At 43.6% G+C, this 288,358-nt stretch overlaps 4 protein-coding genes and 2 pseudogenes across 7 annotated transcripts; 4 read left to right on the top strand and 2 right to left on the bottom strand.

Moving 5' to 3' along the window:
- The first annotated feature begins 66,871 nt into the window (after positions 1-66,871).
- MYH10 (myosin heavy chain 10) lies at positions 66,872-197,596 on the top strand. The gene is made up of 41 exons (XM_016222447.2): positions 66,872-66,955; positions 73,015-73,390; positions 85,488-85,644; positions 95,989-96,016; positions 110,729-110,831; positions 117,856-117,948; positions 129,890-129,953; positions 131,724-131,822; positions 133,988-134,131; positions 134,368-134,463; positions 136,657-136,775; positions 137,370-137,522; positions 140,945-141,118; positions 145,308-145,481; positions 145,725-145,839; positions 158,313-158,506; positions 158,599-158,720; positions 161,050-161,119; positions 161,207-161,367; positions 161,631-161,739; positions 161,832-161,963; positions 162,801-163,007; positions 165,865-166,002; positions 166,449-166,572; positions 167,956-168,127; positions 169,109-169,321; positions 172,277-172,421; positions 174,043-174,249; positions 176,560-176,664; positions 177,864-178,016; positions 178,641-178,889; positions 179,117-179,329; positions 181,333-181,545; positions 182,636-182,797; positions 187,429-187,557; positions 189,834-189,922; positions 190,815-190,938; positions 191,020-191,228; positions 192,860-192,968; positions 194,533-194,705; positions 195,943-197,596. The coding sequence occupies exons 2-41, from the start codon at positions 73,046-73,048 to the stop codon at positions 196,085-196,087; spliced, it is 5,931 nt and encodes a 1,976-aa protein (XP_016077933.1). The 5' UTR covers positions 66,872-66,955; positions 73,015-73,045; the 3' UTR covers positions 196,088-197,596.
- LOC148091192 (large ribosomal subunit protein uL24 pseudogene) lies at positions 123,286-123,690 on the bottom strand (annotated as a pseudogene).
- On the bottom strand, positions 175,436-231,790 carry NDEL1 (nudE neurodevelopment protein 1 like 1). Of its 3 annotated transcripts, XM_016222449.2 has the most exons (10): positions 231,693-231,789; positions 223,820-223,917; positions 222,544-222,697; positions 221,492-221,640; positions 219,622-219,758; positions 216,340-216,513; positions 215,086-215,177; positions 211,731-211,882; positions 208,647-208,681; positions 205,242-205,264 (listed from the first exon to the last, which is right to left on the bottom strand). In XM_016222449.2, exons 2-10 carry the CDS (start codon positions 223,903-223,905, stop codon positions 205,257-205,259), a joined length of 987 nt encoding a protein of 328 aa, XP_016077935.1. In that variant the 5' UTR covers positions 223,906-223,917; positions 231,693-231,789; the 3' UTR covers positions 205,242-205,256. The 3 variants fall into 3 exon arrangements, with proteins under 3 accessions (XP_016077936.1, XP_016077934.1, XP_016077935.1); XM_016222450.2 differs by lacking the exons at positions 205,242-205,264; positions 208,647-208,681 and adding an exon at positions 175,436-175,463; XM_016222448.2 differs by lacking the exon at positions 208,647-208,681 and having other exon boundaries at positions 204,035-205,264; positions 231,693-231,790.
- Positions 225,420-228,058, top strand: LOC107544504 (bifunctional methylenetetrahydrofolate dehydrogenase/cyclohydrolase, mitochondrial pseudogene; annotated as a pseudogene).
- A 32,866-nt stretch (positions 231,791-264,656) lies between the features above and the next one.
- Positions 264,657-265,292, top strand: RNF222 (ring finger protein 222). Its single transcript, XM_016222458.2, has one exon. The coding sequence runs from the start codon at positions 264,657-264,659 to the stop codon at positions 265,290-265,292; it is 636 nt and encodes a 211-aa protein (XP_016077944.1).
- Positions 265,293-272,704: 7,412 nt separating this feature from the next.
- Positions 272,705-277,747, top strand: LOC107544609 (large ribosomal subunit protein uL24). Of its 2 annotated transcripts, XM_016222541.2 has the most exons (5): positions 272,705-272,785; positions 273,582-273,754; positions 274,963-275,103; positions 277,033-277,162; positions 277,374-277,747. In XM_016222541.2, the coding sequence occupies exons 2-4, from the start codon at positions 273,587-273,589 to the stop codon at positions 277,159-277,161; spliced, it is 438 nt and encodes a 145-aa protein (XP_016078027.1). In that variant the 5' UTR covers positions 272,705-272,785; positions 273,582-273,586; the 3' UTR covers position 277,162; positions 277,374-277,747. The 2 variants fall into 2 exon arrangements, with proteins under 2 accessions (XP_016078027.1, XP_087681977.1); XM_087825851.1 differs by having other exon boundaries at positions 277,033-277,747.
- Positions 277,748-288,358: the final 10,611 nt, after the last annotated feature.

A 288,358-nucleotide genomic window follows, 5' to 3' on the forward strand; every position in this document is an offset into this window, starting at 1 on the left:
GCAAAAATGATCTCTGCCACGGGGCAAAAGTCAATCGTCTTCCCCACACAGAATTAATTTGCATTTCTATGAACAGAAATCACTTGCAGCACCTCCCCTACACCTTCTGTCTCTGAGAGTTACAAATGGTAACAGAAAAGACAGGGGCAAACCCCTATAGGATTAGCTAAGCTAGAAGTGTTCTCTGGAGACACCGCCACTGAATACAGCAAAATGTTTGCCTATTTCAAAGCCTTCCGCACATTTTGCGGGCCACCTGGAGCTGCCGCAGTGGTCCACGCAAACCCGGGCTGATGCAGGGGAACAGGTCCCAGTGCTGCAGTGAACTGTGCGGCGAGGCTCCTCAGAGCTCCCTCGCCCCTGCCAGGCAGGTCCTGGGACACCCCGGGGAGCCTGCGACCCCAGCATCCAGCTGGGGAACTTTTGCCCTGCGTGTTCCCTAGGTTCCTGCCTGCTTAGCATTCTAGGATACCCGGGCTTTCTTGTTCTTAATCTCAATTATTTACATACTATTTAACCCCTGCTTGTATTTAGATCTTAAAATGCTAACGACAAATTGCGTAAATTTTGAGAGGCAATCTAGCAAAGTGGTTTTAAACACAGACTCTTGGAATCGGACTCTGAACTCTGGCCTTGGGCATGTTTCTTAATCTCTCTGTGCCTCTGTTTCCTCACCTATAAAATGGAGATAATAGCACCTCATTAGGTTGCTTTCAGGATTAAATCAATTAACATACAGAGGGGTACAAAAGTAGGTTTACAGTTGTGAGTGTGTGAAACACAGAGTTTATTCTTGTATTATTATTTATTAATTTGTATTTTTCCATACGAACAACTGTAAACCTACTTTTACCCACCCCATATGTACGTCATTGAGAACAGAACCTAGGACATGGGGAGTGTTTTCTATCACTGTGATTCTAGTGATTGAATGAGTTCATAAGCCATCATTCCGTTTCACTCTGCTCATGAGAGGCCTGGTGGTTGGGATCATGATGCCAGTCTCTCATCAAAATTGTGATCCTTAAATAATCAACAAGCATCAGGAGCAAAGACACAGGTAGGAAGATTCATCCGCATAAACAAACAGCAAACGTGTGAGGATCTTCAACACCATCATCATCAAATATTTACTGAGCCTGTAGTACCCGCAGATGTGATGAGAGAGGGGATGTCAAAGACCGTGGATGCCCACATAACCATGCCCAAGCCAGCCTTGGGAAGGAGCCACAGAAAATTTGGACGTAACTGCTGGTGGCCCCTTCTTCCCTGAGGCACAGCAATGTCATGACGGGAGAGGCTAAGGGTTGTTCCTATGCTGAATTTTTGCCCAGCCCTCTCTCTTTCCCCACAAATTTTTCCTGCATATGCCCCCTCAGGCTCCTCCCAGGCCCCTAAGCACACAGAGAGAGCTGAGGGCTGGTTAGAGGAAGGTCTATGCAGTACTTCTCCTCTGTGGGAGGTACCAGCTGAGTTAAATATATTGATTATAACAATTACTACAATAACAAATCTTGTATAGCACTTACAAAGAGTATTCTTTGGTACTTTGCTCTTCAAAGAAGTGGAGCTAATCCCACCCCTTTTGAGCGAGGGCTGGACTTCGAGCTCACTACTGAAGAACAGAATTTGGACGAGGGACGGTATATGATATCTAAGACCAGCTCATGAAAGGCATGGTGGCGGCTTCCTCCTTTCTCTCTCTCTCTGGGTTCATTGAATCTGGGGGAAACCAACTGCCATGCCATGAGGACACTCAAGCAGCCCTGTGGAGAAGCGCACACGGTGAGGAGCTGAGGCGTCCCACCAACAGCCATGTGAGTGTGTCTTGGAAGAGGATCCCCGTCCCTCAGATAAGCCATCATATGCCTGTAGCCCTGGTCAGCATCTGTGCTGTGCTTCATGGGAAGCCTGGAGTTTCACCCAGTTAAGCTGCTCACATATTTCTGATCCTCAGAAATCATGTGAGATAATATTATTGGTTTGGTTTTTCTTTTTGTCATCTCACTTTCTCAAAGAGCCCTTTCTTGGCTGACAACCTGGTCTAAAGCAGCCGCCCAATCACTCTCTAGTGTATAAGTCCACTGTATTTTTTATAGCACCTATTACTACCTAATTTTCTTACTAGCTCCACTGTAATTAAGCTCCATGAAAGCAGAAGTAGTTTCTGTGTTATTCAGGCATGTGTCCTTCTTGTTCAGAGGAATGTCCAGGACATAATAGTTGCTCATTAAGTGTTCGTTGAATAAAATAAATGAAGTATATGTTCTTTCATGGAAGGGCCTATGTTGATCTTCTTTGGATCTCTACAATTCTGAATACTGTAGCTTGAACATGATTGGAGCTCAATTAACATTACAGACTGAATTAATATATTTTAAGACAGTAAAGTAAAAAATGAACAGTGGTAATCTCAGAATCCCTCATATAATGTGTCTGATTTTATGGTTTGATGCCCCTAAGTTTGAAGTAATTTATTACTCAATGATAGATAACTAGCCAGCCTGGCATGGCTCAGTGGTTGAGCATCGACCTAGGATCCAGGAGATCTCGGTTCGATTCCTGGTCAGGGCGCATGGCTCGATCCCCAGGAGGGGGTACGCAGGAGGCAGCTGACCAATGACAACTCTCTCATCATTGATGTTTTTCTCTCTCTCTCCCTCTCCCTTCCTCTCTCTGAAATCAATAAAGATATATCTTAAAAAAAAAAAAAAAGGTAACTATTATGAATAGCTAGGGTGTTTTTTTTTCTTTTTTGCCTAATCATTTGAAAATAAGTTGCAGACATCATGATGCTTCAGCTCTAAATATTTTAGCATGTTTCTTCTAAGAACAATGACACCCCAAAATTTTATTTCAATTTATTAGGAATTACCACCCTTGCGAATTTGAATATTGATTAAATAATGTCTAATATACAGTTTATAGATTTCTCCAATAGTTCCCAAGATATTCCAGTGGCTCCCCACTTCATTCAGAGTAAAAGCCAAAGTTCTCACCGACGCTGCGAGGTCCCCCATGGTCAGCTCCCAGCCCTGCCTCTGATACCCAAGGCTCACTCGCACCTCATGCCTCTGTACTGCTGTGCCCTGTGCACAGAATTCACTCGCCTCCTTAAGGTCTTGGCTCAAATGGCTCGGATGTCTTTCCTCAGTGAGGTCTACCGTGGCTACCCACTTGAAAACTGCAGAGCCCACCCCTGGCACTACCACCCCTTGCCTTGTAGATTTGTCTTCAGAGGTGTGTTATCTTCTCACACACCGCATAGCTTACTTGTTGGTTTTGTGTAACGTCTGGCTCCCCTATTAGAATGTAAGGCGGGGTTGTCGTCTGTGTTCACTCTAGTATAGTAGCCTCACTGCCTAGAACGATGCCTGGTAACACATCAGTGGCTGTTTGTAGGCTGGATGAATGAGTGAATGAATGAGTGAACCGAGAGAGATGTCTCCCATGGGCACCGGCAAAGCAGACGTTGGGTGGTGTGATGATAATGAAGTGACCAGCACTCCTTCTGAAGAAGTCGACCGTGTTTGGGGGGGGCCCAGACAAGATGAGGGTGAGCCTTGCTAGCCAGAGGGGCTGAGGAGTCACGGTGTGGGGTGGATGTCTTCACTCTGCCCCCAGGCTTATCTGTGTCCTGTGTCACATCCTTCGAAACATCCGCTTACCTCAGAACATTTTTATACTCCCCCTTAGGAGCTGCTGGCGTGTCCTATTGAATGCTTACCATGCGACAGTTCCGGTGCCAAACACTAAACCCTAGTTCATTCCATCCTCTCAACAATCCTACGAGGCAGGTGTACCATAAACCCCATTTGCTAGATGATGCAGAGGTTTAATTGACTTCCAAAATTCATATTTTATTGACATTGCTGTTCAAAAAAACTGAGTTATTCCTTAAGCTTCGGCTTACATATCTTGTTCCATTTGTGTCCAACGTAGTTTAACAATCACTTTTTAAAAGGATTTTGAATGTTTGAGTCCAGTTCCAAAGATAAATTCTCTTAAACATTTTCAATTGCATTTAAGTATTTATTGTGTTTAGTTTCCTTATGTACTTTAACGGTCTGACTAAACAAACAAAGCCTTTCCAAGTACTTAAATTTATTCATCCAATAAATGAAACTTACAAATATAGCGAATGTTGAGTTCTCCTAAATGCTCCAAAACTACATACACATTTGAGATGTTTTTAGTTTAAAATTATGGATCTGAGTCAATTACATACTTACTAATTTTATATTGGAATTTCAAGATTTTTACTCTAAGTAGGCCAAATCATATTGAGTTACAAATACATAAATACCAAATGCACACAAATTCTTTTACATAAAAGCATTAATACCATGATTTGGATTCCCTTAAACTCCCTATGCTTAATTTTAAATCTTTAAAGATGCTCATTCACCAAGAACACTATAACATTCGTCTCACACAGTTTTGAGGGCTGCCTTCTTGACTCCGAGATCACAGAAGATCTCCTCTGCCCTGTTTATCTTCATTGTGTCAATGACCCCATAATTCAAAGGCGGTGCCATGTGGCCTAGGAAGCCTAGATCTAAGTTATAAGTCACACCCCTACTCAGGAAACTCTACCCATTGATCTGATTTTGCATGTTTTTGGTTTTTAAGATTAGTCATTTCTATCTAAAGCTAAAGATCTTTGAACCAGATAGAATCCTGCATTCTTTCATTTTTTATTGCTTCTTTGGACCATGCAGGTCTTAGAGATATTAAACTGATATCTGATTGAATTATGACTCTTTTCATGTAGTGATGGAACTTTAGGCATCGGTCAACAATGGAGCCCTAGCCGGTTTGGCTCAGTGGTTAGAGAGTCAGCCTGTGGACTGAAAGGTCCCGGGTTCGATTCCAGCCAAGGGCACGCACTTCAGTTGCAGGCTCAATCCCTGGCCCCCCAGTTGGGGTGCGTGCGGGAGGCAACCAATCATTGTGTCTCTCTCATATCGATCTTTCTCTCTCTCCCTTCCCCTCTCTCTGAAAAGCAATGGAAAAAATATCCTCAGGTGAGAATTTAAAAACAAAAAACAATGGAAACGGACTTGGGAGTGATCAGTTCCTTCCCAGATATGTGACATCACAGCCTGTACTTCCAGGGCCTGTGAGGTCAGCCAGCTCTTAGGTCAGGAACAGGGAGGCTTCCTCTAGGAGTCCTATGTCCCATTCTCTCCTGCCCTAAAAGGTGAAGGTCACACAGATGGGACCAGCAGCAGCAGAACTGCAGCTGACTACGCGCCTCCAGGGGACGCACAGAGTGCCGAGCGCTTTTTTCCATGTTCTTTCCAATGATAGCCCTCCCTCAATCACAGGGGATATGGTCCAAGGCCCCAGAGCCTGCCTGAATCCTTGTGTATACTATGTTTTTTACCTATGATAAAGTTTAACTTATAAATCAGGCACTGTAAGAGATTAACGACAATAACTAATAATAAAATAGAACAATTATAGCAATATACTCTAACAAAAGTTATGTGAATGTAAGCTCCCCCAACCAAGATGGCTATTAAGCGACAATCTGTGAGTAGCGTATCCAGCTTGGGGGTTGGGATGAAGCTGGATGGGGAGATTTCCTCACACTATTCATAGCAGTGCACAATTTAAAATTTATGAGTTGTTTATTTCTGGAATTTTCCATTTAACATTTTCAGACTGCAGTTGACCACAGCTAACTAGAACCAGGGAAAGTGAAACCTAGGATGAGGGTGGACTACTGTACAATAAGCCTGGTTAGCAGGCTGGTAGGGCAGGTGGCACTGTTCCCATTTTCATTTGTTCATTCATTTATTCATTCAACACTTATTGCCCACGTATTACGAGCAATGTCATTGCCTTTAAGGATCTCACATTCTACAAAGGAGCCTGCCACCCAGAGCCCAGGGCTGATGCAATCTGCATTAGGAGGGGGGTTGAGGAAGTGCAATGGGGGTCAGGGGAGGGGAGTAATCACATTCTGGAGGAAGGTAATCAGAGGTCTCAACGAAGGAGGGGACATTTGACATTCAGCTGTGTTCACTGGGTACCTACGATATGCCAGGCACTCTTGGGGAATGGGACTGGGGATTAGTAAGAAAAAATTAAACAAAGTAATTTCAGGTTTGAGGAGCTAATGTTTTAGGGCGCTTATAACATGCAGGAGCTGTTCTAAGTGCTTTACGTAGATTGACTTGTTTACTCCTCCCAGCCCTTCTGTGAGGCAGGAAACCATTGATATTCCCATTTTGTAGGTGAGGAGGCTGCTTCATTTATCTATTCTGCATAGCAGTCCACCCCAAAATGAGTGGCTTAAAACAGCAATAATTTTATTTTGCTACAGTTTGGTGGGTCAGGAATTCAGACAGGCTCAGCAGGGACAGCTCCCCTCTGCTCCACAGTGTTAGCTGGGGCTTGGCTGGAGCTGAAGGGTCAAGATGGCCTTGCACATGACTTGGTTCTCGGGGTTGGCTGTCGGCTGGGCCCTTCAGTTATTCTATATGTGACCTCTCTCTCTTCAGCAGGATAGCTGGGACTTCTTTACCTAACCACTGGCTTCCCAGAGTGCAAACACAGAAGCTGCAAGTGACAGCATCAAGTACACCACATTCAGTTGGCCAATGAATGTCACAGAGCCAGCCCAGGTTCAAGTGGAAGGGAAATTGACATGGGAGGACTGACAAAGTCACACAGCAAAGGACATGGAGAATGAAAGAAACTGCTGTGGTCATCTTTGGAAGTGGCCTTACTCAGACATGAGGTTTAAATAATTTGCTTAAGGTCGTACAGCCAATAATTCTGCTTTGGGGGGGCGGTCAGTAGGGTGAAGGTCAGACATGCAGACACATGAAGAACATTTCAGATAAAACAATACCTGTGAGTGAGGCCCAGACACATGAAACCTGGAGTGCAATTGTTCAGTTTGCTAGAAGAAGTAGGTATACAAGAATCAGGCAAGGAAGGTAGGCTGGGACCACCTCTAGTCACAGGGGATAGCTGAGAACACCAGGCTAAACTATTTGGACTTGTTTCTATAGGCGGTGGGAAGCTATGGGAAGGTTTAGAGCAGGAGAGTGACTTGATCAGGGAGATTTATGGCGCCCTGTGTGTGCTGGATGAATGGAGGCAGCCCAGGAAATGAGACTAGCAGGAGTGCTGGAGGCCTGACCTAGATAGCATACAAGGGAACAGGGGGTGGGTATGAATGCAGAAAACATCTCAGGGGTGGATTTGACACAACTTGGTAACTTGGCATTTTACAGTTGAGGAAATTGTGGCTCTGAGAGGTAAATGCTCCAGGATCTCTTAGCAAAGCAGATGGCAAAGGCAGAGATGAGCTAGCAAAAGAATTAGTGGAGGGTGGAGCCCAGGAGCCCAGGAGCCCAGGTCCTTGGACCCCTAGTCCATTCAAGTTCAACGGGAGCATTCACGGTGGGAACCAGAAGAGTTGGCTCCGGTGATTATCCTGTGGGGCAAGCTGGCATCAGCGTGGCATGGTGTCCTGTCAATGCAGTCCTGTGAATTGTCCAGTGAGAGATGGCCTGAGCCAACAGAAAGAGCCCACGCTGGTGGATGACCTGCTCTGTCCCCTCTGTGAGGAGCTCACAGGGTTAGGTGGGGCTGGGTTTGGCCGAGGAAATGAAGGCTTGAATTTTGTCACCTCCACATATATCCTGAGTTGCTTGGAGGGTCTTCCTGAGTAATAGTGTTTTTAAAGCAGCAGGGAAGAGAGAAGAGGAGATGTGACATGCAGTTCTTTCAAAGCTCTTACTTTGAAGAGACACTGAGTTGTTTGGGTTTTTTTTCTTTTTTTTTTAATAAAGAGCCTGGTTGATCTCATTCTCAGTATCTCTGGCTGCAAGGGGCTCCCCGCCCCCTCTGTACTAGCTGCTCTTTGGGATTTGTGTCTTCTGTTCTTCTGACACACTTCATGCAGGGAGAGCTCATTTTGGCTCCCTCAAAAATTGGACTCTAAATTTAGAACTGGCCTCAAAACTTCTGATCTTTGAGCTCAACTTGTCTGGCTTGGCCCAGTCTGTAACAGCCACCTCTTATCACCATTAATGTTGTTCCTATTTGGTTCTCCAGTTGTCTTAGAAACATGAATTGGTATGATTGGTCATGGCCAAAAAATGCAAGCCAGAGCCCACCAGTCTACCCAGCTCTTCTCCTGTAAATAACATTGTCTCAGAGCAGAACATGTTTCCCCTCATTTTCTAAGATCTGGGCCCCTTGGGCTCGTTCCAAATTCCTCTGGTCCCCCTTCCATCTGCTGCAAGTTCCTTCCCTGCCTTCTCATCCCTGGAATCACCAGAAAGGGGAGGAAGCAGGGCTTGGTTTGTGCCTCGGCCCAGCTGCTTGCCATCTGGACTCAGGCCTATTAACCCCTGACCTTCAGCCATATGCCTTCCCCTTACCTCCTTCCACATTACCCATGTTGGGAGAAGGAGTGAGGAGCTAAGGGGCCTCCCAGTCCCCACCGAGTGATTCTTTACAGACCCAGTTCTAACCAAGGAGACATCATCTCCCTCAGAGCTCAGCATCAACCATTCAGTGTGCAGCAGACAGCCGGTTCTGAGTCCTGGGCCCTGGCCCTCACTTCTGTGCATCTCTGGGCAAGTCATCTGACTTTCTAGCTGAGCCTGTTTTCCCATCTATAGAATGAATAGTGGAACGAGTGGGCCCCTAACCTTAGTGTGTTCCCCACTCAAAACATTCCATGCTTCTATGACCACAACCAGTTTTTGCCAGAGAAATGGTCCTTTCAGCATTAAAGAGAGGAGCATCGCTTGATGTCATCACGACATTCCTGAAAAGCCATAGTCATGGAACACACTAGAGAGTTCCAGCACCCCCGGGTGACATCCAAAGATATAAGCCTCACACTCAACGCAGAACGATCACACAGGGGGCCAAGCTCACCTGGGTCTCATCTGTGATCATTTTAAAGGTCTGCAGTATTCTAAAGGTCTGCAGTGTTTCCAGAATTGCTTTCTGTAGGGCCTTAGGATCCCATGCATGCTTGGGTTTTGCTAACCTGTTGCCCAAGAAGTTGGGGAAAGCTGGATTTCTTCGCTGCAGGATTTCTCAGAGCCTTTAATAGGCTAATACCCCTTGAACTTAGAGCCATTACTGCAGACAATCTGCTTACCCTTCATAACAGCCCCTGTTTTCACCATTTGCTATTTCTACCTTACAGATGAAAGAGTGAGGCTCAGAGAGGTGAACTGACTTGCCCAGAGTCCTGCTGCTTGGAAATGAAGGGGTTATGATTTGAATCTAGAGCCCATTTCCTAATATAAGGCTATATTTTCATTCCATGTCAGTAAACTCCAGAAAGAAGTTACCGGCCCTGAGAGGCTGCCTTTATCCCAGCTGAAACGCCTCAGGGAAATGGAACAAAGGACAGGCTTCTGGGGAAGGAAAGGGGAGAGTAAGGGGACATGCTGTGTGTATACAAAAGCCTCGGATCTAAGGGCCTGTAGCTCCTTCCTGAGGACCAGTCGTTTAGGATGTGGGGGACTCACAGGCATCCGCTGCTCCTCACAGCTGGAGCCAGTCTCCAAAGTAAGTCAGGGGACAGATGGCCGTCCCCTTTACAAGGAAGGTACACAAAGATCTACAGAGGTGCAGAGATGCCCATTCTAGAAATATCCATTGTCGCACCCAGATTTGTACCACACAACTCCCCTCTCCCACATAGCTGATTGGACAGGGTCAGCAACAGCCCCCAGGTGACCAGTCTGCTCCTAGAGAATTCTGAGACCCATTAGTTATTAGTGACTTGTTGATTCTTTCATTTCTCTAACAAGCACTTATTGAAATCCAGAGACACAGTCTCCCAAACTCAACTCAGAAAGATCACACTGCTGTGCACGGGAGACTCAATGGCCAGCAAGTCCGTTGTCCCTTAAACAAAACCAATGCTCATGGGCAGTGTAGTTACAACTAAGGCAAGTTCTCTAAAGGGAAGGAACATCGTTCTATGACAATATGTTTCAGGGGAATGTGACCTAGTTCGGGGCGGTGCTGTGTGGCCACGGAGGGGCACTACTCACAAGTCCCTTCAGGAGACTCTCCAGAAACGTAGTTGGTTGACAGCCCCCAACTGCCACACCTTCTGATGAGCCTCAGGGTTCACACCAGGGCTACTCCCCGGGTAACTCCCAGCCCATGAAGGTCTGAGCAGGCGGAGAACCTCCAGCCGCTGGCCCGGGCCCTCCAGGGCCTTGCCGGGACCTCTCAGGGCTGTGCAGGCCGAGGCTCATCTGCCCCCCTCCTTGCCCACGAGTCAGGCTGAAGGCTCTCCCCACCTGCTGCGCTCCCTCGCTCCCCTTCATCCAGCGCGTCCTCTGGGCATCTGCTTCTTAAAATACGTGATTCCACTGAGTAAACTTTAAAGATTTATCGGCTTGCCCTCGCTGGGCGGCTCAGCTCATTGGGGCGCCGGCCCGTTCAGCGATTAGGTGGTGGGTTCGATTCCCCGCCAGGGCACAGGCCCGGGCTGCGGGCTGTGGGCTGCGGGCAACTGACCCATGTTTCCCTCTCACGTCGATATTTCTCTCTCTGTCTCTCTCGCTTCCCCTCTCTCTCTAAAAAATCAATTTAAAAAAGACATCCTGAGGGTGGGGAGTGGAGGTGGAAGCAGCCACAGAGGGGATAAAGCATGATGGGGAAAAAGAAAGGAAAAGAGAAGAGAGGAGAGGAGAGGAGAGGAGAGGAGAGGAGAGGAGAGGAGAGGAGAGGAGAGGAGAGGAGAGGAGAGGAGAGGAGAGGAGAGGAGAGGAGAGGAGAGGAGAGGAGAGGAGAGGAGAGGAGAGGAGAGGAGAGGAGAGGAGAGGAGAGGAGAGGAGAGAAGAGAAGAGAAGAGAGAGAAGAGAAGAGAAGAGAAGAGAAGAGAAGAGAAGAGAAGAGAAGAGAAGAGAAGAGAAGAGAAGAGAAGAGAAGAGAAGAGAAGAGAAGAGAAGAGAGGCATAGCCTCAGGTGGGAATTAAAAATATTTTAAAAGATTTATTGGCTTTATTCAATGATTCATAAATCAGGCAGCCTCCAATCTAACAGAGAGAAAGGAGCTTTGAAGAGCTGCACAAAAAGGAAGACTTTTATAGACAGCAGGGAGAAAAACAGGGAAGTTGCACAAGGCCAGCAAGGAGCTGGTTATGGCAGGGCCACCTCCCTTCAGGGGATGGCAGGCGGGTGGCCCAACTAGTGGCTTTCACATGACTGTTGATTGGCTGGTTTGAGATTCAATTTCTGGGAAAGTCCATACTGTAATTAAGTCTTGGTGTGGTAACATGGGACTTAGCACAGGCAATTCCAGTTTGCTCCTGTGGTCTTGTTTTAAACACAAGGAAAATTGGAAATTAAATATTTTGAGCTGAATGATAAGTGAAACTATAACCTATGAAAATCTGTAGTATCCAGCTGAAGGAGTTCTTAAGGGAAGTATTTATTAGAAAAGAATAAAGATATGTAATCAATGATCTAAGGGTATACTTCAAAAAGCTAGAAAAAACGAGCAAAGTAAACTCAAAGTAAGTAAATGAAAGAAAATAATCATAATGAAAGCAAATATTCGTCACACAGAAGACAGACAGAAAAGTGACAGAGCCAAAGGCTGGTTCCTTAAAAATATCCATAAACTTGGTAAATTCCTAGCTAAATTGGTCAAAGAAAGAGAGCGAGAGAAAAATTATGAATATAAGGAACAAAAGAGAAGATATCACAATAGAGCCTGCAGACATTAAAAATAATAGCCCTGGCCAGTGGCTCAGTGGTCAGAGCATCGGCCTGTGAACTGAAGGACCTGGGTTGCAGGTTTGATCCCAGGCCCCAGTTGGGGTGCATTCGGGAGGCAACCAATCAACATGCCTCTCTCACATCAATGCTCTCTCCCCCTCCCTCCCTTCCACTCTCTAAAAATCAATGGAAAAAAATCCTCTGATGAGGAGTAACAAAAATAAATAAAAAAATAAGAAAACACTTAAAGGAATAATATGAAAATATTATGAACAACTTTATGCCAATAAATTTGACAACATAGATGAAATAGACAAATTGCTTGATAAATTATAACTTACGAAAATTAACACACGATGAAATTGAAAATCCAAAACATCTTATCTGTTGAAGAAATTAAAATCATTATCAAAACCTTTCCCATAAAGAAAACATTTAAGGAACAAATAACACCAAGCTTATACAGACTTTCAGAAAATAGAGGGAACACTTCCCAGTTCACTTTATGAGACTAGAAATATCCTGACACCAAAACTCAACAAAGACATAAGTCAGTAGGTAGGTAGGTAGGTAGGTAGGTAGGTAGGTAGGTAGGTAGGTGGATGGATAGATAGATAGATAGATAGATAGATAGATAGATAGATAGATAGATAGATAGATAGATAGACAGACAGATAGTGGAGTTAGAAGCCAGAATGGAATTAGTAAGAACCGAATGGGAGGTGGAAAAACAAAATATGAACGGCCTTTTAAGAAGTTGGTTGTGAAGGGAAGGAAAGCAGCACCTGGAGAGAACATGTGTTAAGAGGGGTTTTGTTTGGTATTTCAATGGAGAACCTGAGAATCTTTAAATGTAGATGGCAAGGATCTAGTTTGCAGGGAGTGGTTACCTAGTGAGAAGGGAGCCAGGGGCAGCCCAAGGTCCTGGAAGGCAGGAGCTGAGAGTGGGCAGTGCGGGTGCATGAGGAGGGGCGGGGGGCGAGCTGCGGGAAGCTGAGCTGGCGTGAAGGGAGCCCAGTCCGCAGGGGAAGCCGGAGGCAAAGGCAATGGAACGAGCGCCTGCATCGCGAGGCAGAGACACCGGGGGCCGGAGACCTGCGGCAGCCTCGCTGGTCCCTGGGCTGCTTCCCTTCTGACTTCCACTTCTAGTTCCGGGCCTCCTGTAACCTTACAGCAACTCCCTTTGAAATAAAAATGTTTCACTCACTTGACAAATATTTATAGAGCATCTGTTATATGCCAAACCTGGTCCTGAGCACTGTGCAGAGCATGACAGAAGCCATCCCTGACCTCAGAATCTATCCCTGCGTCCAAAGAAGCTGAGCAGCCCAACCTGTGGCAGAGCAGGTGCCTCGATTTGGACTGATTTCTTGAACAGCAGCAAATAGATGCAACAGACATGGGAGTCAGAGCAAAGTAGACTTCCCATAATAGGAAGGGGGCTGCTGGGCTTGTCATCGGGAAGGTCTTGGGGACTTGGGCGGGGGGGTGTCCAGATGTGTCTCAGGAGCAACTCGGTGCAGAGAATCACTCTGTGTCTGGAGGGTATTGTGAATGTGCACACGATTGTGGCTGACACTATACCTGTGTGAAGAAGAGGCAGACCCACAAAGTGGCCCCCTCCTAGGAAGCATGTCCATTCTGGTTTGCTGTTGTTGTTTTACTTTTTGTTGTAGAAATTTGAAAGCATATATAATAATGAAGAGAAGACTACAGTGAACCTCCATGGCCCATTATTCTCACTTCTACTGACCTCTCCCTCCTCCAAACACCTCTAGCTTGTCCATGCCGCCCATTTGACAATTTCTCATGTATTTTCTCATGGAATTTTCATTTCAGCTACTCTTGAAACCAGCACTCTTCCTAGGCTCTTCTGTTATGTGAATTAATAAATTTCTTTCTACACTTCAGTTTGAAGTGAATTTTTGTCTCTCATAATGGAAAAAAATCCTGTCTAATATAGAGACATATAGAGGGAAAGGCAATAGAGCGAGCACCTCCACAGTGAGGCAGAGACACTGGGGGGGGAGATCTGCAGCAGGCTTGCTGGTCCCTGGGCTGCTCCCCTGTCTAATAAAGAGAATGTGGAGTTCAGTCCTGCCCAACCTTATCTGCCAGTCACCCTGAGCCCAAGTAACCTTTCAAGGGCATCCACCCTGTGTTAGTTATCCATGGCTGCATAGTAAATAGCCCAAAATTTAGTAACTATGGTAACCAGCCTCCAAGACAGCCCTTAAAGATCTTCACCTCCTGGTATTCATGCCCGTTGCAGTCTCCTACTTGTGTTATTTTGTGAGATAAACAGAACATGGTGGAAGTAACAATGTGTGACTTTCAGGCTAGGTCAGAAGAGACATTACACTTTGCCCCTTGCTCCCCTTGGATATATCCTGCTGCATTCTGATGTCCAAGTGAGCACACAGGAGGGTGCCTGGCTTGCCCTGAGGAACCAGAGAGGGCTTCCTGGTGGAAGCAATGACTAAACTGAGTCTTAAAACCTACCCTTTCATCTGAATGCTCAGTGGACGGGTCTCTGAAGGCATGTTCAGTGGTGACACTCACCTCCTTTCAGAACAGCCTCTCATGCTTCCAAAATGTCAGGGGACACAACTGGTCAATATATGCACCTGGAGGGAAGAAGCCAGATGAGACCTCCAGACCCTAGTTCCCTGCTGCACCACACTAGAGCATTTTCTCAGGGCCCTCCTGCTGCCAGTGCCCCAGTCTCTGTGGTCAGCTCAGAGAAGTGGAACTACAGGGGCCACAGTTCCCACAGGTGAGACGGAGGGTGTCAGAGCGGGTGTTGACCCCCCCGTAACGACACAGACACACAACACATTCTGAGCTGAACTGTCAGTTGGAGGAGCCTGGGCTAGAAAACCTATGCTTGGTCCCCGCCCCAGCCCCAACCCACCTCTGCTGACCAGCTGTCTCCATTCCTGTCTGTTCTTCCCCCCAAAGGGGAGCCTAGAACATGCTAAAATGTCTCTTCTCCTCCAACAAAAACTCCTGGCTCTCCCTCCCAAACTCTCTCCACTCCCACAGCCTACCCCTTCCTGGCAAGTGGCCTTCCCCAGGCCTACCTTCTCTCCCTGGCTCTCATTCATATTTCATTGTTCTTTTCTTCCCTTTTGCTAAATTTCCTTGCTTATGCGATGTGGCAATGGGTGAGCAGAACATGCATCTCTGTCCACAGTCCTGAGAGGGAGAGAGACTGTCTGCGTACACAGGGGATATTGGGGGGTGGGGGATGCCAGACCTGGCACATGCTCAGAGATAGTGGGCTCCGATGTGATAGAAGGCTGGGGGTGTATGTAGAAGTCCAAGCCCTTTAGCACCTCTTGGGAAAGGCCTCGCTGCTCTGGCCCCTGCCTCCATCCCAGCCTCATATCTCAGCACACCAACATGGAACTCACCCCCTTTCTTCTCAGCCTGGAGTTTCTGTTCCTAGTCCCACCCATTATCAGGCAAACTACTGCTTGTCCTTTAAGCTTGGCTCCAGTGTCACCTCCTCCCAGAAGCCGCCTTGAGCCCCTGGGCCTGGGCTGGATACTCCCTACAGCAATAGCACTGCCTCATCTCTGCCCCAGGGCCAGCTGCTTGAGGGCCAGGATCTTGCCTGAGCTGTCCCCTTCCCCCAGCCTCCACCACAGTGCCTGGCCTGGAGTGGGAACTGTCCGAAGGGGATTAATGCAGCCATGGGGGTTGGCTGCTGGGGGCAGGGCTGAGGGAAAGAAAGATAAAATCGGAGAGGCGACATAGATAATAATATATCACCCCCACCCCCAGCTAAGCAATCTAGAGGGAATCTTTGTCCTGCTCATTTAAGGCTCAAGGGGATTGCAGGTGTATTGGGGATCCTGTTTCACTTTATCCTTGGAAATGGGGGTAGACTGTGCCCCTAGCCCACTGTCCACAGGCACTCTGACAGTATGCCAGGCTGCTTTCTGAAAAGAACGTGTTAAATATTAGGGTTAGGGTTAGGGTTAGGGTTAGGGTCAGGGTCAGGGTCAGGGTTAAGTCATTGTGCCCCTGAGCTCCCCAGGGAAGATGTTGAAAGGGAAGGCCCCGCCCCGTCCTGCTCCCCCAGCCAATCACTGAGCACCTTTGGTTCAAAGCTAAGGAGGTGGGGAGTGGGAGGAAGAGAGTCAGCCTGCAAGGGGTTTCAACCCAGGCTGGTTGCATACTCTGGGGGCTGACGCAACTGGAGAATTTGGCTTCTTTTTATCACATATATCATTTTGCCATATATGGTCACTGAGAGCTACTGGCAGCTAGGCTCCGGCCCAGATGGTGAGCTCCCAGAGTGCAATGAGCTACATACCAGCCCAGAACAAACAGACCATCGCTCACTCGGCTGGACAGGTGGGTGGGCCAAGAGAGGGGTTATATATAGTTCTGGTCACATTCCTTCACTAATGCACGTTGGCCCCCAAATGCACAAACAATCTCCATATCTGGCTCTTTTCACTGAATTTGCTAATTGCTACTCTTCTAGAACCAAAAGAATGAAAAAAATTCCAGGAGGAATGTGGGGGAAGAGATCTGCTGGCTGTCAATTCCCTTCCTTGATCCCCCGCCCTTCCCACCCTCACCCCCCTTCTTCCCTATATTGCCCCTGAAGTCTTTGCAATGCTGGCCACCTCCAGTGGGCCTCCTCGGCTGACTCTCCTCCTTTGTCCCCTTCCCCGGTCCCCTTCTTCCCTGCACACCTCCAGCCCAGGGGAAGCTGGCCAGGTACAGATGATCCCTGAGGCTGGGCAGGATGCAGAGAGGTGTGGAGTCACAGCAGATAAGATCCCCAGCTCCCAGAACCTGTCTTTGCAAAATGTTTGCAGCTGGCCCTCCCTACCTGACCTGATCAAGCAAGAGATGCTGCCCTGCCTGCCCAGGGACCTGAAGGCAGCAAAAAACGGCAGCACAGGAAGCCAATCCTGGAGCTTCACGCAGACCTGAATAAATAGTAGTGATCCCCAAAAGCCACAGTAGGGACCTCACTTTCTACCTCCAGCCTAAGGCAGTCAAGATTTCCAAGGCCTATCACCTGCCAAATCAAGTAGCCCCGAACGTGGATGATGCTGCAGCAGCAGTTTTCTACCTGCCTGTCACTGGTAGTCAAAAGATGTGGTACATACACATACAACGGAATATTATTCAGCCTCCAGAAAGGAGGCTATCCTGCCATTTGCAACAACATGGGTGGACCGTGAGCACATTGTGTTAAGTGAAATAAGTCAGACAGAGAAAGGCAAGTATTGTATGATATCACTTATATGTGGAATCTAAAAAAGTTGAACTTTGCCCAGCCGGGCGTGGCTCAGCGGTTGAGCATCGACCTAGGATCCAGGAGATCGGGGTTCGATTCCCAGTCAGGGCACATGCCCGGGTTGCGGGCTGATCAATGACTCTCTCATCATTGATGTTTCTATCTCTCTCTCCCTCTCCTTTCCTCTCTCTGAAATCAATAAAGACATATTTTAAAAAATAAATAAATAAGTAAAACTTGTAAAAAAACAGAATAAAATGATGGTTGCCAGGAGGTGGGGATAAGATGGATGTTGTTTAAGGGTAGTAAACAACAAGTGGTAAATAAGCCATAGAGCTCTAATGCACAGCATGAGGAATACGACAATAATACTGAGCTATAACGCTGTAAGGTGATGGAGGTGCTAAGTGCCGCCACAACAGTAATCACAGCACAGTATATAAGTGTATCATGTTAACACACTGTACACCTTAAATTTACACAATGTTATATGTCAAATATATTTTATAAATAAAATAATAAAGGACTGTGGTATGACCTCCAAAACAAAGGATTGCTGAGGTTTACACCTACAGTTCAGATCTTCTCCTGAACACCAGACCACAGTCACAGGTGGCACTGTTTAGCCCCTGGCAGTGGTGCTAGCCTGAAGCAAAGACAGGTGGGACAGTGTTAGACCAACTCTTGAGTGGTGGGCACAACCTTGGGGGTGTTCCTTGGAGCAGCTAAACCTCCGATGTCAAGGGTGGGAGGGCAGCCAGCCTCTCCCAAGGTGTCTAGAAGCCAGCCTCAGGGAGAGCACAACGGAAGAAATGTGGCATTGGTGGTCCCTGGTTTCTAATTTGCCCCAAATAATAGGAACTGGTTCTTCCAGCATGGCATGCTCTGTGCCCATGGAGGGACCCTGAGTGCATTATGCTTGGTGATACACACAGTGGGGAGCTCAGCCCTGTTACACATGAGAAACACTAAAATGCTTTTACGAGCTGCTGGTGTCTGGGCCCAGTATGTTCTGAAGTGATGATCTGGGATAAGTCTCAGGCATGTGATGTAATACATATCTATTCCCCACGAGCGTCCCAGGTGACCTGATGTGGGAAGCAGGTCAAGCTGGCTGTTTCTGATCCACCAGCTCCTGATTTCCCAACCTGGGGCAGCCTCAGGTCCTACAAGCGAAGACACTGACCAGGAAGCTGAGAGGTTTAGCTGACTAATAAGGATGAGCCCTGGCCTGGGAGTCAGAATCCTGACTCACACCTGACTCTGCCCTGAATTAACAAAGCCCCCTATTTAATGTTCCTAATTTCTTAAAATCCCAGTTTCTTTAAACACAAAATCAGGAGTTAAAGAAGTTTTATTACCATATTTTATTTTAAATCCTCACCTGAGGATATTTTTTTCACTGCTTTTCAGAGAGAGTGGAAGGGAGGGAGGGAGGAAGAGAGAGAGAGAAACTTCGATATAAGAGAGACACATCGACTGGTTGCAACCTGCATGCACCCCAACCAGGTGTGGGGAGCGAACCGGCAACCCAAGTACATACCCTTGACAAGGAATCGGACCCGTGACCCTTCAGCGTGAGTGTGTGTGAGGGGGCGACTAAAACCACTGAGCCACACCAGCTAGGCCATGTAGTTAAAGAAGTTTTATAAAGACCAATGAGATTGCAATGCTACTAAACAGTTGCTCTGTACCCACACCATGCTAGGTGCTGAAGACTTGTTATTCCATTTGGTTCTGCTACTCTGCCCACTTTACAGATGAGAGAATTGAGGCTCAGAGAAGCTAATCCCTTTGCCGAGGCCCTGCAATACAATTCCAGAGCCTGCATGCCTAAGCATCACCATTGCTCTCCATGCTAGACGAATACAAAGGGACTTATTTCGGCTGTCTTTCCCTAGGATGACAAGGCTAAACCTGGCAAGACAAACCCTGGGAGGACGATGCTTCAGGTGGAGCAGAGAAGTGCCCTCGGCACACTCCTGGAGTTGACACAAGCAGCAGCACAGTGTTTCCCTTGCCCCCCATTGTGAGCTGCCAAACAAAGGGTTTCAAAGCTTACTCCTTCATTTAATGAGAGAGCAAAATAGTGCCTGTGTCCAAGATGAGGTGACATCAGCCAGCTGAGGGAGACATCAGCCAGCAACCCCTCTCGGCCCAGCAGGAAGGAAAGAAAAAAACAAAAGAGGGTGGCTGAGCGAGCAGCAGGCCTGTCCCTGACATGGTAGCATGTAGATGCAGGTCTCCCTCCACCCTGCCACTCCACTTTTTACCTTCTTTAGAGCAAAATTCAAAGGAAGGGGAATTTGAGTTTACAGAGGGTCAAAGATGAGGTTAGCGTCAGGAGGGAGTGAAGACAGAAGCAGCCTGAGTCAGAAATCTGAGGCCTTGTAACTGGAATGGGCAAGTCCAGGAAGAGCCAATGGGCCAAATTAGAGAGGGCAGAGGAAGGCTTTGTACCCATGCCTTCACTGCTGACAGTACTTAAGAGAACTTGGACTTGAGATATGAGACTTCAAGAGAGGTCGGGAATTGCCTCTGAGGTACTTTGCCTGAATTTAAGGGAAGCTGCCACCAGTGGGACTGTGTCATGATGTTGGTACAGTCTAACTGCAGCCAGAGCGTGGTCAGCTGTACAATCGGCATCCCTTTCCTCTCACCTTTCGTTGTTGTTAATTCTCATGTAAGGGTATCTTTTCCATTTATTTTTTTTAAATTTTTTTTTTTACTTTTTAAATTTATCTTTATTGTTGAGAGTATTAGAGGTATACCATTTCCCCCCGCAACTGACCCCCTCCACTTCGCTCCCACCCCCTCCCCAGGCCTTCATCCTGTTATTAACTGTGTCCATGGGTTATGCATATATGCACATAACTTCTTTGGTTAATCTCTTCCCACCCTCCACCCCCCTTCCCTCTTTCCTCTGAAAATGATCGTCTGTTGCATGTGTCAATGTCTCTGGATCTATTTAGTTCATCAGATTCTTTTGTTCATTAGCTTCTTCTTAAAGAAGACCCTTCAACATTTTCTGTAGTGCTGGTCTGGCGGTGATGAACTCCTTTAGCTTTTTCTTATCTGTGAAGCTCTCTATCTGACCTTCAATTCAGTGCTGGGTAGAGCAATCTTGGTTGTAGTTCCATGTTTTTCATCACTTTGAATATTCCTTGCCACTCCCTTCTGGCCTGCAAAGTTTCTGTTGAGAAATCAGCTGACAGTCGTATGGGTGCTCCCTTGTAGGTAACTAACTGCTTTTCTCTTGCTGCTTTTAAGATTCTCTCTTTGTCTTTAACCTTTGGCATTTTAATTATGATGTGTCTTGCTGTGGGCCTCTTTGGGTTCCTCTTGTTTGGGACCCTCTGTGCTTCCTGGACTTGAAAGTCTATTTCTTTCCCCAGGTAGGGGAAATTTTCTGTCATTATTTTTTCAAATAGGTTTTCAATTCCTTGGTCTCTTTCTTCCCCTTCTGGAACCCCAATAATATGAATGTTGGGCCTCTTGAAGTTGTCCCAGAGGCTCCTTATACTATTTTCATATTTCTGGATTCTTTTTTCTTTTTGCTCTTCTGGTTGGGTGTTTTTTGTTTCCTCATGTTTCAAATTGCTGATTTGATTCTCAGCGTCCTCTACTCTACTGTTGATTCCCTGTAAATTATTCTTCATTTCAGTTCCTGTAGCCTTCATTTAAAATTGGTACTTTATTATGTTATAGATTTTCTCAGTTATTTCCCTAACAATCTGCTTAAACATCCTTATAACCAAAATTATGAACTCTCTATCTGTTAGCTTGCTTGAATCTGTTTCATTTAGTTCCTCTTCTAGAGATTTCTCCTCTTCTTTCCTTTGTGACATGTTTCTTTGCCTCCGCATTTTGGCTGCTTCCAGGTGTTTGTTTCTATGTATTAGGTAGAGCTGCTATGTCTCCTGGAATATGTAGAGTGGCTTTGTGAAGTAGATGTACAGTGGTTCAGCCTCCCCAGTCACCTGAGCTGGGCCTTCTAGGTGCTCCCCTGTGTTGGCTGTGTGCACTGTCTTGTTGTAGTTGAGCCTTGGTTGCTGTTGGCATCCCTGAGAGGGACTGACCCTCAGATGAATCGGCTGTGAGGGCCAGCTGCAACTACAGCCAAAGAGCTGCTGTGCTGGAGACACCCCATGAAGCAGGATTTACTTCAGTGGAGCTTTGGTTCACCAAGTGTGCCCCTTGAGTGTGTCACTCATGGATGTGGTAGGGTTATAATCCAGCGTGGTCGAGTCTGACCACCAGGTGCACTGTCTCTGGGGCCTCACAGGAGGTGCAAAGTCAGCCTCTGCCAGTGCCTTGCCCAGGGCCACCAGCATGAGCTACACAGCAAACTGTAGTTGGCTGCTACTTGTGCTGGGCTTGGAGGTGCCCGGGAGAGGCCAAGCTATGAGCCAATGCAGCTGCCGCTAGTGCCAGGCCTGGGGCCACTTATCAAGCCGTATGGGGCCCGCTGCTGCTTGTTTGAGAGATTTTAGGAAAGTCCTAAGCATGGGGCTCGAGAGGCCACTTGCACAGAAAAGCCCCTGGAAGTGGCCTGGATGAGCTGCAGGTGGGGAGGGGCGGGGCCTCCGGGAATCACGGGGCGGGGCCAAAGGTGTGAGTCAGGTGCTGGCGATTCAAACATGGCGCCTGCCTACCGCCGTGTGCGGGGAGGACTCGCCACAGGAGCCATGGCCTCCGCCAGCCCTTCTGCCTGGGAGGAAGCTGCCCCTCCGCCTCTCGCCCAGATCTCAGGCAGGTTAGTTCCTCCCCGAGTGTCCCGGGTCCTTTCCGGCTGCTGCCCGGCGCTGGGCTCAGAGGGAGCGTCCGAGTGAGTCCGTGCCGGGCCCTTTAGAGGAGCTGCTGGGGCTCCCGCAGCCTCCGCGACCCTCAGGGACAGTCCCCGCTGGTTTCACAGCCTGGAGTTGTGGGGGCGTCTCTTCCTGTCCTGGAGCCCTGGGCCGGGGGCCTGCTGTGGGGCTGGGACCCCTCCCTCCTCCAGGAAACCTCCGCTGCCGAGATTCCCTTCCAGGTTTCAACCGCAGCACCGGGTGTGGGCCCGCGGCCATGTCTCTGCGATTCAGCCCCAATCCGCCCGCGTCTCCGCCCCTCCTCCCGGTCTCGGTGCTGCTTCAGTTCCCTAGTTGTGGGGCTTCTGTGCAGCCAGATCTCAGGAGGCCCAGAGTGACGGTGGTTCTGTATTTTAGTTGTAATTTTGATGTGGTTGCGGGAGGCGGCGGGTGCGGCTGTTACCTACGCTGCCATCTTGTTCTTCTCTCCATTGATTTTTTTTTTAATTTTTTTTTTAGAGAGAGTGGGAGGGAGGAAAGGGGGGAGAGAGAGAGAAACATCGATTGGTTGCCTTCCACATGCACCATGACTGGGGCCTGGGATAGAACCTGCAACCCAGGTATGTGCCCTGGACCAGGAATCAAACCAGAGACCCTTCAGTGCAAGCGGACACTCTAACCACTTAGCAACACTGACCAGGGCTCTTCTTATCATTTTAATTAAACACTCACACACACACACTTAAAAATCAAGAAAGCTGAATTTGAAAAACAATAATTCTATAAGACAAAATATAGAAAAACCAGTTCCCAGGTACAGCATGGTTCTCTTTCCACTAAAGCCAGACTCCAGGGGTTCTCGCTTTGCTCCCTCTGTTGACTGCAGTGAGAGAAAACCTTGCCTTTGTCTCACCTGCTTGGTCTGATGACCACACACCTCCCTCCCTGAGAGGCTCAGCTCTACAGTACCACTTGGAATTCGCATCCCTGTTGCTCTTTTTCCCCCTTTTTTATTTTATTATTGTTTTCAAAGAACAAAATGCATATTTTGTATTATGTAACATAGAACATGTATTATATTACAAAAAAAAAGGAGCAGCGTCTTAAACAAGACAAAAGTGTATTTCTCACTCAGGTAAAAGAGCTTCCAAGGTGTGCAGCCTGTGGCTGGTATGTGAGCCCCCGGGCACCTTCAGGGACCCAGACTTAGCCTTCATGCTCTGATTCCCAATGCCTGCTTCTATGCTTATGACGACTGTTGGAGAGCTAATGACCAGAGTCACATTCCTGGCCAGGTTAGGAACTTCTGGGAAGGCTAATAAAGGAGCTGAGTTATTGGTGAAGTGACCCCTTATCTTCCCTGCTTCTGATGCTCTTTCTGCTGCACTGATGAAGTTGATGGAGGGGCAAAGGTAGGCTAGGTCTGAAGGTCAAAGAGGGGAGCCACTCTCTGAAGCTCTGATGATGACTCCCCTTGCTCCAGCACCCACATGGATGTGAAATGTCAGTAGCGAAGCACCCCTCTGGCTTTAGTTACCCACGCCCCGGGGAGGGAAGAGGTAGGTAAGGGAACTACAGGGAAAGCCTGTGTAGAGCCTCTCAGTCCAATCAGGTGCACCCCAGAGGACATAATAAATCACTAAAGGGAGGTGCTGACAAGGCTAGGGCAGAGCTCAGGTCTTCAAACCTGTATAGCTAGTGGCATTCTTTAAAAATGTTTTCCTGCCCTAGCCAGTTTTGCTCAGTGATTAGAGTGTTGGACTGCAGACTAAGGGTCCCCAGTTTGATTCCAGCCAAGCACACGTACCTGGGTTGCAGGCTCCGCCCCAGTAGGGGGGCAAGTGGGAGGCAACCAATTGATGTGTCTCTCTCAGATTGATATTTCTCTCTCTCTCTCTCTCTCTCTCTCTCTCTCCCCTCCCCTCCCCCTTCCGCTCTCTTTGAAAAGCAATGAAAAAAATATTCTAAGTTTAGGATTAAAAATATATGTATATTTAAAATAATAATAAAATAAATAAATGTTCCCTTATTGAAATTTTCAAACATATACAAAAGTGGAGAAAATGATATAAAGACCCCCTTGTACCTATCACCCAGCTTCAGCGGTTAGCAACACTCCACCAATCTTGCTTCATTGTTTCCTCCCACATTTCCCCCCTAGAAATATTGAAAAGCAAATTTCAGGTATGTTAGTTCACCCTTAAATACATCAGTATTTCTCTCTAACTGGTAAGGACTAAAGATAAGGACTTTGTTTTTTAACACAAGCATCACACCAATATCATGAGAGGATTCAGAACAGGCCTCCCCCAATGTGAGCTACTTTGGAGTGTGAATGATTTTGAGGTGAAGGCAATTGAGACCCTGAGGGCTCAAGAGAAACTTTTACCTCTCCCTTAAAGAATTTAAATTAGGGGCCTTGCTCATAGTAAGAGTTAGCACCAGAAATAACTTTTATAACCTATTCTATATGGCAGGGCAAACACCTAATTACTGAACATCTGCTGTTCCTTCCTGTCCTTCCTCCCCAATGTGCCTTGTTTCACCCTTAGCTCAGAAAGTCATATATCCCTTAATTTAACTTTCAGTCTCTGAACTGCTCATGGGGGGGGGGGGGGGGGTCCCATGCATACCTATGTAACAGAGCCCAAGCATCTATGTAATTAAATTTGGTTGTTTTCTCTCGTTAATCTGTCTCATGCCGACTTGATTATTAGACCACCTGGAAAAATCTAAAAGGATAGAGGAAAGTTTCTTCCCCTCCTATAATTGCATCCAACAAAATTAAAAATGATCCCTTAATATAAAATAATCCGTGCTCAGTTTTCTCTAATTGTCTCAAACTGCCTATTTTTAGTTTGCTCAAATCAAGACCCAATAAAGTCTACACATTGCATTTGGTGGACATGTTTCAAGTCTTTTCATTTATAACACTTTCCATTCTCCCGCTCTGTTTTTCATGACATTTATTTGTTGAAGAAATTGGGTCGTTGTCCTATAAAATAAGTCACAATGTCTGACTGCATCTTCCTTCGGTGGTTTAACTGTCCCGCAAGATGACGTCATATGTTAGCAATGAAGACCTGGCTATTCTCAGCCCTGGCTGCACCTCAGTGTCACCTGGAGAAATTTTAAACATTTCAGAACCCCTGGCGATTCTGATTCAGCAGATCTAGGGTAGAGCCCAGGTGTCTATTTTCTAAAGCTGCCCGAGTGATCCTGATGTGCATCTTTCAGCTGAGAACCACTGCCCCCATAGTTGGGCCTTTCTCAAAAAGCCTGCTGATTGTCCAGAAAGAGGACAGGGAGAGAGGGAGGGGACAAGAGGAGTTGACAATACTTACAGAGCACCGAGCACTAACTTCAATTGGCATGGTGTTGTTGAGAGAGAAATAGAAGAGGTTCAATTTGCTAGTTTAAAAGTTTCCACCAGGGAACCAAATCTCTATAAAAATGCAACAGACATCAAGTCCAAGACCTAGCCCATATTTTATCTCCCTCTCCTCCCCCACCCCTCAAAGCAAACATAATCGGGGATACTAGGCAATGGTGGGAATGAAGGAGGCGTGGGAATCAGTCCTCGAACCCAGAGTGCGAGCCTGACGGCCTGAGGGCCCTTTGGGCACCCATTGCCTTCAAGCAGATCCTTTACATCCCTTGTGGGTCTACTTGTGAACAAGAAAAAGACAATAAAATAAATTAAATAATGCCAATAAGTTCAAATGCTTTGTGACATTCAGTGCAAGGGATAAATCCCCACTTTGGCATATAAAGAAGCCATATTCCACTATAATTTTAAAAATAGCCTTTTTCTGTCCTCTTAAATAAAAGTATAGCAAATATTTAAAGTATCAAGTTGAAAGGGGACTTCCCCTTTATGGTTATGATAAATTTTTCATTTTTCACAGGGATGCATCAATAGATATTGAGATTCAAATTAAACAAAGCACAAAGGAAAATAAGAGTAAGTTTGGTTCATTAAAATATAACATACTTAATGCAGACTACAATGATGCCTAAAGGCAAGTCAAAATCAACAGGGTAGGAAAAATTATGGCCACATATTTAACAATTTTTTCCAAAATAAATAAAGACCACCCACAAATCAATAAGAAAAATACAAGTAACTAGGTAGAAAATGGGACACAAAATAGAAACAAGTAATTCACAAATAAGGATTTCCACATGGCCAAGAAACAAAAACATGGTCAACTGCAGCAGTATCCAAAGAAATGCAAATTAGAATAGCAATAGATACTTTTTTTTTTCACTCATAAATTGGATAAAAAGTTGTTTGTTAATGATGAATGTTGGCAGGAGTATGAAGTTAATTCTCCCGTATATCACTCGTGGAAGTAAAAATCGGTCAGACTAGAGGTCAATTTGACTGTAGTGAAATTTCAAACGCCTGCGCCTTTTGGCTCAGAGCTCCACTTGTAGGCACCTAATCTACAGAAACAGTAGCACGTACATCCAAAGAGCCATTTACCAAGATGATCTTGCATTCACTCATTTATTCAGTGAATATTCATTGAGTGACTGCTGTGTACCAGACCCAGTTGTAGGCACTGGAGGAACAGGGCATCAAAAGGTTTCTCTTTGAGGAAGACGAAGTTCTGGTGCTGGCAGACAGAACAGTAAACGAATGAACATTCTAACAACAAATGTCTAAATAGGATCAAATCAGAAGGCAATAGGTGCTGTGAAAAAAATATTCAATTCAACATAATAAGGAAGAAAATTTGGAACCCACGTAAGCATCCCTCAAATGGGAAATAGTTTTAAATAAATATATCCATACTGTGGACTATTATGTAGCATTTAAATAGGATGAGACGGCCCTGGTCGGGTGGCTCAGGTGACTGGAATGTCGTCCCATTCACCAAAAGCTTGCAGGTTTGATCTCTGGTCTGGACACATACAAGAGGCAACTAATAGTTGTCTCTCTCTTACATCAATGTTTCCCTCTCTCTCTCATCAATTTTTTAAAAATTGATCCTCAGTTGAGGGTAAAAAATAAATAAAAAATAAATAAGATGAGATAGTTCTGTATGTACTGACATGGTGAGTTCTCCAAGACAAATTTGCTAAGTAAAGGCAACACAAAAATACACAAGACACAAAACCTTGCAATTCAGTATGTAGAAATTAATCCCATGTATATAAAAAAGAAAAGTAGAAAAGTATATAATTTTCTATATATATGTGTATATATACATATGCATGTAGGTATGTATATGCACATGTATGTATGGAAATGAAAAGGTCTGGAGGAGTACACGGCAAGTGGATAACATGGCTGTTTCGAGGCAGGGGATTAGGATTTGAAGGGAGAGGCAAGGGAAATATTTGCTTTTTCTGTATGGTTTGAATTTTTTACAATGGGAATGTTTTTATAAATGCCTCACAGATGAGAAGGAATAAAATAACAGTTATGGAACATAGAAAAAGATGGAAATCTTCCCAACTCAATTTACAAAACTAGCATAACCCTGATATAAAAACTTGACAACGTTAGCACAAATAAAGATTAGAGATTAGTGTCGCTTAGGACTATAGATGGAAAATTCCTATGCAGAACATTAGCAAATGGAATCCAGCAGTATATTTAAAAAAACATGACTAGGCAGGGTTTATTCCAGAATCACAAGGATGGATGAGTATCAGGAAACCAATTAATACAATTTATCAGGACAATCAGTACTGCCCTTGGGCTGGGCAAACAGGGGCCCCCACCTAGCCTCCCTCCAGACCTACTTTTCCCAAAGGGTAGAAGATTCCTCTGGACCAAGACGACTTGCCCTGTGTTCCTCCTCCCTATTAGACCACATTTTTTGGTACCAGGACTCCAAAACTGCCTGCCCACATGGCCCCAAGCCCATTTCCAGGACCTACACTGGCCTCTTCCCTGGCTCCATCCCCTCAAGGGTGAATCTTTTGCCACCAGAGTGGTACACACCCCATAGTCTGAGGGATGGCTAAGGTGACTCTGCTTGTGGGGATGGCAGTGAGTAGGGTGAGGCCTGGATTTGTGGGCTGGGGTGTCCACAGCTGTGCACATGGGGCACCTCCTGGTGTGGGGTGGAGCTGGAGGCGAAGAGAAGGGTGGAGCTGCAGCCCGGGTTGAAGATGGGCAGCCTTTCTCTAAGTGTCCACGTTCCAAGCAGTACGAGAATTCTAAATTCAAACTTAGCCTCCCAGGTTGTTATGAAGGTAAATGTCAAGGTAGGAGACAAGAATATATTTTATTTAACAGTTTGACATTCATTTTGGCTTGCAGTTTCTAAATATTTAGAAATATAACAGGCCAAGCCTCCATCCGTACTCTTGGTCCAGGCCCCACAATTGTTAAGAGCAGCCCAACAATAATAGAACTCAGGAGAAAAAAGCATGACACCAAAAATAGAAAAGACATTGGAAAGATGAATTGAGAGGAAGAAGACAGTGAGAGGAAAGATGGAAATGGAAACATTCTAAAATTTAGTCACTTGGTCCTTAACATACGCTTACCAACACCTTCCCTCTGCTGGGTGGGGTGAGGAATACAGTGTAGGAGGGGTAGACAAGAGACCCTATGAATTTTGAAACTTTGAAGGGGTGAGAGTGGGGTCTGTAATTTAAAAGTTGGGAAAGTTTTTCTATCACTAGAAACGGAGTCTTCAATTTATCTCCAAGGCCAACTGTTTTTTATCCTGTTTGTTTTGGGAAAACACAGTAAAGTTCACTCTTTATTGAACAAATATAAAGCAGGTTCCCATCCACTGTTCTTAGACAACTGTGAAGTCAACATAACCTGAATGAACGCGTTCATTGTGGTAGTTTTCTCGTGTCAGTCTTGGTGTTGCTGAATCAGAGTATGTAAGAAATGCCACCACTCTGGTTTCTTCCACGGAGAGGTGGTTTTGTGTTTCTTTTTTAAGAGAGATTTGATTTCTGGAGATGAGAATCCAAGAAACATAGCACAAGGAAAGGTACTCTGGACATCTGCAATATTTTAAACAAAAATAATAATAAATAATAATAATAATAGAGAATGTGCTCTGAGATTTCCAAATGTTCTTCTATCTTTAACCTTACCCTGCCTCCCAGAATGACTGTTTTAAGTTGCTTCATTAAGGCATAATTTACATATCATAAAATTCATCCATTTTAAAGATACAGTTAGACAAGTTTGAGTAATTTATACAGTTGCGCAACCATCACCTGAATCCAGTTTTAGAATAGTCCCATCACCCCAAAGATCTCCTTTGTGCCTTTTTGCAGTCAACCCTTGTTCCCACCCCCAGCCCAAGGCAACCGCTGATCTGCTTTCTGTCTCTAGTTTTGTCTCCTCTAGAATTTCATATAAGTATAATCACATAATATATGGTCTTTTGTCGTCTGGCTTCTTTCACTAAGCACAGTATTCTTGAGGTTGATCCGTGTTGTGGAATGTATCAGGACTTCACACGGATACAGTGTTCATGCTACTCCTGAATAGTAGTCACTGCATGGATAGATCACATTTGCTTATCCATTCATCGATCCATGGACACTTCCGACTGCTCAGCCATCTCTTCTTCCAACTAAGTCAGGAGCCTCTGATATGATACCCTTTGTCACGGCACCCCGGACATTTACTTCATGGCATTTGCTCCCATGTAATTAAACATTTAAACATACAAGTTAAACCTTTGTCTCCCATGCCCTTCCAGGCTCCATGAGAGGAGCACAGGCACCGTGTCATCTTCTTGGTGTCATGTTGCCCCGGTGCGTCCTCAGCAGTTAGCCAGTGCTGGGCGCACAGAGGGGGCCCCGAACACATCTGTTGACTGAATACCTGAACGAAAGAGGCCCTGCTTCCCTAAGGAGTGAGTCTCTGAAAGGCCAGGTTCATTCCAAGCCAGGGGATGACAGTGTGAACTGACAGAAGAGTCAGCAAGAATGTGGTCACAGCTACGGGCATGATCAGAGCCACAGGGAGGAACCGTGGACTAAAAGTAACAGGAGGTCTCTGAGAGGACCTTTGGAAATGTGAAGTGTATGTATGAAGAAACGGTGTTCGGGACAGGCCTCCAACTGGAGAGAATTCCTACGCTTGGGATTCCTTCCTGGGGACAATAATGCAGCTCTTGGGTTGAGAGTAGATGGGGAATTGCGGCTGGTGAGGTAAGAAAGAAGCTCTACTATAGAAGGGGCTGTGGAAAGGCCTCTTGCGGCTCAGCCCTGAAAGGAGAGATGTTCTGCTTCCACACCCAAGGTTAAGGCATAAATTGTTAACCAAAACCCAGTACTGTCATGAGGCCCAGCAGGACCCTGGCACCCAGATTGCAGGAACCTTTCCTCAGCCTTCTTTCCCCATTACCCTCATCTCTCTCTATCTTCCCTTAGAATGGAAACATGCTTATTGGTGATTGCATGTATTTAAAGTGACCCAATGTTAATCAAAGTTTGGATAAATCGAACATTTTGAAATACCACTCTCACAAAACGAAATCTTAATGTCTCCAAATGAGGCCCTTACATTTTACAGCTGACCTTTGAACAACACTGGGCTTAGGGGCATTAACCCACAGCACAGTTGAAAATCCACTTTTGACTCCCCCCAAATTAGTTGTCCCTCAGTATCCATGGGGATTGGTCCCAGGACCCTCCACAGAGGCAGATAACCAAATCCATGGAGGCTCAAGTTCCTTATATAAAATGGAGTAGGTCAATGCATACAATCCGCCCTCCACACCTGGGGACTCCCAACCACAGATCGAAAGCTGGACGGGTGTTTTTATTTCTAAAAATCCATGTATAAGTGGACCCGCTCAGTTTGAACCTGAGTTGCTCAAGGATCAACTGTATGTGTTTCCCATGGGTTGGTGGCCTTGGGTAGATGAGCTCTTTGAGTAGGAAGCCCTTCAATTTCTGAAAAGCCATGTGACTTCTGGAGAGAGAGAAAGGCCTAAGAGTACAAGCCGCCGACCTGACTAAGGTCAGCGGGGAGCCAGGTGCTCCACAACCCAGACTGGGAATCCCCACGAGCTGTGAGAATGAGGGGTGAGGTGCCCAGAGCCGGGGCCCGAGCCTTGGCAAAGCTTCAAGATCCTCTAGACTGTGAGTCAGAGACCCTTGTGCTAAAGAGGCCTCTTACGTGTGGGCACTGGCCTCTTCATTCTGAAAAGTACCTTAAAAAGAAAACCTCTAAAGAGTACACTAGGATATATTGTTATCTAGTATTGGGGATGGGGTAGGAAGATGGGGGTCAAGAATTAGAGGAAACATTTTTCTTAGATTACTTAAAACAATTTATTTCAAAATAATCTCATATCTACATGAAAGCTGCAAGTATGGTAAAAGTTACCTTTTTTTCTGAACTATTTGAGAGCAAGTTGCTGTACGATACTCCAACACCCTGAGGACTCCAGTGTGGATTTCCTACAACAAGGACCTTCCCGGACATAAACACAATACAATTTTCAAATAGAAAAATCAACATTGATATATTTCCACCCTTCAAGTTTCATCAGGTGTCTCAATAATGTCCTTTATAACAACAAAAGGATCCAATTCATAGTCGCTTGTCGCCTTAGCCTTGGTGTCTCTTTAGTCTCCTCCAGTCTGGATAGTTCCCTAGAGCTCCCTTAGGCTTTGTGATCACCTAATCGAATGTCTTTCAGTGGGTTTGTCCGGTGTTTCCTCATGATTGGCTTCAGGTTCTGAATTTCCGGCAGGAACATCACAGACATATGATCTCACTGCATGCTAACAGGCGGCACAGGATTCTGATTTGTCCCATTGCTCATGGCGTTAACATTAAGCACAGAAAAGAGGTGAGGACAGGAGGGCATTGGGAGTCTGGTGCTGGGAAATAAGGGATGTATTGGAATGGAAATGGATGCCAACAAGTAAAGGAACAAGCCCCAGGGCCAGAGAGTGATCACGGGGCAATGAGGCCCTGCTCGCTGACATTTCATGTTGGATGCCAGGCCACTTTCCGTGAAGTTGGGACTCAAGTGGGGACAATTGGCAATACCTGTCTGAGGGGGACAGAGAATCAGCTCCTAAGAAGTCCTGACAACATCTTCAAAAAAAGATGTGTCTTGATAGAGGGCTTTAATTCAGGGGTGGAGAATCTTTTTTCTGCCAAGGGCCATTTGGATATTCTTAACATCATCTGCGGGCCATACAAAATTATCAACTTTAAAATTAGCTATGAATAAAGCTCCTAGGCTTATTGAATTTTGAATCTCACCTGCAGTTGCCTTGGCAGGGCCAGACCAAATGATTTTGAGGGCCATATACGGCCCGCGGGCCAGATGTTTCCCACCCCTGCTAGATGAAAGAACAGCCTGGGAATCTGCCAGTCTGCTTCCCAGAGGTGGACCTCAGCCTAGCACTTGAACTTTGGCTATGATGCCAGGATGGAAAACGTTGTCGGCAGTCGCTGAATCCTCTGTACACTCCGTTTTTTAAACACAGGAAGTATCTGCCACATTACATGAATTATGCTTAATGCCATTCATTCTATGCCTCTCCCCCAGCTTTTCTCTCTCCCCCTCTCAGCCATGGAGTCCGCTTATCTTCCCTGCGTGCACGGGCTATTTTAGGAAACTGTTTGTATGTTGGCTGCTGGCCCTGGCCTGACCAGAGCACACCTCCGCAGACAGACACATTCTGCAGATTTCTAGCAAAGCAAATATGTTGATTTTGGCCTAGGTTAGCCCCAACTTATCAGACTATATTGCTTGGTTGACTAGGAGAAAATATCTAGGGAAAACACATTTTATGATTTTAATTGTTATTATAGGTGCTCTCAAAAAATAAATCTGTGACCTGCAATATATTTCAGTGAAAGAACTCACATCTGGTCCCCATTAGCGCTGGAGTCTGCTGGCTGCCTTAGCACGGGAGCCGTCCTGGAAGTCAGCTCTGGGTCTCGGGGATTTTGTTTTCACCCGGAGAGGCACAGTGGGGACCTTGTTCCAGCACAAAGGCATTAACTGTTAGTGTGACCCCTACAGACATGGCAATGCTCACCAAAGACCTGAGAGCGTCAGAGTCCCGTCCTGAAAGACGGGGACAGGCATGTCCGAAGACAAGGCTCAGCTTTGGGCATTACTGCACCATTTTAACAGCCACTCACTTTTATTATGAGCAAGATGATAAAATCATCTTGTAACAGACATCCTGGGATAGTTCATTTTTTTTCTCTAAAGATGATAAGAGCTGTGATAAACACATTGGCACATCTCACTTTCTTTATGGGCAAGATGCCAGGATTGGTGGTAGAACTGGGTGAAATGAAAGTGACACAGCTAATAGCTGTGCTGGGCCATGGACTCCAAGGAGTCCACGAAGCAGTGTCCAGGATGAAAGACCTTTGACCCGAACCCCTATGACTTGAAAATCTGCTGGCAGGAGTAGTTTCTGGCTATCGGGGATATCACAGCTCCTCATGCACCCTTCTCTGCAGGTAGAAAGAACAAGATGGCTTCAACCGCCGATTCCTTCCTCTCAACTCACCTCCTCCCCGTGGACAATGGGAGCCATGTGGAAAATAGCAACAGCCTGTCCTGCTTTGGGGACATGATTGGGTGAGTCTCACTTGGGGTGGCCCCTCCTCACCCTCCATCTACATGGCCCTTCCTACATGGCCCTAAGCACACTCTACACACCCCAAGAACTTCTTAGTTCTTTGCTTAGCTACACCTACATCACCTCTCAAAGGAGACAGAGAGACCAATGTTTACCAGTTACACAACAGAACATGGTGAGGTAATGATGTCCTGGAACAAACTTGACTTGATAGGGGAAGGATAGGGGAACGATTACATCCATCCATCCGTCCGTCCGTCCATCCATCCATCCATCCATCCATCCATCCATCCATCCATCCATCCATGTATAGATTTTAACCTTCAAAAGCCTTTGACAAATTGTCCCATGTAAGGCTCCATGAGTCATTGAATGAATGACTGGTCATTTTTTGTCACAAGCTGAGAGCTACTTTAGGTGTAGGGATAAATGGGTGCATCTCTTCATGGAAATGTATGAATGATAGTTTTAAAATAGCCAACAATTACTGCGAAATTACTATGCCCAAGGCATTGCTCTAAGCATGTCCCAAGTATAAACCCAGCGAAGTCCTCTAAGGGAGGCACCATGACAATAGCAATTTTACAGATACAAGGAGGTTAAGTGACCTGACTGAGCTAACTCAGCTAGTTCTAGAATAGTTGCTGCTGTCATTATAAGAATTCACTTAGATTCTATAATGCAGTCTCATTGTCATGTCTGTGAATGACAAACACAATTACGGTATTGAGAATTCCATGAGGATAAGTTGCAGAAAGAGCCTGTTAGGCTGCTGATCATAGCATTTGCTCTGCTGGTCCTCAGTCTCCTGACGGTTCTAACCCTGCGTCATCCCCCAACAATGTCCCCTCCTTTCCAAGCCCCTGCCACCAGCCTTATCCAGGCCTTTACTCTGTCTGCCTTGAACTCTTATAAGGGCCTCTTAATGAGTGCCCTGGCTTTCTGTCGCTTCTCTGCTCCAATTCAGTTATTGCATCACGGTCAGATCAAGTGAACACAGAGCAGCTCTGTCCCAGCCCTCCCCAGCTCGATGCGCACCAACATCAATGCTCAAGACCTTCCACAGCATGTCACAGCCAACTTTCCAGCATGGCCTGAGTTATGCATTTTGACTCAATCGTTTTTGTTGAGTGACGGCCTTGAGCCAAGTGCTGTGGCAGGTTATGGAAATTCAAGTTGAAAGGTTATAGTCCACATCCTCAAATTGTTTTTCTCTGTGAGAAGCAGACTTGTAAACAAGGGCAAAATCCTAAGTTAATTGTTCCAACATGGGATGTACAAAGGACAGCAGGGAAAGAAGCACCTCCAACTGCCCAGGAGCATCCAAAAGGGCTTCCAGAGAGAGGGAGCTTTGAGCTGCAAGAGCCCAAGGGAGCGAGTTCGAGGAGGAGGGCACAGGGCACAGTGACAGGGCACAGTGTGGAAGGGCGAGCAGCTAAGTCTGGTGGGAGCCTGCAGTTTGACGGGAAGTGAAGGAAATTGAGAAAATGGGGACCCCATAAGGCCCTTCTTGAGCTGAGCTATTGTATGAATATAAATCTAACTCCAAACTACAAAATGATTATGAAGTTTATCTGGAAAAATAAGTACAATAATTGCCAAGAAATTTTTAAAACAATGAGGAAAGAAAAAACACTGCTCTATAAATAATAAAATATGTTATGAGATCCTAATGGTTAGAATCATTTGGTGCTGATGAAAATTAGAGAGATGAAGGAATAGAGTAGGAAGTACAGAGTGGGTCTAGGTATATAACACTAGACTTACAAATGTAAGTGCGGCTCCTCAAATCAGGAAAAAGGCAGTGGACTATTCAAAAGATATTGTTGGAACAACTACCTGAACTGTTTTGAAAAAAAGTTGGATTCCCTACCCTTCCCCACCACTCACAAAATGAACCCTAGACCCGCGCTGTCCCATAGAGCTTTCTGTGATGATAGAAACACTCTAAGCCTGTGCCGTTCAATGTCCCAGCCACCGCCACATGTGGTTATTAAATGGGGCTGGTGCACTGAAGAACTGAACTATTAATTTCAATTGATTGAAATTTAAATGGCCACTTGTGGCTGGTGGCTACCATATCGAACAGCACAGTTCAATATTTGTGCATGTAGTCCCGCACAGGTGGACTACCTGTGTAAATACAGGGAATAAAAAAGTACTAGAAATAGAATATAGTAAAAGTATAATCTTGGGGTAAAGGAGATCTTCTTTGGTGTTTTATCAAAAGGAGAAATCATCAAAGAAAATATGGTTTTGACTCACAGATACGGAGAACAGACTGACAGCCTTCAGAGGGGAGGGGCATTAGGGAGCTGGGTGAAAAAGCTGAAGGGATTGAGAAAAAAAGAAAAACTCGTAGACACAGACAACAGTGTGGGGATAACCAGAGGGAAGGGGGTGGGGGGAGGTATAAGGGTGGAGGGGGGATAAGTGGTGACGGAAGGAGACTTGACTTGGGGTGGTGAACACACAATACACTACACAGATGATGTACCATAGACTCGAACACTTGAAACCTATATAATTTTATTAACCAATGTCACCCCAATAAATTCAATTTAAAAAAATTGGTTTTGACTACCTAAAAATGTTGAGCTTTAGACTACATGTAATACTATAAAATAAATAAAAAGATGAAGTCTGACAAAGGATTTATATTTTTGACATATGATTATAAATTATAAACTGTAAATCAATTGTAAATTAATATTGTAATTTAATAAAAATGAAGAAGCCTTAGAAAGATAAGCAAAGGACATGGCTAAGAAAATCACAAGAGATACAGATATCCAATAAATAAGGAAAAACCCCTCAGCTTCACCATTAATCACGGATTCACGGATCAGAACAGCTATGAGATAATTCACCAAACTGGCGATGCCTCTAGAAATGCTGCACAGGCTTTGCTGGGGAGGGCAGGGGAGCAGGCACTCTCCCACGTCGTATGTGCAAGTGAGCACTGCTGCAAACTTTCCAGAAAACAACTTAGCCACATAGATCAAATCATATGTCCTTCTATCCCCCGCATTTATTTCACATGAAAATCCACAAATTAAGACACACACCCCAGGTGGCCATTATTAGTGTGTGTGTGTGTAGTAAATTTTTTTTTAACTGTATCTAATATTTCTGGATGTCCACTCTTTCGGATCTATGATGGCCTCAGTCCAGATCCCATCTGGTTGTACTTGGTGGCATTCCTTGTGGCAAAGGGAAGCCACAAGGTGAGACAGTGTCCTGAGATCTCAGGAAATAATAATCATTACGACTCACTGAGCACTTAGCTGGGCGCCAGGCGCTGGGCACACAGCATTTCATTTGATTCTTACCACAAGCTGGTGAAGGAGACACTACGATCCCATTTCATAGATACAGAGAGAGCCGAGAGAGGTTCGTGTTATCACGCAGCCAGGAAGCCAGGGTTGGAAGCCAGGTCTGTGGCTACGAGCTGTGCTCCTGTTGCTGGCAAGGACTCCAGGGCCCCATGCAGCACGGAAGCCCCTCGGAGGGAACCTGTGGCCCGTAAGACCCCGCAAACAGAGAAGCTAGGACTCTGGGCCCCCCTGAGCAGGAGCTGCAACCTCACCCGCGAAGGCAGGCAGACAACCCCCAGGACTACACATTCCCTCTGGCCCATTAATCTCTTAGCTACTGCCTCCTGGTACCTGAAGTAAGAAAACTGGTGCCCTGGCCAGTGTGGCTCAGATGGTTGGAGCGTAGTCCAGCGCACCAAAAGGTTGTGAGTTCGATCCCTGGTTGGGACACAAATGAGAGGCAACCAATCACTGTTTCTTTCCCACCTCTCCCTCTCTCTCCCTCTCTCTCTCTTTCTCTCTCTCTCCATTCTTATCTCTAAAAAAAAATCAATAAACATATCCTAGGAGAGAATTAAAAAAAAGAACACTGGTGTGTGGGGAGGAGCTGGGTTCTAACTCATTTGAAAAAGCTAACTTTTCAAGGCTGAGATGGGGTAGAGCTCGCAGAAAAGGAATCTGGGGAATTGAGTGTCCTCAGACTTTTCCATCTGCTGTTTGACAAGGCTCTGCCAAGTGACGACGGAATGCTGTGTGTGTGCCCAGGCTCGTCCCCACGGGTCATCCATCTCCCTTGTTGGGCCTGAGCCACAGGTTCTGAAGCCGGCAGTGGGGGTGAGCTCCTCGCGGAGGGCAGACTCAGAGGCTGCCAGCTCCCTCTTGCAGCATAGCTAGAGCCTGAGATCGTTTCATGTTCAGAAGGAAATGGGGTGGGCAAGCAAAGCCAAGCACCATTTGGTCTCCATCAATGCTCAGAAAGCAATTTGGGTCAACACTGCCGTCACAGTTCAGTCTGTAGCAAGGAGATGGCAGCTGGGACATTTGTCAGGGTGGTTGGACCTGCCCAGAGAACAGGAGGAGGGCGGGAGGAACCTGGAGAAGGTTGGTCTCCACTGGGCAGGGAGGGTTAGCATAGGGATGAATAGAGGAGAGCGTACAGATCGCTATTTTGAAACTAACAGACCTGCCTCTTTCCTCAAGGAAAGGAGTATTTTGATTTTGTATCTGTTTAAGGGCGGCTAGAAAAAGCAGCTGTACGGATGTGGACAGCCACTTTAGTCCTGTTGAGCCTCAGCTGCAATATCTGTGGACTGGGGAACTAAAGCAGAGGAGGTTCTGTTAAGGTCCCTTTCAGTGTTAAGGCCAAGGGTACTCAGACTTTCTCCAATATAAGATTACCTAGGACACTTGTTTAGAACATTTCTAAGTTCTGCCCCATACCTACTCAGTCAGAATCTCTGGGGGAAGGGCCTGGGAACCTGTACTTGATTTCATTTTATTTTTTTTATACATGAGGAGACTGAAACACAATGTATTTACTTATTTATTAGTATAGTTTTATTGCTATATAACTGAAACGCAACACAGGGTAAGTTTCAGGTGTGCAGCATAATGACTGGACATACGTATATGCTGCAAAATGATTATTACCACAATAAGGTTAGTTAACATCCATCATCTTAAATAGTTACAAAAAAGTGTTTTCCCTTGTGATGAGAACTTTTAGGATCTACTCTCCTAGCAACTTAAAAATATACTATACAGTATTGTAAACTAGAGTCCTCGTGCTGTACGTTACATCCTCAGGACTTATTTATCTTATAACTGGAAGTCCGTACCTTTTGACGCCCTTCACCCATTCCCCCACCCCATCCCCTGCCTCTGGCAACTGCCAATCTGTTCTCTGTTTCTGTGAGTTCCATTTTTTTTTAGATTCCACATATAGGGAAGATCATACAGTGTTTGTCTTTCTCTGCCTGACTTATTTCACTGAAATCTATTTTAATCAGCACCCTGGATGAGTCTTATGTCAGGAAAATTCAGAAACTGCTATACAGGGTGGAACATCTCTAAACTCCCAGCTCTATTTTGGAGAATGGAAAACAAAGCAAAGTATTTGGCCGCTCTAGCCTGTAAGTGCTCAGGTGTCAGGGACTCGAGCCTGCATTCCCTTCGACCTGTCACATCTGATGTCCCTGACCTGCTGGTCAGCAGCCCTGGGGCTCGGAGGGTCTTCCGTGAACTTGCTCACACACCTGGGCACCCAGAAGGGGGGACAGAAGATCAGCACGGGGTTGAGGGACACATTCCAAACCAGGGTTTAGGAAACGGATTCTGTCTTGTCTCTGCCCCAATCCTGGCAGAGTAGCTTTGTGTAGTCTTGAGCCAGGGCCTGACTTCTCTGGGCTCCAGCTTCTTCATCAGTAAATAGGAACAACTAATAAACTCATTGGCTGTTCAACAGTCAATACATATAACTGAGTCTAACTTCGGGGGACTCTCTTTCAGGCTTGCTGGCTGCCTCCAGTGAAGTATTGACAGAAGTGCTTTGAACGGTAAGAAGCTCTTTATCAGCATTTCCAGAAGTGTGCACATGGATGTGGGCTATTAATAGTGTTCCATGAGAATAAAAAGAGTCTGTATCCAGTTGAGGAAATGCTTGATTAAATTGAATTAAGCAGCCTTTGATTTAGTCTTTTATTGAATGTGCACTGTGACTGGCCAGGGCTGAGGCTGTGCACAAAAGGGGTAGAGGGCTGGTGGTCAGACCTCCTGAGACTGATTTGTCTGGTGATCCCACTAATTAGTGGGGCTTCACTTGTGGGGGGGGGGTAAAATATAACTAACACAAAATTTACCACTTAGTGGCATTAATACACTCACATAGTTATGCAACCATCCATCTCCAGAAAATGTTCGCCTTCCCAAACTGAAATTTTGTACCCATTAAATAACTCCCCATCCGTCCCCCACCCCAGTCCCTGGCAACCGCCATTCTCTCTGTCTCCATGAACTTGACCATTCCAGGTGCCTCACGTGAGTGGAATCCTACAGTATTTGTCCTTTTGTCGCTGGCTTATTGCATTTACTGTCCTAGAGTTCATCCACGGTGCAGCATGTGTCAGAATACCATTCCTTTCTAAGGCTGAATAGTAACTCTTCCATCGCACGTATGTGTCACTTTTATTGATCGGCTCTTCCATCAGTGAACACTGGGGTTGTTCCCGCCTTTTGGCCCCTGTGAATAACGCTATGAACACGGTGCCCAATGAGTCCGCCCTGCTTTCGGGTATTTTAGGCACATGCCCAGAAGTGGAATGGCTGCAGCATCTCTTGGGCTGGGGTTCTGCGGGACACAGTTTAGAAACGCTGCTCTTTATGGCTCTGAGGGAGCACTGCGAAGTGAGAAAATTCCTGAATTTCCCAGGGATAGTCCCGCCTTGATTGATGCGGTGAGAAATCATCCTGGGTTGGGAGCTAGAACTCGAGTTTCTGTCTGGTGAGGATCTCTGTGGGCTTTAATTTACGCAACAGTTAGTTAAGCATGACAACTGGATGACCTAATGCGGTCCCCCTCCCATGTGATGTGCCGTCGGGGTGAAGAGGGAATGGTGAGGGGGGCGGGGGCGTGCAACTCGGGACAATTTAATGTCTTTGTCCTTCAATCTCAACATTTTAATTTTTTTTAACCTATTCCCTTTTATAGGGGAAAACAATATTTTGCTCTTTCCTCACCTTCCTGTTGCAGGACCCAGACATTTCTTGGATGGCTCTTGTGTCGGAGTCGTCCCCTAAGTCCCGCAGAGCTGCTCTGGGGTCGGGGGCTTCCTCCGCTCTTTCGGCCTGTCCCACCTCAATCAGCCACCAGCTAGCGGAGAAGAGACGGCTGCTTGAGTTTCTTCTTCCATTTTCCTGTTGGAAGACACTTCCCTTCTCTTCCACCATTAGAAACACAAAAGAAAGAAAAGTCACGTGAGTTTAATGAACCTCAGGAGCTACCCTGTCCTATGAGAGAGAAGTAATTTTCCACTTTCCGCTTCAAAAGCAGAGGCTTTCCTCTCCCGTTAGGAATCTCTGGTGGCAACTTGAATTTTAAATATAATAACCAGGTTTATACATTAAGCAAGCTTTGCCTGGTTCCCTTAGCAACGGCTCTAACTTTTATAGCTTGCCAGAGCATGTTCTAAAGGAACTTGCAGATTTCATGATAATAACATCTCAGTGACCCAGAAGGGGGGGAAAAATCTTAACCTTTCGAATGATAAAAATCTAAAATTAAGCCACAAAGCAAAACAAAACCCTTTGAGCCTCTAGAATGACCTTCACAGGGTCCCACACTGAAAACAAGAGTTTTATTTGTGAGAAAATTCTTTAGACCCCAAAATTCCACTTACTCTTTTTTAACACAACCTTCTCAACAGTGAGGGGAAAACTGGGTAGGGGCTGCTTCCCAGACGTGTTAGCAGCCGTGTTAAACCATCTGGTAGCCTGAGGACAAAGGAGACATAAACTAAAAAAAAAAGCAGACGTAGTCCTACACTGTGACATTTTTGATGGATTCCAACCAAAATGGCTAAACTAAACAAAAGGTTGGGGTTTCAGAGATAAGCCTCAGTTCTCTGGAAAACCCGTTTGCTGTGGAAGAATCTGGTGCCAGCAGAGCCATATACCTGAAACATCGCTGTGTTTTGAATAAATAAATCTAGCAAGGCCTTCAAAGATTTAAAATCTACCAATTGGATGAATCACTAGTGATATGTATGGGGTGGGGTGTGGGGGAGGCCTTGGCTAAGACTGAACTCCTAGATATCATGAAAGTTTGATGTTTCTGAGTAGGAAAAACAAATTTTTTTTTTTTTTTTTTTTTAGCATAAGGGTCATGGATTTTTTTTTTTTTTAAGATTTTTTAAAAATTGATTTTTAGAGAAAGAGGAAGGGAGAGGGAGAGAGAAACATCGATCAGCTGCTCCCTGTACACCCCTTACCAGGGATGCCCTGACCTGGAATCGAACCGGTGAACCCTTCAGTCCCCAGACGACATCCAACCAACTGAGCCACACAGCCAGGGCAAAAAGCCAACTTTTTTTTTTTTTTAATATATCTTTATTGATTTCAGAGAGAGAGAGAGAGAGAGAAACATCAATGATGAGAGAGTCATTGATCGGCTGCCTCCTGCACACCCCCTGCTGGGGATGGAGCCCACAACCCGGGCATGTGCCCTGACCGGGAATCGAACCTCTGTCTCCTGGATCCTAGCTCAATGCTCAACTGCTGAGCCATGCCCGCTGGGCAAAAAACCAACATTTTAAATGCACAGACAGTCCTCTCAATTAGGTAGAGACTAGGATGTTAGCCTGAGGACAGTCTGCTGCTTTGATTTAGGGGAAGTCCTCCAATGGGCCTTTGAATTTGTAAAGGCAGAGTAAATGTGTTACCCTGGTACAGAACGGGGTGGTTGGCTTCTCCACGTGATAATGTAAACTGGTGTCCTCACCGTGGGCAGAGCTACAGCATGTTCCTTTCTAAAATTATAGTTTCTGCTGGGAGATGTGTGATGCGGGCCTGTCCAAGGCTGGAAACAGTTATCAGAAGATTCAGGACGATTCCTGGGACTGGATCTTCACTGCAGGCTGACTGAGGTCCCCTAAACAACAGCCAACTGGCATAGCCTGAGGCAACCTGGACTCTACTGACATTCTCCCAGGCCTGCTAATTCTAGAACAACTGTGCAACCTGGACTTTAGGAAATGTGCTGAGAATATTGTTCCAATGCCCTTGGGGGCTAAGGGACAGACCACATTATTCTGGGTCTGGGTAGGGTTTCCCTGGAAGGAATGTACTTCCCAAATCAGTCATCCTAGGGCCTAAAATAGGGACTTGGAAGGATTCGTAGACTCCGAGAGGAAAACTGCTTCTTTTTCTTGGAATCTTGAGCATTGAAAAGCCTGCACCTGGGAAGGGAAGGGTTCTCCAGGATACTTCCACTGTAGGAGAGTAAGTTGAACTCTGCAATGGGGGACACATCCAGGGCCACAGAAAGACGCTAGAGGAGGCAGGGCTGCCAGATAGAATGTTCACACCCAATTAAATGTGAATTTCAGATAAACAACAAATGATATTTTAACATAAGTATATACCAAATAATGTTTGGTTTCTTACACTGAAAAATGATTTGTTGTTTATCTGAAATTCACATTTAACTGAGCTTCCTTTATTTTTATTTGCTAAATCTGGCAACCCTAAGAAGGGAACCTCTAAGAAGACCATCCATACCATCCTTTCTGTTACCTCCAAGTGTTTGGTATTAAATAAATAAGCCTGGCTTGGCCGTGCTGGGGTCACTTGAGGGAGGGGCCTGTGCCATGATTGGGGTGAAGCCACACTGATGGGAGGGCTAGCCATCACCAGAGGACTCAGATTCTAGACTGAGGAGGGGTCAGTGGGGAGAAGAGGGTCACGGCATGACCCAGAACCATAGGGCTGACTGGGGTGGACGTGGAGGTCAGGGCAGATGTGTAGCTCTCGTGAGCATTTCTTCTGGAATCCTAGAAACCTCACAGAAGAGATTCTGGTCAAGGAGGCTGGAGCCCTGGGCTAGTGTGCTCTGGACATCAAAGGGCAGCATGACCTCATAAGCTGATGAAGTCAGAGATACTTGAGCTACAAGTCCAACTTGAGGCATCAGGGTTGGGGACTGTGATATTGTGATTTATAATAAGAAATACGGCCCGGCCAGTGTGCTCACTGGTTGAGCATCGACCCATGAAACAGGAGGTTATGGTTCAATTCCCGGTCAGGGCACATGCCCCGGTTGCTGGCTCTATCTCCAGTAAGGGGCATGCAAAAGGAAGCCGATCCATGATTTCTCTCATCACTGATTTTTTTATCTCTCCTCTCTTCATGTCTCTGAAATCAATAAAAACATATTCTAAAAAAAGAAAAAATATGTACTTGATATTCAACCCCATTTCTGGCACAGAGCTCCTAAAATTCTTGGAACATCCTAAGTGAGGAGAGCCATCACGGTGTCTTTTGTTATGTTGAGAGGTGGATCTTGAGGTAACCTTAGGATCCAGGCTGGTTGCCAAGAGAATCAATCTTGCCATAAGAGGGCGGTAACTTTCAGTCCCACCTCTCTGACCTTTGGGCAGGGGAGAGGGGCTGGAGGTTGAATCAGTCTCCAATGGTCAATGATCTAATCAATCATGACTCAGTAATGAAGGCTCCGTAAAAACCCAAAAGGAGGGGTTCAGAGGCCTTCCCAGTTGGTGAACACACAGAGATTTGGGGAGAGGAAAGCTCTGAGAGAACATGGAAGCCCTGTGTCCTTTCCCCATACCGTACCCAGTATATCTCTTTCATCTGGCTATGCCTGAGTTATATCCTTTCATGATAAACTAGTAATCTAATAAAGGAAATGTTTCTCTGAGTTCTGTGAGCTGCTCTAGCAAATTAATCAAACACAAGGAGGAGTCACCAGAACCTCTGAACCATAGCTGGTTATTCAGAAGTGTAGAGGTGACGACCTCGGCTTCTGATTGGTGTCTGATGTTTGGGGTGGGGGACGGGGGAATCTTGTGACATTAAGCCTTTAACCTGTGGAATCTGAAGCTATCGAACGAACACTCCAGGTGGGCAGTGTCAGAATTAGTTGGATTGTAGGACACTCAGCTGGTGTCAGAGAATTGCTTGGTGGTGTGGGAACCTCTTGTGCCCTGCCCCCCTCCCACACACACACACACACACACACACACACACACACACGCACTCATGTTGAATTTAGGTGCAGAACCCTTATAGGGACATTTCCACACAAGGGTATCCTTTAACCTCTGAGTTATGACATAGATTATTAGCATGCAACTTTTCCTGTTGTCTGTTTCAGCTCAGAACATAGCATGTTAAGACGCCCACATATTCTAAAGCAAGACTCCAGGCTGTCTGTGCAGACAGCACTCACTGAAGTGATCCAAAAACTGATCTGGGGACTCATAGCATCAGCCATCAGAGGCTGTGCACCCAGAGCTGAGTATCCACAAGGAGACTGGAAAGGGAAGATGTCTACCCAAGTCATCAGGGTGGGGTGCAAAGGACAAGAGGGGTGCCCTTCCCTTCCTCGAGCCAAGTGAAACAGACCTTCAAGTGCTTAGAGAGCCTGGCTTGTGTGACCTAGGGAGTCCTCGCGCCGGAGCCTGCCACACCTGGAACACAAAAGCAGAGCAGTTCCGACAGCTGCCTGGGAACAGGCTGCACTTGCTTGTGTGACAGGACACGGGTGAGCGGACTTTCCCATGGGCCCTGTGCACCCAGGGACGGTGGCCAGGCTTAAATTCTCTTCAAAAGGAACTCCATGATGAACCTATAAAGAATTATGCTGAGTGAAAGAAGCCCCACCAAAAAAGAGTGCCTAGCCCTAGCCGGTTGCTCAGTGGTTAGAGCCTGGCCCAGCAGACTGAAGGGTCCCAGGATCGATTCCGGCCCAGGGCATGTGCCTCCATTGCAGGCTCCATTCTGGGTCCAGGTCGGGTGTGTGTGGGAGAAAACCAGTCGATGTGTCTCTCTCACATCGCCGTTTCTTTCTCTTTCTCTCTCCCCTTCCTTCTTCCACTCTCTCTGAAAAGCGATGGAAAAAATAGCCTCTGGTGAGGATTTAAAAAAAAAAAAGAGTGCCTACTATATGATGCCATTTACATAAAATTCTAGAGAATGCAAATTTATCTACATGCCAGAAAGCACATCGGTGGTGCCTGGGGGTGGGGGAGGGACAGGAGAGAAGAATCACTAAGGGCCAAAAGGAAACTTTGGGAGTGATGCAATGTTTATGATCTTGATTATATTTCATTGTGCCCCCTCAAAAGTCAAAACTTATCAAGTAGTACCTTCAAATATGTACAGCTTATTGCATGCCAACTATATCTCAGTAAAGCTGTTTAACCAAAAAAGGACTCCAAGGAGCAGGGCCTTGTCCTGGGAGCCAGGCCACCCTAGAAGAAAAAGGTTGGATGCAAAAGCTAGCGGGGAGAAGGGCTCGGTATTAAGTGGTGAGCCAGGTAGCATGTTACCTGGGCCAGAAAGTGGTGCTGTGGGATGTCCCCAGTGGGAGACTAGGGAATTCTGCCCTTTAATGTCCATAAAAGTGGCCCTTGTCATAAAGAAGGAGCAACTGACCACCTGCCACACCCAGAGGACATTAAAGCCAAGTAAGACTTTTCCTGCCTTTTATCCCCTTTGTCACCCCCAACCTTAATTCTGAGCCAGTAAGGTGAGGGAGGGGAGGTGTGGAAGAAGGAAATCAGGAGGAAGCCACCCATGATCCCCTAACCTATCACAAGTTCCCAAACCAGGGCAGGAGCGAAGCTTTCAAATGGTTGAGAAATTGGAGTTTTGAGACAAGGTTTGATTTCAGTTTTTAAATGTCAAATGATAAAATTGTTTGTTAATTCCTAAAAGACTGGTATGGAAAAAATTAGGTTGTTAGCTGCTTTGCACACCAGTGAGGCCGGCTCATTCAACAACCAGTTATGTTTTATTATATAGAGTCTATCTACCTGGTCTATTTTACCTACTGAGGACCAAATAATCTGCTGATTATTCTTAATTACCTCCATGGGAAAGAATTGAAGAAAAACAAAGCATTCAAGGGGATCTTGCCAGCTAAAGGAGTTTGGAAAGAAAACAACAAAGACATTTTTGGAGGCAATATAGTCTGGATTTGAATCTTGGTTGTATGACCTCAGGCAAGTTGCATAATCTCCGGTGCCTTTATTCCCTCATTTGTGAAATGGGAGTGATCATAATAGTCAGCTTAAAGCTAAGCTGTGCTGCAATAACAAATAGCTCCAAAAACTTAGTGGCTTACAACAGCAAAGTTTTATTTCTTGCTCATATCACATGCCCATTACAGCTTGGCTTTGTCTCTTCCCCCTGGGACCAGACTGAAGGAGCAGCCCTTATCTGGAACACGGCAGGTGTTAGGGCAGCAGAAAAGAATGGTTGATGGTGAATCCATATAATGGCTCTTAAAGCTTGTTCTTAAAAATGACATGTGTCACTTCTGTTTACATTTCCTTGGCTAAGCTTGATGTCACCATGGTTGGGGAGATATAATTCTCCAATAAGGAGGTACAGAGTATATTTGGGACAGTAATACAGTCCACTGCAGTATCTACCTATGTAAAGTGCTTAAAATAATTCTTGATAAGGCCATGTAAGTGCTATATAAGGACTGTTTTTAATACTCCCTTTTCCTCTTGATATTTTTTGGTAGTTTTCCTAAAAGGCCTGTTACTCTCAGACTCTGATTTAGAAACAGTCTCTACATCAACTGGCCAAGTCAGCAAGAGCTACCAAAACACCAGAGAGGAACCCTACCTAAGGGGCTGCTGGAACCTGACTTGGGGTCTAATTGACAGGTTCTAATGGAGAGAAATAAATAAGGCTGTGTTGTGCTGGGCCATTCTCTGAAAGTCTCTCCCTGAAAGACAGGCGTCAAGGTACTGGGCGATCATTTCTCAGCTATTTCAGGATGACTAGAATGCTGCAATGTTATTCTTGTCTCAAGCAGACCACAATAGCTCCCCTCTGTCAAGTGCTTAGACCACAGAGGGAGGGAGGGAGGGAGTCTGGGCTCTGGGCCAGCCGTGCAGTTTCCTTTTCGTGCTGGGATCAGCATTATCTGGGCCCAGACACTGGCCAACAATTTTCATGAAGCACCATGAGGACCCAGGCTGCTGCATCGCATCGGGCAGACACAGAAGGTCTTCCTGGTGTGGGTTTGATTTAGGGCAGTCAGAGTCTGGGACTGGAGGCTATCCCAGAGTCATAGGGAGCGGGGCTTTCTCACTAGCCTTGAGCCTTGAGGCCAGTGCAGCCACTGGACTGGGGCTATTCTTGGTCTCAAAGACTCTTCTTGGCCCTCAGAGCATTTCAAACAGGCACTGACCAGGGGATTTGGACCATACAGACTAGGTTGGACTCAGTCCTGTTCACAAGTCTAAGTTCAATAGTGTCTAGACTGCAGCCAAATGTGATGAGGCTGCAGCAAAGCTCAGGAGCTCTGGACATTCGTGCTGAAGGCAGGTGATGAGGCTTTCTGGCAGGAAGTAGTATTTGAGTTGTGCTTTGAACGACAATGTTCCCCCAAAAGATTTATTCAAGCCTTAACCCCTAATACCTGTTTGGAAATTGAGTCTTTGCAGATATGATCAAGTTAAGATCTGGGGTCATGCTGAATTAGGGTGGGCCCATCCGGTGACTGATGTCCGTATAGGAGAGAAATTGGAACACAGACACAGATGCAAGGAGAACATCATGTGACAGCAGAGGCAGAGATCGGAGTGATGTGTCTACAAGCCAAGGAATGCCAGAGATTACAGCAGCCACCAGAAGCCAAAGAGAGGCAAGGAAGAATCCTCCCCTAGAGCCTCAGAGGGAGCATGGCCCTGCTGACACCTGATTTCAGATGGATGGCCTCCACAACCTTGAGAGAATAAATTTCTGTCAGTTAGAGGCACCCATGTCCTGGCTGAGGTGGCTCAGCTGGTTGGGCGTCATCCTGTGCACCAAAGAGTTGCTGGTTCGATTCCCAGTCAGGGCACATGCCTGGGTTGCAGGCTTGATCCCGGGTAGAGGGTGTGCAGGAGGCAGCAGATTGATGTTCTACTTTCACATCGACGTTTCTCTCTCGCTCGCTCGCTCTCCCTCCCCCTCTCTCTCTAAAACTCAATTTTTAAAAAAAATCTTTAAAAAAAACCCCAAACCCCCCAGCTTGTGGTAATTTTTTATGAAAGCTCTAGGAAACCTATACAGATGGGTAGGACTTTGAGATGGAGGAAAAGACTGTGTATCGACAGAGTTACTATGAATGAATGTAATCATTTTTGAAAGCATACCCTGTCCTTGGGGAATAGTTAGTATGTTGATGTGGCTGGAGAAAGGAGGTGGAGGAGAAGGAGCCAAGTATAGTGGGAGATGATGGAAATATAGGTTGGGCCCCCCAGTGCCAGGCTGAGGACTTTGGCCTTTATCTTGTATGAGATGGGAAGTCATGACCATTTTTGACTGGAGTCTGAGCTGTTCTTGAGATAAACTACTTTCATCAATCAGGGTTAAGAAATTGCCTTCCCGGTATTGCTTTGGGTTTCTTTTTTCTTTTTTTTTACTTTTATTAGTATTTATTTTATGTTGAATTTACTCCCGGGCCATAAGTTTTTGTTTTTTCAGTTTTTTCGGGGATATCTTTTTCTTCTGTACAACCTCCTCTTCTGGCTTAGGAACAATCTGCTCTTTTTCCATAGGACCATCTCAATGTCGCAGGGAGAACTCATGCAGGGGTTAATCCGCCCATGAGCTCCGTAAATTCTACGTCGCATCTTGGGAGCTTTGTTCACCTAGATGTGCTCAGTGACCAGAGAATCTACATCTAAACCCTTAAGTTCAGCATTGCTCTCCGCGTTCTTAAGCATGCGCAGCAAAAATTCAGCGCTCCTTTTGGGCCACCGACCCTGTGTCCAGCCCCACTGTTTGGCCTGGGCGCACCTGCCAACCCCGCCACTGTAGCGATGGAATGGCACTGGGCGCACCTGCCAACCCCGCCACTGTAACGACGGAATGGCACACATTGCTTCTGTAAAGTGACATCTTCGTGTACTTGGTGGCTTTTCAGATACACATACCCTTGATGGCCCGGGCAGTTTCATGAGTGTTCTTAAAGTGAGCACACAAAGACTTGAACCTCTTGATTTGCATGTTTTCGTGGGGTTTTCTGGGTCAAGTGAATAGGGAACCATTTCCAGGGGTCATCTGGGGCAGCTCTCAGGAAGAGACACTTTAGGTTTCTTTTTGTTCTTCTCACTGGCTTCGGCCCCAGTGGCATTAGATGATGCTGGCATTAGTGCCACAGGATGAAAAACTCCAAGGAAGGGACAGGGTTGACTTTTTTCATACTCCTCACATAGAGCAGGTGACGTGTTGTATTATTGAGGGCTTCGGCTGTAATAGAAACAATTTTGCTTAAGCAACCAGGGAATTCATCGGCTCACAAAAGGAGGGCGGGGGGTGAGAGGGTGCATTACTTTCCTAGGGCTGCTGTGATATTGTGATTTATAATAAGAAATATATATTTAGTCTTTGTCCCAGTTCCTGGCACAGAGCTCCTAAAACCCTCGGAATTTCCTGAGTGATGAGAGCCAGAAAAGGTGTCTTGTTACATTAATGAGGTGACTTTGGAAAGCCCCTAGGTTACTTAGGGATGGGGGCTGGTTGCCAGGAGAACCAACCAGTGATCAGACGTCCCAACCCCCACCTCCCCACTTTCAGGGTGGGGACAGGGGCTAGAGATTGAGGTCAGTCACCAATTGCTGATGAATTAATCAATCCTGCTTTTGAAATGAAGCCTCCCTGAAAACCTTCCGGACTGGTGCTGGGAGAACAGGGTGCCGGCGGGGGCATGGAAGCTCCGTGCCTTTCCCCATACCTTGCCCTGTGCATCCCTTCCACCTGGCCATTCCTGAGTTATATATATATATCATAATAAACTGGTAATCTAATAAGTAAAATATTTCTCTGAGTTTTGTAAGCCCCTCTAGCAAATTAATGAAGCCCAAGGAGGGTGTTATTGGAGCCTCCAATGTATAGCGGGTCAGTCAGCAGCACAGGGGACAACCTGGACTTGGGATTGGCTCTGAAGTGGGCGGGGGGCAGCCTTGTGGGAATCCGAGGATCTGAAGCGCTCTCCAGGTAGACGGTGTCAGGATCGAGTTGAATTGTAAGACATCCAGCTGGTGTCGGGAGAATTGCTTAGTGTGGGGGAAACCCCACGCATCTGGTAGCAGAAGTGTTGTGAGTTTAATAGTAGTGTGAGAGTAACGGAGAAGCACAGAAGTAGTGTAGGTTTCCTTCTCAGCTGCCCTGGGGTGGCATAAAACAACAGAAACGTATTATCTCACAGTTCTGGAAGCTAGAAGCCTGAAGTCAAGGTGTCGGCAAGGTTACTTTCTTCTGTAGGCTCTCTCTGTCTCTCTCTGTCTGTCTCTGTCTGTCTCTCTCTGTCTCTGTCTCTCTCTGTCTCTGGCGGCTCTAGGGGGGATTCTGTTTGATACCTTCCTCAGCTTCTGGTGTTGCCAGCAATCCTTGGCATTCCTTGGCTTGTAGACACATCCCTCCCATCTCTTCATCCATTGTCACCTGGTGTTCTTAGGTGTCTGTTTCTATGCCTCTTGTCTTCCTCCTATAAGGACTGGTGCCTTTTCATAAGGACATCCGTATAACCTCGTCTTAACTTGACTACATCTGCAAAGACCCCATGCCCAAATAAAGTCACATTCACAGGTACCAGGGGTGGGACTTTAGCATATCTTTTTGGAGGATACAACTCAACCCACGACAGAGGGGTGACTGGCTTCAGGGGCTCAAGCAATATCACCAGGCCGCTGCCTCTTTACTATTCAGATAGGCTCTTTGCCCGATGGCTGCCAGCAGCCCAAAGACATAAGTGCATGGCGATGGTACGTGGGGTTGGGCAGGGAAGTGGCAGTTAAAAGCTCTTGTGTTTCATGCTCATGGATGCTAAGAGAGCTAGTGAGTCAGGAAATATGAGAGCACGATGTGATTGGTGAGAAAGGGTAAGTCAGAGACAATTAAAAATAGTTTGGGTAAGGAACTGAGATGGGGGGGCAGTACCAGTGGAGTGGAGCTTTTGTGGGCCCTGGACACCCTGTTGCCTGGGTGGGACAGTTCTTTTTAAAGGGTCCGGTGCAGAACGGGAGCCAACACCAGGCCTGAGGAAAAGCAGTCCCTTATTGATATAGAGCTTGGGATCTCCCTCCAGGACGGGTGGGGTGGAATCTGTTGTTTTCCCATCCAACTTTCATTCCCCGTTCCCTTGGAAACAGCACCATCATTTTCCGTTAGGGTAATCCCTGCTGCCACCACTTCCAGCTCCAGCTCCTGGGGCCTCCTGAAAGCCCAGGACTGGGGTGATCAAGATAGCTCATCCTCTTGGCCACAGAGAAAGACCTCCTGTGTGTCTAGTGACTCCTAATTCCTACACTCCTTCTGGAGCTACACAGAAAGAAAAGGGCTCTTTTCCGTGGGAGTTGCTAAACTGGTGGGGTATATGTGAGAGGCTGCTAGGGACCATCTGTGCCACCACCTGGGAGAGGCTGCCTTGGAAAGAAACCAAGAGAGAAGAAAAGAGAGCTGAGCACTGGAGGGAGAACCTGAGGCCGGGCAACGTGTTTCAAGCAAATGTATCTAGAGGGGCCAGACTGAGGAAATGGAACCATAGTTTATAAAGATGCACAAGGGTAATGCCTTACTGCTGGCCTACGACAACAAAGAAGCGAGGCTGGGCCCCATTCATTCATTTATCCACCTGTTTGTCCCTAAACATTTGATGAAGAGTTTACAACAATAAGATGTGGACCCTGCCTTCAAGGACTCTCTGGTCTATGAGGAATGTTAAAGACACTTTTCAAGTTATAATGTTAGAAAAGTAGAAAAGGGTGAGTTTTTTTGAAAGGCCTAGATAAATGCTTTGGAAATCAGAAGAGAGAATATTTCCACTAGGGAGGGTGATATCTTTGGAAGGCAAGTAGGATGTGGACATATGTAGATGAACTGAAGGGCATGCGAGGAGGAGGAACTTCGTGATCAAAATCATGGCATGGCAAGGCCATAAGCCAAAAGTTGAATTTTGACATAAGAAATGTGAGGGAGGAACAGGAAAGCTTGGAAAGCCCACTCCAGAGGCAGGTCTTGGAAGGCCAATGTGGGGCAGGCTAAGAAGACTATGCTCTATTCTGTAGACGATGACTTGTTGGTTGGTTTTTTAAAGCAGGAGCCCCACATCATTTCTTCATGAAAACAAGCTGAGCAGGGCAGAGCATGGTTGGAGTGTCAGGAAACTGAACGTACGCATCAATTTCCAGGTGAGACGTTATAAGGTCCTGAGTATGGTAATGTTCTGACATTAACACATCACCCCCAAAACGTAATGGCTACACTTGCATAGATGAGCCCAGGGCTCAGCTGAATGATCCCTCTGTCCCACAGAACACCCACTTGGAGTCACTCAGTGGTACTCAGCTGACAGGCTGAGACTGGCAGAGGGTCCAGATAGCTTCTTTCTTCTGTCTGGCTGCTGGGCGGAAAAGGCTGGAAAAGGCTCAGGGCCTATCCAGCTGCCTGGGACTCTAAGAGTGAGAGTTTCAAGAGACAAGAAGTAGAAACTGGTGACCTCTTAAGTCCTCAGCCTGCAGACTGGCGTTAGGTCACTTCCACTGTATTCTATCGGTTCAAGTACTCACAGTGCCCGCCCAAAGTCAAGAGTTAGGAACATACACACCACATCTCAATGGAAACATTGGCAGAAAATCATGGCCATCTTTAATCCCCCTCAGGTGACAGCAGTGGGAATGAGAAGATGACAAATCAGAGATAAAACATAGAGGGAGAAGTCACAGGACTTGACAACGGTTTAGATTTATTCATTCATAAAATATTTACTGAGCATCTACTATGTGTCAGGCAATGTTACAGACGCTGAGAACAAGGCAGTAAAAAAAACAGACAAAAATCTCCGCCCCCATGGAGCTCATACGCTCGTGGCCTGGAGAGTGAAAGGCGGCACCAAGGTTTCCAGTGTGTGTACCTGGCACAGCATGGCGGTGCCACTCTCAGATGTAGGGAGCCCAGGAGGCCAATTTGAACTCAGGTTTGCTAATATAACCAAGAAAGGGAGTGCTCTGTTCCCCTGGCACTGCAGCTGTGATCATAACCACAGTAACAGCGCTCTGACTACAAGCTGTTGAGGAAATCCAAGATTTCACTTCCAACCACAGGCAGTGCCTGCAAGATTACAAAGAGAAAGAGAAGCACTTTAACAGCCTGGTAGATTTCCTGCCGCCCTTAGGCAGGAAGAGCATGTGGAATCCTGCAACAGTCCGCAGCTCACTGCCAGTTATGCTCCAGCGACAAGGAGGGCCCTGGTGTTAGATCCACACTCCGACACACTCCAGCTTACTTCCAGCATGAGTTTTTCCTGGAGAACCTCTCCGCTGACCCTTATTTTAAAGGAACAGAAGTCTCTAGCTTTCGGAAACTATTCTTGGGCCTTTGGAAACTCAGATTGGTTTTGTTTCAAGGGAAGACTCAAATGCCCACAATACATTATTAAGTTTTTTTGAAAAACAACAAAACTTGAAGAGTAAGTAGTATGTGTAATATTTGTGGGGAAACATTTGCTTACAGATGCACAGCAGATGCACGGAAGGATTTTGTATCAATCGGGCAAGGTATGTCCCGGTGGTAATGACTGCGTAAATCTCAGTGTACACCACAATGAAGGGCTGTCATCTACGCTAGTGTGTCTTGGGCTGATGTGGCTCTGCTGCCTTCACCCTGGGATTCAATTATCTGGAACATCGTGACAGAGAAAAGAGAGCCACATTACGGGCCCCTAAAGAGTCTTCTTGCTGACAGTCTTTTGGTCAAGTAAGTCACATGGCTAAGCCTGAAAGCAATGGGGTGAGAGAGTATATCCCTCCTCAGGGCAGCGTAGTGACAATGTCTGAGCAGGATTGCAAAATATTACCACGGAACCTATTCACCCGTCCACTGGGGTTACTCCCGGGGTAGACGTGTGGGGTGGGCTGGGGGGTGAAGGAGATTTTACCTTTCACTTTCTGTATGTCTATATTACTTTGTTTTTCAAAAAGCATGCAGTTTTTGGTAACTAAAAATACCTTTTAGTTATTTATTTTTAACTTTTTATTATGGAAAATTCAAACATAAGCAAAAGAGAGAATAGTTTGATGACCCTCCACTCTACTACCTGTCACCCAGCTTCCAACAATTCTCAACTCATAGTCAATTTTGTTTCAACAATAACTCTACCCACCCCTCCCAGATTATTTTGAATAAGTCCCAACATCATAGTATTTTGTCTTAAATATATCAGTATATATCTCTAGGTAAAGATTCTTTTAAAAAATAACTACAGCCCAGCCGGGAGTGGCTCAGCGGTTGAGCATCGACCTGGGATCCAGGCGATCGGGGTTCAATTCCCGGTCAGGGCACATGCCCGGGTTGCGGGCTCTATCAATGACTCTCTCATCATTGATGTTTCTATCTCTCTCTCCCTCTCCTTTCCTTTCTCTGAAATCAATAAAGATATATTTAAAAAAATAATAATAATAACTACAATATAATTATCACAACAAAAAATGAACAATAATTTCATAATATTATCAGCTATCTAGTGTTCAAATTTCCCAATTATAAATGTACATATATACATATCCAGATCTATATTTATTTAGAGAGATATATGTACTTAAGAGTTTGTTTGAATAAAGTTCCAGATAAGGTTCATACATTGTGTTTGCTGATAAGGATTTCATCTCATCTTGACCTACAAATCTCTCTTTCATCTCTCTTTCTCCCCTTTTAATTTTCTTGCAGTTTATTGTTGAAGAAAGCAGGTCATTTGTCTTATAAAATGTCTCACAGTCTGAACTTTTCAGATTGCTTTCCTATAGTGATGTTTAACATGTTCTCTGCCCTCTGTTTTTCTGATAAGTTGGTAGTAAGATCTAGGGGCTCAATCAGATTTAGGTGTGATTTTTTTTTTTTTTTTTTTACAGGAATAGCTCAGAGGTTGGATTATGTTATTCCACCAGGACACACATGTCAGGTTGGTTTTCATGTTATGATATTAGCATCTATTGATGATTATTGTCTAGATCCAGTATTTTCAGGGGTTGTGAAATGATGACATGCCAATTCTGTAATTCTTTTGTCATTTATTAACTGCAATACTTCTATAAAGAGAAAATGTCTCCCTTATCAAGTATTTGGCTATTTTGAGGTGCAGCTTGTATAGGAAAGGCAAAATAAATGCTTGATTTATTTTTTTTACTTCTATTTACTTGTTTTCAAAATCATGAGATTGTTCCCTTGCCCTCTTCAAAGTTAACTAATAAATTCACTTTTTTGTTTTAATAATTATGACCTCATGATCTTAAGCATATTTAACATGTTTCCATTCATTGCCATTATTATCATTATGATACTCACATTGTGCCTCCCAAGTTAGTTCCTCTTGTCACAGCTTAGTAGTTTTTGATATTTTGTTTCCTTGCTTTCTGTTTTGACAAGATGTCCCAAGCTCATCTTGTATATTTCCTGCCCCAGACCTGGACTCAGCAGTTTCTCCCTGGAACCCTGGTTTCATTAGTGGGAAATAGTACTTGTAGACAACAATTTTTTCTTTTTTCTTCTTTGTTGTCTTTTTGTCCTTAGGGTACACCCACTAGGAATATACACTCAAGTTTCTACTCTTTACAGTCACCTATAGTAGTTTTTCTCTGTATGGTTATGCCTCAAATTGGATAGAGTTAGGTTCATTTGTTTTCATTTACTTTAGATTTTTAGTGATGACTTTTTAAAAACACTTTGATTTTGTATAGTTTATAAAATATTTACATGGTTCCAAAGTCATATCTGCAAAACAAGATATATTCTGAGGAGCTTCCCACCAGGGGAGCACACCAGCGCCACTTCTCCCTTCTTCCCTCCAAGGGGGCCCCATGAGACTTGCAACCGGGGGAGCAACGGGAAGCAGCAGCTCATCCTGGGCTAACCCCCTGAACCTGTCTCCGAGGCCCCCTTCTCTCTGACTTCCCAGGGAGCCAGAGCGGCCCAGCCTAGGCTCTCCTGCTGCTTCTATGCCCTTCCTTGTTTCACTGTCCCAAGTGTATTTTTGCTGCAGCCAATAAATTCTTGCTTTCTTTTCTTAAGAAAAAAAGATATATTCCGAGAAGTCCAGCTTCTGTCCTTGTCTCTCTACCCCTATTCCCTCTCTCTCTCTCTCTCTCTCTTCCCCCAGATGCTTTTTTTTTTTTTTAATGTATGGCTTACCTTTTCTGGGCGGGGGGGAAGATACATCCTTTCTTACATTCTCTACATACTTTTCTCCACCTTGCTCTTTTCACTGGAGATGGTGCCAAAGTAGAACTTCCCTTAAAACTTGGCAGAAGGGCTACCCTGGGTCCCCACTCTGCACCCTGTGCTTTAGAGGGCCCCACATACCACAAACACACAATACACTTATTAAAGTGCAATACAGAGGTGTCTTGGACACTAAGTCACCAACACAAAACGCTGGCATATTCGGGGCCCTAAACACCCTGTCTCATAACTAACACCATTCGGGTCCCAGGGAAACACTTCTCCTCTCTTGTCCTATAGCCTTGAAAAAAGAGTGACTGTGTCTGATGCCATGAATGTGTGTGTGTCGTGCAGCAGGCAACACTGGAGGACACAGCTCTGAGGTACGGGAGGGTTTGAGCAAGGGAAGTGCTCAGGTCAGAAACTATCGCGTCACATCCTTCCTCGCAGCACAAATGCAATAGATTCCTGCATAATGAGACACAGTAATATATCTATCGTACCAAGTGATACCCAGGGTGCCTGTTTCTCTACCACCTTGCCAAAAGTGTGCTGTAAAACTTTTGGGTTTGGGCCAGTCTGATAGATTAGAAATAGTATCTGTGTAGTTTTAATTTTTATTGTTCTTGTTCTGAGCAAGTTTGAGGATGTTTTCATATGACTAAGGACCATTTCCATTTCTTTTTTCCATGAATTACCTATTCATATCTTCAGCCCATTTTTCTGCGGTGCTACTGGATATTTTCTTCCTATTTTTAGAAGCTGCTCTACGTTCTAGGGATGTGAACTCTGTGTCTGCAAACCCCGCACTCCTTGTCTAGACTCGACTCTGGGTTAGACTTGGTGAGTTCAAACAGATATAAGGCATTACCCATGCTCTAAAGGAGCTTATGACTTAAAGAACAGCAAGAGATATAAGTAATTTTGTGAAGCAATAAAAAAATATGTCAAAGGAGTACGGAATTAATTGCCAAATATAATGGTCTTAGAAGTTCAGAGAAAGGGAATGACCAGGCTCTGGTGCCCCAAAGGCCTTATCTAAGGTGTAGTTGGATATAAGTTGGGTGTTCAAGAACAAACTGGAGGCATGCAAGAGAGAGTTGGAAGGTGAGCCTCTAACTCCTAGTGGGGAGAGCCTTGAAAGCCAGGTCCAGGAGTCTGGTCTTCTTGGGCAGGTGATAGGAGCAAGAGAATGACATGTGGTAAGAGATCAAATGAGAGAGCCCAGGACATTGCCCAGAGGCCAGAGCACATCACACCAGCAACTCCAAAGCTTCGCCTCAGCCACAGGATGGAGTGAGCCACATACCCTCCCCTTCCCCCGCACACTCCAATGGGGGGGGGCAGCCTGAGGGGGGTGCTGTCTGAGAGACTAAGCATCATCTAAGAGGACAATTTAGATAATAAGAGAAAGATTTCAACTGGCTTAGCCACTTAGTTCACCCCACTCCCATCCCGTGTGAGTGGAGGGGGCAGGGGACTCAGAAAGAAGGCCTGATTACTTGCCGATGTAATAAATCATTTATATTTTCTCCACACATGTCAGTTGTAGTTGGGCTGAAATTTGTGGCCCTGCTGTGTTCTGATACCTACCTTACAGGGCCGTGGGAAGGCCGGCCTGAGATAACGCATACAAGGTGCTCAGCACACGGCACTAAACCGGCGGTAGCTATTATTACTAGGTGATCATGAAACTGTTGCTGAGGGAGTAAATAATTGAATCAAAGGACAAATGACTGACCAATTGGCAGCAGCCCTCAACGGTGACGGTGAGGGTCAGACAGCCAGTGTGCCCTGCGCCCTCCGGCTGAAAGCCGTGGCTCCTGACTGAACCCACACTTCCCCGGCGGGGACCAGCGCTGGGCTGGCACACAGATTCCCTGGCTGTGTTTCTTCGACAATTATAGCTGAGGAATTCAGCTTATTTTGGGTGAAATCCCTGGAAGTCCAAGTTCAGATCTCAGTCTGGGCAATACAGCCACATTTTCCAATGAGTAACTCCCTCCAATATAACTCCTGGCAAACGACCCCGCTGGTCGCTCAGAGAATTGCCGTCATGCGAGGTAAATAGTAGGACCACTGTGTTCGGCTTGACTCATCTGTCAGGGAAGGTATATTTTGAAACCTTGACCTCACTTGCAAACATGTGTCTGCACATACCTCTTGTCAGATGCAAATTTTCCATTCCCAGTATAGCTCTTTCTAATTCTCCCCGAAATGAAAGACGAGGCTGTGAAGAGAGAGAAACTTTTAATAGGTCTTGACTCCAGGTATGTTCCCGGGGAGCTCCTCTGTCTCCAGGCCAACTTCTTATGGACTCGGGAGCCAGGGCTATGGAGACAGAGGAGCCAAGTAGCAGAATGATCACAGCCGTCATTTACTGAGGAGTTACCTGTGTGCCAGGCGCCGTGCCTAGTTAGCACTTTATGTACAGTGGCTCCTAAACCCACATGGTGACCCTGAGCATGTGGGAAGGAAATTGGACACTCAGAGAGGTTAAGTGACTGGTCCTAGGTTGTCACCACCCAGTCAGGATTTAACTCAGGCTGCCTGACTCCAAAGCAGCTCTGTTTAACCAGTGTCTAGGCATCACCTGCTTCTATACAGCGTGAGCCAAGAGCCTCTGACCATCCAGTTGGGGACCTTGAAAAAGTTTTAGGCATTTTCACAGGCCTTCAGGCATCGTGGGTAAGAGAAGGTACTGGAGATTTCTGTGATTTGTAGATAGACACTTTGGGGAAGATGGGCATTCTTCTATTTTTTTTTTTTTTTAAAACATATCTTTATTGATTTCAGAGAGAGGAAAGGAGGGAGAGAGAGAGAGACAGAAACATCAATGATGAGAGAGTCACTGATCAGCTACCTAGCCCACAACCCGGGCATGTGCCCTGACCGGGAATCGAACCCCGATCTCCTGGATCCCAGGTCAATGCTCAACCGCTGAGCCACGCCCTGCCGGGCGGCATTCTTCTATTTAAATCTCCCTCTGGCTTCTCGGTCTGGCTCCCCATATCTTAATGCCCTCCCTGTGCCTTCCTCTCCACACTCCTGTCCGAGCCCAGCACAAGCCCATTTCTATGAGCTCTTTCCCATCCTTCCCCAATGCCTCACCTAAATACACCAGTATCTTCTGGATTCTGGTGACTCTTCCTGAGATGATCTGTGATCTTTTTCTCCACAAATTGTAGGAGCTCTGCGCACAGGAGGAGCGCTGCAAAATTGCTGTGGCTGACAATGACACACAGAGATCCCTGGGTGGAGAGTGGGCAGGCGAGCTAGGGCCAAGTCCTGGCTCTGCACCGATTTGCTGTGTGCTCTTGGGCAAGTCTCTGACTCGGAACCTCATCTGTGGCTCCTACAGCTTCTTCTATCTGTAGGGATCTAGGTCCTGTGACTCCCACATGTCCATGTGAAGGGTAGACACAGAGTCTGGACTCCGTCGGGAAAGCTGGACTTTCATATACCTGGTAGGGAAAGTAGTGGTATTCTCAATTTGCTCACGATAATCAATATTTTCAATAAAAGAGGCTTGGGAGATCTCCTTCTATGAGCACATCTAAGGGCAGAGCAAGAATCAACATTTCCTATGCGCCAAAAACACTGCACAACTAACAAGGAAACCTGAGTTTCTCACACTGGAGAACTTGGTGAGGCTCCCTGACACGGCAGCCAGTAGTCCCTTCAGTGGCTCCCCCACCACCGGTGGCCAGACTCCTTCCAAGAGAAAAATTAGCTAATATTCATGCTCATATACAAATGGGATCCTGGAGAGAATCACCCTCTCACTCTCAGGTGACATGTGCATCTTATGGTGACATACTATTGCTATGGTCCAAGCCAGAAGAGTCATTTGGATGGTGGGAAATTTTGGACAGACAGGCGGGCAGCACCATGGCAAGCTCATGGGGAAGGGTTTCTGGGCAAAGAGAGCCTTGTAGTGGCCTCTAAGACTAATGAGGGAAGAGGCCACACACTTTGCCAAGACAACAGATCCATCCTCGTATAAAATGCTGATGAGAACCCAGCCAGCATCCCAGAGTGCCTACAGGATGTTATTTACCTTGGCAGGCCTAATGTTTGCTGCACTGTTGGATCAAGAAGAGTGAGGGCTGGAGGATATCAAGGACTTAGCCCAGTCTAATAAAAAATCCAATTGGTGTTCCAGCCTCTGCCACAGATGCTTCACAATTAGCCTAAGAGTTTCAGCAGCCACACAAATCTGAAAACCACTTCTCGATTCTGTTCCTTGGCCAGGTCACAGTTTAACTACTCAGTAGAAAAGAAGTAACAAAAGAAATTAGCCCTGGCTGGTGAGGCTCATTTGTTTGGGTGTCAGTCCCGAGCACAGGAGAGTTGCTGGTTCGATTCCCGGTCAGGACACTTGCCCGGGTTACGGGCTCAATCCCCAGTGGGGAACGTGAAGAAGGCAGCTGATCAATGACTCTCTCTCATCATTGATATTTCTCTCTCTCTCTCCCTCCCCCATCCTCTCTCTGAAATCAATAAAAACATGTAAAAAGAAAAAGAAAAAAAACTTTAAAAAAAAAGTGTGTACAGGATACGGCAGTGGATTGTTTTTAATTCAGGAAGCCATGAGAAGGAAGAAAGGAATCAATTTGTAATATGCGAAGCATTGTACTGGGCATTATGGACATCCCTAGGCACTGCACCAGTGCATATCTTCATGCACTGGCTTGGTACCTTACGTATGCCCTTAATCCTCACAACAGCAATCATCACAATCTGACCATGTCTTTGCAGCCTGCTGTCCCCTTCTCAGGCCAAGTCACCATCATCTCTTAGCTAGACCGTTTGCTACAGCAGCCTCTTAACTGGTCTCACCTTAACCCCACTTCAATCCATTTTCTACATGATGACCAGAGTGATACTTTCTTCTAAAAGACAAACCTGGGCCCAGCGGTGTGGCTCAGTTGGTTGAACGTCGGTCCATGCACCAGGAGGTGCATATTTCTCTCTCATCAATGTTTCTCTCTCTCTCTCCCTCTCCCTTCCTCTCTCTGAAATCAATAAAAAAAATTTTTAAAGTAAAATAAAACACAAACCTGGTCATGTTACTCTTCAAATTAAAACTCTTCCATAGGTCCCCAATGTTCTCTGGAAAAAAATCTAAATTCTGCCTCATGGTTTATACATACAATCTGGCCCTGCCTACCTCCGCAGTCCCAGGTCTCACCACTCCTCCCTGCTTGCTGTCTTTGCTCTGCCTACTCCAAACTTCTTTCTGAGCTTGCAAAGCCCTGCATTCTCCCTTCTATAAGCTGCTTTTTCTGAGAGATGTTTCTTCCTGTTTGGTTAATGTCTTATTCTTCAGGTTATATTTTCAACATAACTTTTTCTAAGAAGACTTCTCGGATCTCCCCTTCCTCCTACTCCTGTCACATTCCAGGTTAAGGGTCCCTCTTATATGTCCCTGGATCTTGCTGTACTTCCCATAATGTAGTACTTACCATACTATATTGCATTCTCTCAACCTTTTTGGATCAGAGTTCTCGATGAGAATCTGCTGTAGATCTTCCAGAAGAAAAAAAAAAAAGCACAATAAATTTTGCATACAATTTCAGAGGTTTTATAGAACCCATAAAACCCTTTAGGTTTCCATGGACTCAATATTAAATCCCCCTGCTTTATTACAATTATCTGCCTATTTGCTTATATCTCCTGCTAGACTGTATGCATCTTGAGGGCAGGAACCATGCCTGTGTTGATATAGATATTTCCTCAGCACCTGGCGGAATCCCTAGACATAAAGGACACTGAATAAGCATTTGCCACACATGTGACTTGCTCTAAGACACATTCATTTTTCTAAATCTGACTTAGTCTTATCCTACATGGTTGGCAAGAGGTCTTAAATTAGTAATTTCTAGGAACTTCTTCTTATGGTTTCCCCCCACCCAGAAATCCAGAGCTTAAGGTGCCCAGGAAAACTCTGGAAAGTTCCATCTTTCTCATCTTTTTGGAGTCTCTGTTTTTACTATCACTCCTTCTACTTCAAGATGCCACAGTTGAGCACTGATCCTTCAAGTGCGCCAGGTATTATTATCCTGGGTGAGCTGTGAGATGGTTATCATAGTCTGTACCCCAAGGTCCTACCACTTCCAGGAATCACGTTGAAAGGAGGAGCCCTGTCTGTACTTCGCAAGGACACTCCAAACCTTCTACTCCTTGACCACTATCAGGGGAACAGCTCTTCAACTCAAAAATACCACCTTTCTTCTTTCTGGAAAAATCTGACTTGAAAAAGGCATGACAAGAACTGAAAGCTAAAATAAATGCCTAAAAAGACCAGGCAAAGAATATCAATGAATAAAGCAAGTCTCTTTAAGAAACAATAGGGAGGAATAGCAACTGAGGCATACTGGAGAACACAGCCTTGTTTAGAAAGGAGATTAAGGCATCGCCAAATTGTTGCTGAATTTCCAGATCTTCCAACTTTTCAAGGGAAGCTAGAAATCTGAATTTTTCTTTATCTAAACATTTACTTTATTAAGGTATATTTTTTGAATCATGTACTTCACAGTATAAAATTCAATGATTTTTTAAAATATAAATTTACCAAGCTGTGCAATCATCACCATAAATAGTTTTAGAATAGTTTCCCCATTCCAGTAAGATACCTCATGTATATTTAATATTAATGCCTCTGCTGTCCCTCCTCTCTGGGCAACTACTATCCCCCTTTCTGCCTCTACAGTATAGACTTCTATAGACATTTCATACAAAATGGAATCATATAATCTGTGGTCTTTTGTGACTGGTTTCTTTCTCTGAGCATTATGTTTTCAAGGTTCATCCATGTCATTGCACAAACCTGCAGTTCATTCCTTTTTAGTGCTGAATAGTATTCCATTGTGTGGATATAGCACATTTTATCTACCCATTCACCAGTAGATGGCCATTCCACTCTTTCTGCTATTATGAATAATGCTGCTCTGAACATTTGTGTGCAAGTCTTTGTGTCCTTATATGTTTTACTTTGTATTAGTTTTTTTGGTAGATACCTACGGGAAAAATTGTGGGTCACATGGTAAATTTGTTTAACTTTTTAAGAAAATGGCAAACTATTTTCTGGAGAGGCTGTACCATTTTACATTCCCACCAGAAATGTCTGAGGGTTCCTATTTCTCTGCATTTTTGCCAACATTTGTTATAGTCTGTCTTTTTTTTTTTTTTTAATCCTCATATGAGGATATTTTTTCCATTGCTTTTTAGAGAGAGTGGTGGTGGGGGGGAGGAGAGAGAAACATCCATGTGAGAGGGACACATCGATTGGTTGCCTCTTGCACTTGGCCTGGGGGCTGGAGCCTGCAACCGGGGTACATGCCGTCTGCCGGAATCAAACCCTGGACCCTTCAGTCTGTGGGCCGATGCTCTAACCACTGAACCAAATCGGCTGGAGCTGTCTTTTTAATTATATTCATTCTACTGGATGTGAAGTTGTGTCTCATTATGGTTTTGATTTGTGTTTCCCTAATGGCTAATGATTTTGGATTGATCTTGATTTTTAAATGTTGGAATTCATTCAAATTTTTAAAAATGCTCCATATCGGCCCTGTACAGATGGAACAAAACTGTTTAGGACAAAACAGGTTAATGGGCAGGACCTGCCCTAAGGGAATGAGTTTGGACTTCTGACCTAGACTCTGAAAAACAATGGTCTGTGAACTTTTCCTTTTGGGGCTAAAAGCAGCCTAGACTGCCAGAAAAAATTACTATAGAGAGAGGGAAAATTTTTTTCATTCTTTTGTAACGAACTTGTAGACTAGAAAAAAGAGACAATTTTCTATCTATATATTCATAATGCCACTTTTCCCCCCAGTAAATCATCCTGTTACACAGTCATTGAATGAGTCCTTTATGTATATATTTGTATCCCCTTTTTAGAGAAGAGGTTAAGAAATTTGGCAAAGGTTAAAGCCCTAGTAAGTGGCAGAGATGGATTAAAGCCAGGTCTATCTGGTTTTAAATTGTTTTCCTCATCGAAATGGCAACAGATTCTAGAATGGAGCTACATGGGGTGAGACTGGAGTCAGAAGAGCCTGGCTGGACGAATGACAGATGTGGAGGGAGACACCATGTAGGAGCGAGGGAGAGGAAGGAATCAAAGAAGTTTCAAGACTGGTTTCAAGACAAAGGAAGTTGAGAAGAGAGAGTTTTGAGGTGGTGGGATGAAGTGGGAGTGGGAACAAAATAGGTTTGGGACTTACTGCTTCTGTGGTTTCCCTCCCATCTAGGTAGAGATGTCTAGTAGACAGTTGAATGTAGGGCCCAAGTGCTGGAGAGATTGAGGACATTCTCTTTATTATTGATCTCTTTATTATCATCAAGACTTACATCTTTGTGATGTTTATTTCTGGTGAGCTTCCTGCCCTCTTCTGATGGTCCACTGAATTTGTTTTAAAAATTATGAGAAACCACAGACTTGGTGGCTAGTGGGGCTATTTGTATGTGGATGCTCTAAGCATGGAACACTGCATTCAGAAATGACTTTGGTGGCTTCCAAAGCTGAGATTCGGGCCTTAAAGGAGTCTTTGATCTTCTCTAAGAAATGCTTTAAAATTCAGAACAGGAATGCCATTCCTATTCACATATTTTGTACAGTTCACTTGTACTCCATCCATGTGCAGACTGCACTAAGAAGGACAGACCTCTTCATGGAGCCAAGTCACAAGACACCTGGGCAAGGGGCAGCTTACCCAGCAGGCAGGTGGGGGTGGAGAACCAGATGCACTAGGACAGAGGACAATACAGGACCTGATTCGGACTTCCCCAGGAAGGACTCTGCACTTGGAACCTTCTCTGAATTCCACCAACCCCTCCTTATCATTTCCTGCCTTGTTTTGTTTTGTTTTTTCTTTATTCATTTTTTTACCAGACTGGAAGATTCCTAGGGTTAGCCACTTACATCATATCACACACATTGAAATGTACCCATATCCAACATGACATAACTATATCCTGCTGTAAAATTTTTGTAAAGAATTTTGATAATTTTCAGTTTTTGTAAAAATAAATAATTTTATTTTTGTGACTTAAACTTTATTATACTTATATATAATTATTTGAGTCGTGTTGCAGTCCATTAGATTCTGCAGACATTCCATTAAATAGTTATTAACTTTGATTTTTCCAGTTTCCTTATTTTGGAGCCTTTTTTTTTTTTTTTTTTTCCAGGTCTCCTACGTTTCTAAAGCTTTTGAAAAGCTTTTCGGCCCTAAGGGGATCTGACCGCCCCGCAGAACCTCCTCCTAGGCCTTCTCACGCAGGGAGCTCCATTTGATGAATGAACGAAGGAATGAATGAATGAAGTCCTTTCCCCAAGTCTCCCCTCCAAGGCCGGCTGGTTTCACATTCTTCTGGAGTCTAAGGCGGCGGGGAGGCCGGCTAGGAAGGCCCCTCCCCTCACAAACACTAGAGCTGAGGCAGCAGCCGAGGAAGCTGTCCCGCGTCGCCGCTCAGCAGACCTGGGCAGGGTCAACCGGCCATCCCAGGTGGCCACAGGGGCCGCCGCGCGGAACGAAGTCTGGGCCCCCCGCAGAGCCGGCGCGCATGGGCAGAGCTGCGCCCCGAGCCCTGCCTCCCCTCCCCCACTGCAGGTGAGCTGCCGAGCCGCGGTCCCCACCCCCAGCAGCCCAGGGGGTGACGTAAGGCCTCTGGACTGCGCTTCAGCCCCGCCCCTGCCGGCAGCGCTAGGGGCCCGCGACTCCGCGGTGGAAGCCGGTCCCGCTGCGGGACACGCCGGCTGCGGCAAGAAGAGCGGGCAGCAAGGCGCTCGAGTGGGCTGCCGCGGCGGCGCAGCGCGTCCAGGCGGAGCTCCGTGCTCCTGCGGCTGCACACCTGCCCCTGCGTCCGGCCGAGCCCGCACCCGCTGCCCCGCGGGATCGCCGGGCGCCCAGCCAGCCCCAGCTGTCTATCTCTGCCCAGCCCAGCCAATCGCCCGCGAGGGCTCCGGCCGCACCTCCCGGAATCTATGACGGGCATGCGGAACAGCCTATGAAATTAGGGCCTCGGCGGGCAGGGCTGGGAGCGGGAACCAATGAGCGTAATTTCAGGTGGGTGGAGGGAGCGGACCTCGGGAAGGTAGCTTCGTTCGCGTTGCTAACGTCTTCCCTTGGAGATGGGCGCGCAAACGGACCAGTGGGTCTGGGGGCGGCAGTGACGGGCGTGGAGCTGGCCCAATGAGGGTGGGGGTGGGTGGGGCAGCCCGGAGCAGCAGTGCTAAAGGAGCCCGGCGGAGGCAGCGGTGGGTTTGGGACTGAGGCGCTGTATCTGTGGTCGCGGCTCGGAACGTGCGCCGGCGCCACCATCTTCGGCTGAAGGTGAGAGGTGCGGCTGTCCCGGTCCGAGCGCGGCGGCCGAGGGCCGAGGGCCGAGGGCCGGTTTGTGCGGGACGGAATGATCTCGGGCCGGGGACGCGTTGGCCCTGGACGGCAGGAACGGAGCCGCAGCGGGAGCGGGGGGAAAGCTAAGGGTCTCAGGGCAGAGGATTTGTGCTGTGGGGCCCGTAGATTCATGCGGGGAAGGACGTGGGGAGTAGGGTAACGGGACCCCAGTGGGTGGAGAGACTCCTGGACGGGCGGGGAATGAGGTCCTTGAGAGTGAGACCCCTGCAGGGATCAGGGCCTGGGTGTGCGGGGGGACAGCCCCTTGGGGGCTGGGGATGGAGATCTGGGTGTGGGGATGTGGGAAGCTGGTACTCGATGTGTGGGGTCCGAGTGCCCCGGGGGTGGGGGGCCTGGTGCTCTAGTAGGGGTTCTGGAGGGTCCCGCGAGTCTGTGTCTGCCTCTCAGGAGGGGTGGGAGTCCTGGGCGGGCAGGAAGCGCGATCCCGGTTGGGGGTGGGGAGACGCTGGACTGGAAGGGCCCCTGGTGGGCTCCTGGGGGTTAGGCCGGGTCCGGCACCCCGGGTACGGTAAGGGGTTCGCCGAGAGCTCGGAAGGCGGGCGGAGCGCCCTGGACCCGTGGGTTGGAGGGACCGGAGGGCAGGGGCTCTGCACCACCGGGAAAGCGCGCGGCGGGTGAGGGTCTGAGGAGCCGGCTGCCAGCGTGGGGAAGGTCGGGCTCCGCTGGGTCCCGGGAAGGAGGGCGGGAGGGAGCGCCTTACAACGTGCTCTGTGGCCCGAGGGGGCCGAGGTGGACGCCGGCGAGGCCCCGGCGGTTTGGGGGGGCGAGGCGGGAAATGTGGCGGGGGCGCGCTGCAGCAGGGCGGCCGGGGGGAGGGTCAGCCCTGGCTTCGGGATCCCTTTATTGTGTAAGTGATCTGGGAATGGCTCGCCACAGAGTCTTCCTGGCCTTGTGCATGTGGGGTCACACCCGGATCCCATAAAATCAAACTGGAATGGGGTCAGAGGGAAGTGGAGCCGCGGAGTCCTGGCGCGTGCGGGGCTTTGTGGGCCTGCGGTGGGCGGATGCGGCCCAGGGACCCCGGAGGCCCCTAGCCTGGCCTGCCTGGGAACTAGGGCCTTAGGAGGGAGCTTGGCGGCTCCGTGGGTCTGAGCTCAGCTAGGGAGGTTTGGGTAGCGTGGCCTCTGCCTATGACCGTTATCTGTTTCTTAGGGCCTCTGCAGCTCCCTTCAAGATCACTGCGGTTGGTGGAAGGGGGTGGGGTGGGGTGGGGTGGGGTGGGGTAGGGGAAAGCAGGCGGGGTAGATCCAGACTGCAAATGAAACAAAGACTGCTGTTTTCGCTGAATAATATAATACTAAATATAATACTTTGGCTTTGCTGAGATTTTGTTTTTTAACATTGAAACTGAGGATTCTTTGAGTCAGGCTTAATTATTCTTGATAGCATTCACTCTGGAAAACTTTAATCTATTCATTATTTTATTTCCTTCATCAATCTGTCCTTATGAATTATTCTTTTAGCCCCGTGCTTTTGGTGTTTACGTATGCCCTGTCTGTCTCAGATTCTGGAAAAGTGGCCATTTTATGCATCTCCATACTTCTGCATCTTAAATTCAGTTCTTCCCCGTTCTTATCTGGAGAAAGCATATGGTGTAATTGTGCGATACAGCACGAGCTTTTGCAGCAAAGGGATGTGACCCGAGAGCCTGGCTTTTTATTTGGGCTCCTTGGGGAAATCATTACAATGAAGACAGACTGGATGGAAGGTGAGATGGAGGAAATTTTGAAGGGCATGTTGTATGGTGAAAGACTATATACAACTGTGGTTTATATACTTCTTCATCATACATCAATTAAAATTTCTGGTGTTGGGTTCACATTTCAGAAATATGTGACACAAATATTAACAGAGATGGTACAGGATAGCCATAGTGTCCTTTTGCATTTGGTTTGTATTTGTGCTCATTTGATTAAGTAGAATATTGATAAATTAACAGACTTGCAGGTCTCTGTAGTGCAAGTGACCTCAACAGTAGCATTACACAAATTGGGACAATTCTGTTTTAGTTTATCTGTCTTCTAGCGATACTCTATCATGGAAAATTTATCCATCATTTTTGTTTGGCTTTTTATGCAAGATATTCATAAAATTGAATTGTTTTCCTGTATCCATACCTATAGTTGGTTCTGGGAGGCAGCTGAGAAATTTTCTAGGTGGCATTTTATTAGGAGTCAAAAATAGTCCAGTGGGAGGGAGGCCAGGAGTGTGTGCACCTAAATCCAATGAAGAGCATGGAGCTTTGACTCTATAATGGGCTAATTCATACACAGATAAATGATTTAACTATACTTAAGCAGTTATTTCAAATGATACCAAGAACCTTTGAATTTATGTCTCCTGCAAAGAGGTTCCTATTTATTCTTTTTTCCCCCCTAAGTATAGGTGTGGTTTTTTCTATAAAATATAAAGCATTTCCTAGGCTGTGCGAGTGTGTTTATTGGCCAAGCCTGTACTCTTGAATCCATAATCGATAGGGGTTTTATTTAGCAGAGAGGCAGTTTATAGTGTACATCATGCCTTTCAAAATTTCCTTCCTCTCACCTTCCATCGTTGTAGAATAACTCAGGAACTGAACTCTGGGTTTACGCCCAGCTGTGCTACTTGTTAGCTCTGTGACCTTGGGCTGGTTTTTGGCTTTCTCTGTACCTCAGGTTCCTCATCGGTAAAATGAAGATATAAATAGTACCTACTTCATAGGGCTATTGTGAGGATTAAGAGTTGATATATGTAAACCGCTTAGAATAATGTCTGGCTATAATTGGTGATATATAGCAACAGTATTTGCTATTTTAAAAATTGTGATATTATCTTTTCCGCAAGGCAAAGCATTTGGGAGTGGTTCACAGTTAAATACCAGTATTATCAAGATTGGGTCCCAAATGTACAATGGAATGAAAAAATACAACATATTTGGTAATCACAAGTGAAGAGTTAAAATGAACAAAAAAAGTCCTCAGTAGCCTCATGAACAGTATCACAACAATTTGAGTACCTACTACATGCTCAGCCCTCTAGGACAATGCACGGGAGGGCAAGAAAAATGCCCGAAGAGCAGCACAAAATGTTAGGAGGAAAAGGATTCAGTTGCCAGATTGACCTGAAAAGAACTTCTGAAAGGGTGTCATTTGGGTCAGGATTTGAAGGAATGGTAGGCTTTTGGTTGTGGAGGAGAAAAGGAGAGTAGGGGCGACTCATGTAATATTTGATCAGTTATAGTTCCCCCCTTGGACCAGGGACTAGACTGAGTGCTTACCTTATAGCAAGGAACAGGTAAGTGTCCTCACAGTGTTTAGTTAGTTGTAGAAGACTCTGGAAAAGTAAAGTTTTGTAATCCCACCTCCCGGTGAAGACCCATGAATATTCCTTTTTTTTTAAGTGTATATATAATTTCCACCCCCAAAACCAGGAATATTTTGTAATTACACTTCTGTAATCTATTGAATTTTTCTTAAATTATAAGCATTTTACCACCCCAAAAGTACAAATAATTTTAAAATGTACTGATTTGGTTAAAAGAATTTTTAAATACATAATTTACTTTTTTTTAAAAAGACCTGCTCTAGAAATGATCTAAGCTATTCTAATATATAATCACCTGCTAAATTTAAGCATACCCAACGTAAAATTAAAGAAATGTGTGTGTGCCTACCGGCAGCAAGACAGTTTCCTAACTGTTGTATGGGATATACAGTTAATGTCTAATAAGAGTAATTTGTTATCATATTTTGTCATAGTTGAATATTTTCACTTTTGATAGACTGCCCTTTAGGGAACATGTGTGTCTGATTGTCTCCAAATTCATCTGGCATAAGTCCCTAGAGGGGGGTCTTTTAAAACCATCCTTCAGACTGTACATGTGTCCATGAATGTTTTCTGTAAGAAGGCAAATGCAAATTTAGTTTAAAAACATGTTAGCAGTTTTATTTGTAGGAGTCTTAATGTTACATGTTTTGTGACTTTTTTTCATTTTGTTTTGTGATTTTTGTTTTATCCAAGTCCATTATCCTTTATACAGTAGCATAGTCTTTAAATATTGGTATGAATTATCTAGAACATTGGTTTTCAATGGTTGTTTTGTTTTGTTTTTACCTCAAATACCTGTTAGTAACAGTGGCTCACCACGGCATCCAGAGAACTGTGGAGCAGTGATTCTCAAAGTGTGGTCCCAGGACCAGCAGCATCAGCATCATCTGGGAATTTGTTACAAATGCAAATTACTGGGCTCCACCTCAGATTTAACTAAACCAGAAACTCTGGGGATGGGGTCCAGCAGTCTATATTTTAATAAGCGTTGTAGGTGCTGCTGGTACACTTGCCAAAGTTTGAGAACCACGCTCTAGAGCATGGGTGTTCACGATGCATTACATTGTAACAGATAAGTTCTGAAGAATCTTAGCTATTTGATTCTAGTAAATTCTTACTAGCAGTAAAAGGGGTAGGTAGTATCTGCACCTACTATCAGTGATTAATCTTTTAGGACACAGATCCCTTTAAGAATCTGAAGAAAGGCATGGGTGTTCTTTTAGAAAAGCATAGGCACACACACATGTGTAAAGTAAGTACAACATCTTTATACCATTTCAGCTTGAAATTTGTTTATGGACTCAAGGTTAAGAACCTCAACAACTTTGGACTACTTTATGGTTAACCTGACAGCCTTCTATCTTGCCTACAAAGAATCTCCATCATTTTGGGGGTCGGGAGAAGTAGGGAGGATTTGATAGAGCAAGAGTAGGTACTCAGTTGGCTTCTTGCATTGATTTGGATGAGTCATGAATGGCATCCATGCTTATCAAATTTGTAATAACCTAGAATTTGGAGTAATAACAGAAGTGTTTAATGATGGTATTGGATTCCAAAAAGATCTTTTCAAGGAGGAATTGATGAGTCACATCAGAAAGGTGAGTGGTGAATGTAAAATCTTGTCGTTCGATCCAAGAAGCCAATTGTACAAGTATAGGAGGGGAGATAACTTAGAGCAGCATGTATGGCACTTGGGCTGGCAGCTCATTATGAGCCAATAGTGAGTGAGTAGAAATATACTAGTTAGGTCTTGAGATACATTAATTGTAAAAGTCACAAAAACAGCTTTCCCTAGTGTGGCCCTATGGTTGTTAATGGTTCCTTTTTCTTTGCTACTGGTGAGACTGTCTGGGATATTATGTTTGCTTCTGGGTCCCACACTCTAAAGGAACATATGCACATCGAGTCTGTTTAGAGGCAAGAGCTCAGGGTAGTGGAATGAGTCTTGACGAATGATGGAATGCTGAAGAGGAACAGGGAGTAGGAGCAGCTGCAGGAATGGGAGTGGAGACTTGAATAGCTACCACCACATACTTGAAAGACTGTCACGTGAAGCCGAGTTACGCTTGTCCTCTGTGGCCTTATTTGACCACATGAAGACCACATTGACCATAGATAAGCTATAGGGGCACTGACTTGGGGTATTTGTAAGGAAGAACTTGAGTCTGGGGGTAAAATGGGAAACTTATTTTAGACCTGATGCTTTACTCTTCTGGCAGTCCTCGTGTGTCTTGTAGCTTTATCCTGGTGGTCAGACTAATTTTGCAGCCACCCCATGGGCCTTTTATTAGGAATTTTTGTCTTCTGTTTCTTCATTCTCATTTCCCTTCTTAACTCTCTGTTTAATGTGTGGTGAGGGTGGAAGAAGATGAAGAGGGGAAAAGTCAAGCTGAAGCTTTGCTTCTCCCTTCCGCCTGTTTTTCAGCCCTCAGCGACTAAGGACATGTCTTGAGTGGTCTTCAGACAACCAGAGTCATACTTTGTGGTCACCCTTGAAATTTACCTTGGAAACTCTGCTAGTGTGGCCATATAGAAGAATACCCCAGCTTCTTAATTCAGAGTTGTTGTTTTTTTACCAGAGGTCTTGTTTTAAGTTTCTTAGAAGAGTAAAGTTTGTAAATCATTTTCTACTTTTAAGTGTCTAACTTGACCCTCCTCTCTTTTCATAGAGGCAATTGCTCTTGGATCCTTCTGTTTACAATGGCACAGAGAAGTGGACTTGAAGATCCAGAGAGGTATCTCTTTGTGGACAGGGCTGTCATCTACAACCCTGCCACACAGGCTGATTGGACGGCGAAAAAGCTAGTGTGGATTCCATCAGAACGCCATGGTTTTGAGGCAGCTAGTATCAAAGAGGAGCGGGGCGATGAGGTTATGGTGGAGTTGGCAGAGAACGGAAAGAAAGCGATGGTCAACAAAGATGATATCCAGAAGATGAACCCACCTAAGTTTTCCAAGGTGGAGGATATGGCAGAATTGACGTGCTTGAACGAAGCTTCTGTTTTACATAATCTGAAGGATCGTTACTATTCAGGACTCATCTATGTAAGTATTTCTCCAAATAATCATGTGAAGTGTGGTACCTGGGAGTTAATGTAAGTTATACATACTGTCATACTCAAATGAGACTGTGGCCTGTCCACACTCTCTGTTTAACATTGTTATTTCTGTTAAAGATAGTCTTTTGCTTTGCTTAAAAAATTTTTTTTATTAATTAAATATACTGAATGGTATGTGAAGACTTCTGTGGTGGTGCTCTGGAGTATAATAAGATGGGGGCAGCATGTGGTAGAAAGACCAGGGAGTTTACAATGGGACTAAGAGCTGCATTAACAATAGGATACAGACAGCGACTTGGTAGGAAATCCTGTGCGTATCCGGAATCGTAAAGTGGAGGGTCCACAGGCTTAGAAGTTTGAGTAAAGAGCAAGAACCAGCTCACTGTGGGCAGGGAAATGGGAAAGATGAGACTGAGGTTTTTAAGAGGAAACAATTCTGGGTGAGATTGAGGCTGGGTTGTCCTGTGGTTAGCAGTTGAGACGTATGTATGTTGCAGTCTCTGGCCATGTAAAAGTTACTGAAAATAGTAAGAGATAAGGAAGAGAAGAAAAGTGCCAGCCAGACACCGAAAAAGAGCGAGCCTGACAAAACAGGTGTGAAGGGATGGTAGATGCAGTTCAAAGAGTTAAAGAGGTGGTATAGATAGAACTTAGATGTAGAATGAAGTGGAGAGAAAAGTTGACATTGTAATGGTCTGAATTTACAAAATAATTTTATGCAAGAGGCGTGATACTGAAGCTCATACATAATTCACAACTTCAACAAATCAGAACTAGCTTTACCACAGGAATTAGTTTATTTAATGAATATTTACCGAGCACCTGCTGCGGGGGAGAGTGTGGGGGACAGACAGTTCCCTGCCTTCATGATACATCCTATAAGGAAATGAAAGGGGAGAGAGTAAATAGGAGACTTTCCACAGCAAGCCAGTGAAGGACTCTGAGAAGGTAGCAGCTGAGCTAGAATCTGACTGATAGGGAGCTAGCCATGGAACATCTGAGAAATGAATAGTTCATTCATGACCTTTGCCAGAGAAGTTTCAGTCAAGCCTGATGGTCTATATTTTTCCATCCCCCACTATGAGGTAGGATGGAAAGTAAGAGAGCAAGAGGCATCAGGGTTGGGAAGGTGGCTTGAGGAGAATGGGAAGGTTTGGAAAAGAAGAGAGGCCAGCCTGGCCGGGCGTGGCTCAGCGGTTGAGCATCCACCTGGCATCCAGGAAATCGAGGTTCGATTCCCAGTCAGGGCACATGCCAGGTTGCAGGCTCCATCCCTAGTTGGGGGTGTGCAGGAGGCAGCTGATCAATGACTCTCATCATTGATGTTTCTCTCTCTCCCTCTTCCTTCCTCTCTCTGAAATCAATAAAAATATATTTTTTTTAAAAAAGAGAGAGAGGCCAAAGAAATGATTGGAGTGTAGCATTGAGAATCCAGCTGAGACTGAATAACAGAATGTGTATAGTGATCACATTTTGTCTGGCTCTGTGGTTTTGCCACATTTTAGGCTTGCCCAGGTCTGTGAAGGCAGAGGAGCCTGTTCACTGCTAGTACAGTTCCTTTCTCTTCTCTCCCTTGTCAAACAAGTTGAGGGGGTTTGGAGTGAAGGTAATGGGAGTGGGGGAAGGAGAAAACTGGAAAACTAAGATTGTGGTCAGATCATAATGTTGACAACAAAGATTTGATCTGTTGGTCAATTTTGGATGACGCCTGCTGCAGTGACTTGTGAAAGGCTGGAAGTGTGAGGACACACGTAAAAGTCGTGGAGAACTGGAATGTGGAACGAAGCCAGACTCTTTCTGCCTGAGTCTTTACTTAGATTCCCCACATTGGACCCTGTAGGTTCCTGCAACCAGGAGAGAGAAGGGAAATAGAAAGGGGAAGGAGATTGTGGGTAAAAGAGAAGGGATAAAAAAAAGACATTTTATTTGTAGCTATGCTTTGTGATACTTCTACAACTTTGCAAGTCTCTTTTATTGAGTTTGAGTTTTTGCAAATTAACTCAGGCACAACCTGAGTGAATTTCTGACTTTCCTTTCTAAGCATGCCCCCTTGGTCTTTACAGAAGGAAAATCTCAGTTTTTCTGAAAGTATTGAGCTCACAGCAGAAATGGGGGTTTGAGAGGATCATGTCTGCAATTAGTGGGATAGAGAAAGGGTTTCTACCTAAGATTCAAGTTGGAGCACTTGACTCTAAAGAAATCCTCTTAAGAGAATGGTGTGCGGATAGCCATGATTGCTAGTGTAGTCAGTGTGTGTTGGGCTTTGGAATTAACCAGTCAGTTGAAATTGATCAATTGAGGTGCCAGGATATCAACAATCTAATAACTTGGGTAGGACCTTTTTGGGCATTTATATATATAAGATACACTGTATGTTTATTTAAATAAGTTGGTTATTCACAGGTTTAGTTTCCTTATATTTTCTTTGCATTTAATCTCTCTGACATACAACTTACCTTCTCATCCAGTGTTCATTTTTTTTCCTAATAAAGCCACTTAAAAGCTGTGACTATCTCCCCTGGTATTGTTTGAGCTCACCTCACATGTTTTTATCTGTAGTATTTGTATTATTTAGTTCTAAATGTTTTCTAATTTCTATTATGATTTCTTCTTTAACCTAGGAACCGTTTGAAGGTATACTCTTAAAACTTCTAAATGTTGGTTTTTTAAGCTATCTTTTTATTATTTTTAAATTAATTGCATTGCAATCCATATAATACATTCTTTGTTTTTGTTGAGACTTGCTTTATAAAGCACATTGACAGTTCTATATATGTTTGTAAAGAAGGTGTATTCTGTTATTATTGGGTATGGGGTTCTGTATATGGCCCTTGGATTAAGATTTTTAATTGTTTAAACCTTCTGTAGCCTTACTAATTTTTGTCTACTTGGTCTATCAACTAATAAGAAGTATCTTAAAATCTCCTAGTGTGCTTTATTAACTAAGTATAATATAATAATTATATTGTTGAGTTCTACCTGTTTATGAATTTTTATATAAATGAATCTTACATAGCCTTTTGTGTCTTAATTTTTTTTGCTCAGTATTACATTTTAAATATCATCCGTATTACTTTGTGTTGATGTAATTTAGTACTCAAAGTGTAGTCTGTAGACTCCTAGGATTTTTCCCAAGACTGCCAGGATCCGAGAGGTCAAAACTATTTTCTTGATTATACAAAGACGTTATTTGCCCTTTTCACTGTTGACATTGGTAATGATGTCAGCAGTGAAAAGACAATGGTGGGGAAATCCGTTGACATGTTATCATGAATAAAGGCAGTGACCCCAAACTGTACCTAGTGGTCATTTTAATTCAGTTTTACTCAAGAATGTCTTTGATATAGCTCTCCCTCCTGGAGCACTCCCACACCTTTCTTCCCTCTCAGGCATACATCTCCTAAACTCTAAGGGTCCCCATGAGACTTGGAACCAGGGGAGCAATGGGCAGCCGCAGCTTGTCCCGGGCTAACCCCCTGAACCTGTCTCAAGGCCCCCTTTTCTCTGACTTCCCAGGGAGCCATAGCAGCCCAGCCTAGGCTCCCTTGTTGCTTCTCCTACCTTAAGCCCTTCCTTGTTTCACTGTCCCCAGCTTGAATAAATGTACTCTCAAAATAAAAATAGTAATAATAATAAAAGAAGAATGACTTTGATAAAGCAGAGAAATAATTGATTTGATCAATTCTCAACCCTTGAGTACATGTCCTCTGAATGTTCCATGTGATGAGGTGGTAAGTATGCATTAAGCACTTCTGCAGTGTGTTGAACTATGGTGATTGCCCTGAGGAAAAGCGTGTAGTTATTTAATTGGCAAACTAAATTTGCTACTTTTTAAATAGAATACCATTTTTATTTTATAGAGTGACTGATAGATCAACTATGGTTACTTCCACTGCAGTATTTGGCAGACTTTTTTTTGGAAATAAACAAAGTGAGCCTTTCACTTTAAAGAAAACAACTGACTGTATTTGTTGTTAACGCTAAATTTTGAGTTTTCACATGAGAACTTGGAGAAACTTGTATCTACCACTGTGAACTTTATCAATACTTAAAAACCTTTCTGATGTGATAGATGAATGTGATTATGACATCGAACGCAATGTCATCGTTTGGAAGACTTGCATAATTCAGTGAACCAATGTTTTCCAAGTGATGTGCGTAGATGTTACAAAATAATGCATGGGTAAAAGATTTCACTCAACATGCAAGATAAGACAGTGGATTTCGATGAACACAGTATGAAGAGTTCATTGATAGGGTTTCAGAAGGTACATTGCCTCTGATCTTGAAGAAATTATCGCTTGTTGAATTTTGGTGTAGTATCAAAGAAGAATATCCACAATTACTTGAAAAAACTGTAAAACTACTTCTCCCTTTCTAACTATATATCTGTGAAAGGCTAATTTTCTTCATATACTTCAACCAAAACAAAATATCACAACAGATTAAATGTAGAAACAGATATGAAAATTGTGCCGTTTTCTATTAAGCCAGATAAGATTTGCAAAAATATAAAACAGTGCCACTCTTCTTTTGTTTTAGAAAATTTAGTTATTTTTTTATAAGAAATGTTACTTATATCAACATGTATTCATTGTTATTTAAAATGAATACATATACATTTTTAAAACTCAGTTATATAAAACAAAAGATACCATACAGCCTAGGTGTATAGTGGGCTGTAGCGTTTAGGTTTGTGTAAGTGCACTCTGTGATATTTGCACAAGGATGCAGTCGCTTAACACATTTCTTGGGTGTATCCTCATTAAGTGGCCACGACTGTACTGTTAACCTGTTATCCTAAAAATAAAGGCCAAAGTGAGAAGAAACAAGCATTTCTGTTGAGATGAAAAAAGAATAGTTTTTGGAAAGCACTGACTTAGGCAAAAGCCTAGATAGTATTCCCATTAGGAGACAAAGGCAAGGGGCATTTATGAGAAAGGGAAGGGGAACAATCGCATCAATAGGCGGAAGGCATTTCTATAGGTGCAGATAAGCTAACTAGTGACTCTAATTCTAAAAAATGTTTTTTCATTTTCAGTTCGGTAGTCATCAGTCTAGTAGTCATAATATCAGATTTCTTGTTATCTCTGCAAACAATTGTTTGAGATACAGTGCTGGTTATTTTGCCCTGTTGTAACATTCCAAAGGGTTGAGGCAGGAGACCTGCAAGGCAGTTCCTCTGGGATGTAGCTCTGACTCCATTTTAAAGTGGCTCTGTTTTTATTGTATTTTTACAGTGCTTTCTGTGGGTTTAATTTTTTCATTCTCTAATTTTTGAGATGGATACTTAGATCACTGATTTTTATTTTTTTTTAGCTAGTCATTTTCTAATATGTACTTTAAAGGCTATACATTTCATTCTAAGGTACAAGCTTTGGCAGTATTCTACAAGTTTTAATATGTTGTGGTTTTATTGTCATTCAGTTCAAAATAATGAGGATCTCTTCGTTGCTTCCACGGGTTATTTAAAAGTAAATTGCTTAAATCCCCAAACATAAGGGGATTTTTAGGTTTATTCTGTTATTTCTGATATAATCCTCTCCTGGTCAGAGAACATACCCTGAATGGTTTGAGTCCTTTGAAATTTGTTAGACTTGCTGTGTGGTCCATCATGTGATCAGTTTGGATAAGAGGTCATTGTGCCCTTGAAAAACGTACGCTGCAGTTATTGGGTGCACTGTCTCTTACGTGTGCAGTGTCGTTCAATCTTATACGTTCTCATGGTTTTTAATTTTTATCTGCTTGTTCCTTAATTACTGTTGAAATCTTTGTTTCTCTTTTTAGTTCTGTCAATTTTTGCTACATACCGTTGAAGTTATTTTATCACATATGTACAAATGTAGGATTTTTATATCTTTCTGATGAATCATCATATCTTCTTTTTTAGTAACGCAACTTTGACAGTTTCTCGATTGGGCCTCAGAGCACTTGAACTCCACTTACTCCTCTCTCGCAAAGTTAGGTGCCACTATATTTTAATCCTCTGTATTTAAAAACCCACAGGATTCTTATTCCTTCTTAGTCAGTGTCCACTTAGTTTTATTCGTTTACTTTCTATTACTTTCATTTTTTTCTACATCTCTTATCTTCTGTCTTTCTTTCAGAAATGGTCTCTTTATTTGTCTGACAGTGTATGTGTTTCATCTTCATTTTTGAAGTTCTCTTTCCCCCTGGATTTAGAATTCCAAGCTGGCAATTATTTCCTTTCAGCATTATGAAGATACCATTGCACTGTGCTCTCCCTTCCATCTTTTTCTCTGTTGAGAATTCAGCTTATAGTGTATATTGCTATTTCTTTGGAAAGTGATCTTTTTTTGTTGTTTCTAAAATTTTCTCTTTGCCTTTAGCTTTCAGCAGTTCTACTCAGATGTGCTTAGGTGAAGTTTTGGTGGTGTTTTTTTAAACATATTCTGGTTGGGATTTGTAGCATTTTTGAATCTGTGGCTTGATGCCTTTTGTTAGTTCTGGAAAATTCTTAGCCTTTATACCTTCAGATATGCTTCTGCTCCATTCTCTTTTTTCTTCTTCTTGGAATCAGATACCTCGTATTTCAAGCCTTTTCATCATGTCCCATGTATTTCTCCCACTCTTCAGTCTGGATATTTGCTTCTAATTAAAATGTCAACTAACTCTTCAGCTGTATCTAATTTGCTGTTAAACGCATCCATTGGATTCTTAATATCAGTTACTCTTGTTTTTCAGTTTTAGAATTTTCATTTGAATTTTCTTCTAATAGTTTCCAGTTCTCTGTCAGAATTCTCAATCATGTCTTAATTATTTGAACGTCTTATTATGCAAGGTAATAATACAAGGCAATAAAAATAGACTCACAGGGGATCCAGATTTTGTCTTGTATTTTAGTCATAACTGTTGCCTTACATGCCGGTTATTGTATATAAGAAATTGTGAAGGTAACTGAGAGGTCTGGGTGGCAGTCAGCTCATTCCAGAACTCTTTGGACAGGTAGGCTAAGGGGTCTGGGATGGTAGACCGGTCAGTGGTTGCCATCCTTCCCAGGTAGGCTGCAGGCTGGTCTGTCTCCAGCAATCATACTCTTAGGCTATAGCCGGCAGGGTCCCAACTGAAAGCCCTGGGTATTTACCCTCCTCCTGAGTTGCCCAAACTTGATTTTGTTCTCCTAGCTTTGCATTCTGCTGAAAGCGCTGCTCAGCTTCTTGCTTCTCAGCAACAGTTTTTGGGATTTGTGAGTATTATCTGCCTAGAAAAGAAAGAACAATACTTCTGTATCATAAAATATTCAGCCACCTTTCAGATTTTCCTTATGTCTCATAAATGTTTATTATAGTTGGCCTGTCCAAATCAGGATCCGAACAAGGTCAATGTATGTATTGTGTAATTGGTGGTTATGTCTCTTCTAATCTGTGTGTTTCCTCTATTACTATTATTATTATTATTGTCATCAGAAGGAACAAGGTCAGTTGTGCTGTAGAATTTCCCGTATTTTGGCTTTTGTTGATTGCATCCCAATGGTGCTTCCTGTACAGTGGTAATTGTTGCCAGAGGCTTGATCAGGTGCGGGGTCAGGAGGCCTGGGCGTGTCTCACTGTGATGTTGAGATTGACCGGTGAGTGAGTCGTGGGTCAGTTTGGATTTTGGCGGCCCTATTCCATGCATTGGGAGTGTCCTCATCTGCCACTCACCTAAGGGTTTTAGCAGCCAGTGGTGAGCACTGTCCAGATCTGTTATTTCATTAGGGCTGCAAAACGGTGCCAGCCTAATGCCACCACTCCTTTGCTTATTGGCTTGATGCATTCTTTTTAACTCAGTATATATATCTTTCCTCCCAGACGCACACAGTTTTCTAGTTTACTTTTTATTCTTTTTACAGTTTTAGCCTTTTCCCCCCAAAAGGAAAGATAATAATTAATATTTTAGTTATCCTTTCTCTTCTCTCCATGTTCATCTGTCCTCTAAGTATTTTTATTTTACATTGGTTCTCTTTTCTTTAAGAAGGACGCCCTCTGAGAATGTGTCCGTTCTATCACTTGATTTCCTGATAGCCAATTGGCCATTTTTTCTCCACTGGATTTTAATTTTTTTGTTAATTTCAGGTTATTCCTTACAGTCTTTCCTTGCCTTAGTCACCTCTTTGTGGCTTGTGTGATGCTCCCGGTTCAGTCCCCTGTTCCTGACCCCGCTCCTGATTCTGCTCCATTTCACTGACATCTACACCTGCGTCCGTTTCCTAGCTCTCTAGTCCTCTAACCTATGAAATAATGTGTACACTGTCCCTGTTTTCTTCTTAAACAGAGGCCTGACACTGAAAGCATAGGTAGAATTCCCCAGTACAAGATAGGAGGTGGGCATTCCTGGCAGAGTGATCAGCATAGAGAGAAGGCTGGAGGCATAAAACAGCATAGCCTGTTTGAAAAATTGCTAAGTTTTCTTGTAAATATTTTTATATTTCTCTTATATGTATAATGTTACTCAGTGCCTTAAAGGCTTTGCACACTTACCCCTCAAGCCTTTGCAGTTCTTCAGATTTTTCACATGGCTGGAAATTCAGTATTTCCAGCTGCTCACTAGGCATTCTGCTGGCCTCACCTATTACAATGAATCCTGCTCTAACATACTGCAGTCTCAAATGTTAAAAGGGGATTCATTATTTTTCCCACAAATCAAATTATTTTTCTTGTCCAACAATAACTTTTCCAGTCTCTAAAGCTTGCAAACCTTAGAGTCTTTAACTTGTATCTTAAGTGGGTTTTCTCTATTCAGAGTTACTGAGTACTGTTGGGTCTCCGTCCAGCTTCCTCCGTGACTCATCCCCTCTCGGTTCTGTATTGCGTTTCTCTCCTCTAGGCTGCTGTCTGCCAGGACTGTTCCAGCAGCCTCCATTTCCTGCTTCTCACCTCTTGCCCTTCACTCTATTTTCCACATGGCTGCCAGATTTATACTTTTTCAAAAATGCGTCTGTTTTTCCATCACTTGTCTCTGCTGATCCTCTAGTTCCTGATCGCCTGCAGAGGACAGCATCTAAATTGTTCATTTTGACCTTCTGGGCTCATGTCTCTCACATTCCATGGTACAGATAGTCTTCAGCTAGACTGGACTTGTCACTCTGCCTTGGGTATATCCCCCAACCAAATTTTATGCTCTTACTATTTTAATAGGGATTCCTTTATCAAAAAGAACATCAAAGACCATCTAGGTTTGAATTTTTGTACCTAGTCTTATAGTTTCTGATAGGATTGCCATCACTTTCAGTGCCTAGGGCTAGTGTGTTCTGCTTCAGTAGAGTGTCTCTAAAATTTCTATAAATTTTTCTCTTTGTGCCATTCTCTTTTCAGTGCCATATATTGTGTCTTGTTTGTTTACTGTATACTTACTGTCTTCATATCTAGAGTGTATGTTTCTTGAAGGTGCTTGATATCTTGTGTATGTCTTTATTTATTTTTTATTTATTTATATATATATCTTTATTGATTTCAGAGAGAGGAAAGGAGAGGGAGAGAGAGACAGACAGAAACATCAATGACAAGAGAGTCACTGGGGATCGAGCCCTTAGCCCAGGCATGTGCCCTGACTGGGAATCAAACCTTGATCTCCTGGATCCTAGGTCGATGCTCAACCGCTGAGCCACGCCTGGCAGGGCTGTATGTCTTTTTTTTTAAAAAAAACTTTAAAGCATATCTTTATTTGATGTTAGAGAGGAAGGGGGAGAGAAACATCAATTTGTTGTTCCACTTATTTATGCATTCATTGGTTGATTCTTATATGTTCCCTGACTGGGGATTGAACCCACAACATTGGTTCATTGGACAACACTCCAACCAACTGAGCTACCCAGCCAGGGTTTGTGTGTTTTTAAATAGTTTGGTGGGATTTAATTTGAATTTTAAGGTCTCAAAGGAATTATTTTAACATATTGCCCTCCATGTGCCTTTGGTGAAAGACAAAAGCGATACAGTATCAGTTCAGTTAACAGTTATGCAGGGGTCCAACATTTGAGCTAATTTTCTAGATAGAAGTTACCTCTTTATGCGCTTAAATTTAATATTTCCACTTAGACGTTTATTACTGTCCCTCTTTGGCAAGCACAGGCTACAGATGATTATTTAACCTTGTTTTTTTTTGATGACTTAATCATATTTGTGAGACTTACTCATTTTTGTAATACTAGTCCTCAGAAAAGTACTCAACACATGGTAGACACATGTTGGAATTATTTCTTATTAAAAATGTCATTGTTGTAATTTGTTACCATGTCATATATATAGAATGTATGTTTCTGGGAGGTGGTTTTTGTTTTGGCCAGTCTCTAATTATTTGCCTCTTAGAAAAGTGAAGTACAGAATCTAGCTTCATGATAGACTGTGATCTGATTTTTGAATGAAAAAGTGAGGTTGTATATTTAAATATTCACTAAGATGTAGAGTTATGAGTTAACTTTACTGTATGTATATAAATAAAACTCAGTAACAAATTAAAATATTCAGATTGGCTCTCCTCAGCTTTCTCACCCTTAATACAATCTTTTTTTTCTTTTTTTTTAATTGTCTCTCAATGCCTTTTTGTCATATGGGTGGCAGAGAGAGGCTGGACTAGTTAGATGAGAGACTTGATTTGGGAGAAAGAGCCAAGTTGGTGGTGTGAGAAGCCCAGGAGTTAGCCAGGGTTGTCTGAGCTGTGTGCTGTACTGTGAGAAAGCCAGCAGTCCGAAGACCTAAGTGGTCAGCAAGGGAGGGGCAAGTAATTACTCGGGCTCAGGCAGGGGCGCACGTCCCTCTGGTGGGTGAGCTGTGAGGCAGGCAGCCCAGGTCGGTGGCCTTTGGGCAGGGGCTGTTGGCCTCCTGCCCTCTCCACACCTCTGATCACCGTAAGGGAGGGCATTCCATGTGTAGAGCCTACAGTTGTGAGTTAAGGAAAGAGAACAGCCACAGAGAGTTCTGATCACTTAACAGCCTCCCTTGGCTGGATTTCCGTCTCTTGTTTTAGCTTTACTAACCGGCGTTCAGACGGAGCAGTCTCTAGAGTGCCTTCTGGCGGCAGCTGCCAAGGGTTTCAGCCCTTCCGAGCGCGCCTGCTGGCTGGAGCCTCCCGTAGCGCTCCCCGGGGAGGCTGGCCCCGGCAGTGCCCTCGCCTTTGGGTTTGGTCTACCCCAGTCACCTTAAATAAAAGGTCTGCCTCATAACGCCACTGAGTGTCCTTTCCAAGTACCTCAGTCCTTGGAGGGCTGACTGGAGCATCTGGCAGCAATCCTAACTGCTCTTGTTTTTCTGTAATTCCCAGGGTCAGTTTTGCAGATTATTCTCAGAAATCATTCCATGTGAATTAAAAAAAACAAAGTCAAGTGCTCATAGTATCAGTTCTGAGTACTAATTAATGTATTGATCAGGAAAGGTCTGTGCCTTCTAGACTAATGGCTCTTAAAAATTATTGAGGGACCCCCAAGAGATTTTGTTTATGTGGGTTATGTTTATTGATATTTACTGTATTAGAAGTCAAAGCAAAATTTAAAATTATCAATTCATTTAAAAATAATAAGCCATTTATTTAAATAAGTTCACTTATATATAACAAGTTAATATATCTAGCTTGAATTATTTTTTCTGAAAAAAATACATTTTCCTAAAAGAAAAATTAGAAGAGTGAAAAGGTTACATTTTTGTAAATCTCTTTAATAATCGCCTTTTCAGATCATTGTGGATATTTTTCTTTGATAGTATACCCAAACCTAAATGATGCTTTCTTAATGACTAGTTGTAGTGTAGAACCTGAAACTCCGTTAATGAACTTTTCATATCTAGTACTCTCAGGAAAGAATGAGTATGAAAAGACAGATGACATTGTTTGAATCTTATAGTAGTCCTATGACGTCACAAAGCATATATTATTTACATTTTGTAGATGAAAGGATTGAATCCAGGAGAGGGCCACTTAAGACTCTCTCTGTGGCAGAACTACTTGTGATTTGGGATTGCCTATCATGGGCTAGATTTAATTTGGAGGACAAGATTAATTATCCAAAGGATAAAGTCCCCCTGTTCAAATTGCGGTGTGATTTCTGTTTGTCCAATATATGCATTATTTTAAACACTATTTTATTTTTATTCTAGACGTATTCTGGACTCTTCTGTGTAGTGATAAATCCTTACAAGAATCTTCCGATTTACTCTGAGAATATTATTGAAATGTACAGAGGGAAGAAACGTCACGAGATGCCTCCACATATCTATGCTATATCTGAGTCTGCCTACAGATGCATGCTTCAAGGTAACTGGAAATGTTTGAATACGAAATGCTTAGAAGTTCTCAAGTGTAGTTAGGTATTTTATTAGATGCTATAATCTTTTCAAAAAAGATTAAAAATTAAAGTAATAAGTGTTTATTGTAAAAAATTATGAATTCTTAAGATTAAAATGGGTAAAATGGCCTTTTTTATAGGAAGCTGGTATGTTTGTTGCATCATAAATACTCCATGTTAATTTTTATGTTAAAAACATCTAGTCTTTATATACACTTGTTTACCACCACAAGCCAGTAGACGCAAAGCTGTGTTGTGTTAGGGCTTTAAACCAACAGGAAGAACAATAGACAAGGTGAATGCTTCATTGGGGAAAGAAAGCTTATAAAATATTTCTAATTTAAATGCATGTAAAAGAGACAGCAGAGGCTAAAAAGTATGTGTTGAGCTGGTTGATTTTGATTGTTTTCTTTATAAATTTGAAGAGTCATTCATTTGAATCATGGCTTTAGACACAGTGGTTTATGGAGGGACATGTTTTTAAAAAACCAAAATGTCACAGTTTTGAATGCACTTAGCATTGCTCAGAAAGACTCCATTATACATGGGATCTGCTAGCGCTATGAGAAGTCTATAACTCCTCTATCTCCTTTTATTTTTTTAAAATAAATTCTATAAGATATATTAAAATCTTTCAGTTCTTATAAAGTAGTTCCATGATCATGGATATGCTCCATCCACCTATCATGAAAGTTTATAGGTCCTGAAAAGGCTGTCTTGGTGACTGGGTCTGAAGGGTAGTATGAGGGAATTAATAAATTATACCCATTTCCTCCTTCATGTTTTATTTGGATACTTTTATGTACCAGGTCCTCTGAGGCAAATAGGAAGTACTTCAAGACTAGAATAGTGTCATCAATTGGTAAGGACAGGTTCAATACCCAAAATCAGCTTAGGTTTAAGAGATTATATTGAATAACCTTTCAGAGCCAAAGAATACTAAGAATGTCTATGGCAGTGATAAATTGCTACTAGATAATGGAGAAAGAGAAATTGTCAGCTTCTTTGTTTTTGGTTTTGTTTCTCTATTAAGAATAATCTTGCCCGGCTGGGTGTGGCTGGGTGTGGGTAGGTTGAGCATCTACCTATGATTCAGGCGATGGAGGTTTGATTCCTGGTCAGGGCACATGCCAGGTTGCGGGCTTGATCCGGGGGGAGGGGGCGTGCAGCAGGCAGCCGATCAGTGACTCTCATCACTGATCTCTCTCTCTCTCTCTCTCTCTCTCTCTCTCTCTTCCCCTCTCCCCCTCTCCCTTTCTCTCTCTCTGAAATTAATAAAAATATATTTTTTAACAAAGAATAATCTTTATGTGCAGAAAAGCATGTGTATGAATGAGCAAACTTTGCCTTATGTGGGAGAAGAGACTGGAGAAAGTACACTCCTTCTGTAATTGAACCCATCATTCTCATCTAAACAAGTACATCCCTACAATGGAGATTGCGGACCCTCTGGTCTTTGAAGTATATGGAGGGGGAGTTTCCAGAAGGCTGGGGTGGGCTCATGTATAATTCTAGTTTTTAAAAGGGAAGAAGCTCCATACACCTGCCAGGAAAGATTCTAGACTCTGTTGTTAAGTCTAAAAACAACATGAGAATATTCACATTGCTTTAGCTTAGTAGGAAGGGAAATACAGTAGTGAGTGTAAACAGAGAATTAGGGCTTCTACTTGGCATCCCGTAGTCTGCCATGACATCAGTGGCTGTAGGCTGAAAAGTTGTGCTTGAAGTGCTGTTAATGATTCAGGTTGGTCAGTGTGCACACTGGGCTTGGGCCCTTTCCAACATCTTTATCAATATAAAGATGTGGGATGCATGCCCATAAAATTTGTAGATGACACAAAACTGGGAGGGAAAATAAATACATTTGATGAAAAGAAATAGAATTTTAAAAATATATTGACAGGTGGAATGGGGAATTAGATCTAACAAAATAGTTAACGAGGACAGATGTGCATGTCCGAGCCAGGCAGGAGCGAGATGTGGCTCTCTGACTGCAGGAGGCCTGAGGCTGCTACCCTGGGATCCTGGGAGTAGGGGGCTTGGCTCTCCTCACCTTTCAATAAAGCTGTTGGTGTAAAGAAAAATGAAGACGATGTAGCTTATCAGTACATCATAGAATTATTAATACCATCATTAATGTTAGATGAACATTTATTGAATATTACTGTGTGCTAGGCACTGAGCGGATTGCTTTGTGTGTATTATTTAATCCACAGCAACAATCCTGTAAAGTAAATAGTATTACTTATCCCTATTGGGGCACAAAAAGTTAAAAACATAACCAAGAAAATGTAAATAGTAAGAGGTATGAGCTAGGATTCAAAACCAAGGTAATGTGAGGCATTCTTATCCACAAAGAAACTTCCATGTGAAAGTTAAAAAGAATTACTGTAGTTGATAGTTTTGATTACATAATAATTTAAAAATTGATACACAAAATTTAAAAAACACACACATTAAACAATTCTGTTGTATTCCATTCTGTAAGTAGGGCCTACCTGCTGATGTACTATGTACACAACACAGTTGGGTTGAGACATCCACTAGGGTAGTCAGTTGCACGTGCAGTGGCTAATGAAACTCAAACTACCTTCCAGTGCTGACCAACCTATGTTTTCAGTTACAAACATGAGCAAGTAGCTAAATGTAACTGGGCCTATAAAGAGGATCTCTAGCTAGAGAGAGTATCGTGCAGAAGGTTCAGAGCATATGGTCCCACTGAACAGTTTGTCTGTTTAATGCAAAAACAGAAGAGAGCGTAATTATTTTCTGAAGTTTGAATTCTAGGGAGTATTGTATCAATAAAATGCTCAATGAGTAATTTGTTGAATGAATGAATGAAAGTAAAGTTCTTAGACATAAACTTTATTACAAAAACGACTAGTTTTTGTTAGATTTATCCCTGAATATAATATATATACTTTAATAAGAACTAAGCATGGAACTTAAAATTTTTTAATTTCCAATTCTTCACTGTAAATGTATAGAAGTATTTTTTAAATATACAGTATATTGACATTGTATTTTGGGACGTGACAAAACTCACTCTAGAAGATTGTTTGAGATTTCCTGTGTACATAATCACGTCCTCTGTAAATAGAGACATTGTTATTTCCTCCTCTCTATTTCTGTGCTTTTAATTATTTTTCTTGCCTTGTGATGTTGAATAGGTATGGTAAGAACAAACATCCTTGCCTGTTCCTGATCTTAGTAGGACAGCATTCAGTTTTTTTACCGTTGAGGATGTTATCAACTAAAGGCTTTTTTGTTTGTTTGTTTAGTCATGCATGGATGTTGAATTTTATCAAGTGCTTTTTCAACATCTATTCAGGTGTTCTATAAAGGTGTTCCTTTTAGTCTGTTGATGCCGTGAGTTAGATTGTTTGCCTTTTGGATGTTGAGCTAACCTTGCATTTCCAGGGTAAACACCCTTTGCTCGTCATGTGTGTTATCCTTTTTATATATTGTTGGATTTGATCTGCCAACATTTTGTTAAGACTTTTTGTGCAAAAAAAAAAAAAAGACTTTTTGTGCCCTTTTTTATGGAGAGATATTTGTATGTCATTTTCTTTTATTATAATGTCTTTTTCTGATTTTAATATCAGGGTAAAGCTTATCTTTTAGAATGTTTTTTCCTCTTCAGTTTTTCTGAAGAGTTTGTTTAGAATTGGTATTATTTCCTTAAATGTTTTTTAGAATTCACCAGTGAAGCTATGTTTTCTTTATGGGAAGGTTTTTAATTAGAAATTGAATTTATTTTTTTTACTGAGAGATAATTGGCATATATTAGTTTCACCAATTCAGTTTCTTTAATATATATAGGACTATTCAGGTTATTATTTCTTCTTGAGTGAGCTTTAATAGTTTATGTCTTTCAAGAAATTATCCCTTTCATCTTAGTTGTCAAATTTTTTGACATAAAGTGGTTCCTAATATTTCCATATTATCCTTTGAGTACCTGGGATCTGTAGTGGCGTTGCCTTTCATATTTCAGGTATTGGTAATTGATGTCTTTTTCCTGATCAGTTTGGCTAGAAGTATATCAATTTCATTGACTTTTCTCAAAGAACTAAAATTTGGTTTCCCCTGGGGTCCCTCTCGTTTCTGTTTCTTATTTCATTGATTTCTTTATCATTTCCTCCCTTCTGCTTACTTTGGGTTGGATTTGCTCTTGTCTAGTTCTTAAAGTAAGAGCTGAAGTCATTGATTTGAAACCATTTTCGCTGTTGAAAATATGATTTAATTTGTCATGGATTTATTGAATGTCTCCGTAAGTGGTATGTGATTTAGGGGAGTGCTTTGGAAAATATGAGTTATTAGATGAGTCCTTAGTCTTCAGAAGGCTATTTGCATTTTTGAAATTAAAATTGTTTCCCTTAAATATCAATATAAGGCTGTGTCTGGCCACGTTTATAGGTTTTTCAAGATCATTGTGTTAACTACTGTAGTGCTGAAGTTGGTCCTTGAAGGATGCAGAGAATTGAGTGGAGCAGAAAGGAGGAGTAGGAGTGGTACAGTCATAGCTGGAGAGAATCTTGGAGGTTATGAAGCCCCTCCCCTTGTTGTACTGATAGTGACACTGAGGACCAAAGTCAGGCAGATGAACAACGAGAATAGACAAGTCTCACTAGGAGAGTTGTTTGGTTTTGGTTTTGGTTTTGGTTGGGTGGGGGGTGAGAAGCATGGGGAATGAAGTAGGGAGCAGATTTGAAGGGTAGGTTGTGGCTGTGTAGGGCTCAAATCTCAGACAGTGGTACTAGCATGTACAGATGCAGGAAGAAAGCCATTCTGAATGAATTAAGGGGCAATTTAATATTGGTTAATTTTTTTGTTTCAATTTCTTTAAGTCTGTAAACCAGTTCACAAAAGCCATAAAAAAGCTTGGTGTAATGGAATTCTATAGAAATCGCTCAGACCAGAAGAATTTAGGGGTCTGACTGTTCATATTTAGGGTGAATAAGTGAAGACTTGTTAAAATCTAGTTTTATAGGTAAAAAAGTTGAAACCAGCAAGGAATCAAGGCCTCGTTTATAGACACATTAGTCAGTTTGAGGCAGAGCTGGAACGAGAACAGAAGATTCCAGTTCCCACTGTTTTGCCAGTGCCCAGCATGGTCCCTAGGGCTGAATTTCTCTCAGCAGACCTAAGGGTAGCTGTTAATTCTGGGAATAAAGAAATAAGACAGTTTCTGATCTCAGGCAGCACATTCTACTGGGCAGGCAGTTGGCAGTATTGTTTGCCTAACTCAAAAATATGGCTCAGAAAAGGAAACTGAGGACTCTGAGGGAGAGGACACGTGGGGACATCCAAGTAGTTGTGGATCTGGGCGGAGCATGTGGAAGAAAGGATATGGTGTGGCCCCTGGGAAACTGAATGGACAAAGAAGGCAGACACCGTGTACTGGTGTTGCCGGAGGAATTAGTGGGCCAGATTTCCCAGACACGAGTGGGCATGAGGTTCTTGGGGTACCACTGAAATAAGCATTTTCAGAAGCCCCCACAGGAGAATGAGATGTGGTAAAAGGCTTTATTTGTGTGGAGTTAATTTCCTCGGGTTGCAGTGTCCCAGGCCCCTTAACCCAGTCCTGAAAAAAGTGCAGCTGGGGTTCCAGTAGAGCCAGAAGAAGGGCCAGTGTCCAGAGCTTCCGTTCCATGTTTCAGCCAGGTCCAGTTCAGCATTCAGGCTAATTAAAGTCCATCAGTCCCTGTGTGGAGCCCACATGGCTCACGGCAGAGGAGCATGCTCCCTGCAGCAGGAGTCACAGGACTGTAAGCAAGCAAGAGAGCTAAGAGCTAACAATAAAAACCAAGAGAGCACGCTCCTTTGTTCAGAAGTTTAAATATTCAGGTTTTGCACCCTTGCAGTGGCCATGCCTATTCTGGCCAATTACCTGTTCCCGGGTGTGATTGACAGACAGGTAAGCACCTTCCCATGTCACTCAGACCTCATTCGGCATGCACTTAACTGCCTCTGTTCAGTTCCTTCCCCCATCATTTAGTGGGAACAGACTTGGAAAATGTTAACTGTGCAGCTTCTGGCAAAGCTATATAAATGGCATGCCTATATTATCTAGTCTTCCCCTTCCTCAATTCCTGTTAAATAATAACCAGATTATTACAATGGTATCACTATGAAAGCTGCCTATAGCAACCAGAAGGAAGACAAAACTGGTAGGAGCTACAGGCTTACCTTGTTTTATTGCACTTTGTTGTGCTTCACAGATGTTGCATATTTTTGCAAATTGAAGGCAAGACCTTCCACCAGCAAAAAGATTAAGACTTGCTTAATTGCAATACTCAGTTTATTTTTTATTTATTTATTTTTTTAAATTTATCTTTATTGTTGAAAGTATTACAGGAGTCCCATTTTCCCCCCAATTGACCCCCTCCTCTTGACTCCCATCCCCTCCCCAGGCCTTCACCCTGTTATTGACTGTGTCCGTGGGTTATGCATATATGCATATAACTTCTTTGGTTAATCTCTTCCCACCCTCCACCCCCCTTCCCTCTTTCCTCTGATATATGATCTGCTGTTGCATGTGTCAGTGTCTCTGGATCTATATAGTTCATCAGATTCTTTTGTTCATTAGTTTCTTCTTAAAGAAGACCCTTCAACATTTCATGTAGTGCTGGTCTGGTGGTGATGAACTCCTTTAGCTTTTTCTTATCTGTGAAGCTCTCTATCTGACCTTCAATTCTAAATGATAGCTCTGCTGGGTAGAGCAATCTTGGTTGTAGTTCCATGTTTTTCATCACTTTGAATATTTCTTGCCACTCCCTTCTGGCCTGCAAGGTTTCTGTTGAGGAATCAGCTGACAGTCATATGGGTGCTTCCTTCTAGGTAACTAATTGTTTTCCTCTTGCTGCTTTTAAGATTCTCTCTTTGTCTTTAAACTTTGGCATTTTAATTATGATGTGTGTTGCTGTGGCATCATTGGGTTCCTCTTGTTTGGGACCCTCTGTGCTTCCTGGACTTGTAAGTCTGTTTCTTTCCCCAGGTAGGAGAAGTTTTCCATCATTATTTTTTCAAATAGGTTTTCAGTTTCTTGCTCTCTTTCTTCTCCTTCTGGCATCTCAATAATACAAATGTTGGGCCTCTTGAAGTTGTCCCAAGAAGCTTCTTATGCTATCTTCATATTTCTGGATTCTTTTTTCTTTTTGCTCTTCTGGTTGGGTGTTTTTTGTTTCCTCATGTTCCAAATTGCTGATTTGATTCTCAGCATCCTCTACGCTACTGTTGATTCCCTGTAAATTATTCTTCATTTCAGTTCGTGTAGCCTTCATTTCTAATTGGTACTTTATTAGGTCATCGATGGTCTCAGTTATTTTCTTAAGAATATGCTTGAGCATCCTTAAAAACAAAATTCTGAACTCTGTATCTGTTAGCTTGCTTGGATTTATTTCATTTAGTTCCTCTTCTAGAGATTTCTTCTGTTCTTTCCTTTGTGACATGTTTCTTTGCCTCCACATTTTAGCTACTTCCAAGTGTTTGTTTCTATGTATTAGGTAGAGCTGCTGTGTCTCCTGGAATTTGTAGAGTGGCTTTGTGTAGTAGGTATCTTGTGGCGTCCAGTGGTTCAGCCTCCCCAGTCACCTTAGCTGGGCCTTCTAGGTGCTCCCCTGTGTGGGCTGTGTGCTCTGTCCTGTTGTAGTTGAGCCTTGGTTGCTGTTGGCATCACTGGGAGTAACTCACCCCCCAGCCAATCAGCTATGAGAACCAGTTGCAACTACAGCCAAAGAGCTGCTGTGCTGGAGACACCCCTGTGAAGCAGGATTTACTTCAGTGGGGCTTTGGTATTCACCAAGTGCACCCCTTGAGTGTCACTCGTGGATGTGGTAGGGTTGTAATCCAGTGTGGTTGAGTCTAACCACCAAGTGCACTGTCTCTGGGGCCTCCCGGGAGGTGCAAAGTCAGCCTGTGCCAGTGCCTTGCCCAGGGCCACCCAGCATGAGCTACACAGCAAACCGTAGTTGGCTGCTACTTGTGCTGGGCTTGGCGTTGTCCAGGAGAGGCCAAGCTATGAGCCAGTGCAGGCTGCCGCTAGTGCCAGGCCTGGGGCCACTTATCAAGCCGTATGGGGCCTGCTGCTGCTTGTTTGAGAGATTTTAGGAAAGTCCTAAGCATGGGGCTCAAGAGGCCACTTGCACAGAAAAGCCCCTGGAATTGGCCTGGATGAGCTGCAGGTGGGGAGGGGCGGGGCCTCCGGGAATCACCGGGGCGGGGCCAAAGGTGTGAGTCAGGTGCGGGTGATTCAAATATGGCGCCTGCCTGCCGGCTGTGTGCGGGGAGGACTCGCCAAAGGAGCCATCGCCTCTGCCAGCCCTTCTGCCTGGGAGGAAGCCGCCCCTCCACCTCTCGCCCCAACTTCAGGCAGGTTAGTTCCTCCCTGAGTGTCCCAGGTCCTCTCAGGCTGCTGCCCGGCGCTGGGCTCAGAGGGAACGTGTCCGAGTGAGTCCGTGCGGGGCCGTTTAAGAGGAGCTGCTGGGGCTCCCGCAGCCTCCGAGACCCTCAGACAGCCTCCGCTGGTTTTACAGCCCTAAGGTGTAGGGACTTCTCTTCCTGGCCCTGGAGCCCTGGGCTGGGGGCCTGTTGTGGGGCTGGGACCCCTCACTCCTCTGGGAAACCTCCACCGCCGAGATGTCTCTCTGGTGTTTAACCCGCAGCACCTGGTGTGGGCCTGTGGCGAGTCTCCAATTCAGCCCCGATCTGCCCGCGTCCCCAGCCTTCCTACCGGTCTCGGTGCTGCTTCAGTTCCCTGGTTGTGGGGCTTCTGTTCAGCTGGATTTCGGGAGGCTCTGAGTGACGGTGGTTCTGTATTTTGGTTGTAATTTTGATGTGGTTGCGGGAGGCGGCGGTGCAGCTGTTACCTACCCGCCATCTTATGTCCTCCAATACTCACTTTATTGTAGTGGTCTGGAACAGACCACAGTATCTCTGAGGCGTGCCTGTATTAGGAATTAAATTGGGCTTAAGGTGCCAGGCAGTGATATAATTCAGTTTATACATAGAATATATGAATGAATTTGCCTATTTTGCTAATCTAGCAGTCCCTCGGTTTTCGAATGTGATCCTTCCGAAGACCGTTCAACTTTTGAAACGTTCAAAAACCGAGGGATCAACGGCCGACAGCTAGGCCTCTGGATCTTGCCCGCGCATGTTTGACTTCTGAAGCGTGTTCAAAAACCGAAGCATTTACTCCCGGGTTTACAGTACTCGTAAACCAAAATGTTCGTCAACGGAGACGTTTGAAAACTGAGGTACTACTGTATATGAAAAGAGTATGACTTAGTGAATTAACTATTTCTCCTTCACAGTATTTATTTATGTGTGAACTGTGAGATGCTCATGGGCACCTGATGAGGGAAAGCAAGCCCAGCATAAGGGAGTGACAAGAAAGCTACCTGGGCCAGGCCCCATGACCTTCCGAAGCAATGGCGAGCTTGGTTAGTAGAGTTGAGAACAGAGGCGCTAGAGGCAAACCGAGCTGGTTCTCACCCTTCAGGAGCTGTGTGACTTGGGAGGATTACCTGACCTCAGGGAACATTTCTCATCTGTAAAATAGAGATGGTGATGCTTGTAAGTGACTGGAAATTCTACATCCTACACTGGTGGTTTTGTCCACACATAGATGTGGATTTGAGCTTCACCTTCTTGTTTAAAAAATTGAGTTGAATACTTGAATCATTAATCACTTTAAAATCATGTTGGATTTTTCCCTTGTGCTTGCTTTCCTTATTTTTGGTATTACAACATTTTGACTTGAGACAGTGGCTAAACTTCATGTAGATGTTTATCCACCTTCAGCCTTCTTTTCTACTCAGGGATTGCTGCTCGCTTGTTTCTCCTGTAAGTCACATTAGTACTGGTTGTTGGTATTCTTGAAGCCGTTCTGAAAGGCATTGGTTTTCCAAACGTGGCCCTGCCTCAGAATTGCCTAGGGAATTTATTTAAAACTGGATCTTTCAATCCCTAAAGCCCCTTAAAATGACTTAGCAAAGGTGGAGTTCCAGGAAGTACATGGTTATAAAACTGCCCAGCTGAACTTGATAAGCAGAAGGGTCTGAGAATTAAGGTTGGTCAGCATATAAAGTCTTTTAAGCCTGGCTTGTAATTTTCTCCCAGAGAATTTGTTGAAAGAATAAGTGAACTTGACTGGATTTGGGACGATAGAATAGGGTTGGAGAAGTGTTAATGTGACCTGAGAGGCATACAGTTACTACTATTTTATAGGCTATTACTGTAACTTTATTATATCAAATATTTTAAAAACCAGGCAAATGATCATTTTCTCTTTTGTTTGTTTTGTTTTCTAGATCGTGAGGATCAGTCAATTCTTTGCACGTAAGTAAATGTTGAATGTTTAGATTCATTTTATTCTATTGGAAAGTAAAGCAACTAATTTCTTTGCATGGAGGGGAGGGGGTAGAGTGGTAATTTTTAAGAGTTTGATGTAAACCTTGTAGTTACTGTTTTAAGACTAAGATTGTATAAATTGCTTAAATTTGGTATTGCTGTTTGGTTGTCAAACTGGGCTTTTCGCACTAACATTTCATAATGTCAGTCTTTGAAATGTACGTCTTTAGTTTGTATGTACAAATGTTGACCTACTAAACATTTCGGTAATTTATCCATGTTAGCCAATAGACATTATTGATTATTATGTGCCTTGTGTACTGTGTGCTAAGTACCAGAGACTCAAGATTGAATAAAACAGTATCCACAGAAGGAAATGATTAGATTTGCATCTGAGATAGACCACTTTGGCTGTAGTGTGGAAAATGAGTTGGAGGAGTTAAAATAGGAGGAGCAATACAGAGACTGGCTGATCCGTCATCCAGGCAAGAGTAGGTGGTAACTTGAGGTAGAGGAGTGGCCATGAACCTAGAGGAAAGTGGATGAATTTCAGTGGTGTTCAGCTCAGGAGACAGACGCTCCAGGACCTGGTGATTTATACGCCTAAGAAAGAGGAGCTGAGAGAGGTGGGGTTGCGATGATTTCCGGATGTTTCCTGACATGGGAAGCTGGGAGGAAGAACAGATTTGGGGCGGAAGATAATGAGTTTGGTTGAGGACACACTGACTTTGAGGTGCCCATGGCTCCTCTAAGTGGAGCTGTCCATTCGGCCATTGGATATGTGGATGCAGAGTTCAGGAGAGGGAGAGAGAGTGAAGCCAGAAACGCAGATCTGATGAGCCAGCAGCCTGGGTGGTGACGGAGAGTGAGTGAGACGCCTCAGAAGAGTGTGTTCAGCGAGGAGGCTGGGTATGCAGTCCTGAGGAAAAGCGACATTTAAGGGCCAGGCAGAGGACAAGGAACTGCAGAGACAGCTAAAACGGCCCACTGTAGGGGCATGAGGAGGGCAAGGGGATTTGGCGACACAGCAGCCAAGGGGATGGAGATGTTTCAAGAAAGAGGGAATGGTCAGCATGTTACCAGATGCTGCTGAGACGGAGCGAGATGTACAGAAACTTGTGCGTAGGATGTAGCAGTAGAGAGCAGCAGGTGGTGGCAGTGGACTGGCGAGGAAGGTGGAAGCCGGATCGCAGTTAAGAAATGAAGGGGAAGTGAAAAAGTTTTTAAAAACATCAAAAAGCCATTTTCAAATGGTTTGAGAAAGTGAAAACAGCAGTATAGGCACACCTTGAAGACACTGCCTGTGCAGTTACAGGCCGCCCCCGTAAGTCCAGGCAGGATCTTTTTCCTTGTGGAGGGTCTTGCCTTCAGCTTGTAAGGAATCTCAACACCAGTGAAGCGCAGGAAAGTTACGTGCAATAAACAAGGTCTGCCTTTAATGGAATAGGGAGAGAATGTTTGTTGCTGTCATTGGTGGTGTTTTTAATGTGGGAGACATTAAATGCTGGTGAGAGGGAGATGGGGATAGGAAGGAGAGAACTGAGGGAGTGAGGAGGGCGATGAGATCCAGAGCACAGGTCTGGGGGTCTGGGCTGGGTTGGGGACGTGGGACAAGTGACTCCTCTACAGGTCAGGGAGGCCAAGAGGTCCTGATGTGGGTAAGTAGGAGTGGGGAGGCTGGGAACTGAAAAAGTTATCTGTTTCTCTCTCCCATGAAGTGTAGAACATTTGTTACCTAATAGGCAGGGTGGGTGTGAATAGAGAGGAGAGGTAGAAATGGCTGGCACTAGTCTGCTCTGCTGTATAAAATTTTGTCCAGCATAGTTTAGCCTCTGGGTTATATAAATTAGCTTTTCAAAAACAACAAACCGCCCTGAAATTTAATGGCGATTGGTTGGGTTCAGCTGGGCAGTTCTGCTGATCTGGGCCAGGCTAAGCTTGGGGGGGCTCAGTCCTGCATCTGTCGCCCCCTGCTGGGTGTCGTGGTTTCTTTTCCACCAGTCCCCTGGTCTACAGCTGGCTAGCCCTGATTTGAACATGGTGACAGGATACCAAGAGCAGTGAGAGAGGAAGCTCCGGTGTGTAGTTGTTCAGATCTCTGCTGTCTCACTCCCAAGCAAGACACATGGCCAGGGCTAGGGTCTGTGTGGGAAACACTGCCAAAGCGAGTGGACACAGCGAGGTGGGAAAACAGTTGGGGCCATTGCTTAGTCCACCAGGGAGGGTGTGGAATGGAACCAGATGTAGTCCACCAAAGGTGGGACAATCTCCAGTTTTTGCAAGTGGGTGCAAATAGGGGACAGTGGAGCACAGTATGGGAGCAGAATGTAAGGATGAAAAGTGACCAGAGGAACTGACATTTTAGGCAGTGAACAAGGATGGTGGAGGGATAAAGTCTGAAGGAGTCCCACAAGTGTTTATCTCTGAGCCCCTGGTGCATAGAGGAGGGGGACTTGGGGCTTGGAGAGCAGCAGGTGTGGCTGGTACTTACTGGCTTCCAATGGATTCCTAGCTCAGGCAGGCAGGCACACAACCAGGTTAGCCCCTCGGCACAGTCAGTGAGCCTGTGGGCAAGGCTGGTCTGATGAACCTTCCAGACAGAGAGGACAGCAGATGAGAAATGCGATCAGGCAACTTACAAGTAATTCGAGCTTAAGGTGTGAAGCAGGGCATAAATGCCAGTTTAAATTCAACATGCCTAAGAATTAACCTTTATTTCTATGCAAACAAGATGCGTCTCCCAATTTCCTTTTTTCTGTCATCAACGCTGTGTTTCAGAACTCAGGGCTTAAAATCTTGCAGTCTGCTTTGACTCCTTCCTCTTTTGTTCCCATTTCTAGGTAGTCACCTCCTTTGACATTTCTTATTCCTGTCTTGTCCTAGGCTGGCCTGTCACCTAACGTCTCGCTCATTTTGGTGGATCCTGGCTGGCTTCTTTTCCTTTAGTCTCTTCCTCCCTCCAGGAGGGAAATATACCCAGTTTGAGTCCCACCTATATAAGAAGTTCCAACCCACATGGATTTTCCCTCATCAGGTCCGTTTTTATGTAGATGGCAATCCAGTCCTTATATGCGTACCGTGTTTTACAGCTACATGGCAGGGCAGGAGCTGTGGCTTACCTTGATTGTTTGTTTATTCTCACTTGAGGATATTTTTTCCATTGACTTTTGGAGGGAGGGAGAGAGGGAGGGATAAATGATGATACGTAGGTAGGTAGGTAGGTAGGTAGGTAGGTAGGTAGGTAGATAGATAGATAGATAGATAGATAGATAGATAGATAGATAGATGATAGATAAACATTGATGTGTGAGAGAGGCACATCAGTTGTTTGCCTCCCTCACACGCCCCAACTGGAGCCAGGGATCAAACCTGCAACCCAGGTAGGTGCCCCTTTGAGACACTTTGTTATGTCCAAGAATCAGATCCCCTATGCGACGGAAAGACAATCACTCCAGAGCTGATAATGTATCAGCAAAAGGGACTTTTATTCCAGCTAGCTGGGGTTCGGTCATATCCATCGCAGTGGAATTCTGACTCGAACCCTGATCTAAATTTACAACAAGCTTATATAGGGTTACAGTGAGCAAGCAATCATTGTCCTTGTAAGGGTTGTAAATTCTTCAGGAAGGGTGGGCTCAGGATGTTTCTCAACCACAGGCGCTTGAAGCCTGAGTGCACCTGGTATTTGTCAAACCCACCGGTTTAAGTTAATTCCTGGAACTGCCTCCACCCTCTGCAGTTTACTGAGTCACTCATGTATGCCTTTTGTCCTGCCCCCGGGGCCTAGGGGCCTGCCTCTGTCTTGGTGGGTCCTCACAACTTCAGTCTGAGGGCCAGCGCTCTAACCATGGAGCCACACCGGCCAGGGCCCTTGGTTGCTTTTTAATTATCTTTTGACATCCTGGCACAGTGTACAGAGGAAATTGTGGGGGTGGGGCAGAAAATAATCTGTACTTAGGAAGTGGATGGATAATATTTCAGGCAAAAGAATGAATTTCTTAAGTAGGAACCAAGAAAACAAACTTAAGTATAGATTAGAAAGTTTTATAAATTAATGATACTTGTATGTATTTTCAAAGCGTAAAACCTTCCTTAATACCATTTTTAAAAGGCATTTTATTTTGAAAATGCAAACCTATACAAAAATGGAATAGCATGTGACCCCTATATGCCCATCTCCCAGCTTCAGTGACTTAAATTTTTACCACCTTTTGTTGATTCATTTTACCTTTGCTGATGCATTTTCCCAAGTTTTTATCTTAAAAAATTCAAACCGGAATTTTACTGAAAAGTTGAAGAAATGGTACTTGAAATGCCCATATACCTTCACTTAAATTTGTCAGTTCTCTCTCTCCACACAGGCACTTTTTTTTAGCCATTTGCAAGTCAATTGCAGACATCCGAACACGTAACCCCCACATACTTCAGCTGGTGTCTCTTCAGAACAAAGAAAACAGCCCCAAAGGCCATTATCACACTGAAGAAGATTAACATTGGTTCAGTAATAATGTCATTTAGTATAGAATCCATATTCCATTTTCTGTGGAAGTCCTCAACTTGTTTTTATAATTTTTAAAATTCCATGATTGTGCCCTAGCTGGTTTGGCTCAGTGGTTAGAGTGTCAGCCTATGGGCTGAAGGGTCCTGGGTTCGATTCCAGCCAAGGGCACGTACCTCGTTCACAGGCTTGATCCCCGGCCCTGGTCTGGGTGTGTGCGGGAGGCAACCAATCGATGTCTCTCTCTCTCTCTCTCTCTCTCTTCCTCTCTCTCTGAAAAGCAATGGAAAAAATATCCTCAGGTGAGGATTAAATAAATGAATCCATGATCCTGTCAAGGTCCACTCCTGGCATTTGTCTGTTCATTTTGATTCTATGTGCTAGAATAATCACACCTTTTTCTTCTTTTAAAAAAAATTACATTGGCTTTGATTCTTCAAAACAATGAAGTCACTTATTTAGAATCTGATCTGCAGATGTCTTTTAAAGATCATCTGTTGCAATACAATTCTGACACTGACTTCCAGGCACACTTCTGCACAAGGTGCCCACACTGTAGACACCAGCACAAGCTCGAGTCCTGGGTCATGGGCACTTCTGACAAAATAACACAAATTTGGGGGTTGCTACTACCCCTTGTGATTCAGTAATTCCCTAGAATGACCATTGTGAGCCAGCCAAAAGAAGAGACACACAGGGTGAGATCTGGCAGGATCCCACAGACACAGCTTCCATGGCCTCTGGACACTTCCTCACCAGCACATCCTTGTCTGTCACCAACCAGGAAGCTCACCTAAGCTTCCTGGTCCAGAGTTTTTATTGGGATCCATTATGTAGGCATGATTGATTGAATCACTGGCCCCATGGTCAAGTTCACGCTGCATCCCACTCCTCTCCTGGGAGATCTGGCTGATACCACCTGGTTCAGCAGCCCAAACCTCTGATCACCCTTTTGATCTTTCAGTTTGGCCAGTTCCCAGCCTGAAACTATCTAGGTGCCCATTGTAAGTCACCACATCAGCAAAAACTGAGAGGGCCCACGTGGATAACAAAAGACATTCCGAGGACTTAGAGGCTCCCTCCCAGGAACCAGGGCCAAAGATCAGCTATGTATTATACAGCACGAGTTAATCAAGGAAAGTCGAAACCAGAACCTAGTCACTGAAACTCTCCAGGAAATGAGCATAAGCGAGCTACATATTTCTGTTCCTGAGCTAGGGAGGAGTAGAACTGTGTGTCCCTCATCTGCAGTGTTGCAGTCAGGGTGACCCTGCAGACAGTAAGCAGGGAATCAGGTGCATGGGACCTACCCTCTTTGATTGAGTTGAGTGGGTTGGGAGCTTGAGTGACCATTGTTGACCGTTTGGAACATCGGGAAACAGGAAATACTTGGGGAGGGCATGGCTACTGTTTGACAGAACAAGAGGTCAGTGAGCACTAATGTACTTTCATCACCAAAGTGACCTTTACAGGCACTAGCACTTGTAATCTGATGGTTAGTTTCAGTTTGTCATCAGTTATTAGGCTTGGATTTATGAGGGAAGCCTCCTTAGCATCTGGCTATCTCTTGGGCATAAAGTAGCAGTCATAATAAGTATCATGTTTATTTTGTTTTTCTTTCCCTCCCTCCCTTTCCTTTATTCTTTTTTCTTTCAACTTTTCTGAACATCTTATTTATATTTTTACATAAAGCAAAGTTGAAACAACTTTGCAGTCCAGACCCATATATTCACCACCTAGATTCTACCATTAATATTGTTCTATACTTGCTTTATTATATATTAATCTCATTCCTTTATCCATCCATCAATCCATTTATTGTTTGTGTTGGGAGGAAAACTAACTTTTCCAACTTGCGCCCAGTGGTGGGGGGGGTCTGCAGATTAACTGGTAACAGACAGATTAACAGCAGAAAATACAAGGTTTATTTACACGCGCATGTGATGAGTAACTTGCTAAATAACCAGAAATAAACTAGACTAAACTTTAGCAAAAAGGGGAGAGTGGGAGCATCAGGGGAAAGTATGGAGGGTTCTGTTTGGCTTTGTGATGCTAACAGACCGCTGAATTTAGTCTTGGTGCTGGGGGTCAGTCTTCCCATCAGAAAACTGCCTGGGATGGGGGTTAATGGCAGCTGTATTTTCAGAAGGCTCTGCTTAAGGTTAGAAAATGTTTTTTCTGTGGCTACTGATTGTTCAGATGTTTTCAGTTTAGGTTTTCATACCACTTTGATGGGCTATTAATCCCTTAATTTGATGTATTTTAAATCAAATTGTAGACATCAGTACACTTCCCCTTAACTAACTCCATCATACATAACATTAACTAAAATCCAGAATTTACATCTTTTGAAACAATTTTAATATAATGAAATGCATAAAATCTTAAGTGTACATGTGCTGAGTTCTTTGTGTAACCTAAACCCGTCAAGCTAGAGAGCATCACTATTACCATCACCCCAGAAAGTTTCCTCCTGTATCCTTCCAGCAAATCCCTACCCTCACTTCTTTTAGCATCACCACATTTTCTTAATTCTTAGATACTCTGGTTATGATATTTAATAACAGCTTTGAGTGTTTATATCTGTTATAAGCTACATTGTGACTTGAGAAACAGGGAAATGTGAAACAGTGTATCCTATGTTTAAGAAAATATTATATGTGCCCTGGCTGGTGTGGTTCAGTGGTCAAAGCATTGTCCTGTGCACCAAAGGGTCATGGGTTCAATTCCCAGTCAAGGCATATACCTGGGTTGTAGGTTTGATCCCTGGCCAGTCAGGGAACAACCAATCGATGTGTCTCTCTCATATTGATGTTTCTTTCTCTCTTCCCCCTCTCCCCTCTCTCTAAAAATCAATGGAAAAATATCCTTGGGTAAGGACTAACAAGTGTGTGTGTGTGTGTGTGTGTGTGTGTGTGTGTGTGTGTGTGTGTGTGTACACATATATATTATATATTCTGTGGTGCCTTTGAGAATCTACCAAGTAAGGAACTCCAAGGGTGCATAGCGAAGGTCTTCTGAAATTCAGTACACAGACAACCTAATTACGTTTTCTTGGCCGACGCCACTGAGCACATTGGCCAGGGCTCTAATTTATTGTTTCTCCCTGAAATGGTAAACATGTAATTTACCCCCTGGCCTCATCTGCTTCCAGCTCCCCAACTAGCCTCTATTTCTGCAGACTCGGGCCAGGCAGCATGAGCTCCCACTTAAGGATCCAGACTCCCCGTTGGTCATAGTCTAGTATCCTGACAAGTTCTTCGGTGAAGACGCAGGATTTCCTTTATCCTCAGAGAGAGCAAAGTCTTCCACACATGCACTCCATCTAATTGGAAGTGAAAGCCTGTTAAGAGTATAATCCTCCTGCTGACTTTCTTTATCATTAGAATTAAAATTCACACAACAGTTGCTTTTGGTGAGGAATTTACTTTGTTATCTAAGCCCCCTCTTTTGAAGAATACTGTTTACATTTTATGACTAACTTCTGGTTAATTCAAGTTGTTTTTCCTTTAAAGTGTATTTAAATGTAATGCAACAATTGTAAAATAGTGGTTACTTCAGCCTTCTATCAGAATGTGACAATAGATTTCTTTTGTTAAGGAATTTTATCTGATTTTACCTTAAATGCTGATGACCAAGCCAGCCTGGGATTAAAACAGTTGATTTTTGTTCTGAATAACAGGCCTTAAAAGTGTTAAGATAGTCAAATCAATAGAATTGATTAAATAGCTAAGGCAACCTATAAATAGACCCTATAAAAGTAAGTGAACTGATCTTTAACAAAGGATCAAAGGCAATAAATGCAGCAAAGATGGTCTCTTTCACAAGTGGTTCGGGAACAACCAGTTAATCTAGACACAGACCTTACACCCTTCAAAGAATGAGCTCAAAGTGGATCATAAACCTAAATGTCAAATACAGAATATAAAAGTCGCAGAAGATAACAGGAGAAAACCTAGATGCCTGATTACATACAACACCAAAGACACAATCCGTGAAAGAAATCATTGATAATCTGCACTTCATTAAAATGAAAAACTGCTCTGCAAAAGACACTGTCAAGAGAATGAGAAGATAAGCCATAGATTTTGAGAAGATATTTGCAAAAAGTAACATCTTATAAAAGACTGTTATCCAAAATGTACAAAGAACTCTTAAAATTCAACAATAAGAAAAGGAAACCAATTTTAAAATGGCCAAAGACCTTTACAGACATCTCACCAAAGAAGATACACAGATGGCAAAAGAAGATGACATTTCACATCGAATAGCATCATCGCTGCACACCTGCGAGGATGGCTGAAGCCTGGAACAGCTGACGACAAACGCTGGCGAAGTGTGGAGCAGCAGCAACTCTTTCTTTTTGTTGGTGGGAATGCAGAGTGGTACAGCCACTTGAGAGACAGTTTGGGTTTCTTAAAAAACTAAACAATCTCTTATGATATAATTCAGCAGTTGAACTCCTTGGTATTTATTTACCCAAAGGACTTGAAAAACAAGTCCACACAGAAACGTGCACAGCAAAGTTCATAGCAGTTTTGTTCATAATTGCCCAAACTTGGAAGCAACCAAGATGTTCTTCAGCAGGTGAATGAATGAAACTGTGGTACAGCCGGACATTTAGTGCTAAAAGGAAATGAGCTCTCAAGCCCTGAAAAGACACAGAGGAACCTTAAATGCAGATTACTAAGTGAAGGAAGCCAATCTGAGAAGGTTGCATAATATATGATTCCACCTATGTGACATTCTGGAAAAGGCAAAACTATAGAGAGAGTAAAGCTGATCAGCATTTGCCCGGGGGGCGGGGGGGGCGGATAGGCAGAGCACAGAGGATTTTTAGGGCAGTGAAAACACTGTATTAACTATAATAGTTGATACAAGTCATTACACATTTGTTCAAATCCGTAGAATGCACAACTCCCACAGTGAACCCTAAGGTAAACTATGAACTTTGGTCTCATCCTGGGTTAAAAAAAAATGTGCCATTCTGGTGAGTGATGTTGATAGTGGAGGAGGCTGTGCATGGCGGGGGCAGGGGGAAGGGATACATGGGAAATCTCCGTATCTTCCTTTCAGTTGTGTTATAAACCTAAAACTGCTATTAAAAAATTAAGTCTTAAAAAAATAGCTAAGGCAACAATATGGTGTAGTTGAAATACTATGTTTCCAGATACAAGTCTGGAATTCTTTCTTGTCCCATTCTTTCTACCATGAACTAGCTCTGTGACCCTAGGTCAGACAGTCAGCTTTTCTAGACCTCAGTTTGCTTTTCAAATGACACTTAGATTTCCTCAAGTCTTAGAACTATGCGAATTTTTAGGTTATTATAGCTGTGTCTCAGTTGTGGCTACATTATGGGGGTAAAGAAGTATGCAAATCAACTTATAATTCTAAGTTTAAAATGTTCTGGGCAAATCTTCCAGGAAAGGGAGCTGACATTTTTGCAAATATCTCCATTAATCTTTGCAACACCCCTGTTATCCCCATTTACATGTGTAATGGAGAACTCAAACCCAAGCCTATCTTATCACAAATTTTCTGCTCTTCCTAGTAGACTGCTTTCTAACAGTTTTGAAACTACAAGAAATTGACTAATGTTTTACATGTATGTTGTTTTTCAAATTGAGGTTATCTAAAGCAAGAATTCCAGGCAAAGGGTATTTTTGAAGCTAGACAATTTGAGAGAATAGAAACAGAACTAAGACCTGGGAAAGGGGTTTCTCGCTGGGGAAACACCATGGTCCAGAGGGATTCGGGAAAGATCTGGAATTGATCCCTTATTAGTGCTCTGCTTCACTGCTCCTTACCATGCTTGTTTTTTATGCTTTTGTTTGGGATTGCACATCCCTTGGAGAAGCCAGGGAAAGCCATAGACCTCTCTAGAAAATGAAAATACCTTCCGATTAGAAACTCCGTCCTAGTCTTTTATGTCTGAAAGTGCTGCGGCAGACACAGGGCACCCCATGCAGCAGGCTCCTGGTTTGTGTTCCTGTTAGCCTTGCCCTGGAACCACAGAGACCAGCGATGAGGCAGGCAGCCACTGCCAGGATAGAACCACCAGGTTAGCAGATTGTGCGTTGGTGGAAATGAGGTCACATTCCCTTTGTCCCTCTGCTCTTTGAGATCTGGTCCTGTTTTCCTCTTAGGATTCTCCTGATCTTCAAGACAAGTCTGCTGAGCTTTCTTTTTCATTCCTTTTTCCTGTTACTTTTGTTCAAGCTGCTTTATTTTCTTTGCTTCCGTCTGGGACAGATGTGCCATTGCCCTTTAAAAAAAAACTTTTTTCCAAGAATTGTATTCCTTTGATCCAGCCACCACTCTCATATTCAAATCAGAGGTCTTTATAAAGCCTCTGTTAATAAATACCTTTACCATCATCTTTACTGATCGTCATCATAGCTGTTACTACTACTCCTGTAGCCATTTACTGAGAGGCTTTGGCCAGGTGCAGTGCGTGGGTCCTCACATGTATGATCTCAGTTCTAGGAAGTAACTTTACCTCATTTTATTTTATTTTTTTAAATATATCTTTATTGATTTCAGAGAGAGGAAGGGAGAGGGACAGAAAGATAGAAACATCAATGATGAGAGAGTCACTGATCGGCTGCCTCCTGCACCCCCCGACTGGGGATTGAGCCCGCAACCCGGGCATGTGCCCTGACCGGGAATTGAACCCCGATCGCCTGGATCCTAGGTCGATGCTCAACCACTGAGCCACGCCCGGCTGGGCACTTTACCTCATTTTAAAGGATTATAAGCTGAGGCTCAGAGCTCAGTAACTTGCCTGAAGCCCCATAGCCAGGAAATGGTAGGCAGGGTTTGAATCTAGGTGGCTCATTTTGACACCGTAGCCCACACTCTTAACCACTCTACTAACACCATTGATTCATGAAGTAATTTAGAGTTTAGTGATTTAGATGACCTCCAGTTGAGGGCCAATAATGGCATTGTTTATTGAATACTAATTGTGTGCTTTAGATGGACTGTACTTTTCTTCACAACTGCCTTATACAGTAGAGGCTCTTTTCCCCATTTTTGGCGGAAAATATAAGGCTCATCATTTCCCTTCCTGTCAACTCAGCAGTAAGGTATTGAAATACATCTAGTTTTGAAACTATTTTCTATAGCAAAGTCTCCATAGACTGAAATATATGAACTGTATCAGAGTTCATAAACAAATTGTTGAAGTACAGCCCAGTAAGTGTGATGGGAGGGGCAAAGTGCTTTGAGGACAGAGGGAAGCGTATCCAGTTGAGAGGAGTGAGCTGAGAAACCACAGAGGCAGACCAGCTGAAAAGTTAGTCATCTGTTCTCAAGACAAGTCATCAGTCTACAGGAGAGTCTCGTTTCTTAGCATAGTAAAAATTATGTTTGAAACTGACAGCCAACATATGATTAACCTTGAAACACTAAGTATGTTGAATAAAGTTAAGAACAAAACAGAAAACCACTACCATAGCTATTAGGAAATTACGCTTGAGTAAAATCCACGTTCTTTCCCGTGACCCCTGGGTGCATCACATCCACCCTGTTCCTACTTCATCAAGGTCGCCTGCTGTTCTCTGCCTTGCTGGTTAGTTATATCAAATCCTACACACAGGCTGCTGGTTCCTAGAATATACCAAGCTTTTTCCCACTTTGGGGCTTTTGTGTTTGTCTTTCCATCGGCCTGAACACTGCCCCAGCTCTTCACTTGCTAGCCCTGCTCAGCTTTCAGGAAGCTCTTCCTGGACCCTCACATGCACAGGGAGAGTCCTTTGAAGCATCTTATTTTTCATGTTTATTTTTTGTCTCTTCCCCTAAACTCAAGCTCTGTAAGGACATGGATTTTTTTCACAGCTGTATCTGTAGCACTCAGAAGAATGCCCAACACATAGAAGTTGACTTGTAAATATTTGTGCAATAAATGAATGAAAATTATGACCTTAATTATCTATGTACCAGTGGCAGCCAGGTAGAAAATAGAATGGTGATGAAAGGACATTAGTGACAGGAACAATAGATATTTAAAAGAGCCTAGGGGTAAACTTAACAAAACATGCACAGGACCTATATTCACGTACTCAGCAGAACTTACTATGCTAGGCACTATGATTTTAAAGATGGATAAGACAAATGGTCCTTGCTTGTTTTGAACTTAGAAAAATACAAAATTAAAAGACAGATGAAGACACCATTTCTTCTAAAAATCATGTATATGTTAATGTCATTTAACTCAAAATTCCACCTGTTGTTTTTTATTCAGGAGAGCAGGAGATGGAGGAGGCATAGCAGAACAGAATTATTTGGTTTATCTGAAAAAATAAACCTCAGAGACTACTTAGTGGTTTTTTTTTTAAAGAAGAAAAATTATGTGTGCTTTGGTCGTATTTCAAAACTACTGCAGTGTGGTACTGGCTTTGGAATAAGCCATATGTGTAAGGAGTGAGTATAAGATCAAGATAACATTTCATATCACTAGAGAATTACTCTTTGTGAACCACTGATACTAGGATATAGGCTGAATCATTTGGGGGGATATTAGATTAAATATTGACCTCCAACCATAAATTTTTTCAAATTGATTAAAGATTTAATTATAAAAAGTGAAACCATCAGAGCTCTGGAAGAAAATGCAGATAGATTTAACAATATAGATAATTTAAAATGAGAATATAGATGGACGTAATCTTGGTGCAGAAAAGGCCTTTTTAAGTGTGACTACAAGCAGAGGAAGCATTACAAGAAAGTTTATCAATTTGACTACATAAGATTCAAAACTTCTACATGGCAAAACAAAGAAGGGGATGAATTTTAATATAACAACAGATGGTATAACAATAGATAGTGGTTAATATAATAATAGATGGTGGTTAGTAATCTTAATATGTAAAATATTCTCATAAATCAATAAGTGGGTTATATCTAGAATCATCGAATCTTGGAGCTAAAAAAGGACCTAATTCAGTTCCTACACTTTATAGATGGTGATACTGATGCCCAGAGAAGATAATTGCTTTACTTAAAGCCATACAACCAGTTGGTCAAGAGGATCCCTTTGCTCACCCCCTGCGGTTGAGATTGTGGGTATCTGGGTGTGGAGAGTTAGGACGATAAGGCAACCAGTAAACCTACTGAAAAAATCATGCTGTGGGCAGTTCAAATAGTATAATTCTAAGAAAGGGTTAAAGTTTGTTAGAAAAAACAGGTTTCGAGGATTATTAGTTGGCAATGTATCGAATAACATTTTTGAGTTTTTGGTTTTTAAAAAAAATAATCTATATATTTAATTTTAAATTTTGATCTAAATTGAGATTTTGATTGTCAAGGTAGGTTTGCTTTGATTATGTCTTAGGGAACCTTAAATATTTGAGCAGAGAGAACACAATTCAGGTATCATTGCATGCTAGCAGCTTACCTGAATTTCCAGCTCAGCACTAGGTAGAAGTAAGCGAAATGTGCCAGCCTCATTTGAAAATATAAGGCATTTGTCCCACCTAGTTCATAACGGAATTCATAGTATTCATTCATTTTCTCTACAAATTGTGTACTGGCCATGTGTCAACACTATACAAGGTTATGTAGATTAAAAGGAAACCAACAGAAATAAATAAACACATACATGCAAGTAAACAGATGCACAGAGCCACGGCCCTTGTCACAGGGACCCCAGTGTGGGAGGCCAGCATTTGCTGTGAAGGTGTTTAACTGAAATGGGTACAGGTTACTGTGTACTGGTACCAGGGAGAGAACCATCATTCGCCTGGAATAAGGGATGAGTTCAGAAAGCTTTGGCTGGCTGAGATGAGTATCAGTGATCAGTGGGCATCACTCAGTTCCTTCAGATTAAATTACCTTCACTTAATTGTTTTTAGGAATTCCATCTCCAGTGCTAGATATGTTTCTGGGGCTAAGGAATTTCTTCCCAAACACTCTTAATCAATTTCACTTCTGTGGCAGAACCCCCAGTGCCAAGAACAAAAAGTGTTGTGAACATTTTCCTGACCTCTTACTGGCGTCTACCAAAAATATTTGGGTTAATTTAATACCATTTAAAAACAATAGTTTCCGAACTACTGCTGATAGGTTTTTTCCCCCCTACTTATTTTCTTTTTATTTTCTACTAATTCTTATTTCCGCCTAGTTTACTTTTGTCGAGTATACTTTTGTTGGAGTGTGCGCTGTGCTTTCCTTAAGGCGGCCTGTGTTCCTGTTTCTTCCAGGGGTGAATCGGGTGCCGGGAAGACAGAGAACACTAAGAAAGTCATTCAGTACCTTGCTCATGTTGCTTCTTCACATAAGGGACGAAAGGACCACAATATTCCTGTAAGTTCTTGTTCTGTGGCTGTTGTTTTACATCTTAGATTTGCTCTTTTACAATTTCAGAAACACTAAGGAAGCAGGTCTACTCATTGTGCTGCTGTCATTGACAGTGTCCCCACCACTCCCCACTCAGCAACTCTTTTTTTCACTTAAAAGGGAGCAAGTTGGTCAGGAAATGGCTCTCAACTAGTTATTCTAACAGGGAAAACTGGAATTATGGTTGTGGCTTGAAGCCTAATTTCTTTGCAGAGATGTAGTGAGAATTGTTAAAAATTGATGAGCAGTGCCTATGAAGACTTATTTTCTACCCAAAGAAGACCCTCAATATTTTTAGCAGTTCTTCCTGAACTTTGCAGAGCAGCCTGTTGCTACTGCTCACAGCAGCTTGAGGGGAGGCTAGAAATTTGGGAAGAACTGAAGGTAGAAAGGGGTAAGAATTTAGATGCCATTTATCCTTAATTCGTAGATGTGCAGAAGTGTTAGTTAATGTGGCCTGAAAGAATGCCAGCCAAACCAACCCTCCCAGTTCTGAGCCGCAGTGACTGGGTGCTATGGAGGTGGCTCCCTGCTAGGGAAGGACCCAGACCCACCCTTGCTAACATTTGCATTTATCTGTTTGTAACGAGCAGCAGGAATCACCTAAACCAGTGAAACACCAGGCAAGTGCTTTTCCTTATGCTTCTTAGTCTTGAGTGTTTGCACTAATTTTTGTCTTTAGATTGAGTCTCTACTAGAAACAAATACCATTAGTTCTGAGTAAACTCTATTAAGAAAAAAATTTTTGATTTTGAAAATTTGTTGCTTAGAGGCTTGTTCATTTCATGAGAAGCAGCATGCGTTTTGCTTGAAATTTGTTTTCTAGATGAATTTTAGTGATTATTTACCTTTTATCATGACATTGAATCACATGTTTATGAAGCCTGTCAACTCAGGGTTTCATATGCCACGCATGAGGTGGAATTATGCTAATACATCTCAGACACATGGAAGCCTGGCCTTGTGCCATATATTAAATTTTGAATTTGGGGCTTTGACTTTAAAGGTGGTACCTTTTGGGTTAACAAATTTCTAATCTGTTCAAATTTTATGGCCGTATGTGTTTTCACCTAAAGGCCTCTTTGTATTTCATAAAATTAGAATTATTTTATCTACAGCAAGTATTGCTGGAGTGTCATTCTTAATGACCATCAGATGCCCACCTTTTAGCTCCACTGAGCAGCGCAGTGAACACCCCACGAACTGGAGCACTTGCTGCTCCTGAGATGAGAGGGAGGGCAGAAAGGAGCCAGGTGCCTCAGGTAGAAGGGGACGTCTGTACTTGCACCTAATCCTTCCCTAGCTGGGAATGGCTTTGGTTTGTCTGTCTTCCATAAACAAAATGTTACAAAGCTAATATAAAAGAAGAAGGATATTGAGTTATGGAAATAATCTATTACTATAAAGAAACTTTTAAGTTTCTATTCTAACAGAATAGAATAGAAATAAAGGAATAGTCACAGATAATAAGATTTTCAGGTATCTTTCTTGAAATTGTAAGAAATTCTCAGATCCCAAAGCTGTACTATACCTCTGAAGGCCTGTGGTTTCTTTTGCTCTTTTAGCTGCAGACAAGACCATTCATGCCAATTGGAAGGGTTAATGAAATAATCATCCTATAGGATATTTAAAGGCTTCTTTGCTAGTTAAAGGAGGAACCATTAGACCAGAAACCAACTTTTGTCCTTCTAATAGGTACTTAGGTCCCTACTTAAGTAAAGTACAGATTTAGGTTTTCCAGTCCTCTTTGGAAGACATAAATCATTGTTAACATTTTGTTTCGATGTCATTTTAAACTACCAAGTGGCTCCCTGTTGTATGTGAGTAGCATGCTCCCCCTCGCTTTTACTTTGGGTCAAAATCAGTCCCTGGGTAGCAAGTTCTCTTGAAGGCAACCGCACTTCACTGTCCTTGATTTGCATGTCTTACTGCATGTATTTCCTGTGCACAGAATCGTCAAGCTGCTTTTCCCAAGTTTATTTAATAATAGTCTAGTCAAAGAGTAGCTACGCTTATGTTTTTAGAAACATGAGAAGAGCACTGATTCTCAATTAATTTTTCTTCCCCAGGATACTTAAGGAATATGAGATACTCATGAGTAGCAGGGAATGGTTACACCCTGGAGAGGGTCCTAGCAAGTAATTACTTCCCTGCCTGCACCCCCTTCACCCTCCTGGGTGCCCCTTTCCTCCATGCCCCATTTTGAGAGTGACTGCTGTAAAGTAATAATTATAATGTTGAAAGTCTATACTTTGCGAGTCAGTGCTTCTTTTAGCTTGATATCACTGGTTTGTGGATTTATATTGAATTCATAGGCAAAACTTACTCAGGTTCCCAGGAACCATTCGTGTACATTTCGAGCATTTTATCACTAGACAGTAGTATGAATCGTAAAAACAAAAAGGAGGGCATTTCTAGGCTCCTGGTTTTGTGGGTCTTTTATTTATTTGTCTGTTTGCTTATTCTTAAAAATCAGCTTTATTTAGAGGTTTAGTTCATGTGCCATAAAATTATTCATTTGAAGTATACAGTTCAGTGTTCCTAAGTATATGTAATTATCACTGCAGTGAATTTTAGACCATTTTCATCACCCCAAAAGAAGCCCCTGTACCTATTAGGAGTTACCTTTGTTTTCCTCCCAGCCCTGGAAATCACTAAAATACTTTCTGTCTCAGTGAATTCACCTATTCTGGATACTTCGTATGAATAGAACTGTATACTGTGTGGTTCTCTGTAACTGTTCTTTCACTTAGCATAATGTTTTCAAGGTTCATTCATGTTGTAGCAGGTATAACTATTCCATTCCTTTTTATGGCCGAATAATCCATCGTATTAAATGTTTCATTTTGTTAATCTATTCATCAGTTGGTGGATATTTGGATTGTTCACATTTTGGGGACATTATGAATAATGCTGCAGTGGACATTTGCATACAAGTTTTGTATGCACGTAAGTTTCAATTCTCTTGGATGGGTACCTAGGATCATGGTAACTTTCTGTTTAACATTTTGAGAAACTGCCAAACTGTTTCTCAAAGCAGCTGTACCATTTTTTACATTTTCACCAGCAGTTTAGGAAGGTGCCAGTTTCTCTATATTCTCGCCAGTACTTGTCACTGTCTTTTTATTCTCTCCATCCTGGCAGTGTGGAATAATCAGTCCTTTCTATATTTGCCTTTGAAACTTATGGAAATATGAACAAATATACGAGACATCAATTTTTTTAACTTAAGCTCACAATACTGAAGTAAACAATATTTACTATAAACTTGTTACCTATAAACTTTTGATGTCGTTTCTATAATAAAATTAAGTCTTATTTGGCTTTATCCCCCAGGCAACTGAAAGTACAGTTTCCGCGCCCTCTTCCCTCATTGTCATTGCTGGTACAGACCCAGAGCCAGCGCAGTGTTTGTGCCACCCCTGAGCCTGAGCACAGTACAGTTTCAGAGAAGATTTGAAAACAACTAATGTCCTAAGCTTGACTATTTCCTAAGAATGACTCCTTCTAGCCAGCTCACCTGCCCCAAAGCCAGGCAGCAGCTTCAGGCTGACTTTGTATCTATTGGCCTAAACAGCCTTGAACTGAGACACAAGATGATAGCCAGCAAGTGCTGGAACGGGCCTGCCAGTCGTGGTTAGAGTCTATTTCTCCACATCTTGACTAGTGGCTGCCACTGCGTTTTATCCGTCCTCTTGTGGTCGGTGAGACAGCGCTTCTTTGCCCTCTTGGGCTGCAGGTGCAGAATGATCTCAGCCTGATTCCCCTTGATGACTGAACTGAAATGTTGAAAGAGATACATATTTGTTACCAATTTTAATCTCATCCTATACCTGTCAGGGGGTGCGGGCAGGCAAGTGTATATGATGAGCTATGTAATAAACAGGGTTTTCATCGTGATTGGTATACCTTTAAAATATCATCTAATTCTAAATACTTAGAATTTTAAAAATAATTTCAACAGCTAATGCTGCTGTTTTCCACATTCTCAAATGACGTTTCTCATTATATTGAACAGAAATAAGAGACACTATACATCCAATTCTAGCAGAAGGGTTAACAGTCACTGCCCCCGATGGCTTACAAGTGGCATTATCATTTGGTTGAGAGATCTTGGCACTGTTTAAATATGAAATTGCTTAACATAACAGAAATGATCACGTTTAGTGGTAATTTCTTAATGTAAGACCAATTTTTGCATGTTTTATGGTGTTAGTTTGTGTCAAGCCTTTGTGATTTATTTGTGAGTGTCTGAGGTCTTTGCCTGGTCTCACTGATGCCACAAATCCATCAGGACAGAAGTAATACCACGGCACTGTTAATATAATGGCCCCAAAGCAGGGATGGGGAAGTGCCCAAGTCCAGTTACTACCGTGGCTGTGAGGACCCTTAACCCAAATCTTATTACCACCTTTGAGCCTACCACTGTCCCTTCCCCAAATACTTGTAGAATGTTTTTAGGACCTCGGATTATACATTTATTCAGCAAATATTTCTAGCTTATCATTTTGACTCATAAATGACTGAACAGGGAGCAGGGAATGCAGCCAATTACCATAAGCCAGTGATTTTCAGCCATGGTGCCATAAGAATTTTTAAAACATGCAGTACCTGATTATTTAGTCAGGGCATTGACCTCTTTTTCCTTAGATTGTCAAATTAAAAAATGACAACAGGCAGCACAACAATAGTTGTCCAGTGTGAATGAATCAAAATTATACCTATTTTTTTGTCAGATCAGCAAAAAATATATTTTTTGGTGTACCGCAGAATTTTATTAATTAGTTTATGTGCCATGAGGTGAAAAAGGTTGAAAATCGCTACTATAAGCCAACAGGAGAGAGTCAGGTTTCACACATACAAACACACGAGGAAGGAAAAGAATCAGTAATGTTGACCCACAGAATCCTTGCAGCCATGTGTAGGGAATAGTAAAATAATGTATGCAACACTTGCCTCACCTTCCAAGTCAGGAAAACATTGTAAAGGTAGATTATTACCTGAAATATTTTCATTACAGTTTTTTTTTGTTGCTGTTTTTTAAATATATCTTAGATTTCAGAGAGAGGAAGGGAGGGAGAGAGAGCTAGAAACATCAACGATGAGTCATTGATCGGCTCCCTCCTGCACGCCCCCTACTGGGAATCAAGCCTACAAGCCTTGCATGTGCCCTGACCAGGAATCAAACCCCCATCTCCTGGATCGTAGGTCGATGCTTAACCACTGAGCCAAGCTGGCCAGGCTCATTATGGTTTTATTTGGCAGGGTAGTGTATAATTTTGAGGAATTTGTTCTAATTCCTTGACCTAACAGTAGATGCTTAATATTGTAAAGGTAATGCCCCACTAATCAAAAGTGGGTGTTTTCTGACGGTTTCTACATTCTCATGAAGGATTGCAGAGCCAGCACCAGGGCTTTGCAGGATTTTGGCCATAGGCACACGGTTGGACTCAACCTCAGGGGAAGGACACTCTGTCATATCACAGAATAACTAACATTTTTAATGAGGACTCTCAGTCATTGGCTCAGGATACCATGTTTAAGAAATTTGGGTAGCATATAATATTTAGAAAGATTTACATCAGAAATAATCTGGGGTTTTGAAGTTAATAAACTAGACAATTCACTGTACAGGGAGCATATCATCATCTAATGCCAAGAAAGGAACTCTCGTAGCTGGGGTTCTCAAAAAGACTAGTTCCTGACTGGTCTCAGTAAAACACAATCATAGACAGTAATTAAGACCTGTGGGAGTCTGGACAATCCAGATAAATGCTACAGAGTAGACAAATAAGGAAAATTTCCCCGCCCTTTCAGCTGAGTACAGGAGTCCATTTGGCAATATATTTGTTCTTGTTTTTGGATTTGATTATAGCATAATTAATCACATAGCACATGGCCATTAATTAATAAATCTTATGTGAGTTTCCTTATATTCCTTTTTCCCTTAGAGAATCACATTTGCTAGTGGTGGTTTTTTTTTTTAACTGATTTTCAGAGAGAGAGAAAGGGAAAGAGAAAGAAACATCGATGTGAGAGAGATACTTTGATTGGGTGCCTCCTATATGAACCCGCAATCTAGTTATGTGCCCTGACCAGGAATTGAACCTGTGACCTTCTGATGCACAGGATGACCCTCCAACCAACTGAGCAACACCGGTCAGGACTGCTAGTGGTTTTTATTCCTTTCTTTTGTTAGCTCTAGAATACTGTGCGTATTTTCAAATACAGGGGTAAGATTTGTGTTTGGAAAAAGCAGATTTACTGAAATCATACGATACAGTTCCGAAATTACATTCCAGGAACACAGCATCACTTTCTAGTGCTTTTATGGCCAGAAATGACATCATGCTTTCTCATCCAGCCTTCTGTTGTGTCTCATGATTAAAGCACATATTAATATACTCACATCTTTTTGTAAAATCTGTTTTGTAGCCTAATTTGCATATATAAAACACTGAGTAAAATATACATTGTATCAAATACTCTATACTTAGCCTTTTAAATTTGAGCAAGAAGTCAGAAGTATTGCCACCTTTGTCATCTCTGATCCTGGAGATAGGTGAGGACATTGCCCACTCTACATTATTAAAATATAACATAGAAGTATTACTATGTTCCTAATTGAAGTGTCATGCTAAATTTTATTTCATGAAAACAAGTTTCTCTGTTTTGTTTTCAGAATTTCTGCCTATTTATGTGCCCTGTCCTTAAATTGATCCCCTCTGATCAGTGTGCCATTTTTCTGCTCCTTGTGATCACTTTAGAGGTGCTAACTTTTTTCCTTCAGCAGAGCCTCCCATGGCCAAGAGTAAGTCAGCCAAGGGTGCTTATGGTAAAGTAAAAGAAAAGTACTGGGGGAAGAGGCAGTTTTTGTGTTGTCTCACTTTGTTTTTTCCCTGAGGACTGGAGTAAAGAAACTGGATTAACATAACATCTGCTTTTATTTATGTGTGTATGTGTACATGTGTGTATGCGTAATGTCTTTTAGGGGGAACTTGAACGGCAGCTTTTGCAAGCCAATCCAATTCTGGAATCATTTGGAAATGCGAAGACTGTGAAAAATGATAACTCATCTCGTTTTGTAAGTTGACCGTATCAGAAACTTAATTCCTTAGATTTCTAGTTAAATATCTACTAGGACTAATTTCAGTACAGTACTTTCTAGATTTCCAGAAGAGGCTAGTCAATGTAATATAGAATACTACTATCCAATAGAAATAGAATGCAAGTAACCTGTAATTTAAAATTTTCTAGTAGGCACATTTTAAAAAGCAATGAAAGAGGAAAAATGTAAAAGTAATTGTAATCATATTTATTCCACATAAGTATATAATTATATATTATTGTATGGATATATAATTGTATAGCCTCTCTGAACTTACTTTTCATCTTTGATTGGGGGTGATATGCAATACCTGTTAGAGGTTGGTGTGACGATTTAAAGATGTGTGTTTGCTATTTAACAAAGCACTGGACCTAATAAATGCTCAACAAATGAAGCTGGTATTTGATGTAGTAAATTGTCCTTTTCGTACCTTGCTGTTTCCATGACATATGGACTTCAGAATAATTTGTCATTACTATGACTTCTCCTTAAAAATCCTGCTGTTCAACTGTCTTAATTCATTGAAAGCTTTGCTTTCTCCCTCAGTAACAGTTTGCCTGAGGATATTATCCTAAGTGATAGCCAAATCAGTAGTAGTATGAGGAGACCATCCTCTCCATCCCACCTGCTCAGAATCTACACTTTAATGGCAAATCATCTCTAAACTCATATTCAACAAAATGGGCATTCCTTCAGTAAATCCTTTGCCCTGGATTATACTCATCAAGATTCAGTAACCCTTTCCACGGTCATTTTGGAGAGGGTCTTCAGTTATTTCTACTTCAGTGGTTGGAGTTAATTCTGTTTTTTCTCCCTCTTCTGATACTAGAAGTATTGGTAAAAGTCAAGAAGGCCAGAATAAGAGAGGCTTCAATTCAGTGGATCATTTTGGGGAATATAAAAACATTGTCATATACTTTTCTATTCTGGAATCTAAAGTCATGGTCTGCATGTTCATTTTCTGGTGACATGGTTTCTGCAGAAGTGACCAGATTCAGGATCACAGAGGACCTGGTAAACACAGAAGTCACCAGATGACCCTCTGAATTTGCTAGGGCTGCCATGACAGACTACCACAAACTCTAGGGGCTTAAACCACAGAAATTAATTTTCACACAATTGGAGACTCAAAGTCTGAAATTAAGTTTTCGGCAGGGTTGGTTTCTTCTGAGACCTCTCTCCTTGACTTGTACATGGACATCTTCTCCCTGTGTCTTCATGTGGTCTTTCTCTGTGTGTGGCCTGTTCTTCTCTTAAAAGGACATCCATTGTTTTGGATTAGGACCCTCCCTAGTGACTTCATTTTAACTTAATTACCTCACTAAAGACCCCATCTCCAAATATCATCACATTCTGGGGTACTGGGAGTTAGTACTTCAACATATAAATTGGGCAGGGCCGGGGAGGTGGGGCGCAATTTAGCCCGTAACACCATCAGACATGGTTTAAGTACAAGAGGCTTTCCAAGTTATGTAAGAAATAGGAATCCATTTGCTTGGAATATTGTTTATTCCTAGTAAGATAAAATTTAAAGATTCACTTAGTAATTATTTTATTTTTTATGTACGAAGTGGGATAACACATGTGCCTGTGGCAGTAGGAAGCCTGGCAGTGACTTTTGGATTTACAAGACATCTGGGGAAACTGAGCTTTGCTTATAGAGTTTCTGTCATCCCATGGATCATCACCATTGAGCCTGAGCCACAATTAAATCTTAAATTCCTCCTACTGAAAGCCCTGTGTTTAGTGGCTGTATCATGGGATAGAGGACACTGTGAGCTACCAGCTTAGGTATGTGATCTCCATGAGGATTTTCAAGGACTTCTTAGTAGAAAATATTTTATTTTACCACATAAATCAAGTCACCAGTCTGTTCTGATTTTCTCCCTCTAAACTACACTTTAAATTAAGGAGAAACAGTTTTGAGCCCATTTATCTCCTTTTTGCTTAAAAAAGGTAAATTGCTACTATCAATCAGTCATTTGGGTCTTTGATAAACAATGCAGTGATCCTGTTACTAAGTGGTAAGGGTTCATATACTTGCCAGGGTTTTTATGTTTAAGGAGACAGACAGGAGTATAGTTCTGTGTTAGTGGCCTGTTTTGTAACAAATTACCCTAAAACCCAGTGACTTCAAATCTTTATTGTTTCAGAGTTTCTGTATGTTGGTGGTTCTAGCTCAAGATCTCTCGTGAGGTTGGCATTAAGATGTTGTTGGCTAGATCTGCAGTCATCTGAAGACTTGATAAGGCTGGAGGATCTTCTTCCAAGCTTACTGGGGTAGCTTTTGGCAGGAGGCCTCAGTTCCTCATGGTGGTTGCATGGAGGCCTTCATTCCTCACCTTGAAGGCCTCTCCATAGAGTTGCTACTCCTGACAAGGCAGCTGGCATCCCCCAGAGCAAATGATCCAAGAAAGAACAAGACAGAAGCCACCCAGTGTTTTTATGACCCCACCTTGGAAGTCACATACTATCCCTTTGATGTATTCTATTGGTCACACAGACCAACCCTGATACAGTGTGGGGGAGGGGACTACATAATGACATGAATATCAGAAGGTGGGGGTGGTTGAACTCATCTTGGAAGTAGGCTACTACGAATCATTAGTGAGATTTTCATATTGACATATGTAGGTTATAATCTGTAATTTGCATTATTTTAGACCAGTGCTTCTCAATTGAGGACCACCCAGGGGACATTTGGTTGTGTCTGGAGACAGTTTTGGTTGTTCAACTTGGGCAGTGGACAGTGGGTAGTGGTGTGCATCTGGCATCTGGTGGGTAGATGCCAGGGATGCTACTAAACATCCTACGGTGTACAGGGCAGGCCTCACAACAATGAATTATCCAGCCCAAATGTCAATTATGTTGAGGCTGAGAAACGCTGTTCTAGCATGTTCCTTTAAATTATAGTCTAAATTAAGAGAATTACTTTTTGAAATTTACTTGCAAAGTAATTACTATACATGAGTCTTCTCAATGACTGTTATTTATACATCCTAGTTCAACAATGAATAACTTTGTTAGGAGCTTGTACATTCTACTGGTAGGAAGAATTCCTTTGTTTGCTAGCAAGATTCATTCTAGTAAGAATCCCCCATCCAATCTAAATTCTCAGCAAATCCTGTTTCAGCTGGTGTTCCACCTTCCAAAGTGCTTATGCCACTGTATAATAATCTTTATGCTCAGTCTAATATATTAAAAGCTAATCATTTTAGAAAAAAAATATTTTTGATTAAGGCAGTATTCTTAGACATAGCTTCATTCATCCAAGAAACAAAAGTATCTTTAAACTGTTGACTTTGGGCTTTAATTTTTAGAAAGTCAACTTTATATTGATAGATGTAGTATCTTTTTTAAAGAAATAGCTTAGTAGCTAGCTACTGCTATTGTAAGGCATTTACACAAGACTACAAGTAGTTGATTTTAGTGGTTCCATAAAATAGCAAAGTGGTTATTAATTCCATTGATTGGCTCATGGTCAGTTGAAACATCCCTTTAGCAGTTGTCTAGGTGTTGCCAACACTGGTTCTCAGGGGTTTAGAGCATAGCTGGTATTGGCTCATTTTTAGTTAAATTTTATATCATTTATATATTTTGTTGTGCAGTTAGTTAATTATTAAGGACCTATTCTTTGCCCAGCACTGTGCAGTTTGTTATCATCATTTGAATGGTAGATTTCTCAAATGTAATGTATTCCAGATTTTCTGGTCAAAATTTGTTTCTTAAGTCTTAGGTCAATATATTACCATCAAATCACCCAGTTGCTTAAGCATAAAATAAAATCAAAACAACAACAAAAAACTAGATAAACAAAATACCTAAGAATTGTCCTTGATTCAGCTTTTTTTTCGTGGTCCATGTCCAGGCCATCAGTAAACCCTGTTGGTTATACTTGCAGCACGTATTGCAAATCTGTGCACGTCTCTCCTCCCTCTCTTAAGTGCCTAGTTAGTCTAAAACCCTCTCTGGGGAATTTCTCCATTCTCTGTCACAGTGTCCTGTTGATTTCCCTCCGCACTTACAATCTAGTTAACAACTCTGCTTGCTTATGGCCTCTCCTGCTAGAATGTAAGATCTCAGAGTAGGGACTGCGTCTGCCTTGTTCTCTGGCTTCTTAGTTCCTGGCTGTGCCTCTCACATGTGAGTACATAGTAGGTGTGGGATCCCTTTAGTTGAAAGGTGGTTGCCTACTAAGCGTTAGACACTCTTCTAAGCCCTGGGAGTATATCAAAGTCCCTAGCCTCAGAGAGCGAGCCTTCATTTGGATTTTAACTCTAATGTACTTTCAACGACATGCCACAGTGCACAGTTGAGCTCAGGGAGCGTGGTGTGTGTGCTAGACCCCCTGAGAGTGTGCCTGCCCCAGTTTCTGAAGGATGGGCAGAAGATATGTGGGAGGCAGTGGCTTATACCTCATACTGGAAGAGTAATGTGATACTAAAAAATGAGTCGAGTGTACAGTGGAATTTCATGTAGTCAGTATTTACAAACCACATGCTCTCAGTGAAAAATATTTGAAACTGTAAACTCCATGAGCTTTAGAATCCATTTGTTTCCATTTCTTTGATCTGAAATAGACAAGTAATTTCCTGAAGAATATCTTTTCTTTCAAAGATGCTAACATATGGTTTGGATTAAAGGGGATTCTTTAGGAGAGCATTACCCTTATGAAAATAATCGTTCACAGTTACTCCAGTTCGCTGTTTATAGAGAAGTAAAATGCGTTCCAGATGAGGGAGGTTTTATGTAAAACGAATCTCTTGTAATGAAACTTTAAAAACAGGGATTTCAATTTCAAAATGATAGTATCAGCAGATACATCTTCCCTCAGAAAGTTTTAGTAGGAAGCACTTTATATATATGCGCAGATCATCCCCCCTCACCCCAAAACTTATTTAAGCCAGTTTGACTATTCCGAAGTGTGTGTACCTTTTGATAGTTAGCCTCCAGTAGTCGCAGCTAGATAAAGGCCCTAGGTATACTCCCTACCGCTAGGCTCGCAGAGTACAGTGGGAGCACGGCAGAATGCTGCGCCTCGCCTACACTGAACGCAGGGGCTCTGTCTGTCTTTAGTACTGTCACCTACCTTTCCCTAAAGACTTCTGAGGCAAATGTGACAGCATCAGAGACAGAACATGGTCTGTACCAGGCAGCCAGCATCTTCCAGATCAGTGGCTGCACAGAGCCACTTTAGGATGGAGCTGTGGGTAGCCACCCCAACACTGCAAGCTCCGGGCTTTCTAGAGTCTTTTATTTATTTATTTTTCTAATTTTAAGTCTTTATGAAGGTGGTAGATAAGATTACGTTCTTTATTCCTGCATCTTCTCAATTGTTTCTTCCTTGTATTTGCCGTTTTCCTTCCCTACTTAGTGAAATTTGGCTTTCTGTTTCTGTTTTTGTCCAGCTTTAGTCTGGTGATAACCACCGTGCTGGGGGGATGCCCACATAAACAGCTGTGCCATTAGCTTTCTCCCCTGCACTCGTGCAGTGTAGATGACATACTTCTTCCCGTAGACCTGGACCACTGGGCCAGTTTGCTGCCATTTGTGACCTGAACCTCATCATCCTTTCTAATGGGCATGGATCAAACATTGTGCTTCTGTCTCAATTCTTATGAAAGAGGAGACAGTCTTCCTGCGAATGTGGGAAGGTGCATTGAAAGACCTTTTACGGTTCTTGCTCCGGTCAGAAGTCACAAAGGGGTTAAACTTCATTTTGACCAATGGCACTTCTGCAGTGGTTCACACCACATAAATACCTTGTTCACACCAGAGTAGGGGGTGTCTTTGTATTTCCAATCAGTCCGTGTCTCTTAATGCCACTCATTTTACTCCAGGAATTTCTAATATCGGAGATACTAAGTAACAAGGCTACTTAGTCTACATAAGGTTGGGATGGCTGAAGCGTTAAAATAGCTACCTGGCCTTTAGGTTAAGTCCTAGCTAATTACTCCTAGGATGGGTTTCCCCATTTTGGGTAAATAGCTGCTTCTAGAGTGTAGATTTTTAGTGGAATAACTAGTACACATACATGACATACTATGCCAACGTGTTTTAAAGTAAATTACAGATTTTATAACAACTTTAAACACCAAATTAGGAAGGGGGAAAGTATTTTCAAAGTGTGAAACAAACCTACACTGCCCCTGTAGTAAATTGCTAACAGTCTAAGTTTAATTACTAAAGATAATTGTAACCCCCCAGAAAAGGTCTGGAAAATCAGTGTCAATTCAAAAGGAATAAAATTCTTTAAAATATTTTTCTTATTATTTTCTTAACAGTATCAAAATATCCAACTTGTCCAATTGGCACCTTTTGAATGAAATTCTTAGTTTCTGTTTTACATACAAGAGGATTCTGGTCGTCTTTGCTGTCCAGAGCTCGTGCAGAGTGTGTGGGTCCCAGTGGTCCCAGGGGCTGGTATTCAACACGTGTATGGCATCAGAGTGCATGCTCTGTAATTATACGTCATGTACTGGTCATATTTGGGGGCTTTTTCCCTTTGTTTTTATTGGTGAAATTCTGGTTGAATATTCTGAGTATATAATCTGACATGTGGAATGGGCATATTTACAAGTTTCTTCACATAATGTTTTTTGATTAGAGGACCCACTTGAAAGTTAAACTCTTTGTTTCCCACTTTAGTCTAGATTTGTATTTTAATAAAAATGTTAATTCTGAGAGAGTATTTATTACTGTGAGGAAAAGGCTTTTTAAGTTACAGATTTTATTCTGTTCCCTCCCCCCAAGAACAGAGTGATTTCATATTCCGTGGTCTGCCTCTTGCCTCATTTGTCAGGATCTCCAGCATTAAGGGGAATATATGAATCCTGGGTATTTGGGGGTATTCAGTAAAGTGTTTCTTTTTGGTTCTGAAATTTCACTTTGTCCTGTTGTCAACATGCTTGGGTGACTGTCACTTAGCATAGAGAACTGATAATGTTCAGCTGTGTAAGGCTTTTGTTTTGTTAATGTGTTTTCAAAATAGATTCAATTCTAGAGCTTTGGCTTATAACCAAGATTTATTAGTGACTAAATATGTTGTTTTCAGAGATACTAGTTTCTTTTGGGTATGCATAAGAGAAGCCGGGCGGGGAGTTGGAGGGCCCCTCCCCACCCAGCAGGCCTCTGCTGCCCCATTCTTTCCTCATTCTGTTCCTTTGTTTCATTGCTCTTTGCCTAACCATTTTCACTTAGCCAAAAGATATTCCTCTGCACTGGCTATAGTGTCTAGAACAACTATGGACACCAGTTAGGAGAAGGAAAGGGAACTGATTTGACCAGGGAACTGATGAGGAAATGAAATGTTGTATGTTGGTGACTTAGTTTATCCAAGTAAGTGGCCGCATGTCTAAATTATTTTGAGACATTTCTGTTTAGGTTACCTGTTCAGAAGGCCAAAAACCTTTGTTTCTTCCATTTCCCCTTTGACTTTCTTTCCTATTTTATAATTTCCCAAGAAGTAAGGGAAAAATAAATTCGCTAAATATAAAATGGATAATGTTCAGTTTTATATTTTAAAGTTTTAGAGTTCTCAGTTATCAACATAACAATGTCATCTTATTTCCCAAGTAAAAAATATCTTGTTTAATGAATTTGAACTGCTGATTTGGGATTGGGGTGATCAAGAAAAAGGAATAGGAAATAGTATAAGAAATGGAAACTTAAGCAGCATGTTGATATGTACATAATAAAGAAGTTACACAGACATGTTGAAATCTGAAAGTTTGTATTTCTGGGTAATGAATTTTTTGAGTGAAATATTTCCTTCAGTGAGAATTACATGACACCATGTGATTTTGATTAACCTTTCTGCAATGTTAAAATGAAAAAATTGAGAAAGTATTTTCTTGAACAGTTATGTTGGCAGTGTATTCTCTGCAGCTTTGAGGTAATAACATTGACTTTTGACTACTGTCTCTAAAATGGCAATTTTTTATAAACTCGATGAGGTATTGTATAGATAACCCAGCTGTTTAAAATTTGTAAAGACGTTTAATCCTCAGTAGAAAATCAGAGCCCGATTTTCGTTTTTGAGTTTCTTTTTTGAGGAGTTCCAACTATTTATAAGGAGTAATAATTTTTTTTTTAAGTAGTAATAATTTTTTAACTTTATTCTTAGGCTCTTCTGAAGAATGAAGACAAAATTTATTTTGGGGATGGGGGATAAACAACAGAATTTAGATATCTAAGGCAGTTTGGATTTTCTCACAGTTGGGAGGCTGGAAGTCTGAGATCCAAGGTTGGTGTCTGTGAGGCCCGATTCCTGCCTTCTCACTGTCCTCACATGGCCCTCCCTTGATGCCCAGAGAGCGGCCACCAGGACTGGCGCTCAGGAGGCCCAGCCTACTCCCACCGGCCACAGCTGGCCGCTCATGCTATGTCTGGGACCGGCCGGGCTCCCCCCCGAGGGTTGCAGGGGGCTGGACGTTGGGGGTCTCCCCAGATGTGGGTGCCGGTGAAGAGCCTGGACGCTGTGAGACCAGTGGAGGGGGGGGGGGGGGCAGTGGGACTTTGAATTAACAAGTTCTCTATAGAAGAAAATGCTAAGTGCTTGCTACTGATTTTAAGCTGCCTCTTAAAGGTGCACCATTGTCTCAATGGAATTTAAATTGTTAGCTCAGCAAGTTTGGCTGGAATGAGACCAGCTTTTTAGACTAGAGGACGCGGCAGGTATTGGTAAGTGGCACCATCCTAATTTCCCAGGGATGTTCGAGTTTTATATATTCTCTCCTGTTCACTTAGTTATACACCCAGTTATAAACGTTAGACCCATATCCAGAGATATATATATATTTTTTTGATTTAGCCAATGTTTTGATAAATTATGTAGAGCAGGTGGCTTTGTATACATGCCTATGTAAGAGGTGGTAAGAGGCCATTTGTCACAAAGTGCCTTTGCTCCCTACAGTAATTGGACTTGCCTCTTCCCCCGGGACACTGAGGCTTAGTGGCGTCTGAAGCGGTTGTAAGGGAGTGCGTGTCTGTTACTACGATGGCATGATGCCTTAGGTGTAACTAGCCAGCCATGCATCTTCTGTGCAGAGCAAGGCTTTTAGAAAATACGAAACAATACTTGTATTTTGGTAGTATATAGTTAGGACCCTTTGGAAATGGTGAGGAGAAAGCCCAGAGGAGTGGTCAAGGAGCTGGGTGGTGTCTACTCCTGTAGACTGGTCAGTTAGCTCCTCAAGCAGGAAGTCAGTATTGGGGATCCCCCTGTGTCCCTCACTTATATTCTCTTCACCTTGTCTTGGTTTGGGGTTTTTATTAATTGGGATATTGGGTGAGTTCTTAATGAATGCTCATAAAATGGAACAAAAAATAGAATAGATTATTGATTTTTAGTAAATTACCCTCTTTTCAGTTTTGAAAATCAATATTATTGAGGAATAATTTACATATAATAAAATGTAGTTCAAATTTTTCTGTGGTAGCGTTCCAATATTGAGCACTCATTTTTCCTACTTAAAGTAAATATTTATACACAAAAAATAACATTGAAAAGACGAGAAGGGTCCTAAAATAGTGGGTAAAAGAATGAGCGAGTTGAGCAGAGAAATGAGTAAAAGAGTATAAACCAGGATTTTTCACTTTACTGAGAAAATAACATGTTTAAACTTAATGTTTATAGTAAATATAAAGAACAAGTGATTAATTATATTGTAAAACTTGGCATTAATTTAAGGAGTCCTAAAATATTGAGAGATCTCCCTTGATTAGCTTTCAAAATTAGGTTTATTGAGTTATATTTTGTATACAATAAAATCCGCCCTTTTTAAGTGTACAGTTCGATGAGTTTAGACAAATGTTGTGTATAGGGGTGTAAGTAGCACCAGGGTCCAAAGAGAGTATTTCCATTACCCCAGAAAGTTTCCCTTTTCCTTTATATAGTCAGCCCCTGCCCGCCTGCCCGGCCCTGGCAACCACTGATCTGTTTTGTCTCTAGTTTTTCTTTAGAATGTCAAGTAAATGGAATCATATAGTACGTGGTTTTTTTATGTCTAACTTCTTTCACATAGCATAATGCTTTTTAGGTCCACCCATGTTGCTGGGTGTACCACTAGTGTGTTCCTTTTTATTGCCAAGTGGTATTTCGTTGTGTGAATACACCATGACTTTTTATCCATTCACCACTTGATGGACATTTGGGCTGTTTCCGCTGAGCGCTATTAAGAATAGAGTAGCTATGAACATTCATGTGCAAGCTTTTGTGTGGACACATGCCTTCGTTTCTTGGGTAACTACCTAAGAGCAGAATTGCTGTGTCATATGCTAACTTAAGTTTAATTTTATAAGAAACTAGCAAATTTTTCCAAAGTGGCTTGTACCATTTTGCATTCTTATCAGGGTTATATGAGTGTCCTAGTTCTATATCCTTGCTGGTCTTTCATTAAAAATTGAGCCATACATATTTTTGAAATATCTGTTTAAATTTTTTTTATCCATTTTTTAAAATTTGGTTGTTTGTCTTATTATTAGTTGTAAGAGTTCTTTATGTATCCTGGGGACGAGTCCTTATCAGATAATGTGTCTTGCAAATATTCTCTGCCAGTCTGAAGTTTCTTTTAAATTTCTTTACAGTCTTTTGAAGAACAGAAGTTTTAAAATTTGATACAATTCATCAGTGTTTAATTCTGTGGTTCCTGCTTTTTTGCATTCTATCTAAGAAATCTTGATCTCACTTAAGGTCATAAAGATTTTCTCCTATTTCCTTATAGAAGCTGTATAGTTTTAGCCCATACATTTAGATCTATGATCTACTTTGAGTTCATTTTTGTGTATGGTGTTGAGGTAAGCATCTAGGTTCTTTTTGTTTCATTTTATATATTTTTTTAAGCCCCATTTGTTGAAAAGGTGGATCCTTTCACTGTTAAATTACCTTGGCACCTTTATTGAAAATGATCTGACCATACCTGTCTGGTCTATTTCTGGACTCAGTTCTGTTCCAGTGACCTGTATCTCCATCTTTCACCAATTACCACACTGTCTTAATACATTTGTAGCTTTTTTAAATTGAGTAGTTTGTCCTCGAGCTCTGGTTCTTGTTCTCTTTCTCAAAATTGTTGTGTCTATTCTAGGTCCTTTCCATTTCCCTGTAAGTTTTAGATTCCGTTTGTTCATTTCCTTAAAGAAAGCCCTCCAGTCTCTTGACTATCCCCATATGAATAATAGTAGTGTGTTTACTAGTTCAGCCCTTGGCTGTCGGGGAATAAACCATTCTTTATCATTGTTGCGTTTCTTTGTTTTGCAAAGTGTTTAATTTGTCCTTTTATATTTATATTTATGTGTAAGATATTTGGTTTTATTTTGCTTTCCTTTTTAGTAATATCTTTACCTGTTTGAGTTTTCAGTGTTAAGATAATTTTATAAAACGAATTATGAAATAGCCACTGTTTTCTGTTTCCCTAAAGCAATTATATAGCAAGGCAATTACATATTCCTTAGGAGTTTGCCAAACTGTTTCATTACTTTTTGTGATTATGGTCTGTTCCAGTTTTCTCTTGGATTTTTTGTTTGTTTGTTTTCCTGAATGGATTTCTGTTTTCCTAGGAAATTATCTATATTATTCAGTTTTTCAAATCTATCATTATAGGGCTGGATATAGCATTCTTTTTACACTATTAAAATCTCTTATGTCTCAGATTATTTAGAAGAGCTTTTTAAAAATTCTAAATGATTAGAGTTTCGTTTTTATTGTTATGGTCCAAGAACATAGCCTATTTAATTGCTACTGTTTTGGAATTTATTGAGGCTTTTATTAACCTTTTTATTTGAGGCAATATTTAAGGTCTATTTTTGTAACGAATTTATGGATACTTGGCAGAGTGCATTGGCTTATTATTTTATGATAGTGTTCTGATCCTCCGTGTCTTTATTTATATTCAATTTCCTCTTTGCAATTTCTTTTCAGGGCAAGTTTATTAGGATCAACTTTGATGTAACTGGCTATATCGTGGGGGCCAACATTGAAACATGTATCCTTTTCAGAATAGTGTAATCCAAAATGAAGAATGGTTTCGTCTCCCTACAGCCTCAAAGCAACCCTTTGTGCCCTCACTCCCGTTATCAAGGTGGTAAAACTTGAGCCCAGAGAGATTGTGACTTGGTCAAATACTTTCAACTACAGAATATTAACTCCAAAGTGGTGTTTGCTGATGTTTATTTGTAACACCGGGTCTTAACCTAATCACACGGCTGGGGAAGTGGAGAGTCCCGCTGGGGTGACGGTGACCTGTACATCATCAACCCAGCAATGTTTGTGCAGTGTGAGGACCTTTATGTGAATATGTTCTGTTGAACTGCTCTTCAGTTATTGCATTAGCTTATTCTTTACTGTCTACTTATATTTGTAGGGTGGGCATGTACCCATTGAAACAAGCCTTATAAAAGTACAGAGTTAAAACAATTTCAGTTAGTGTTAAGCAAAATAAAACTAGAGGAAAATGTCAAATACATAGACTAGTCCTAAGAAATGATAGGTCTATATAGAATTAATTTGGGTAAAGATAATAGAAATTCTGAATTGGTAGTGTGCCAGTTAGGAAGGCTACAGGCGACATTGCTCTGATACTTGTTAAATAATCTTCAGTGATAGAAATACATTGTTTCTACCCCTCAGTTAAAGGACAGATCCAAAATTCCTTGTTAATTCAGAACTGTTTCATGTCCCTAAATATACTCAGCCAGAAAACACCAGAAACACTTGAAAATGACAAGAATGGGTCTAGAGTTTCATGTTGGTCCATATGGCATCATTCATACGAATGTACTTTGTACCAGATGTGGAGGATGGTGTAGTGTGAATTAAAATTTAGGCTGTGGCACATACAAAATTAACTCAGTTGGTGGCCCCAGGGAAGGATAATTTTGGGAGTGGCGATCATCTTGCACAGCAGTGAAACACGTTCTAGGAGAACCCAGGGTGATTGTTGACCCAGAGATGCCCAGGAGCACCCAGACAGGCTGGGCAGGACACTCGTCAGGCTCAGGCACGAGCTTCGAGTACACAGCAGGTGTGCAGCGCTCTGAATGAGGGAGCGGCCCGGGCGGGGCTGCGTGCACTGTGGCAGCCCAGCAGAGCAGGCAGCAGCAGGCTCTAGGCACCGGCACTGGGGGGTCTCCAGGGCAGCAAAGGGAAGGCCAGCACCCCAGCTAGTCGTAGGTATCCAAAGGCATTATTTAGAAAATGTGCATTAGGTGATGGGTGTCAAGTGGCTGGCGCCACTTGTATGAGGCTTTCAGTAAAGGGGGCTCTCATGGGGAGCATAGTGGCTGAGCACATACGTTTTGGACTTAATCAAGCTCTAATTCTTAGCTCTGCCACTTACTAGCTTTGTTATTTTAAGTAATTTTTGTGCCTTGGTTTCCTTATTTGTAAAAATGTGATAATTCTGATGTTATAAGGCTTTTCCTGCCTTAAACAACTCAACATCATTTTTATAGATTCTTATAGTTCCTTGTACAGGGCTATGTTCTTTGAATCTAATCCAGATTAAGAGTGGGGTGGGTGGAGTGGGGTAAGGGAAGCACCTGAGTATTAAGTTCCATATGAGCCAGTGAATCTAGCAGGTTAGTGGGAAACGTAAGTTGCATACATTTTCTTTTTTCACTTACAGAGTGTAACCATTTAGAATGATTCATTGCAGGAAAGTTGATGTATATCGGAGAGAGAAAATGTCTTACAAATTAAATAGACATAGGAAGAGGACCACCTTTTGATTGAATCCTTAACCGTCTCTGCTCAGACCTTCTGGAAAAATCTCGTGCTGTTCGTCAAGCAAAAGATGAGCGTACTTTTCATATCTTTTACCAGCTGTTATCTGGAGCAGGAGAACACCTAAAGTGTAAGATTTTTACTGTCACATTCATTTGAATATCTTCATTAATATTAAATATCAACATTGTAGCTGGTCAGATTATGAAAATGAAATTGAATCTCCATGCCATGGGATAAAATACTTTTAAGTGGTAGGTATATGGGTGGTATTATATTATTTCTATTTCTTTTTAAAAGTTTTTAAATTAGAAGACAACTGATGCATTTTTATAAAGCTCTGTTTCAACATTTATAAATATAAAAGTAAGAAAAAAATAAATTTACTTAATAAAAATAAATTGGATAAACATTTTAATTTGCTTCCACTAGTACTAGGAAGAGACTGGTGGATTTTCTTTTTCCTTTTTTTTCATGAATTACAAGGACTGGAAACTTGGGCCTGGGCAGAGTAAATTATAGACTTCTTTTCGGATCAGAACTTTGCTGGGTATGTGAGGGAGAGGAGAAGATGCACAAATTCCAGTTTCTGCTAAGTCTCAAACTCAGTGCTTCTATGTGACTATTATACATATTAACTAAATCTCACAATAGATACATGTACAGTAACACTTTTCTCATTGGAGGTATAGGCTTTTGCAATGAAATGCTTTTGCCGTGAAAGCATTGAACCCAAAAATTGATTGGAAAATTACCTTCAGGGGGAAAAATGAGCAACAAAAATAAAGGGATCCAACAAGAGACTAAAAATTCAAGATTAGACATGATAAATATATATCTAAATGCACACAAGGACTTTAGATATCTGTGACTCACAGGTGTAAGTTAACGAGTTAAATTCATCATTGCCAAGAAGTAATACATTTGCTTTCAATCTCTCAAATTAAGTGGTAGACCCACGAGACACTAATCTGTTAATAAAAACATTGTATTTCTATATTTTGTAATAAACCCTGAAAACGTTTTTTAAAAACATTATACATACAGTATGTCACGCTAAAGAATAGAAAACCCTCAGGCTTCCAGACTGACAAGATAACTGCAGTAGTAATGATCAAAAAACATAAGACCAGAGTGTTAAAGACGTAGAAAAAGAAAGCAGCTGGCACCCAGTAGAAATTAAATGTAATGTAGATCAGAAATTCTCTGCGGGCAAACGTGACAAAGCAAGCTGAGAGCATGCGATGGCATCCATTATAGGGATAAATAGCCCGGTCTATTTTGATCCCTCCTGAGAAACATCCTTCTGCTCTCAGGGAACACATTTATTGAAAGAGTAAGTTCTCTCTAACTCATGGCCCCTGAAGTACAAGTAGGCAGTGCTTATATTATTATAATATGCTATCTTATATTATTCGTTATAATATTCTGTCATAATATTATATGTTGCAGATCACTCTCAAAAGCAAATTCACCACTAAACAGACTGGCTGGGAGAGAGGGTTTCGGGCGGTGGCTGGGCTGAGGATGTGCCTGGTCTATCTTCTATACCTTCTGCATCTGGGTGTTTATCTTAGGTCCCTGTAGTCTTCATATTGACCCCATAGTGTTTGCTATAAAGTACTTGCTAAGATAGGAATATAGAATATGGGTTTAAAACCTTTCTAAAATATTTAAATCTGAAAGCAATAAGGTTTTAGTTCTCTGGAAAAGTTACATCATTTCCCCGCTATCTGATTTCAAGTATAATATTATTTAAGCCACTGTCCCCCAAACTCCAGTTGAGATTTTTGCAGGGTTTTTTTTGGTTTGGTTGGTTGTGTGTTTTTTTAAATCTTCACCTGAGGATATTTTTTTCATTGCTTTTTCAGGGAGGGAGGAGGGAGGGAAACATCGATGAGTCTTGAGAGACACACATTGATTGGTTGCCTCCTGCATGTGCCCCAATTAGGGATGGGGAGCGAACCCACCACCCAGCTTAGTGCCCTTGACTAGGAATGGAACCCTCGACCCCTCGGCACATGGGCCTGCACTAACCACTGAGCCACACCAGCCAGGGCGAGAGTTTTGCCATTGACATTATCCTTTGCCTGTCTGGCTACAGCTGATGGGAAGCTGTATGTGTTTGTGTATTTAACCTGAACTTATAAAGAGAAAAAGTGTGCGGGTGAAAGCAGGTGGTGGTGATGGTTGTGGGGGGCACTGTTCTTCTCGAGCATCATAAGTGCCCTCTGAATGTGGGCATGCTCAATCTGTTGGTGAGTGTTTAATTGTATTCATCCTGTTTTCTTTTAGCTGATTTGCTTCTTGAGGGATTTAACAACTACAGATTTCTCTCCAATGGCTATATTCCTATTCCGGGGCAGCAAGACAAAGATAACTTCCAGGAGACGATGGAAGCAATGCACATAATGGGCTTCTCTCATGAAGAGATTCTGTGTATGTGGCATTTCTCTAAGATTCTGATACTCATTTACATAAGACATAAATCGGGGGTAAATAACCTAAACTAGGAAATATCGAGGAACTGAGAACAGCCTGTAATTTTATGGAATCCTGAGACATATCTTACTGAAAAGTTTGTACAGCTAATTTTTAGTCCAAATAAATTAGAATATGCCTCTGTGATATGTCAATGCAATATTTTTATTAATTTTTTTCTCTTTTTAATAAAGCAATGCTTAAAGTAGTATCTTCAGTGCTTCAGTTTGGAAATATTTCTTTCAAAAAGGAGCGAAACACTGATCAAGCTTCTATGCCGGAAAATACAGGTAAACTGAAGACTGCTGATTTTACTTCCATTTAGATGGTTGGTTGGTGTGTTCTCCGAGAACATGTTTAGTGCGGACATAGAAAGCACTCATGATGCAGTTCCGTGAGACTCAGGAGAGAGGGGTAGCCCTGCATGCCCAAGTGAGGGCCAATCCGATGTCATGATGCGGGAAGAGGACGGGTGCAGGACCCAGGTGGCTCCAGAGACCCTGCCATCGCACAGGGAGGCATTAGGAGTTGGGCGTGAGGAGGCATTAGCTGCAGAGACCACGCAGCTCATCAGAAAGGGAGCTGCAACTACTGAGTCCTAGCCCGTGTTTACCTTGCCAAGAATATAGGCCCAGTCTTTGTCTTTCGTGACCTTGACACTTTTGAACAATACGGCCAGTTATTTTGGAAAATGTCCTTCTATTTGGGTTTGTCTGATGTTTCCTCCTGATTAAATTCAGGTTATGCGTTTCTGGTAAGAATATCACAGAGGTGATGTGCCCTTCTTGGTACATCATATCAGGAGGCTTATTGTGTCAGTTTGTCTCATTATTGGTGATGTTAACTTGGTTAAAGCAGTGTCTACCAGATTTCTCCACAGTCAGATTACTGTTTAGCCTTTGTGATAAGTATTTGGGAGAGGAGGGGAAAGAGGAAGACACTTTAAGACTAAGGAAAACAAGCCAGTTTCTCATCAGACTCTTTGGTCTACAGCTTTAGCATCCATTTATTATTCTTACCTGAAATAAGTATAGCGTGTGGTGTATGTCAGGTGGTGACTTTCTATTACATCATTTTTTATATTTATTCCCTAGAACTCTACTTTAAGGAAGAGTGTTCACGTTTTCATGCATTCAGTTATTTATTTATATCAGTTTAGACACAGGAGCTCTTATTTAAATGATTCTGGGGGCTTATAATTCATCTATAATTATTAACTTGGTTTTGTCCTCCATGTGGCCACCAGGAGCTGGAGCCCCTTCAGGTTAGCTCTCTGGTTATTTTGACATGACTCCGTCACTTTTATTTAAAGCAGTTTCTTACCTTATGGCGCCACAAAACATTCCAGACTCAGTTTGTCTTTTTCTGGCCCTGGCCCTGGCCATTTCTCTGCAGTGCCTTCATACTGAAAAATGGGATTTAGCTGCCAGTTTCTGGGTGCTGGTTGTTTTAGTGTCTCATTTGTTTCTAACTTCTCTCAGAGGACAGAGCAAGGAAACATACACACATATATACTCACACTCCTATTTTTGTTTCTATGTATGTATGAAAAACCATGGATTTATACTGATCCAATACTACGAGGTTTAGTCTTCCTTTGGAACTCCTTTCCCTGATAGTAAGAAGTCTAGCTTATCTGCAGTATATTTATTTGTTCAATCCTAGAATACCCATAAAACAGCTTTGGAATTACTAACCTATACCCTCCGGAAAACAGACTTACTACTCCGTGTGCAGTACTTGCGTCTGGTTTGTTAGCACTGGAGCACATAGTCAGGGCACTGTTTGACTCTCCATCCCCTGCTTGCGTGTGACTGTTTCCATCCGTCGTGCAGGGAGCTTCATTTATTTCTTTCTCTTCCATTTTGCCCCCAGTCATCCTTTTTGGCCTATTTTGTAGTATATGCAGCATATAAATAATTCTAAAAGCCAGAACTATAGAAAAATGCACTCCTCTTTGATTCCCTTCTCACCCGCTCCTGTCTCTCGCACTCTGCTCCCTTCCTGCGGCCTCCCCGCCCTGTTTCCACCTCCGCTGTGGAAACCAGCCTTCGACCGGTGCCAGCTCTCTGTAAGACGAGTGCTCGCCAATAGGTGTTTAAGCAGTTAGCCATGTTTCTTTACAGTCACAGCAGTAAGCCAAAGTTGTACTTGCCATGGCCCTGACGACCAGTAAGTTTTCTCTTTCCTAGGCTTTAACTAGTGCGTTATTTTTACTTCTGGAGACTCAGTGACTTGCATTATTAGCCATAACAAGTAATTGCTGCCTAACCGTCTCCGATAGCCTAAGGATGAGTGATATTCGTTTGAAAGGATGAAAGTGTTTTTCATCCAACCTAAAACTTGTCTAACTTTAAGACTCTTATTTAGTTTATTTCTTAATATAATTGAATGATTACTAAGGTTTTTCAAGTGGAAATTGAATATGTTGTGAGTGGATTGTAAGTACAAGTCTAGTATTGAGGAGATTTTTTACACTCTAGTCGCACAGAAGCTCTGCCACCTTCTTGGCATGAATGTGATGGAGTTTACGCGGGCTATCCTTACCCCCCGGATCAAGGTCGGCCGAGACTACGTGCAGAAAGCCCAGACCAAAGAACAGGTACCCGTACATTAATTATTATGCATTTGTTTGAATGGTAAGTCGTGGTCATAAGACCTTGTGATCGGCATGTGACAAACTGAATTCGTTAAAGCTCTATAATATGGATGTTTCCTGGGACTAATTGAGTATTTTTTTTCTCTTGTATACTTTTTTGTTAGAAAAATTTTAAAGGTGACTTTTTTAAAAAGGAAATTTGAAATGTCACCATGAGATCCCCCACGTGGGTGGGTTGTCCCAGAAGACAAAGCTGTGTACTTCTGGAGCCCACCCACCAGGAGTACAGGGTTTTAGACTCGGCCCTTTCATGGTGGACTCCTTTAAGACTCTGGGCAGATATGCTGCACAGAACCCCTGGGACACGGGGAGGGGCTCATTTGTCCTGGGCTTCTTCACCGCTTCCCTTAAGGTGATTATCTCTAATTGACAGTTAATTGTACTAACACCCTTTGTTGATGTGTAAACTTGAGACAGGATTAAGCAGTAAATGCTAGCTCAGGTTTTTGAGCACTGTAGAACATTCATCTCCAAATAACAGCCCTGAATGCTTTGTTGAGATCATTTCCAGAATAAAACGTGCTGTTGTGTTTATAGGCAGACTTTGCAGTGGAAGCATTAGCAAAAGCTACCTATGAGCGGCTCTTTCGCTGGCTCGTTCACCGTATCAATAAAGCTCTGGATCGGACCAAACGTCAGGGAGCATCTTTCATTGGAATCCTGGATATTGCTGGATTTGAGATATTTGAGGTACGTCTCTCCCTCCTGCTCTTCGACTTAGTCTTTTAACAGACATTATTTAAGGCTCACTATGTACACTCACTATGCTGTGCAGGTCCCAGGGACAGAAGGGGGATAAGCAGGGATAGTCCCTGCCTTTCCAGTAGAGAGTCAAACCATAAATGACAAATAGCCACTGAATTCTCAGAATTGTGAGTAATGCAGTGAAAAGGGTGCTGGAATAGAAGAAGTGGGGAGGCCATCTTTAGACAGCTGAGTCACAGAAGGCGTCTCTGCAGTGGTCGTGTTCAGCATACTTGAAGGAGGGGAAGCCCCAGCCTCTTAAGTTTTCCAGGCAGCAGTCCTGTAACAGGAGGGATTTGTCAAATGTTAGAAATTGCTAGAAAGCCAGTATGACTAGATGTAGCTGCCTAAAGGGAACTGAAGTGTGGTGTGGAGCAAAAGCAAAAGTAGGGGAGACCTTTGAGGCCACTGGCTGCTGTCACGGCCCAAGGGCCAGGTGATGGTGGCCAACTTGGGAGTCAGGAATAAGCAGTGTGAGATGGAGAATTGAGGAAAGATAGTGATCTCTGTTTTGAAGATAAAACCACAGGATTTGATGATGGATTTCAGTATATTTTATTGTTGCTCTGCTAGATTTTTCCAAACATTTATTCACCATCAGTCCATCAAAGGTTTGTGATTGTACACCAGCAAAAAAAGTTGATAAAATTTTGACCTCCTAAATATTTATACCTTTATCTCTCCTTTGATGGGCTGACTGTATATACATAAGGCACAAATAATAAATTAAGTACTTCTTGGGATCAGTGTGCTACTTTGGCTACTATTGGATATTGAGTTGTCTTTTTTAAAATGAACCCTTTGTCCAGCCAGAGTGGCTCAGTGATTGGGCGTCGACCCATGAACCAGGAGGTCACAGTTCAATTCCCCGTCAGGGCACATGCCCAGGTTGCGGGCTCAATCCCCTGTAGGAGGCAGCTGACTGATGATTCTCTCTCATCATTGATGTTTCTATCTCACTCTCCCTATCTCTCTCTGAAATCAATAAAAAAAATATTTATTTATTTATTTAAAATAATAATAAATAAAATGAACCTCTTTAAAATTATAAGTCTGTTTTAATAAAATCTGAACTGTTACTGGTATAAGCTGTTTTGTCTGCTGAACTGCAGCTGCCACATATGAAATGGCTTTAATGCATTTTGATTTGTAAATAACTTGAGAGGTCATGAGAGGTGGCTGGGTAAACAGGCAGAGTTCACCAGAAAAGGAAACAGAAATTTCCATAACTTAAAGTTATATTTTTAAAAAATCAGTTGCCTTCCTATATATAAACAATCAGAAGATATAATGAAAGAAAAGAATTTTATTTCCAACTGCAACACAAGCAGATGAAATACCTAAGAATAAATTTAAGAAGAAATGGGCAAGATTAAGTTGAAGACAGTTTTACAATGCTATTATGTAAAATAAAAGACTTGAACAATTGAAAATCATACCTTGTCCTTGGATAGGAAAACTTAATACTATAAAGGTGTAAATCTTTACAAGGGTAGTAAAGGATATAAGTAGAGCTGTGTGTGTAAGTACGCAGACGGCAGAACAATGCATAATGCTAGAAATGCAGGGCTGTTTATTGACCATTATTTGTCATGGAAGAAGCTTAAATGCCCGTAATTAGGAGATTGGTTCAGTTAATCATGAGATACCCCACAGAGTAGAGTACTGTGCATCCATTATGAAGAATGGTAGCTTAAGTTAAAAAATAAAACAAGGTATAATACACATTTATAAGTGCATAGACTATTTCTGGAAGGATCACAAGATATAAGTGATGGTGGTTGACCCTAAGGAGATCAAGATGGGGATCGGAGTGAGACTTAGTGCAAATTTTTTTTTTTTTTTGGTTAATCCCCACCCAAGGATATTTTTTCCATTGATTTATAGAAAGAATGGGGGGGGGGGGGAGAAAAACATCAATGTAAGAGAGACACATTGATTGGTTCCCTCCCACACGTGCTCTAACTAGGGCCGGGGATCAAACCTGAAACCGAGGTACGTGCAAGTGACCGGGAATCAAACCCACAACCCTTCCGGGGGTGGGGGGGCAATGCTCTAACCACTGAACCACAGCAGCCAGGGCAGTGCAATTCTTTGTACATTTTTAACTTATACCATGCATTACCAGTTTAAGAACTGATTATTTTAAAATATAGTTGGTAGCTTAAATATGGCAGAAAAATAGAAATTTATTTTATTTGAAATGCCACGGCACATAGCAAGGCTGAACAGAGAATGAGATCTCCTAATCCTAAAAGAGCAAAATCATTTACATAAACATGAATCAGCACAATTGAGCAGTCTGGGAATATTTATATGGCCCACTGGAAATGTGGTGTTTGAGTAAGCAAGCACTGCCCCTGCCTTCCCAGCATGACCTCATTCCAAAATAGTGAGTGTGACACCTCCATGGGGTGGAAGACTGGAATGCTCCTTCAGGCTATAGATTTATTCCTTGGAGATTGATTACAGCTGCCCTAATTGAAGTTCACTTTTTATAATGAAAGAGGTTATTTTTGGGCACATGCTACTTGTGTGAAAGCAGCATACACTTGTGAAAGCAGCTACTTGTGTGAAAGGTTGAGTACTCCTAATACAGAAGGTGATTGCTTTAAGAATATTAGACCTGTTAATTCATCCGTTCGTCCATTCGCCCCATCAACAGCACAGTTTTGCAAGCAGAGTTCAGAGAAGGAAATAAATGTCTGTAACTTATGAAAAGATGCTCAAGTTCACTTCAGGGGAGCAGTGCAGTATCGCTTTGATATTGACTGAGGTCAAACACTTGATAAGAGAAGGGAATGCGTGAGAAGAAGCCTGTGCCTGAGCCTGAGGCTCACACTGCACTGAGCGCATTTTGTTCATCAGGCCTAGCTGGGATCTCAACAACATCCCTGTGAAGTACACATTCGCTTTTTCTTAACTCACGTGGAGCTGGCAGCCTAAGTAGAGAGTAGAATAGACACCACATCCATTCCCTAGACCCTGCAGAGCATAGTGGCGCTTGCTTTACTTTACCCCTGCCCCCCCTTTGTTTTTCTCACTTTCTCATTTATTTCTTAATTTATATTCATTAACTGTTCACTAATAAAAATTATTTGTAGATTATTCAGTTAGCATGCTGAGTTTATTATTTTCTCATTTTAGCAGTTCAGTAATGTGATGTGGCTGAAAGAGAGAGAGAGAGTTGTGTGTGTGTGTATAGAGATTGAGAGAGACCCCCTTGGTTTAGTTACTGTCATTAGATAGAAGCAATAATGTAGTTGATACCTAATTAAATTTTAATGAACTTCTTGACGACTAGATAACTATTCCTGTCTTTCCTTCCCCTCCCCATGTTTGGAAAATGGTTCTTTCAACATTGGCAGCTGAACTCCTTTGAGCAGCTCTGCATCAACTACACCAACGAGAAGCTGCAGCAGCTCTTCAACCACACCATGTTCATCCTGGAGCAGGAGGAGTACCAGCGCGAGGGCATCGAGTGGAACTTCATCGACTTCGGGCTCGACCTGCAGCCCTGCATTGACCTCATCGAGAGGCCTGTAAGACAACCTCCTTGCTCCTTGGCTTTCAGTTCATACGCAGGCAGTGCCTTGAGTTTTTCCAGGCTGAACCTGAGACAAATTATCCTGTCTGATCAGTGTTCACTTTCTAATCTAAATTTTCTAGGAAGATGATACTTTGATAAAATACCTATTGGAAAAGTAAGTAGCATGCCAACAAGACCCTCTTTGGCTCTTTTCTTACAGCCTTGTTCCTTTACTTGCATGTGGAGTATATTGACGAGTGTACCCCGGTGCTTCCCAGACTGCAGACACCATGGGTGGCAGTGGCAAGCACATTCCCTTTAGCCCTCAGCACCTGTCAAAGGATGTGGGGCTCCACCTGACTCACTTCCTAGGCAATACAGGGATGCTTTATTTAGCCAAAGCTAAGACTTGGCCTGTAAATCCATTTTTAAAATAACTAAAGCTTATTCTTGTAAGTATAAAGATGTTTTTATTTTGACAGATTTTTTTTAATTAAAAAATTGTTTTTAAGGTTAAGGCAGATATATTTTTATAGCAGTCTTAGCAAGCATCAGAGACCATTTTCTTTTGGTTTAGTGTCATGTAGAAATACATGAATATGTATAACTCACTCTCGAATGAAACTGTATGATCCCAAACAAACGTTGATAATTGGGCTGTGTTTTCCCTGGCAGCAGGTAGCTTTTGCTCAACAGGCTAGTAGCTTTGCTTATTTTATTTTGCTAACTACCAAAATATAGTAAAACTAAAGCATAATTAATCACTGATAGCGGCAGTTTACATCGAGTTCTCATGCTGGTTCAGAAGGTGTGTTTTCACAACCAGGTGTCTCCTGTGAGGGCTCTGGGCTCTGGAGCAGCTCTTTCTTGTACTAGTCGCTCTCTGCCGCCTGTGCTCTGCGTATCTGAAGGGGTTGGACAACTAAGCCTAAGCCTGGATGTTACAGCACCTGCGTCAGAATCAGGGAGGAGGAGAGCCTGGAGGACATTCACCTGTTAGAGATGTAGTTGTAGCATATTAAGAACTTAGGTTTAAGGGAAGTAACATAGTTTTCATTTGGCTCATCCATAAGAGATCATTTTACCTTTCAAGGCACTGCAGCCGCCTGTTCGGAGCATAGCTCTCAAATTACCAGAAGTTGGGAGGAGTCTGCTTCTGTGTACTTGCAGCACTGTTTAGAAGTAACGTCAGGGCATACTAGCAGGGACTCCAGTGAGCGCTCACATCTACACAAGTATGAATATATTCCTTGCAGCTTTGTTATCCAAAGAGTTGTTTGGGAATTTATGTAAATAAGGGAATGGAATATTTCAGATTAGTGTTATCCGTGATCATATGATTTGTCTGAGGCACTCACGTACATGTATCTATAACACTGGACGCTTTGTGTTAAGAAAGTATTCACTATGTATCTGCACTTTAACTTAGGATGGCAGAGAAGCCATAGAGGTACTAAATCCATCTCTTTGTCTGCAGGAAAAATTGTACCATAACTCATCCTAGTGGAACAGTTATCAACCCTGTTTTAAGAACCATTTTTAGAGGGTTTTAAAATTTGATGGTTTTGTGATCTTTGAATCTTAGGAGTGTACATTCTTAATGTTACTCAACTGCACTTCTTTTGCTTTATCCTCAAGGACACAAAATACTTTATATAGTATTTTTCTTCACTCTCAGATGGTGTTTTTATTGTAAAAGAGAGAATGATAGGGGAGAGTAAACATTTCAACCTTAATGGTTAGCTCACGGGAAACAGGTGAGGCACATGGGGCTTGATGGTCACTCTTTTCAGTCTTGTTGGATTTCAGTTGGATATTGTTGCATTAGGACAAGATCAAGACTGCAAATATTTATTAAATCCTTGATAACAGCCTGGAAATAAAAAGACTTTGGTGCCGTGGGCTTGTGGGGAGTAGACAGCATGGCCCTGATCCTTAGGGACCTGATCGTGAAGCCAGAGAGCAGAACTGAAGTGTGGTGGTCTCTCACTGGTTACATGGTTCCTGGTAAGTGATGCTCTGAATTTGGTGACAGTAAAGGCCATGATGGCAATAGGAGCGGGTCCCAGAAATTAGCCGGTTAGCAATGTATTGATAGCAGTATTTTAGGAAAATTATTCAGTCAGGGTGTTCAGAAAGTATTAGAATGGGCGGAATGTGCCAGCTGTGTCCAGACACTTCAGGACAAGGAGCAGAATGAATTCCTTCCTTTTTCCTCACCTCTTCCCTGCTCCCTCCACCCCTCCCTCCCTCCTTCACTCCTTCCTGCCTATACTTTTTGTACTGGCATTTCTAGGCTTTTCCCTGGAAAGCTTTAGAATGTACCCTTTACTCCTTGCCTGACTAGTACTAACTTAAAGGAGAGGCAGCTCAGAAAGGGGAGGGAGGGAACTCGGGATTGGATGCTGAGTCGCTTTTCAGGTCCCTGGTTCTTTATGATTACCTTACTCTGCGTATTCATAGGAACATACAGGGTTAATACCTGTAGGAAATGTCACTACAGCATGTAGGATGATATGGGATAATTGTTCTTTCAGAATGGAGAATGAGAACATTTTCCAGAAGGAAAATAAATACCTAAAAAGCTACTGGCCAGTCCTCGCCTCCTCTCACAAGCCCAGCCTCTGCCCAGCTTGGGGAGGGATGGCAGTGGGTGAGCCTCTAAGCTTAGAAAGCTGCTTACAAAACCCTTGATAGTGCCTCTAGCCTTGGACAGAAGAGTCTCATATGTACAGCTCTTTTAGAAATCCCCAATTAAAAGAAGGGTTAACAGGGAACTTGACATTGAAGGATGACTCAGGAAAAATAAAAAGGAGACACAATAATGGATATTCATAATTATGCTGTCATTGAGTCACTTAGAAAAGATTAAATTATATTTAGGATCCTATTTCAGAAGTTAGAAATCCCGGTTGCCTTTGATGGTAGCCTTTTAGCTGCTCTGAAATGCTGCACGTCCTTTAGGTAGAGGAAACATACACTGAAGAGCCATGGAGTAAGGGTCTCAGTGCTGGGCTCGTCACAGAGGGATTCTCAGCTGCTGCCTGCTGGCGTGGTCACCACCGCCTTCCTCTGACCATATTATTACATTATGTCACTTATATTTAACTATAACCTCTAGTTACTTTGTAAGCAATATTTGTATAGAGCCTTCTCTTCCTCAGTAAATAGAAGGGCCTTGCAAGTTTAAGAAAACTAATGCTAGAGATTTATTCAGAAAACTGATAGGCCTTAGGATCAGTGCATTCAGTCTTGTATCACAAGTTGCCGTATTTGCAGTGGGCAATGAATGCTGATCTGAAAGCACTGTAAAATAGACCACTCTTAAGATAGTTCATTTAGCTTCATGTGTGCCCAGCCTTCTTCCCAAAAAGAAGTCATTCCACTGATTTTTGAGCTCCCAGAGAATGGTAAGAAGCTTTAGGTACATACCCTAAAATCCACTCTTTAAAAGTATAAATTCAGTGGCTTAAGTGTATTCACAAAGTTGTGTAACCATTGCCACTCTCTGATTCCACATTCTCACCATCCCAGGAAACTCTGCCCGTTAGCAGGCACTCCCTGCTCCCTCTCCCAGCCCCTGGCTACCAGTCTACTTTATGTCTCTTGGTCTTTTTTCAGGGAGCTAGTTGAGTGAAATAAAATAGTCCCTCAAGTATTTGTTGAAACGAATATATAAAGTAATTGATAAATTATTTCATCACCTACCATGTACTCTACTTAATAATAGTTTAAAATATTTCACCACATGTGAAGCAGTACATCTTATTTAATCGTTACTTAACCAGAAAGTTAAATCGATTAGGATATAAAATGTCTGACACATTCCACTTAGGGCTTTTAAATAATTTATACATCCAGTCATTGAATATAAGCATTCAGTTTCATCTCTCCATTTCTTGGTTCCTTTGCGGTGTCTTTTATTTGCTGGGTTTTGGGGACCATCTGCCTGGAACTGGTTTACCTATAGATTCCATGTAGATGTTTATAAGATAGATTACCCATTGTCTCATCAGTACTTACTCAGCAGTTGGAGACCTCAGTGTTTGGATTATGGATATGGTTTGGACATCACCTTCTCTCCTAACAGTTTGTTTTCCATAGCTTCATAAAACTCCGTTTTTGGAAGTTAAACTACCAAACCCAATGGGTATTTAAAGCGACATGCAACGTCGTCAGCTCTCATTGCCTCTCCTTACCAGGCCAACCCTCCTGGTGTACTTGCCCTTTTGGATGAAGAGTGCTGGTTCCCTAAAGCTACAGATAAAACCTTTGTTGAAAAACTAGTTCAAGAGCAAGGTTCCCACTCCAAGTTTCAGAAGCCTCGGCAACTGAAAGACAAAGCTGATTTTTGCATTATACATTATGCAGGGAAGGTAAGAGCCGAATGACTTGATCAAAAGTACCATTTGAAATTTTGTTACATTTGATGAAGTTTGTAAGAAATGTGCTGATAAACATTTGTAAGTCCTTAAATATAGTATACATTACAAATGCATTGCCTTGGAGGCAACCTACTTTTTAGGTTGCCCCATGAACATTTGTGGGTAAGGCTTTAAATGTGCCTTGGTTTTTGTTTGTTTCTTCATATTGCCACATTTGGCTCCGGTACGGGCCAGGTGGACTACAAGGCAGACGAGTGGCTGATGAAGAATATGGACCCCCTCAACGACAACGTGGCCACGCTCCTACACCAGTCCTCAGACAGATTTGTTGCCGAGCTGTGGAAGGATGGTAAGTGTGCTTATGTTTGTAATTCAGATCGGCCAGACTCGTTTACAATTAAGGCTTATCTATGGTTCTTACATATATGTATATGTATATATGTTTTACTTTAAACCTCTTTCCCTAGAGCAGGGCTGCCATTATATCGGAGTTGACCCACTAGGAGAATACTTGGATAACAAGCCATCTGCCCTCTTGGTCAGATGCTGTGGGCGTGAGGAAACATTGTAGGCTCAGAGCCATAAAGAACTACACATATGCTTCAGGCCACCCTGGTCCCATTTAGGTTATAATCCAGAGATATTGGGGCACAAACCTGAGAAGCCCTGTTCATTTTCTCTGTGTCGCACGTGGGTCAGAAGCTGCACCCATAGCCACTGCCAGCATTCCACATACACACAGAGTGGCTGGTGTGTACCCTCAGATACCCTGTGTGTAGATCAGTTTCTGTTCCCATCAGTCCTGATAGTGCTTTTGTTTACGTGCACCCCAGGTGAAGATTGTTACGATTTTTTATCGTAGACCCCAAAGTTTTACTAGTACCAGAAAGACAGAGAATCTCTGTACCTATGCATAGTGGGAACCAGTGTCTTTTAGAGTTAGCTCTCACTACTGCATCTCATTCTGAGTGTGTCCCACCTCTTTGCATGGCTGCTGGTCATGCAGGACCTTAGCCCTGGACCTGCCCCTTGCTAGGCCTCGACCCTGAGGCCAGGCCTGTTCAGTAACCTCCCTCACTTCTACTTTTTCCAGAGTGAATTAAGAGCTATAATGCTGTCTTCTCAAAGGTGGAGAGAAAGAAACAGAAAAGAAGGGTTTAGGCAGTTGGGACAAAAGAAAAGTGATAGAGAAGAATGAATGCAGAGAAAGTGAGTAGGAAGAGAAACCATGTCAAAGAGCCTAGTCAAGAATGATCACGCCTGTCAGCTCAGGTAGATGAGGGGAGCCTTCAGGGTGGGGTGCGCTGCGCACGTGCATGTGACCTGGGAGCAGATGGAGTGCCTGGGACTGTGTAAAAGGGGGGATTTGGGAAACAGGCTAGGTTTCCAACAAGTAACACAAAAGCTTTTATCTTTATGCCTTTGGATGAAAGTCTTCAACCGATGCTGAGTGTTCACTGTTACTTGCATTGACCTGGTCAGTCACAGGTGCTGCATGAAGACTGAGAAGCAGGAACCTAACGTGGCATTTGCAGTACCCATAGTTGAGGGACTCCTGAGCCTGCTGCTGTGAAATGTTAGAATGGAGTATGAGAAACTGGAACCAGAGCAGAAAACAACTCAGAGCTCCAGTCACGGTGTCTGCAGGTGCTAGAAAATCCAGCACTGGGGAGCTGGAAATGCATGTAGGAAATGTCACAAAGAGAAGATAAAGGAGTAGTGCTGCCAACCATGGGTACTTGCATTCTGCTAGGAATCAGTTCTGTTGTGACTGTATTGGGCATGATGTAGGCTGGAGTTCCCCAAGGCCGCCCCTCCTCTTAGATCTCAGTGCCCAGGAAAGGGAGTGAGGTTTGAGCACCAGAGGTGTCTGGTGGATGCTGTGTGAAGGGTGCAGAGTGAGCTTATAGCAATGTGGAGCAGAGGAAGGGACCACCTTTCTCTTGGGGTGCTAAGGTAAAATGTCATGAAGGAGGAGGCAGGTTTCTTGTCCTGGAAAGATAATGATTTGTTGAATAAATAAGGAAAGCTGACGTTTACTGAATATTTACTAAGTGCCAGGCAGTTTTCAGCACTAATTTATGAGCATCATGTCCTGATCAGGCCTTAAACATTGAGTGAATAGGTTTGTGTGAGTTCGCTCTTCTAGTGGTGCGGAGCGTTTTAGTGAAGTTGGCCTGGGAGAAGAGGGGTTGAGCAGGTGGAATGGGTGATGGAAGTGGGCGATCACAGCGCAGGATGAGTGCTCCCTTTGGATGTTAGAGTAGGGCTGGAGCAAAGGGTGCGGGCAGGAAACAAGGCTGGGTGATAGGTTGGGAGCAGCCCCTGGAGAAGCCTGATGCCAGTCTCAGTGGACTTGACTTGATTGAATGAATAGCATCAGTAGGTTTCTGAGCCAGGGTAGTGAGACATTGTGAGCCTGAAGAAGACAAGAGTGTTCGGCTGGTGGGATTGGTGGGAAAGAACCTGGAAGGGGGAATGGAAGGAATGAATGGAAAAGAGGAACGGGAAACTGGCGTTTTTATTATTGAAGCCTCAAAAACTGATTTTCTCTTCATTTTGAAGGAGAAGAGATGCTGGTACTTGGGAAATTAATGACAGTAATAAACGAAATTTGGTCCTGAAGTTGTGAACCAGGTTACATACTGGTTCTGAAGTTGTGAACCACTTTGACTTATTTTTTAATTCCTTAACTGAAAATAATATTGTGGTAAACACCTAGTGAGCACCTGACCCATTCATATAACAAACACTACATGTGCAGCCACGAGCACCATGGTTATAATCTGTGAGATCTGTTTGGGAATGAAGAAGGGCATGGCCCTGCCCTCCAGGAGCTTGTAATCGAGTGGAAAGCCCAGGATACCACAGCTGGAATCTTAGGACTCAGTGAGCCTCTATCCTGGCTCCCAGCTTCCCTGGCTTCCTCCTTCCATTCTCCTGTAACTCCGCCACTTGCCATCCAGATATGGGACAGCCTTTGGCAGCAGTGGGTCCGAAGTTTCAAGAATAGACAATTTGGCCCCAATGGTCCGTGTCACAGGTGATGTGCCTCATGGGCAGGGCCAAGTCTGGAGAGCACTCCCCTGCCCTTTTGTGCTTTTCTATAGCTACCGAGAGGTTGCAGAGACGCTGAGAGAAAGCTCTTGCAGCCTTGCCAAGCTCTTTAGTCCTGGCCCAAGCCCTGCTCCTCTGTATTTAGTCCACAGCTGGGACCCACAGCCTGCACAGCCCCGTTGTCACCCTTGCCTTTCTGCAAATAGGCACTTGGGAGCATGCATAGCCACTTTTGTCAGAGGGGGCTGGTAGAAATCTCACCTACCCCACGTTTGATTTGGCTGTGCTAGCGTCTGCTCTGGAACATTCCTCCATGTCTGCTGTCCTGCTGCTGTTTGTGGGAAGTCCTGTTGTCCATCAGCTTAGTGGACAGTTATTCAGTATGATCTGAGTGACAGGATCTCAGAGGTCGCTCACCATCAAGGGGGCAGGCAGAGCGGCAGCCGCATGTTTATCCAATTTTTTTTCTTTCTTTTTTTTTAAATCCTCACATGAAGATATTTGAGAGCTGTGTGTTTCATGCAAAAAGTCAGTGGCAGGCACAGGAGTTGGAGGAGGGTGCTAAGGCGGAGAATTCATTGCTGCTCAATCTGATGTAGAGATCTCCTGGGATGAGGGTAGCTTTTTCTCCTGGCAAAGAAAATAGCCCTAGGAAAACATGGTATTATTTTTCTATTTTTATAACCACATAAATGCAAAAGCAGGAAATAACAGGTGGACCGTGAATGTATGAATATGTGATGTATGAATAGTTTGCCTGATGGCGCAATACCTTGACTATAAAACATGTATTAAACAGACTTTGAGTTAGGGTTTTACAGTTTTCTCAAGGCCAAACCAGGAGGAATAAGATGTTTTGGTGGCAGCCCTGCCCTAGAGATTCATAATGTCCTCCTTCCTGCTAAGGGATGTTTTGGGGTCTCTCTACAGGACTTCATGCCACTTCTTGGGACTTATATACAGAAAAAAAACTAAAGATTGCATTTTTTTATGTAAATCTGCCTCTTTGGATATTTTCAGGAATAACAGTATGGTCAAGTATCATATAATTCAAAGCTATTTTGACATTTTGCTACAACAGAACTTGAATTTTGTTTTCCTTAATGGTAGTTACTTATCTGTTAGTAATTTGTATTTGAAGTAAATTATATTTCCAAAATCTGTACTGGAAGTAAAATTACACAGCAGTGTAAATTTTTGACAGTAAAACCTGCCAATATATACATTTACCAGAGTGTGACTTATTGCTCCCTTATCCTGGTTTGCTAACTGCAAGATAATTGTATGCAAGAGAACTCAAGTAGCACCTTACAACTCTTCACGCTCCACCCTCATTTACATGGAGCTGTCATTTAACATTGTTGTGATAAAGTGCTCACACCTGGAGCTGGGAATGTGCATTTTTTATACAGATTAAGTTTATAAAGAGCTTTGTCCAAATGTGCAGATTCTCTAACTAGTAATGCTTGCCTGGGATCTTCCCTGAACTAGCTACTTTCGTACCCGATTTCAAAGTTTACTTGTGATGTCAAATGTCTTTCACACTAACTGAAGTGTTTGTGTATTTGCTCTTCTGTCCTGTTTTTGCTGTTTCTCTGCTTTAGAGATTCAGAATATTCAGAGAGCTTCTTTCTATGACAGTGTTTCTGGTCTTCATGAGCCACCAGGTGAATGTATAACGCCTGTAGGTCTTCCAAAACAGAGGGTTTTAAGCCCATAGGAAGAACTCGTGGGGGGCAGGGGGGCCTGGGAGGGCATGGTAGATGGGATGCGGCTGGTTTTGGGATTTCTGTTTTTGTTTTGCTCATAGACCTGCATGAACCTTTCATTTCATGCTCAGTTTTATTCTACTTCAAGGCAACTGTTTGAGTGCATAAGCGATTCAATTGCTGCTGCCTACACATTGCTTCTGATTTTCTGCATAGCACTTACAGCACTGCACACGGAAAGGTATGTCACTGCCTTTTCCAGTAGTGCCGCTTTGATACACAGTCCTCTAAGGGAATTGTTAGGAACTAATCTCATAATGTCTCTTTGTCTTTGAGTTACCTTTAAATTTTCAGCTCTAAGGAATTCCAAAGAGGAGTTTCTTTCTTTAAGTCATTAACATTATGTGAACAAATTAGTACTTATTTATCTCACACGTATTGGTCTCATCAGTATACCTCTTGTTTGGAATTTATGGGCATATCTAGCTATGTGGCTTTTTCTTTTGAACTCAAGATAATGAAACTGACTACAAACTTGATATTTGCAAGGCGAGACTAAGATAAAGTGGATTGGAATTAGAATATGTACATTGAACATGAAATTGATCTCCAAACAGATAGGCCTTGTGGTCTGAATCCTTAGCACTATTTTAAAATACAGCCTAACCATGGCTAGAGGTCCCCCAGTAGCCCAATATAAAATGAATGTCACACAGCCTCCCCTTTATTTAGTGAAGTTATCATGTAGTAAAATTTTAAAATACAAATTCATCTTCTAAAATTTCCTTTATAATTTTTGGAACATGGTAATGCTGACATCTCTATCCATCTCAAAACTGTTTTTTTTAATATGGTGAAGGAATGTGCCCATTTTCATCCAAGTCAAGATTCCTGCCATCAATTCTAGTTCATATATTATGAAAAAAGTAGATTGCCATCTTTAGGGGTGGGGACGGGGAGAGAGATCATGACAAAGATGATTCCATGAGCTGGAATGAATATTCCACGGGAGAACTCTCAAGGAAGTAGTCTTCCAGCTCAGTCATCCTTGGCCTTGGGGGTACTGGCCAAGTTGAGGAGTCGGGGGAGGAAGAGAGAGCTAGGAGGTGGTTTTAAGCTTGTGGTCGGCCTGAGACTTGTGCTCTGTTAAAAGGTTAGTGCTTGATCATCTGGACTCCCTCCCAAGTGGAGTGCCCTCTTTAAATTGTTCCCTTTAACTCCTTGGATATCTGATTTTTAAAGAGAATTCCAGATTGTGGGGTCTTTGGGAGCCGGGGCAGTACCTCCTTTTGCTCACCATCACTTCCTCAGCACCTGGCACAAAGTGGGCATACCAGAAATGGCCAGCGAGAGAGGGCGCTGGTGGGCGGGTGGTATTCCACACCCACTCTCATGCACAGCAGCTTCGCCTAACATGCCCACGGTGGCCTCTCCTCTCCTACAGTGCAGTGCTCTTCCTGTGGGACCATGATCATCAGGGTGTTTTCTGTGCCAGCAGGATCAAGGACAGAGCAACTCTTAGGTGGCATCATTCTGGCAGGGAGTACACTCATTCTCACCATATTCTCACCTTGACACAGGAAGTGTGCTGGTCTGTTGCTCGGCGAGGTGTCCTTGGGTTGAGTAACTCAGCTGAACTGAGCATCAGGGGTCCCACTCCCTACTTCTCCTCAGGGGGCCTTCCACCCACCATGGCTAATACGGTCTTTGAAATTGTGTGTGGTATTTCTACAGCAAAATATTTTTCTCCTCAATCTGTGTTCATGGGTTCAAACCCCAGGTCACAGGTTTGAAATGAAAATGTGGGGCTTTAGTCTTTGTAGTGATTTCTCGGAGGACAATGGGCGAAGGACTTCCTAGGAATCCAACTTGTAATGTCCTCTGACATGCCAACATGTAGTGAGTAGCTCTCTAAGCGAGAGACCACAGAGCATATTCATGTTAGGAAAACGGCATTATGGAGAACATGAAGGCTTTTGAGGGTGAAAATGAGAGACGGGCATAGAGGCTTCCAGGAGCATCGGAGGACCAGTGCAGAAGAGAAAGGAACAGAATTCCTAGAGGCAAAATAAGGAGGTCACACAAGTTTGTGCTACAAACCAAAGGACTGTTTTCTTCCAAATGTAAGCTGTTTTGAAAGTCTAGACTTCTGAGATAACTAGTAATGGAAGATGCAAGCACAGGGACCCAGCAAAGAGGGATTGTAACCTCAAAGCTCAAGGCAGGGTTCTCAGATTCAAAGGGTCTGTGATAGGGCCTGTCTGGCTTTCGCTCTGACCCTCACTGTGCTGGAGCAACAGTGAGTGTGAGCTGCCCTTCCGCGGGTTTGTACCTGCAGCCTCCTTAGAGTAGGACCAGGTCAGGCTCTCTGAACGCCCCCGAGTGCTGGGTGAGAGCTGGCATCTGAAAGGTGCCACCAGAGAAAATGTGAGAAGTGCATGAAGCAGGTTTTAATTATTGATGGAGAAGTCCCTCACCCCTTTTCAATCTTTCATAGAAGCAGTACTTAAAATTCAGTAGCAGCAATTAAGCTAAGACTGAGAATCACCAACGAGAGGTTGGTTACTGCCCAGGCGGGCTTCCTTAGTTGTCACAGGCTCTCCCTTTGTCTTCTGATACCCACTGAATCCTTCCCTATCTCCTTGTTGAAATTCAGGGGAAAGGTTTTACCTTAGCCCTGTTTCAGACTAAGAAATGGCAAACTCTCAACTTCCAAAACTTCGAACCAGTCTTTTTGTTGTTGTCCCAGTAAGTCATTAAAGGAAGTTCTACTTAGATTCAAGTGGCATGACTGATAAAATGGTAATCATTTCATCTTCGTGTAGATTATCCTATCAGTTGGTCATAAACCTCTGTTTTCAGTGCCGTTCCAGGCTTGGGTGTAGGGCTGCCCTGGTGTAGGTGCTCGGTTCAGTTGTCATGTCAGTAGACGAAGGATTTTCGCTGTTGGTGCAGTGTGTTCTCCTTCATATTTTGAGTCTCCATAGAAGTTGGGAGCTCCAGGAGAAGCAGTTTTCGGGTACTGCAGCTTGAGTTCCTGAGGTCAAATGGGGACAATGACACTTAGTTCTCAGGGTTCTTGTGAGTATCAGGCGAGGCAACGTGAGCCTGCCCCTGGCGCACGGGCAGTGCCCAGATACCTGGCACCTGGCATTGCACTCGCTTGGCTGCCTGCAATTGCAGGTGCACCCTGGTTGCTGCTGCAGTTGATATGGTGAAAAACAGAAAATCAATTCATATTTAGTTCCTTGGCTATTGTTTAATGCAAGCCCACTGTTATTCACGGTGCCCTGAAGCCAAGCTGGTCCGCAGTCCTGCGTTGCGCAGTGCCAGACAAGTTAAGTACATGGACCTGGCAAGGGGGAGAAGCAGAGCAGGGGTGTGGCAGGAACTGCAGGATGAGTGGGGCTCCCTGTTTGCCCAGCAGCTTTGGCTTCGGGGGGGGGGGGAGTACAGAGGGGAGAGGTAAAAGAGGCAGATTCAAGCTTAGCTTACACTAATGCTGGGGAGAAGGAATAGTGCTGTCCACCTCCAGACTTCCTGCAATTTCTCTAAAAATTTCCAAATACTGCATAACAACGAACAGTGATGTAGCCACTGTCAGTTTGTTATTACTGTGTCATGGGGATATCATGGAGATACATGGTTTGGTGTTAAGATTGTTTCTGGGAGTTCATAGCAGTTAAATATCTGTTCCTGAATTTGTTTTTAACTGTTAGTAACATTTTAGTGCACGTTGTTAGCGTAGAATTGGCTCAATTTGTTTCACTGAGTATTGAGAACATGCTACATGCTGGGTGCTGAGGCCTTTTGCAGGAATATTTGGTGGAGTTCTTATTTATCACCATCTGGCTGTTAAAATTAATATTAAACAAGTTTCTCCCCCTGTTCTGGTTTTGGCTGTATTAACTGCAGTGAGTTTCTGAAGAGCTGGCTTAAATACTTGAAATTAAACTTTAGTGACACTAGTGTTTGGCCCATGCACAGATTTGAAGAATATGAAAATCTCATGTTTCCCTTGTCTCCTGAGCTTGTCCTCTAGAAGAAGGGCCAGTTAAGCATTCTGGCACTAGACAGTGTCATTCCTTATTTTTTAAAAACCTGTTAATGCAGTTTTATGAGATAGATGATTACAAAGTGCATTTTTCTTCTCTTAAAGTGTAACTATGCCCTCACAGATTGCAGCTCTGAGGAGCTCATCTAATTTCTCACTGTCCAAATATGCTTTTAGAGATTAATAAATTAGATTTTGAAATCTTTTCAGGCTACTGGGCAACCACATGGAGAATTACAGTGCCCACCAGCAGCCCTAACCAGGCTCTCCTGACACCTCAGGTAGGAGAGTTTATAGCAGGAGGGTAAATGAAGCCAGTCTCTGCCCAGAAACCACAGCTCTGAGACACGTGCAGGTTTCAGTGGCAGTTTAGGTCTTAGAAGTAGCAGAGATGCTCATTTCAGGGAGCTGGCAGAATCTCGTCTTTGCATTTTCTGCCTTTCTCTGATCCCTGCTCTAACCATTTTCAATAAGAAAGCTTTTTCGTAAAATAGAGGGATTTTAGGTCTTCATTTTTTTAGTGAAATCAGATTATTAGTGTGGCCCAAGTCATTCAATGCAGCTCCCAGAGTGTCCCTCTTTTACTCACAAGATAATTTTGCTCGTTGGTGGAAGCTAACCCTAAGTTTACATTTTTTAATTTAGAAAAGAACTGAAAGTCCAGAGCATGCTGAATGTTTGTCTTTGGATTACCTTTATTAAAAATAAATTTGAAAACCAGGTTCATTCTGATTATATGTTTTGGATATTACTGTAAAAGCATTTCCTGCTGGGACCGTACTGTGACCACCATCAAGTGTCTGAAGAGCAGCCTGTCAGAGAACTGGAAACCAGTGCGCGGAGTGAGTCCCCACACAGCAAACATGGCGCCTCCTCTCTTGTTGTGGGGGTGACTTGTTTGGGGGGTAATTTTGTGGTCATTCATAGCCACCGTGTGCCCAGCACCGTGCCAGGGCCAACACTGGGGGGCTGGGGGTGAGGCAGAAGAAGTGATCTGAGCTGGGAGTTGGAGGGGTGCAGACATCAGGGAAGGGCTCCCTGGGCCCTGCTTGTGTTAGACATTGGACAAACCTCCCCGGGGAAGCTCAGCCCAGTGAGAAGGTACACAGAGTAGAGTGAGGTTGTCCTGGGATCTGGCCTGGGTGGTCTGAGGCCTAGAGGAAGGAGTGGCCTATTTAGTCTGGAGGCCGGTGGAAGCCGGAGCCTGAGAAGAAGTGGTTAGGTAAAGAACTGCCTGGTGGCTAGAAGAAGGGGCCTGCATTCTGGGCAGAGAGAACAGGATGGAGCCTCGAGGGCCTGCGTCTTTCAGAAAATGCACCTTTTGTACAGTTTGGATTAGGCATGTGGGAAAATGGCTGGGAAGCACCTTCATTGAGCACTTGAGTGTTTCACAGACACCTTGCAGTCCTGTGTATGGTGCAGGTCACACTAGCCTCATTTCACAGAGGGGACACCAAGGCTGGAGGCGTAGGCAGCTGGGCTCCAGATCGCACCGCTGGGGGGTGTCCTTCTGCCTCCGAGTTGAGCCTTCATCACTGTGCTACACTGCTGGGCTCAGCTACTTGAACCATATCCTACAAGCCATAGGAGAAAATGAAGAATTTTGAGTGTAGGGATAAATACGTTGTTTCATTTTGTCTGTTAGAACTACCTGTTAGTCATTACACTGGGATAAAGGCATAAATGCAAGAACATGTGGCCGCAGTGGGGAGGAATGAATGGGAGGGTGAGGCCAGAGGAAGGAACCGGTTGGGAGGTTGCTGCAGGACCCAGGTAAGAAGTCAGAGCCCAGGCTAGGGCAGCGAAGGGGGGGGGGGGCGTGGAAGACATTTGAATATTTGGCTTAACCAGTTGTGAGCAGCTGTGAGAGGCATTGAATCTGACTCCTGGTTTCTGACCTGAGCAAAGGTGGTCAGGTCTACATGGGAAACAGGAACAGGGTAGCGGTGGGGCAAAGAATGTGCACTGGTTTGGGGCATTGACCTGTCCCTCCTGCTCCGCACTCTCGTGTCCAGCTGTCCCTCCCCCTTAGCCTTGGGGCTTGCTCTCGACCCTCCTCTCTTCTCATTCACCCTTCAGATGGTTCATCCAGCCCCATACTGTAAACACCATAAGTCACAACGCCCAGATTTACCTCTGGTTCAGGTCTCTCTTAGCAGCAGACTGCAGTGTCCATGCGGCATCTAGTCTCCACCTCATGTCTCACAGGCACCGGAACTTGCATGGAGTTTGCACCCTGTCTTCCTGCCCACTGAACCCACTTCTCCTCCATCTTCCCGATGGCACAACAAGCCACTCAGTTGATCAAACCAAAATCCTAGGAGCTATTCTTGACATTTCCCTTTCCCTTATTTTCCTGTCGAGTTCATGATTAAAGCAAGTCAAGTCTTCCACCAAAATATGTCTTGAATTTTCCTTATCAGTTCATTTCCTCTAAATCTCACTAGTTCAAGCTGCTGTCATCTTTCTTAGAGCCTGGACTCCACAGTGGTCCCCTGTCTGGTTTTCTGACCTCCTCTCCAGTCTGTTCTAGATACAGCAGCCGAGGGTGTGCCCCTCCTCCTGGTGCTCCACTAGCACTGGCTTCTTCCACTTCTTTCTGCCCCGGTCCTTCGCACGTGCTGTTCCGCTCCTCTGGAATATTCTCTGCTGGCTCATTCCTTCTCCAGAGAGATCTCTAACCACCCCTCTCTCATAGCATCTTGTTCTTTTTGTCAGTGCATTTCTCACTTTGTAGTTGTAAATGTATTTTATTTCATTTATTCACTAACATGTAGGTATCCATCCTGTTCTATGCCAGACATGATAGGTGCGAGGAGTGCAATGTCGAGTAAAAGCAGGCGTGACAGGCATTTAGCGAGGGTTTGTGGAAGGCAGAGGTTCCTCTGTGACTGCTGGGTAGAGGGGAGGAATAGGTGTTGAGTGACTGGTGCTGGGGGGCCCAGTATAGCTAATTAACATCCCATTGAGGTCACCCAGGATGCGGCTGTGGGCTGAGAGAAGCAGGGTGCTCTCACTCTGCCTTACTCAAGAGGGTCTGGGCGAGCTGAGTCTGGACCCCTCTGTATAAAGCTCATTGGAAATCAGAACTTGAGATCTTGATCATAAAGCACTTCACACAGTGCAGTTCCCCAAACACTTCTATTCTGGGGCACAAATGAAAGAAATGCAGGTGGCTCTTAAGATTGACAAGGGCAGTAACAGAGTAGTTCACTCGATATTTTGATTAAAAGACTTCAGTAGTGTGTTTCGCTCATGTAACAGTTTTCTTAAATGAGAGCATGTTATGCCAGTGTTTTGCTAGTGGCTGGTGCCGTGTTGAATCTGAGAAGTTGAACCGTCATTAAATGTAGCTTAGGCACTGATTCTTTTTAGGAGGCTCCTCCCTATTTTGTGTTCTTGCCCCTTAATAAGTGTTATTCATGCTTTGAGGAGAGAGCTGAAGTCTACTCATTCCTGCAAATCTGACCTAATAATGTTATCTACTCTTCCTGCAACTTGAATGACTTTTCTTACTGAAATTCTAGTCACTAATAAGAGATGACTCTGGTCCCTAGTCCCTGAGCCATAATCATTAAGTGAATTTGCTTTGTACAGCTATATATTTTTATGTCTCTCTTTATAAGCCATTTCCTATTTTGAGACTTGTCATAGTATCAGTTTGTGTATCAATAATGCCAGTCAATGATCTCTCATTTACCAAATAATTGTATATGTAACAGGCAAAATGTTATCAAAGACAGTGAGTTCCTGAAAGTAGCGCAGCAGAAAGCATCTGCCGGTGTGTGGTCTGAAGCTGTCAGAGCGCTACACTATCTGCCGTAGAAGTGTGTGGCTGCTGGTCCCACGGCTTGTGCAGTGTCTCAGTATGCTGACTGCCCCCCTAGATGGCATCTCTTATCATTTGTCACAAGCTTGTGCTGCTGCACTATCACTGTGTCTTTCCTTCCCCTCTGAAGAGTCAGATTCGACCCATTTCCCTTTTCCTTCCATTTTCCCCAGTGGATCGGATTGTGGGTCTGGATCAAGTTACGGGTATGACTGAGACGGCTTTTGGCTCTGCGTATAAGACCAAAAAGGGCATGTTTCGTACCGTTGGGCAACTCTACAAAGAGTCTCTCACCAAGCTGATGGCAACTCTCCGCAACACCAACCCTAACTTTGTTCGCTGCATCATTCCAAATCACGAGAAGCGGGTATGTGTTAAGCGAAACGTGTGCTGGTACCTTAACCTGAAGTAGATCAGGTTATAACGACCCAAGTATAAAACTCTCCTTTGCTTGATTAGGCTGGAAAACTGGACCCGCACCTAGTGCTGGACCAGCTTCGCTGCAATGGTGTCCTGGAAGGCATCAGAATCTGTCGCCAGGGGTTCCCCAACCGGATAGTTTTCCAGGAATTCAGACAGAGGTACTGCTAACTTTTACCTTTCTCCCATATGTATCAAAGCTTAGCTTATATGCATCAAAACAGGTAATGAGGAAATTTTTTTCCTGTTTCCCCAGATAGTTTCAGTTTTCCTTTCATATAGGAAAGGGATAGTGATCATTACCTTTATTTTTGGTCAAGAATATTGAGTACCTACTTTATATAGAGGTGACTGCTATGGGTGCTTCAAGGATGTTCAAGTCTTCAGGGTCCTGAAGTCAGTTGTGCGATAAACATTTAAAGCTGAGAACTTATAGTTACCGGTTTTGAACAGTTCCATCTGGGATTTAAACATAATTATTTTTTAAGCTGATATTTTAAAATACAGTCATGCACCACTTAACATTGTTTCAGTTAACGATAGGCCACATATACAATGGTGGTCTCATATCGCCTAGTGACCTCACAGCCATTGTAAGGTCATAGCACAGCACGTTACTCGTGTTTGTGCTGCTGGTATAAACAATCCTGCCGAGTTGCCATTTGTATAAAAGTATAGCACATACAGTTATGAACAGTATATAATACTTGGGAATGTAATAAATGACTACAGGTTTATGTATTTACTATATGTTTTATCATTGTTTTAGAGGGTACTCTTTCTGTCTGTTAAAAATGGTTGCGGTAAAACAGCATGCCTGCTGTGTTTCACTGGCAGCAGCCTCATTCATCTCTCATTTTCTGCATCTCTTGATTTCATCATTTTCTCTGGGCTTAATTTAATCACACTTTTTTTCCAAATAACATACTGTCCAGGCTTGTAGCCCAAGAACAATAGGATGTACCATACAGCCTCGGTGTGTGGTAGCTGTACCACCCAGGCTGTGTTAAATGCACTCTGGTGTTCGCATGATAGTGAAATCACCTAATGACACATTTCTGAGAGTATAGCTGTCAAGTGGTGTACATGAGTAATGTATGTTCCTTTTAGGAATATTTGAAAATACAAGAGAAGTAAAAAGTAAATAAAAATCATTCAGGAACGACTCTTGAAAACATTTTGGATCCTGGCCAGGTAGCTCAGTGGGTTGGAGGTTAGTCCCAGTGCGCCAAGGTTGTGGGTTCAGTCTCCAGTCGGTTCATCCAGGAGGCAGCCAGTGACTGTGTAACTAAGTCGACATCTCTCTCTCAAATCAGTAAATAACATTTTGGGATATTTCCATTTTTCAATAAATATGTCTGTATATGTGCAGATGTATATATATTTTTCATAGTGTGTTTGCTTGTACACTTACAGCCCTTTTACTGACACAGAGCAGGGAACAGGATAGATTGGAAAAGAAGTATGAATAAAAAACAAAAGGGAGAAGATCCCCAGAAATGGATGAAACATTTGGTGGGAAATTTATTTTTTTATCTATTGTACAATTTTCTTTAATATCTAGTTTGCTTTTCCCCTTTTTTCTCCTAGAAGTTGGATTTTCGATTGTGACGGCATTTATTGTTCCGTAAAATAAACAAGGCCGCAGGTCAGAGCGTGGCCCTTTCTCCCACTGTCCAGATGGAGTCCCATTGAGAAATTGTTCTGGTCCCGCCACATTTGGGGCGGCCCTTATTGTGGCCCCACTGTGTGAGAGCCTAGTAGTTTCCGTTTCTGCAGATAGGAGAGAAAGGAGCACAGTTGGCGTCTTCGATGGTGTGCAGCCAGGGTTCACCCTTAATAGAGCCCATTACCTACTTGCGCAACTTTCTTTTTTTTTTTTAATTAGTTTATAGTCCATATTATTTTGTATTTCAGGTATACAGCATAGTGGTTAGTTAATCATGTGCTTTACAAAGTGGTCCCCCCGATATTCCCAGTACCCACCTGCGTGGTCCATCGTTATAAAGTGCACAGGTCTTAAGTGTGTGCGCACCCAGACCACTGCTGTTTTGAATGTCTCCCGATGCTCTCTAATGTTCTCAGTGGAGGCTTCTGAGTGCTGCTGTCACGGCCTTTTCTGTCATCTAATCACTGCCTACAAGTCGGCGCACAGAAAGCCGATTCTCCTTGCATCTTGAGCATGTAAACATTGGGGGAGAAGTAAAAAACAGAAGATTTTAAAAATAACATCTTTCATTCTTCTCTGTCACAGTTCTTATACCTCGTCTTTGACCTGGGAGAATTAGCCTCATATTCATTCTGTTCCTTGTTTTAAGAGCTAGAAAGTCTGATTATCACTTGGTCACGTCTTTACTCTTAATTGGACATGATTACCTGTCTTACTGCCTTGTAGAGGACGCAGAACTCAGTGAATAATAGGTAAACATTTTCACAGACTTTTACCAAAACGTCTTTTACCAAAACATCTCGTATCTGCTTTTCTTACAGATACGAGATCCTAACTCCAAATGCTATCCCTAAAGGTTTTATGGATGGCAAACAGGCTTGTGAGCGAATGGTAAGCTTGTCTTGATTTTTCTGGTTTGTGGACTATTTATGTAATCTTTTCTTGTAGCAAAAAATAAACAAACTCTTTCTCTTTCAGATCCGGGCTTTAGAATTGGACCCAAACTTGTACAGAATTGGACAGAGCAAGATATTTTTCCGAGCTGGAGTTCTGGCACATTTAGAGGAAGAAAGGGATTTAAAAATCACCGATATCATTATCTTCTTCCAGGCTGTGTGCAGAGGCTACCTGGCCAGAAAGTAAGTGGGTGACATAAAAGGGGAAAGACTGTGTCTTCTGACAGACCAAAGAAGAACAGAGCTACTAAAGGGGGAGTAGAGGACACCAACAAAGGGAGCGGACGGAACCCCCGTCGCACTGTCGAACTGACCTGGGCTTGAGCAGGCAGCCCATTTCCCCGTGCTTGTCACCAGAGGGCTTGATCAGTGGACCCACTCTGTCTGTGACAAAAGCTATTAAGACACGTTTTTCTGTACCTAGTAATTTCCTTACTGTTCTTCAGGGCCTTTGCCAAGAAGCAGCAACAACTCAGTGCCTTAAAGGTCCTACAGCGGAACTGCGCCGCCTACCTGAAGCTGCGGCACTGGCAGTGGTGGCGCGTCTTCACAAAGGTGGGCTTCGGCTCCTTTCTAAGAGCAGTGTGTGACCAGTGACCAACCCACCAGAAGGAGACGTGATGATAAACTGCTTAATTTTGTCACAGGTTAAGCCGCTCCTACAAGTCACTCGCCAAGAGGAAGAACTTCAGGCCAAAGATGAAGAGCTGCTGAAGGTGAAGGAGAAGCAGACAAAGGTGGAGGGGGAGCTCGAGGAAATGGAGAGGAAGCACCAGCAGGTGTGTGCGCCCCCACTGCAGACATTCGCGCACATTTCACCGCGGCCGGCTGCACCTACACGTCCTCTTAGTTTAAGTGTAGTTTTCACAGCTTCCCAAAGCACAGACATTGGAGAACAGAGGCAACAGACACATTATGCTGTGCATTTGGTTCTCTAGAAACCAAAATCAGTCTTACCTCTTGCATGTTTGCCTTTGTCATATTTGGACACACACCGATGAGCGTATTTGGTTCACGCATGTGTTTAACACCTGTTTTCAGTGACCTCTCAGTGTACTGCCGTCCTGTGACTGCTCATGAGGGAAACAGAAAAAAGTGAAAGGATGAGATAGTGTGAGGTCACCGCCTGCTCTTCCCAGTGGCAGTCTTGAGTCAGCGCCCCTTTCCCCTCCCCAGGCACCTGTGCTTCATGGACAAAGCAGGGGCTCTCGAAATGTTTGTAGATGACAGTAATAGCGTTGTAGTGCTCAAGGCCAAACGGATTAACAATAAAGGCCAAAAATAGCACTTGGTACCAGACAGCTTCAGGAGGCACCATGAATTTGATTGCACTTGGATGTTTTCCCTCCTGCTTTTCTGTCCCTTCGTAAATTACCTCAGTAGAAGATTGGGAGTTCTTACAAGAGCATAAATTTAATTTGCTGTGACTTGGGACAGCAGAAACAACTAAAGCGTTTTCATCTAGCTTATAGTGCTACAACCAAAACCATGTTTGTGTGTCAATGTGTTTTTAACTTTCTATTTCTTTGGCGAGGTGCAGTGAGCGCTGAGAGCTCAGTGCCCGTATGTCGTGTGCGCTGGGAGCAGGTCACAGTGCCGGGCTTTTGTGCTTGCAGCTCTTGGAGGAGAAGAACATCCTTGCAGAGCAGCTACAGGCAGAGACGGAGCTGTTTGCTGAGGCAGAAGAAATGAGAGCGAGACTCGCTGCCAAGAAGCAGGAATTAGAGGAGATTCTACATGACTTGGAGTCTAGGGTTGAAGAAGAGGAGGAAAGAAACCAGATCCTCCAAAATGAAAAGAAAAAAATGCAAGCACATATCCAGGTAGCTGCGATTGTTTTTTATTCAGAATTATATTTTGGGTTTTCCAAGTGGATCTATTTAATAAGTAGAAGCTGTGGATTTGTATTCCTAATGTACATTTAGATTGTAAGTACCTGCTCTTAAAAGATTGACCATCAATCTCTTACACAAGTAATAGATTTTCTTCAAACGTACGTTTGTTATTTTGAATAAGAATCTTTTCTTATGGTCTGATGTGGCATCTTATAGTATGCAAAGTGATTCAAAGTAGAAATCTCCCAAGGTCTGTAGCCTTTTGTAGGGAACCTAATTTGTTCTTTATGTTGTCATTAATAATTCTGCTGCTCACTCCATTCATTAGATAGGCATCTACAAGGTGGTTTGGTTCTTAAGAAATGCTCAGCACTGACACAGCAGGTGGCCAGGAATCAGAATAAAACACTCGGTCCTTCCTGGTGGTCACTCGCGGATAGAGATACAAACGGTGCTCACAGGAAACAGCCATCTCAGTGGTTGAATGCCCAGAGAAGTGATCCAGACAGTAGTTACTCTGCCCGCCCATACCCAGGACACCTGCCACTCTCTCCTTGTCTCCCTCTCTCAGCCTCTCTTAACGTGCTCTTGAGCGTCAGGACATCTATGTCTGCCACCATTGCTTCAGACCGAACTTCCTTCCTTCCAAATCTTTCCCTTAATTTTTTTTTACCCCATAACTTACTGCAAAACACAGACACTTCAGATGTTTGTCAAAACCACAAAAGCTATTATTTCCTTGGCAGATACCCCATAGAGCAAATCATCTGGACACTTACCACTCTTCAAAATACAGCTTTCAAATATCCCACAATAAATTAACAGAGTATCATAAAATCTGTAGAAAGTGCATAATCTTTAATCCATAAATTCTAATCCTAGACTTTATTCCAAGAATAAATCAGTGGAAGCCATCTAATTACCTAACATTGGGGGATTATTAAACCGCGGTAATGCTATACTGTTATAAAGGTGTTTATTTTCATGAGCACCTATAATATCTTGATAGAGATAGTTGCAAAAGAGTATACACAATAGGATCTAATTTCAGGCATTTATGTAACATAAATGTGTATGTATGATTTTATATGGAACATACGGAAGAGCTGGAATAATCTCCACTAACAACAGTGAGTTTCCCTGGTGGCATTATCAACAGTTTTGGTTTTCTTTTCTCTTTGTTTAAAAACATGTGTTCATTTCAGTAATAAGTTTTACTCATGTGGGGGAAGGATCCCTAAATTCTTCTCTAATCTCCCCAACTTATTTTTTAATATAAACTCTAAATTTTAATAACTTCAAATGAAATACTTGCATTTCTCTATTTTGTTTAGAAAGCAAATGTATCCTTGTAGAATGGTATGTTTTATTTGGGATTGGTTTTTCAAGGCTTTTTATCTTCACATTCTTTACCAGACTCTCTTCTATTTCTAGTTTTTTGCACTGTTATCTTAATTTATTATCTCCCTTTGAATATAAATTCATTTAAACACATTCTAAAGATATTTATACTGTTAAATATTGACTTTTTTCCCCTCTCATGAAATACCAGAGGTTCGTTCTATTAACTTCGTGGACCTTGGGAAAATCCAACCTTGTTGCTCCCTTACTTTTTCCCCCCCCATGGGGTTTGGTCACAATGTGTGAACCTTATTTGGATTTCGCTTCAAACCAAAAAATTTTAAGTGGTCTTTATCTTTTAGAGATACCTGCCACCCAGAGATTCTACAGAGGAAATCTGATGTTTGGGATTTGCTTCAAAATAACACTAGGGCAGAAGGGGGAAGGTGAAGCTAGAGAGGAAATGAGGCTGGCCTTGGGCTGATGCCTGTTAAGGCTGGGTTGATGCATCTCTGTGGGGCTCCTTATGCTGCTGTGTCCTTAATGTCTGTGTTTGAAGTTTACACAATAAAAAGTTCATCTTTTGCAAGTGGTTCATTTCAGAATCAACCATAAGTAAATTATTTAACCAGAGTTATCCTTGGAACTTTCTTAAATTGACCGTACATTGCTTTGTATGTACAACCTTGTTCAGTAATGTGTGTGGCTGTGCAGTCATGTCAGAGTATGAAGTGAAGAGAAGCATGTCATAATAAAAATGTGTGTAAACACCAGAACCACCTAGTTGGTGATGTGCTCGTGGGGTGACAGGCACGCTGTAACTGAGACAGCCATCGCTCACGGACCTCTGCTCTTTCCATTGTTAGGTTCTTGTTCTCGCCTCTTCTGGACGAACGTGTCTAGTAGAATACAGATAAACTAAGTATGTGTTTGATGTAGTTCTGCTATATTACTCATATTTCTCTATGTCACTAATTATTCCAAAATATGAATTTTAATTACTGTATGTTATCTCTTCTATAAATATGCCAACTCTTAGTTACCAAGGCTTTTCTGTAGTATGTTCCTAGGTCCTCAGTATTACACACAGTTCAGCCCTGGCCGGGTGGCTCGTTAGAGCATCGTCCCTACACCAGAAGGCGGCGAGTTCCATTTCCGGTCAGCGCGCGTGTGGCAGGCAACCAGTCAATCTCCACCCCTTCCTCTCTCTGAAAATCAAATTTAAAAAATTTTTTAAGCATTACACATATTTCACTTTTTTATGAGTCACATCTGTGCCTGTTTCCTGAAGTTGCTAGCTTGACAGCAGTGATTGTTCTCCGCGCGCTCTGCGCTCTCTCATGCTCCTTCCAGAGGATTGGCCCAGTTTGTACTTTAACCTGAAGTTCACTTAACCACACTTCCTATTTTTTAAAATACCCGCCGTTCTGAATGCCCTATGCTGGCGTCCCCCTCGCTTCTGAGGCGGGTGTGGAGAAGGTTCGAGGCTGACTTGTTCTCACAGGACCTGGAGGAGCAGCTGGACGAGGAGGAGGGGGCTCGGCAGAAGCTGCAGCTGGAGAAGGTGACGGCCGAGGCCAAGATCAAGAAGATGGAGGAGGAGATCCTGCTGCTGGAGGACCAGAACTCCAAGTTCATCAAAGTATGGCTGGCTGCGGAGCGCAGGCCCTTTGTGTTGATGCTCCTGTTGAAAGTGGCTTCAACACATTCTAAAAAGAGTTCAGGTTCACTCACCTCCCTGAGCCTCTCCCCATACAGATTTCTAAAGACACAGTAACAGCAGTTTTTTAAATCCACTAAGTATTCGTATCATCCTTGGGACTTTTAACGTGCCCATTTTGTACACGTTGGTCATTCAGTGACGATGTGTTCCCATGTTCAGGCGTCAGCTCCTTCCGTATGGGGGGTGGGAACCTCAGGCCGGCAGCAGGGCCAAGCTTGGGGTCAACCCCAAGACGAGAACCCCCCGCCGCCTCAGGGACACGATCTGTTAGGGGAGGCAGCGCCAGTGTCACTTGTTTTCTACTTTACTGCAAACCCTAGTGGTTATTTTGAATGCTTTTCCTGGAGCAGTTTTTTTCTATTCAGGAAAAGAAACTCATGGAAGATCGCATTGCTGAGTGTTCCTCTCAGCTGGCTGAAGAGGAAGAAAAGGCAAAGAACTTGGCCAAAATCAGGAATAAGCAAGAAGTGATGATCTCGGATTTAGAAGGTTAGTGTTTGAGGCTGGACAGATGCAGGGCTGGGACATGTGGGTGTTTAGGTTTTCCTTCAGTCAGAACATGCACTAATAGAAAGTGTGCGCAGTGGTTCTTAATAATAAGAGCCTTTGGCTTGTGTTCAATTATTAAAATAGGTCTAGTCACCACATATTTGTGATAGAGTAGCAATAAATTATTCTTTAAATGTTTACTTTTTAAAATTGGGTCAAATACATTGCCCTGTGTGGATATACTTGGGGTCTAAATCATGTTTGAGTTGCACAGGCTGCTGGACTTTGTGGATTTAATCTAGAAAGAGCATCTGGGTTTCACTTCACGATGGGACTGCTTCCTGGCATGACCTGACAGGGACAGGAGAACTGCTGAAGGTGACAGTGTCTCACTCTGGTGGCAAAAGTAATGTCAGGAAATCCTAAGAATTTTTGCAAAACCAATCGTTGCTTTCTTCAAAAGAAAGAGAAAAGAGGGTGGGCGTTGGAAAGAACACAGAAAACCTTCCCTTGGACTAGCAGCTACAGGCAGGTGTGGACACTAGAGGAAGAAGGTGCCAACTCCCAACGCCCAGGTATCAGAAAGGTCTGTGTGGGCACCTGCAGGGCCATGAGCACTCTCTCATGCATTGCTTTTATAATGGGGAGAAAATGAGTTTGGTTCTTAAATATTTAGTTTTGCTGTCCTTATATTTTATTTTTTTTAATTTTCTTAGTATAGACAAAAGAAGGGATGCCAGTGTGAAATTATTTTTGTGAGCCGTTTTTACTAAGTAGAGTGGGTCCTTTAGTAAGGAAGTACACATAAAGCAGAAGTGCCTGCTCTGTGCTCACCTGTCTGACGAGCCCATGATACTCAGCCTCATCTTCTCAGCATATTGGTTCCTGCTGGAGAGCACAAAGGCATATAGGTTACACTGCTGTGAGGAAAGCGTTGGAGTGGAAGGGAGGGAATCACAGGTTAATTAAGGAATCACTGCAGGATCCTAGAGGGGAAGGTGGAAAAGATACATAGGGCTCTCTGCCTACACTCTGCCCTCTCTCCTCGATGCTTGCAAATTGCTGTTTTGGTTGAGACCAGGGATTCCCAGTGGAAGGGGAGTGGGTGACAGGCAGTTGTGCACACCACCGGCCTCTGCTGAGCCCCTCTCTAAAACTGTGCACAGTGATGGAGGCGCCATGATAGGATGGGCTCACTTCCCATGAAAGGACACCCTTAGAGTCCACCCAATTTCTTCCTTAAAAGTTACTGATTCAGTGTTATGAAGGCAGTGACTGTTTTGAATAAAATGGCTCATTTTCAACTTTAATCAGTTTACATTTGGAGTTTGTTCACATAGTGCGTCACTCAGTATGTTGAGGATCTCGTGTCTTGCCTTAAAGAACGCTTAAAGAAGGAAGAGAAAACCCGCCAGGAACTGGAAAAGGCCAAGAGGAAGCTGGACGGTGAAACGACTGACCTGCAGGATCAGATCGCGGAGCTGCAGGCCCAGATTGACGAGCTCAAGGTGCAGTTGGCCAAGAAGGAGGAGGAGCTGCAGGGCGCCCTGGCCAGGTCCGCATCACCGCGAGGGCCCTGTAGTGAATGTGTTATGTGGGGTTTACTTTCAAGACTGTCGTGTAGGTGCAGACCAAAACCCTGAGAGAGGACACGCCATTTCCTTGTTAAGGGTGTGACATCCGAACCTGAGAAACCCAGGAGTAATTTATGTCAGGGCAGCAAGAAAATCTCATAACCCATTCTCAGTACTTAACTTAAAACTCACTAGTCTTACATGAAATCCTTGGAAGTTCACAGCGAATAGCTTTTTGGCTACATGGTCATAGAACTTAGAGTTTATAATTTATTACAATCAAAATCTTATAACAGCATTTTTCTATCCTCTGTCACTGTTAGGCTTACTTTGGCTGGATTTCTGCTTTCTCACTTGCAGGGGTGAGAGCCAGAATCTAAATTCAAGTTCCCCACTGCTCACTGCCATGTCTGACAGCTTCCCCTCCCTCATCACAAACATCCTGACTCTTCCCACAGAAAATTGCCAACATTAAACCACACACTGGCAAAAAGATGCCCATTAGGAAAGAAAGTGTAAGGCTCCCAGTGGTGTGTCTCGTCTGCTGTGTGCTCTACGGGCTCGTTTGAATTTGCTCATTTACGGTAGGGTGGTACCAGTTTGGCAGACTAGACTGCTACCTGCAGCAGTGTTCTAATTATCATATTTATTTGAGAGGGAATTTTTTCTATAATAATGATTAAAGTGAGTTTGACCTACCTTTTAACAGAGATAGTTAGCCTTTTGGAAAGGGCCCTGGGCTCGATTCTGATTCTAGCTTCACCATACCGGCTTTCAGGCCTTCGAGTCATTGCCCGCATACCTCCATGCCTACCTGGTAGGCCCTGTGCAGTGCACCAGCCTCCGGCCATGGGCAGAGACTGTGTCACAGGGCCTCCTTGTGGAGAGGCCCTGGGGGTTCTCCTGGGAAACAGTCCATCCAGGCACCGCTGAGTGCTTTCCATGCCTGGATGTTTTAACAGGGGTGACGACGAAACACTCCATAAGAACAATGCACTTAAAGTCGTGCGAGAGCTGCAAGCACAAATTGCTGAGCTTCAAGAAGACTTTGAATCTGAGAAGGCTTCGCGGAACAAGGCAGAAAAGCAGAAAAGGGACTTGAGTGAGGAACTGGAAGCTCTGAAAACCGAGCTGGAGGACACTCTGGACACCACCGCCGCTCAGCAGGAACTCCGGTGAGTGAGGGGATAGGGACGCCCCTGCTGGGCTCTCCACGAGGTCTGCCAGAAATGCTATGGGTTTCTTTATGTTGTCATTTTGAGTATCCTGTCCCCATCCTGGAAATAATGGCAGGTAGAACAGTAACAAAGCAGTGGTTAGAAACAAGCCACTACATGGGTAGGTGGGTGGACCAACAGACTGAGGTGCACAGGGAGCCGCGATCTGAAAGCCACAGTCAGTGATGGGTATGTAAGGGAAAGACGGGACAGACATACACACAGAGGCCTGGAAGGAGATTTATGTACAGACCACATGAGAGAGTTTGGACCAAAGGACTAGACGGGACAGACAGAAGAGGAGACACATGGGTGGTCAGGCATCCGCTGGCAGCAGTTGGTAGGAACAACAGTGAGCAAATAGGTAAGAAGGGAGGTTCACATTCATGACAATGAAAAGAAAGATGAGTGCAGACGCATTAGGCAGAGGCATATGCTATAACAGACGAGCCAACAGCCAGGGGTAGGCCAGAAGAAAGGGACAAGCACAGGCGAGGGAGCACAGCTGGAGATGTTTCACGTGACCGCAGCGTGTCGGCCCCCAGAAAATCACAAGAAAGGTATAGCCATGAGCCGCTGAGCAAACCAGATAGAGAGGCCAGCCTGTGGCTCTTGCCAGCAAGTAAAATTCTCATAGGAGCCGCCGAGGTACAAGCTCCCCAGTCACTGTCTTGGCCTCTTCCTGACAGTCTGCTTCCCCCCTCAAGACTCAAGCTGCCGGGTGCATGAGGCTCACCCAGGAATCCCCAGGCTGTCTTGGCTGGTAGATTTGTCTGGCTACTTGCGTGTGCAAGTGCACACACACACACCTGCCAACTGTTCAGGGTGTGTGAGTTGTGAGAAGGGTAGCCCATCACTCTGAGAAGGTGGCTACGGTTAAAACAGGGACAGAAGGAATCATTGATGAAGTCAGGTGTGGTCAGAGAGGTAGGAGGTGACCTGAGTAAGCAGGAGGGAGATGTGCTATGGTGAAAGCCCGTGGTGCTCTTCCCTGGGAGAGTACCTGGACCTGGAGAGAGCCACATCCCCCAGTCTGCAGAGAAGGCTGCCCTGGGCAGTGAAACTGAGGTCAGATGGGTGGCAGGGGAGTGTTCAGTGGTAAAGAAACAGGTGTGAGCCTATTAACACGTCAGGGACTTACCGTGGACATGTAAGATGGCAGCAGTTGGAGACTCTGTCCTCAGAGAGAGCCCCCGTCTCGGGTGGAGCCCATCTGAGCCAGGCAGGGCTAAGGCTTCCTGCCCCACTTCAGCACAGCGACCCTGCTTTAGGAGTTTTAAGTCCTAGACTTCTCTAAAATATCTGCTTTTTAAAGTTTGGAAACCACTGGACTAGACCTTGTTGAATATTCTCAGCTGGTCTTTTGAGCACCATAGAAAAAAAGGGATCCTGATCATTTCTTTCATTCAGCTCTTGAAAAACATTTTTAAGACAGTACAATTGATATGTGCACATTTATTAAAGCCATGGACATACTCAAATATAGATCCTTGATTCTGTCGTGTGGAGAATTATAATGGCCTACAGCTCAGATGTGTTCGTAGTCGTGTGTCCTTCGCCCTGGCCCAGGACCCAGCCACGCCCTGCCTCCACTGCATCACGTGATAGCATAAAAGAAGCAGTCCTCAGCACAGCAGGCACTCTCACTGGACTCAGTCTTCAGTTGGCTCTCTTTAGGACTTAGGATGAAGACGAGGACGGGGCCAGACCAGTGCATATTCACTGCTAGTGAACTGGGGCTCAGCTAGACTGGACCACAAAGGATCTTCACCAGTTCCTTCTGTCTGGCTGCCTGCAACCCCAGAGCTAGCAGCTGGTTGGCCCCTTTTCTCCTGGCACAGCTGATCTCCACCTGCTAGACATCACCACTCCGCTAGTTAAGATAGGAGTGTGTCCACACTGGAGTCAGTGTGTGAGTCCCTCTTCTAACTGGTTACTGAGTTAACGTATAGAGTAAAATGGTTTTAAAGTATAGAGCAAGTTTGCCAGAGCTGTGCTTCAAGGTTATTGTAAAGTTACAGCTATTTAAATTCTTGATGTTAATACAGCTCTTAGCAGGAGTTATATTTACCTTAATGGTTTCAGTCTTTATCAAGCTTTATGCTGAAAGAGGGTGCTCAGATTGACAGATTTAAAGAGTGACTTTGGGTGAAGGCTCTTCTAGTTAGTGAAATAACTTTGGTTTTTAAGTTACTCTATATGTCATAACAAATTATAAAAAATATTAGAAAGCCAAGTAAAGACATTTGATACTAATGTGATCTTCATACACTAAGTGCAGGTTAGATAAAAGCTCAGGTTATTGGAGGACATTTAGAGTCTGGTCTTGGACCTGCTATGGTCTCATATCAATTTCTGGAGACCTTTCTGAACCAGGCATGCAACCCTTCAGCCTGCCTTCTAATTTCCCTGTCCCTCCTCCCATCTGTAGGCCATTTCCTGACAGAGTTCGGGGAGGATTAGTTAACTGAAGCGATGATAAGAAAGGCTCTTACTTTTTGTCAGGTGCAGCATCAGGTTTGACCTCTAACCCCCCTTAGTGCTTGAAAGCAAAGCCTCTTTGGGATTTACCTTTTCCAGTTTTATTGAAATGTTGCCGGTGCTATCACACACAGTCTGGCATCTGTTAACCAGTTCCCAGCCTGTCATGTGACAAGACTGCCCAGAACAGTTTGGAGCCCTTGGCGTATGCCCCTGGTCTCCAGTGTAAGTCAGCTGTGGAGTGGGAGTTAGGCTTTTCCAGAAGGATTCCCAGCACCATAATAATGGACACACCAGCCTATTGGACGATAGCACCATAAATAATTATCAAAGGAATTGATGTAATATTTTTTTAAAGCAGCACTTTAAAAATTTTTTAATTTAATCAGTCAATTAATTCTGAGCTTCTTCTCTAAAAATACGCTTCTCTAGCACGAAACGTGAACAAGAAGTGGCAGAGCTGAAGAAGGCTCTTGAGGAAGAAACTAAGAACCACGAAGTGCAAATCCAGGACATGAGGCAGAGGCACGCATCGGCCCTGGAAGAGCTCTCGGAGCAGCTGGAACAGGCGAAAAGGGTGAGGGAGGCCCTGCCAGGCCTTGGAGAGTCAGCCGTCGCCAGCCTTGCCTCCTCCTCAGCCCTCCCAGCCCTCAGTGTCCGTTCCCAGCCTCTGCACAGCGCTGTGGTGGTGACGGAGAAACAGCTCACCTGTGCTGCTTTCTAAAGCGCACAGCTTTGCTTCAAAGAACTGGGCTGATCCCGCTACCGTCTCAAATCACATGTTCCCCCCCAGTGTCGCCTTTCACTAAACCATCTTTCTCCTGGTGTCTCTGCTCAAAACCCTTGAGCAGTTTGGAGTTTCCTCTCATCTGCTTCCAGCAGGTTACCTCGTCCCTCCAGTATTTCAAGTGTTCCTTAGGCTCATTTCTCCCTTGTCCCTCCCTGCCTCTGCCCTCAAGCCACCGGACCCATTGTTGCCACTCGTTTCATTTTTCCCTCAAACATAGGCTTTCAGTGCTGATAAAACTTAATGTCATTTACCCTCTAATTCACACCGTCCTCCGGGCAGACAGGCCTTCCCCAGGGTTTCCCAGTCGTTCCTTTCTCCGTGCTCTGTGCTCTTGACCTGACTTCCCCATGGTCTCGTCTCCGCCATCCACATGCCACTTTCAGTTCATACAATGACAAAAGTAACTTTTACTGAACATTAGCATTAGTAGGCGTCAGTCACGTGCACTGCCTTCTTTATCTTCGTTGAGGTCCTGTAGGTTAGTGTCCGTGGTTCTCATTCAGAGGGTGAGGAAACAGACCCCATAGCATCAGGAAATTAAGCCAGGATCACACAGCTAGTAAGGGGAAAGGAAGGTTGAGGCCAGGCAGTGTGGCCGCAGAGCCCCGTGCGACCCCCAACTATACTTGTTTTGAAAGCCCATCCTATGTCCCATGTCATCCCTGAGGTGGCCCTGCGACACCCAGCCTTTGTAACCACCTTGCACCAACACACACTGCTCACTCATGTCATGTACCACCTGAAACTAGCAAATCACTCGCATCATGTACCACCTGAAACTAACAAATCATTCGTCTCATACCACCTGCAACTAACAAGTCACTCATCTCATATACCACCTGAAACTAACAAATCACTCGTGTCATATACCACCTGAAGCTAAAGGGATGGCATGAATGAATGGTTTCTCTTTGGACAGGATGTGCTCAGGGTGTCGCCCCCCAGCCTGCACTGACGAGGGTAATTACACAGCACAGTGAGCCCTAAATACAGTGGTACCTCAGTTTTCAAATGAAAGTCATTTCAGAAGACCAAGTCAAAAACCAAGGGATCATTAGCCGACAGCTAGGCCTCAGGATCTTGCCCTCAGTGGAAGCCGTGTGGCATGTTTACTTCCAAGGCGTGTTCGAAAACCAAAGCATTTCCTTCCGGGTTTACAGTGTTCGTAAACCAAAATGTTCAGCAACAGAAAACTGAGATACCACTGTATCTGCATCTGCTACCCTAAGCATGTGTAGAGGTGTGTTCCTTCTGTGGCATTCTTCACACAGAGGACAACAGGTGTTTTCATTCATTTATTCATTCGACAAATGTTCATTTCAGGCTTGCTGTCAAGTGCAATCCAACAAAAAAAAAAGCAGTGCCTCTTAAGGAGTGTTACAGAAATACTATTTCCCTCCCCTCCTAGTTCAAAGCAAATCTGGAGAAGAACAAGCAGGGCCTTGAGACCGACAACAAGGAGCTGGCGTGTGAGGTGAAGGTGCTGCAGCAGGTCAAGGCTGAGTCTGAGCACAAGAGGAAAAAACTCGATGCCCAGGTCCAGGAGCTCCACGCCAAGGTCTCTGAGGGGGACCGGCTCCGCGTGGAACTGGCTGAGAAGGCTAATAAACTACAGGTGAGCCTGGGCAGCCTTTCCTCAGGCCGCATCCCGCGGCAGCAGCAACGTAGCCACAGCTCACCCTTTCCTTCCCTTCAGCCCTGGGGCACCCACAGCTAGTGTGCCGTTTAAAGCCTGACAGTCGCCATCTCCCAGAACTATGTCCCAGCTTAGGTCCCTAGTGCGTGACTGTGGTTAAGTAATATGTAAGGGTAAGACAGCATGAATTGACCTTACCTAGTGTACTCCACAGTCTTAGACACGTCTTTCACTGGCTTTAAGTACAGCTTCGACTTCTCCATCTCCAGTCAGAAGAGAACAGGAAGGATGGGCAAGAGGCATTTTACCTGGCATTGGGGGAGACCTGCGAAAACTGGATTTTCTACATACTGGTTGAAGTACAAGTTGACACAGCCTTTCTAGAGGGCAGTTTGGCAGTTTTGGTGTCACAAGCCTTGAAAACGTGAGCACCCTTGGACCCAGCAAATTCACGTCTAGTGATTTGTCCCAGGGAAATAATTGAGACTGCACACACAGATTCAACAGTAAGAATGTCCATTGCAGAAGTGTGTCTAAAAGAATATAATTGGAAATAGCTTAAATGTGCAGACAATACAAACAACATAGTAGGTATTTATTGGTGAGAAAGATGTACAGTGTGTGTGCTGCCTCCGACTTGGCGATTCACTGGGAAGACTCCTGGACCCCATGGGGGCTCTCACTCCTGGTGTGCGCACAGTGGACCGGTTATCATTTAGGGACCGTAGGAACCCTCCCGAGATCCAAGTTCCCTGATGCCAGCCATGGGCCAGTGTCGCCAGCAGGCCTTTCTGAGAATTCTCAGCTGTCTTGTCAGCTCTTTTCTGTAGTGAGGTAGTCGGGGGGCGGAAGGGGTGCACAGTGCTCACAGATCCAGAGTGCCTTTCCTGAGAAGATGTTAGAAACGGCATTGTAGCCATGTGTATGGGGGAGGCAGGTGAGTGACATTCCTAGGCACCAGGGCTGCACCAGGCATGCATTAGTTTCCTTAGGCATGCTCTCCATTCAGGCCTCACATCACCCCTGGTACATGAGGAATGTGTGGCTCAGAGAGGCTGCGCACCTCGCCTGGTGACTTCACTTCGCTCACGGGTCACAGAGCTGGAGTTGAAGGCAGGAGGTATGTTGAGACTAGCGCTCTTCACCATGCTGTTGCCAAGACTGATGATGTGTGGGCTCTCTAAAGGATGTCGCTAAAATGAGTAAAAATAGAAATGTCATTAGCTTGAGTAACATGTTTAACTTGTCCTCGATGTGTCTTCCCTTTGCTAATATGACTTGAGGAAAAACTAGAACACAAGGGGCCTTACTGTCCCTTCTAAGTCCCTCTACCTCTTTTTTACACCCACTGTCCTCACAAAAAACTGTAAAAGGTCATGTACTTAAGGGGTTTTTAAGGGGAGAGGAAGGGGGTATTTTAGAGCTATCATTAAGGAGGAAAAAATATTTTTACCACATTACTCATAAAATTTGACCATAAGAAATAGCTAAATATTCATGATAAATATTTAATGCCAAATTTTTAAAAAATATTTTTTATTAAACTAGTTCCATACAATAGTATATTACCGTCTACATTGTGATTCTACATTTAATATACCTGATGGTGCAGTCACCACACTAAGCCTGGTAGTCATCTGTCACCGTGCCGTTACCACAACCTTGTTGACTATACTTCCTGAGTTATTACCAGATTTTTTAAAGCTTAAAAAGAACTTCGAACTGTGAATACTAGAATTTAAACTTTGAATCTCCGTAATAAAATTTTCCAGTTCTTTAAGAATGGGAATTACACTTGCCCCTCCCCACCCAAATCACATGGTTCCTGCTTTCTTAGTGTGAAACAGAATCAGAATAGCAGCCTGCTGCTCTAAGGGCCTCTTTATACAGGATGGCAGCCGCTGAAGAGGGTTTGGTATAACTTCTGTGTCTTCATTATAAAAAACAAGGGAGTTTGAAACTAAGACCAAAATAAATCAGTGAAAACTTGGGGGGGGGGGAAGCAAAGTAGTAAGCCAGTCAGGAGAGCCCCCTCCATGTGCGGGCTCTGCAGTTTTAATCTCCCTGTCCTTTCGGGAGGTGGAGGCTATTTCGCTGTCTGGCAGCCGGTACAGCACCTGCCTCCTCAGGCACTCTTGGGAGGTGACAGGCTTTTGGTGGTAAAAGTCTTCCTTAATCAAGTTTGGCAGTTTCAAATTCCCCCCAATATTGCTCTTCCGTGTTCATTCCAGAGTGGTGGTTCTGGGCCCCTCGTCTCACTAATTGAATCTGCTCTTTGCCTCCTCGCAGAATGAGCTGGATAATGTCTCGACTCTTCTGGAAGAAGCAGAGAAGAAGGGTATTAAGTTTTCTAAGGATGCAGCTAGTCTTGAGTCTCAACTACAGGATACACAGGTATTCAATGGTGGAGGGCAAGGGGCCTTTAATAACAACTCTACCATTTCTGTAATCAACATCTTGGTGAAACATAGCGACCCCAGAATTGCCTTCTAAACGCCTCTTTCTGGTTTTCTGGTGGACTTCTGTCTGGAGCCATCTTGCACTATAAGCAGCCATGACACTCGAGATCCCTGAAGCTCGGTGTCTCAGTGCAGAGCCCCTGCTTCCTGTATCCCGTGCACGTGGGGCCAGGAGGCGGCGCTGCCGGGGGCGTGGCTCACGATGCGGAGCTCCCTTTGCACGCACGTGTACTGCTGGCCCTTTTCAACAAGATCGTTTGTTATGGTTGAAATTTCATTACACTGACCTAGGAGAAAGTCCATTTGTAAAAGGGTGGGTTGAAGCTTATTGTACTTTTTTAAGACTTATATCAAGTTATTTGTTAGGGTTGTTTCTAAGTAGGGTGGAAGTTAGGTTAATGACTATGATAATATGAAAATAACGTAGCAGCTTTCTTAGAGTTTTATATATTATTTTTGTTAAATTTGCAAACTTTATATGGTGCGTATTTGCCATGTGCTGGGGATACGGGTTAAAGATCTCAGACAAATAAGTGGAATCTGTAGGTAGTTGGGGACAAGTTCATTGTAATTGGGGCTTACGCTGTGACAGGCACATCGTGGCTAGTGAGAGTAAAGGAGACAGGGCCGGTCACAGAAAGCTCTGTTTGTGCCTTTGACAATTTTAAGTCTGAACGTAATGGGAAAGACATGTTTGCATTTACATTTTAGAAAAATTACTATGGCAGAAAGTATAGAGGAGAAACAATTGAGGGGTTGCCCTCTACTGGAGAGAATCCTCATGAGAAGTGCCAGGTGCCTGAACTGGGGCCGGGTGGGGCGGGGCGTGGACAGGAGGGGAGTCTAGAGGTGAGGAGATGCGGGAAAGGGAGGCATCTTGACCACTTGCAGGTTCCTGGCCTGGGCGCTGGGTGGGCAGATGGTGCTGCCATCCCTCCTGAACGAGTTGAAAGCAGTATTTGTGTTGAGCGCTTTTATAACACAATCGTGTGTTTCTAAATCATTTATTATCATCACTGGGTGTTTCTCATACACTGAGGCTCTCTGTTCTTTATGACGTAAATTTTTTTAATAGAGATGTTCTGTTTTGGCGATTAGTGTAACCTAAGCATTGACCTTTTATAAAACAAACAGGAGCTCCTCCAGGAGGAAACACGCCAGAAGCTGAACCTGAGCAGCCGAATCCGGCAGCTGGAGGAGGAGAGGAACAGCCTCCAGGAGCAGCAGGAGGAGGAGGAGGAGGCCCGGAAGAACCTGGAGAAACAGGTGCTGGCCCTGCAGTCCCAGGTGCGTGTCCTCTGAGGAAGCCGCCGTGGCCCAGAAGTGCGTATTTGGCAGCTAATGTCCCCACTATGCTGAATTGCTTCAACTCAATTTGGAACAGTTAATTAGGTTGTACTAAATAAAGCCCATTAAATGTTTTTTCTTGACCCAGCCAAATGCTGTTACTGTGCTGGCTGTAACGTTGGAAGTATTTAAATTAAAGAGACAGGCCCTGGCCAGTGTGGTTCAGTTGGTTGGGCGTCGCCCCGTGCACTGAAAGGTTGCTGGTTTGGTCCCTGGTCCCGTGGGGGGCATGCAGGAGGCAGCCTATCAATGTTTCACTATAGCATCGATGTTTCTCTCTCTTTCCCTCTCACTTCCTTCCTCTCTGAAAATCAATAAAAAATGTTTTTTAAATTAAAGACACAGGACTGTGTCAGTTATGTAGGGCTTTAATTCAATCACCATTTTACAGATTATTAGCTAAGAAATTAAGTCACAGTCTAAGATTAATTTGCTCAAAATCACATAGCATTGGTTTGTTGTTTCTCACAAACTCTTTAAAACAAGGTTTTTCCTTTTTTCCTCAAATGCAAAAACCAGTTGAATTTTTTAATACTGATCTTTTTTTCTTTATGTAAAACCTAGTTGACTGATACAAAGAAGAAAGTAGATGATGACTTGGGAACAATTGAAAGTTTGGAAGAAGCCAAAAAGAAGCTTCTTAAAGACGTGGAAGCACTGGGCCAGCGCCTGGAGGAAAAGGCTTTGGCCTATGACAAGCTGGAGAAGACCAAGAACCGCCTGCAGCAGGAGCTGGACGACCTGCTGGTGGACCTGGACCATCAGCGCCAGATCGTCTCCAATTTGGAGAAGAAGCAGAAGAAATTTGACCAGGTGGGCTCTTCCTCTAAGTTTCCGCCTCCCCGGCTCCAGGACCAGTGCCACACATCATTTCCCCCGGCGGAGCTCTCAGTTATATTTTAGTTTAAAATAATGTTTTCATATTTAAAAGCAACATACACTTATAGCTAAAGGGAAAAAGACAATGCCCATAATCTATTGCATGCTCTTACGTTGCTTTCTGAATTGTTTTCAATATTTCCCGATGCCGTTCCGTGTAGCTGTTGGCAGAAGAGAAGACCGTCTCTGCTCGCTGTGCGGAAGAGCGAGACCGAGCTGAAGCAGAGGCCAGAGAGAGAGAAACCAAAGCTCTGTCCCTGGCCCGGGCCCTTGAGGAGGCCCTGGAGGCCAAGGAGGAGTTTGAGAGGCAGAACAAGCAGCTCCGGGCAGACATGGAGGATCTGATGAGCTCCAAAGATGACGTGGGGAAAAACGTGAGTGTCCCTGGAGACTGGTCCCTTAGGGCACAGGCGCCCCTGGGAGCAAGTGCCTGGAGGATCTGGGAGGGCTCACCCTCAGTGAGGTGGTCGAGGCGTCTGGCCTGTGGGTAAACCTGGGGTTAGCATCTTCTGGAAAAACCGTGAGATTTCCTGCGGTCTGCTCCTGTGTCGAGTTCTTGTAGCAGCACCTACAGGTGATTTATCCCTGTCACTCTCACGGGCCCTCTCCACCCGGACCTGCATTCAGGCAGGGGGCCTCTCAACAAACGGTTTCATGGCTCCTGAGTCAACAGCTAGTTATCAGACTCAAGGGTGGCTCTGATGGAGCTGGTGGGATCTGTCTCCCACACGGAGGGGGTCCTGGAGAGGAGTGACGTGGGCCTGCAGCACTGTCTGACCTGGGACTTCCCAGTGAAACCCATTGTTTTCTCTGAAGATTTCAGCTGCGTTGGGAGTTTATTTACAGTCTGGAAATTTATGTGACACTGTTTCTCCTTCCACTGCATGCATCTTCCACAAGAGCAGTGACGATTTTTATTTACCCTACACCCCTCCCTTAGTACATGATGTGTTGAGGATAGTGAAGCGAGCCCAGGTCCAGGGATCAAAAACAGGTTCGGGACTTGGCTTTCCCACCAGCGTCCATTCTGACAAGGAGAAGCCCCTTAAGCACACTAAGCCTGAGTTTCCTCCTCTGTCAAATGGACATTACACTTGCCCGATTTCATGAAGCCACTGCAGGCATGCTGTGAAACACATGGTCCCCTATAAAGGTGAAGTCTGCTTTTCGTGGGATATAGGCTCTCTGGCAACATCATAAGAGGGGGAAGACTCCTACCTTTCTTCTGGGTCTCCCACAACCTTGTGCCCAGGGGCCAGCCCCAGGAACAAGAAAAGGCCACCTGAGATAGAAATGGCTGATTACATAGTAAATGTGGAGAGAGAACTTCACAGTTGATTCCATTTTCTTGTTCCATATTAGCTTTCTCTAAAATGATTGAGTCACTCATTTATTCCCAAAACATTCTTTTTGTGCCTGTGAAGTGCCAGACTCTGCTGAGACACAGAGGCCCTCCTGGTGTAAGTCTCTTCCACCTGCTGGACATGGCCGTGAACCCCAAAGGGGACGCACAATAGCACCTACACATACCCGGCTGAAGGATTGTCTTGGGACTCAGGATGTGAGGCAGGAGTACTTGGCACAGAGAACTATGCAAATGTGTGTGGTGGGGATCTCTGTCCAGAGAAAGGCCAGGCCTCTCTTTAACTGGACTCTGCTTTGCAGGCCTCACACACCCTAATATTTAAAACTTTCCGCACGTTTTTAGTACACATGATCTTTTCCACAGCAAGAGCAGATATGCTGCCCTGGGCAATTTTTCTCAGTGGTTAGAGCGTCGGCCTGCAGACTGAAGGGTCTCAGGTTCGATTCCCCATCAAAGGCACATACATAGGTTGCAGGTTCAATCCCAGCCCTGGTCGGGGTGCATGTGGGAGGCAACCGATCAATGTGTCTCTCTCACGTCGATGTTTCTCTCTCCCCCTCCTCCCCCCTTCCCTTCTATTCCTTCTGTTCTCTAAAAATCAATGGAAAAAATATCCTTGGGTAAGGATTTAAAAAAAAAGAAAGAAGAGATGTACTGTGGTACCTGTTACAGACAGTAGGCAAAGGCCAGTCAGCAGACAAGTTTCTCTGGCACTGTGTTCTTTGGCTTTTCAAGACCTCTCACCGGCAAGGTCGTCAGAGAGTAATTGATTGGTTACAGAACACAGTGAATAAAGAAGTCGGTACCGTTGTTTAAATGGCACACTCTGAACTGAGGACTAGCAGCAGCCATAGAGGGGAAGGGAAGGGAGGGAGCGGGTGATGTCAGGAGGCTGGCCCGGGGGCGCCTGGAGTGTCTAACATGCCCTGTGGGGGCCTATGAAGCAGGAAGATTGCTGTCCGTGCTGTGCCTCTGAGGGTCAGCTCTCTCCTGATGCTTCCTGTGGTTTAGGTTCATGAACTTGAAAAATCCAAACGGGCCCTCGAGCAGCAGGTAGAGGAAATGAGGACCCAGCTGGAAGAGCTGGAGGATGAACTTCAGGCAACAGAAGATGCCAAGCTGCGCCTGGAGGTCAACATGCAGGCCATGAAGGCCCAGTTCGAGAGAGACTTGCAAACCAGAGATGAACAGAATGAAGAAAAGAAGCGGCTGCTGATTAAACAGGTAGGTGGAAAGAAGTGTGGCCTCCAGAGCAAAAACTTGGTCAGTCTCAAAGCCCATTTGGGGTCAATTTCCTGTTCATTCACATTAGTACACATTAACTGAAGTAAAATTATTAGGTCACTTATTTATTCTTTACAATTTATGTAATTAAATTCCTATTTCTCAGACAGTGTCCTTGTTGCTTACAAGCCAGGGTACTGATCATCAACTGAAAAGCCCTCAGTGAAATCTCAAGGGCATATGTAGTTAGATTCATATTCTGTGAGTCTTAAAAGTGCGGGTGAAGGAAAGAATCAAAACGCATCTGACAGGCGAGTGGGCGTGTTCCTAAGTCCCAATCACGTGTTCTGTAAACCGCTCTTTAAAGGAGAAAACCAGGTACTTACTTTTCCTGTACCTTAAAAAGTTGCTAGGCAGTTACAATTTGTATTATTTTTTAAGTGTATGTTAAACTTCTTAGTTTACTTTTAAAATTTTTGTGGATATTGTGGCACTCCCTTGGAGTTCCTGGTATCAAATCTTAGATTATTTTTTAATTTTCATTCCACTGATATTATGTTACTCGCTTACTACTAGGTAACAAATTACCTCAAATTTGGTGGCTTAAAACAAGTCTAACTCAGCCTCTGCTGGCAGGAACTGTGAATGGGCTGAGCGGGGTGTGTCGCCTGCAGGCCTGCGGGACTGGAGGATCCTCGTCCAGTGGGCTCACCCACAAGGTGCTGGCCCGAGACCTCAGCCCCTCGCCATGTGGGCCTCTCCACAGGCTGCTCGAATGTCCCTGGAGGGAGCTTCCCCATGAAATTGTCCCGTGTCTTTCAATTTTGTTGCATCACCTAGAACATGAGCTTAAGATCAGGGACTCAGCCTTTTCAGGTGCCCTTGTGGAAATGGTGTGTCCCGGGTGTTTTTTAAAGATCTCTTTGAACAAAAGGCAACTTCTGTGGCTTTCTGTTAATAACAACTGCTTGGTAGCAGGAGCACCTGTGCAGAGTCACTAGAGCCCTATGCGACAGCAGGCTGCCTGTTCTCTGTGTGAGGATACTTGGGCCTGACCAGACGTACCCGGTACTGTCATCCTGTCTGTTAGGTGCGGGAGCTTGAGGCAGAGCTAGAGGATGAGCGGAAACAGCGCGCGCTTGCTGTTGCTTCAAAGAAGAAAATGGAAATAGATTTGAAGGACCTTGAAGCTCAAATTGAGGCTGCAAACAAAGCGAGGGATGAAGTCATCAAGCAGCTGCGTAAACTTCAGGTATGTGCAGCCAACCATTGGTCTTTGATGGTATCATCTGAGATCAAACATGATATGATCCACGAAGCCAGGGAGAAAGCTCTGTGCAGCATCTAGCCTGCCATCTTGACAGCCACGAGCCGTCACCTTGGCTATGTGTTGTGGCAGCAGGCCATAAAGGTGGCACGCCACACTCAGGGAGTTCAGACCAAGCCAGGGTGGAGTCAACAGGTGGAGCATCCACCAATAGGAATGCTCTTCGGGCTCTGAACAGCTTCTGATGATGCTTAACCAACGTGGCCACTTAGCCACCAGAGCGGAAGGTGGTGTTCACCCCCCTCCTTGATTGCCGTGAGCTTTAGTATTCTTTTCAGTCTGATTTAATCATCACTTTTGCTACTCAAATGCTGTGTTGGTTTTCACTCTCAGATGATGAGTAATTTCTACAATAACCCAATATGGACAGGATGTAATGGGCCCTCCCGTAAACAGGCACAACTTCTCTGGGAGGGATATTTGTCAGTGGTGACAAAAGCTTTAGAAAACTTCCATCCCTTTCACCTCAGTGATCCACATCTTGAGAATTTGTTCTAACAAAATATAAAGATGAGAAGAAATATTTATATACCAAGATCACAGCTGAAATGTTATTTCTGATAGCAAAACTGGAAACAGCCTAAATGTCAGTGGATTGACAGCCATTTTCATGATGAGATGGGTATGTAACGACAGCAGGGCTTAAGTGAGCAACAGAAGAGTGTGGGGACAATTTAGTCTATGTCCTGCATAAGAGTGTAGATTTTCGCATATAGACATGCAGTTATACAAACCTAGAAAAGACATCCCTGGATAATAGGTTTAAGAGTAACTTATTTGTCTTCTTGTACATTTTTTTAAAAGTTAAATACAAAGGTGTTTTTTTTTAACTAGCTAATTAGAAAAGGTTATTAAGTTCATTACAGAGAATATAAATAACAATTTACCTATTTTAAGTGTTTTGAGTGTTTTTTTAGTGAATTCATAGTGGTGTGCAGCCATCACCACTAATTTTGAACATTTTTGGTTCACTCTAAAAGAATCCTCTCCCCATTAGCTTCACTCCACACTATCTGCCACATCCAGAACTAAGCCACCGCTCATCTACTTTCTGTCTCTATAGATTGGCCTATGCTGGACATTTGATATAAGTGGAATCATACAATGTGTGGCTTTTTGTGCCTGGCTTCTTTCACTTAGCATCAAGGTTCATCCATGTTGTAGCATGAATATTTTGTTCCTTTTTATTACCAAATAATATTTATTCCATTGTATAGATATTTCTGCCACATTCTATTAATCCATTCATCGGTTGAGGGACATTTGGGTTACTTCAACTTTTTTACTATTGTAATAATACTGCTATGAACATTCACGTACATTTGTGTGCGCTTGTGCTTTCAGTTTTCTTAGCATATACCTAAGTTATATGGTAACTTTCATTTTAAGAAACTGCCAACCTTTCCACAGTGACCACACCATTTTATACTCTCACCAGCTGTGTGTGAGGGTTCCAGTTTCTCTACATCTTCACCAACATTTACTATTGTCTGTCTGTTAATTACAGCCATCCAGGTGGATATGAAGTGGTTTCTCATGGTGGTTTTGATTTGCATTTCTCTAATGCTAATGATGTTGATCATCTTTTGTTGTGCTTATTGGCCATTGTCTTATTTGGAAGAAATGTCTCCCAATCTTCCGTTCATCTTTTTGAGTTGTCTTTAATAATTGAGTTGTAACATTTCTGTATATACTCTGTTCTTATAAGATACATGATCTCCAAATATTTTCTTCCATTCTCTGGCTTGTCTATTCACTCATTCAGTGGTATTTACAGCAGAAAAATTTTTAAATTTTGATGGAGTCAATTTTATTTTTTCTTTTGTTTCGTGGTGTTTTTTTAATTTGTCTTTATTGTTGAAAGTATTACAAATGTCCCCTTTTCCCCCCATTGATCCCCTCCACCCTGCACGCCTTCACCACACTACTGTCTGTGTCCATGCGTTATGCATTTATGCATATAGGTTTCTAGGTTAATCTCTCCCCACCCACTCACCCACCCCTGCCTTCCCTCTGAGATCCTTCAGTCTTCTCCATGCTTCTATGTCTCTACATCTACTTTGTTCATCAGTTTATTTTGTTCATTAGATTCCACATGAGTGAGATCATGTGATACTTGTCTTTATCTGACTGGTTTATTTCGCTTAGCATAATATTTTCCAGGTCCCATCATGCTGCCTCAAAGGGTAAGGGATCCTTTGTTTTTACAGCTGCATAGTATTCCATGGTATAAATGTCTGTGATGATGCTTGATATGATTTCAACCTTGAACTTGTAGAGACTTGTTTTGTGTCCTAATATGTGGTCTATCTTTGAGAATATCCCATGTGCACTTGAGAATGCCTATTCTTTAGCTTTGGGGTGAAAAGTTCTGTAAATGTCAATTAAATTCATCTGATCTGGTGTGTCATTTAGAGTCCCTGTTTCTTTGTTGATTTTTTGCTGGAAGATCTCTCCAGTAAAGTCAGTGGGGTGTTAAAGTCCCCTATTATGACTGTATTGCTGTCAGTCTCTCCTTTAAAGTCCTCCAGAAGTTTGTTGTTGTTTTTTAGCCTGTGTGTCTTTTGTTCTGAGGTGGGTCTCTTGTAGCCAGCATATATTTGGGTCTTGTTTCCTTATCCATTCAGGTACCCTATGCCCTTTGGGATATTTAATCCATTTATATTTATTATTGATAGGTATTTATCTGTTGCCATTTTACTTCTTTATGCCTGTTTTTCTCTCTCTACCTCTCTATTTCTTATTATTACAACAGTCCCTTTAACATTTCTTACATTGCTGGTTTGGTGGTGATAAACTCCTTTAGCCTTTGTTTGTCTGGGAAGCTCTTTATTTCACCATCTATGTTGAATGATAGCCTGGCTGGATAGAGTAGTCTTAGTTTCAGATCCTTGTTTTGCATTACTTTGAATACTTCATGCCCATTCCCTTCTTGCCTGTAGAGTTTCTGGTGAGAAATCAGCTGACAGCCTTATGGGAGCTCCTTTGTAGGTAACAGATTGCTTTTCTCTTGCTGCCTTTAAGATTCTGTCTTAAATTTAGTTATGATGTGTCTGGGCTTGGGCCTCCTTGGGTTCTTCTTGCTTGGGACTCTCTGTGCCTCCTGAACTTGTGTGACTTTTTCCTTCACCAGGTTAGGGAAGTTTTCTGCCATTATTTCTTCAACCAGGTTCTCTAACCCTTGCTTACTTTCTGGCACCTCTTGTGCTTTTTAAAACTATATCTATGAAACCACTGCTTACTCCGAGGTCATAAAGATTTATAGCAACATAAGATTTATTGCTCTGTTTTCCCCTAAGAGTTTTATACTTTACTCTTTTTAAACTCCATTTTGAGTTAATTTTTGTTGCATGGTTTTATGTATAAACTTTATTTTTTTGGATATGGATATCCAGTTATTTAAAGACTATTCTTTCCCCCACTGAATTAATTCTATTCCATTGATCTATGTCTGTCCTTAAGCAAATACCACAGTCTTGATTACTATAGCTTTGTACATTTTGATATTGGGAAGTGTGACTTCTCCAACTTTGTTCTTTTTCAAGATTGTTTAGCTATCCAGGTTCTTTGCAATTCCATACAAATCTTAGAATCAACTTGTCAATATTGTGTTGACTCAGTAGATCAATTTGGAGAGTATTGCCATCTTAACAATATTGTTTTCATCCATGAACATGACCATCTTTCCATTTATTTAGCTATTCTTTTTTTTCAATGATGTTTTTATAGTTTTTGGTGTATAAGTCTTATATTTCTTCAGCTAAATTGATGCTTAAGTATTTTATTCTTTTTGATGCTATTTTAAGTCTAATTGCTTTCTTAATTTGGGGGATATTTATAATTAGTGTACAGAAATACGATTGATTTTTATATATTGATCTTGTAATTCTGCAACCTTCCTGAACTCGTTTATTCATTCTAGTGGATTTTTAATGAATCCCTTAAGGCTTTCTGTATATAAGATCATATCATCTACAGGTTGAGCTAGTTTATTTCTTCCTTTCCAATCTGCATGTCTTTGTATCTTTCTCTTGGCCTAATGGATTTGACTAGAATTTCCATTACACTGTTAAACGGAAGTGGCAGGGTCAGACATCCCCGTCTCACTACTGACCTTAGGGGGAAAGCATTCAGTCTTTGACCATTAAGTATGATAATAGCTGTCAGTTTTTCATTGATGCCCTTTCTCAGAGGTGAGGAAGTTTCTTCCTATTCAGCTTGTTATTTTTATAATGAAAGGGTATTAGATGTTGTCAAATACTACTTCTGAATTTTGAAATGATTATATGGTTATATAAATTCATTTTTGTTGTCAAACCAATCTTGCATTGCTTATATAAATCTTAGTTGGATGGATTCAGTTTGCTACTATTTTGTTGAGGATTTTTGCATATACACTCACAAGGGATACTGGTCTGAATGTTTTCTTGTGATATCTTTATTTCTATATACTTTTATATTTGCAATGAATGTTTATTACTTTTATAATCTGGAAAAAATATGTTTGAAAACAAAGAATGAAAACTACCTCAAAACTTTCTTCTGTTTCTCTTCAGGCTCAGATGAAGGATTACCAGCGTGAATTAGAAGAAGCCCGTGCATCCCGGGATGAGATTTTTGCTCAATCCAAAGAGAGTGAAAAGAAATTAAAGAGTCTGGAAGCAGAAATCCTTCAGCTACAGGAGGTTTGTTTGTTTACTTATCCACTTGTTCAGCAAATATTTGTTCTTGCAGTTTCTCCAAGATCAGATAAATATCCTAGTATCTTTGTAGCCTTGTGTAATTCCACTGTCCATTTTTAGTGTGTTATTGGACCATCTTATTGCTTCAGTTTGGCAAAGTGGTCACACTTTGATACTGCTCAGATATATTCCTGGCTGAAGGCAGAGAAGCTGACTAGTAACTTTTCAAGCCACTTGCCAGGCTTGTTCCATACATAAGAAAAAGAGTGATGTTTATTTAGTGTTGGTAAGCATCAGAGTCACTTAACTCTGAACTCTGACCTAAGTGATACAAGATTGCCTTGTTTTACACAGAAGCACTGTGAATGATACCTAAAAGGAGAGGTTATGTTTCATTGAATTTTAAGTGAATCCTCTTATAATCCAACAAATGTTAACAAAGACAAATAAATGAGGAGTTGAGCTTATGAGAAAGGGAACTCCCTAGGAGTCAGGAATGTAGAAGGAACTGGAAACCAGTAAGTAAACCCTGAGCAGATCCTAAGATTACACTGAGGGCCAGTTTTTGGGCTAATCTTTGCTTTCTGTTTCCTTAATTTTTGCTCATACCTTTATTTCCTTTGGGTTTTTCTTTTTCTTGAGTTGGACACTCGTTAATTTGCAAGCTTTCCTCTTGCCTAATATGTTCATAGAACATTATACATTCCCCCCAGAGTACTGCTTTCACTATATCCTATTTGTTGTCATTTAAATTCCAATTTTTCTAATTTCTATGATGGTTTCTCTATCCCATGAATAATTTAAAAGTATGGTTTAAATTTCCAAATGTGTGACATATATTTTTTCTTATTTGATTTCTGGTTTTATTGCTTATGGTCAGAGAACATGGAGTGTCAAGCCGCTCTGGGGCTTAGAACATAGTCTATATAAATATTCCATGTGTGCTTAAAAAGAACATTTGTTGATGAAGCAGAATGTTCTAGATCTATGTACATCATCATGTAGTTGATCAGTGATCTCATCCCCAGAGGTGATGGGTTCTGGGAGCCTGTCTCTTGGAGAGCTCCTGGGCATGACTTCAGTGTCCAGACCCCCTGCGGCCCAGCAGTCTGTCCTCAGAAAGCTGGGAGTATGTATTTTAGACCTTCAAATGATCACTGCACTGTGAAGAGGCAGATCTGAAAAGCTAGCTTGCCCTTTGGTCTATTTCTGTTTCCACCTCAGACACACGCCTTTGTTCATCAGAGTTATAGGCCCTTGGGTCCTCTCCTTCCTCAGCCTGTCTGTAGCACATCCAGCCAGTGGTGGGGAAGGAGCCCTCTCTAGGCCCAGGAAACTAGACCACAGAGGCTGGAGGGCAGAGCTGGCACTCACACAGTGTGTTCATTGGAGGCCTTCAGGTCAGGCCCTGAGTATTTTGCCTGTTGCCATCACAGCCTGGACGCGTGCCCTGTGGGCCTCAGTTTTATCCATAACCTAAGGAGCTGGTGCAGCTCTCAAATTCTGAGAGTGATCTCAGCCTTTACCCAGGTGGGGTGAGAAATGCACCCTGGCCCCGCCTGTGGAAGACCCTCTTCCCAAGGAAATTCATGGGAAAGCAGCTCTTCCTCCAGGGAGCCAGACCAGGCAGCTCTTCCTCCAGGGGGCTGGCAGCACAGGGCTGTTTCCTTGCCCTGCCCAGTTCTCTAAGCCTGCTGAGCGGCAGGAGCCTCACTCGCCAGGGCTCCTATCTCCTTCAAGGAAGACGCCCTGCAGTGCAGAGGCCAGCGCTGAGCCCGAGTCACTCCACCCATCTTCTCCCCAGGGGAGCTGTGATCCTTGCTGTATTGCATGAGCGCCTTATTTTCTGGCCTGTCTATAGTGTATTTGACCTCCAAACTATACTACTTGTCTATGTGACAGATACTTCAAGACCATGAATTGGTCTAGTTCTGGGTTTACATAAAGCTTGCGCTCAGTTTATGACAAGAAACACCAGCTTTCTGAGGAGGGCAGGAGTGTGGCTGCCTCTGAAATTAGAAGGTATGGCCACGCCCTTACATAGACTGGGATGTCCCTCTTTGGACACTTATATCAGGATGTGGACACAGCACATCACCTGGCTGACCTGCAGCCAAACAGATTCTCTTCAGCAAACCTGCCAGTTTAATTTCTCAAACCTAATTGCAGTCTGAGGCACACAGTGCGCCTGCCTGAAGCAAGGTTGACTACAGCCCACAGGCTTCATCAGGTTTCACATTTGAGGAAACATTAACCGCCAGAGCTTAAACCTCATTTAGGAACTTGCCTCATCGGAGCGAGCCCGCCGACATGCTGAGCAAGAGAGAGATGAGCTGGCTGATGAGATCGCCAACAGCGCCTCTGGCAAGTGAGTCTCCTGGCAGCGGGGGAGGGGAGGGTCGTCTAGAAATGAGTGGAGGCCCCACTGGTTCTCCTGGGCACCTGGGGTTCATTCCCCTTGGGCTTGACTGCTGCACTGAGAAGGCCGTGGTATTGTCCGGCCCACAGGAGTCATTAGTTGATTTGCTCATCTGTTCAAACTCTGGAAAGATAAGCAAAGATGCTGAGCCCCCAGACTGCCTCAGCTACAGCTGGCTGCCCAGCCCAGACAGGTCACACCTATGCCAGCCGCGCCCACGCAGGTGTGGGGATGTACATTCAAAGCGAACCTGGTTTCCTGACTGCACAGCCTTGCAATGCAAGTCTTCACTCTCAAATTCATTAGGTTTGGCAAGTAGCTTCCTTTGACTTACCCTTCCCAGAAGGATTTTCATTAAAATACATTTTTTTCCCCCAATTAGAAAGTTGCTCTATTTAATTACCACACTGAGGGTTCATCATGGACATTTTCTAGCATGTGACGATGAGGAGGTAGCATTTTACTCAATGCACTGGAAAACCAGCAGAGTTCAAACCAGAAGTGCCAGGATCTTTTTGCACTTTTGAAAGCTGATGCTGGCTGCTGGCTGCTGGCTGTGGAAAACAGATGGAGAGGCAGCAGGGAGGCCAGCTGGAAGGCTCCCACAGTGGTCCAGGCGAGAGATGATGGGGCCTACACTAGGGAGGCAGGCGTGAGGACAGAGAAGTGGGTGGCGTGTTTGGAAGTGTGATCAGTACGACTTGACAGATTGGGTGATGGGTGCAGGGGAGAGAAAAACCAAGAGTGGTGCTGTTTCTAGCAGCAGGGTGGGAGGAGGAGCCCTCCTGGAGGTCCCCGTGCTGGACAGAGCTGGTGTTGAGCTGTCTCCTTGCTCCGCCAGGTCTGCGCTGCTGGATGAGAAGCGGCGTCTGGAGGCACGGATCGCACAGCTAGAGGAGGAGCTCGAAGAGGAGCAGAGCAACATGGAGCTGCTCAACGACCGCTTCCGCAAGACCACGCTACAGGTTGCTCACGCTGCAGCCCAGCCCCTGGGACGGGCTGTGCTTCCTGTCTGGCACGAGTGACTAAACGCATCTTCTCTCCAGGTGGACACATTGAATGCAGAGCTGGCGGCCGAGCGCAGTGCTGCCCAGAAGAGCGACAATGCGCGCCAGCAGCTAGAGCGGCAGAACAAGGAGCTGAAGGCCAAGCTGCAGGAGCTAGAGGGTGCTGTCAAGTCCAAGTTCAAGGCCACCATCTCAGCCCTCGAGGCCAAGATTGGGCAGCTGGAGGAGCAACTGGAGCAGGAGGCCAAGTAAGAGGTTTTTGATGTGGTGAACCAGCTTTTCTGCTACAGACCAGGTCCAGGTTCAGCCTGTGAACCACACACAAAACAGACAATTGCCCTATGGGAGTTCCTATGGCAGGGAGGGGAGACAAGGACACGGGTCACCAGAGTGAGGGACAGAAGGTGGTGGGAGCCTTCAGGGAAGGCTGGGCTCACCGGACTCAGCTGATAATACTGTGCCCATGATTTTCTAGGTGACATAGTTTACATCTCTACCCAAAGTTCACTTTCCAAGCATCACATAAAATGCTACATTTTGCTGGCAGAAATGCATTTTGACAAAAATAAAAGCTTTTTTTCACCCATAGGCAGGGACTTCTTGACAGTTTCTGTTCTATTGTACTAAACCACTCTCCAATTCGTGAGGAACTGCCCAATATAGCTTTGGGCAGGCATTTACAAAGCTGTGAGATCTTCAGATTAGCCCTCTTATTGGGGAGCTGGGCCCAGAAATGCAGGGCCTGTGCTCAAAGCCCAACATCCTCCCCAACCCAGCATCCCTACTTCCCACTTCACTCAGCTCCATTGAGCTCAAATAAAACAATTCAGGGTTTGTTGTTAGCTGTAATTAACATGACTCACGCTTTGGGCTAACTCCATCATAATCCATTTCTGCATAACATTTGTCATTTGTCAAAGAACAAAAACACTTTTTCTGTTTGTTGGGGGAAAGCCCCAAAAGTCTAAATTCAGGATCGATTCCAAAGAGCCTGTGTATGCGTAGCCTCACTCAAATTCCTAAGAGCTTTAATAGGAGAAACTTACGTACATGCAGCTGCTCCCAGTGATGGCCGGCCAGGAAGAGATCCACACCCTCCCAGGACAGGGCCTCTTGTTTATAGGGGGGTTATCAGTAAAACCACATGGTGGGTAGTCACATAGACCACCAGAAATAACTGCATTTCTAAGTTAGCAGGTAGTATCAGGCGGTTATCCACACACTGTGCATTCACTGCCCTCCTTCCTGGGCCTGAAGTTTATCTCTGCGTCGCATTCCAGCTTTCTGGGTAGTCAGCCAAACCTGAGGCTACAGGGAGTTAAACAGTCACAGGAGGTTAAACAGAGAGGCCAGCATTTCCCAGATGCCTTTACCTCTGAAGACTATTGCGTCTCTGAGCTCCCTACACTGTTGTCAATGGAGTTCACCGGATGAGTTCTCTCCTTTGTGAGAAGCAATATAGGCCTGTCTGGAAACATGGTGATCTGACTTCTAACTATAGTGTGAGTGGGAGGTCCCCCCATGTTAGCTGCTATAGCCCCAGCCATCATAATGGGTCTTCGTTTTGTTTTCTAGGCTAACAAGTTAGGTGATTAGAGTAAGGTTTTTGTGTCTGCAGTGTAAGTGACTGGTAGCTTGTGTAACACTTGATCACTAAATATCTGCATGTGAAGGAATACACTTTTTCTTCCTATCAGCATTAGAATACGTTATCAAAGGCCATTCATATTATAACCAGAAGGGAAAAGTTTCTGGGTCATATTAATGATGATGATATTCTGATCAGAGAGGTCCTGAAAACACTTTAAAAATATTTTCTCCATTCAGACTATCATTTCGCAAATTACAAAGACTAATTAATGGTTGACCATCTTCATAGGGAACGAGCAGCAGCCAACAAACTGGTCCGACGTACCGAGAAGAAACTGAAAGAAATCTTCATGCAGGTTGAAGATGAACGTCGCCATGCAGATCAGTATAAAGAACAGGTAAGGAACCCGGCTGGTGTCGCTCAGTGATTGAGCATCAGCCCAGGCACCAAAATGTCGTTGGTTCTATCTCCAGTCAGGGGGGCATTCAGGAGGCAGCTGATCAATGGTTTTCTCTCATCAATGTTTCTCTCTCGCTCTCTCCCTCTCCCTGAAGTTAATAAAAACACTTTAAAATATAAAGAAAGAATAGGTAAGGGAAGAAGGTGAGACGGGGTGAAATGCCTTCCACCTTAGAAATGCTTTTACAAGGAGACTGATGCAAATGAGCCAGGAGTTACCATTTGATGGCTAAATTAAGAAAATGCTACTTGAGGCCCTGACCGGGTGGCTCAGTTGGTTAGAGCGTCGTCCTGATATACCAAGGTTGTGGGTTCAGTCTCCAGTCAGGGCACATAGAAGCAGCAACAAATCAGTTTCTTTCTCAAGTTAATAAATAGAATTTTTTTTAATGCTATTTGAAACTCTTAATTCTAATGTTTTAACACACATGCTGTGTCAGGCACTCCTGAGTGCTGGGGATCAGAGGTAATTAAGACAGCCCCCACCCCTCAGGGATCTCCCACCAGAAATACAGAGGGCTGGGTAAGAGCACACTGCGAGGGCTCTGAAGTGAGAGGCCTGAACTGAATCTTAAAGTTAACCTGTTTCCTCCACTAGAATGCTTGCTTTGTGAGTGCAGCAATTTCTGCCTCACTGTCAGTGTCTCACTCACCATCGTCTCTTACAGGCCTAGAGTAGCTCCTGGGCAGGGTTGGCAGTCACTGTATAATGGCTGGATGCAGGATAGGAAGCACAGAGGAAACACTGTACTGTGTGCAGGACCTGTATGGTTTTCCATGTCTGCATCCAGGCATCCTTTTTATTTTTATTAGAAAATGCTCTAATAAGACTGTGGCCAGGTCTGGTAGCTAAGGTAGACGGAGCTGAGGATCCCACTGCCTTTAGCCCAGACCCTTCCCTTTTATTCCCCTGCTCTAATCAGACACCCCAGCCTTCCCTTCTCACCCCCACCCACAGAGCCCAACAGCACTGAGGGCAGTTCTCGGTGGGCGTGAGCTGGACCTGCAGGAGTGGCCAGTCTGTATGGCTCATGACAGTGTATGACCCTTTCAGGTCTTCCAGAGTGGCTTTGTACTTGAATCAAAATATAACATCTGAAACACCCGTACTAAAAGGAGGCATGAAAATGGGTGTACCATCTTCTGGGGGTGGAGACTGTCACACTGCTAGCCTATGTTTTGCAGGAATAGCCATTCCCTTCCCACGATCCCATACGTCACTCATGTGAAGATACTAAATTCGTTTTCTGTAAAAAACTCAGAGTTGCAAATAGGGTTTTAAGTTTTTAAAAAATTTCCTTTAGCACAGTTTGCTCTGTGGACACTGGCTTTGCTGAGAACAGTGAGCCAATCAAAAGGCCTGAGGCCTGCCCCTGGGCTTCAAGTGCACACACGTTTAAGTGCGTGCACACACCCACATGCTCACGGGGCGCTCTGGGTGCAGTGATCCTGGATCTGGATTCACCAGTTTGACTTGACTTGGTTCATGTAACTTCCCCAAGATGGAGAAGGCCAATGCCCGGATGAAGCAACTTAAACGGCAGCTGGAGGAAGCAGAAGAAGAAGCTACACGTGCCAATGCATCTCGGCGTAAACTCCAGCGGGAACTGGATGATGCCACTGAGGCCAACGAGGGTCTGAGCCGTGAGGTCAGCACCCTGAAGAACCGGCTGAGGTGAGCGACCTAGGGGACTCATGAGAGGCGTTGGGTCTCTTGGAGTCCGTGCCCAAACTCTCCAGAAACAGCCGGATTTGTAGGCTTAGGGCTTTTCTGAAGTGGTTTACTTAGGTTCACGTAGAGTTAGTGTTTCTTGCTCATAAGTCACTTCCGGTGTATCCATCCAGGACTTCTGACCTTTAGCAGTCCTTGAGAGCAGAAGAGGCACAGACCCACTTTTTTTTTCTTTTCTTTTTTGCCATTTACTAGTGGACCATACAAATACACAACACAAAGCTGAGACACAACACAGAGAGCCAGGTCCAGTGTCATCCATGTCCCAATATCCACGGTGAGGAAAGGTCCTAGCCTCTGTTAAAAAGCAGGGCAGGAGGCTCTTCGCAGGACCTGGCGCCATCAGCCCGCCTCCCGTCCTCATCTCCACCTGGATCTGATGGGCACCAGGGAGAGGGCAGAACATGGGAGAGCTAAACTTCCTTCTCCCCCAGAGCAACAGGTTAGCACAGGAGTGACAACTGGCCCATGGCCAAATTCTGATGTGCCCTGCTTTTGTATAGCCAATGAGCTAAGGATGGCTTTTACATTTATAAAGTGTTATACAAAAAAAAACATGGCACAGACACCTTATATGGCCCACATAGCCTAAATAAAATATTTACTATCTGGCCCTGGCCAGTGTGCTCAGTGGTTAGAGCATCGGCCCGCACACCAAAGTGTTGCAGGTTCGAGTTCTGGTCAAGGGCGTATACCTGGGTTACAGGTTCGATCCACAGGCCCAGTCTGGGCTGGTGCAGGAGACAACTGGACAATGTGTCTCTCACATCGATGTTTCTCTCTCATGCACTAAAAATCAATGGGAAAAAAATTTTATATATATATATATGCGCCCTTTATGGAAATACTGACCCTTGGTTAGCAGGTAGAGCTTTGCCTTAAGCCATCTACTTCCTTACTGTGTCTATCACAGACAGCCTATAAGTTGGATCAAGCTTTCCCCAGTTCTGAGGGCCTCCTGCTAAGTGTACACTGTTGGCTAGCCAGGATGGTACTCCACAGGCATGGTGACAGGAGAGGTAGAAGCGCCCAGAGCCTTTCCTGGTCGTGCCACACACATACCCCCAAGTCGTGTGTCCTGAGGAAGGGGTGTAAGTTTGAAGTCATCAGGTGATTGGGCAACTTGACAGCCACATGTTCTTAGGCATTTACCCACATGTCTACTTCCTGTTCTTTCCAGGCGAGGTGGCCCAATCAGCTTCTCTTCGAGCAGATCTGGCCGGCGCCAGCTGCATATTGAAGGGGCTTCCCTGGAGCTGTCAGACGATGACACCGAAAGTAAGACCAGTGATGTCAATGAGACGCAGCCGCCCCAGTCGGAGTAGAGTCATAGGAAGCCAGTGGAGGCAATACAGTGGGACACGAAGGAATGCACCGGGCGCCAGCCTGCCCTGGGCCTCCTACAGATTTAGGAAGTTGGCAAGCCACGGGACTCCTTACTGAAAGATCAACTGTGTCTTAAGGCTTTCTAGCCTACACATACTGTATCCTGCTTCAGATTTAGGTACAATTGCTCCCCTTTTTATATATATACATACACAAAACATGCACATATTAAACAGATTGTCTCATCATTGCATCTATTTTCCATATATTCATCAAGAGACCATTTTATAACATGTTAAGAAGAGAACCCTTTTTCAGACAAACTCCAGACCCTTGTTGCCAGTCACTGGGTTTTTGGGGCAGCCCCGTGGTTGTTGCTCAGTCGCTCTGCATGCTCTCTGTCATACAGACAGGTAACTTAGATCTGTGTTCATGTGGCCCCCGACTCCTCAGCCACATTATGTCTCTTAGAACATTGTGGAACCTAAACTGCACTTGTATCTCATTTCCTTCAAATAACGATCAACACTATTTCAGCGAGCAAACTGTGAAAGGGGCTTTGGAAAGATTAGGAGGGGTGGGTTGGACTGGGGGAAGCAGCATTCATTGGGGGTCACCATGCCCATCTCGCTCGGGTTGGTGGTATCCTCACATCTTTTCATGTGAACTGTCCTCGGCCAGGGCTGGTCTGTGCATAGAAAGGATAGTGGCCACAATGCAGCTGAAGCCCCCCGTGGCAGCAATCATGTTGACTTTCGGATGGCCTCCTGAACCCTCTGGCTTTGCCAGTGTACTCACTTCAGGAACAAGCAGCTGCAGGCTCCTAAGCCGGAGTTAGTGGAAGGCCCTCCCTTGCCAGCCAGGCTTTCGTGCTGACCTTGCAAATTCAGTCGCTGCTTTGAGCCCAAAATGGGAATATTGGTTTTGTGTCCGAGACTTGTTCTAAGTTTGTCGATGAGGTTTACAGAACCTCAAGAACAGATGCCATCTGCCTGAATGTTGACATGCCAGTGGATGTGAATCCTTTTTCATTTTTCCTTTTCCCTTCCCTTTGGACAGTGTTACAGTGAACATTTAGCATTCTGTTTTTGGTTGATAGTTAAGCAAACTGACATTACAGAAAGTGCCTTAGACACTACAGTACTAAGACAATGTTAAATATATTATTTGCCTCTGTAACAATTTAATGTATTAAGTTTTGACTGTGCTTCATATCATGTACCTCTCTAGTCAAAGTGGTATTATAAACATTCAGTGACAATGAATCAGTGTTAATTACAAATCCCTGATCCTCTGCAACATGCTTGAAAACACAAACTTTTTGGGTTAAAAGCTTTAACATCTGTTAGGAAGAATTTGTCATGTGGGTTTGGAATCTTTGATTTTACCCCTTTATGAACTGTACTGGCTGTTGACCACCAGACACCTGACTGCAAATATCTTTTCTTGTATTCCCATATTTCTAGACAATGATTTTTGTAAGACAATAAATTTATTCATTATAGATATTTACGCCTGCTCTATTTACTTGGAGGAAAAAGCACCCATTAAGAATAAACAGACCTCAATAAACAAGAATAACCATGTGAATGTGGAATCTGTTCTCTTATGTTCTTGATTGCCCACCTCTGATCTGACTGGCGGCTCAGAGTCACCCAGACATAAAATGCTGACTGCCAGGCCCACATTTTCTGAGGGCGCTGCACTCCCAAAGTGTCAGATGACAGGCTAATTCTCTGGGCAGTCTTGGCTACAAGTCGTCTCACCAGTGGCCTGTGTGTGTAGATGCATTGGGAAGGAAAGGGCCACTGGGGCTTGCAACCCAATTGTTAATAGAAAAGGGAGCAATTTAGGGCTACAGAATGAAGCCTTTAGGAGGGTTTTGGTCACCAACTGATGAAGCTCTTTGCTGGATTAGAGTATTTTAAGAGATTCCAAGTTTCAGACTGCATTTTCAAGCAGTATTCACACTAAAAATAATTGGGGGTGGGAATTTAGTGATAAGACCCAAGGGCAGCCTCACTAGCATGGGTCAATTAGGATAGAAAATGCTGGCTTTTTTATTATTATTCCATAATATTCTTAGGTTAGGCTGGTTCTGGTGGTATAAGGTATATGTCCAGGCTTCCTGGCAGTGGTGGGAATGTAAAACATGGATAACCGCACTCCTTTCCTCCTGTGTCACCACCACGGGAAAAAGGGGAGTTGCAATTACCATGTTTCACATGCCCTCACCCTTGCATTCAGTCTCTTAGTCCAGGTGTTTGTGGAATTCAGAGGCTGGTTTTTCTCAAAAAGAATGCTTCAGAATGTTTAACTGGTGTTAAAGTACTGTTTCCCAACCACTTAGCCTCTCGGGAGAAACACACAATCTCCATGGACTGACTCCAGTTCTCAGTCCAGAAATGTGAACTAGAAGGAACCTTTCTTTACTAAACAAACCACTGCTTCACAGTCTAAGGAAAGGTCATTCAAAAAGCCTTTGCCAGGCACTTAAAGCACACGGAAGGCATGAGTTTATGGGAGATAGACTTTGCAGCAAAGACTAAAGCTGGCCAGCCGCCACCCAGAGAGTGGTTAATTGTGAGGAGGAATTCAGGCAAGACTTGGGAAAGCCTGATCTTTTTGTTACGATGAGATGGGATTTTAACATGGAGCTGCCATGCTAACAAATGCTCTCTGTCTGCCCTTGACACATCATAGGGGCTTTTTCTTTAATCTTCACTCAAGGATATTTTTTCCATTGCTTTTTCAAAGAGTGGAAGGGAGAGAGAGAAACATCAATGTGAGAGAGACACATCGATTGGTTGCCTCCCACGAGCCCCTGACCAGGGCTGGGGATCAAGGTACATGCCTTTGACTGGAATCGAACCCAGGACCCTTCAGTCTGTGGGCTGATACTCTAACCACTGAGCCAAACGAGCCAGGGCAAGGGCTTCTTTTTTTAAGGCATATACTCCAGGGAATTATTTTAAATTGCTTCGGTAGGAATAACACCTATTATTCCTAGCCTGACTGGCTTGAAGGCATACTTCTGACATCAGAAAGACTCTAGAACCCTGTCACATTTCCTTTCTGTCACCAATTTTCCCCATCCCTAGAAACCTCAGCTAAAATGAAGTGTGAGCCAAAAGACCAAACTGTGACTTGTTCTCACAGCCAGCCCTCCCTATGGCTCTGGTGTGAGTGGCCCATGGCCCCCTCCTCCTGAAGCCAGTGTTGCCAGGACACAAACAGGTCTGCATCAAGACTGGGGCAGAGATGAGCTCAAAGTTGTCAACCATTTACGTCCCATCCTCACCCCCTTAAAAAAAATTCAAGCCGGAACAGGCCATAGGCTGGAATCTTTAGAAAGTGGGGAGGAGCCAGGCTCCAGGCAAATCTGAGTGGAGGCTGTAGCTGAGACCCAAGGGGAGTCCCCATCCACAAACAGTTTCTAGTCACTCTAGTTACATCTGTACCAAATTCTGAGCGTTTGCTAGAATGCTATAGCCTGTGCCAACTGTCAGGACCAGACGGGGCAGTCCACTTCCTTGTGTAGCCTCATGTCATTTGGGAATCTAGTAAACCATGTCAAGTCTCATACAACTGTCAGAAATCTAATAAGAAACTTATCAATAAGGACATACTGGTATGATGCCAGTTTTCAAAGACAATGTTAACTGTAATTCCAGTACCTGTATACCATATACAAAAAATGTGACCATGTCCTTCAACCCTTACCAAGACTAAAAATTCATGTTTGAGTCAGTACAACACTGAGGTCTGTTTATTTTTTCAAAATAGCTCAATAATGGACTTCATCCCTACTGACTGGATGTTATGAGGCCTCATTCAAGATGTAAAGTGATATAATCTGACTATTAAACTCGGGATCTGACAAGCATCCAAGCAGAGCAGTGCATCCTTCAAAACACCATACTGCACTGGTTCTACGACACCCATGTTCTCACATGTGAACTCACACGTCTCACAACTGCAGCCAGTAGGTGGCAGCTGTGATGTGGTTGTCTTGGTAAGGTCAATAAACCCCAGCATCAGATCCTGCAGAATGGGCCTCAGCAGCCTTGAAGAAATTTCTGGAGCCATCAACAGAACATGCTTTTCAGAAACGCTGCATCACCAACGCTCACCATGGCCCAGAGGACAGCAATGCTTGGGAAAACACGGACAAGGACACCTCAGTCAAAATGTGGTTCAGGATGTTGGAATCAATGTAAAGTTTTAGGAATGTCTCACATTTTCCTTTTTGTCTATGAGTTAAGTGTGATATGATGAAAATCTGTCTAAAATCTAAAAGAGCTCTTTCAATAAATATAAAAAGTCAAAATGATAGGCATTTTCATAGTTCTAATTGGCACATTTTTCTTAATGGTTCACAAAATAAAGACGTGTCTTATAATTGCTGGTGTTTGAGGTTCTGTGAAATACAGTGATCTCTTCTCACTGGGCTGGTGGCTGGGGTGGAGCTTGGGGGGAAATCTGAATTGTAAAATGCACTCAACAGGGTACCCAGCAATCAGGGAGCCTCTACTTTGAGCTTCTGGCTCATCAGTCATTTCCCATCGGTCATTTCCATTCCTATGTGCTCCACGCCTGCACACTTAGGTTTCCAATGGCTCTATGGTATCCTGTACAGCTGACAAAGTCATCCTGACCATTCCCTGCATCAGACACTTATCACTACTGAGACTGATTTTAATTGTTCTTACTACCGTGAGATATTAGCCCTAAAGTAGTTTTTATAAACTTATCATGTTAGATTGATTCAAAACTTACAAAGAATAATTTACTGACTCCAATAATGTAAAAGTGTACCTACTGTTCTAGGTGACAGTAGGATTTGCTGGGATTTTTTTCCTAGTTTAAACAATCACTCTTTTAAACCAAAAAAAACAGCGTTTCTCAGTTCCATCATCTGACAGGGAGCAAACAGGGCTCTACGCTAATTTGGACGACACTCATCTGACTATCCAAACATGTGCTAGAAACCTGCTGCCGAAGCCTGCTTGCCCAGTACCCTCCCAGGCCTCTACCAGCAAATGTGACCAGGCAGGATCTCCATATTTTAATGGGGCAGCAGTCACACTTGACACCTGATTACAAACACCCCAAAAGTAAACAAGCTAAATTTCTGTCCATCACATTTGCACCAGGTTTGCATCACGCTTCCCTTGGTGAAGGCTTCAGAGCTGACAGGAAACAACCACTATGGGTGCAGACGAAGAGCATGACTCCAAACCATAACCCACATGGCACAAATCCACATGGTCCCCCAAAACCAGCACTATAAGCTCTGTTCTGTTTTCACATTTGCCTCTTCACATGTGCTATCTTATAAAGGGAGTCTGTTAAACTAATATTAACTCAAGACTATTGTTTTTCCTTTAACATTTAAAAAAGTTACTGTATTCCCATATATCATGTTTTTAGTAGTCATAGGACCAGTTTTCAGATAAGATGCTTCAAGTCATAGGAAGATGATTTACAAAGATGCCTCCTCCTCTGCTCCCATTTTTAGGAAAGAATCAAGTAACATCTAAATTCTGAAGGCCAAGCTAGTGTTCTCAATTCGTTTCAACCTTTAGGGAAAACAGAGAAAAACAATCCTTGAAGTAAACACCAGGAGGAGGAAAGGCTCCTCTAGCATATTCTAGGCAAACAGAGAAAGAGACTCACTGCTTCGACCCATCCCCCCTCTGGCCTTATTACCACCAGTAGCCAGACTGGCTGTTCTGTTCGCCAGGCAGGACAGATCTGGCTATAAGATGCTCCCTACAGCTGTGGCTCCACCCCAGGACACCTCCCTTTCCCCAGAGGCATCAGCCTCCACCTTGGCGCTCAGAAGATGCTAGTGGCACTTCTGGGACAGCTTCTGAGAGAGCACAGCCAATAACTGACAAGTACTAGATTGGAAGAGGAGGGTGGGTAAGCCACATTCCTCCTGCTGCAAAGGCTATGCCAGCCCCATAGCTCATTGCCAAGGGTTTGCTATCAGCTCATCTCCTGAGGCACAAGACAGAGTCAAGGCAGCAAGGCCTCAAGTTTGGAAAGGTGGAGAATACAGCAGAAAAAGACACAGCTCATTTCCAATCCAGCTTTGCCACGAACTAGCTGTGTGAGTTCAGGCCAGTCACTTCAACTCTGGGCCCACTTTCCTTTCTGCAAACAGGTAAGCTGGCCCACCCTCCTCTCAGGTCACCTATATCTAATTCCCCTCTGCCTCGCTGACTCAACATCCCAACTTCAGCTTCTAGACCTTAGCTCAATTGGCTGGGTATAGTTTCTACCACTCTGGGCTGAAAGGAAGTGGAGCACTGGCTCCTACTCTCGTGCGTTTCAGGAGCGAGGGATGGGACCAGGTGGTGAGATAAAAATATCTGCAGGCAAAAGGTCTCACCACCTGGAAGACCTGCCCCCTCCAAGCAGGGAGACCACGACATGGACCCAGCTCAGGAGAGGGATCATTCCTAAAAGTTTCAGCGAGAGCCAGGCAAACCTGGGCACTGGCAGTCCTAGGAAGAGAACCCACTCAGAGGCAGGTGGCTGGCCAGCAACCTTTAGCTAGATGGGCAAACAGTATGTAGTAGCTTTCATGTCAGGTAGCAAATGCTCTATTTGAGCATTATGAACTAGATAACCCAAACAGCTAAAAATGAGGCCAGGGGAGTCAACCAGCTTCCTCATGGGGTCATATGCCAAGTACAGCTGTAACTATAAAAAAAAGCAAAAATGTGTAGGAGTCTCCACCTGAAAGGACTAGAAATAAGCCCAGCAGCATACTTCTGCCCTTTTATGGACCTGGCCCTTGCTCTCCTGGACCTAAAGTACTGGCGATGTCGGGTGAATGACACATGGGCCTCTGCAGCCAGGGCCCCTCCCCCTGCCATCATCTGACTGAACAATTGACAGAACCATCTGGATGAGATGATACCAGGGGTGTTCAGCTGAAAGGGAACTGGAAAACCACTGGGGAGCCAGGGACAAGGATTTGGGGCTCCAGAACTCATCCTTGCTTTACCAGAGTAGCTCTGCTTGTTAGGTGTTAAGATTTGGGTTCATGCATAAACAAAGGTCTGCCAAATGTTTCAGCCTCTTATCTAATCCAATTGTTCCAATGATTGGGAAAGAAGCTGGGAGTTGCTGCCCATCAGTAAGAGGACTGAAGTTTTCTTTTCAACTGCTCGGCCAGCACAACTGGGCACAGCACACACCACTACAAACATCTCTCGGTGAGCCAGCTTACAACAGAATCTCCTGGAACAACTAATAGAAGATATTCCTGCTCACATATTAACAGACACAAGAAATTTTTAAAAATATATCCTGCTTAAAGTTTCTTATTTACTTAGGAATTTTACTTACTTTTCACTTACTTACAGTTTTAAAACTACGCACTGTACTGTTTTTGCTCTTTGTGATAAGCAATGTTCAGAGTGCGATACATTCGTACAGACTCCATTTACACATTTTTCAAGTCCAGTCACTTTATGTCTTGCTACCAAACATCTGGCACCGTCTCTCACTTGCCAACATCAACCTGAGGGAAGAGGAGAAAAGCCCAGACCCAAGCAGCCTCTAATCCCAGGACACCAACATGTCATGAGAGACAGCACAGAAGGACCAGCTCCTCATCCTGTGGTTACCCTGTGACCTAGCAAACTGCCTCCCTCAAAGCCCCGGTCCTTCCTCCCAAATATGCACGAGGGCCTGGCATTCTCAGGCTGCTCCCCGAGATTGCAGCTAAGAGAACCAGCGTGGAGAACCAGCATGAACATGCCAGTGGTGCATCAGACTTCTGAGGCTGCCTGACTTGTCTTCGCCCCACTCCATAGCCACTGTCCACCCACATGTCCCATGCCAGAGCAGAAGTGACATCGGAACCTGGCTTTGTAACTCCAGCTCTTCTCTCACAGGATGACAGGAACCCAATAAAGCAACCTCGATACTTTTTTTGTGAAATTTATTGTTTCCACATTAAAAGATTTTTTGGAGGGGAAGTATTTTCTCTCTTTTTTTAACCACATGATGATCCTATACAGCTGCCCAGAATAGGACACCATCATAAGTCATTAACATGCCGTATGAGTTCTGAATAAATAAAAGCTACAAAGCCCAAGTTATATACAAATATCTTAGGCAATAATGTTTACAAACCTATGTACAATAAAACAAATGTAAACAGTAAATGCAGCATGAGAGTAATCAAAGGATGCACAGGGACAACCACTTATGGTCAGTCTGCCCGCCCCGCCCCCAGGAGCTAGCACCAGCCAGCCCCTGGAATCAGGCCACTCGACCCTTCCTAACACAACTGGAGAGGCCCTCAGAAGACAAAACAAAAAAGCTGTGAAGCTGTCATTTAACAGAAAGACCAAAAAGTTGGCAAGGAGGTTGCCACCACCTCCACTCCTAGTCTGAGGCACACAAAGGAGGAGGAAATAGCAGAGAGGCCCAGCCCTGTTTGTACACAGGCCCCAGAGGCTCCTGCTCTGGGAAGCAAGTCTATGGAATGATAACTGCTAAAGTAAAATCAGAAGGTGCAGAAAATGTTCCCTAATTCAGTGACCTGACTGACTGCCGGCAACAGGCCCAAACTGTGTGGGGTGGAGCTGGGGATGAACACATGATCATGAGCACTAAAGATGCTTGGGTTGGAGCTCAGGAGGGCACACATTGACCTGATTTGGGAGAGAACTTCTAGAAGATTTGCAATGTCCTAAATACAACTAAATCCTATCAGAACAGCAGGGTGGGGCTAGGAGGCAGATGTGATGAATGGGTACTTCTGCATCCAGTGACCAAGTAATACATGTATGTATCACTTTGTGACCCACAAAAGTGCAATCATGTGAAACCAACGGCACTACGGCGAGAAGAGAAAATAGCCAGTATTGATATCGCGCAGAGTCCTGGGGCTGGGCAGGGCCCAGCAGCCGCCACTGCATGCAGCCTGCCCTCTCTCTGCCAGCCCTGGGGAGGCAGACAGAGCCATGGGCTGGGCCCAGGCACCGAAGGGTGAGGCGTGGGTGTCCTGGGTTGTTGGAGAAGGGCAGGAGCCCTCACCTGGAGGCTGGGCAACTCACACACTGAGAGGCAGCATACCCGGTGCCGAGGAGGGGCGTGAGGAGCCCAGGCCAGGAGGAGGAGGAGCTGGGTCAAAGCCGTTTACTGCCCTGTGAGGGTGACCAGAGCAGAGAAGGGAAGGGGAAGAGAAAGAGAGACTGTCATTTAAAAATCACTTTACACACAGTAAGAAATTCATTTGCTCTCTAAAACTATTCCTCTTCCTGGCCCACAGTAGATCCTAACAGCCCAAGGGAAGAGCAGCTGCCTCAGAAGCACCAGGTGGTTAGACTTGAGAACGCAGTGGTCCTAGGGTAGTGAGACTATGTGCTCCCTTCTCGGCGACTTCATCACACTGGCCACTGCAGCCACAACCCTGATTTTTCCCTGTAGAACAAGTCTGAATGTCTGTCAATAGGAAGCTAGCTAAATAATGGTACAACTAAATAATAAAACGGTATACCACCATTAAAAGCACATTCCACACAGTTATTTAATAGCATGGGGAAATATTCAGAATGCAATTAATGGTAGGTAGGAAAAGGTTACCAAACTATATGTTCAATGATGTGAAGGAAAAAAAAAAGTAGTATATATTCTAGAGTCTAGATTACAGCCCCTTATATAGATAGGCATTACTATCTATGTAGCTAATTCTAGAATCTGTGGAGAGACTCACACATACATACACACATACACCCACACATATATATGTACATAAAATCATATATATTGTAGAAGAAAAATTTAACAATAGTTACTTTTCTTCCCTCTGGGTTATAGGTAAATTTGGTTTACTATTTTACACTTTTTTGTTTTCCAAATTTCCTACAATATACATGAATATCTTAATGAAGGGGGAAAAAGTAACTTTTTTAAATTGTTAAGCAAGCAAAGCCAAATGAGTAGGTTTTTCTGAAGACTCACAAGCAACCAGCCCAGCACAGGAGTCTACAAGGACCCAGCACCTGAGCCCAGTGATGCAGAGCGTCCACCTCAGCCCCACACACCTGGCAGCACAGCCACAGGAGACAACGAGGGAGGTGAGCACAAGGCCTGGAACCTCTCACAGGAAGCCACTTCAACCTTTCCATCCTGAAAAACTTCCTAGGTAAGTCTGTCCCACTAGCAATTTGGGAGATGCAGCCAACTGCACCACACTTGCCCACCACTGCCCCACCCACCCACTCATCAGAGGGGTCTAAGGAGTTGAACATAGACTCATCCTTACAAAAAATGCACACACATTCTTCACAAAGATAAGTGCTCCGTACACTGAAGAGGTGAGTGTAATCGCAGAGAAACAGGCATGCAGAGATTTGAAAAAAGACCCAACTACTCTGAAGAAACTAACCTCAGAGTAGATTTCCAGTTTGAAGTCAAGCTACCCACACACCGGCCAAGAGCCAAAGGGGGCTCTGATACATGTAATTTCTCCCTGCTGTACATTTTCCTATCTCAGTGATGCACACCCAGGATCCCCATTTTCTTCTTGGGGCTAGGGGAGGTCTGATATTTCAGACTCACTGCATGTGAAAACTTGAAATCATCCCTCCCTACTCTCCCAAGGCTATGCCTGTGCCGCCTCTGGGGACAGGGGCCCCATCCTATATACCACTGTAGCCCTCACATAAGCCCCATCTGTCATTTGTCTGACTAGTCCCAGAGCCCCAATGCCACTTCTCCTAAAACCCCACGGAGAACTACGCAGACCTCACAAACCTCAGCTTTAAACATGTGAACATCACACTCCCTGCCGCAGGGCAGGCCATGGCAAGCTGTTCTACAGACAGCCCCAAAACTCAGCAGAAAGGAGCACTGTTGGATGCCAAGAAGAACCTGGCAGCTGTTCCACAGGCATGTGCAAAAGCAGCAACCATAAGGCTGGCTCCACATGAAGGGTTAGGACTGAGACTCGGCATTTTCAAATTAGATGGATCTTTAGACAACATAAACTTCATCCCCATTGTTGTATTGCTCAAAAAACCAAAGCAGGAGAAGGGCGAGCCATTCACCTGAGTTCACCTATGAGCCCATCAGTGGGGAAGTAGGGCTCATAACCTGCCTCCGAATGTCTAGGCCATTATCCTTTCCCAGTATCCTCCTGGTTGGAGGACACCTGACAGCCCTCAGTGAGCAACCAATTTGGTGCTCCCAACGCAGGTCAGTTCTAATGGGGGAAAAAACCAGTGTGATCCAGAATATAAAGGGCAACGAGAAACTAGGTAAGTCATTTCTCAGTATGAATGGAAATGGAAATTCTGATTTGCAGGTTGGGTAGAATAGGGAGCAACAATCTGCCAGGGTGTCACCTGGCACTTCTTTTCTGAGTCAAGAAGTGGGAAGTAAAAGGCCAGAGGGAGGAGAAAGCTGACCCTAGAGGTAGGATTGTCATCCTGGTGAGCTAACTTCAGGGAACTGCAAAGCTGGGAAATGGGGAAAGAAACACCTCCATACTCACATTTGGTTTAAGGGAGCAGCAAAAGAGCCGAGGGGAAATGTCCCAGTGGACAACACAGAAATGAATGGAACGAAAACAGGCAGGGGTGGAGATAAGAGATCTGGGAATCGTCTATGTAAAAAGGTTACAGAAGCTATGAAATTTCATGGTCTTACCACCAAAGTGTCTGAAAAATAGAGAATCCAGCTGAGAAAAGGAACTAAGGTCAGTTGTAAAATGGCAGCAGAAGTAAAAAGGGGGAAAGAACCAAGGCACGGTTAGAAGCTAGTCAGGAGAACGATAAATCGAACACAACGGAGATAAGGTATGCACACTAAATCCAGCAAAGAAGCAAGGTCGAGTACACCTGAAAGGGCAGTAGAGAAACCCATGAGAGTAGGCTAGAGCTCATTCAGGAGAGCAGCAGACACTCCAGACCCCCTCTCCCTAGTTAGATGGCTCAGCGGAAGCCAGCACAGCTCCAGCCAGCTAGAGTCCTCCCCTCAGGCTCTACGAACTCAAATGTACCTTCCTAAAAATTGAAAAGGCAGGCAGATCTTATACACATCTCCATCTATCATTCCAATGTACTTTGGGAAACAAGAGTGAGCAGAGAGGGGAGAGTCCCCACACAGCAAGTCTCCATAATCAATAGTGCCTGCTTTGAAAAAACAAGACACACTGGGCAACAGGAAGAACCCCAGTCCCACAAAGACATTCAAATATGGTCCCAGGGCCTGCCAGCTACCCTTGACCCCCACCCCAGAATCCCAGCATCATCACTGCAGCACCTGACCACACACCGAGTCCCAACTGCTAGTCACAACTGCCCCAGAGCCACTACAACTCATTCATTTTTGTTTTGCACAGCTGAACCAATAATGATATACAGTCAAGTCAAACGGGAACCTGAGAGCTCACTTATGGGCTGTAAGTTGGTTAAAGCAGAGTCAGCCCCATGCAGTTAGTAAAACCAGTTTGTTAATGTGTCCCCCACCACACACCATGATTGAAAAAGAATAAAAAAGAGCACAGCAAACAAATTCAGTTACCCATGAACAACGTGGGAAATATGACTTTTTCTTGCCTAATAAAAAAAGGAAAAAACATTAAACAGCAATACAGATACTATTTTCACATCGTGCCCTACCTAAAATTAGTGTATGCCCACCTACCTACACACAGCCCAAAAGAAATCTGACTGGCTTACAAAATTAGAGTGATACATAAGGAACTAAATCAAAGCTATTAAGGGAAAAAAAAGACTTTTTTTGAGAACTTAAGTGACTACACTACACAAGAATTTGTATCATTTCAGATGAGTAATATTAAGGGCTACTAGTGGTTGGAAGAAACAGCACCACCTGGGAAGTAGGTCCAGCGAGCCATATTTCAGGACCTTGCAGAAGTAATCACAGACTAGATAAAATCCTGATTCCAAAAAGCCCTCAAATAACCAGAACTTACAGAACATTTTCAAATCCCATAAAGTAATATGTAAGATATGCTGTTTTATGTAGTAAGGCCTCATTGCACCTGAAGATTCTGAGGGAGGTGGGAGGGTGGGGTGTATACATGTATTTACTACATGCACATGCACAAACCAATTTCAATGAACTTTCACCAAACAATGCTCCTCTAGGTCTCCAGAAGTGCCAGCAAAACTACAGTGACAGTGCTACAGATACACTGCTTAGGAGTGAGTGGTAGAGCAGCCATATTCTAGCCACAGGCTGCAAAATGCAAAGCGTTTTCTCATCCTGAAACTACAAGTTGCACAGAGTCTATAAGGACTGGCATTTCTTCTTTCAACCTGACATTTAATAATGGAGCTGGGAGTTAGGACATTTCCCCTCTTCCTTTGGCAGTTGGTAAAAATCATCGTCGTTTTTATCTAGTTAATAGCCTGCAGGAGTTTCGGCCAGAAGGAAGCGAGAATCAAAGTAAAGCAGCAAAGACATAAGGACACAGCAAAACCCGCAAACAACAGTTACAGGGACATGGCAATCAGACAAACGCAACTCAAGCAACAGGGTAACATCTCAGTGTGTATATGCAACCCATTTATCATACAAACTAAACACTTGGGGAAAGACCAGCCCATAAAAGCACATTAATTCTTAATAGGAACAATACAGTTAAAATTTTATACTATTTAAACCAAAACTAAGTATCATCTGTAACTTTCTATCAGGAAGCACATTTCCAGCTGCAGTTCAGGAAATAAAGCCCACACCTGCATCTAGGATGCTTCTCAGGGGACAAATTGGGGGTGAGGCCCCCTCCTGGATCCAGGTTACTCTGAATCCTCCTATCTACCTAAGACTGGGTTCACCTCTAGACACTCACTGCCCTGGTGCTCTGCATCAGGGGTCGAGTGAAAGCCAGTCTCTTAAGGAAGACAGAAGCCGTGAGCCTGAACTGACATTACCCCTCCTCCTTCATTACTGTTCTAAAGACCTTCCACATGCAAAGCCATCTGCCCAACCAATCCATTTCTGGTTCATGCCTATTCTCACATCATAAGGTGCCCAAGGCAAGAAATAGGATTCCAGGTAGAGACCAATAACTACTCTACTGGAGGTAATTACAAGTTACAGGAAAAAATAACTACATACTGTTTCTAACACTCCGGAAGACTACCCCTAAACTTTCCCTGTATTGTTTGGGGTAAATGGCAATTTAATGTCAAATACCTATTTATTCCATTTATCATTAGTGTATAAAAGTGAGCATTCCTCAAGGCTGCCTGAAACTCCTAAACCTGAGGAAAATTAATTTTATACTTATTCCCCCCAAGGAACTCCAATGGTTAAAATAAAGTTCTGATTTATATATTGATATTTTAGAATGTGCTCCTTAATGAAATATGTATACTTCAAGGTAGAATTCTCTAAAGGAACAGAGAGAAACCAGAACATTCCACTCCACAAGAGTGGACAATAGGAAGCTTTTAAAGTGGACTGTGCACCAAATTAGTTCCTCCAGAAATATGCCAGTTATTGAGGAAAACAGAGCATACACGCTCCTTTAAGCAACCGTGACAATTTCTAGAGTTGTATCTGTATTGCTTTCACAGAACAAGAATGAGCAGCCTCTACGACCCAGAGATAGTGGCAAGGGATCACAGTGCCTCCGTGGCTGTTCTAGTAACAGCCACCTCAGGTAGTGTGGTCTGCATCCCCAGGCCATAGGTCTTAACTATTTAACTAGTTACCTAAACTAAGGCACATCCATAAAAGGGTATAACCATGCAATGTTTTATTTTTTTTTAATTTAGGTAGAATATGTAGTGACATGAAAAGATGTTGGCAATATAAATCATGTTAGGCATGTTGCAGAACAACATTTGAAGTATAATCCCATAAATTTTAAAACCTTACAGAGGATATCTAAAAATATGATTTCACATGCCTAGAAATAACTGTAAGGATATAAAAATTTTAAAAAAATTTACACTTTACTTTATGTGCTTCTATACCTACGGAAACGTTTTTGCATTAAAAATGTATTACCGCTTCAATCTTAAAACAATTTTAATCCTCTATTCCCCAAAAGCATCTTCACTTCATACAAAATGTGTATCTCTTAAACTATATTTGATCCAGTGGTTTTATATTTTTCTAAAATCTTCAGTCGGAAGATTTGTTGCAGAGTTTGCACATATACTAACTACAGTGTTTTCTTCTACCCTTAACAAACACGGGAGGGAGCAAAAGCTTTACAGTTGTGAGTGCGAGAAACAGGGTTTGTTCTTGTATTATTATTATTGTCCATACAAACAACTTTAAACCTACTTTTGCCCCACCCTATACTCGTTAGGAAAGTCTACTAGCCTGCAAGAGCCTTGAGAACAAGGACCGTATTGCAGGCATTGTTAATCCCGCAAGCCTAGCACTGCTGCCTTTCAAGGGCCTGCTTCCAGGACAGACACTTCAGAACCAGGGTTCCCAGGGCAACAGACTCCATGAAGACTAGAAGACAACAACAGATTTCATGTCCCGTCAGATCTGAATGATAGCAGGCTTCAGGTAGGTTTATTTAATTGAGTTTACCTTTTCAAAGCCTGAATATGCTCACTTAATAATGTATAACTTTTACTACTCAAAAAATTATTAAAAATTTTTAAGACTTACCCTTTGTCGAAGAAAGACGTATGCCCTGATCTAGAGAACTTTGTGCCGTTGCTATTCATCACCCCACAGTTAACATTCCCTGAAATATAGGATTTTCGTGATGCTTGGTCCTTTGCAAAATTCTTGCAAGCTGCTAATTTGGATTCTAAAGCCTACAAAAGAAGGAATGATTTGGTTGTCAAAACAGTAGCAGCACATAAAAATCTGCATTTTAAACCATTTCTATTTCGAGACTCAAACCTTACTCTTAGTTGATAAAGGTGGCTACTTACCTTTATCAAAGAAAGAGGAAATGTTCCTGCTGACTTCCTTTCTAAAGAGTTCAGAGTACCTTACTCATTCCCCTCAGTGTCACTGAGGGGTACAGACATAGTCCTCATGCACATAAGAAAATGTGGCACAGCAGAGAGGGGCCCCGGGTCTCTTGACCCCATCCATCATGTCTTTCTGAGTTGTGAACGGTTTTGTTAGTTGGGTAGTTAGGGGTGGGTGTGGGTGAATGTGTGTGGTGTGGGGCTGCTTTGGGATCAAACACTATAAAGAATGCAAAAATATCACTTGAGAATTTTTTAGAGCAGCCAATTCTTTCTATAGCATTTCAGTTTAGTTATTTCTAAAGCATTTAAATGGATAAGAGCATTTACAACACCTCACATGACATTAAAAGCTATTCTGTTTCTTAGAACGCAGTGTAAATGTCTGACACCCTGTCTGTAACGAAATAATTCACCTGACAATGACACTATACCTTTAGCATTTACCTCTAAATCAGATGCCCTTCTTAGCACCTCTCACCACAACGCCTGGCCAGTGGTAGTGAATGTTTCAAGTAAAATCAGGGCAAAACAGCATCCATTCTATCTAACAGCACTGAGGTCATCACTGAGCAATTTTAGTGGCGTGAACAGAGCCCAGACTAGAATGTCTGGAGAAGTGTGCATACAGTAAAAAATGCTAACATAAATGGAGACATGCTTTCAAAAAGCTTGGCTGTAAAAGGAAGAAAGAAATAGGATGATGGCTAAAGAGAGATGTAGGGTAAAAGGGAAGAATAGCTGCTTTTATGTTGCTTTCTAAGATAAAAAAAAGTGTGTATATAATATGTAATATATAAGTATTATGCATAAATATTAACATATAGAGAGTGAAAGTCTGAAGGTACAGGAGACATGAAGATGAGAAGGCTGGAAGGAATAGGACACAAAGCACAGAGGGCAAAATTAGCCATGGGCAGGAATATTTTTACCACTGAAATAAAAAGAACAAGTACTACAAACAGAGGTAGTAACAGGAGAACAGTAAGAGGAAAAAACAAAACTTTAAATCAGAGGCCTTGATCTCCCAGGGGAGGAGGATGCGCGGGTGGGGACGAGCCTCCAGTACTTCTACTCAGGGAGCAAAGTACAGCAAAGCAGAAAACAAAACATCCATAAAAGCATGCAGGAGCTGGCAGAGAAGCTCCTGGAAGACAGCCTGTCAACTAAACAGGTAAACCATGCAAGGACTACAAGTTCAACTTTCATGCACCATTTCTGAATAAATTACTTATGGTACTAAAGCAAAATAAACAAGAAAGAAAGAAAGATGACAACTTGAGGCCCAGGAATAGGCAGTACTAATCCAAGAGGATTCAAGGGAGACAGTGGGGCAGCAGACCGACAAGCATAGCGGCTTTCGGCAAAGAGCATGAAGAAGAAGCTGGAAGGTATGAGATACTACAAAGAGTATATTTTCTAGCTACAAATATAAAGGGTAATTAGAAACACCAGGAAAAAGAAAAAGGCATACAAGTCAGCTTGCACACAATACAAAAAAACCTGATATGATTTTGAGTAAATAATAAAGAACAAAATGCTTGGGCCATCTGTTGAACAGCATGAGTAAAACGACCCAAAAGGCCAGCTCCTCCTCTATGATTAGGCAGTAATCTATACATGGGCATAATATTACAGATGCTACTGACTAATTTTCAATCTTCAGAACCAATCAATGGAGAGCACAAGAAGGTACAGAGAGAGACACACACACACAATATGGAGTTGAGATATAATCTAATAAATTCAGAAACAGAAGTTTCGTATTTAAAATTACAAAAAAAAACACTAACAAGAACAAAAAGTAAAAAACTGGGAGGATGTGAGTTAAATTCCTCATCTTTTTTCTTAAAATTGATAAGTCAAGAAACAGAAAAATAAAACATTATTTCAAGTTATAGAGGTAAATACCATTAACTCTTACAACAAATTAGATAAAAAAAATTGTTATCTTTTAGAAGGAAAATTACGTACTGTATGAATGACTTGTGCACATTACTCTTTCTAGTAACTTTAAAATGCAGTTTAGAGTTAATCTCATGGTTAAAAGGAATTCCATAAGCCAGAGAAAGTAAACATAGGACCTGGTATCTTGGTCTCCCATTTCTTCGTAGAAAGTACAATGCAACTTCTACTTTTTTCAGAATGTGTATCACACACAAAAATTAGTGAAGGGGTGGTGGATAGTGGGAAGTTTCAGGGGCAGGTTACTGAAAAGAGAGGTTAAAGTCACTGAGGGAAATAATAAAAGCTTAAATCCACAGTTATATATTGTTTTCAGTGATCTGGATAAGGAAAGGAGAAGTCCAATTTCTTGAATGATCAACACTGCAGGTCTCCTCCATGGCCAAAAACATCATGATCAACAGTAACAACGGAAGCAATCTGCAGGATCACTGATGAACGGGAACAAAGTGAAAGAAGAGAGTGCTAAAAAACTGAGAACTGCTCTCTTGAGAAGGTCAAAGAGTATTACAGAGAGTAAAACACTGAGTAAGCAGAAAAACAAGTTCAGTATTTCAAAAGCCAAACTGTTCTGGAATTCAGGTTAGAGACAAGGAGATGGCACTGAAGTTGAGGTGGTCAAGGCGTGCTAAGACAGGCACAACTAAGAGCAAAACAAAGTCATGCCACAGGCCATGCCCAGTCCTACAAAGAGAAACCTCAGGAATAACAGGAAGATGGTAGGCAGCAGCAAAGAGCAGGATTAGAGGGCAGTATAAGACATACAGCAGGAAGCGTTTTAGAAAAAAACGGAGGACTCGTGGTCTTTTAGAAACAGCCGTGGAGAACATGAAGAATTCCCAGTGGGAACTTAGGAGCTCGGCATGCCGGGCCTTCTGCAGACACACCAGCAACCCCAAGCCCTGGAGGTGTGTATCTGGACCAGCCTCAGTTGGTCACTGGATGCTTTTGCTTCTCAGCTTAATTACAGCCTTTACCATAGGAAGGTATCCTTTTTTCTTCCCTCATTTCAAATTAAGAAATAATTCAATACCTTGGCAACTGAAACACCTAGAGATAAATAATTGAATGCTTACCCCTACTTTCCGTAAGAGATCCCCCACAATGTTTAGTGCTGATATCCTAGCTGAAGGAGTTAGTGGACTGGTACCAAAACCATTTGGTATAGCTAGAAGAAAATAAAACACGTGATTAAACATGCAATTTGGGTTTCGTTGTTATTACAACACAGTATACATTCAATGTAAAAAATCAATATAATATTCCAAACTACAGATAAAGTATAAAGTAGAGATACCATAAATATGTTTAACCATTCTCCAACTGATGGATATTTAGATTATATACAATTTTACATCATTACAAATAATGCTAAAAGGACATATATCTTTAAAACATCCAGATGAGTATTTCTGGAGAGAGTTCTCAAAATAGAACTGATGGGTCAGAGGATATGATATGCCCATTTTTCCACCTTAACAGATGCTGACTGCCAAAATGCTCCCTAAAAAGGTTATGTCAGTATCAGCGATTTGTATGGTGAGGTCCTCAATAATATTAGACATCTCTTTTTGCCAATTTGATCGTCACTTTAATTTTTATTTCCTTAATAACTAGTCATTTGAATCTCTTCTTGAAATCATCTGCTTATCCTTTGCATTTTTTCTACTGGGTTGTCTTTCCTTTAATCAATCTGCAAGGGCACAATACATTATAGATATTCACCCTTTATTTAACATATGTTGTATTTCTCAGAGTAACATTTATCTTTTAAACTTTGTGTTTTGGGGAGGAAGACTTTGGCTTCTTCACCTCAATATTATAAAAAATGTTCTCCATATTTTCTCCTAATGGTTTCCTAAAATTCTTTTACACTTAAATCATTTAACTCATCAAATATGTACATTTTTTTCCTCCAAATGGGTAGCCAATTGTCCAAGTACCGCTTAGTGAAAAAGATTTATCTCATCTGAAATGGTACTAAAACCATATACTGAATTCCCTAAATATTTCAAGTTCCATTAAATTATTAGTCCACTATGCCAAAAAGATGCTGCTTTAGTTATTAAAGAAAAGACATAACAGCACTGGCTGGTGTGTCTCAGTGGTTAGAGCATCAGCCCCACACTGAAGGGTCCCTGGCCCAGGTTGGAGTGTGTGGCACTTGTGGGAGGCAACCGATCGATGTCTCTCTCTGACATCAATGTTTCCCTCTCTCTTTTTCTCTCTCCACTCCCCCAACCCTTCACTCTCCAAAAAATTAATGAAAAAAATATCCTCGGGTGAAGATTAACAAACAAAAAAAGAAAAAAGAAAAAGACATTACAAACCTTTTGGTGAAGGAAAACTGTTCTCTGTTCCTTTGCCAACAGGAGTAGCTGGCAAAGAAAGTGATGCTTGGACAGCAGAATCCATCTTTTCACAGTCCAGAGTTGGAGAACTGGGAGCCGACTTTCTGGTTACTTCCTGTTGTCTTTCCCGAACTGCTAGTTCTTGTCTTAAATCTGTAAAATGTAGCAGAAGTAGTAATACTCACTAGAGAAAGCAAATACATAATGCAAAGTCACATCTAAAATGCCATAAAGACATTCTTCCTAAATTACTATTTCTCAAATATGAATTTCCTATTTAACAATTATTTCTAGGGGAATAAACATGGCAACCCTACTGTCTAAATGCTCTTTTTTTTAATACTATGTATTTATTTTTAAACTTTTTAAATTGATCTGAGAAAGAGAGAGAAACATCAATTCTTATATGTACCCTGACTGGGGATCAAACCCACAACCTTGGCATATCAGAACGACACTCTAACCAACTGACCTATCCAACCAGGGGTAAATGATCTTTTAGAATTGAAAAATGCTATAACCTAAGAAAAAGGATATCTATGCCCATATGCAAAAAGAAATAGAGTAAAAGGGAACATGTATGCCCGACCAGCGTGGCTTAGTTGGTTGAGTGTCGTCCTAACCACCAAGAGATTCCGGTTTGATTCCCGGTCAGGGCACATACCTGGGTTTCAGGTTCAGTCCCCTGGTCAGGGCGGAAGGAACCAATTGATGTCTCTCTCTCTCTCCCCCCCCACACTTCCTCTCTCTAAGCATGTCCTCGGGTGAGGATTAAAAACAAAAAACATGTATAACACAAAAATATTCTTTACCAACTCATTTTCTTGTATTTTGAAATGATGTAGTTTGGGGATCACTGCAAAAATCAATTAAGTGCATGTTTATAATTTTAAATGGGCTAATATTGTTCACTAATTGTCACTATGAAATATTTTGTTTTAGAAAGGAAGTAGAATAGTTGTAATTTTTTTTTCATGCTTTCAAAGTTGAATTTCAATGCAAAATTAATGTCTTCTTCTCCAGTTATGCAACTGACCTTCAGAATACTTGCTTATGTTAATAAAACGATACAAAGTTATCTCACTTCTGGGTACATATCCAAAAGAATTCAAAGCAAGATCTCAAAGACACATTTGCACACCCATGGTCACTGCAGCACCATTCACAATAGCCAAGAGGTAGAAGCGACCCAAGTGTCCAGACACAGATAAATGGATCAAAAAATGTGTGTGGGTGTGTGTATATATATATACATATATATATATGGGTATTATTCAGTCTTATAACAAAAGGAAATTCTGTCACAAGCTTCAATATGGATGAAACTTTAGGATATTATGCAAAGTGAAAAAAGCCAGTCACAAAAAGACAAACACTGTGTGATTTCACTTATATGAGGTATCTACAGTAGTCACACTCATAGCTAGCAACAGAAAGTAGAATTGTGATTGCCAGGGGCTGGGGGAAAGGGGAAATAGAAGTTGTTGTTCAATGGGTATAGTTTCAATTTACTAACATAAAAAAAATTCCAGCGATCTCTTGCATGACAATGTGAATATGGTTAACACTATTGAACTGTATATTTAAAAATGGTTAGGATGGTAAATTTTAGCCGTGGCCATTGTGGATCAGTTGGTTGGAGCATACCAAAAAGTCACAGGTTCAATTCCCAGTCAGGGCACATGCCTACACTGTGGGTTCGATTCCTGTCAGGGCACGTTTGGGAAGCAGCCGATCGATGTTTCTCTCTCTCTCCCCTCTCTCTAAGAATCTGTGAACACGTCCTCATGTGAGGATAAAATAAAAAGATGGTAAATTTTATGTGTTTTGACCACAACTGTGAATGAATGAATGAATGAATGAATGAATGAATGAATGAATGAATGAATAAAACATAGAGTTAATACTTTATACATTATATAAATTATGTGAAGTTCTTTAAAAAAAGGCATGAAAAACTATTCTTAGAAACTGAACCAAAAGTTTCACAAGTAGTAATCAAAGAAATACAAGTTTTTAAAAAATGAGATACCAACTTTCAACTTTCAAATTGATTTTTAAATAATTTTTAAATCTATTTTTATTACTCACAATGCTAATTAACAGTGTGAGAAGGACACTCTCAATCACTGCCATAGGGAGTGTAAACATACCAAATATCAAAAAGTAATTCAGCAGTATCTTTTATGACCATTAAAAACATTTATATCCTTTGCCACTTCTAAGAATCTATTCTAAAAAAATTATCAAAGATATTCCTAAATATTAAGTACAAGAATCCTATTCACAGCACTATTTATAGCAAAAAATTACCCACCAATAATAAGGGATCCATCAAATAAATATATCTAATAAATACTATAAACATTATTAAACCCTATTTTAAAAGATGTTTTAGTAGCATGGATTATATTCACTGTATTAAGGAGTGAAAGAAGGGACAGAAAATACATATGTATATATACCATGGACCTAATATATATATACTCAGGGAGGGGCAAAAGCAGGTTTATAGTTATGAGTGCAAAACACTGTTAATTATTGTATTATTTTCCATACAAACCACTGTAAACCTACTTTTGCCCACCCTTTTGTGTGTGTGTGTACATACGTGTGTGTATATACACACATACACAAAGTTTTGTTTCAGTTATAAATTTTACCTCTTGCTTCAGTATGTATACTCATGGGAAAGACTGGAAAGAAACACACCAAACTATTAGTGGATTTCTCTCAAGACAAACGGATTGGCATTGATTTTTATTCTCTTCTTTGTAATATTTTGCATGCTACCATGCACTTAAAAAAAGGAGGAGGAGGAAAGGAGAATTTTAAAGGAAAAATACATATTCATTATATGTATAATATATAAACAGCAATGTGTACACATATGTTATTATGTGCATAACAAAGGTATTTAGGTAGAAGGAAAAAACCCAAAATAAGCAAGCAGTATATGCACAGTGGTAGTGACTAAGGCTTTGAAAAACAGACCAGGGTTTGAATCCCAACTGACAAGCTGTAAGACTTTGGACAAAATTCAAAATTCTCTGTGCCTATTTTATGGCCTATAAAATAGTGATGGTAAGACCTGCCTCCTAGAGATGATGATGGAGGTATTAAGTAAGTTAACAGATTAAAAGTACTTAGCATAGTGTATGACAAAGTATACAAATGTATAGCTTTAACAAGTTGGTCCTGAAGTTAGCTGAGAACTCTGGCTCAGGGGTAGTAAGGTTTCGGTTAGGTTATAAATTTTACCTCTTGCTTCATCCTTTAACCTCTGAACAGAGACCAACAAAGATTCCTTTTCATCAAGTTCACTTTCTAAAAATGCATTTCGTTCAATGGCCTGATTTAGCCTTTGTTCAAAGTCTTCCAGTGAAACTATTGTTGCCCTAAAAAAAAATTAGAATCCATGAATTAAATAGTGTACAAATAGGTAATACAAAAGGAAACTGTCAGTTGATATCATATCATTTCCTGACCTAAAAAGCGTGTCCCAGTTGAAAGAATGATCTCACCCCTCTGATCTCTGGTGGCATTTAGTGTCTCTATTATCATTTAGAGCCATTAAATATATTCTTTTCTCTTAAATTCCCATCTAAATTCCTTAAAATTCCTTAAAGGAAAGCCACTTATTATACAATTTATATCTCCCCACTGGATTTTAAATGCAATACAATCAAGTTTACATATTTTCAGGAAAACTTTTCAATAGTTTTCAAGAACGTAAAAATTAAGAATTTGTTTAAAACACAAAGTCCCAGGTCCCACTCCATTTACATTCTTCCTACCAATCCTTTCTTCTTCCTGCATTTCTCATCTTACTACTTTATTCAACAAACATTAACATGTACCTACTATGTTTCCACTATCTGCTATGTGCTACCTGCTATAAAGTTCCTTAACTTCGTCCGAACTCATAATGCCATGTCCAATTGTATCAAGCCCTGTCAACTGTCAAAATCTCTCTCAACTCCATTTGCTCTCCTTCAGTCTTCTGCCCATGCGTAATTCTCCATCCATCACCTGAATTCCTCCTAAATGGTCTTTACATCTCCTCCTCTCTATTCCAATTCCTCAGTATTATCTTCTGAAACCAGAGGCTGAAATTACTCCTTTGTTTAAAAAATTATTAAAGAGACCCCCCACTGCCTATAGAATGACTATCAAACATTGCACACAAGGTTCTTCACAGCCTGGCCTCAACCACCTTCCAGTCTCATCTTGTTCAGCCATGTCTCTATACATTTCAATCAAAATGAAATATTAATACCTCACACGCTTTCCTGCCTCTCTGCCTTTGCATCTCTCTCTTCCCCTGATTAATTTCTGTTTCTCCTGGTAGGTTCTGCTTCCCCAATCTCTCCAGGGTTACTTTAGCTGCTCCCTGCTCTATGCCCTGGAGCAACTTGTACACTCTTTTTACTAGAGTATTTATCATATGAAATGTTCACATCTGTTACACCCACAGTCAGTAGCTAGTTTATCTTTGTAACCTCAACTCTAGCATCCTATCGGGCATTTAAGAGTCACTCAACTATTAAGGAAAGAAAAACCAGGTAATAAAGTAATAGGAATGAAGTAAGAGGAATTAAATTTGGAATGGTTAAGAAACAACTAATTTACAGATATATGAAAGCTTGGCAATAGTAATAGCAAGCAACTATAGGTTATTAAGCAAAATCATAATGAAAGCAATATATTGATAAAATTCATCGGTTAGTCCTAAAACAGAAGAGAATTTAAAAAGGTAAAAATTTGAAGACAAATTAGCTAGGAAATAACTGCAGAATTCAGGTTTAAGATGTGAGGATCTACAAAAAGTGTGGTGGTACTGATGACAGAGAGGGAAAGATAGAGGAATGAATGAGACATATTTTAATGAAAAGCCAACAGGAACAACAATGGTACATGAGAGAAGGAAAAAAGAAAAATGGGGGGAAAAAAGCTTAGAAGGGCAATATCTAGGGAGATAAGGGTTTGGGGTTAGTTTCAATGCGTTGAGTACCAAAAAGAAGTGTTCTGGGATTAAGATCTAGGTGATAGGTTGAACCTAAAGACATACATCACTGACTAATCACTGATTGCCAACTTTGGTTATTCTAACAAAATACACATCATTCACCTTTTTGCTCGCTCTAGGTCGTCATTGGCTTGCTCCAGCTCTCTCACATACTTATGCAATTGCTCCTTAATGGCCCGAGTCTGACTTAAATCATCTTCTAATACTGAGACCTGCTTGTAGCTCTGTGCATACTGATGTTCTAGTTTCTCCTAAAGGCATGGGTATAGGAAAAAAGTGTTGTTAATGTACAGTTTTCTTTAATAAATGAGGAAATCCAAGTTAAAGGGGAGGGAAAATCCAAGGAATTCACCCACAATCCAAGTTGATGGTACCCCTTCTCCTGTCCACGATACTTAAAAACAATGATACGTTCATTCCAAATGCCTTAGCTCACACAAAGGTTAAATAGTGAACCACTCTCTTCTCAGAAATCTAATAATGCTCTCTCTGAAAAGAAGTAAAATAATGAAACCATTGCCTCAAAAACCCCAAAAATGGTGGGGGAACTTCTGGGTTCTCAGGCTAAATACGCTCAGGGTGAGCACAAAAACAGAGACTGACAGAGCTCAAATTCCCTACCCCTGACCTGCCTACCCCCACCATCCCCAAACCCACCTACTCTCCAGACACTGAAAGTCTCCAAGCATTTGGCTAAGGCGGTGGTTAAGAGCAACAAAAGGAGATAATCCTTTTATTCCTGAAAATTCTTTTTTAGAAGGCAATTTTTAAATCCAAACTAAGCTCCAAAACTATAAACAATAATGAAATAGATGTGTATATTTCATACAAATATAATTTTTAAGTACCACAAAATGAGGCGACATATCAAAACAAATAATCAGGCAACTTCTGAAAATTACAGGAACTACAAAATTATAGCTAGGAACATGATAGCTAAAACACTGACGACTACAGACTTTCTAAGTGAACTCCTAAACTCTAAATCACCTTTCCCTTAGTTCCATAAAAGAAAACAGTTTGTCAAAATTCACTTTAAGCTTATTTTTACATTTTTGTTGCCGGCTGCTCTTAAGCTCCCCTTTAAAAAATACATTTCTCATTTTAATGAAACATAGTACATTAGACACTAGAACCTCTACTGCCACAATTACCTTTAATGCTTCCACTTCATATTTCAGTCTTTGGTTATCAGCTTGCAAGTCTCTATTTCTTTGTTCAGCCTGTACTAATTGTGCCTCCAACTCTGCTTCTAATTCTCTGCTTCCTTCCTGAAATTCAACCAGCTCATCCCGAGCTTCCTGGAAGCTAATCAAAAACAAAGTGGGAAAGATGAGTTGTAGTTAGTAGGAACTATAAGGATCATCTTGAAGACAATTATATATCAATTCAAGAATTTTTGTCTGAATGCTATGCTTTAATAAAATATACTAAATAATAAAGACAATCTGTTTTACCTCTCTCACTCTATATTCAAGGCTCAATGAAAGTTATAAGCCCTAAAAGGACTCACATTTAATATACTCACTGCTAGCTCTTCCTTATTTAATGTATTAATGAAGAAACACATATTACTATACCACAAATTAGTTCAATATTTAGCTAAGTTTTTCAGTATAATTAGTTTCCTTTGTAATTCTATTATTTAATTTTATGCATTTAAAAACATTATTCTGAGAAGGGGTCTACAGACTTCTCCAGCCTATTAAGGCGTCTATGGCACAAAAAAAGATTAAGAATGCCTGCCATAGACACATACCTTTTATACCCACTGGCACAACATAACTGGCTTCGGCAACAACAATGAAATAATAATAAAAGGTTTGATAAGGCTTAGAAAACTCTGTTAACCAAAGTAAGAAAATGTATATATATTTTAGAAAAATTCAATTTTAAAAAGAAATTTAAGAAAGTTTTGGTGCTCAAAAGATTATGTAAACGTTCTCCCAACTAATTAAAATAACTGAGATTTTATAAAATGCTCCATACACCCGAAGCTCTTCTCCCCTCCGGCAAAGCTTCTGGATCCAGGCACCGATAACACTTGCTGAAGAGAACTCAGGTCTGCTATATGAAGCCCTACACAGCCTATCAGAATCTCCAAAAGACTGAAATGATGAGGTAGAATCAATGCACACAGCAGGCCAAAGGTGGCCAATTAGAGTAGTAAGAATAAAAGGAGGTAAACTACCAGGAAAAAAAAAAATCACAAATGATACTAAGTTTTCTTACTATTTTAATAATTTGAGTAATATAAGGATTTATGGCATTTTTGTACTATTTAAATACAAGCAATGCTATGACTATTTCTAGAATCCCAACCCTAAGTCTGAAACTCTAATTTTAGCTTTATGTTTTTAAAAATGCACATGCTAGAGATGGTGTATTCCAAATGCCCTGCCCTATTTTTAGGATGCTTTTCAACATTACCTTTGTTTATACTTTAAGGACAGTTCCTTCCAATAAGCAGTTTCTTCCTTTAAACTTGAAAAATCTGGTATATCTTCACCATCCATGATCAAGAAAGCCTGTGAAATATTAAAAACAAACATAAATTAATAGAGAACCCAGGAATCTAAGTAAAAGATAAAATCTGGGATAACACCAAAACTGCAGTATTTTAGAAGGAGTTAACATGAAAGATTCCAAGAGTGCTTAATTTTTTTTTATTTATTTTTTTAAATATATCTTTGTTGATTTCAGAGAGAGGAAAGGAGAGGGGGAGAGAGAGAGAGAGAAACATCAATGATGAGAGAGTCATTGTCGGCTGCCTCCTGCACGCCCCCGAATGGGGATCGAGCCGGCAACCAGGGCATGTGCCCTGACCGGGAATCGAACCCCGATCGCCTGGATCCTAGGTCAATGCTCAACCACTGAGCCACGCCCGGCCGGGGGAGTGCTTAACTCTTTATTGTAACCCAGGCACATAAATCACCTCACTGCTCCACCCTCAATATTGGGGGCCACCAATATTATGATGAGATCATGATAGGAGAGGAGATCAACAAAATTATTTGATATAAGGCACTTCTGGTCACAGCCCTAGGTTCGGTGAACTGAACCAACAAAATCATCCTGCACACAGGGCTTCAGCAGCTGGCTTAAAGCCAAATGACCTTCTGGGAATCAGGTGACAGAAACAAGCTTATTGTCAGAGCTGATGCTACCGCATGCCCTTCTCTCTTGTAGAATTGCTTCAAACCACCTGCTTGAAACATTCATGCCAGGTGATCATACTAGGAGATCACATACCACATTCCCAATCATTTACTATTATTATATTTCTAAAACCTTCCTGTTAATTATCTTCTAAGTCCAAAAATTTCTTCCATTAAATCCACTAATCCTCCAATTTCAATGTTCTTTCATCTTGGTTCTTCTCCCAAGGTGTTCAGAATGGGGAGGAAAAAAAATACCTATTTAATTAACCTTGCATTTGGACTGACTACCTAAAGCTTCCAACTGATTGTCAAGGACAAATGAAATACCGAAGACATTGAGTTCCCTCTAGATTCACGCCTAACTTCAAGAAGCAAAAGTTCTGTAACAGTCTAACCTCCTATAACCCCCTCCCCAAGCATCCCACTTTATATTCCAACAATGCTGTTCAAAGTGGTCTCAACACACCATTCTGTTTCGGTTCTGGATGTTTTCTCTACCTGGAATGGCTATTCCTTCTTTGTGTATTTGGAAAGCTCCTATTTATACTTTAAAACCTAGCTGTCATCTTTTCCAGAAAGCCTTTCCCGCCCTCACCCAGATAGCACTAAAATCTCCCACACTCTTGGCTACCTCTGTATCCAACACATGCTTTCATGAATATATTTACCACATAGCTTACACTTCTATGTCCTCTTATTAGGCTGTGTATTATTCTTACTTATTTCTACCCCTGCACATGGCTTACAAATACTCAATAATACTGTACTTACTAAATTAAACCAAAATTGATTCAACCTAATCCAAACCAGGCAACAAGAATTCAAGGCCAGCTTTTAAAAGCGAATTCATAAAAACTTGGAGTTGTAGAATGCCACTCATGAAGGTTCAGCAAAAAGTCACAGATAGAACTTCAATTTCAGAGTGGGTATACACCAAAGAAGTACAAGGGTGGTTTCCGGTTGAGTAAAATTAACATGTAGCTTCATTCCCTTGTGGCTCACTGCAATTTTTTCTGTATTAGTCAAGTCTCTCCCGACCACACCATCTATTATTACTTTTGACATCTGTTAGTCAATCTTCCAATTATTTTAAATTACCAATCAGCCTTAGTTTTTGAAAAGAGATGGATCCCTTCTATAAATGCAAAGTATTCCTTGAAGCATAACACCTTGCTTACAGAAAGTACAGCATGCTTGCAAATGTTTACTGAGCACCTACTATGTATCAAACATTGTTAAGAACTGGATAAATATTTAGTGCACCAAATGCACCCTCCTCTAATCTGAATAGCCCTGTATTATTCTACTCCTGGAGATATCCTTAAAGTATAACATTAAAACGTAAACCCCCAGAGTTGGGAGTGCTGCTGAAACTGGGTTCCAGGGTTCCAATTCAACCATTAAATCCTCAAGCAACCTGCTTAATGTCTTACAATCTCAGTTTTTTCCATCTAATGAGAATCTGGGCTAGACTTATGTTTCCTCAAGTATGTTTCTGATTAGTAAGTAACACTAACTTTATAACCCTATTCCTGCTAAATCTTATGTGGACTGAACATTGACAATTTTTCTATAACAGGCTACTTTTACAGCTTGCTTACTGGCTCTTCAAACAGTATTATAATCTACGCCAGAAACCTTTTACTAAAATGACCATCATCTTTTACAATATAAACCAATTAAAAACATTTAACCAGGAAACAGGCAGTAAGAGCAGCACTGCATAGTGGTTAAGAACCTAGATCCCTGCCATGGCCAGTGTCGCTTAGGTGCTTGAGTGTTGTCCCAGTCACCAAAGGGTCACAGGTTCGATTCTTGGTCAGGGCATATGCCCGGGTTGTGGGCTGGATCCTCAGTGGGGGACCTATAGGAGGCAGCCAATCAATGTTACTCTCTCCCATCGATGTTTCTCTCTCCCCCCTTCCTCTCTCTCTAAAATCAATCAATAAAAACATTAAAAAAAAAGAACCTAGATCCTGAAGCCAAACTGCCTTGGTTTGAATCAGACTCCACTACTCACTAGTTAACCTTGGGCAAGCAACTTAACCACTCAGTGCCCCATTTCCTCACCTGTAAAATGAGGATAATTAAAATAGGATTGTTAAGAAGATTGAGTTAATATTTGTACTCTGTACAGAGCTCGACACACAGTAAATGCAGCATAAATTTCATTAAGTTATAAAAAAAACTGGTAGTTCAGGCCCTGGCAGGGTGGGTTGATTGGCTGGAGCATTGTCCCATACACCAAAAGGTTGTGAGTTCGATTCCAGGTCAGGGCACATGCCTAGGCTGAGGGTTTGATCCCGTCAGGGTGTGGTATGGGAGGCAACCGATCGGTTTCTCTCTCATATCACGATGTTTCTCCCCCTACTAAGGTGAAGATTAAAAGACAAAAACAAAAAACCTGGTAGCTCAGTAGTGGACCTTTCAAGTCTAATCACAAAATAAATGTGCTTCAGGCTCTCCTGGCATCATGGCTACCGCTTCCCTTGTGTCTACATAGTGTCCAAGCTCTGGCCACACACAGAAGTGCCATCTCCACCATCATCCCTTGCACCTCTCAGCAATTCAAAATGAGGCTGGTGTCATTTCTGGAAGGAAACTTGCCAAGCAAATCTCAAGCAGGAAGTGCAGCAGGAGGTGGAAGAGTGGGTGGCATCAGGCAACAAACAGCCACACCTGAGCTCGGTCCGGTTTGGTGAGAATCCTGCAAGTCATTCCCGTCCTCAACAAAACCAAGGCTGCGGCAGATGTGGGAATCATCAGTGAGACAACTGTAAAACCAGCTTCAATTTCAGAGTAAGAACTGTTGAATTTAATCAATAAACATGATGATACTGTAGACGGCCTCCTTACTCAGCTGCCTCTTATGAGCACACTGATGAAAGACCTGCAATGCTGTTTCTCCAGACAAGGATGTTGATGGCTTTTGTGTAATTAAGGTGGGGCGGATGTGTTTGTCAGACGTGTATTCCATGTTACCGGCTACCCCATGGGGTATATGGGAAATAATCGAGCTAGCATTCCAACCCTAGGGAAGAATATGATTGTAGCTGTTAAGTCAAAAAATGTTGGAATGCCCACTGCAATGGTACTACACACAACTGGCCACATAAACGTCCTGGAGGTGATGTCACTGTTAAAATATCTCGATACACTCCCAAAGAGCAGCTGAAGAAACATACAATTCTTGCAGATATTGTGGTCTCCACTGCAGGCATTCCAAATCTGGTCATGGCAGATATAATCAAGGAAGGAGCAGCCATCATTGTTGTGGGAATAAGTAAATATTCAAGATCCCATCACTGCTAAACTCTAGTTGGTTGGAGATGTTGATTTTGAAGGAGTCCGGAAAAAAGCTGGTGACATCACTCCACTCCCTGGGGGTGTTGATCAAATGACAGGGGTGAGGCTAATGAAGAAACCCATTATTGGTGCAAAAAAGGTGCTGAAGATTGAAGATCTGGAAGTACTGAATTCTAAGTAGCTTGTAGTGGCAACTAATTAACAATTGTGTCTTCTGTATCATGAACAGTACTCCAAGCCAATTCAAGAGGCAAAACAGGCCAACAGAAATGCAGTATTTTCTTATTCTACTGACATGGTTTTAAATGATGCTTTGTGTTTTTTGAAAGCTTAAATGGTGGGTGTTTGCACACACAGGTCTGCAGCACCTTACCAGGGAGCACACATTATTGCACTGGGTCATGTGATCCAGCCATAAGCGAAACCATTAACCTAGTTATTAACATGGGGGACAGTGTCACATTGAGAATGGCTGCCTAACTTTGTCAGACCACTTCAGTTACACTGCCTTTTCTAAGACTGCATCTCCCAAGTGCTATCCCAGTAAGAGTTGATATTCACTTTAGGTTCCAAACCTTTTGGTGAAACCAAAGGAAAAATGTTGCTAGAGGAAATTAGGGAAAAGGTAAAAAGGAAGAAATCATGGTAATTGGGTAGAAAAAAAATCTACCAGTTTTATAGGTTTTGACTGAAAGCTACATGTTAACAGTATCCTGAGCTATTTTATAGCTTAGTCAGTCATTGGGAAAACTTCTAGGTTTGTTCCATGTGCTACTAGCCCTTGTTTTCTGTGTTACCATTTCTGAGGTCTCTCCACTAGGACTGAACGGCTTCTTTAATAAATAATTCATGGGTATTGTCATATTTGGTTTTTCCTATATTCTTAAACTTCAATGTTAAATTTTTGTACTGTTGGGGGTGTCTATATGGTTTCTGTGGTAGATCTTGAAACCTGTTTTTTGAAAAACAAAACTTGGGCAGCTTGTGTATGTATGCAACTTACTTTTCCACCCAAGAATTGTCAGCAGCTGCCTGCTTTTCTCTGATACACCTGTTGGCTTTCCCCAATAGGTTTTTGAAAGCTTAAGTTAATACTGAATTTAATCAAACTTTCTGATTAAAGGATTTGTGGGGGGGTTTTGTTTTGTTTTAATAAAGCACTTCTGATTGGAAAAAAGTAAATGTTTCAGAACTTATAGCATACAAATGATCCCTTAAAATTAATCACTTCCAGAAGTTATATGCATATTCCAGTGATACCACCATTACTGAAAACTCTTCTAAAACCTTTTCTGGAATAGTCTTAAAGAGCCAGATTAAAAATTAACAAAAAAGTCCTCTGTGGTCCCACCTCATTTTTACTGCTTAACTGGTATTATCCAGCTTTATTATTCCAGTTGTATACATCGGACTTACTCATTCCAAAAACTGAATTTTTTTTACAAGTAACACCAGTTTGCTACTCCTGTAGATATTCAAAAGACCTTTGCAGGGGCTGCAAAGACAGTCTGTTCAGTTTGCTTCAGGTTACAGTGTTATTTGAAACTCTGTAACTAGAGATATTAAGGCTATACAAAGTTAGCCAGTATAGAAAACTATACCACTAAAAAAAAAAGTTTCAACAATGCATTTATAATCTCCTGAAGCTAAAATGCAGATAATTATGTTCTCTCCTCTGCTACCCAAATCGTCCCTCAATACCATGTCTCATATGGATGGAGTTATGAATCTCTAAAGCATCACAACTTTTACATGGGACAGTATCATACTGTACATGACCTTCAGGTATCTAGCAACTGACATATCAACTCATTTGGGTATAAAACTATCTGTCCAAAATGCTATATTTACAAAGAAACTACTCTTTGTGCAATGGTAAGAAAATCCACTTTATATGATAGCGTCTTCTTGTTAATAGTTGTAGAATGCAATAGATTAGAAGTTCTTTTGGACCTCACTGTAGGTCCAACCTTTTTCATTTCATGGCACATACAAACTAATTACTAAAATTCTGCAGCACATCAAAAAATATATTTTGCCGAAATGATAAAAAAAAATAGGTATAACAGTAGATGGCTACTGTTGTGTTAACTGTTGACCTTTTTTTATTTGACAATCTAAGGGAAAAGAGGTCAGTGCCCTTGACTAAACAGTCAAGTATTGCATTATTAAAAATTCTTGCAGCACACCGGTTGAAAATCCCTGCTGTAGGTAGTAATACGTGTGTTTTTCTTCTACTTCTCCCAAAGGCACATTTACAGAATGTTTAACTTTTCAAAGCTGATCATAAATGTGGTCTCCCTTTTGGTCCTGACTATCAGACTTCTTTTTCCTACCTTATGAAATGCTCAGAAACGTACATCCGGAGTAATTTTAAGCTTTAAGTAACCAAATTTATCTCGACATGGTTTAAAATGAGAATAAGTTTTGCAGTTGTCATGAAAGCAAGATCTAAGTTTTTACTCAGATTTCTACATATTTCTAAGTGTTCATTATCCTACTTCAATTTATTTAATTAAGAGTCAAAACAGAACTAAAAAAAGAACAGTTTTGTTAGAGTTAACAACTTCTAGCTGGACCAAGTCAACCTCTAACAGGGCTAGCCCAAGGTTTTCTCTATTCCTTACGATCTCCAATTTTAAATGATTTTAATAAAAATCCAGAAGAGATCTTACTCAGCTCCCCTTTACTTCTCTTCAACCCATGAGTTCATGCTATATCAACAAGTTCATGATTTAGCAAAGCCATTATTCTATTTCAAAGTGAATTAAGAACACAATTTATCATACGACGTAACTAGCCAGCAACCCCTGAGCACGTTTCAGAGTAGGTTCTTTCTTGTAACTGAGTAGCAATTTCCTACTCTAGGTGAGTCTGCTCAAAAATACTTAAGTCTTCTACTAGCTTCTGGTATATTTTTGGCAAGTCAAATTTTCTGCGTTCCTTTCTAGCAGAGAAGGGTATTAAAAAATCCCACCAAAAAAAACTCTGTAACTCTGACCCTTAGAAACGTAAATTCTGAACCAAGCGAACCCGCTCACAAGTTGGTAGAATCCACAGTATAAAACACTTAATACATCCCACCCCACTCGGGCTCAATTTTCCCATCCGTTAAATGGCGATAACAGAATGAGGCCCAACCACAGGGTGCTGAGGTTCGAGAGAGACAGCGAGGGGGCTCTAAAATGTGTGCAGGCGCTGGAGCGAGAGACCCTTCACTCCCTTCGCAAAACTGAAAGGGCTACTTCGCCGCTTACCAGCAAAAAAGAGGCGAGCACAAGCCACCCAAGCCCGTTTGACGACACTTCCCTGAACTCTAAGAGGGGTGACTGGGAGTCGGGACGGGGAGTCAGTCACGGGGAAGCCGCGGAGCCCAACGAGGGCCGCTTCCGCGCTCGCCCCGGACGGGAGAAGCGAAGAGAGCTCAATTCAGCCCGGCTCCATACTACCCTCCCGGCTGAAGGGATGGACGGGGAAGGGGCGGGGAGAAGGCTGGAGACGCCGCTGCCACTTCAGCTGAGCCACTCCTTGAGCCACCAGCGCCCAGGCCCACGGTGCCACGTCCCGGCCTCCGTCCGCCCGCACATCCTCTGGAGGCCGCCGAGCGCGCTCCCCTGCGGGCGCCCCTCGTGGACCACGCCTCGGACCAGGGCGGCCGGGGAGCAGTTAGAGCGGTTGGAACAGTTGCCCCCGGGCCGGCCGCCCCAGAACCCGGCCCGGGTCCGGCCCGGCGGGGCCTCAGACAGCCCCAGGGCCCGGCAGGCTCCCCAGAGACAGGCCTCGGCGCCGCAGGTCCGGACCGGCACCCTCGGAGCGGCCCCGCACGGCAGGCTCACCTCCAACGTATCAAAAACGCATATTCGCCGCCACCCGACCGACGTCTCCGCTCCGCTGGCCTCACCAGGCCCGCCCAGCCGCTCAGCTCCGCTCCCCACTGCAGCCCTGAGCTCCACTCCGCGCACCTCCGCGCCGGCTCCTCCCCGACACGTCAGGGGCTGCCTGGGTGTCCGAGGCCATTCTGTGACGCGCGGGGGCGGGGCTCGGAGCATGCGCGCGAGCTGCCAAGGCGGGGCTGTGGGAAGGATGGCGTCACAGGGGCTGGGTCGGGCCGGCGCGCTGACGTCAGGCTGGCGGCGGCCAGTGCGCAGGCGCTCCCGGCCGCCTGGTCCTGCGGCCGTCGGGCCTTTCGCGTTCCCGAGGGCGCTCCGCAGTCCGGAAGCGGCGGCACCGCGGCGAGAACCGGCCTCCGAGGTCCTTCAAGTGCGTGTTTCAATGTTCCCGTTTATGGAACGAATCTCGGCTCAGATTTCACCGCCAAGCCCGCCCCACCACCCAATAGAACGGCCGGCGTATTCTAGTCCCCCCCCATCACTCACATAGAACGATGTTGTTTTTAGAGCGCTTCCTGTAGCTGAAATTTTCTTTTTCTTGTGTTCCTCAGGAGGATGTAAGTTCCATGGGAGCTAGAACCTCTCTTACGCTTTTCTTATCCCAACAGGTACCTTGGTCTGTACACAAAGTGTGCGCTCAGCTATTGTTGAATGAATGGATTCCTTGAGGTCAAAGAAAATATAAATAGATCTATTTATATACGTTATATATCTTAGCGTATGTTTATTTATATAAATGTGTGTGTTCATCCCTCTGGAGCCCCCAAGGAATGGAATCCATTTTATATGCTATACATATACCCCCTAGGGGACTTGGAGAAAGAAAAGGGCTTGGGGGGGGGGGTAGCTCAGAAAGGGGAGAAGCAACCTCGCAGGAAGTGGAAACTGGAAGAAGTAGAGCTGTTTTTAAAACAATTCTAGGAACTTTTGCTGTGTAATGTGCAATGCAGTTCTCTGATGTCAGTGCTCTCGGGATTGGATTTGTGGGATTTTTGGACACAGTAATGATGTGTAAGACAGGCCTCAAGGTGAGAGCAAGGTGAGCCTGGGAGGGCCAGTTATATTTTTGAGGGCATAATCATAATCAGAAGCAATGCAAGATGGATTGTAAGAGGTATCCAAATCAGTGAAGATCAGAGAAGCGATAAATGGGGTTTGTGGAAATGATGGCATCTTGAACTAGACTCTGAAGGATATAGGGTTGAAAAGATTATGATAATATTGAGTGGTTCACTTTTGTTGTACCATTTGTATGTACTGGCAATTGTGCTAAATGCTTGGTTTGCATAGTTCAAGCTTCACAGTGATCCAGTGAGATAGGTACTGTTATTATTCCCATTTTATAAATAAGGGAACTAAAACTCAGCAACATGAAGTTGCCCAAGGTCACTCAACAAGAAAAAAGAGGACTCAAGATTCAAACCCACCTAGTCTGGACTGTCTAACTCCAGAAAACACACTATAATCACTGTTATACTGTTGCTCAAGAAGGGGGACTATTAGTAATAACTACCACTGCCCTGGTCGGTGTGGCTCAGTTGGTTGGAGCATCATCTGAAGGGCCGCAGGTTCTATTCCCAGTTGGGGCACTTGCCCACTTTACAGGTTTCATTCCTGATCAGGGCACGATCAATGTCACTCACACACAACAATGTTTCTCTCTTTCCCTCTCCCTACCTCTCTCTCTAAAACAGTAAAAAAAGACATATCCTCAGGGGGGTTAAAATAATAGTAATAATAACTACCACTTACTGGGGTAGAGCATAGTGCTAACTACCTTACATACATTACCTCCCTCAATCTCATAAGCAGCTTGTGAGGCTGAAATATTTCCTTCATTTTTCACGTTGAGAAACTGAAGAGCTGGGGTTTTAAACCCCAACCAGGTCTTAGTCCAAGCCTGGTGACCTGGGATATCGTGGAAGCCCTTCTAGGCCCTGGGGCTCTGCTTCCCTGGCTGAACCTGTGTTCTGGCTGATGAGCTCACAGGCAGAAAGGTAATTAGGCAAGGAAGCCTTCCTGTGGACTTAATGCCAAGACAGAACAGTCCCATCCCAAGAGGTAAAAATAAATAAAGGCTGCAACTCTTGTCCCTGCTTCCTGGCTGAAGTCCTAGGGAACACACTGAGTCACCTAATGGCAGGCCAGGCCCTGCAGAAAATGTTAGCGTCATCTTCCAGTCCACCACCTTTCCCACTCAACCTGGACCCAGAACTGGTATTTGTTAGAACTGATATGCTGGCCCTATCTTAATGAATGGGCTTTGCTTAGCAGAGATCTCAGACATATCAAAGCCCTGTACTAATCTCCTACCTCTGTGTTGGTTGAGCTTTTTCAGCAGACTTTGCCCCACTCCCTGCTTCCAGTATGCCCATCCAGGGAAAATAGAGTGGAAGTGAAGACTGAAGGCAGCCTCTAGGGGATGCGAATGTTGGGCCCGCAAGCCAATAAGTCTGACCCTGCCACGGCAACCACAGGCAGGACTCGAAATTCAATAAATCTAGGAGCTTTTTCATAGCTAATTTTTAAGTTGATAACTTTGTATGGCCCGCGAACAATGTTATAAATATCCAAATGGCCCTTGGCAGAAAAAAAGTTTCCCCACCCCTGCAGGGGAACAGAAGTTACAAAACCAGCTTTGTGAAGGTAGAAAAGGTGTGTGATGGCTGCCCCACCCTCTGCTTCATAAACCATTAGGAAGGGGTTTGCTGAGGCATGAGTCCCAGTACAAGGTCTTTCTTGGATAAAGCCAAAGGGGTTAATGTCACGGTCCCTGAGAGCACACACAAGTATTCCAATATCTTCCCTGTCAAACTCAGACTTAGGAAACAGAGGCCAGGTTCTACCACTTGGGGGAGGTAGGAGTTGACCAGCTGCCTTAGAAGAGGTCTGGACATTACCTAATGAGGATGCTAAACTCCAGCCACATCACACACACACACACACACACACACATGCAGTGCACATGGGCCTGCCATGAACACTCTGAGGAAATGGGGCATATGCAACTCTATTGAATCAGATGAACATACGCCTTGAAATGAAAGGTTTAATTCAGCCTAATCTCTCCATACTTTTTTGGCCAGCATTTTCTGCTAAACTCTAGGAGCATGGGTCAGGCAGGGCAAGGAACTCCTAATGGCTGGCTGGTTACTAATGGCCTGCTGGGTACATCTACCATATGTCCCACCACCACCTCCAGCTCTTCATGTCTAAACTCCCAAAAAGATCCTCATTTTTTTCCCCAGTTAAAATTTCCAAAATGTTTTTTCATGTTTCTGCCAATAGTGTTACTAAGGTGACATCAAATCACCCTTAATTACCGCCTTCCCCAACTTTCATTTCATTCACACGGTCACCAAACCAGAAAGACTTTCCCTTCATAAATTCTCTCAAATAAATCCATTTCCCAGTATTTTCCCCCTATATCTCCCCAGTCCAAAGTCTCCCATTTATCTGTTCCTCCCTTCCCAAAGGTCTCTTCTACAAATTTCTTCTCCTTCCAGTCCAACAGTCCACAGAGCCAACAGAATAATCTTTCTAAAAATCTACCTGTACAGACATTACTGGCTCTAAAACTTGTTTTGGCATCCTGTTGCCTTTATGATAAAGTACAAACTACAAAGTCTTGCATTCAGGGTCCTCCCAACTCCAACCCACTAATCCAGTGCACTTCTTACAGTTCACCTACGTGGGTCTGAACAGAGCCTCCACTGCACGCCCCAAATAGACAATCCCCTTCCTCTCCAGGCCTTTTATTAACTCCCACTGTCCTGTGCACTACAGCTGCTCCCTAACTTTGGTCAGCCTGCCTTTCTCTCTGCCTTTTGAAGTTCCACTCATATGCTACCTCCTCCAGGAAGCCTCCCCTGTTAACTAAAACCCCAAAGTGAGTGCTCCTTCCTTTGAGCTCAAGTAGAGCCCCGCATACTTCACAGGAGACTTACTGAACACAGCCTTTTAGTCATGGAGGTGTCTGAGCTCCCCCAAGGAACCCAAGCTCATTGAGTGCAGGGACAATGTTGATGGTCTTAATATCCCCCAGCAAAAGGGACTTAGCAAACACTTGTGTAATATGCTTCCCTTAAATGAAAGGATGAATCAATGATCTAGTGGCTAGAACTCCAAATACAAGACTGACAGCACTTTTTGGGAAGTGACCCAAGTTCTGAGAAAAGTTACTATATAGAGAGAAGATTTTCACTGCTATGAAAGGCTGGACTTAGGTAAGGCCAGGTGATAAAGGAACTGGGATTCAGGTTATGGGTAATTACGACTTTTCTCTAGCCCAAATCTTAAACCCAATCTATAGCACCTACAATGCCCAAAGCAACATCTTTTGCCTTTGTAATAAAAAATACTAGTAATGATAGTTTTTAATTTAAAAAAAGTACACACTTGGACCTAGAGGTGATAAGTGATTTTATAGAGAGAAGAGAGTCATTCATCAGCTTTGAGTTTAGTGCCTGCTCTGTTCTAGGCCTTAGGGATTCAACCGTATAACTATAAAAGGCACACCCCCCCGTACCTCATCCCCATGGAGCTTATATTCTAATGGGGAAGACAGACAATAAGCAGACAGACGTGCCAGGTCTGTGAGGTCATAACAGGTGCTATAAAGAAATGCAACCAGGGTGAGAGGATAAGGTGCAGCGGGGCTGCTCCCTGAGTAAAATTAGAGCTTGATATTCATGGGATTCTCTTCCCGCATAACACGGTTAAGGCCCTTAAAATACAGGTATACCTCATTTAATTGTGCTTTGCTTTGTTTCACTTCACAGATGTTGCATTATTTACAAATTGAAGGCAAGACCCTCCACCAGCAAAATGATTCTGACATGCTTTATTGACATGCTTCAGTTTATTCTGAAACTGAAGCCCCAGCATCTCTGAGGTCTGCCTGTAAAGGGCAGCTATATAGAATGAGTCAGAGATGTGACATTAGGAATGTAAAAATATGTGTGGATGCCTTAAATATAGAAGCTTATCTTTCTATCACAGTGCCTGGCACAGAATGGGCATTCAGTAAATACTGGTTAGATGAATGGCATGCTAGGTGGTTTACAGAATGCCATAGCCTTCACCCAGATGATCAGTTTCCCCTTGAGGATAAAGAACGGGAACCAGTTCATGTCTGATACAAAAATGCCCACTTCTGATTGGTCCCTGACTCTTGGCCCAGCCAGCCATGAACTAACTGCCCAGCCTAGGGTATCCCTGTACCCTTTGGAAGGGAAAAAAAGATTCCATTTGTTGTCTTTATTGCCCTCAGTAGCTTCTTTTTGTTGTTGTTGTTAATTCTCACCCAAGGATCTCCCAGGTGAGAAAAATGACAATTTAGGTTAAGGCTGTAACAAACCATCCCATCAAGGTGTGCCCTGCTTGCTGGTTGGTATCTGGAAAGAAAGGGCCCTCATCCTCCTCATCCAGGAGGGTACACTGAGGTTTCAAGAGTGTTAGCATTTTCTCCCCTACTGATGGAATATGATGTCCTAAGAAGCTCCTGGAGCTGCCCCAATTTCTTCCCCAGCAGCCTACCTGACTGTGCACGTCCTCCTGGTCTGGGACTGTCTGCAGCCTCTTGGCGGTCTTTCTGGCTTCAGCACCTTCACTCCCTCAAACTTCAGTCTTCACCGTCAGCCCTGGTCCCCACCCCAGCCCCTTGACACACCCCAGAGTGACAGCTACCTCCACAGAAAAGGATGGCAAGGCATTTAATTGCTAATTTAGTTCACACCTGGCAACCCCAAGGGCTATTGACATCACACCTACACAAACAGTGTAACTATCCCTGGACAAAAGCAGTATCTGCTCACGTACCTTTACACAGACAAGGTGGCACCAGTTTTACCTACTCCCAAACCACTCTAATGAAATGACAGGGCTTAAAAGAAATGGATTGCTTCTTACCAACCTGAGCTGATCGTATCAGGCAATTTCAGCCAAATTCCCATTACCAGGTAAGCCACAGGGTCAAAGTACCAGGACTGACACATTGTGTATTCAACCATTCAGCAAATATTACTGAGTGTCTTGCACTGTTCTAGGCCCAGAGATAGAGCTGTTAACAAAACAAGCTTATAGAAAGAAGGAAAGTAGAAGGGAAGCAGAAAATAAAGAAGCATTAGTATGTTGGGCAATAAGTACTGAGGTGAAAAAAATTAGCCAGGACTTTTCAATACTTTATATTTAGGGTGGCACTTAGGGCAATGCATAGCATGTAATAGGAACTTAACATTTGTTGAATAAATAAAACCCTTGCAGTGAATGTTTTTAAGTTTGCTATTGCTCTCCTCGGCTGCCACTTGCTTTTTCTTTCTTGCATCAAAGCACCTGTATTGTTTAGAACTCTAATATGAACTCCCCCATAAAACAATAAACAGCAAGCAGCAGTAGCACAATTTTAAAAATACAGGTGGCTGCCCTGGCCAGGTAGCTCAGTTGGTTAGAGCGTTGTCCTGATATGCCAAGGTTTCAAGTTCAATCCCCAGTCAGGGCACATACAAGAATCAACCAATGAGTGCATCAATAAATGGAACAACAAATTTCTCTCTTTCTCTCTCTCTCCCCCTCTCTCTCAAATCAACAAATTAAAAATTAAAAAAAGTACAGGTGGCTAACAGTCACATTATATTCCACCTTGCTCCTAATCAAAAACATTCCAAGTACAACAGCAAAGAAGAGATTCTATATTACATCAAACAAATGTGTGAGATTCTAAAACATTAGGCGACAAAGTGCAGACACAAGCAGAAAAACTAGCACTCTAACAGCTGGTGCCAAGGGGTTGTCACTAGGTGGGAGTTCTCCTGATAGGCAGTTCAGCTGTGTGAGCCAGAAACTTGAAAACATGTAACCCCTGTGATTCGGCCTCTCCTAGGAATTTACCTGAAGAGAAATAAGAATGCATCCAAACAAGCAAGATACTGGTCTCAAAATTCTTTGCAAATTATTTTCTTTGGCCTTAGAACCTTTTGAAAATCCAGCCTTTCAGCCAAGATGCAAGAGTGACACAGGCGCTGTGGTTATCAGTGAGCCTCAACGGGAGGGGTCCCAAGTCTGGGCGCAATCATAGGAATTCATTCCTTTTGCTTTCACTCCCTAATTAGCCCAACCTGATATTCCCTCCTGTAAACATATACAGGGTGGAGCAAAACTAGGCTTACAGTTGTTTGTATGGAAAATAATACAATAATTAATAAATAATCAAATAATAAACTGTTTCCCATACTCATAACTGTAAACCTACTTTTGCCTACCCTGTACATGCTGGTTCTACAGATAAAGGGTTCCCACTCTACAATTTTTTTAACCTCACATCTTCTAAACACCTGTTAACTGACAATATAATGATATTTGGGACTGAGTGGTAGAACTACCTGGCATGTCAACCATAGGTAACCTGGAGTGTGAGGGTCGCTCCTCTGGGATGACTTGTCTAGCGACCGTTGTTTAAGGGGAACAACACCCTGACCACTTGTAATTACAACCTTATATGGCATATGCCAGTTCATGGGACCTCAGAGGAAATTTCACACTAGTTTCCATCGACTCCTGTATAATACAACACAGGTCTTAAGGTCCACTTTGAAAATCACAAGGAGGTCTTGCTGCCTTTATATGGAAAATATTTTCTGCTTTTGGAGACTGGGTTTCATTCAGGAGTGCGCATTCCACAGAGCCCAATTCTGATTCAGAAATGCTGAAATGCAGAAATGACGTATCCAGGTTTCCTGATAATCACAGTAGAAACACACCTTCTAGCCTGGCAGCCGTGGCTCAGCAGCTGAGCATTGACCTAGGATCCAGGAGATTGTGGTTCTATTCCAGGTCAGGGCACATGCCTGGGCTGTGGGCTCGATCCCCAGTCCGGGGTATGCAGGAGGTAGCTGATCAACAACTCTCCCATCATTGATGTTTCTCTCTCTCTCTCTGTCCCTTCCTCTCTCTGAAGTCAATAAAGATATGTTTTAAATAAATAAAGACATATTTTTTAAAAAGAAAAGAAATGTGAGAAAACATGCATCCCTTTGGAGAGCGGGCCAGGCAGAAAGAGACAGGGTAGTGCTGAAGCTGGGATAAGGGGGTGCTGCTCTTTCAACAGTTTTCTAAAGTCCTGGGCTAACAGGATGGTTATCAAAACCCTGATCAAAGATACTAGAGGAAACAGCGTGAAAGAGGAAGCAGTGTGAAGGCAAGAGCCCAGACACACAGAGAAGGCAATCAAAGGGTGGCAAGATCCGCACTCCACCCCCAGCAAAGATACCAGCCCCGCCCCTCCTCAGGGCTCCCCACCCTGGTATGAGAACCCAGTCACGCCTCTGCCTGCTGCTATCTCCTCCCACCGCCTTCAGAATTCAGCTGTTTATTCTTCTCAGCCAAATCAGCCTCACCACAGGTGATTTTGCTCCTTACTTCCCTTCTCTGAGCCTCAGTTTCTTCATTTGTAAAATGAGCAGATTGAACCAGTTCCCCTCAGTCAGGACCCATCTGTCACCTAGATGCTAAGCACCCTCCTGGGGGCCCTGAGAGCCCTGCCTCTCCTTGGCCAGTTTGCCCAACAGGATGGGCAAGTCAGCCCTCTCCTAGACAGGTTGAGGGTAGGTGACCAAGGACAGTCTTACTCATGCCAGTGTTCCTTTACTGTGTCCTGGGAGATTGCTGAACATGCAAAATGCACCAACTTCAAGTGCGTCTACGTCTGGTATATTCATTTCCTGTGCTGCCCTAACAAATACCGCAAGCTTAGTGGCTTAAAACAACACAAGTATTCTCTTACAGTTCTGGAGGTGAGATGTCCAAAATGAGACACGGCTAAAATCGAGGTGTTGGCAGGGCTGGTTCCTTCTGGAAGCTCCTAGGGGAATATCAGTTCCATGCCACTTCCAGCTCCTAGAGTTTGCAGTGTTCCTTAGCTCATGGCTGCATCACTCCAATCACTACTTCTGTTTTCACACTGCCTTTTCTTACTTTGAGCCTCCTGCCTCCCTCTTAATTACATTGGACTCACCTAGATAATTCTGCCCAACAGGCTGGAAGAAATAGTTTTATTCCCTGGAAAAACTAAACCAGAGAAGTTCTAGATCTGGGGACACTGGGCATAGCAGAGGGCAAGGCTAAGTCACTACATTATAAAGGTAAACAGGATAGAGGGAGGGGGAATTCTTCAAAGGCTACATATTAAATGATGAGACCCCAGCTTCTGTCTCCTGATGGCCTCCCAGAATGCTGGCAGCCTGGCGTGTGCCTTCCAGGCAGGAGATCAGAGAGTTTTTCTCAACAGAGTAATCTCCCCATCTCAAAATCCTTAACTTAATCACATGTGCAAAGTCCCTTTTGCCATGTAAGGTAACATACACAGGCTCTGGGGATTAGGACATGGATATCTTTGGGAGGCTATTACCACCTTCACAATCTTTGCCTTTTCTGCATATCATCTTTGAATTGACTCAAATGAATTTAAATCCTGCATTGGCCTCATCCTAAACAATCACATGTGTGAAATCATGAAAGTGATTGCTAGTTATTTTCCCTAGCAATTATTACTTTATTGAATATGTTTATTGACATGTTTAAATGTCAAATGTTCATCTCTGTACTACATAACACCACTTTCCATTCTCCCAGTAGCACACAGACAACCCTTTGGGGAACGAAAATAGAATCCAGCCTCCTGATTTTACAGAAAAGGTTAATTTATCTAAAAATACACAAAGTGCAAAACTTCAGCTACCTCCACAACTTCTTCCTCCCATCTGCATGCTCATTAATCACAACTCAAAAATACATCAGCTTTTTTCCTTTAGCATCATCCCTACATGGATGATTCATATCACGGAGGGCTCAGTTCCCCTTCTGTTACACTCATGGATATTTTATATTTGAAAGTGGAGTTTCCTATTGCTTCCTCTGTCGATCAGCACTCATGCATCCTACTTATCTGTTTTAAACAGTTGCCCGCGTACTTGACCCACATCTGGACAGAGTCCAAGCCCTGGGGAGAATGAACTGGAAAGGGAGGTCCCCGGCTAGTGGTGACTTTGTACTCTGCTCCTTGGCTTGTTTCCCACCTGCAAATTGACCTTTGAAAACCACTTTTGAGTAGACAGAGTTCCTGCACAGTGTGGGATGATATACTTGTCCTCCTCTTACATAACGCTGGGCATGCAATAAAAATAGTTTTCATTCATTGGCTACTTAGTATGGGACAGGCCCTGCGACAAGTGCTTTACACACATCCAGTCACAACAACCTTATGAAGTAACAATTCGTGTACCCACTTTACAAATGAAAAAACAAAGCCTAGGAGAGGTTAAGCAACTTGTCCAAGATCGCATGGCCAGTGTGACAAAGTCTGTATTCATAGAACCTCAGGAGATACAGAGAACTTAGAAATCCCTTGAAGATGAGGAATGACAGTGACAACCAGAGAGGCTGAGCAACCTGCCCAAAGACATAGTGGCAGACTCAGGGACAGAATTCGATCTTCAGCTCTTAGACCAGTTTGTTGTTCCAGATTTCCTCTCTTAAGCTATTGCTTCTTGGGTGATTTCTTCAGATGCCTGCCTGGCCTGCTGCTTTTTTCTCATCAATCCACACGTGACTCCTCGCTGGCGCTTTGCCCCTCAACGTGTGCATGCTAATCGAAAGCTGGGAGGAATCTAATGAGAATCCCAAAGTGACCCTTCCCCTCCCTTCCCCTGACCCATAGGAAAAAACAAGACAAAGTGCTAGAAAATCTCCATGAGTCTGTATTCATTAATTTGGAATTGGTAATAATTTAACCATAAAAGCATTAAAGTTTACCTTTACCCCTCCCCCCCACCTAAAAAAGAGATTGCTAAGCAGATACACAGTGGAAACAAGGTTAGACGGGTTCATGATCAAAAGAAACTTGTAAATTACAATTTTAACCAGGAAGAACCTAAGTGTCCGTCAATAGGGTATTCACCAAATAAATGATTATGTAGCCACACAATGGGATACCATGCATGTAGCCTCTAATGATGATGCCATAAAACAATACATAATGAGAACAAATTATGATTTAGTAAATCAAAATCATGAACACAAAATAAAATGACTATGCTTTTATTTTTATAAGTACACACCCACAGAAAAAAGACTGGAAGGATATATATCTAACCAGTGGCTATCTCTGGGTGATCTATACCTTTTTATGTGTTGATCTGTTTTTTCCAAATTTTCGACAGAAAACCTCTATGGACACTTTTGTAATCCAAGGGAGGGGAAAGAATTATCAAAAATTTTAGATGTCATTAAGAACTGCTATTTTTTGAAGCCTGTGCTGTGAGACTGAATATACAAGAAATCAAGGGGTCAGCCCTACACTTCTTTACAGAGCTGGCCATACAGCAACAATTTAACAGTTATCCTACCCCAGCAATGGAGAGAAATACGTGGTTCACAGAAGACATACAAATGGCAAATAAACACATAAGAAGATCCTCAATCATATCATTCACTACTTTTAAAAATATAGATTAAAATGACAGAGCTACCCCCTTTTGCTTATCAAATCAGCAAAGTTTAAAACATGATAATGCCTAGTGCTGGTGAGAGTGAGGAAGACGGCGCTCTGGGACAATGAGGGTTGGAGTGAAAATGCTACAACCATCCCAGTTACCGTGATGGACTGAACACATGTATCTTTACTTCTTCCTGAAACACCACAAGACAGGACAAGAATTTTAAAGGGTAGAAACCCACAAGGACGGAGTACAGGAGCGGAGGCAACAGTGGACAGACAAGAAATACCAACAGAATCCCGGAAGATGCAAAGTGAGTGGTGGCTGAGGGGGTGGATCACAGAAGGCTGGAAATTCAGTGCCAACCAGCAGCAGTTTCGTGCCTCAGGACCACAGAAAGGCTCAGGAGTTGGAGGTGCCAGCTAGTCAGAAGTCAGGGTGCGGCGGGGCTGAAAACGGGAAGTATGGTGTGTTTACAAAGCACTGAGAGGGACTTTACTGTTCAGGCCATTGATAAGCCACTGCATTTACCTCCCTCCACACCGCAGGAGGGGGAGGTTTATCTTCTGGAGAAACTAATCCAGACATGGGGACCCTGGGCCCACCCGAGGGCAAGGCTAAGTCACTATGCTATAAAAAGAAGGGAAGGAGGATAGAGAGAGGGGTGATTCCTCAAAGGCCACAGCTTCCTTCCCCCAGTGGCCTCCCAGAACACTGGCTGCCTGGCCTGCAGCCTCCAAGCAGGAGATCAAAGAGCACTGGCAACCGCAGGGCATGGTCTGCCCCACAGAGAGGCTTAACGCCAACAAGCGCCCCCCCACACACCCCATCTCCAATCAGCAACCAGTTCCTAGATCATCAAACTGAACATTCAACAAGGCATCACCAAGCATTTGAGAAAGCCTCCAATGTAAAAGGTAAAATGACACAAAAGAAATTCAGGAACAGGAGCTACAATGCCGGGAGCAGAAATAAGCTGGAAAAAGTAAAATTTTAGTGTCTTCAGAGAAATAAAGATATTATATCCATGAAACAAAACATATGGCTACAAAAGAAGTGAGAACAAGAATCTTTTATTTTAATGAGAGTTGAAATTAAAATGTTCAGTTGAAGGGTATGACCATAAAATTTAGAAAATCTCTCCAAAAGGAGACCAAAAACCAGAGTTCCCAAAGAATAAACCAGGGAAATGAGAAGATAAACCCAAAAGTCCAACATCCAAGTGAAAGGAGTTCCAGAAAGAGAGAACAGAAGACACAAAGAGGAAGGAATTATTTTTAAGGTAATAACAATTCAAGACATTTTTTCAGAACTGAATAGCATGAGTCCTCTGATGGAAATGGTCTCCTGAGTACACAGCACCACGAACAAAAAAATACCCGCCAAGGAAATTTCAGAACCCCAGAAATGAAAAGAGAATCCTAAAAGCTTCCGTAAACATAAAACCAGGTCCCAAAGAATCAAGAATCAGAATCAGAATCGCACCCGAGCTGGTTGCTCAGTGGTTGCAGCCTCGGCCTACGGACTGAACAGTCCCTGGTTCGATTCTGGCCAAGGGCTCGTGCCTCGGTTGCAGGCTCCATCCTGGGCCCTGGTGGGGGGCGTGTAGGAGGCATCCAATTGATGTGTCTCTCACATTGATGTCTGTCTCCCTGTCTCTGTCCCGCTCTCTCTCTCTCTCACTCCAAATCAGAGTAGCATAGCACTTCCTAACAATAGGCTAGAAGCTTGAAGACAATGAAACACAGTCAACCCAGCGTCTCAATCTAGCCACACCCTTAAACAAATATAAGGATAAAAATAAAGGCCTTTTCTCAGGTAGTCAAAAACTCAAAAAATTGACCTCCTATGTATGAGAAAATGTGGGCCACCAAAATAAGGAAGTAAATGAAGAGGGAAATGTGGGATCCACACAGAGGGATTCAAGTCAAAATCATAGAGACAGAAGGTAGAATGGTGCCGCCGCGGCCTGGGGAGTTAGCGACTGATGAGAACAGAGATCCAGTCTGGGGAGATAAAGAAGTTCTGGAGAGGGTGGTGGTGATGGCTGCACAGCAGTGTGAATGTACTTAATGCCGCTGAGCTGAGCACTTAAAAGGGTTAAAATGATAAATTTTATGTTATGTCTATTTTATCACAATAAAAATTTTAAAAATTATTTTAGTCTATATGCCAATGTGTCAATAGTAATCTTTGGGGATGGAATTATGTAAAAACTTCCACTTTCTCTGTATTATTTGGACTTTGTCAACTATCATATTATCATTTTTAAGAAGTCTAGTTGCATTTAGGAAATGAAATAAAAGTAACCTCAGACCCTGAAGCATACCATCTTACAGTTTACAAAACCCTTTTGCAATTATTGTCCTTTTTTTTTTAAATATTGTGTTTTTATTTATTTTTTAAAAATATATCTTTATTGATTTCAGAGAGAGAAAAGGAGAGGGAGAGAGAGAGAGATAGAAACATCAATGATGAGAGAGTCATCGATCGAGCCCGCAACCCAGGCATGTGCCCTGCCTGGGAATCGAACCACGATCACCTGGATCCTAGGTTGACGCTCAACCGCTGAGCCACGCGTGGCCGGGCCATTGTCCTTCTTAAAATCACAAAAATCCCACAAAATAGAGATATTTTGCCATCTTGTAGATGAGGAAACAGATTCAGAGGGAATCTAAGTGACTTGCTCTAAACAAGGAGCCAGGACTTAACCACAAGCCCCTAACCTGCTCAGCTCGGCACAGTTTCAAGCATCACACCAACTCTGTCTCAGTCAGTCCCAGATAAACCTGTCTGAACCCAAGAAACTCTCTCTGCACTCCCAGAACAGCGCTACCTGGGCAGCCCCAGGAACAGAAAACGACATCAAGGCGATGAGAGCTCAGGGAATGTGAGCAGACAATGTGATTTTAGGAAGCCACCAAAGTAAACCCCTGCTGTCACCCCCACAGGAGCATAACCGAATTTACAAGCTAACCTTGGCCTTTGACAGTCCCCCACCACACGGACAGAGAGGGCCCTCAGACCTCCAGGAGCCCCCCATTCTGGTGAGCCCCAGGCCAGGCCTCACCTGGCCCAGACCTCCCAGAAGACCCCCCACCACCCCTGTGTACCTGGTCTGGCGTCCCAGGCCTCGCTGATGCGGTCAACAGCAGCACACCAGGCCCAGCTGCAACAAAGCAGAAGTCAACAGAGAGCATGAGAATCACCTTCTGACAAAAGAGGCACAAGGACAGGAAGTGGGTTTGGAGCAGGAAGGCTGGGGCTTGCCTTCTAGAAGTGAGGCAACCCTGCCAGCCTCACTTCTCAGCTGGAGTTGAGCAAGACTGCAGTGTCAGGGAAGGGAAAAAAGAGATTCAAGTCCTCTCTCTTACACAGGCCTTCAAGAGCCCCCATTTCCACTGCAGGTGTGTATGCCTCTGTCCCTGGATTTGGAGGGGAAGGGTTAGGGAAAGAGCTCTCACTTATTAAGGGGAAGGGATGCACAGACCCCGGCATAGCACAGGCAGGGCACTTGGGAGAATTAACAAAGTCAGGCAGACTCCACCTACGACTTTTAGCTGCGAGACCTAGAATGAGCTGCTTGCAACTCTGAGTCTCCTCATCTATGAAATGGAGGTGATACCAGTACTGACGTCACAGCACTGTGTGTGCTTAAATGAGATATGGTCTGATTTGTCCGTTTACCAGTTGGCAGTGACCTGCCTCCTTTCTGCTTTTTCAAATCTGACCCACTAGTTCAGTCTTTTCCTGAAATATATATATATATATATATATAGTTGATTTTATATATATAGTTGATTTTAGAGAGAAAGGAAGGGAGAGAGAAAGAATCATCAATCAGCTGCCTCCTGTATGGGCCCCACTGGGGATCAAGCCTGCAGCCCTGGGCATGTGCCCTGACTGGGAATTGAACCAGGGACCTCCCCCGTTGCATGAGACAAGGCTCAACCAAGTGAGCCACGCCCGGCAGGGCCACGCCTTCAGTCTTTTTTCAGATCAGACCACCCTGGTCTGAAGCGTCACCCTGACCACCTGTTACCTCCACAGTGGCTGTAGGTCTCATGAGTTATTTAGTCTCACCATGTAGGAGAAGCACCACTGTAAAGAACTGCTACTGTGGCCCTTCACTGAGTATGCCTTTCCCGTGGTGATGTTTTATCTCCCTAAGGTCACCCAGTAAGGGTAGGGGCGGCACCGATTTGCCTTTGTATCCTCAGGAGCACTTGGCAGAACACTAGAAGTTAGTTTATAAATGTTCAAGGACCTTCGAGTTGCTATGGAAACACCGTCATCTTTAAAGCTCAGAGGTAAACTTGGGGACCTGGGGCAGAGGTCATGCAGGCTGTGGCGAAGCCTTGCTTGAGGGCAGGGCCAGGATGATCCCTGGGGCTCTCTTAGCTCAGCTCACAATCCCCTAAAACCCCTAAAGACGTGAAATGGGGGAGTGTGCCAAAAGCTGGAGCTTCTTCTGCCTGAAGTCCTGCCCCCACCCACCCTATCCATTCCCAGAAGGAAGGCTGCTTAGCCTGCAGCATCCTTAAATCTCCCTGAAAAGCAACCCTTAGGTTTGCCACCTGATCAGGAGACCTACTCTCCTCCTGGCTCTCTGTTCACCTCACTAACCTCCTTCTTTCCAGATGATGGCACCTTCTTAAAATTGTCCCTCACCTCACTTCCCTCCAATTTACCACCCCGTCAGGGCTGCCTGCCTCTCTCCGTAATTTTTTGGTGTACCCCAAGCCTTGTTGAGGCTTATTAAGTGCCAGGCACTGTGCTAAGTGCTTTACATACAATATCCTGCTACATATATATGTCTTTATTGATTTCAGAGAGAGGAAGGGAGAGGGAGAGAGAGAGATGGAACCATCAATGATGAGTCATTGATCTGCTGCCTCCTGCAAGCCCACTGCTGGGGATCGAGCCCCCAACCCCGGCATGTGCCCTGACCAGGAATCGAACCAGGATCTCCTGGGTCGTAGGTTGATGCTCAAAGGCTGAGCAACACCAGCTGGGCCAATATCCTGCTTACCCTTCAAATGACTTTCTAAGGTAGAGGCTGTTACTATTCCCATTTTACAGATAAGGAAACTGAGACCCAAATAGGTCATGCAAAGTGCCCAAGGTCACACAGTAAACGGATTCACACTTTAACTTGTATTACAGACGTGACAGTGGGGTTTTACTCTAGGAAGCTGTAAACCCTTTGTGGACAGAACCTAGGTCTGCTTCTCTCCAACCTCCCGTGTTGCACAGAGATGGCGGACCTTGTAGGCAGAGTGTTAGAAGTGTTAGAGCAACTGTGTGTGTCATCACCAAGGAGCTTGTTAGAAATGCAGAACCTCAGGCCCCACCCCAGTCCTACTGAATCATAATTTACATTTTCCCAAGAGAATCAGGTGATCTATTTGCTTATCAAAGTTGGAGCCACACTGGTCTAAATTGAATTGAATGGATGTTGCTATACAGGCAGGCATGGGCAAAGCAAGCATAGGAAAATTAAAAATAAAATAAAAAACAGGGCTCTTGAGCTTTGGGATTTCACCTCTGGAGGAAGCACAGGGCCAAAAAAGTTAGGTCTCAGAACCTCCCCATGCCTCGGTCAGTTTCCACTTCCTCAGTGCTCAAGCTTGGCCCTGGCAGTCTGGGTGGCAATGGGACATCTTTAGAGCGCCGCCTGCTGGTCTTGATTAGGTATGTATCATACATTTCTGCCTTTGGCACCACCACCAAGAGCAGCAGCTCATGTGTCTGTGGCTGGCTGAACTTGATCTTGGAGATTCCTGTAGTTCTTTGCCGCCCAATTTATTTCTGCTCCTTTTCTGGCTTTAAACATTCACTATTCGCTACTCCTGTCACAGGTTTGGATAATTCCTTAGTCTCTAAACGACAGTAATGTAGCACTCCATGTTTGTTTATTGACCCCTTGACCATCTCAATTCAGTTCAATTCATTAGGCATTGGTGAGCTCCTATTGGGTGTAAAACATAAGACTCAACAGACCTCTTCTCACTAATGTCAAAGCAAGTGGTCAAACCAGGCCCTTGGTGTTCTAACTAAGGCATAAAGATTTAAAACTGATTATTGGCAATATTCACATGGACATATTTCTATTTGCTTATATTTATATCCATCTGAAATCAATAAGGAAAGCATCCAAATAGAAAACTGGGCAAAAGATACAGATAAGTTCATAGCAGAAAAATACAAATAGTCAAAGACATTTTTAAGAAATGTCTTCATTTTAAATCTTTTTTTAAAATTAGATTTTTAAAATTATTCTATTTCTCCCATTACCTTCTTAGTTATATATTATTTTATTATTCTTTTCATGATTATCAAGAAATTACATGTGTCCTTGAATTATTAGTCTACTATAATTTGTACGTTTATCATTCCCCAGATAATGCAAGAACCTTACAATTTATCTCCACTTATTTTCCTCCTGCCTTTTGGCTTTTATTGTCAAATATTTTAATTTTTCATATAAAATAATATCTTACACCCTGGCCAGTATTGCTCAGTAGTTGCAACATCGGCCCACACACCAAGGGTCTCAGGTTCAATTCCTGGTCAAGGGCATGTACCTGGGTTGCAAGTTTGATTCCAAGCAAACTAATCAATGTGTCTCTCACATCCATGTATCTCTCTCTCCCTCTTTCTCTCACTCTCTCTAAAAAAATTAATGGAAAAAGTATCCTCGGGTGATGATTAACGACAAAAAATAATATCTTAAAATATTATTATTGTTCTATGCAGTCAATATTCACATATTTTCCCATACATTTACCTCTTATTATTCATCTACTCCTGCATTTCTTTGCTTCCATTGGGATGACTTTCATTGCTAAAGAACATATTTTAATATTTCTTTTAGTGCAGCTATCTTGGCAATTAATTCTCTGTTTTCGTTTGTTAACATCTTTGTTTCAATTTCATTTTTGAAGAATATTTTTCTCTGAGTAAGATTATAGATTGGCAGCTATACTCTTTCAGTCCTTAAAAGATTATAACATGTACCCTTGACTTCCACTGTCTCCTGGATTACGTCATTTATCTTGAAAATGGCCTGTCAGTATCATTGCTCCTCGAAAGGTAATGTGTCTTTTTTTTCTCAACCAAATTTTTAAAATTCTTTTTGTCTTTGGTTTTCAGAAGTTTTACTATATAATGTGCCTACTTGGGGATTTAAAAAAATTTATTTGGCCTAAAATTTGTAGAGTTTCTTGAATCTGTGGTTTAAAGCATTTCAATAATATTGTAAAATCTGTTATCAGGAACTCTTCATCTGAACCAATCACTCACTCTCTTTACTTAAATTACTCCGATTAAATGTATTTAGACTTTTATACCACATTTCATATTCTTTTATGCTCTTTTCTGTATTTTCCATTCTTTTTCTCCACTCTGTGCTTCAGACTGAATGCTTTCTAGTGACCTATCTTATTGTTTTTTAAATTGTCTCTTCTGTGGTATCTAACTGGCTGTTAAATCATCTATAGAGTTTATTTCAGTAATTGTATTTTTCAATTCTGGAATTTCCATTTGATTCTTTTAAAAAATTGTTTCTGGATCTCCATCTACTTTCTTGAATATATGAGAGTTCATGTACACTAATACCAATATCTTTTTCTCCTTTGGGTCTGATGCTGTCATCTGTTTTTATCTCTTCGTTTTTATTTATTTGGTTTTATCTCCTAGTACACCTGTTAATTTTTGTTAATTTCTGGATGCTGGGTAAATTGAAAAATTGTAAAGGCTCTGGATGATGTTATTTCTCCATAAGAGATGTAAATTTCTGGGTGTTTATTTATTTTTTCAGGCAGTTAGAGCAGGGTCAAATCATTTAATCCAATCAGAAACTGAGATGCTGCAGGCTTTGTATGGCTGGTCTATTTTTGATTGCCCTTGCTCATAGGTCATAACCCTTCTGGTGTCTCAAATGAAATCCTAGAGTGTTTACTAGATCTTTGTTTCTTGTCAGACCCTAAACTCCAATTTTTGAGCCTTGTGATAATACCAAAACTTTTAGGCCACCATTTTCTACTCAGCTTCAATGATTCCCAAGCAAATCAGCAAATTCCTTAAGGAATTTCCTAAAGAAAAGAAATAGAGGAGATTCCCCTCACCTCAGTGTTTTCTTTCTTTTACAAGATCATGGTTACTTAAGTTCTGCCCACTTTGGCTACTCTCTGAAGTCTTAAAACAGGTTTTTATGTGTGTGTGTGTATTAATTTTTATTTTTCTCTAAAGAAATCCTAGTCTGATATAAACCACTCTGTCATGACCAGAAGTAAAAGTCAATTAATGTACATTTTTTAAAAACAATAACGCTGACTGTTCTGTGGAAAACAGGCAAGGGGGGCAGGGTGAGAGGAGGCGAGTGGAAGCAGGAAGGGAAGCATTCCAAACAAGACGCCGATGGTGTCTTGAGCTAGGATACTGACAGTGATGACAGAGAGAAGTGGAAGTTTTCAAGTAAGTTTATTTTTGCTTTTTGTTGTGAAGATAAAGTTATAATAATACCCAGGCGCCCTGGCAGGATAGCTCAGTTGGGTAGAGCATTGTCCTAATATGCCAAGGTTGTGGGCTCAATCCCTGTTCAGGGCACATACAAGAAGCAACCGATGAATGCATAGGTAAGTGGAACAACAAATCAGTGTGTCTCTCTCTCTCCCCCTCCCTTCCTCTCTTTCTATAATCAATAATTTAAAAATAATGATAATACTATTAATATCCAGGCAAGATGAGTGAGGGTGACAAGACGTAATTTCATATGCTGCTGGAAGGGAGTCTAAATTGGTATGACCTTTATGAAAAGAAATTTGACAGTATTTATCACTTGTCTTTAAAATTATACTAAACTTTGACTCACCAATTTCATTTCTAATAATTATTTTGAGGGAAAATACCAAGATTTTGCAATAAAATACTTACTGCAGCATTTTTATAATAGGGAAAATTGGAAACAATTTAAATATAAATCATTAGATTAATTAAATAAATGACCAGTCCATTGAAAAAGAAGGTGTAAAAGAATGTTTATTGGGGATCACAAGATAAAAACTGAAAAAAATCAAGTCCTAAAAGTATTTATGTGATCCCACTTATTTTAAAATAATTATAGATTATAATTATGCATTATATAATATGTAATTAATTTTAACATAACCATATATAGTATAAATATTATTATATAGAGAGCCTGGAAGATTAAACACCAAGATATTTATGATAGTTATCTGGATAAGTGATGTCGAGCTTACACTTTTGTTTTTCACACCTGCTTTTATGAATTTCCCATGTTTTTTTCAACATTAGTGCTATTTTTATATCAGAACTACCTATCTCAAGCACTGAGGACCAGCAGCTCTCAGGGAGGCTTTCAGTCTGGGATGAAGAGCGAAGACTCAGTAAATTCATGAAAGACTTAGTTGGGTCAATCTTTAGCCCCTGGCTGCCACCAGCCCTAAGAAGGGGGAGACGTTTCCCTTCCCCATACCGCCCAGAGAACAAACACCCCCCACACCCCCCCCACACCCCTCACCCCCACTCTCTTCTTTAGTTTCCCTCCCGTCTCAGAGCATCCCCCAGCCTGGCCCTGGCAGCGTTCAAGGCGCGTGTGTCTCACGCAGTGAGAGGGACCGGTGGGCACACGCGGGCGCCCAGGGCTTGGTGACGCAGAGCCTCCCTGCTCCCGGGTGCCACACCCCTGCCTCCCCCCCGCCGCGCCCTCCACTTTGGGTCACCGTCCTCCTTGCCAATTTCACCCTCGAGGCCAAGCTCTTTGTCTCCTTCCCTTAAATCCTCACCCGAGGATTGATTTGAGAGAGAGAAAGGGGGAGAGAAATATCAATTGCCCCCTGCCCCACCCGACTGGGGATCGAACCCGCAACCTTTTGGTGTCCCAAACCACGCTCCAAGCAACTGAACCACCCGGCCAGGGCTGTTTGTCTCCTCGTCTCAGATGCTTTGGGTGGATCCCACTCTGTGGCTTCCCGTCCAGAAGGCTGTCAAGCCTTTAAACCCAGCCTCGGGCTCAGGGGTGAGCCTTCTGAAGGGGCCCCATCCCGGCTCTGAGATCCCGAGCCTCTGGAGGTCTGCTCCCCGGGGGACCTCACACGCCCCAAGCCAGTGTGTGTGGAGGCCTGTGCGCACCCCGACGTCAGGTGGCACGCAAGCGAACCCATTTTTTAACTTAACAGTATGTATTAATTTCGCCGTTTATTAAAAGTAGAATTAGAACATCAGACCTGTGATCTCACAGGTATGGATGCTTAGAATGAGATGAGACTAAATACAACAGTTGTCCGTATGGAAAATAATACAATAATTAATAAATAATACAAGAATAAACTCTGTGTTTCGAGTGCTCACAACTGTAAGCCTACTTTTGTCCCACTCTGTATTTAAGTTTAAAATGCTGCTCAATTTTTTTTTAAAGAAAAATCAAGTAAATAATTGTACACATGATTCTTTGATATAGCAAACGTTTCCAAGATCAACTACTACACTAAGTTTTGGAAGAGATTCCTCCTTCAGAAGCCCCGAGTCCTTCACAAGTCTTCCCCAGCTCAGCTTCCCTGCCCTTCCCAGACTCACCTGGACAACCTGCCCAAGACCGAGCTTTTTCAAAGACGACATTGGCATACAGTGGCTCAAGTGAGACTCCAACCCAGCAATGGCTCTTTCTCCTGTGTCCAGGCAGCCCAGAGCTTCTCAGTCCATTATGACTTTGAGGAGGGAATTCTGGTTGGGATTCCAAAGGAATTTAGAATAGAAAGTAGGATGGCTGTGTTCCCCAAACTTCCTTTGCACACCGCCCCTTCCCCCAGGCCCCACACTTGAGGTAGGCTTGACAGATGAATTTATTCATTTAACAAACATTGACTTATTGAGCTCTAATGAGGCCAGGTTCCTGTGCTGGAGTCTACAGAGATAAGTTAGGATGCCTGTCTTCAAGATCTTAAAAGATGGAGATGCTGGGGTGGGGCAGGGGGTAGTGATGAGGTAAAAAGGCATTCCAGCAAGAAAGAAAAAAAAAGCATGAAGAAAAATCCCAGAGCCCCAAAAGTTGAGAGGCCTTCGAGGTGTCTGAACTGCAGGCCACCACTGTGGCTGTGCTGCGTGGCACGAGACTGAAGTGGGGGCTCTGTATTGCTGAGGGCAGTAGGGAGCCATGGAAGTCTTCAGGAAGGACGAGACCTGTGCAGATAACTCTGTGGCTGCTGGGTTCTGCGCTGCGGGTTGGGCTAAGGGGGCTGAGGGGCAACAAGTCGGGAATGAAAAGCAGCCCATATTCCACGTACCAAGTCATGTGCCCTGGAACGGCCTGCGTCAACCTGGAAGAGGGGGTGCCTTTGTTTTCTGTTCAAAGGCCCCAGTTTCCCCTGTACTACCAGCAGCCTCAAGCTATATAATAATATCGGAGGCTCCAAGGGAATGGGACCAAGGGAACAGGTAAGACAGAGGGACATTTCAGAGGTGTGTGCAGCCAAGGCCATGAATGAACTGACCCCCTAAAGCAGGCCTCTGAGCTGGCTAGAACCCAGCCAGGGCCATATAGCTGCAAGTGAGTGGGGAGATGGTCAAGGCTTCACCCAACTTGGGGTCCTCCCCTGGTCTCACTGTGGGCATCTTGAGGGATCACTGAAGCCTCAGCCTGTGTGTGGGCTTCCCTGGGGACCAGAAGATACTCCACTCCACACTTGGAGTCCATCTGCCCTCCATGATTAGGCCTTCCCATCTGCCCACATTCCTCAGGTCAATCAAGACGCTGATGGGTGGAGGCAGGGTGGGAGGAGGGCCAAGGATCACACACACACACACCTGTGGCAGGGAAATGCCACCTCCTGCCCCATGGACATCATTTAACTGCAACCACCGTGAGTGTGCACAGGTGCCCCCCCACACACACCTCCTTGCACGACTCTGTCTCATCCTGAGCCAGGACTGAAACGAGCCTCCACTGGCCAAATATGGGCAGTCAGTGTACCGGCTTCCTGTCTCCAAACCATACGCAGACCTTAGTGTCCCAAATTGGGTCCTAGTCAGTGATGCACGTCCCACAGGAGCTCATGCAGGTGGGGAAGGTCATTGTCATGTATTTTCATAGACAGCGATGATATAAAAATACCAAGAGCCTCTGCCCTAGCAAAAGTTGGCATTAACCAATCAACACATTCTCCCTCTCTCCCTTCCCCACTTCTGTTGGCCTTCCCTGCCTCAGGGCCCAGCGTGTAGTTTCTGGCTCCACATTTCCTCCTCTGGTCCCCCCATCCCTCTCTGCCTTCGATATTTGCGGTAACTCACTTTTACCCTTATCCAAAGTTTTGGCCCTGGCATAAGATTCTAAATGGCATGCATGGCTCTGTCCTCTTAGGATGGCCCCTGCCTGCTGCCCCAGCCCGTCCCCACAGGGGGCAGAGGGAAGGTGGAGCAGAGAGCTGCGTAGTACCCTTGCTGCTGGACACCCAGGCCCCTCCAGGGGAGCAGGAGAGCCAGGGCTGGCAGGGATCCCCCTCCCCCTGGAATGCTGGTGCAGAGAATGCTACAGTGGGGACACTGTAAGTTGATGGGGACAGAGGAGTGTCTCTCTCTGAAAGAGCTGCCTCAGCTTCTGGTCCTCCCCTACCCAGCCTGGAGGAAGGAGCATATACCCAAGCTACCCCAGGACCCCAGCCATCTCCCAAGCCAGACCTGGGGGGGATGCTAAACACTTGGACTCCAAAAATTCAGACCACCATGTGCTGATAAAGGAGAAAGCTCCAAGAGGTAGTGTCAAGTAAGACAAGCGAGAGCAGAAGGGTGCATGCGGTACACTGCCTTTTGGTAAAAAGGGGTAATACGAATCTATAAAATGCACAGGAATAAGCACCAATGACAGTGGTTACCTTTCTCAAAATTGGTGGTAAGAATTTACCATCTTAACCGTTTTAAGTGCACAGCTCAGGGGCGTTAAGTGCACTCACGCTGTTGCACAGCCATCGCCACCATCGTCTCCGCAACATTTTTCTTCTTCCCAACTGAGACTCTGTGCCCCTTAAGCACGAACCCCCATTCCCACTGGCAACCACCACTCTGCTTTCTGTGTCTACACATGTGACTACTCTAGGTACCTCATATAAGTAGAACCAGACAATAAGTAAACCAGTCCTTTTGTGACTGGTTTATTGTCCATAGCATAATGTCCTCAAGGTTCATCCGTGTTGTAGCAGGTGTCAGAATTTCCTTTCTGTGACTGGATAATATTCTAATATATGCATATGTCACATTTTGTTTATCCATTTATCTGTCAATGGACACAAATTGCATCCGCCTTTTGGCTATTGTGAATAACCCTGCTATGAACATGGGTGTCCAAACATCTATTGAAGTCCCTGCTTTCAATTCCTTGGGGTATCTACCCAGAAGTGGAATTGCTGGCCCATATGGTAATTCTATTTTTTGAGAAACCATCATGTTTTCCACAGTGGCTGTACCATTTTATATTCCCACCAGCAGTGCACAAGAGTTAGAATTTCTGCACACTCTCACCAACACTTTTATTTTCTGGGTTTTTCTTTGTTTGTTTATAGTAGCTATCCTGATGGATGTGCCTTAGTGGTGCCTTTCGGGATGCATAGGAAATGGGCAGATAGGGAACAGGGAGGGGAGAGAATCTTCACTGCAGGTCTTTTATCACCTTTCTTTTTTTTAACCCTCACCTGAGGATATGTTCTTATTGATTTCAAACAGAGAGGAAGGGAGAGGGAGAGAAAAAGGGAGAGGAGAGAGAGGAACAGAAACACCAAGCAGTTGCTTTCCCTATGCACCCAGGCCAGGGATCAAACCCGCAACCTGGGCATGTGACCTGGCGGGAAACTGAGCCAGCAACCTTTCAGTGTACAGGATGATGCTCCAACCAACTGAGCCACCTGGCCAGGACCCTTTCATTTTTTAATCATCTGAAGGTATTACTTATTCAAGAAATTAAATTGTTTTTCAGTATTTATTATGACAATTTCTGAATATACAGCAAAATTGAATTTTATGATGAGAATGCATATATCCAATGCATATATCCAATACTTAGATTCCACCATTAGCATACACTATTATTGCATTATCATATTAATCCATTCATATACCCATCCAATAAAAATAAATAAATATATAGTTTCCTAGGCCCCTCCCAAGTCCTGAGACAGGGCCTGGAAATCTGTATCTTTAATCATTCCTCCAGGTGGCAGTGGTATTTGGGAACTTTTATCCTGGTCCAGCTATTAATGCATGCAGAAGGCAGACTGGTAGTCGGTCACTGGCCAGGCAGCCTCAGCCAGTTCTCCCCTTGTTGGGTAGCTCCCTGTGTTAGGCCTCTCCAAAGAAGGTCCATCTTATGGGTCCAAAACGGTCTCCAGACCCATCCCTATCCTGGCTGTCCCCACGTCCAGGACATGCTTCAGTACCTCAGCAACACGACCTCTAATGTGACCCCAGAACTGGACACAATTCTCCAATGTGACCTGAACGAAGCAGAGGCCACTCGTCCCATCCCTCCCTAAGCTGAAAACTAGTCTTACACCATTCAGACTGCATTTGTCTCCTCTGCTGAGAAAGACAGGTCACTATAGAATAGGTGGCATTTGCAACAGACCCCATATTCACCAAGCCAGGACCAGAGTGGCCAGGCCCCTTGAAGTAGGTAGTACTCAAGTCTTATTGCCTCTCTAGCCTTCTCTTTTTGCCATGATGATGGTGATGATGACGATAATGACAGTGATGGTAATGGTAGATGACACTGATGGAGAACTTAATGCACAAGAGGTGTGGCTCCAGGAGCATTATTTGCATCCATTCATTTACTCGTCACAACCCTCTAGACCAAAATGTTCTCTATCATTAATCCCATTTTTCAGATTAAGCAACTGAGGCACAAAGGGATTAAGTAACACCCAAAAGTGCGTGGCACTTTCTCTTCATATAAACACACACACAACACTTGTGAATACTGGTGTGCTGATCGTAATTTCCCAGAGATCCCTACTGGCAAATTCCACAGTGCAGATCCTTCTGGCCAATATACCTATGCTCTCAACTTTCCCTGAGTACAAATTCCCCTCTGGCTGTCAAAACTTAACAGCCCTAGACCCCTTCTCTCAGGACCTTGTTAGAAGGTTAGACCCAACTGATAAAGTCAAGCTAAGATTTCTCCAGCTGATATATTTATTCTCTCAGCTAAGTGTTTTGTGTGTGTGTGTGTTTGTACATATAGATATGCACATGTATATGTAATTTTTAAAGTGGAATTCTTAACCTCCATGGTTAAGGAACACAAAACCATGACAGACTATGATAATACATATTTGTATATTCAAGGTAATCTTCAAAGTTAAGCTTCATGGCAGGGCTAGTGGGAAAGATCTGAGGGCCTCAGGAATTTCCTGTTACTCTATTAGGAGTAATTAATGTGATTACATCACATTAGTCTGAGTCTAAAGACAGTCCAGGCTGGCTCAGTCCCCTACCCAGGGGACACATGGGGCATTGATGCTGAGTATTTGGGACTCCTTTTCAGGAACCCCCAGGGAGTCCTAGGCAGAGTCATGGCCACACTGTCACAGGGGTATGGTGCTGATGGAAGGAGAGAAATGTGGGAGCCCTCTGGAACTAGAGTTGCAAAATGAACATAGGATGCCCAGTGAAATTTGAGTTTTAGATAAAACAATGAATATTTTTTAAGTATGATTATGTCTCAAATATTGCATTGAGCATACTTATACTAAAAGTTATTTGCTGTTTATCTGAAATACAAATTTCCCTGGGCAGACTGCATTTCTATTTGCTAAATCTAGGATGGTCTGGGACTCCTCACATTCAGCTCCTGGGGAAAGAACATGAGAGACTGTGACAACAGTTGGTACCCAGCCATCTCCATGTCCTGAGCGAGGTGGAGATTAGTATTAGGGTGTATTGCCCTGAATGTCCTTTCCTACCAGCCTCAAGGCAGCCATGGTTAGCCGGGGGGGGGGGGGGCATCCTGGGTCACCCTATGGGGTCACACTTATACTTGGCTGTGCCATGGATCCAGGAACCTCCTTTTTTTCAGGAGAAACCAGATTTCTTGATGACTTGGCCCCCAGTGCCCAGAGGGGGAGAGAATCCCCCAAAACGGCATCCAGCCCTCCTGGCTTTGCCCCTGCCTTATTCTTGATTGTTTTTTTTCTGATCATGAAAGAAACACACATTCAGGGTGAAAATTCAAATATCAGGAATTTTTAAGTTAGAACATCCTTTTAGAGATGACTAGTAGTACCAAGCTTAATGTGTCTTCTTCCAGGTTTTTCTCTATAAAAAGGATCATGTTATTATCATTTCTATTAATAGAATCATATTATACAGACTGTTCTGAAACTCACTTCTATTTCCCGTGACACCAGGGGTGTCTTGTCACACAGGCGTGCGTTTCTAATTTGTTGGTTTTACTCTGCTGCGCTCTTTTTTTTTTTTTTTTTAATGTTTTTATTGATTTCAGAGAGAAGGGAGAAGGAGAGATAGAAACATCAATGATGAGAGTCATGGCTGCCTCCTGCACACCCCCTAATGGGGATCGAGCCCGAAACCCAGGCATGTGCCCTGACCAGGAATCGAACCCTGACCTGGTTCATAGGTCGGTGCTCAACCACTGAGCCACACCAGCCTGGCTCTGCCTGATTCTTTATCTCAGTGGTGTTTAGTCCTTTGGAGCTCTGAGCCCCTTTGAGGGTTTGACGAATGACAAATACACATAGACACAACCCCCAAATATTTGTATGTGACTTTGGGTATCATAACCTTCCTGGGGTTGATCTGGCCCCGTCACCCTGGGCACTGCAGGGGCTCGGGGGGTGGGGGAGGATCGCTGAAATGGGTCCAGGAGAGTGGAAGGCTGTGAACATGGCTGGCTTATTGTTGGGATGGGAAAACCCATCTCAGACAAAGGGGCCCTGGGTCACTGCCTCCTGTGAGGCCCTCTGCCTGGGAGCACCCATCCCAGGGCCCCTCTTCAGGCCAGGGGCTCCTGTCCTAGCAGCCTCGTCAAGATCACATGACTCCAGCAGCTGCCAAACCCCTGGGCAATGCCAAGAGCCTCCTGGCCTCAAACGAGTTGGGTGACATTCACTTCCTGGCGCTGTCCTCCCGACCTGCTCAGTCATCAGGGAATGCCTCAGCGGCAGCTGTCACAGGAGCAGCAGCAGGAGGACGCGCTGCTTGCCCGGCACCTCTGGGTGGCTCAGATCCGCCCTAAAGAGCCCCAGCTGGAGAGGAGGATACTGCCCTTCCCGGCCTCAGCCAAAGTGAGTCTGGGGACCCAGCTGCGGGTGGGAAGGAGCAGGATCCAGGCGGAGCCTGGCGAGGTTCTGGGCTGAAGCTGGAGTGATGATGGGCGTGGGAGTGTGTGTGTGTGTGTGTGCGTGTGTGTGTGTGTGTGTGTGCAGTGTCTCGGGATGGGGAAGTGGTCATAGCTGAAACTATTGGGCATCTGCCTCACAGGCTCACTGTCCCAAGGTGGGGAAGAGGGGATCCCTGGGCTGATGACACCCCCAACCAGTCTTCACAATGGGCTGCTGCTATGGGTGAAGCTGGGCACTGGGGGTCATGAAGTCAGCTCCCTTGGGCCAGCTCCCCTTGGGCCAGCCCTTGTCCTCCCCTGCCTCCCAGGTCGCTGGAGTGGCAGCTCTGTTTAGAGTCACTCTTAGAGGGAAGTTTGGGGAGTCAATTTTCCACGGATGCTTCTTCATCTATTCCTTTTTAAAAAAAAAAAAACACACACACACTTTACTGAGTGAGGTATGATTGATATACAAAAAACTGTATCTCTATAATGTTTACAACTGGATTCTGGAGCTCTTGTGAGGTCTTTTCATCCGTGGATATTTGTTAAATCAGTGTTTCTGTAGAGGTATGAGGCCTGGGACATTCTATTCTGCCATCTTGTTCTCGATTCTTCATCTACCCCTTGGACCAAGGTCTGGAATGCCCTCCACGGAGGCACATCCAAGCACTTGCTGGAGGCAGCAGGACCTAGCATGGGCTGCCTAGCCTGGGTCTGCCCTGCACTAGCAGTGTGGCTTTGAACAGGCTACTTAGCCTGAGCCCTGAGCCTCAGTTCCCTCATCTGTAACATGGAGATAATACCTACCTCCCAGAGTAGTCAGGATTAAGTGAGGAAGGAATGCAAAATGCCAAGCACATAATTAGTGTTCAATAAATAGTCGCTGCTGTAATTATTTATTATTAGCTCGACACTGGTTCCACCTCACTTAGGGAGACTTTCCAGCCCTCCTCTCCCCGCAGTTTCCTAAAGCACCCACGGGAATGCCTTTTGGCATATGCTGTCTTGCGTTGCTGTTTAGCTGGTCTGTGCCCAAACCAGAGCATGTTTCTTGCATTTCTTCTGCTGCCGTCTCCCCCACCCCAGCACCCCAGACAGAGTCAGGCCCATAAGAGGAACTCGACGATAAAGAATTAAGAGAAGGGGAGGGACACAGGAGGGAGAGGTCAGGGAAAGACCGAGAAAGGAAGGTGAGAAGGTAGGGAAGCAGGGTGGCGTTGTCCAGGCATGAATGACATGCCTCTCCTGAAGCACGGGAAGGAGAAAGCATTGCCAGAGAGGCCACCAGCGGGAACTGTCTTTCGCATCCTGTGAATCCCTTTTACTTTTCCACAAACTCACATGAAAAATAGTCTCTTCTCCTCCCTCCCCTGCTATCCCAAGGAGGACAGTGCTTCCTGACTTGGCTAATATCTAGTCACCTAATCTATTAACTGATTCTAATAATGTTCTCTATGTCATCTATGGAACACACACACACACACACACCCCTGTGCCATCTCCCTCTCCATCACCTTCCCAGGTGATCTCAGACAAGTCACTTCCCCCTCTCTGAACCTGGGTCTGCTCACCTATAAAACTAGATTTAACTAATTACCTCAGAAGTCCTTTCCTCCCCTAGCATTCTCTTACCTGCTTTAAATCTCTTGTGTACCTTGATACCTACCTCTCAGTTACCCAAACAACAGGCTATTGATATCATTCCTCATCTTTTTTATTTTTTTATCTTTTTCAAGAAAATTTATAACTGTCCACTAGGCTCTAGCTTCATGAAGGACTTTCTTGATCACTGCTTATCTCCAATGCCTAGCTCCATACCTAGCATGCAGCAAGTGCTCGATAAATATTTGTTGAATAATTGGATGGATGGGTGGAAGGCTGGCTGGCTGGCTGGCTGGCTGGCTGGCTGATTGGATGGATGGATGGATGGATGGATGGATGGATGGATGGATGGATGGATGGATGGATGGATGGAATGAATTGCCACCATATGCCTGTAGGGAGTCATGAAACACAGGAGGACACATTAGCAGGTGGTTGGCTTAAGAAAATCATGGTCATTCTGAGAATAACTCCAGCTTAGTTTAGACATTTACAAGCATTATGAAATGAAAAAGACTGAGAAACACGGGCATCACCATCTTAGTTCTTATCTATTGCCGACTACTATAGTCATCTTGTTCAGTTATTCTAACTTGAGGGGAGCTGCCCTCTGGCAGGGGTATGTAATTTTTCAGTCAGCTACATAATAAGGAATATCTGGGAGAAGAGGGAAGGAAAGGGAGGCAGATGCTAGGAGGGGAGAGAACTTGGCCTGCCTTAAGAGTGACACCTGTCTTTTACTGAGCACTTACTGTGTGCCAGCCTCTTCACTCACCTGAGCTCACTTAATACCCTGACCAATTCTGAGAGGAAGGTAGTACTATTAGTATCAACCCCATCTTACAGATGGGAAACTAAGGCTCAGACCTTGCCTGAGGTTTTACAGGCAGGAATGGGTATATCAAGGATTTGAACCCAGCTCCAGAGTCTGAGCAGTTGCAACCCCACCCCGTGCCTGGGGTCACACTGATAGCCTCAGAAACTAAAGGCTGAAAACCTTTACGAAGGTTTTGGTGCTGCCTGCAGGGGCCCGGGCCCCCATCCCAAGTTTCATCAGGTTTTTCTGAGAAATTACCTTTACTTGTTTTCACTCCTCCTTAGTTATGGGACGTTTCAATTTGGTAGAATGGATTTGGAACCAAGCCAAGAGAGGGGAACAATTCCAAAAGATTTGTGATTTGACAAACTATAGTTGCCCTCCTATTAACTAATCTTGTTCCCACATGTCATCTCTCAGTTCTGTTGTCAGTGTGTACAGGGGTCTTTTGTCACTGATGAAGAATACTCAGGTGACTGTAACAAGTGATCATGGCTCCCTCTAAAGGAGCTGTTCTAGATGAGTTTAGACTTAAATGAGGACATTTCAGCCTCACCACATAGCCAACCAGCCATTTCCCTTCAAGGCCACCACCTTGGGAAGCTGTGTACTTAATCCAACAATCCTGCCATTGCCGAGGACATTTGGAGCCTCTCCTTTGCTCTCAGATAATATTTGAAACCCACATTGTAACTTCATGGTGACTCGGTATCTTTGATTTAAAACAGTATCATGCCACTTGAGCACTCACTTCCTTTCCCACCAGGCTTGGCTCGCAGTGACTTCTGGCCATTTTCACACCAGACATACACTCGCCGGATGAAAATCTGCCTTCCCTGAGGTTAATCAGAAGGTCCCAGGCAGCCGGCTAAGAAGAATTTGAAGAATGGCTGAGCCGTGGCAGGTGGAGGATGAGCCTACAGCTCCCTGACCTGACTACGCAGAGGGCCAGCAGGCATTTGGATGTGTAAGTTCTGCGCTTTATTTTCAAAACAGTCATTGCTTTCCAGCCACACACGGCACAAAGGAATGCAACCGATGGCTGGATACAAACCAATGGATCAGAGCGGGGAGATGGAGGAGTAGCAGAGGCTTTTCTGGAAAACAGTCCCTCTGGGCACAGGCCCACACCGGGGTCTGGACTGAGGCTGGGGCAGCATCTACTCAGCCACCTGCTTCCCCGGGGACTGGGTCTTCTGCCTTCACTTCTAGCCGGGAACCAGGAGGCGGGGAGGTGATGATCTCACCGTGTGTGCATGTCGTGGTTGAGGTGAGGTATCAGGAAGGCTGCGCCTTCGTCACACTCCACGCACCTCCCCCCAGGGCCCAGGGTGGCTGGGCTGGGATCTCTCATCATCTGTCTCCCTACCCCCACTTCCAGAAGCGCCCCCTCATCTCCTCCTAAGGGTCTTAGGCTCTGGTCTTGGTTTAATTCAGGCAGGCCACTGAGGAGGGGCAGCGGAAGAGGGAAAGTTAGGGGGGGAAAGAGGACAGGAGGCGAGGAGACAGGAAGGAGCGGTGGAAGCAGGGGTGCAGAGGGGAGTTGGGGAGGGGAGCAAAGGAGGAAAGGGCACCAACGCTCACAGCTTTTCCCGCCACAGCCCACAGCCCACAGCCCACAGCCCAGGCCCTGCCTTCCCAGAGCAGCCATGTCAGAAGGGGAGAGCAAGGACAGCTCGGGCAGCGAGTGCCCCGTGTGCTACGAGAAGTTCCGCGATCTGGAGGGTGCCAGCCGGACGCTGAGCTGTGGCCATGTGTTCTGCCATGACTGTCTCGTCAAGTACCTACTCTCCACCCGCGTGGATGGGCAGGTCCAGAGGACCATCGTCTGCCCCATCTGCCGCTATGTCACCTTCCTCAGCAAGAAGAGCTCCCGCTGGCCCTCCATGCTGGACAAGAGCTCCCAGACCCTGGCCGTGCCTACGGGCCTGCCCTCTGGGCCACCATCGAACACCCTGGGCCACACAAACCCTGTGGCCATCTCCCAGCCTATCTGGAGAGCGTCCCCAAATCAGAGTGCCCAGCTCCCCTTGGACTTACTGCCCAGCCTGCCCCGGGAGCCTCAGATCTTCATCATCAGCCGCCACGGGATGCCCCTGGGGGAGCAGGACAGTGTCCTGCCTCGGCGCAGCCTGGCAGAGCTCTCCGAGACACCCCCAGCGCCCAGCTCCCCCCGCTCATTCTGCTGCCGCTCCCGAGCCCTCCTGCTCATCACCCTCATCGCCGTGGTGGCTGTGGTAGCTGCCATCTTGCCCTGGGTGCTACTGGTAAGGAAGCAGGCATGAGTGGAGGCGCTTGCAAGGGCCACCCAGGGAGGCCCGGCCTGAGAGCTGCTCTGGAAGCTGCCCTGCTCCACCCCACCGGGCTGGCCACGGCCCGTGAGGGGACAGAGGGCAGCTGTGCAGACCTAGTTCAACCAAGCCCTGGGGGGTGGATGGGCAGAGAGGAGAGCTGGGGCAGAGGGAGGGCACTAGGATGGTGCTAACTGAAAGTATGGTGGCATCTCCTCACCTCCAGCTCCTGGCTCCCAGCAGGGGTTCAGGCACAACAGGGAAATTGGGGGCTGGTGATCTCTGAGGCTAGAGCTGAGCTGAGCACCTGAGCTCTAGACCGAAATGGAAACTCCAGGTTCTAGGCCAGGGTCAAAAATGTGATGGAAGCCTCTGCTTAGAAACAGCTGTGCCGTCCACCACCCCTGTGTAGCCTCAGCACATATTTTCTCCTTCCGCTAGGCTGGAACTGCGCAAAGTGGGAAGATGGGTGGTTGCCTGTTCCTGTGGGGTTGCCAGCCCTGAGGTGTAGTTCTTACCTGCCAGGTGAGGCCAGGTGAGGCTCCCTTGTGGGAACAAGGAATTCTGCTGGATGGTGGCCCAATGGCAGGACTCCTCCAGATCAGAATTCCCACCCAGGATTCCCTAATTTTTTCTCACAAACAGAAGGGGTGGTATAGAGGCTGAAACACAAGTGCTTCCCAGAATCTCATGACCCTCACAGCTGAGCCACTGTGCACCTTCCCACCCCCAAATCGCCAGCCTGGAAGGTGTACTTCCCCAAGGAAGTAGCTGATCTCAGAGGCTGTGGCCCAGGATTTCTGAGGAAAGTAACAGAAAAAGGTCTTCCTGGGGAGCTGAGGCCACATTGGGAAAGAGGAGTTGATTGATAGAGGCCGAAGACAGAACGGCCCATAAACACAGCCAGATTTTCCCCCAAGCCTCCCAGCTCAAGGAATGTTACAAACTTTGAGTCTTGGGTGGTCAAGGATGGACAGGAAGCAGGGAGTGCAGAAGCCTAATGGCTAAGCCTTGAATCAGCTAAGAACTATGTGGGCAAATTAACCCCTGGGTGCTCCCACCTCTCTCCCAGCCCATGGCCTCCTCCTCATGACCCAACCACTCATTAGAGGCCACACCAGCTGGGCCAGTTTCTGAGGTGGATTCCCAGGCTGGGCTGGGTAAGGAAGGGTGGGGAAGAAAACAGCCGTGCTTGTTAGGGAGGCTACAGCCTCAACAAATCCTGAAACCCAGGGGCTGCCAGCCACTGGGCAAGGCCTCTTCACCTGGGGACCCCATCCTGGACTGTGCTGGGGGTCCTTGATGAGGACCACTAGGGAGCAAGTCGTTCAGGAACAACTATTTTCTGTTTACTAAGGCCCATAAGCCAATGGGCCATAATCTTAAATTAATTTTAGGATTAAAACAAAAAACAAACAACCTCCAGCTATTCTCTCCAACAAGTGGTTGTTTGCAGACAAAGTGTTCCAACAGCTGAGCCCTCTGCAACCTGTACCTCTCTCGGAAGTTTGCTATCTGTGGGGAAAGAAATAGCACTCTGCCTCTTATCTAGTTCCCAAATTCCAGAAGTGGTTGTCATTTGGGAACCATTAGGGAGTGGGATCCGCACTACAGGGAATATTTGGGACACAGGGAGTGTTGATTTAAAGCACATATGGATTTTTTTATGCTGTTTTCAAGACTAGAGAAGAGCATAGGTGCTATTGGGGGGGATACAAGTGGATTCATAGGAAAATATTTTTTATAGGAATAAAAATGTTAAATTTACAAAGGCTCTAATGGGTCTCAACCAGGCTGCTTTTAACAGTGTCATGAATTTCTGGGGACCTGATTTTAGTCTTTTCAGATTCTGTTGTTTGTCAAAAATTAATTTCAAAATACCTGTAGTGTTTTCATATTGTTCAGCAGTGACTTGTAGATGGCACTTCTCTTATTTTCAAAGAATGTCAAAAGCTATTTTTTAAATAAAGGTATATATTTTCTCAAAGATTCCAGAGACATTGCAAATGCAAGTGGGAAGCTCCGAGCTTGGACTTTTAAGACATTTCACTTTAGAAGTAAATGACAGTCTGACAATACAAATGCAAATGGCTCTTAAACATTTATTTAGCCAAGGAGATGCAAATTAAAATTCTGCTGGCCTACCCTCTGTCACCCATTAGTTTGTCAAACCCTGAAAGTTTCAAAACACACTTTGCTGACAAAGCTGAGGGGAAGCAGGTGAGGTGGTCGGAATGTATATTGATAAAACCCCTAGGAAGGGAAATTTGACATTATCTATCAAAATTTCCACTTTGACCCAGCAATTCCTGTTCTAGAAATGTATCCTACAGATATGCTGGCATCTATGCGCAGTGACATATGTACAATGTTATGTAATTGCAGCGTTGTTCATAATAACAAAGCACTGGGGGAACCCTACATGCCAATCAGTAGGGACTGGTTGTAAAACCTAAGGTGCAGGGACTACCGTGCAGCTGTACAAGGAACAAGGACAGAGTCTACGAACTGATGTGAAAAGTCTCCAAGATACAATGGCTGATGGGCAAAGCAAGGTGTGTGACACTGCTATCAGGTATACTACAATTTGTGTAGAAAGTGGGGAAATAAGAATTTACATTCCTATTTGCTTATTTATGCATAAAGAAATTGGGACAATGCACACAAAAACTAACAGTGATTAATGGTGGAAGAGTTTGAGAAAATGATGAAATGAGAAGGGGAATTTTCCTTTTACCTTTAACACTTTTTTATTTTTGAACCAAGTAAACAGATTATTCAAAAATTGAATTGAAAAATTATATTAGAAGCTAAAGATATCTTCAGTGTACACACCTATTGTCCCAAGAACATTCGAGAGCTGCCAGACTGCTTGTCCTTTGGCTCCAAAGTGTCAGCTACTGGCTCAGTGGGTCTGGTTTGTCTGGTTAGAGGTGTGACATCTTATGCTTGACAGGAACCCAGGAAGGAAGGTAAAAAGTTTAATATTCTCAGTGTTCCTAAGTTCCTATGGATTTCTTTGGGCCCCATCATTTAACGTGTTTGTTTTAATTCTTCTTTAGCCTTCCTTCCCTTTCTCAAATAAAATCTTTTGTTTTAAGCACCACCCTAGGGTCAGGGTACTATAGGAAAATACCATTAGATGGGTACAGGCCTGGGGTTAAATGTAACCTCTTACTCTTACCTTCCTCCCTACACACACACACACACACACACACACACACACACACACACACACACACACACACACACACCCCATAGCCACCTCCCATCTGACAAGGAGAAGATTCTGAGATGTCCTAAGTTAAATTACAACAGGGTGGAAGGCAGAGACAAGAGGGGTTAATCAGCTAACAACTGCAGGGCAAAGCAGCAAGGCTGCTTACATTCCTGAGTAGTGTATGGTGGAACTCGGAATTTACTTCTAGGTGGCTATTTCCACCAGGCACCGCTGCACCCCAGGAGCTTCCACTTCCTGCTTACACATGAACTTTTCAGACTGTTGCCCCCACTCCACCTTATCCCACCCACCTAATCTGTAGCCAATGTAAATTCTTTCAAAATAGCTTACATCTCTCTCCCCACTACCTGATGTGTTTTAAAAAGCTATCAATTCTGGGGCTGTGAACATGTTGGCTTTCCCACCTGGCACTGCAGCTGGTGGTTTAGACTTCATGCCCCAGGACCTGGTCTTTTTCTTGCTAGCAATGGCCCAATAAACCCTTCCTTTAAAATAAAGCCCGGCAGGGCATGGCTCAGCTGTTGAGCATCGACCTAGGATCCAGGAGACTGAAGTTAGATTCCTGGTCAGGGCCATACCCCTGTTGAGGGCTGTATCCCCAGTCGGGCTGTGTGTGTGTGTGTGTGTGTGTGTGTGTGTGTGTAAGGCAGTCAATCAATAACTCTCATCATTGATGTTTCTATCTCTCTCTCCCCCTCTCCCTTCCTCTCTCTGAAATCTATACAGATACATTTTTTAAAATAATAAATAAAATAATTTCAGCTGTAGAAGTTAAAACTTTTGTTTAACATATCACAATAAACTTCACCTATAATATATACTTGCAAAGTCTAGGACTGCAGAGCAAAGGACCCGTACATTGCTAGTGGGCTCTGGGCCAGGGTTGCCAGGAGCCTGGGCATGCACATTAGAGACCTCTGTGCCCTCAGATAGTCTTATGACCTCTCCCCTCAAAGAAGCCTGCAGACGACATAGACGGTTCGGCTACTATTTCACTTCTCCCTTTTACCACCTTAACAGTCCAAATGACCTTTTTTGACACAAAATAAACAACCTTGCCTCATCCTCACAATTTCTCACTTTCCTTTAACCTGCTCTAACCCAACACAAATGAATGCAACTAGTGCTTCACACAAACTATTTGTAGTTCCAACAAGCAGTGCTGGTGCAGGCCTTTGGACCTTTGCTTAAGCAGCTCCCTCTACCTGGAACACACTCCACCCATCCCGCCCACCTTGTCCACCTACAAAGCTCCTACCTAGCTTTCCAGAAAGAGTTCCAGGGTTACCTATGAAGACTTCCCAACCCCCTAGCTCAGTTAGAATTAACTGCAATCCATCATCTCTCCAGACACTTTATCTGGAGTATCTGTTGACAAGTCTCATCTCCTCCTAGACAGTGTGCTCCTTAATGAGAGGCTAGAGCCTATTGATCTTGGTAAGATCACACCAAGTGCTTGGAATAAAATTTAGTAAAGAATAAAAGCTGGATAAATATTTATAGAATGCATGAGTGAATGAATGAACAAACAAACAAATGAACAAATAAATGTGATGGTTTGGTGTCTAGAAAAAAGTTTAGTCCAGGGATGTAGGCATGGAATCTAGATAATTCCTACTTTGGTGTGTCTCAGAGCTTCACAAAGACCAGCTTCAAAATGACCCAAAAGAGACAGTTTAAAAGGACCTTTCAAATTATGTAAGAGGAATGTAAGGAAGAGGGGAAGAGAGGGCAGCCAGGCTAGGTGGCCAGAGGATCATTCAGGGTAGAGCCAAAACACCCAACAGACACTTGTGAAGATAAACAGGTTTTATAACTAGGCTACCAGTAATTTGCATCTGTGTGTACAATTTGTACCCCAGTAATCTTCACACTGTATAAAGTGGTTATGTTGTTCAAATGGTGGGTTGAAGGTTTAATTTTGATGACTCAGTGTTGTCTGAAGGGAGTTGGATAAGGAAGCCTGAGGGACAGGTGACAGCAGAAATGATGGGGATGCTGAAGAAACATGGAGGGCCTTTGTGAGAAGAGAGGAAGATGATGGGGCGACCTGAAGAAGTGGGGGTTAAGGAAACTAGTAAGGACATGAGAAGAGAAGGGGATGCGTGTGAAAACCAGAAAGGAAGCCCAGGTAGGAAGGCAGGAGACTTCATCGGCCCCCGATGGCTCTCAGCATCCAAATCAAACTTAGCTCCACCCAGGGCCCTGTGGGCTTCTCCCTGAATGCCTCACTCCAGCCAGAAGGACCTGGCTCCTGGAGACAATGTGTCATGCTGCTTCACAGCGCCATGCCTTCCCTCAAGCTATTCCCACTGCCTCATGGAGCTAATTTTACATTCTTCAAAACTCAGTCAGGGGTAACCTCACCCCAGAAGTCTTCCCTGACCCCAGAGCTCCCTTATTTTTTTTTTTTTTTAATATATCTTTATTGATTTCAGAGAGAGGAAGGGAAAGGGGGAGAAAGAAAGAGACACAAACAATCAATGATGAGAGAGTCCTCATTGATCGCCTTCCTCCTGCACGCCCCCAACAGGGCAAGTGCCCTGACCAGGATCAAACCTCGATCTCCTGGATCCCAGGCCAATGCTCAGCTGCTGAGCCACACCCGGCTAGGCCGGAGCTCTCTTCTGTTCCTGAAGCACAAGCACAGAAGCACCAAGGGCACCAGGTCTCAGCCAGCACTTTTCCTAGGATCCTGGGATTGTTGATTTCATTATCTCCCATCTTAGATAATGAGTTTCCTGCAGACAGAAACTTTGACTGATTTCATTATGTAGCTCCAGTGTCCTGTTCAGGGCTGGCTTATGAAAGATGCTCCATAAATATTTGTTGAAACGAATTGCAGAGGGATTCTCACTGAATTTTTTAATTACAAATAAAACTTGCAACTATTTTAAATCATAAAAACACATGTTCTCTACTGACTCTACTCTGAGCCCTCAAGGATATAGTTTCTCTCTCTTTGACTCACCTAATGGGTTTCCACAATTTGAGACTATATACAGAGTTACTATAAGGGGCTGGGAAGCCAGCCTGCATGGGTTTATCTATAACCTGTGGGTTCTGTATAACCTTGCACAAGTTCCTCTCAATTCTCTGTTGCTCAGAGTCCCCATCTGTAAAATGGGGACAACAATACCAGCATCACAAGGGTATCTAGTGGATTAAAGAACCTAAAAATGTAAAGTGAATAGAACAATGTCCCTAGCACTCGGCAAGCTCGCTACGTCTTATGTAATATGCAATCTGTCTTCCCTCGTTACAACACCTGTATTACTCATTCAACAGAATCGGAGCCCGTACCAGGTGCGCGGCGGGGCACACTTCTGAAGCTCATGCCGCCGGGCAATCTCTGTACCTCTAGGCGCGCACCCCCCACCCCGCACCCCCCCACACCTATAACCCCCCACCCCCCACCCCTGCTTCCGTCCGATCCTGAACTGAAAGACAGCAGGCGGTAAAATGCAGAAAGGGGCACCGCTCTCCGAATGGCAAGGCTTCCTCACGCCAGGCTCCTTCCAAGTGTGGTCTAGGACCAGCGCCTTCGGCGTCGCCTGGAAGCTTGTTAGAAACGCTGGTTCTGACCTCCTTGAGCGGGGTGAGGGACAGATCTGTGGCCCCAGTCCTCGGAAGGCCCCTCGCCTGCCGGGGCGAAATCTCTGGAGGGGGCGGCGCGGAGGCGCATTCGGCACCCGCCGTACTGTGCGGGCGGCTGCACGCGCCCGCCAGGAGCTCGTTAAAGATCCAACGCATTCCACGCCCCTAAGCCACTGGCTGGGGCCCGTGGTGTCGGGTAACCGAGGTGACCGCGGGCTAGAGTCCCAGCGTCACCTGCTGGTCAATATAGGGCCTGCCCTTTCCAGAATAATGGAGTGCCCGCCACCCGGGCGCTCAGGGGTCCCCTGGGGCCGCTTGCTTCCTCAGCAGCCACCCGGGCAGTCGCACCCTGAGCAGCCCCCGCCACTCGCCTAGAACGACCCTTCCCAGAGGACGCAGCTGCAGAACCCAGAGCTGCGAAGAAAGGAACCAGGACCTGGAGGCGGGAGTTTCGCAGTCCCTCGCACTTCCCCTCCTCGCCGTGAGGTGACACTAGTCACCAATTTTCCCCCAAGTTTTCTCTTCCCGTTCAAACTCCCCGCCTCTCTCGCTGGAGACATCGGTCTCGCGAGAGTTCTCGTGAACTTACAGAACCGGAAGCAGAGTGTGGGTCTCTTCCCTTTTGCGGCCATCGTAGGATCGGCAGCGGGTGAGGTTATGCGGGCAAAGCGCGTGTAATCCGCAGCCATCCGTTCACGGGCCCGGTGGCTCCCGACCTTCGGGTGTCTGATATTCTTCCAGAGGCCGAGTAGCAGCCAGGGAGAGGGACCAAGATGGTCTCGATCTGTTTTTCCACTAGCTCAAGGGCCGTCCGGCTGGGGAAAGGAAGAAGAGGATTTTGGGACTCGGAAACGGGAGCTGGAGGGGAGAGGGCAAGGGGCTATGGGGTCAGGTCTGGGCAGTGTAGTTTCTAAAGAATGGTCTCGAAATAACTTTTAGCAAAGCCACTGAACTTCCAAACCGCGCTCGCCCATTGGAAGGTTTTTTGGACCTAAGATCTGCGCATTTTCCAGGTTCCGGGTGGGTGGCCTGGTTCATTTTGGAGGGGGCTAAATGTGTTCACACTCAAGTTCGTAGAAGATTAACGTTGGTTGGTCTCTCTAAAACGTGGTATTTGAAGAACTGTGTTGTCGGTCTGCTTTGCCCTAACTCTAGAGATGAAAGCTGTCGCAGGACTTAGGGAGTTTGGAGAGTGTAAACAAAAAATTTAATAACTGAAATAATTGTATTACTAGTGGAAAATATTTTATTACATAAGCAAATGCTGAAAGTATTTAAAGCAAAGTACAATTTCAAGCTTCAGTTGATAGGCCATTGAGTTTGTGATGGTGTTAACACGACAGTTTCTGTGAGCATTCTAAACTTTGACGATGAAATTGTTGCTTACTTGTTTGGAAAGTGAATGGGATTTTGATCATTTACCCTTTTTTTGACTTTTTATTTAGTCAAAATGAAGTTCAATCCCTTTGTGACTTCTGACCGGAGCAAGAACCGTAAAAGGCATTTCAATGCACCTTCCCACATTCGCAGGAAGATTATGTCTTCTCCTCTTTCCAAAGAGCTGAGACAGAAGTACAATGTTCGATCCATGCCCATCCGGAAGGATGATGAAGTTCAGGTATGTACTATGTTTATGTCATCTTGGTAAATGCCGTGCACACAGCATAGAAAAGGGATTGCATTCTGAGACAGTTGCTCCCAGGACAGGATTACAAAAGGAGTTGAGCCAGGGATTGAAAAACAAAAAGTGTGCTGCTTTTCAGTTTTTACTTCACTTTTACTCTTTGTGAAAATCAGTTGTCCCAAGCATCATATGGAATTATAATTAAACAGAACAAGAAAGGTAGTTCAGAACCAGAACGTTAGTTTGGGTTTATCTTTTTTTTTTTCCCGGTATGTTTGATCATTGAAGAGGCATTTGAAGACCAGTAAACAGTCTATCTGAATCAAAGTCCAGATACATGTCATACCAATAAATGTAATAATTTTTAAAAACTCAGTACAGAAGTTCTAACAGAACCATGGTTTCATGTGATTGTTTGAGTTTACCTGAAAATAATTTGTCAGATCTATGTAAGTGGAAATTTTTATAAATGTTTCTTAGCAGTAACCTGCATCAAGGATTTAAGCAGTCTCTAAAGTGGCTTGCGTATCGCCAATAATATTCCTTGAGGTTAGCACCCATTTAAGTAAATGAAACCAGTTCCCAAGTAGTGGTATGGATTGAGAACAACCATTGGTTGCTGCTCTGCTTGCTAAAATTGCCATTAGATTGGGAGGCAGTCTTCTCCTTTCAAGATCTCAATGTAAGAAAGTCTGCAACTGGAAAGAAATGTCTGTCCAGAAGCACTTTGGGTTGCTTGCCGGCAAGGTGGGGATCACTGGAATTTCTGGGTAGAAAACTGTTAACCTTTGGGAAAGGTGGTTTGTTTCCTTAAGTATTTACTGCTGGCACTAGGTTGGACACGTTAATGGGCTTTGAATTAAATACTTGTGCCTGTTCCCTTTGAGATGGAGTAACAATTTCCTTGTTTTCCACTTGGTACAAAAAGCCAGGGGCTATTAACCAGCCAACCACTGTTAGTGAACCATCAAGTTATAAGAGTGCACAGTCCATCACTGTAGATTTCTATGGGGCGTGGTTTATTTGTAGGTTAATCAAAGCCAGAGGTCAAATTATTGGCCCATTCCCATTAATAACTAAATCTTTGAAAATTGAAAGGTCCTATACATCTGATAGAGTGCTTGATTGTAAGATTCATAGTTTCCTGACAAGAGTAATCTTGTTTATCTACATATTTCTGTTATTTTTGAATTTGCGCTTAGGTTGTTCGAGGACATTATAAAGGGCAGCAAATTGGCAAAGTAGTCCAGGTCTACAGGAAGAAGTATGTCATCTACATTGAACGAGTGCAACGGGAGAAAGCTAATGGTACAACTGTTCATGTGGGCATTCACCCCAGCAAGGTAGGTGTTTTTGAGAATGCTTGAGAGGGGAGAATGAAATTAAAGCTTTTGCTGGGGAATGTGATTGCTCGTTTAGAGTAGTCCCATAGAAATAGATTTTAGATGTGCTGGAAGCCAATCTTAAAGCAAATACTATGAATTGAGTATTCTGATAACACTTAAAGTTTGTATGAAACCAAGGTGTCTTTCTTTTTCCTCTAAAGCTATTAACTGATAGGTCAACAACCTAACAACGAACAGATCTTAAAATCTAGGAAATGGGGTAATTTTTAGATGAAATAGAGCTTGTACCCTGTTTGCTTTTGTGTATTAAACAGAACTGAGTGAGCAGTAAGGCAGCTTTACAACCCTGCAAAGTAGGTATTAAGCCCTTTACTAATGGGAGGAACCTGAAGTTCTGCCTAGTTCCCATTAATAGTAATATCTAAGCCGAGATAGAAAATCTGATCTGATTCCCATATCAGGTACTTGTCCTAGACTTTAATGTGAATTCTTCAATATTGCCGTCTTTAATTTCTCTCTTCTAGTTTTTTAAAATTATGTTTAATATTAAGGTAATGGCACATGGTGAGTTTTCAAATACTGAAGTGTTTATTTTTTAGATTTTAAGCTGGCACCACAAATCTTAATTTTTACACTGCAGAAAAGTCAAAAGACTGGTGCAGCCCTAGCCGATTTGGCTTAGTGGTTAAAGCGTCAGCCCATGGACTAAAGGGTCCTGGGTTCGATCCCTGGCCCTGGTCCAGTTCTTAACTAAAACCTGGCATGTTCATGGCCCGATTTTATCCTTGAAACCTCATAGTTTGCCACCATCACAATATAGCAGTTCTTTGCCCCTAATTGCTCAGGCCAAAATGTCATTTTAAGACCTGTTGACTGCTCTCTTGTTATACAGAATCCTATCTGTCTGTTGACCATCAGAGTGACCTGTAAGACCTTAACCTGATCACCCTTCACCAACCACTAAATGTCATCTTCCACTCCATGTGTCTACTGGCCTCCTTGCTGTTCCTACAACCATGCTGTTGAGGGTGTAACCACTGGTTAGCAGGATGACCTTGCAATTTGATAGAAATACAAATTCTGTTCCCAGTTCTACTTACAGTTTAGGGGATGGGTCTACTGACAATTTGGGGATGGGACCCAGGGATCTGTTTTAACAAGCCCTCCACTGGATTCTTAGACACACTCAAGTTTGAGAAATGCACACCTATAAAAAAGTTCTCCTGCCTCTGGACATTTGTACTTGCTGTTCTCTTTGAGTTGCTTCTTCTCAGATAACTTCACTTTGCCCCTTTTTTTTCCTGGTGTCTTTTTCACATGTAACCCTATCAGTAGTGCCTCGCCTGATTACCCTGTGTGATTTAGCCCCTGTTCTCCCATCATCCCATCTCCCCATACTAGAATATAAGTTCCACGATGGCTGAGATTTTCTTTGGGTAACCATGCTATATAAGACTAAAATTTATCATGGTCTAGACCTAGTCTTTAGTGATTAGTTGAAATAAGATCTGTACTATGACTTCATTGAAGCTTTTGCAGGTAGAAGTATAAATGGAGGTTTTCCAATCTCGTGATTCTAAAGTTGGTATAGAAACAAAAATATATGACTTGGTCAGCTTGTGAAACTAGGGTGAGAGGAGTGGAATAGTTGGTATATTTTACAGTAGAAAAAGAAACAGATTTTCTAATAAAGCACAGGAAGAATATGAGGAAAAACCTGGCATCACAATGCCTTTTCCCTGTTGGTAGAGCGTTAATTACGGAACACTGAATGGGTTTGGGGCTGAAGAGTCATTTCTGGCACATTGAGCTAATCATTTCACGTGTGGCTGTTTATTTACCTTGGTTTGGTAAATGGGATTGAATGTGGGCCTTCCCACGTGTCCTGTATTGATAAAGTTTAGAAGTGTTTTTATTTTTTTGCAGGTAGTCATCACTAGACTAAAGCTGGACAAAGACCGCAAAAAGATCCTTGAACGTAAAGCCAAATCTCGCCAAGTAGGAAAGGAAAAGGGCAAATACAAGGAAGAAACAATTGAGAAGATGCAGGAATAAAGTAATCTTATATACAATTTTCATTAAAAACTTAAAATGAAGAGTCTTTGTTTGATGTATGGTGATTTGGGATACTACTTAGTTTCCAGTGGGTTGGTTTTCAGGGAAGTTCAGGTGATATTTGCTGTCTGTACAGAGGCCACACCCCTACTTTCTGGCTTCCTAAGTTTTCTGAAATCAGGATAGTGGTTTTTCTTGTTTTGTTTTTACAGCAGGCGGCAGGCAGCTCTTGGAGGTGCATCATGGGTCATTGAGAAGGCCTACGTGGAAAGCTAATTGGGAACACTGCCCCTGGGATCTGTCTTACTGCCTTCCTCCTAATATGAACACAGCATATTAAAAAAAATTTTTTGCATGGAAGTTTTATATTGTCACTGTATAGGAAGTCTTAGACTAGAGGAGCTGCTGTAACTGCAGTAGCATCTAGACCGCTGCTTCAAGTTGTTTCCGATACTCTTGAGAAGCTTCAGCTTCTGTGGAACACCTGAGGAGGCCCTTTACTATCTTGTTTTATGCATGGTGCTGGGTCAGTGTCAGACCAAAACTTAACAAAATAAAATCTTAAGATTGCAATCTAAAATACAAAGTGTTGTCTGAAATTCAAGTTCTCAAAGGATTTAGTAAAATGTTGTACAGTGTTGACAACACACGCGTCCCTGCCCTTACTCCAAATTAAGCAAACAAACGATTAATGCAATTTTCTCTCCCAGCTGGAGGCATTTATTATGAAGGCTTTGCAACCACGTAGGGAAGTAGGTAATCAGTTGACTCCTATACCGACCCCTGTGTCACAAACTGCAGCTTTCGCAAAGCACAGAGCAGCCTACAGACTGGGCAGGACCCCTGTGAAGACCTTGCTCCTGGCCAAGAGTAAAGGTTAGGCCCCGGGCACCTCCAGGCGGGGAGGCTCTGATCTTGGCCCCTGGAGCGTCCTTTTCCATTTCCCCGCCTTCCTCCTGCAAAATGAGGGCCTTGGTCTCCGCCGTCCCGTCCCCCCCCCCCCCCCCCCCCCGCTGGCCTCAGGAGTGAGTGGGGGTGCCCATCAGCCGTCTGAGCATGTGTGGAGTCTGCCACCATGGAAACCAAGTCCGCGGAATCGGGACAAAGGTACCCGAACCAGGTCTTCAGGAAGAAGTGGGAGTTTGTGTGTTGGGGGTACAGGGATACTGTGCTAAGTGCTTTGCTGCATTATCGCTGCATCGTCATAACCCATTGTGACTCCCCATTTTGTATTTGAGGAAACAATCCTCATTAATGTTGCCCGTTAGGCACACAGTAAACAGTAGTCAAAAGTTGAATTGCCAAGCCTAGACTCCACCAGACCTCTGCTGCCTTGCTGCTATACCATAAGCAAAATGTATGACAAATGTCCGAATATATTTTGTCCCGGCTCTATACTCGTATGCCCTCTGGGGGGATACAGCGAGGTAGAAGGCTTAGCCCTTGCCTTCTAGGTTGTGTGCACTTGAACCAGTCGACTAAAAATGTAAAGCCAAGTGCTCCAGTGAGTAGTGCTGTTCCCAGAAGGCAGAAATGGCAATCACCTGGAGTTGCTGAATGCATTAGGAAGGAGGGTGATTTGAGCTGGGTGTGATTTGGAAAATTAATGGAAATACAATTGACGTTTGGGAGAGCCACGGCAAATGAACCACAGGAGAGTTGGATAGATGTTTCCAGTTTTCTCTAACCAAGCTCATTTATCTATCGGTTACCCTACTAGCACAGGTCACAACAGGAAGCTGACCGTATTTTATGCTGCTCTAGAATAGGTGTTAAAAATTCAGATAAACTGCCCGGCCAGGCGTGGCTCAGCGGTTGAGCGTCGACCTGGGATCCAGGCAATCAGGGTTTGATTCCCGGTGAGGGCACATGCCCAGTTGTGGGCTTGATCAGTGACTCTCTCATCATTGATGTTTCTGTCTCTCTCTCCGTCTCCTTTCCTCTCTCTGAAATCAATAAAGATATATTTAAAAAAAAAAAATTCAGATAACTACAGGGGTGGGCAGGTAAGGTGAATAAGTCAGTAGGTGGCCTGAGGACTGGGAAATGGAGGAGTATGGCCTCTGAGGGTGCTGCTGCCTCTCCACTCCAGCCAGGCAGCAAAGTTCCCAGTGTGGCCAGATCTCATTTTTCAAGAAAGTCAGAAATCTAGATTTTTACATGAAATCTCCCAATCTGTCAATATAGGTAAATCATTTAAAAAAAAAAACAGCACTGGATAGACCAAACAAAATAGGTCTATTAGCCAGATGTGGCTCTTGGGCTGTGCTTTAGGATCTCATGGTATAGACATAACAAAGACTGAGAGTATGCATCTTTTTTAAATTTTTTGTTAATCCTGACCGGAGGATATTTTTTCCATCAATTTTCAGAAAGAGTGGAAGGGAGAGAGGGAGGGAGGGGGAGAGAGAGAGGGAAACATTGATGTAAGAGAGACACATCAGTTGGTTGCCACCTGCACGCGCCCCAACGGGCCAGGGATCAAACAAAGCATAGTTTCCAAGTGAACTTGAACATTCCAAGGCCAGGAGACACTTCTGGGTAAAGGTTTGATGGCTCTGAATAGAGATAGCAGAGTATGTTTCCAGGAATGGAAAAATTATACCTATGTACATAGAGATATATCAGGAGGTTGTCATGCCAAAAAAGATACACCAAATGGAGTCCACATTCCACCATGATGGAGACTTCCTCAGGGAGAGAACTTCCTACTCAGGTGTCTAAACCAAGCTTCCTTAGTTAGAGCAACTCCAGGATATGGGATGGTGATAATGCCAGGGAGAGAGTTCATATGATGACCACAGGTATTTCAACAATCTTAGGGAAACAAGATCCTGGGATCCCAGCCATCAAATGCAGAGCTGAGGGACAGGGCAGAGTCATGGGAAGCAGAGAAACAGAAACGCTTAAAAGCTCTAAGCAAGATTCTTAGTTAAACTAAGCGTGCTTCCAAGGTCCTGAAGGTTCGCCAATAAAAAAGCTTCAAATTCCCTTGCTCAGCATCACTGGTTAAATGTGGAACATTCCAGCCCGGCCCATGTTGCTCAGTGGTTGAGCATCAACCCATGAACCAGGAAGTCAGTGAATTGATTCCTGGTCAGGGCACATGCCCAGGTTTCGGGCTCCATCCCCAGTAGGGGGCGTGCAGGAGGCAGTCAGCGTTTCTCATCTTTCTATCACTCTACCTTCCTCTCTAAAATCAATAAAACCATATTTTTTAAAAATATGGAAATTCCTGATTCTAAGACATTATTGCTGTAAAACCATTGAGTTAATGACTCATCATTGATGTTTCTTTCTCTCTCCCTCTCCCTCTCTGAAATCAATAAAGATATGTATTTTTTAATAAGTAAATAAAATAAATAAATAAAAATACCCCACTGGCCCTTAGCCAGTTTGGCTCAGTGGTTAGAGTTGTCGGCCTGTAGACTGAAGGGTCCCGGCTTTGATTCCAGCCAAGGGCATGCACCTCAGTTGCAGGCTCGATCCCGGCCCTGGTGGGGGCACGTGCAGGAGGCAACCAATTGATGTGTCTCTCTCATATCAGTGGTTTTCTCTCTCCCATTCTCTCTGAGAAAAGCAATGGAAAAATATCCTTGGGTTAGGATTAAGAAAAAAAACAAAAAACCCTACTGCTTTCTCCTTGATTTTCCTAAAGTGAGGACAGACTCTTCAGCCACAAGAAACTGATTATTTATGTTAATTGTGCTAAGGCTAAAATGCCCTCCAAGGTGCTAATTTCAAGTTCAGAGTTTGTTCTTACAGTAGACTACCCCCCTTATTCATGGGGTCATGTTACAGGACCCCCAGTGGATTCTTAAAACCACAGATAGTACTGAACCCTACATAAACTATGTTTTTTTCCTGTACATACATACCTATGATAAGGTTTAATTTATAAATTAGGCACAATAAGAGATTAACAACGATAACTAATAATAAAATAGAACAGTTAAAGCAATATACTGTAATAAAAGTTATTACATAATAAAATAGAACAATTAAAGCAATAAACTGTAATAAAAGTTACTTGAACCATTGGCTCTTGGACCATTATTAAATAAAATAAGGGTTGCTTGAACACAAGCACTACCTTACTAGGACAGTCAATGCGATGACTGAAGGGGCTACTAAGTGACTAATAGTAAGTATATTCTGCATGGTTACAGGCTGGACAAAAGGATGGTTCATGTTCGAAGCAGGACCCTTAGAGATTTAATCACCCTGCTCAGAATGGCGCAAGATTTAAAACTCATGAATTGTTTACCTCTGTAATTTTCCATTTAATACTTTTGGACCAAAGTTGACCACAGATAACTAAAACTGGGAAGTGAAACCATGGATAAGGGGGAACTACTGTATTATGAGGTACTTTTCTACCAACATTCTCCCGTTTATAGTATTTTAAAAGGTACGGAGGGTGAGATGTTGGCCAACTGCCCTAGGGATTTCCATTTATCCCCTCTGATTTATAAAGACTGGTTAGTTAGGTTTCATTGTATGAGATAATGGCTTCCTTATTTATTTTGTTTGCCTAAAGTCTAAAATTTCTGCATATTGTATATGTATCTTACTGATTTGAAATTCTGTTGACATGCTCTGGTTTTGAATGGTCCTTAGTTGGTGTTATGGCTGCTTTATTCTGTTGCAGCTTTATACTATTATTCTTTTATCTTCCATATAATAGTCTTAAAAATCAGATGAAAACAAAATTAATAAGGAACTTCAGAGGGAAAGTCTTCTAGGTGGAATGTCAGCAAATTTAACTTTGTTCTATTTCTTTCTCTCTTTCTTGGTATCCTTCTTGCTGTTCTCCATGACATCACAGACAGCTGGAAATGATCCCCCTGGTGTTTCAAAGACAAGTGAAATGGAAATGGAGATAAATAAAAGGAGAGAGAAATTTCTTTTAAGTGTCACAAAGTTAGTAGAAAGCAAAAGTTACAACAGCAAGGTATTTTACGAAGAAAAGTACCTTGAAACAATAAAGTCGAAGAGGCTAAGGAGAAGGAGAAGAAGTCATCACATGATTATTGCCATGTAGCAAAATATGACTTGATTTCTGTACAGGGCACAGAGAAACTAATAGAGGCTACTCACGGAGAATGAGATTGAATATGATACGTGCCTAAGGAAGAGTTGTTTGATTCTCTTCATGATACACATCTCAGTATTGGACATGGTGGGCAGACACACATGCTCAAGGAGCTGCAAGGAAAATATGGGAATGTCACCAAAGAAGTCATTGTCATATCTGACTCTGCGTAAACAGTGCCATCAGAAGAACCCTGTTCCCAAGAGAGGCCTTGCACCCAAGCCCATGACTTTCAAGGACATGGACTGCAGATGCCAAGTTGAAATACTTGATATTCAGTCAAATGCTGTTGGAGAGTTCAAGTTTATTTTATACTACCAGGACCACTTAATCAAGTCAATTAGTATTTTACAGCCGTTAGAAGCCAAACAGATCCATGAGGTGGTCAGTGTCCTATTGGATATTTTCATGATTCTTGGTATACCTGACATATTAGAATCTCACAGTGGCATAGAGTTCACAAACCAGGTTGTTAATGAGCTCAATGAGGTATGGCCAGACCTAAAGATTGTATCTGGTAAGTACCACCCTGGCCAAGGCCAGGGCTCCCTGGAGCAAGCATGCCATGATGTCAATAACATGCTAAGTGCCTGGATGCAAAGTAACCACTCACATCACTGGGCTGAAGGCTTGTGCTTCTTGCAGATGATGAGAGATCAGGCCTTTGATGTTTCCTTGCAGCAAAGTCCTTATGAGGCAATGTTTGATTGTAAAGCCAAACTTGGACTCTATTCCTCACATTAACCCCGGGAAACCATGGCTGTTCTACAAACAGAGGGAGAGCTAGAAATGGCTGAAGAAGAGCTAGAAAACAACCTTTGGATCAGGCTGGAAGAAAGGGCTGAGATTGGAGCAGAGAGATCTGATATGGATGAAGACATCAATCCCACTCCCAAAGCTACAGAGCCTGGCAAGGGGCCCCAGGTCTCTTCTGCTGGTGAACAGGTACCCGCTGGGTGGACACTCATGGTGTCTCTGGGTATCATACAGCCATCTGAGAACTGTTGCCAAAGGCCCCAGGGGAAAGGAATGAAGGCTGCACTCTCAGGTCAAGTTGTCCATGGTAGTCCTTGATCAAAGGGGAAAAGCGAATCATGTCTGTGATATAGGGCTGTGGTAACATGTTACCATAAACTTGGCAGCTTAATACAACAGAAATGTATTCTCTCACAGTTCTGGAAGCCAGAAGCCCCAAATCAAGGTGTCAGCAGGGTTGATTCCTTTTGGAGGCTCCATTTCATGCCTTTCTCCTTTCTCCCATGACTGCCAGCAACTCTTGACGTTCCTGGGCTTGTAGCATTATAAGTCCAGTCTCTGCCTCATCTTCATGTGGATCTTCACATGGCCTTCTCCCTTCTGTTTCTGTATGTGTTCTTTTTGTCTGTGTCCTATAAGGACACCATGGGACACCAAATCCGTGTCATTGGATTTAGGGCCTACCCTCATTGAGGATAATCTCTTCTTGAGAACCTTACCTAATTACATCTGCAAAGGCCCTTTTTCCAAGTAAGGTCACATTCACAGGTAATCTGGGTTCAGACTTGAACATATCTTTTGGGGGGACACAGTTCCACCCACTACAGTCAGTAGAAGAGTATGTTGGTCTGCAAAACATGAACTGATGGGGTCTTAAACGTGTAGAGTTGGTGGGCTGCCCTACATATATCTAGTACATATGCCTTCCCCTGCTTATCCCTGCTCCTCAGACACTTAGATACCCAAAGGATGGGGGCATCAGAGGAAAAAATGTAGGTGAACAAGTATTGAGAAGAAAAGAGATTGGAGCATCATCCCATGTACCAAAGGGTGGCAGGTTCCATCCCCACTCGGGGGACATTCCCAGGGTGCAGGTTCAATCCCCAGTCCGGGCTCATACGGGAAGCAATCGATTGATGTTTCTTACATCAATGTTTCTATCTCCCTCTCCCTTCCTCTCTCTCTCTGGAATCAATGAGAAACATCCTTGGTGAAGATTTTTTAAAAAGAGAGATTGACCCACCATGCGCTAGACACAGGCTGCCTCACCAACTGAGCTCTATTTCCTGCTTCTAGAGAAATTAGATGCCATCCCTGCTCTCAGTCATTGTGTGACCTGCCTGAAATTTAAAAGTAGGTCAGAATTAAGACATGGCTGGGATTTGGTCCGAGTCTTACCACTCCCTATGCCTCAAGCGTAGAAAAGTATGTATTCTTGGAACAGATCAGTGCATCCCAATAGCCAGGGAAACCACAAAGGACTCTGAAGCAAAATGCAAAAGTTGGCCTGTGGTCACTGCTCTGACCAGAGAATAGAGCAAGGGCCAGTCTGGGTCACGGTTCAGAGTAAGGATGAGTGACCCAGCCAAAGGGAAGGAAAATGCCCAGGATCCATATACTGCTATAGTCCCAGGACCTAAAAGAATGCCTTGCCCATTGGAGGTGCTCAGTAAGGGTTTGTTGAATGAATAAATGGTTCTGCAGAGATGAACAGAGGGAAAGAAGAGGCCTGCAGTCCTTCATTCTCCCATACATCTTTCTGCATATCCTAGAGCCATCTAAAAAACATTCTAATTGCCCCTTAGTGCTGGTTTCCTCTTCTGTTCCCTCTTCCCTGGGCCTAACTCATGGGATTTTGAGACACAGTGAGATAATGTATGTGAAATAGCTTTCTCCATAAACGCTGGCGTTCTACCATGTGAGTTGTCCTTGCTGCAAACAGATCCTATCATCCATGTGAGAGTTGGAGTCTTCTGTCCATTTCAATTAAACAATGTTAAGTTGGGTACCCAGGGAGGCTGCATTATTGGAAAGGAGATGACATCGCTTTCCATTTCTCCTTTGTCACCCAGCCTAGCAAGCCCTGAGAGACCATCCCAGACTGATGCAACCATCCCTTCCCCCGTGCTGACCTACTACCTCCTGGCTGCTGGGCAAGCCCATAACAGCAGCATCAACTCATGTGGGTGGGAGGTGAAATGAGGTACAATACCACTGTCTCCCAGGGGGTGGCTACAAATAACCCAGATTTCCGGAGCTGCTGCATCACTCTTCCTCTCTGGCTTCTTAATGTTGGCAGTGGAAGAAAGTTGGAGCTGAATACCTAGGTCCAGTCCTGCCTTACTCCATATTTCAGCATCTGGAACAGAGGTTGCCAAGTGGTGCGTCACTGGCTGATTTCAGCATGCAAATATATTTTGTCCATGTAATTTTTTAAATTTAAAAAAACAATTGCCAACCTTTCCAAAACTGTAGATTTCATATAAAAATCTGGATGTTTAGTACCTCTTGAAAACTTGAAAGATCTGGCCACATTAGGCCCACATTTCTGTGTTTTTTTGTTTGTTTTTTTTAGAATATATCTTTATTGATTTCAGAGAGAGGAAAGGAGAAGGAGAGAGCGAGCTAGAAACATCAATGATGAGAGAGTCATTGATCGGCTGCAGCCCGCAACCCAGACATGTGCCCTGACTGGGAATCGAACCCTGATTGCCTGGATCCTAGGTTGATGCTTAACCGCTGAGCCACGCCCAGCCGGGCTAGGCCCACATTTCTGCATGGCAGCTAAGAGGTAACCCCAGAAAGCAGCCCATACTTGCATTCTTTAGTTGGCCACCATTGATCTTAGAAGTAACACATGAAATTCAAAACCCATAAAAGATTAATATACTTAGATGCATAAAAATTTAAAATATCTATTGAGCATAATACCTCTAAAAAAATGAAAGATAAGTGACAGATTGGGAGAAAATATTTGCAACATCTAAAACATGAGGTACCTGATTTTAAAAAGAGCACTTGCAAATTAATAATGAAAAGAGCAACCAATAGAACACAAGCAAAGGCTAACCACAGAAGAAAAATAAATGGGTAGTTACGCATAGTGTTGTGCTTATGTGTAGCCGTGGTGCGGTGGAAAAGCATTGGACTTGGAATCAGATCAGGGCTATCAATTTAAATGAAACACTCGTTATTTGAGAGTTTATTTTTTCTGTCGTGCATGTGGGAGAAAAGTACCCAGTGATTTGTCTTGATTTAATAAATCTTACTGATAAGGAGATCCTGTGATTACTACATTATTTTCAGGACAGCTGTATTAGTTTTCTAGGGCTGCCATGACCAACTGGGTGCCTTAAACAACAGAAATTTATAGTCTTACAGTTCTGGAGGCCAGAAGTTTGAGGCTTGAGGTGTCGTCGGTAGGGTTGGTTCCTTCTGAGGGCCGTGAAGGAGAATATGTTTCATGCCTGTTTCCTAGCTTCTGGTAGCCTCAGGTGCTCCTTGGCTTGTAGATAACATTCTCTCCCTGTCTTCATATTGTCTTCCCTCTGTGCATGTCTGTCCTCTATCCAAATGTCCCCTTCCTATAAGGACCCCATCATATTGGATTAGGGCCCACCCTAATAACCTCATTTTAACTTAATCATCTACAAAGACCCTTTTTTCTGATAAAATCACATTCTCAGGTCCTGGGAGTTAGGACTTCAACACCTTTGGGAGCAACATTGTTCAAGTCATAGCAGCAGCTAATCAGAATGACATTTTTTTAAAGAGGTAGTTTTTATGAGGCATGGCAACAATTTCTAAAGTCTTAGAAGACTTACAAAATCCCTCTGTTCAAATAACAGTTGCAAGGGCAGATTTATTTTAAGAGAAAACAGAAGAAATTGGTACCAGTATAAAGTATATAAATCTCCATTTTGCACAGGAGAAGCAAATTGATACTTTTTTAAAAATATGTTTTTATTGATTTCAGAGAGAGGAAGGGACAGACAGAAACATTGATGAGACAGAAACATTGATCGGCTGCCTCCTGCACGCCCCCTACTGAGGATCAAGCCCACAACCTGGGCGTGTTCCCTGACTGGGAATTGAACCAGAGACCTCCTGATACATGGGGCAATGTTCAGCCACTGAGCCACACTGGCTGGGCACAAGTTGATATTTTTGAAAAAAAATCTTAATATAATACCTTGTCCAACTAGATTATTTGGCTTAGTTTTCTAATACAAAGATATGTGTCTCCCTCCACATCTGCAAGAAGAGGAATGTTGCCCTATCTTTCTGAGACTCCTTTTGTTAATTTATGAAGACTTGTTTGTTTGTTTGTTTTTAAGGCTAATCTCTGGAATTCTGTTATGAGGCCCATGGAATTCAGCTTTACTAGAAAAAATAAATGGAGAGGAAGTTAAAAAGATTTTACTTAAGTGAAGTGAGGATCCTATAGAATTTTTCTTCCATGGAGCTCAAGCTCTGCTTCTGCATATAAACTAGATATGCAACCGTAAACTAGTCCCTTGAACTCAAAGCTCATCTGTAAAATTGGGATGCTAATAATCCAAACTTCACAAAGCTGTAATGAGATTTATTAGAGAGGGTATTTATGGGCATGGGGGGAGGGGCACTTTTCCCTCCAGTTTAGGGAGCTTTCACAGAGTTCAGTCTCTACCAAGAATGACCAACCAAGCTAAGGCCAGCCCTTTCCTCCAGAAAATGAAAGAGAGCTGGCGCACAGCAGCCAAACTTGGCAAGTCTCATCTGGATCCAAGCTGGTCTGGGTCCACCAATCTGGCTTCTGCCATTGGCATAGTGTTGAAAGCAGTGCACTTGGGCCACAGGCCCTCTGCCTGTGTACATGCAAAGCCACATTTCAGCCTTGGGGCCCTTCAAGTTTGAGTGTACTATTGCAGTTCTCCGTCTGCTCCTGGAGTTCAGGAATGCAGTAGAAAGAACTACTCTGGCCTTCAAACACATTTCTGCTTTAAAAAAAAAACAAAAAACACAAAAATTGTCCAGCCAGTGTGGCTCAGCAGTTGAGCACTGACCTATGATCCAGGAGATCTCAGTTTGATTCCCTGCACATGCCCCTGTTGCAGGCTTGATCCCCAGCAGGCAGCATGCAGGAGGCAGCTGATCAATGACTCATCATTGATGTTTCTATCTCTCTCTCCCTCTCCTTTCTTCTCTCTGAAATCAATAAAGATATACTAAAAAAACACAACAACAACAAAAAAACCTGTGGTAAGAACACTTAACAATAAGAACCACCGTCTTAACAATTTTTAAGTGTGCAATACAATATCACTAACTACTAGCAAAATGTTGTACAGTAGAGCTCTAGAATTT

The sequence above is a fragment of the Miniopterus natalensis genome, chromosome 17, assembly GCF_054644295.1.
Source record: "Miniopterus natalensis isolate mMinNat1 chromosome 17, mMinNat1.hap1, whole genome shotgun sequence".
NCBI lineage: Eukaryota > Metazoa > Chordata > Mammalia > Chiroptera > Miniopteridae > Miniopterus > Miniopterus natalensis.

What these genes read in the sequence shown, in the direction of transcription:
- RNF222 (XM_016222458.2), top strand. Translation starts at nt 264,657, where the DNA reads ATGTCAGAAGGGGAGAGCAAGGACAGCTCGGGCAGCGAGTGCCCCGTG.
- LOC107544609 (XM_087825851.1), top strand. Translation starts at nt 273,587, where the DNA reads ATGAAGTTCAATCCCTTTGTGACTTCTGACCGGAGCAAGAACCGTAAA. An exon ending in GGAAGGATGATGAAGTTCAG is followed by an intron (nt 273,755 to 274,962) that starts GTATGTACTATG and finishes ATTTGCGCTTAG; the next exon opens with GTTGTTCGAGGACATTATAA. An exon ending in TGGGCATTCACCCCAGCAAG is followed by an intron (nt 275,104 to 277,032) that starts GTAGGTGTTTTT and finishes ATTTTTTTGCAG; the next exon opens with GTAGTCATCACTAGACTAAA.
- NDEL1 (XM_016222448.2), bottom strand. Translation starts at nt 223,905, where the DNA reads ATGGATGGTGAAGATATACCAGATTTTTCAAGTTTAAAGGAAGAAACT. An exon ending in GACCTAGAGCGAGCAAAAAG is followed by an intron (nt 219,759 to 221,491) that starts GTGAATGATGTG and finishes ATTTTTTTTTAG; the next exon opens with GGCAACAATAGTTTCACTGG. An exon ending in CAGTTTTCCTTCACCAAAAG is followed by an intron (nt 215,178 to 216,339) that starts GTTTGTAATGTC and finishes ATTTTCTTCTAG; the next exon opens with CTATACCAAATGGTTTTGGT.
- MYH10 (XM_016222447.2), top strand. Translation starts at nt 73,046, where the DNA reads ATGGCACAGAGAAGTGGACTTGAAGATCCAGAGAGGTATCTCTTTGTG. An exon ending in CTGGATTTGAGATATTTGAG is followed by an intron (nt 137,523 to 140,944) that starts GTACGTCTCTCC and finishes CAACATTGGCAG; the next exon opens with CTGAACTCCTTTGAGCAGCT. An exon ending in GCCGCTCAGCAGGAACTCCG is followed by an intron (nt 169,322 to 172,276) that starts GTGAGTGAGGGG and finishes ACGCTTCTCTAG; the next exon opens with CACGAAACGTGAACAAGAAG.